General features: G+C 46.5%; 3 protein-coding genes across 4 annotated transcripts; 2 read left to right on the top strand and 1 right to left on the bottom strand.

Annotated features, from left to right (window-relative positions):
• The first annotated feature begins 38,786 nt into the window (after positions 1 to 38,786).
• On the top strand, positions 38,787 to 41,614 carry SRSF9 (serine and arginine rich splicing factor 9). The gene is made up of 4 exons (XM_069619767.1): positions 38,787 to 39,247; positions 39,669 to 39,838; positions 39,956 to 40,128; positions 40,568 to 41,614. The coding sequence occupies exons 1-4, from the start codon at positions 39,027 to 39,029 to the stop codon at positions 40,709 to 40,711; spliced, it is 708 nt and encodes a 235-aa protein (XP_069475868.1). The 5' UTR covers positions 38,787 to 39,026; the 3' UTR covers positions 40,712 to 41,614.
• Positions 41,615 to 64,541: 22,927 nt separating this feature from the next.
• GATC (glutamyl-tRNA amidotransferase subunit C) lies at positions 64,542 to 194,437 on the bottom strand. Its single transcript, XM_069619766.1, has 5 exons — positions 194,215 to 194,437; positions 107,897 to 107,947; positions 95,511 to 95,680; positions 86,491 to 86,594; positions 64,542 to 65,037 (listed from the first exon to the last, which is right to left on the bottom strand). Exons 1-5 carry the CDS (start codon positions 194,365 to 194,367, stop codon positions 64,973 to 64,975), a joined length of 543 nt encoding a protein of 180 aa, XP_069475867.1. The 5' UTR covers positions 194,368 to 194,437; the 3' UTR covers positions 64,542 to 64,972.
• A 105-nt stretch (positions 194,438 to 194,542) lies between these two features.
• On the top strand, positions 194,543 to 251,111 carry TRIAP1 (TP53 regulated inhibitor of apoptosis 1). Of its 2 annotated transcripts, XM_069619764.1 has the most exons (3): positions 194,543 to 194,711; positions 215,687 to 215,776; positions 249,908 to 251,111. In XM_069619764.1, exons 1-3 carry the CDS (start codon positions 194,565 to 194,567, stop codon positions 249,989 to 249,991), a joined length of 321 nt encoding a protein of 106 aa, XP_069475865.1. In that variant the 5' UTR covers positions 194,543 to 194,564; the 3' UTR covers positions 249,992 to 251,111. The 2 variants fall into 2 exon arrangements, with proteins under 2 accessions (XP_069475865.1, XP_069475866.1); XM_069619765.1 differs by lacking the exon at positions 215,687 to 215,776 and having other exon boundaries at positions 249,908 to 250,130.
• The last annotated feature ends 37,247 nt before the right edge of the window (positions 251,112 to 288,358 follow it).

Raw genomic sequence — 288,358 nt, 5'->3', positions numbered from 1 at the left:
GTTCTCCAAGCGGGCACTCCGCGCTCCTAGGGAGATAAAAAAAGAGACATTTAGAACAGAGAAAAGGCATTCAAGAATTATGACGCCATCAATCGCAATAAGACCTACCTGAAATACACTACAAGGTCAGCAATCAGTGAAGTAACTGGACCACCCGCGCCCACAAAAGAGAATGCGCCCCTGCCCAGAGAGCAGGACGGAGAGCCCACCGATTCCGACAACCAGGTGAGAAGAGAACCTGGAGGGGCTGGAAACACAAGGGAGGTGGAGGAAAACTTACCTTGGTCGCCCAGCCCCAATATAGTCTTCATTTCCAGGCGGGATCCCATCGACACCGAGACCAACCAGACCCTCGAACAGTATTTACGGTGCATGCTGCACCATGAATTGAGAGATTGGAAGGACTTACTGTGGATAGCCGAGTACGCATATAACAACTCTGTACATACCCGTGGATACCAGGTGAGCGTAACACAACATCCTGACTTACTCTTTTGAGAACACTTCTTTCTTTCTTTGTGAACATTATCCCACACTATTTTGTATTTAGAGGTAAGGACTGGCAATAGGTTGTTTAGTATGGGCCCTTTTTATTTGACTAGACTCCACTAGGACAGTATTATTGTTATTTGATGGTCGTAGCTTGCTCCAATCTTAGATTTAGGTTTAGATTAGGAGTTTATCTCACCCCTTTTTACAGTAATAAACACCCTTGCACTGTGATCACTTGTGTCTGTCTTGCTTTGATATCATGCCTTCCTTACAGGGCTGTGGTGGTAGCCGTGTGTATGCTTGATGTATTTTGTATGGTATGGACGTGGGCATCGGAGGTGCGGGGAAGTGTTACTCCCATCCTACTTCTACATTCCCTTGCAAAATCACCCCACTTTCTGCATTCCCAACACAGAGCTGGTGCTGCTCCCCCTCTCTGCCTCATCCTGCAAAATCCACCACTGCCCCACCTCCTCCTTGAAACCCTCCCAATCCAAGCTGCTGACCTCTTTGGTACCACTCAGGGTACTGGCTGATGCCCACCGCTCCACTGCCTTCCTCCTGGCCAGAGCGTGGCTATTCTTACATCTGTCGCACTGCTGCCTGCTCTAATGGCTCAGTTTGAGTAACTGTCATTAATGCCCCTTCAACTGCTATTTTCATCAATTTCTTCTGTACAGTTTCACTTCTTCAGCCTGCAACCTTTGTGCAATTTCCTTTTCTCTTTCTTTGATCCACTTACAGTGGTGTATGATTATAGTCTGTATTTCAGCCCATCCTTTTGCTTCTATGCCCACTACCTTCTAGAGGGCTTTTTATACTTCCTTGGACAATCCCCTTTAATAACGAAACAGAAAAGAGGAACTGATCGGTCCCACTATTTCCCCATCACCGCCCTCCACATCTCCTGCACTTTCAAAATGTACTGAGCGGGGTCTTCATCATCCCCCATCGTATATTGCATTATAATTAATTATAACTGTTCTTTTATAACGCCCTTCATACCAGTGAGTGGTTTCTAAGCTTGGGATTGGGATTCACACCTGTGTTGTGCTGCGTTGTCTTGCTTCCAAGACAAACGTGTTGCCCCTGGGCTATCCTTCTTCCCTGCAAGTCTGGTGTATCGGGAAATGCCCGCTGCAGTCCGTCTCACACCTGCGCTCTGATATTTTTAAAAGGTGCCCCATCATGCATATCATTATCTATTTTCACTCCCGGGTATCCAGCCTCCACCCAAACATCTCCTGCCTGATCTCCCACGATTGCTACTGTTGGAAAGGAGCTACCGCCTTTCTTCATTTCCAAGCGCTTTAGAATTAGACAAGACTTCTGTAAATTGTTTTTGGCCAAGACTTCTGTTACTATTTCTAGGCACCACAAAAGACCAGGGGGGAGGGGTGCATTAATAGAACACAGTTATTTAAATATAAGGTGTATTAGCTGAATGAATTTGTAAATGTTAAAGCTTATGCAGTTCTTGACGGACTCAAAAATACTCCCCCCCTCACTTCCCGGAAAGAACTCGGCTTGTGCCCAAAAATAGACTACAGGCACCACCGTGGCGCTCTGTTAGCACTGGCCAACATGTAACTTAGCACCTGTTTCCTGTACATCAGAAAACCCAGTTGGTCTGGGGTTAATGCACACAATGCAGTATTATGTTAAAACAAGGTTTTAAGGGGGATTTCTGGATCAGACAAAAGTATAAGAATAATGGGTGAATTGTGAAGATTATGGCGGGAATGTGTGTTTATACATAAATGTTCATGATATAGCAAAATGATGAAAAATTAATGTGAATGTATTTTTGCACAGACTAGCATTATGTTAAGTAGGCTGTCCTAAATGGAGCCAGAAGGAAGACTGCAGCATCCCTTTTAAGGAGGAAGGACATTTTTGGATGAGCTATACCAGGTTCCAGTAACCAAACTGAACTGTATATAAGAACGCTGTTTGGCATCAGTCTCCAGGAATTGGGAGCCAGCGACGACGACAGAATGCTGGCCTGAAATGGCAGAGCCGTCTGCCATGTCCCCAATCCTCATGATCTGTAAAGATTAAAGTCTTGTCATCACCTGCAAGACAGCCTCATGACTTTTGATTCCCTAGAGCGGTGCATTTACTCTGGTTTATGGTGATTATGGGTCCCCTGTATTTTAGGGGTGCGCCCCTGTAAAATGGGGCTTGCTTTCACTACAAGTAAACATTTTATGGCCCCCACTGCTAAAGGGATTCCAGCTGTTTGCTTTTCAAAAGCATATATCCATTTCCCAGCCTCCAGCGTGAGGAGTGGGAGCGCTTTAATCAAATTGTTTTCTTTATCTAGGCCTAAGGGTCATACTTTGCCCTACCAGGGTTTTTATGCAATAATGGCAACTGCGTGCCCATCGCCCGTTTTACATTCCTGCCGTCACTTCAATTTTTACTGGTGTAAGGGAGGCATGGTATCACAAGTATGGCATTGACACAAGAGGTCCAATTTCAAAACCTCTATTCAATCTCCGGGGTTTGGAACAACTCCCGCTTTGCACGATAGCTATGATGGTAGTAGTCTCTACCATCAAATAATAAAGAAAATACAGTCCTAGTCAGTCTTTGTCAAATCAAAATGGCCTATACTAACAAAACCCAATGCCTGCCCTACCTCTTACACAAAAAGTGCGTAAAGGGGAAAATGTATGCAAAGGAAAGTCAGTGTTACAATATAAAAGATCAAGATGGCTGAGTCAGCTCTCCTCCCCATGTTGAACAGCCCAGACTAAGGCGGCCTCGGGACAGGATGACACACTCTGGCTCAGGTTCTCAAAACAAAGGCAATTCAAAACGTGGATCGAGACCCGCCTGGCATACCACGTTAAAATCACTTATTCCAGCGTTCCAAAAGTTCTTTCACAGTTCAACAAAAAGTTCATAGTTCAACAAAAAGTTCACATAGGTCTCCCTCCGTTGTGCTCGGACCTCTCAATCACAGCACTTGCAGGGGCTCCCTTCCCCAAGCTTAACTCACATTCGTTAGGGGTTCCCTTCCCCTAAATTATCCCACTTTCGGTCTCCCGCAGTCTGGCTCAGACCTTTCACTGATGTCTAAGACTTTCAAATGTGCGAGGCTTTTACTATTTATTTTCAAATTTGTTTATTGGCATTTATAAGTAAACAGTGGTACAGTTTCCATAATGCAATAGATGCAAACATGCATCACGGTAGCTGAGCACACTCTGTCAAAAGAAGCAAACAAACAAATAAACAACATACCAACATTTCCACGCAGGTTAACTAGGTCTTAATAACATCCTTCCAGTGGTCAGGTCCCAGGTTTAAAAAGACATACCATTCTTACAGAGTTGGGCTATGCAGTTCAGTGTCCCACAGAGTTTGGGAATGTTAGCGCTGGTGGGAGGGCCATCACGATAGCGGAGCTCATAATTCGTACAACCCCACAACATGTCCCAAACCAACTGCTTCCATGACTCAAAGGCTCCCCAGAAGCCGCACCTATGCTCTGTGCCGATCTGGCCCACACTCTGGTCTCCGCCTTGGGCCAGGTCTCAAAGTTTCTTAGCCAGCGTGAATAATGTGGACCACCAGCCGACTTCTAGGCCATGGCAATGCAACGCTTAGTAAGGATACAAGCCAGATCCATTAACTTGATGATATGCTTGTGTTTACTATTTCTCGGGTGTGCACCCAGCAAACACTCCACCGAATTCCAGGAGTATGTAGTGACCCCGGCCCTCCTACATGCTTGTTCAACCCGGGACCAGAGACCCTGTAGTACAATGCCAGAACATGTGAACCAGATCAGCCCCATCATTTTGACACCAAGGGCATGTAGACTGTTTACCTTTATTGAATTTGGCCACCCTACTAGGCGTTATATAGGTATGGTACAGCACATTTAATTGGATCAGTTTGAAGCAGGAATTCCTGGACACATCCTTGGGAAACCTGAGAATACGCTCCCACTCCTTCACCCCAATCTCCACATCTAGGTCTAATTCCCAACATGCTTTTAATGCGATGCTTTGGGGGTTAGGTCTACCCATTAGGGTACTATATAATTGAGACACCGGATGCCATCCATCCTCCAGAGAAAACATCAAAACCAACAGCGCAGTTGCCTCTGGTTCCTCCGTCCACCCAGCCCATTTACATTTAGCCACCCCGAGCACTCTCACATAGCGCAGGAACTGCCCACGAGGAAGACCAGTTTGCTCAATGATATCATTAAGCTCTCTGAACTTGCCATTCTCGAACATATCGCCCCAGGTGGAGAACCCCCAGCCCTCCCAGCGTCGTGCCATTGGCAATACCTCCCTATTCCTGCAAACATTGGCCACTATCGGGAGATCAGGCGAATAAGGGCAGTCCAACTTCAATAATTTCAGTGTTCTAAGCCACACCTGCCTGCCCAAGCTAATTAACAATGTTGTATTGTCCAGGCAGTTCAGTAGTAGCCATACCACTTCTCTGAGGTGATCAGGTGCCACCAGCTGCTGTAACAGCAGCGTCTCAGATGTAATCTTGTCCGATAGCCATTTTGACACATAACTAAGTTGTGCCGCTAGGTAGTAGCATTCCAAATCCGGAAGCTGCACACCGCCTTCGCTATATGGTAGACACATTGTCGCCAGAGCAATCCTGTGACGGTAGGAGCCGCACAGGAACCCCAGCACCAGGGAGTCTAGCAAGCGGAAGAAAGAGGTGTTGATGTAGTAATGGATATTGGTAAGAAAATACAGGAATCTTGGCAGAACTATCATCTTTACAATCGCTACTCTCCCCATTATTGAAAGTGGGAGCCTGGACCAAAAAGACATAGACCTTCTCAGCCCTGCTATCACCCCTACTGTGTTGCGTGCATGCATACCTTCAAGTATCGGAAGGTTCCAACTTCCCATGGGAGCCCCATTTCTGGCATGGCTTCAAACTCGACCCTCGGAGCCTCGCCAAAATACACAATTTCTCACTACTAAAGGAAATCCCGGACACCTTAGCAAAATAGTCCAATACTTCCATGACTATTGGTAGGTTGTGTTGCGGCTCCCTAATATACAGCAGAACGTCGTCAGCGGATAGCGAGATCAAGTGTCTGGCACTCCCAACCCGAATTCCCGCCTCAAAAAACTCCTGGCGCAGGTAGACTGTGAGCGGCTCCAACTCCAGTACATACAACATGGGTGATAACGGGCATCCCTGTTGCGTCCCTCTCTGAATGTCCCATGCCGCTGACATCTGCCTCCCAGATTTGACACTGGCAGTTGGCGAGGTGTAGAGAATCCTCACCCATCCAATAAACTGTTCTCTGAACCCAAACCCCTGCAATGTTGCAAGTAACCATTCCCAATAGAGTGAATCAAAAGCGTTAATCGCACTGTTCGGGGCCTTCATTAGTCTGTGCAATAATGTGTTGCAGTCGACACAGATTCAGGGCGGTGCTTCAGCCTGGGATAAAACCTGTCTTGTCACTATGTATCAAGTCTGCAATCACCTTTCGGAGCTGCCCTGCCAATATCATTGTCAATATTTTCAAATAATAATTTAGCATTGCCAGTGGCCGAAACGATTCGCATTTGTCCATAGGTTTCCCAAGTTTAGGTATCATGACCACTATGGTTTCCTGCATGCTTCCCGGGAGTACCCCACTAGTAAAGGCTTCCTCAAAAACCTTGAGCAACACAGGAGCTAGCTAGAAACGGGGCGTTTCTGTAGCAAGCGGTGGGCACAGTCAACCGCGAAACCCTGCAACAAGTTCCCAGCTCCTATTTCCTGCAGTATTACGTTCTCAACATACTGGGTGGAGCCCGTGCCCTCCAAGCCCTCCGGGAGCCCAATCAGCCGTACATTGTTTCTTCGGGCCCTCCCTTGAGCATCCTCAGCCCGTAGTCCCAGAGCATTGTTCCTTCTCTCCAGGTCCCGAACTCTGGTTTCCAGGTCTTTTGTAGTGTCGCTCGTGTCCTTGAGCTCCCTCTCAGCCGTCGTGACCCTTTCAGCCAGTTGTCGCACATCTTTTCGCAATAGCTGAACATCCACCTTTACTTCATCAATTTTCGTCTCTAGTGAGGATCTCAACGCATCTATTGCAGCTAGTACCAAATCTTCCTGAGAACCTGTGCCAGAAACACATGCCTCCACCTGCATCGGTGATGCACTTTGTGAGGGTTCTCAGGTCTTACCGATGTTAGCAAACAAGTCCATGATTGTGGTTTTGCCTTTGCCCTTGGTCGGGGACATAATTCCAAACGAGGCAACCACTTACAGACTCAGGCTACAGTGATGATCCAGGCATGCAGACGGCAGCAGCAGGAGCCAGATGGGTAACCAAACAGGGGGGTACCCAGCGCAGGCTCCGACCCCCGTGAGGGCTGCGATATAACTCCCGCTGAACCAGCACTTTTAGTGCAGCTGCAGGAGGCAACCAACCGCTCAGAAGTGTCCAATCTTAATCAGACAGCTTGACAATTAAATGTGTGCTCTTCCTCAGTACTGCACCTCTGTTCCCCAGCCAGAGGAGCTGTTTTGTATATGTCAGTGGGGCAGTGGTCAGGCGATCACTAGCAGTCGTCCAACCCGCTACTCAGTCCCAGCAACAGTGGATCCTCTCCTCACAGCACCAGGGGTGCTAATAGCTATGTGCACCAGAGCACAGTGTCCCGGTCACCAGAGACAGGCAGCAGCATAGTACAGAGATGTTCTGCTGGTCCGATCACTCACTCCCTCAGTATCAGCAGGAGCCTTCGCCCCTTGATCAGTCTAAGCTCCCAGATGCATGCACATCAGGGCCCACAGAACAATGGAGCAGTCCTTGCCCAACACCAGGCTCACAGTGTACACATACCCCCCAGAAATCCAGTTGTGTAATCTATGGGAAGCAGCTCCCCTTTGTCATACTCTTACCGTGCTGCTCCTCCTCACAGAACAGTCTCCAGGCCCAGCGACTCCTGCGAACTGTGCAGCAGATGTCACGCCAAGATCAGGGTCGCATTTATAACTCCGACAGCCTCAGCATAGGGCAAGTTCAATGTCTGCCTGGCTTGGATTACTGTGAGGGCCCTAGGTAACCGCCGGCTGTCCCAGTTGGACAATTCAGGCAGTGTGGGTGCCTTCGTAGGAGGGAGAGCTCCAGTCCCTTAGCCGACATGTCTGCAGCGTGATGGACCTGCTCAGACCTCAGCCGTGCCTGTTCCGGCACGTCGGGTCATTTAGATGCTGCGGGCAGTCCCGTCCTCATTCACTCCCGGGCTGCCCCCAGGCACCAGGCGCCAACTGGCATACCTCTGCCCGCTCCTGGGCTCGATCCGCCCCACGTCAATGGGCGAGCAAGCAGACGGTCGTGCCCCTCAAATCTGTTAGCTGCCGTTCCAGTCAGGGATCTTCGGGCACCTGCTCGCCAGCCCCAGAGGCAAGGCAGCTCACAGGCACCAGCTCTGCAGATGTTCAATCAGGCACACAAACTTCAGGTGCCAGCTGGTCAGCAATTTAGGCGGCCCCCGGCAGCAGGTACACCAGAGTCTGTCTCAGCGCACAGAACGCACATGGTGTGCTGTGCAGCGCGGACACGTCTCCTCCCCTCTTCCACCTCCTCATTGCAACGTGGTTCCGCCTGCCATCTTTTCCCACGTAGGGTCGGAGTTTCGAGCGCTCGTTCTCCAGTGAAATCACTCCGATTCAGCACCAGACAATGCTTCCCACCAGGGCGCCAACTTCCCCTGCAAGTAGATGTCAGTGCGTGCAGTTAACTTTCTCTATTACCGACGTAACCTCAGGATCTATTAAGGATCACGACAGGAGCTCCATTAATTCAAATCCTCACACCATGGGCACAGGCCACGCCCCTCATGCAAGGTTTTTACTATAAACCTCTGCAGGACCACTTCAATTTTCTCTTCAGATCACCCTCTTCTGTTATTGCCCCAGTGTCTCTTGGTCTAGGTAGGGGGGGAGTTGGGACATTGGAGAATCCTGTAAAATAGGATCAGGCATTGTGAGAAACCAGAAGGTGTCACACCCAATGGTCCCAGGGGATCTGCCATCCAGGTGGCCAGGACACGGCCGGCCATCGCTTTTGGATCCAGTTCCTGAGGGTGGACCAGTGCATCACCTGGGTGAGGGGTTTTAGGGGAGTGGGACACCGGATGGTGAGATGCAGTATCCCCTTCCCTGTAACACCTTTACCTCCTCCTACCAGGTAGGATATTTAGGAACTCTACCCCCCCCCCCTTTACAGCACAAACACTTTCTCACAGACCGCCCGCAATATACCTAATGCGTCCCAATACATTGCTCAGGCGAGGTCAGACAATTACTGACCATCACACACACTTCACTTCCATTAAGCTTCCCCGAGGGATATCCACTGGAACTGTTTAAAAAGTCATTAAGATTTGTAAACAAAGGAAAAGCCGTAGTGAACCCAGAGAAGGGAGGGTGAAAGTAAAGAAGGGTCAGCGCCCGGAAGAGGGTGACCCAGGGGTGATAATTCCTCACCCAAAGTGAACCCATCAAACAAACTTTCATTTTGTTGAATGAACTTTTGTTTTGTTGTTGAATACATCAGGCCTTCGAAGACAAGAAACTTACAAGAGAAACGAGACGTAGCCATCAACGGTCCTGATAGCTGCAAGTGGAACTGTCGACTTGTGCTGGGGAAAGCTCGAGTGTGTGCTGTGCTGCAAGATCCCATCTTACCCTGTGTTCAAAATGCGTGGGGAAGGGAGATCCAAGCTATTGCATCCTGAAATATTATTTGTGGACACTTCGTTCTTTTCTTGCAAACCATCCCACACCCTTTTAGTATTAGTAGTAAGGTTTGGCAGTAGGTTTCTTAGTATAAGCCCTTTTTATTTGACACAACGCCACTAGGACTGCTTATTTTCATTTAATGGTCAACGCTTTCTCCCATCTTAGATTTAGGTTCAGATTAGGCATTTTTCCAACCTGCATACAGTTTAATAAACACCCTTGAACTGTGATCACTTGTGTCTGTCTTTACTGTTGCTACCATGAGTTCCTCACAACTCTTACTAGATTTTCGTTATAGAGATTTGTGGACTTCCAGGAATGTGTGATTGGATGAGGAGTCAGGGAGGAATTTGCATAAGTAATTCTCCAAAGGGTTCTAGATTTCTAAGACCTTCACAGTTTTGAATGTTTCTCTACATATTGATTTTTCCAAGCAGTGAGATAAGCAGATGGAGTTCCACCAGACTCCATGGGTTGGCGAGTCTTTATTTTTCCACGTAGTGGTGATACTTTGAATGGCTGCTACTATAAGAGTGTTTGGGAATCAGGGGAAAAAGTCCCAGACCCCAGATTGATTCAGGACAAGGCGGTTGTAGAAGGAAATGGTACTTTTCCCTTCCGGTGTTCCACTGTGAAACAATAGGGTTGTAGGTCTAGAAACCATTGCATGACCCGAGGGTTGGACTCTTTACGTTGGCTTATCCAAACTAAGGGTGAGTGGTTGGTTTTTACACGTAGCAATAACTTGCAAATGGTGTATAGTATGGGACAGGATGGCTCCTAACCCTGTAAGAGAGGCGTCCATCTGAAACACAAACTCTTTCGAGAAGGCGACTACCTTTATGGTTGGGTTTTGGCATAATGTCTGCTTTATGATGTTATATCGTATCTCGTCATCAACATTACAATGGAGTTTCTGGGGTTCAGCATTTTTAAGTTTATCTGTTAGCTGGGCTGTTTTATCCAAATAGTTAGGGATAAACCTACGGTAATATCTTATTCGACCAAGGAAAGCCCTAAGATCTCTTTTGGTCTTGGGAGTTGGAGTATCCAAGACGGCCTTTACCTTTTCATGTCGGTGTTGTACATTTCCATTCCCTACGAAAAAGCCAAGATATTTCACGGTTGATTGGGCCAATCTGCATTTAGCTGGATTAGCAGTTAGGCCAGAATTCCTGAGGACTTTCATGATGGTATAAAGATGGAAGAGATGGTCCTCCCAGGTTTTACTATAAATGACAGTATTGCAGTGTAAGCTCCGCCGAAATCAGAATAGGGCTGTAGAATGTTATCCATAAGGCGTCAGAAGGTATCTGGTGCACCGTGTAGGCCAAAAGGGAGGACTTTAAACTGGAATAATCCAAGGGGCGTTGAAAACATTTTTTTCCTTGTCTGGCACATATACAGGGACTTACCAGTACCCCTTTGATAAATCTAGGGTGGATAGAAAGGTGGCTGTTCCGAGTTTATCAATTAGATCATCAATGTGTGGCATGGGATAGGCATTGAGGTCTGATATGGCATTAACTTGACGGAAGTCTATGCAGAATCTCCAGGAACGGTCAGGTTTAGTGACCAACACGATAGGAGAGGACCATGGACTTGAGGAGGGCTCAATGATATTAGCCTTCAACATCTTGTTGACTTCCTGGATCACTTACTGTTTTCGTGCCTCGAGTAGACGGTAGGGTTTTAAATGGACTATTTTGCCTTTAGGTGTTCGTATATAATGGTATGTACTTTTTACTCTTCCTGGTTTTTCCGAGAATACATCAGGGAATGAAACCACTATATCATTTACATCTTCTCGTTGTTGGATAGATAATTTTGAAGGAATTAATTCAAAATTATCTATATCTTCAGGAACCAGGCAGGCTAGTATTTTGGCTTGGGTGGCTGATGGTTCTCCTTCCACTCTTTTAAGAGGTTGATGTGATATAAATTGACTTTCTGTTTTTGGTCTGGTTGGGCTATTTTATATGTGCACGTTCCCATTCGTTCTATTACCTCGTAAGGTCGGTGCCACTTGGAAACAAGTTTGTTCTCTCAGGTGGGTAAAAGGACTAGTACTTTCTGTCCAATAGAAAAAGATCTTACTTTTGTTTTGGTTTTTTAAAACAAGTTAACAAACCCAATTGTGCACTGGTTAAGAACATATCCCCGAAATCCCCGCCCATTCCCTCCCCACCCCGCTCAGCGTCATCAGTTTCTGCTGCGGTTAAATGTCAACAGTTTGTACCTTGCAGATGAGATTCCTTTATCGTGGAGGACCTCTGGAGTCTGTACTCAGGGTTGAGGATTGAGAAGAGGGAGTGTCTGCAGAGACAGCAAGTATGAAATGTAAGGGCCCCAGACAGTGTCTTTATGAAGTCCATTTCCACATCTTGGCAGTAAGTCACATCTTTTTGCCATCTTTGTAGAGTTGGCAGGGGGACCAAGGCCCCATGAGCATGCAATCCTCCTTCTTGCCAGGACCAACAAAAGACCTGTCAGTTTACGGACGGATGGTGGCAGGTGTCTGGTCAAGCCAAGGAGCGTCAGGATGGGGCTAGGATCCAATTGTTCTCTGATAATTGCAGAGGTTTTCTCAAGTACTTGACTCCAGAATTGAAAGATCCGTGGGCAAGACCAGACCAGGTATACAAAGTCCGCTTCTGGGCCCCTGCAACGTCGCACGTTGCCGAGATTGTTGACCGTTGTGGGTGGAGTTTCATTGGTGTGTGATACACCTGGTGTAAGAAATTGAAGTGAATTTGTTTGTAGGTAGTGTTGAGAGATACTTTCTGGGTTTGTTGCAGAATATAGGTCCAGTCGTCGTCTGTTATTGGGATTCTCGGGGCTTTCTCCCATCTTTTTCTAGGCTTAACGAGAGTGGGGGTCGTGTCAGCTAGGAGTTCTCTGCACATCTCCGAGACTATCCTGCCTTCGCCCTCTGATTGTATCACTCCATGGAGTAGTTGCCATGTATGTAGGTGGTTGACTTGGAAATGTGGTGAAGTCGGCTTGGAGTGCGTGGCGCAGCCGGAAGTAGATATACAGGTCTAGGGCGTTGTTACTCCTTGTTGTTGGCCTGCTGTGGGGTTATAAATGTGCCTTCTGGAAACAGGTCACCCAGTGATCTGATTTGCATTTTATCTGTCCATTGTAAATAAATCTGTTCGGTGGTTAGGGGTATTCCAGGTATAAATATTGCTGGGAGGAGAGGGGAAAATCTGGGTTGAATGTTATATTTTAGCGCAATTTTCTTCCAGATCGCATAGGTGACCTGTACGATGTTTGGTGTATTGTGTGGAATTTGTAGCTGGCCAATGATAATTGCCTTAAGGAGATAGGGAGTTGCCAGAGCCCTCTCGACCTGGACATGGGGTCTGATAGAGTGCATAGCGTACCAATGCCGAAAAAAAGGGGCTTGTGCAGCCCAGTAATAGCGTTTGATGTCCGGGAGTGCAAGGCCTCCCTTTGCCACTGGTTGGATGAGCGTAGTATATGCCACTCTTGCTTGCCCATAGTAGTTCAAGAACCATCTTCAGATGCGCTGTAGGAATTGCTGCGGTAATAGGATTGGGATGTGGGCAAACAAATACAGGATTTTGGGTATCATCACCATCTTGACGAGGGAGACACGTCCCCACAGCATTTTGTTCCGTAGTGTTTCCACAGTTTTTCCGTAGTTGTCTCGCATAATGTCCTGATGGGAACTGGACAGGAAGATTCCCAGGTTTCTTGCTTTTTGTGCGTTGCCAGTGAAACCCAAAGTCGTCGCCAAATTTTTTGGTATTTGCAGTTAGGGGAAAAATGACGGATTTCGAGTGGTTAATCTTCAATCCTGAAAAATTGCCTAATCAGATTACGACTCTCATTATTTGGTTCAAGTTCTCTGCCGGGTTAGTGATGAAGAGGGCCACGTCATCAGCGTAGAGGGATATTATTAGTTTGTGGGGTCCGAGAGATACACCTTTATCTAGGTGGTCCGTTCGTAGCTCTGAAACCAGGGGTTCCATCACTAGTGCGAATAGTACGGCTGACAATGGGCATCCTTGTCTTGTGCCCCACTTCGATTCTATGTCAGCTGACTTAGTGTTTCCCCGGATGATATTGGATGTTGGGAGCTTGCATAGGAGCACGATAAATTTTAGGAAGTAGCTGCCTAGGCCCATGTGTTTCAGTATGGCGAACAGGAAAAGCCATTCGATGGAGTCAAAAGCCTTTTCGGCATCGAGTAGAACCACTGCTGCCTGGCACTCAGGGTCGATCGCTTCCATGACCCCGAACATTCTTCTTATTCCGAATGTTGTGTTGTGGCCAGGTACAAAGCCTGCTTGGTCGGCTAGCACCAGGCCGTGCATCAAGGGGAGCAGCCTAAAGGTGAGAATTTTTGCCAAAATTTTGTTGTCCAGATTAATTAGTGAAATTGGTCTGTACGAGGCACAGGCTTCTTGGGGTTTTCCGGGTTTGTGTAGCAGGATGACGTTTGCTTTACGTAGGGATGGTGGCAGTATTCCCCTGGCAAGTGCCTCCTCGTACGTTTGCAGAAGAAGCAGGGCCAGCATGTGAGTAAAGTGTTTATAAAATTCACAAGTTAAGCTGTCAGGCGCTGGGGCTTTGGTGTTAGGGAGCTCTTTAATTGCTTCTAGAATTTCTTTTAGTGTGATGGGCTTGTTGAGTGGTTCTTGTAGTTCGGCGGGTACCCAGTACAGTTCAATATATTTGAGATAGGGCCGTCGGATCGGCGGAGTAGCTAGTGTCATAGAGCTTTTGGTAGTATATGCAAAAAGTCTCAGTGATCTCTTCTTCTGTGTGTGCCAGAGTGCCATGTTGATTTTGGATCCTTTCCACTAGGGTTGGTTTCCTTTCGGCAGCCACTAGTCTCGCCAAGAGGGCCCCAGGCCTCTGACCCTCGCCATATTGATGCACTTTATGGCCTTTGGCTAAGAAGTTCACTTCTCTTTCAGCCGTGGTTTTAAAATTTTCTAGCTCTTCTTTGAGAGCTGCTTGGGAGTGGTGATTGTTGGACGTTGTGTGTTCCTGTTCGAGTTCTTTCAGCTTGGTTTTGCTCATGCTTTGTTCCCTCCTGATCAGCTTCAGAATCCCATTCTCTTTTGCCAAGCACACTCCCCTCACATAACATTTCAGGGTCTCCCAGAGGATACCGGCCGACGCGACCGAGCCTTGGTTTATGTCAATGAAGGTGCTTATTTCTGATCGCAGTTCTTCTGCAAAGCCCTGGTCTTAAAGGGCGCTTAGTTTAAATCTCCAATGTGACCTGCCCTCTTGTTGTCCAACACTGTGCATTCCACGGTGACTGCCGAGTGGTCGGAGAGGGTCCTCGGTAGGATGAGTCTGTCCCCAGTGAAAATGACTTTGAGAGGACACCAACAGATAGTCAAGCCGTGAGCTCGTGTTGTAGACCCAGGAATGAAAGGAATATTTGCAGTTCTCCCAGTGCTTGTGTCTCCAGATGTCGATGAGATTGTATGCATTGCAGATCTCAGTGACTTGTATGCTTGCTTTAGAGAGGGGGCCTGTTACGCCATGAGATAGTGGTGTATTTAGATCCCCTCCCCAAATGATCGTGGCTGATCTTGCGCTCATGAGGTGTGCATCACCAAATCAAAATTGTGTGGGCCGTCGGTGTTTGGGCCATAGGAGTTCACTAGGACGATTTATTTTCCCTCCAGGATCCCCCGTACCATGAGGGCTCTGCAGTCTGGGTCTTTGTCAGCCGAAATGAACTTGAACTTTGTTTTTTATCGATCAGGATAGCGACACCTCTGGCAAATGAAGAATACGATGAAAAATATCTATGGCAACCCAATTCTCGGACCCAGCTACTTTCTGTGTTGGGAAGAAGATGTGTCTCTTGTATCAGGGCTACATCAGTCTTATGCCTCCGAAGGTATTGGAAGATTTTCCGTGTTTTGGTAGGTTAATTGCTTCCTCTAATGTTTCACATAGCTAGATTGAATGTGGCGTGTAGTTCTTATCTTTAAGTCGATGTTCCCCATTTTCATTTGTGAATGTAATTGTTGAGCCGTGACTTTTCTTTATCTGCAGGTTGTTGACGTTTAGATACATGATTGTAAAATGACATTTCTGAACTCTGGTATGGTTGGGCGGCGGGCGGTAGCTTTTTCCCCGGTGCATTCCCAAAACTGTGTTTTTCTTCCCTCCCTCTCGCGGGCAACCCCCAACTCGCCCAACATTGTTCCCACCCTATTAACTTGAGTCAAACTAAGTGCTGTGCCCGGGGGGCTAGGACTCAGCAAGGACAATAGCTTCCGTATAAAACTTTCTGGTGCTGTGTTCTGGAGTGTATTACTTATCGTGATGGATTCAAAGTGGGTGAGAGGGTTTTCAAGTCAAGGTGGGTTTCTTCTGGAGCGGTCTCTTCTTGGTGGACATGGTGCGTTTTCAGGAGGCCTGCAACTGATTCCGTCTAAGAAGGAGTTTGCTTCTTCCGGCGAGGTGAAGTATTGGGTCTTGCCTTCATGTTGGATTCGTAAATTTGCTGGAAACGTCATGGAATATGACATTTGGTTGTCTATCAAACGTCTTTTGACCCCTGAGAAGGATCTCCTTAAGGTTTGGATGGCTGGTGAGAAGTCGGGATAAAGTTGGATGTTATCGATGTCAAATTGAAGGCCTTCCTTTTCTCTTGCGAGTCTGAGGATTGTGTCCCGATCTTTATAATTTAGGATTCTGGCAATAATCGGGCGTGGGGTAGCACCTGGGATGGGTCGGGTGGAAGGGACTCTGTGTGCTCTCTCGATCACGAACAGTGGAGATAGGGCTGTGGCCCGAAGAGGTCTATACATATTCTCTCAACTAAGTCTTCCATCTTCCCTGGGATCTGCCTCTCCCTCACCCCGACCAGCCTGATGTTATTACTTCGTGGGCGACCCTCAAGGTCCTCATTTTTGGCGGTTACAGCTTATATTTAGCTCTATAATGAGGACACTCTGGTGGCGAGCAAGGTGGATCCATCCTCCAGGTCGGAGACCCATTGTTCCACGGTATCCAGCCTATCCCCATGCTTGTCGAGTCGGTGCTGCAAAAGCTCAACCTTTGACGACAGTGTGTCCAATTTGCTATCTAGGTTACCTATTCCGGCCTTCATGTCGAGTAGGATCTCTCGGATATCGATTGTTTGTGATGACTCGTCTTCCAGCTCCGCCTTCGTAGAGATGGCCTCCATTTGGTTACTTGATTTGGTGGTTTTACGCACGGCTCTGGGTTCGAAGTTTAGTTTCCTCTGTGATTTGTCTGTTTTTCCCATCGCGTTTCCCTTAGCCCCTACCCAGGGTGCGTTGGAAGTCTTCTGGGAAGACGGGGGCGACCTGTTGGGCCTGGGTCAGGTAGGTGCTTGGTCCGTTGGTCTAGTTAAAGCCGGAAGCGGGCGATGAGGTCTATTGGCGTCCTGTGTCAGAGCGGTAGCCTCAACTTCTGAGTGTTCTGCAGGCTGCCGGTAGGCATCCCCGAGGAGGAGGGGAGCTCCGATGCACGGAGTCTGTCTGGAGTCCAGGTCCCTGGGCAGTTAACGTAGGATGTTTCTGCTGTTAGTGGTCGTTTTGGGAGTCATTTTGTGCGGCTAGGTGACGTCTAAGGGCAGGAGATGGGTGCTGCCTGACTGCTGGGTTTGAGGTGTCACACTTTATTGGTATTAGAGTTGTTTCATTGTGTTTCCACGTGTTCTCTGCCTTGTTGTGGTGTTGGGTTAGTCAGGTGGGGTGTAGGCTCCCTCTCTCGCCGAAACTCAGGTGTAGGTCACCTATGGTATCAAAATGATGAGGAGGAGGTTTGTGTGGCTGATCAGGCCGCTGTGTGCTATTGAAACTGTTGGTGTAGGCTGGGGTGGTGATGTGAGGCCCCTAGTCGTCCCCACCCGGCTGTCCAGCGGGTATGCAGCCTGTTAGCTGGGGTGCGCAGAGGCCTCCTGGTGTCTTTTGGGGGCCTCAATAGTTTGGCTTTGGAGGGAGCAGTGTCCAGTCTCCTCCACTATCTCGGAGCCCCCTCCCTGTCTATGAGCTGCTTGACCGCGTTAGAGTGCGGTCCGCGGTGTGTGTTGGGGAGGCACGGGGATCCCGCCCTTCTGGGGGTGAGGATGTGGCTGTGGGTTGCGTCGTAGCTGGGTTGCCTTTGTGAGGCTGAGGACCGGCCTCCCTTGTCTGTGCTTTCAGTTCTGTTCAAGAGGGTGCTGGGGGGCTGTGTATTTTAATCCCTGGGGCCATTGCTTGGATGCAGATGGTGTTCTGGAGAGTTACCTTCGAGCTGGGACGTGGAGGTATGACACCCCGGTGGGGGTCAGGTCCGTCTTGCGTGGGTCTGGGGGGGGTGTGCAGGGAAAGTTTGCTGGGAGCTTGCGGGTTGCTCAACTGGCTCTGCGGGACTCGCTCCAGCTTCAATGCTCCGGAGGTTCATGCCGGTCGGGGTGGAGGAAGTGTGGCAGTTGGATGGCGGTCGGTGTGTATTCGCCTCAGCTGTCTGGCGGGTTGGGCCTATGAGCCTTTCTTCGTGGCTCAGGGGGTGGTCCCCTCAGCACGCTGCAGCATCATTTGGGCCGGGTCTTTCAGTGTTCGTTGCCTGTGGAGCGGGACCGCCTTTGGGTCCCTCGTTCCCCCTCCCACTGCGGGGCGTTTCCAGATCACTGGGGGGGGGGCGGTGTTGGACAGGCGTATTTCTTTGGGAAAACCTACCCTAGAGAAACACGGAAGAAGATGTTTTAGGATCTGCTGAGTGGTATTATTTCGCATTGGGAATGCCTCTGGATATCGGATTGCATAATCTACGATCAACAGGACATACTTGTTGCCCAATTTAGATGTTTCTAGAGGTCCTATTATGTCAATACCAATTCTAGAAAAGGTGACTTCTATGATCGGTAACGGGACCAGAGGGGAAGCCACTGGGATGTGGGAGCTAGTCTTTTGACATATCTCGCAGGTTTTTATGAAAGTTTTTATATCGGCATGGATACCTGGCCAGTAAAACTTTCCACTTATATGCGCCTGAGTTTTAATGTGTCCCAAATGCCCTCCTGTGAGATGGGAATGTGCGATCTCTAGCACAACCTTTCAGTGGATTTTTGGTATTACCAGTTGGGTTTTTATAAAACCTTCTGGGGAGGTTTCTCTTCGGTAAAGTAACCCAAGTTTTAAGAAGAAAAAGGTACTTCCCTTCTCTATGCCTACCTCTTCTGGAATTGCTTATAAGAAAGCCTCAGCGTGGGCTGGATCATTTTGCTGGGCAAATTCTAGGTCGGTATAGATGGGGGTTCTTCTTTCTTATCTTCAATGTTAAGAAATGTATCAGCTTCCCCAAAGCCTAAGTTACTTCTTTCTGTTTTATCTGCTTTGCTTTCTTTGAATTGAGGGAACAGAGCCCTTTCCAGAATTCCCTGCGCAATTTGGTCTCCCCGGCTGTAGTGATACACAAAATTGCAACTTTGCCAATCAGGGCTTTAGATGACAGCATTAGCCGCTGAAAGCCAATAGTGTATTCAAAGTATGTGCCAAAAATGCTGACAGTAGTCTGTTGTAGCACTTCCATTATGCAGTAGTGAGCTACAAGGAATATGCAGGCCTAGTATGAGTGATAGGTCACATTATGCATTGTTGATAGACAGGCAGGGCGAAGGCCCCTGCTCTGTAAGCTAATAGACAATATTGGAGTGTTTGGAACATTATGGCACCTATATACAGACCCTCCAGGATATTGCGGCATGAAATGGAAAATTTTGCGGCACAAAAAAGAAAAAATTGCGGCACACAACTGCATTTTTTGCGGCATTATTTAATGTCGAAAAATACATCATTTAACATCTTTTTTATCCAAAAACAGAGAACTTGAACAGTACAGAGTGTTGCACATTGAAACAGGAATGTTTGAGGTGATGTGGAGAACTTTTAACAAACCTTTGAGCTAACTTTATCCAGCAATAGCATCAAACTGTGAGCCTGAAATGCCCGTCATTGTTTTTTCAAGGAGTCTTCTGAGTTAATGCCTTCTGCCACTTGATTTATAAGCACTATAATGGCACTGATTGCATAGCTTTCTGAGCACTCCCGTCCATTCCTGAGCTACATCAGTTTCAGTACTTGGTCTCAATCCCATCTCCCCTAATCACATCAGTCCTGACTTGCAGCTCCTCTTTTATTCTGTGGGTTCCTAAATATAGCTCTACCAGTCGACCTCTGTCCTGACTTTCAGCACTCTACGCAACTCCTGCTTTGGTACCTTCATAATGCTGCCCAGCTATAACCCCTGCATTTTCAGTACTGGGATGTAGACACATACAGGCACACACGCACACAGCTCTGCTGATCTACCTAAATTCTAAAATGCGCCCCTTCTGCTATCCCCCAACTGAGATCCTCTCACACAGGTGCGTCCAGGCACACCTGTCCCTAGTTAAGGTAACCCTTATGGTCCATTTCTGGAATCCGATCACTGCTTCACTACCACTCTTTAGTCATGGCATGTGAACCCAATGTGTACGGGCAGTCCTCCGGGGTTAGGTCCACACATTTCAAAACAATGACATTGAAGTGGAGCTAAACACCCTCAAAGCCTAAATTGGCAGATAAGTACCAAAATCGAAAATTTTAAAAGACTGGGGAGTGAAGCGTTGGGTATAGATAGTGGGTGAGTGCAGTGAAGAAAGAGGAAATCCAAAGATGGCATGGGGGTGGTGGGATCCCTTTAAAAGTAAATGGAAGGTGTATCTTAATTAAAGATGACAACGTCGATACAATAATCTCAAAAAGACTCAGTCTCCCATCCAAATGAGCCATGAGAATCCTCCCTTCAGCGGAGGACAGGAGCATCCTCTGCAGGCCATCTGGCTTGCCTCCAAGGCTGAAGGCACTTCCCTCGCCAGCATTCGTCCCCCAGATCTATACTCCCAATTCGTTGCTGCGCACTGCTAGAATTGTTTTGCATAAATCAGGGCATTTATGTAATTCCTTTAGCTCTTAGTCTTCACTGTGGGTCACCTGCGTCTGAAAATCACCTCCTTCCCAGTTCCTATTCCAGCTTTCTACCAGATTCACTGCCTGCTCCTCTGGAAGCACTCTCGAAACCGCATAACACTCTGAGGTGCTCCCACAGTCGGTCCATCGCTACTACTAGTGTTCTGTGAGTTGCTCCCAAAGCCTTAATCCTCCACAGCAACACTGTTATTTGGGGAAGGGGTCCCTTAAGATGCTTCTTAAGCTCAAAGGATCCAGTAAGCGCTCTTGCCAGTAATCCTGCCAGGTTTCCTGGCACCTTAAATCCTTTAAGTCATTTAGTGCGGTGGACAGGCCACATCACTGGTGAGGGTCACAGCACAACTGTGGCAGCAATGCGCTTTACAGGAGCTTGCTGCCATGTGAAGAGGATATGGGATACTGCTGTTGCCGAAGCTTGGTCTCGGCAAGCTTGGTGTCAGTGCAGACCCTCCCTAGAATAACTCTGTTACACTTAATCAGGTCCAGTACCTCTGCCAAACACAAAACGTGGGTTCCTTCCCCAAGATAGTTTCTATTAGTGTCCTTCACTGAAGTCCTGCTAAAAACAAGCATTTGCAAATCCAACAGTATTGACTTGATTTTAACATAACTGTGTATAGGAATTGCCAGCTGCTGCTATGGTAATTAATTGCAAGGCCTTTGTCATTTGTGTCCCGTTCTGTCTGGCCACGCTCTTTAGGACAGTCACCACAGCCTAACATTTTGGGGTGTGGAGGGGGGAGAGGGCTACAGCTCGATCAGCTCCATGGAGGGGCTTGAATTCAAAGGTGTCAACCCTGGTTCACACCTTTGAACTGAAGCCCCTCGGTTTATTTGCTTTTTGCTCAGTGGAGTTGTTAACCTTTGAGCTGCTGCAATTGGCAACCCCTCTGTGGATGCTATAAATCATTACATGAGCGTGAAAAAGATACATAAAGCGAATGTGTCTTTTTTTGCGCTCATTTAATGATTTATAGCGGCCATAGCGGGAAAAGGCAAATTTTGCGTTTTTTTTGCAAATCGCAAAATCGCCATAAACTGGGTGGTCTGTATATAGCGCTTAGATAGCCAGTCTTAAGCGCTATGAACACTAAACTATGAGTGCATGCCTTTTAGAGCTTGCTCTAATAGGGTTAATACATCTCGGCTTCCCTTAGAATATTCTGCCTCTCTAACGGTAGCCCTGTAAACTAATCTCCCTTTCTCTGGGAAGGCACTGATAAGACATTCCTGAGCTTTCGCGCAGATGGGCTGCAGGGAGGGGCTCAGAAGAAGGAGCACAGTGGAAATTAACAGAGTTGGGTTTTTTCCATGAGCCAGCCTATATTTTGCACAGGGAAAGTTCTGGAACTGTGCGTCATGGACGAACAGCACGAGATTATAAAATATGCATGCTCACATGACTCAGGTGGGAGATCGTCCTGTGGACTTGGTTCGAGCAAGATCAAGTGCCCGGAATTGGAGCTCTGACGGCACCCAGCAGCGCTGTCCTCTGAGCGGGGCTTGTTACAGCTAGCTTATGAGGGCCAGGGTCTCCCATTGCTGATTGAAGGGGCGTAAGACTGTGTTTCTCTATGTTTCTCTATGTTTATCTAAGTTCTATGTTTCCCTATATTTTGCATTTCTCTAAGTTTTGTGCTTTGTAATCTTCTCTTACTTGAATCCCAAAATGTATATGAAATTCACTGTTTAGAATAAATACTAAAACTTATTGAAGGTGTCATTTGTCACTAGCATGAGTTCACTGCTCAGCACAATAGAACCTGTATTTTGGGCTGAATTGTGTATTTTTTGCTCTCAAAGCGTTGGCCCCGAGGAAGATTTTGCCCATATCAAGACATTTGGTGGCAGCTTGGGGATTTGTGAAGAGCAGTGCCTTGCTGTGAAATGACAAATTGTGTGAGAGAACACAGTTCAGAGTGAGGAGCAGGCTGTCGCATTTCCTTGGTGGTCTCACTGCAGCTCTGAGACTTCAAAAGACAGCAATGTTGTGTCGGCTTGCCGTGGCCGATAGCTTGTGTGGTTAAGACATCCTTCAGTAAATCAGTCGTGACTGACTTATTGCTTGGCAATGGAGCCAGGGAGTACAAGGCGATAAACAAGCGGGAAATGGCTATGTTTAAAGCGCTCCGATGAATGGTTAAGAAAGATGTATGTTCAATTAGGAAAGAATCTTATCATGCGGTTTCCCCAGTTTAAAGTTGTAATTTGAAATGCAAAGTGAGACAGAGTTCTCATCTCTATTCTGTCATGAGGGCAGGGAAAAATAGTTGCAAGGATTTGACATGCAAATTGTGAATAGTAATCTAACCATTGACTCAACCCCAGTGTGCTAGCAAGTGGGGGGCTGTAATGTACGGAGGCGAAGGTTCGCTTTTTTTTTTTTAATGTATGCTTTTGAATTGTTGACATTCCTGAAGATAACGTGGGGAATGAGCCGCGTTTAGGAGAAAGAGTAACATCTGTGCTGAGAGCCTAAAGGGTTTGTTTTTCGTTTGGCAACTGTAAATTCCATGTGCTGGTGGCGAATTCTGTTTAAAGGAAACACACTAAAATGGTTATATTGCATTTTAGTTGTGCCATGTTTATAATGGGTGAGAGACTCACTTAAAAAAGAAAGTGAGTGAATGTTATTTGGATTTTCGATTTTTGTGTATTGATTTGAAATTGCAGAATCAGTTTGCAATGGTTTGGGGGGAAAAACTATTTATATTTTTCTAAATTGCCTCTGAATTGCCCCTGGAGTATTTTTGACTGTTCCCACGCTATGCCATGGATTTATACTGTTTCCTTATAAGTGATGCATGTTTTGGAAATAGTGACCTGTTAACTGTGGTACATGGTGAAAAATGTTGTTGACACATTTAACAGCCCACAAGCAATATAGAGTGTGGGTTGCTCTTGCAGAGAAAGAAAAAAAAACGTGCAGGGAGCTGCACTACACATGGCATTTTTTAAATGCACTGAAATAAGTGGTTATATTCTGGCAATGGTACAACAGAATGAAAAATCTGTGTGTGATAAGATAGCACAAAGATTTATTGGGTTGCGGGTTCTTTTGAAAGATCGCACATTGCATTGGAGTGAGCTCGTGAAGCCAAACTACAAGGTTACGAGGAAAAAGAAGAGGGAAAAAAAAAACGTATGCTTTTAAATGGGACATTAATCAGTTCAAAACAGGCTAAAAGACGCTTTGGCATTTTGCAAAATTACATGGAGTAGAATCTGATGACAAGAAAAAGTGCCTCTTTTGAAAATAAGAGTCTTGCTGTGTGTGCAGAGCTTGTGCCTTGAAGATAACTTGCACTGTCTTGGGCGAGGTGCGCGAAGAGAAAAAAAACTGTTGGAGGAAGGCAGACAAAAGCAGAATACTGCGCTCCTGTTTAGTGAAATGGTGTTTATAGAAGCTGGCAGATATGAGAGCTTTTCTGAGTTGCTGGAACAGGGCAGGAAAGAGTTAATCTGGATGAACTGTCTGAAACGAGTGCCTTCCATTGAAGCCGCCACAGTTTAAGAGTTATAGGCAAAGAGATAAGTTTGCTGCGTGCTCATGGCGCTGCCAGGTGCACATGAAAGATAAACAATGACATTCCTGCATTCCATCCCCTGTGAGAGACACCGTCAGTGTGAGCAAAAAACTGAGGAGGGGGGGGCAAAGACAGAAATGCTGAAACAGAACCGAAGGCAATAATTGCTGTGAGTGAGAAAATAAAAAGAGCACAATCTACCGTATACATGCTGATGTACGCATGCTTTCTAACAGCATGCAATAACAGAGCTTGCAGAAGTAAAGAATTTGCCCAGTATCAACACTGGAAGGAAAACAAACACTGCACGGAGAATGGCAGATGGGCACATCACATCTGAACATTTAGGGAACCTGTGCATCTGTGAATGGGCTAAGAAAAGACAGCTGCCCATTTCAAGAGACATTGCCGTGCAAGCTGCATTCCCATGCACCATGTGATGTGATGTGAAGTGAAGCGACATTGCTGTGCAAGCTGCATTCCAGTGCTCCATGTGATGTGAACTGAAGTAAAGCGCTGTGCACTGGAGAAGAAACCTCTAGGCGCTTTGAAAAGTGAGAATACACAGTTGGAAAAATGCAAGCTACATTGCCAGGGCTGGAGTAACTGACAAAGACATTATGGCATTCCAGATGGAAGCAAAACTGACAAAAGCTCTTAGCCGTTTTGCAAGAGAAAACATGCAGAGCGGGGCTTTGGAGTATAACATGAACACTGCACATTAGCCATGATCCAGAAGCCTCATGGCTTAGTGCAAGAATGAATGATTTGTTGAAGCAACAAAAGAAACTGACTTAGACTATCGCGCTCAAAGGGGTGGGCCAAGAAATCAGCAAACACCCTTTGAGAAAATGATAAGTGAAAAAAACAGAGGCTTGGAAGACACTAGCTGTATGGAGAAAAAATAAACAAAGCTGCTTATGCAACTGCAGGCGATATGGGACTGAAAGACTTTACCTTTGAAATATGGAGTGATGCCAGCAGGGCAACCTAAATAAAGATCATGAGACACTGGAAGCAAGTTGGCGCCTGGCATTCGTGATCGCTCTGGTGACAAAGAAAAGCATTGTGCGACCTGGGTACTTATTATATGGCTTTTGTAAAAGCACAGATCAGTCTGAGGTACCATTGACAAACTATGATCGCATTGCACAAATGAGTTTGTGATTAGGCAGTTACACCCCGTATGGTTGAGTGTAAATAAGCCCCCAGAAACATTCAGAATGGTGACAAATAATTGCAGTAGCAATGATAAAGTGTGTAGTTACCTGATGAGACTTCTGAAGGTGGGGGTGGTGTTAAGGGAAGGGGTGGATAACGCTGACATTGTACTTTTGATGAAATCCTAACATTTCTGTTTGTATTTTGCCTAGGCAAAAAAGCAAGACAGTTGCGTGCCATTATTGAAGTAGATGTGTGCAATTTGCGGGTGACACTGATCAGTCAAGCAGACGCATTCTCAGAGAAAGCGAGTCACTGCATGATGAAATATATGAACATTGAAATGTCCTGCACCGCACTCAATGCTGCTAACATGCATGACGTGTGAGGACATTTGTTCTGCAACCTGCGAAAGGTGTCCAACAGAGTAATAACTTTTGCTGAACTGGCACGGTGCAGACTTGGCTAGTTATCAAATATTTGATGCTGCACATTCAAATGATTCAGTTGCTGGAAATAACTTAATTGACATGTCTTGCCTTTCTTGTTTAAAGGACTGTGGACAATGAGTTGTGGACTGTGACATCATGCACCACAAACAGCTGTGTGACACAGCACTTGAATGCTAACACATTGAAAAATGGTTTTTAAATGCACTTTTTGAGATGAATTTGAAAAAACGAAATGGTTTTGCTCTTCCAACTGAATTGCTTTAACCAGAGATGTTTTGCTTTTTGAAAAAAAAAACTTCTACGTTGCACGTAGGCAGGAAAATGATTTATGAATTGTTGGGGCAGCAGGATTATGCAAGCAGGAGTGTAATTTATTTTGAGATAAAATGAGTGCGCACATCAAAGTCACCTGTGCGTAGGTTAAGATCCTTAATTTGAAGTAATGCTGCCAAGTGTGTGAGCTCCAATTTGAAATGGTAACTTTTGAAACACTGGATACTTTTACAGCCTTAAGGCAGGTAAATGAAACCATGACTGACTTGATATTTGATTTTATGACACAGTGTGTGACACGGTTTTTGTTAAACCAACCAGTTTCATGTTTTTGTGGGGACAGCTGTCTCCAGCACACTAATGCAAAGAGTCACCTTTTGATTGTAGACATTTGGAATAATTCTTTGGAAAAGCGCTACAAATGAGTATCCACATGGAATTGCTAGCGTACTGGCCTGGCACATTGTCAGACATCTTTTGTCACTGACTCATATGACTGGTGTCTATGAAGTCCTAGGCCCAAATGTTTCAGTGAATGGATACAACGATTTGTTTAATTTGTTTAATGTGATGTTTTTCTGACCAAGAACTGCAGCGAGTGTTCTCGCCAAGATTTTATGGACTATAATTTGACTAAATGCATTTTACACAATGGTGTGATGAAACAGCCACTGCCGGATGGTAGTATGGTGTTTGTAGCAAAAACTAATATTGTATATGGTAGATATCCCACTTGAAGAAGGGTATTCTCCAAGTCACAATAGGTAGACACTGTGAACATGTTAGATTTTCCAGTAGTAAGGCAACATTTAAATTGTAGGCTGGTAATGCACACCTCTATTATTAGAGTGATACACTTAGACATAGATTTATCACGAGGCAATGTTTCCTTAGTACTACCAAGCTGCTACAAATGGAGTCCATTTCTATGGCCCATCACTAGAGTGCGCGTAGCTAGGGAGCTAGATTCATTAAATGCAGGAGCAGCGGGGAGTAACAGGAGCTTTATATGCTTGTGACATAGAAACTGTGCACAATAAGCTAGCCACTATGGGTTCTGATGCCAGCTCTGCTATAGAACTTCTGGCATAGTGGGGCCCATTGATACGCCAAACACTGCTACAAGTATTGGCAACCACTGGAGATGGCAGAATTTTAGGTCTGAAGACATTTTTTCTGCCATAGGGCAGGTCAACAAGACTGCTAAATACACACGATGCATTTTATGGCAAACATTGTTTAATCAGCAGGTGTTGGCTTTTTACTGGGTGGGGGCGACCATCCTCCACACACTGGCACACAAAGCTACAGTTGCCAGCATACATATGGATCAAATTGCTTGCTTTTGATTGCATGAATAACACATGCCATGCTTTGATGCAAATTAATAGAATTGTTTTTATTTAGATAACCTGGTGCCCATGGGTTCACCTTGTTCACGAAATTAGATGGTTTCTGGTTGGGTTCCACATATATGGGGGAAGTGTCTAATCACACAGCCCATAGTCACGTTTGAATGCCCTGGGATCAGGGGGAGGGTAGGCCCTTAGAGTGAAAGGATGCCAGGTTTTAGAATTGGTAACCATACATAAATGCAATAGTGCATTGTAGATTAGACTACACTTGATTGCCTTGACATTCTAACTGCATGCTGCTTTTTAACTGACAATCAGCTATACAATAATTATTTAGGTATTGTTGTGTAGGCCAGGTTTTGGCTAGAGTAAATGTCCATGTTCACTTTGTGCAGGTATTTTTGTGTAGGCCAGGTTTTGGCAAGGGTATATGTCACTGTTCACTTTGTGTACATTTTTTGTTTAGGTAGTGTTTTACCTTGCATGCCACGCTGACTAACCGCTAGAAGATAGTTTGCTTAAACCTCTTGCAAAGCCCCAAGGTCTTTATCACTGCACTAAATACTATATTGATGAGTATTAGTCAGCATTGTCGCACACACGTTGAATAGGGGTGGAATGTAGTGATACACAAAATTGCAACTTTGCCAATCAGGGCTTTAGATGACAGCATTAGCCGCTGAAAGCCAATAGTGTATTCAAAGTATGTGCCAAAAATGCTGACAGTAGTCTGTTGTAGCACTTCCATTATGCAGTAGTGAGCTACAAGGAATATGCAGGCCTAGTATGAGTGATAGGTCACATTATGCATTGTTGATAGACAGGCAGGGCGAAGGCCCCTGCTCTGTAAGCTAATAGACAATATTGGAGTGTTTGGAACATTATGGCACCTATATAGCGCTTAGATAGCCAGTCTTAAGCGCTATGAACACTAAACTATGAGTGCATGCCTTTTAGAGCTTGCTCTAATAGGGTTAATACATCTCGGCTTCCCTTAGAATATTCTGCCTCTCTAACGGTAGCCCTGTAAACTAATCTCCCTTTCTCTGGGAAGGCACTGATAAGACATTCCTGAGCTTTCGCGCAGATGGGCTCTAGGGAGGGGCTCAGAAGAAGGAGCACAGTGGAAATTAACAGAGTTGGGTTTTTTCCATGAGCCAGCCTATATTTTGCACAGGGAAAGTTCTGGAACTGTGCGTCATGGACGAACAGAACGAGATTATAAAATATGCATGCTCACATGACTCAGGTGGGAGATCGTCCTGTGGACTTGGTTCGAGCAAGATCAAGTGCCCGGAATTGGAGCTCTGACGGCACCCAGCAGCGCTGTCCTCTGAGCGGGGCTTGTTACAGCTAGCTTATGAGGGCCAGGGTCTCCCAGTGCTGATTGAAGGGGCGTAAGACTGTGTTACTCTATGTTTCTCTATGTTTATCTAAGTTCTATGTTTCTCTATATTTTGCATTTCTCTAAGTTTTGTGCTTTGTAATCTTCTCTAACTTGAATCCCAAAATGTATATGAAATTCACTGTTTAGAATAAATACTAAAACTTATTGAAGGTGTCATTTGTCACTAGCATGAGTTCACTGCTCAGCACAATAGAACCTGTATTTTGGGCTGAATTGGGTATTTTTTGCTCTCAAAGGGCTGGCCCCGAGGAAGATTTTGCCCATATCAAGACACCGGCGTACCTCAAAATGGGATTTCGCCATGATTCTGTAAGAGAACCTTCACATCTCCCCAGATGTCGGGGCCAATAATGCCCGCTAAGACATCTATCCAAAACTTCCATCCTAAGCCAGATTTTGCCACTAATCTTATATAGCACCCCAGAGGGGGTATCAAGAACAGGGGCCTCATCACGAGTTGGGCGGTAGTCCTTAAATGCGGTAGCAACGCTATTACTGCTGCATTTAAGGGTCCGCCTAATCTGGAGTCTAGCAGCATTTACCCCCAACTGCAAGCTGGGGAAAATGCACCAGAAAAATTTGATCCTGGCAGTAACACTATTAGCGCGGGCGGTATCCTGACGGTAATACTGCCGGGATACTGCCCAACTCGTGATGAGGCCCCAAGTCTGTAGGAATCATTACTCTTTTCCCAGGGGGTATAACAGCTTCCCTACTGCTGCAGATATCAAACTCTATTGATTCCTTGGTGGCGATGGAAGGGTTAGAGGCTCTCTGACAAAGTTTTTGAAATTGTAGCGTTCCCCAATGTGTTTCAATTGAGTCACATCCCACTCTGACAACATATGTGAGGAACTCACAGTGGCAACAGTAAAGACAGATACAAGTGATCACAATTCAAAGGTGTTTATTAAACTGATTCCAGGTTGGAAAAACACCTAATCTAAACCTAAATCTAAGATGGGAGCAAGCGTCGACCATCAAATGAAGGAAAGATGGGGAAAAGGTGTTGAAGGAAGGGGGATAGTGCGTCTCACCCGTCAGTGTCCACTCCCACTCCCAGAGGACCCCCCATCCAGGTGATCCTCACTTACTGGTCCACCCACAGGAACTGGATCGAATAGCGATGGCCGTGCTCTGGCCACCTGGATGACAGATCCTCACGGACTATCTAGGGAGACACCTTCAGATTTCTCACAGAGTCATTTTCAGAGACCCCCTGACAGTCCCATCTAGCACTTAATCTATGCTGTTACCAATCCTGGCTGGATTCCCCTAACCGCTCCCCCTGCACAACCCTTCCAATGCTGCTCCCCTTGGCGCATCTGCCACAGGGATCTTCGAGCTTCACTCATCAGATCCAATGCACTACAGATACCCTACTATATTACACACACACCTTCACCACCACAGAAAAATCCTCTCACAATCAGTAGTGAACCACTCAGTAGTTCACTGAAGATGGGATCCTTTCTCCTTCCTTTCCACTCTAACTTTTGTCCTTTCTTCACATCTTTCTCTTAGCCGCTTCTCAGTAGCAACATTACATTCCCTTGTACCCTCCATTTTTGCTAAGCAGAGGAGCGCAACCGCACAAATAAATAATTTTGTGAATGCTTTTGTAACAAAAAATGTTCTTCAGTTCATTCCATGCATTTTAATCGTATGTTGTGGCTCCTCCTGCGTAACTGTAGTCTTGTCCCTTACTTATGTTGTCTTGTCATTTAATTTATGACCTTCTGTTTCCCTCTGTGAGTGCTTTGGTAATAGAATAGAGGTTTAATGACTACTGAAATCTCTGTTGAAAAATACAGATTTTCAATACTGTTGTAATATAAAGTCATGATTCTATTAAAGACACAGAAGCAAAGGATTATGCTCAACTCAACTGTTTATTTCTCGAGCAGCTACTAAAAAAAACACATTACAACCATAACACAAACATTCAAAATAACTACAATTCACATGAATTAAGTGAATGTTGTAGTTTGCTGTTAATTGGTTCCTGATCCCATCTGACTTATTATGTCCAATCACAATCCTTAATCTGATATATGTTCCACTGACTTCCTACTTTCATCATCTTTCTTTAGTTGATCCATAACTAAAACTTACGTCCCAACCGGTTAACGCTTGAACATAAACAAAATATCTCCTAGCTTTCATGTTCCTGGCGCTTTGGGCTCTGCACCTGCCAAGACATAAACAGTACTATTGAAACCCGCCATTGACTGGGTGGGCAATTGCATTAAAATACATATCAGACATGTAATCAATGCTTCAAAATAATCTTCAACATAATCTGCCTTCCCCATTCAAGCCATGACAGTCTATCTTTGCGATCGTTAGGGTGGGATAATCCTTTGCATCTATGGGCCTCATTACGAGTATGGAGGTAGCCATGCCCTTAATAAGGGCATGGCTACCTCCATACCGGGTTCCAGTACCGGGTTCCTCCAATGAGGATTTACCGGGCTATTCCAACCATGGAGGAACCGGTAAGTCCTCATTGGAAAAACCCATACCCATTAGAGCCCCCATAGGGTTCAATGGGAATGGGGAGGGAGCTAATAATGGGCCCGTTAATATCGGGCCCGTTATTAGCTCCCTGGTCCCCTCGCGGGACCCGCTAAGGACGCCTGGTTTTACCAGGCGTCCTTACCGGGTCCTGCAAGGGAACCCTGTAATAGGGCATCCCGTAATGAAGGGTGCTGGTCCCGTACCGGCACCCTTCATTACGGGAGCGCCATGGCCGTAATGAGGCCCTATGTCTTTAACAGAATCATGACGTTCTATCACGATAGTATTGAAAATCTGTATTCTATGTCACGACCCGGAGGCTCGGATTATGCTTGTTAAAGCTTACTCACCACCAACGTTAACACCTGGTCGATTGGTCGAAAAATAAAAATTCTTAAAAGTCGACATGTTCGACCAGTCAGCTGCTTTCAAAATGTCTTCCAAGCGTGCCCCCATCTTGAATACTTTGGACGCCATGGCAGCCCTAACTGAATGTGTTACGTATTGTTCTACATCTATGCCAGCCTGATTCATACACCATTTTACCCATCTTGCCAGGGTAGTCATAGACACTGGTGTGAAAGGCTTCCTCACAGCTATTAACAACTGAGACTCCCCAGCGGGTCTGAATTGGGCTGATATATTTTGATATGCCTTCAGACATCTGACCGGACATAGTTTAGGTCGATCTGGAAATGCTGCGTAATCATCCGTCTTGATCCCTGTCTTAGGCCTTCTCGTTATATGGAAGGCTACGATTGTTGGTCAAAAGGACTTTCTGTTCACCTCTACAGCTCTGACATCTGAAGCCCTCTTGCATGAAATTAAGCATAGTAGGGTAGTCAGTTTTGCCAACAGAACCTTTCTTGCTAAGTATTCATTGTCAGGCCATTCCTCGAACAACCTCAGCACTTTGTTAACGTTCCATAGACATGAATATTTAGGAGCTGGTGGTTTCATGCTTTTTATTCCCTTGATCAACCTACACACAAGTGGGTGCTCTCCTAAAGGGTTACCCCAACCCTCTCATGTCCAACCAAAATAACTGAACGATATGTGTTGATTGTTCGGTATGCTCTACCTTGAGCTGCCTGGTTGGCTAAAAAACCCCACTACCTGAACTACATCTGTTCGAACGGGATGCACGTTCCTCTCCATGCACCAATTATGCCATTTAGACCATGCACCTTTATAGGCTTTTTTGTTTCTGGGAGCATAGATTCTCCTGGTTTAGTCTGGGGTCTCCTGAAATCGTCCACGCTAATAGGCTCAGAATCCCTATCTGAACTGTAGGGGAGGCATGTATCACAAGTATGACACTGAAACAATAGGTACAAATGTATTTTTTTCAAATTCTTTTTTTATTATTTTAAAGGTTCCTCAACAAATACGTTTCTGGGGTTGGAAAAACTCCTACTTTGCCCTATAACTAAGATGGGAGTAGTCCCGACCATCACATGATAAACAAAACAGTCCTAGTGGAGTCTGTCAAATCAAAATGGCCTTTGCTAACAAAAACCTAATGCCTACCCTATGGTGTCCTGTCAAAGGATCGAAAACAAAAGGATCTAATACAATAGTTGTGAGTCAAAAGGATGGAGAAAAAAAAGGTTGAATACCTTTTTTAAAATATATATATATTTTTTGGTTTCCGTTTAAAAAATAAAATTAAAAAAATTCAGCCTTTTTTTTCCCGGTCCTTTTGACTCGAAACTATTGCATTTCGATCCTTTTGATTTGATCCTTTCACCTATAACCCTGCTCTATCCCTTATACAAAATTGTGTGTAAAGGAGAAATGTATGCAAAGGAAAAATCAGTGTTCAAAATAATAAATGTAGCTGAATTAGCTCTCCTCCCCACATTAGGTCACACAGAGTAAGGCGGTCCTTGTAGGCAGGATGACACACTCTGGCTCAGTTTTCAACACAATAAACAGTTCCGCCTGGCCTTCCACATTAAAGTCTCTCTTTCCACTTCCATAATGCAATGTTTCAACAAAAAGTTCACGTAGGCCCCCCTCTGTCGGGCTCAGACCTCTTCAAAACACAGTTCACATGGGTCCACCTCTGACGGGCTCATACTTCTTCAAAACACAGTTCACGTGGTTCCCCCTGTCGGGCACAAACCTTTCACAACAAAGTTCACATGGGTCCCCCTCTGTTGGGCTCAGATCTCTTCAGAACAAAGTTCAACAAAACCTGCAAAGGGCCACTCTTCCCTAAGCTTGTTCCACTTCAGGTCTCCCTCAGTCGTGCTCAGGCCACTTTTGGATGTCGAAGACTTTCGAATGTGCGTGGCTCATTCACATTGTTACAATGTACCTCTCACTTAGACTTTCGAGTGGGCTACTTCCTTTCGCCAGACCACTCCGTTGCTCAGCATTTCTGCTTTCATAGCTGTCCTTACTTCAAATTTTCATTCACAGGTCTGCCTTTCTTCGTGTCTCGTCGAGATGTGTGCAGCCTTCACTTGCGATATGATGTTGCCACTTCAAACTTTCTTTAACACACTCCGGTCTCTCAGGTTGCTTGCCAACTCACCGGTTGTGTGTGTTTCTTTCTTGGTTTTACGATTTCCCATTCACGAGTCAAGGTTAGTACCACGGGCTTGGCCTTGCCTCCCCAACTTTGCTGTTCACCCGGGAGGGTCGCTGGCATCCTTGAAACACAATGCACCCTTCCGATGTGGGATCTGTCTTGCATGTGTGTTTTGCAGCCTGTCGGAGGCTCCAGTAGGGAATTCTTGGGGTTTTTGACCCACTGCTCTTGTCCCTTGGTTCATCGCTCTGCTCCAGTAGGTTTGCCTTCATCCCGGAAGTTCTGCTCGTACTCGGCGTTCCGCCTTGCTCAGAGTGTGTCTCTAGGTTCTGTCTTTTATCCGTGTGAGAAGAGCTAATTGGTATCAGGTGTACGCACTTAAAGTGAAGTGCCTGACTTTGCCTGACCTGATTAGCGTGACATGTCCAGTACGGTGAATGAGAGATGGTCTTGTTACTCTTAGTCACCCTATTCCTCTGCCCCGAGTTTGTGTAAAAACGGTGGGGGGAGTTGGGACCTCGGAGAATCATAAAAAATAGGAAGGGTTAGGTGAACATAAAATGGGGGAATACCGCGTCTCACCATCGGCTGCCTCACCCCCACTACCATAAGACCCCTCACCCAGGGGATCCTCCCGCACTGGTCCACCCCCAGAGTCTGGATCTAAAGGCGATGGCTGTGCCCTGGCCACTTGAGAGAGAGATCCCTCGGGACCAGCGGGTGAGACACCCTCCGGGTTCTCACAGAACCAAGGGGTGTAACTCTTTTGCTGGTCCCCACACAACATCTTCCATCTGTGGTAATAAGATTGGTATATCGTACGATATATCTAACAGGTCAGGGAACCAAGCCTGACCTCTCCATTCGGGAGTCACTATTATGACCTTTGATTTCTGTCTCATTATTGGAGCCAGTGTTCGCGGTATCATGACAAACAGAGGGACAGCGTATTCTTTATTATGAGCCTGGTGCCTACGGCGCCAGGACTGAACCCAGACAGCCCCTAGTTGGGGCGGCTGGGGTTTTTGTAAATGTCTGGATGCCTGCTCCCGGGGCTGATGGGCTTGATCCGGATGCCCGGGGGTAGGCATCATGACAATGGGTTAGTAAGGTGAAGAGGGAGTAGGATAGTGAGAGGAGCGGTGTTCTGTTGGCAGCTTCAGCTCGGTATACACCAGATACTGAGCTTTGGTGCAGGTATTGGATCTGTGTCAGTCCGCGTGTGCTGTTGCTCCGGTTTATGTGTTGTTGCAGTGTTGTGAAGTGCGTGTGGCTTGTGGTGCGAGAGATGGTTGTGTAAGTTTTTGAGTGAGATAAGTATGCTGAGTTTGAGGTTATATTGGCTAGTGGGTTACCTGACCTTTAGCATGCTAACAATCACAGTTTTCTCTAAGTGTGGCACTTGTTGGCCTTCACAGTCTTATCTAGAAGCGGCGCAGGCCAATGTTCAGAGTTCTATCTAGGTGTGGGCGTGCTAACATTCAAAATCCTATCCAAGAGCGGCGCAGGCTGGTGTTCACAGTTCTAAGTGTGGCACATGCTAACCTTCAAGTTTCATCTGGGCGCGGGCATGCTATCCTTCAATCAAAAACCTATCCAGATGCGACGCAGGCTAATGTCCACAATTCTATCTAAGTATGGGCATGCTAATATTATGGCACTCTATGTCATTGGGAGGTAAGATAGAGTGGCAATGGTTTTCTGGAGTAGAGTAATTGCTCCACTCCCCACCCATGCCACACTCACAGTTTTTGTTGGTGTCTGTCGACTGCTGGCTTCCTTGGCGTCCCCTGCGGGCACCTGCAGACACATCTTGGAGCCGACAATGTTGGAGCCGCCCTTGGCCTTGGGGCCCGTAGCCACGGAGGCTGCCGGGCAGAGGGCTGCCCTGGGAGGGTTCATGATATGTGGCCAAGACACCAATCATGGTGCAGGGGGAGGGTTGTGAGGCGGGATTGGGCTGGGGAAGAGAGGGGCAAGGAGGAAGGGGGCTGCAGCACTGAGTCCACAAACGTTTCCATTTGAAACACTTTTACAGTGTTTGGAAGCGTTGTGGGGCATCTGGGGCACACACCTCAGCCAGGTCTTTTTGTGGAGTCCAGACCCTTTCAATAATAAAACAAATGCATATATATTAATGGTTTGGAATATGTGCTTGTAAAGGAGTTCATTCTGATAACTTTTTTTGCGTAGTGGGTAACCATGGCTACATGTTGTATAGGATTTCTATTTTGGAATAGGCCTGCTTTCTTTTGGATTTCCTTAAGCGCTAATAAAATGTACATGTGCCCTAATGTATTCAAATATAATTCTAAATTATTGGGAAGAGTGTAGGTTATTTTTTTAAACATGAAGCCCGATGTGAACATATTAAATGGGATTCGTAAATAAATGTATAATAAGCATGCATCATTATTACTTCAAAGTAATAAGAAAACCCATTAATTTCTATGATAAAAAAAAACAGAGATGACAGCCGCATCTCATCTTCCAGGGGTTATGAACGTGACCTAGTACACATTTTGTATTTTTCAAAACAATGAACCTTGCTAAATGGTACGTTTTTCATGGTTTTCTTTTTCACAGAGCAGCGTAGAGTGTGCTGAGAAGATTAAATAATAAAGGCATGTACAGAGAGAGGTTCAAGTGACAGTCTATTTACAAAGTGCCTTCACAATTCAACAGTCTTTTAATTCACACAATTGTAAAGAAAAGCTTTGCACACTGAAAGCAAACAGCCTTAATGCTACTGGATAACGTATTTGAAAGAATTGCGTACTGTCATGTTCTGACTTTAGTACATTTTAAATCTAAAATGAGGCTCACGTGGATTCAAGTGCTGTGGGTGTGGATAAGGATGCAGAACTCAGAGCATATAAAAACATGCCATTGAAATTTCGAGACTGCATTAATTTAATCAGCAATAAAAGGCCATGCGTTTCCGAATGAAGAGGTTTTTACTAAACAACGCCCAATCTTCTTGAACAAAACCCACTTATAGACAACAAGTAATCAGCAACTCACAGTGCATTTGCCAATTTAGTACCGGGCACTCTGGCAGTGGTGGATTCAAAATGAGTACTTACTTACACGATCTCTTACGCAGAAATGGCGTAGTAATACAATGGCACCGCAGAGGCAGAGCAGGCTAGGTAGGTGAGGCGCGGTCTCTCTCCCAACCACCAGATTCCGAATACAGTCTAGGCAGGGCACAGGGCAGTGGCACTGTCCGACTGGCACCAATAAATCGGACTGGCAAAGGCCAATGGAACGAAGTTGCAAACCAACACCCGCAGGCATAGCTCTCAACTCACGCGCTTTTGGCGGGTGTCACCCGCCTTGTAAACAGCTGTATCACCCGCCAGGCCTCCTGCACGCCCATTCGTTTCAATGGGCCTCTCACCCGCCAAAAATAAAATCGGGTGTTTTCACCCGCCTTTGCAACACAAATGGTTGAGAGCTATGCCCGCAGGGCAGGACTCCAATCCGGGGTGCGAAATGGTTCAGGCTGCTAGCTGCGCTAATGTCTTCACATGGGTCTGGAATATTGTAGAAGTAGCAGCCTGGGCCCTGGCAAACTCCACCTCCTCCTATCCCAGGCTCGCAAACTGCAGCCAGCCCAGACACAGCCTTCAAGCCACTGCCGTCTGCATTTGCAAAGTCAGTGCACTACAATGACTGTACAGCACGTGCAATTTGCAAATTGTCACAGTCACCCTTTAACGTTGCCACGCAAAATAAAGAATGTGCTTTGCTTTTTTGGGTTTTTTTTCTTTTCATAGTACTGTCCTGACCTGGCTGAAGCCAGGGCTGGGCTGGTCTATAGGGAACTCTGGAGATTTCCTGGTAGGCCCACCTGCACCCTGGGCCTTTGTGTGGCATTTCCAAATGGTCCCATAAGAAAAGGTTTTGGCTTGCCGAAAATGTGTAATTTGGGGCCACTTTGAACATTATTTCCAGGGCCTCTTTTGGTTCCCAGTCCACCCCTGGCTGAAGCCAATAGCCGCAGCTTGCAAACTACAGCTCTCTGGGGCTGGGCGTCATAATAATGTGTCCCCGAGATTTAAATATACCAGGCAAGAACCACATAGCTCTCAACTCACACGGTTTTGGCGGGTGTCACCCGCCTTGTGAAGGGCTGACTCACCCGCCAAGCCTCCTGCAAGCCCATTCATTCCAATGGGCGTCTCACCCGCCAAAAACAAAATCGGGTGATTACACCCGCCTTTGTGACACACATGGTTGAGAGCTATGGAACCAAGTGTTTGTTTCATGGTGTGTGCGTTTATACCTGCATGGTGAAGTTAAGGTTTGGAAAGGTGGAGAGAGCTGTGTGATACACACACACAGACCGGGCTGGAGAGAGAGACATTTTGCATTTTCTCTCCAAGCCGGCCCCAGACAGGGCTCAGCCCGAACGCATTCTCTAAGTGGGGACATGGGCCCCGGAGCCCCCACGTATTCGCTACCACTTCTAAAGTGTGCCCTGCAAAACCATTTTGTAAAATCGGCCACTCTAATTGTGATTGAACATAATAGATTAGATGGGATCAGGAACCAATTAACAACAAACTACAAAATGTGCTTACTTCATGGAAATTGTAGTTTAAATATTTGCGTTATGGTTGTAATGTGTTCTTTTTTTGGCTGCTCGAGAAGAGTTGAACATAATCAGAGTCTTAATAAAAATATTTGAACTTCAAACAAACGAAACATCTATTTCCAAACATAAGCACGTATACCGATCTTCCACGGAACGCCCAGATCCTTTATCATCGTGTGTGTGCGTCGCCATTTTGAAAGCGTGAAACTACTACTCCCTTCCCAAGATGGCAGATTGCTGAGCCCTAAGTCTTAAGAATTTCATCTAGTTCTAATGGTAATATCATTTGCCATGTTTTTACATTGAAATAATATTTTATATTTAAAACGTATTTTCATTCACTGCTGCTTCTTGGTAAATAACAGAAGCATACATATTAACTCTCACTTCACCCAAGGAAATTCCAGGGGCTGCAAAATAGTACAAAGCCCAGCATTAAGGGACATAATTTAAAAACCACCAAATTAAATAGCACATTGCAAATAAACCACCACGCTCCCAGTTGTATTTTCCTTTCAAGGTGGAGCTAAACTTTGCGACATGGACTCGTATTTATAGAACACTACATTTAACGGGCGGCTGTAACGTCTGTTTTACACATATATCGGTTACGCCATTTGCTCTCTGTGCCGAGAGAAGGCATTCTTAAAATGGCGGACTTCTCGCGTCACTAGAGGGCGCGGGAATGGGCGCTCTAGGAAGCCAGTTTCGGCTCTATGGTGGGATATTTCCCCACAATGCCCCGCGCTTGAGCTGCGGCCTGTCTGTCTGCAACAAGCGAGGGAAGAGAGCGGGAGCGGCAGCGCGGGCCGGGTGGAAAGAACAAAGCAGGCCCAGCCCGGAATAAAAAGGCTGAGGAGAGTCCGGTCAGGCATTACACCCAGCCCCCGGAAAGCCATCAGCCCCGTGACATCCAGCAGCCAGGCGTCGGCGAGTCGTAGCGAACAGGCCGCAACCCCAGTAAAGAGAATGGCTGGCTTTGGTGGATGGGGCGACAGGGACTCGGCAGGGCCTGGCGGCTCTCGGGACCGGGAGAAGGATGGCCGCATTTACGTCGGTAACTTGCCAGCCGACGTGCGCGAAAAGGACGTGGAAGACCTGTTTTACAAATATGGGCGCATCCGTGACATCGAGCTTAAGAACCAGCGTGGCCTAGTGCCATTCGCCTTCGTGCGCTTCGAAGACCCCAGGTAAGAGGACGCCCCCTTGACTGATATAAAAAAAATCCATTCCCCCCAGCTGAAGCTCGGAAACAGTAGCTTCCCAGCGATGGCACGAACGCATGAAATACTGTGAATATCTGAGGATGGAATCCGGGACCGGATTTAGGCGGGAAATGCTGTATCCAGGATTTGGGGGAAGCCTTACAGGGAGGGCGGATGGCACGGTCGCCTTATCATCCGGGCGGGAAACTAGCTCAATGTGGAAAAAACACGCTGAAAACTCAAACTCAGCAGCTTTTGAATGGTTCCGGTTTACCAGCACTGTAGATCTGAGGAATAAAGCCACGGCTGCCAAGTTATAACCGTTTCCTATGTTATGTTGAAGCACCAAATGCTGATTTCCCCGACGGTCCTGTTATCAAATTGTGTGAATGTTTTCGCCCCACAGAGACGCAGAAGATGCGGTCTACGGAAGGAACGGCTACGACTATGGCCACTGCAGGCTGCGTGTGGAATTCCCCCGGGCCGCTCGAGGTCGCGGCGGCATCGGCGGGGGTGGACCCCGTGGAAGGAATGGCCCCCCTTCGAGACGATCCGAATACAGAGTGCTTGTTTCAGGTAAGATCTCCGGGTGCGACTATTTCGAGATAGTTGCAGGATCTCGCTCCTCTGTTCATTCACCCTTTTGCAATTCGCTAGTGTGGAGTTAATTTTCATCTGTGTTCGCTTCCCCAGGACTTCCCCCTTCTGGGAGTTGGCAGGATCTCAAGGATCATATGCGTGAAGCCGGCGATGTCTGCTATGCGGATGTGCAGAAAGATGGGATGGGAGTCGTCGAGTTTCTCCGCAAGGAAGATATGGAGTATGCACTGCGTAAACTGGACGACACGAAATTTCGATCCCACGAGGTGAGTTTTATTTGCGAACAACTTTGTTACCATATACACACGGCATCAACCTTCCTGCACGTTTGCTAGGTTTGTTCCTCATCCCCTTAACTTACAGGATGCGCGATTCTCAAACCGTGTAGCGCGGGGAGGTAGTGGTGTAACTGCATGTTTTGACTTTTACGTGTACATGGGGCGGGGGGGGGGTAGTTTCGATATGTATGGCTGTCCAGCCTGAATGAACACTTGGTAAACTACATGGTGAACTACCAGCCATGGAAGCTGGGCACGTTGCAACCTTCATATATTTCATAGTGGCGATGCATTGTTTGCCACATGTACTGTTTCCATGTAGCTAGCTGCGGTTTATTGATGGTTTTGCTGGTTTATTTCCCATCTACGTAACCATGCGTCTATTGTACACTTCCACTGAGGATTTTTCTCTTCCGTTTATTTTCAGGGTGAAACTGCCTATATTCGTGTGTGCCCGGAGAGAAGCACCAGCTATGGCTACTCGCGGTCACGATCTGGCTCGAGGAGTCGCGATTCTCCATACCAAAGCCGTGGCTCACCCCGTTACTCTTCTCCATTCAGGCCCTATTGATCCAGCTGCCCGGACTTTTCTTTTACATGTGACATGAGCGCCTGATTGGAATTTACATTCCAGACCTGGTGGAGTAAAAGTGTCTGAAATTTCCTTTCCCTTTTTAAATAAAAATACTTTTTTTTTTAATGCATTAGTTTTTGTTGGGGGGTGGGAGGGTTTACAAGGATTATCTACGAAGTCCTGCAATGTTTGGGAAAGGGAGGGTAATAGTGTTTTGTTTCTTTATTGGTTCAACTTGGTAAAGTATGGAAGGGTTTGTAGGTCTTAATTGGAAGTGACTGTTGGCGCAGCTAAATGTTTTGTTTGGAAATATATTTTTAACAATGTATTTTGCTGGCTGTTGTTTTTTTTCTGCTATGGAGTTTATAGGGTGGGAGCAATTGGGCATGCGGTGTCTATTCGCGCCGAACACGTACCTGCGTGTATGTGCATAACCTCCAGCATATGTATTCGGCACACCAGGCCAAGTTTTCTTGTTCGCGGTTTGACCATTTTGCTTTAGGATAGAACTTTAACTTTAAAAAAAAGATAACGCTCCTGCATCCCGAGAGAGCACTGGTCGATTTATTGTTGGTGCTCAGCAGGTGTTACATTTCATTGATTGACCTTTTGTTGAGGTTGTGGACCCCCATGTCCGAAACGATTTAATTTACCATCGTGTACAACCTCAGCCCCCTTAATGCCACGCAGGTGTTAATCTTACGCTCTCCACCAGAGACTTGAACTACGTTTTCCAGTATTGAGACAACAACCTAAGAGTTTTAAGTCCTAGCTATAGAGTGGCAATTGTGACAAGTTAAATGGTGCCGGGAGTCTTTGTTAATGGCTAAGTGAGGTGACATGAACAATGTACATTTCTTTTCTTGACCTTCAAAAACATTAAACTCCTTTCTTAGCACAGTATTGCCTCTATTTTCATCAAGTTTGAGTTTTTGGGGGCTGGATTACATGGTATTGGGATGGGTATTGTGGGTGGGTGTATAGATATATTTGGTCACCCGCTGACGGAGCCTGGTTACGAATATTGAATGGGGCCTTTCTGTTCTAGATATATTGGTTTCTATTTCTGCACACTTTCCAATCCTAAAACGCATGTTCTGTGTGAAATTGCATTCATTCTGTGGGCGGGCAGGAGGAGTCTCAGAATTGATGTCTGGCAATAAAAGAATTGTTTCTTATAGCACATCGGAATGTTTGCAGTTGTGGGAAGTGGCAGATGGTAAAATGTAATTGCTGTCCCGTTCAAACGGGACAGGTATTTTTTTGGGTTACCAGAGACTGGCTTGAAGTGGGTTCCCAAGAAAATCCCTGTAGGTCAGAGCGGTTAATCGTACCTTTCTTTTTTAGGTTGCCCAAATCGTCATGGCCATAAACACCACATTTCTAAAGTGGCTTTAGCTTTTAAGAGCACTACCGCTGCCCAGGTATTAAGTTTAACGTACACATAAAGGGCAGGCAGTCCTTGCGCAGTTGCCTTCCAACCCAATATCACATCTGCCTTGTAGTATTATTCATTTCGAAGCTCTTCGATAGGTTTCAGGAATTGCCTGTACATTATCCATGCATCCTGTTGTAGCCTAGTGCAGTATGTGTTACACTGAATGTTTTGGGGAACTAGCGTGCCGCGCCCATTGCCCGCTGCTTGTGGCAACATTGGATGTCTGCACTTTAAGGGAATGCGATACCGTTGGGGTTTTCTACTGGGCAACTAACACAAAATTTTAGGTAGGCCTACTGCATGTGTGGCAAACGCCTACTCTTGCCCCAGGCCCAATTTTCGGCTGTATAACCTTGGTCTTTTTTAGCCTGAACTAGTGGTTCCTGTCAATGGATACAGCCAGCGCCCAGTAGTGCCCCGTGCCATTTCTCAATCACCCACATCCTGCTTGTAATGTATTGCCATCTAAAATGACAATCCATGTCCAATCCGCTGGCCTCGTGAGCACGACACCCAAACGCCTTAACACTTTAGGTATGGAGGTTTTTAGCAGCCCTGCTCTCAAAAACCCATCCGCCCATGCTTTAATTGGTTGAGGACTGGGAATGGGGGGCGGAAGTTACGACGTAGGAGTCATTCCCTCAAAACGCCGGTAGGTGGACGACAGGTCGTCTGACACTTATGTGTTTGCAGTCTGAGGGCAGATCAGGACAGCTAACCCCCTCCAAGCCCACTGCTAGTCGCCAGTCCACAGCGTGCTGTCTCCCCCCCACCTTCAATGCCATTGTGGTTTAGCTCGGCGCCTTACTGCAATGGGCTTTAACCGTTTCCCACCCCCAATAGTCTGAAGGTGCAGGCTCACGACTTTTCTCTGCCTGGGCTCATCACCCGACTGCGCGCCCCCCCAGGACACGTGGTTTTCTCTCCAGCCTCTGGGGTTATCCAACATTCATGATACTACCATTTCTGTTCCCATGCTAACTTCACTGCTGCGTTCCAGTTCCAATGTATATGTTCAACAGACCCCCTATCATGGTCAATTGTGCTAAATTCCTACAGTACCTGCTTGTTCTGTGCTTTTATACATTTACTATCCCTACAGTTGATCTTTGGTTGTATCTGGAACCTGTAACTTAATATTCTACGCAGGTGGTGCCGCCTGCTGCTTTGTGTTTCTGACTACCCTTTTCTGTCGCCCTAGGTTTCATGGCGGGGTGCCTTTTTTTTGTATCGCCCGAGTACGTGTTGGGGGGGTCGGGTCTGTTGGTAGTGTTGTCTGCAGTCTCCTGAAGCCATGTGATTGCACTGCGGACGGGTTTGCACAGGGCTTCGAAGCTACCATGTGTTTCAACTCTTGATGCCCCCTCCCTGTATGGTGGGCATTTTCGTTTCCCCAGCAACACCCGCCTTACATAGGCCATGTTAATTAAGTTGCCATTGTGACGGCCGCTGCCAAGCTCTCCCTAACCTGTTGAGCAAGGGTTGACCCTTTTGTTGTGATTTCTTTGAAGAGAACTTCAGACCGCAAATTGGTTTTAAACGCGTGGAGTAGCATGGGATGTAGTTTCTCAGGTTGAACGGAAGATGTTTGAAACCATCAGCCACGCAACTGGGGGAAGTCTGCTATATCCTGTCTGGGCCGGGAGGAAAGGGCCCACTATTCCGCCATGGTGTGCCGTGCGGCTCCAAATCCTCGCCACACCAAGTTCCGTGTCGATTTAAGCCGCGGCAGACTCCTTGGCCAATATAGCGCCGCCTACTGGACTGGCTCCCCTCCTTGTTCACCGGGTGAAGGTAAGTACTCCATCTCATCCTGCAAAAAGCGTACTTTATTTGCCGTATTCAACTGTTATGTACCGCCGCTCCTGCAAGTCCCTTTCTCACTCCACTACGCCCACCTACCATGCAAGCGGCACCACCACCACGTCTGCCCCCCATGCCCGAGACATCAAAAGCTCCAACCAAATACCTCCCTGCCATGCCTGATGCACCCGTCCCTCACCAAGAGGATTGGTTTCCCGAGGCGTCTGCCCCTGCATTACCCCCGAGTGCTGTGCTCTATATACTCCTGCCCCAAGCGCTCATAAGGGCGGATCAAACTCCTACCCTACATCAATTGCCCACAAGTCTTTCACCTACCCTTTTGTATAACTCGCTCCATTCTTGCCAACAGCATCTTGTCGAAACACCACCAAGACAACTGCACCTAGCAATGCAACTCCACGCACCCCAAAGGCTCGGATGCCTCCCCAACAAGATTTTATGCACCATCTGTGAACCTAGCCTGCCGGTTACTTGCTGCCCATGGAACCTTCACTGACAGCACCACAGACCATGATTCTACCCTGTGCCTCTCCGAAGTCCTATGCCCTTCCTACCCTCAGCTCTGAGCGCTACTCGCTGTGCCACATCACTAACGCGTAACCTGCCCTTACTACACGGGGATCCTAGCCAGCTGGCACAAACCTTCCACCAATGCCCAAACTCACCAACCTCTTCCGAACAAGGCTTTCGGATGCCCAGGAAGCAGATGCCCTACGACATGGGGGTAAACACCCTGAGCGGACCCGCCCCCTGCTGGAATGGTTGCACTAAACTGGGCAAACTAGGCTACCGATCAAGTGCACGCATCCCACTTCTGCCAGGTCCCTTGTGCCCCAATACAGGTAAATCCAGAAGTTGACAACCCTCCTGCACAAACTACCCCCTCCAGCACCTCACTATACCCGTGACCATCAACGACCCCCCCCCCCCCTTGGGATGTCTCAAATGTGCACTCCTATTGTTACTGTAGATTTCTTCGAATGCCAATTCCCCCCGTGTGATTTCAGACTATGCCACTGAAAAAAGTAGGGCAAATGGTATGTGTGCAATTTATATGTGGGGTTAAGGAATTGAGGGGGCTGCAAGGTGTCCCCACAGTGCAATTTTCCGGTGCAATGTAGTAATCTCCAGTAGGAAAAATATTTGAAGAAATTGCTTACACCCCTCATAAATGCTTGCTCACTGGGAGCACATGCCATTAAAATCCATGACTCCACTTCCTAGCCACTACAGAATCCTGGCTACGCAGCACCTCTTGTGCCCTCTTTGTACTCTGTCATACTCAGAACAGAATGCAGTGGGAGGAGGCGTAACACCAACTGCCAAATCCTCCCTACCCATCCACTGCTCCCTACCACACCAGTTGCAGGTTATGAAACATTGCTACAGAAACTTGCTATCAATCAAGTAATCTACACACCCAGCTACCAAATGCACCTCACCTATGTTGACAATAGAAGCAAGCCAGTCAACCCCGATTCCTCAGCAAAAACGTATATGGGTACCTGCTAACTCTCCCACCAATGTAAGCTGGCTCAACTTGTATCCAACCCTAACAGTTACCCCTAGCACCGACGTGGACCATCGGAACATCCCTTCCCCAGTAAATGTCCAGTCATGGGAGCCTTCTCCCCATTGCACCACACCACCAGCTTATTTGTGGGACCTGGGTACGCCCAGCCACAACCAACAGACGATCTCACAGCTGCGTACCATCACCATAAGCTATTCAGCCCCTCTTTACCTGCGTCCTCCATGTTCCATACCTGCGCACGCCCTTACCACCCATAATCTAGATGCCCTAGCTAGTTCAGAAACCTAACTTCATGAAGTATCGTGTCCTGCACTCTCCATAGCCATTCCCTCCAGCTGCACTATCGTGGTGTCTCTCCATGGTGAGACTCCCTCCTTATTAGGTAGGTTAATGCCACCATCGGAGAATACAGGCCTGCTCTCCCTCAAATTGTCCCCACACGTACCTGCACAATCTCTATCCACCTAATTTACTGCCCTGCGGGCCCCATTCTGGACTTCAGGGAGAACCTCCTCCACGTTCTGGGAGACATCTAAGCCTCCTCGAATCATCCTCTTGTTGGCCCACAAATGACCTTTAAGAACTGGCACCAACACTTCCTTCCCGTGGTCTTGCCACTATGTTCTCCATCCCTCCCCCCAGGAAACCTAAGCATACTGCTGCACCACTACCACCGGCAGTCGCACATGGCTCACAGAAGCTTAAAGAAAATCTGCCCTGGCAGGACACACCCTGCCTGAGACCCCCTTTCTCTGTTGACCCTAACTCACTGTGGATGTGCCCCCCCACCCCTTGCGACAGAGAATTGTGTAACTAACGCCATGCAGAACTGTCAAAAAAATCCATCCGACATGGCGTATACTCTTAAATATAAGCACTATAAAGTAGCAATCATCAACCTCCACCTTCGATGCTAGTATCTTCAATGCCAAGTCAGACACCAGAGAAATCTTGACCATCTTTAGGGAACTTGGTGCCCCTCACCAAGAATGAAGTCTGATGCTCCAGCAGCCAATGGCGATACCATCAACGCCTTAAACAAAAATTCAGAACATCTACCCAACTGCCACATGGACCCATATGCGGCAACTACCTCCCCAGACTGCCTTAACATCATGCTCCCCACGTTTCACCTCTGAGACGGAAGTCCTGGCAATAAACCAGTAAACCCTGTAGTTGCCAAGGAGATGTATGTCCAACACCCATAATCCAAGACTGCGTGGAAATCCTAACACACCACTGAATTCAGAAACGCTTCCTTCTCGACAAGCACACAGTGCCCGTTAGCCTCCATGGAGCCTGGGTACTCCCTCCCTGGAGCCCTCCTGGTATAGAATAAGTCTGGCTGGATGTGATGGGGAAAGTCAATACTTCTAGATCAATCTGCTGCTTTTGACCTGTTCAATGACAGAACATTTTATGTCACTACCTCTGCCAACTTCTCCCTTGTGGCCACTGTCTGTTGCATCCTTTCCTGAAGGTAGTTATTTTTAATTTGTAGAGCACACTACAGCATGCAGGCATCGAGGCGCTACATCAGAACTTTAGAAGGCCTGATTTACAAGGAAGCCGCCCAGGAGTGCTTGTTACAGTTCAGAGAAAAGGGTTTATAGAGCATCACAGAATACATGCAGGCACAATTTGTCATGGAATCCAGCAGTCAGAGGTTCGTTTTGATGGCTTTGTGAAAGGCTGAATGGGATTCAGTTAGGAGGGTCTTCATAGAACGGAAATGCCTCCCCGTATTCCATGTGGGTTACCCCAAGGCTTGTGCATATCCCTGACCCCATACACCAACTTCACTAAGCCCCTCTTCGACATCCTGGATTCCCTTGGCATAGCCAACCCTCCCACTCACAGGCAACTATGTGGACAATTCTAATACCCTCACCTATTCCATGATCTAGTCGTGGATGGCAGCAAACCACTTGTCTAAATGGAGACGCAACCATAATCTTGCTTGTCGGACCACCACAGTTCCAATGAACACTACCTTCCAGATCAACCTTTTTGGTCACTATCTTTGCGTCTGTAAAACCTTAGGGCTGTACCTCAAACGCCACCCTATGTCCAGCCAAGTGCACGCTATTGCCTCCTGCAGCCTGTCCCACCATAAATGCTGTCAGACCGTTCCTTTCTAAATTGCCCGAGCAGTTGTTGGCTCGCGCTAAATTACTGCTATGTCCTCTTTGCAGGCATTTCTTCCAGAAATATTCAAAAACAAAAAATGCAAAATGCCCTTTGAGCAGCACTGAACATTACGAAAAAAAAGATGGATCAGCAGTTAGCGCTGCTAATTACACCAACCTCTCCCAGAAATTAGCCAAAGCCCACTCTACAAGACCTACCAGGACATCCTACGCTCACCGCCTACTCTAACCTAAAGTTAAACAAACTAAGCTGGAGGCTCTCTTCCCCAACATCAGTGGAACTCCATTCCCTCACCCCTCACACCTGCAGAGAGCAGAACGATCTTATTGGGTATTCCGAAAAGCACGAAAACATGTTGACTAGACAACCTCATTTTGGGCATTGCCCCTTTGCTCTCCATGCACCATTTCCATCTACTCAAATGTATAATCTGTGAACCTAATGTAAATAACCTGAATCTGTAACAGCGCCTCAATGCTTCTGGTTTGTGCGCTTTATAAATGAAAGTAATGAAATACATTTTATTGCAACTGCTTAAGGGCAGGTCCAGCGCTCATTGCAATGTGGACACACATGTCAGTGATTTCTGAAATCAACTATATGAAAATCTATGGTAATCTAACTCCTGTATGTACAAAATGGGTAAACATTTGAGAAAATACATAAGACTTACCTGACTGCAAGCAGAGCCAGGAATCCTAAATTATACAAAACTCTTTAGAATCATTTTCATGCTTCAACTTTCCAATTATTGTTTAATGAGGGGGTACTTCTAGATATTTGGTTTGCCAGTTGACATTTAGTTTGGTTTGCTCAAAGGGGGTAAAAAAATACTGTTCATTGAAAACATTCAACATTCAAGTAGCTATGGCTGTAGAATAAAACATTTTTCAGGGAAAAGGGGTTCCATTCTAGTGCTCTGGGCGCATCTTGCTCACTCAACAATTTTACTAAATTGCTCCCACATGGAGTGGTCAAAACGCCACAAAGGTGTGTTCAAATACATATTTGTTTGCATGTATGTATTGTTCCAAAAACCGATGACTTCGAGTGCAACAATGTGTAAGGGCAGTTTCTTTGAAACCTATAGGGATAGGATACAAAAAAAATCATAAAAGCAAATGAGTCGTCTTTAGTGGTTTGACATCATACCTGGCAGTCTTATTTTTTTTCTTGCAGTGTCCACATTCATTCATTTAATAAACCACGGATTGGGCTGTTATCAATCTCAGCCCCCCACTCCCGTACTTCCTCAGTATCTCTCCCACTTCCCCCTAGCCATGGGCTTGTGTTGTGGCTGTGTTGTCTTTTCGTGCAACTGCATTGTGATTCGGGCTTCCTTGCGGTTGGTTCCTCCTCCTGTTTTTCCTGTTGGCTGTGGAGTGGACTTCGGCATTGGGATTGCTGCAAGCAGCTTTGTGTGAAGTCAGTTGCCTTCCTCATGGGTTCTGCAGTGTTCCCCGGGCTCTCTTGCCCACCACACCCCCAATGGAGCCCTGCCTCCGCATTGTTGTGAGGGATATGTTCCGTCATCTGCTTTGATGTAGGCTGCTGGACCTAAGCGACTGCCTGTTGCTCTTTCCTTCTACATGGGCCCTGAGCCTTTTTAAGTTCGTTCCTGGAGCGAGAGTGGACACTTGATCCTGGGTTTCAGGTATGGGTGTTGACAGATTAGGGTCAGAATCCAATCCCATTAAAAGGGTCCTGCCTATTATTGCATGGTTTAACAGTAACATATCCTACAAACATTTGCGAGGCGGCATAACTGGGAGGTGTGGATGCATCTCTGCTTAGGGCAGTGGTTCAAACTTTTTCATTAAAGCCCATCTTGCAGAAAAAATATGCTCATCTTTCAATCTTCTGCCCTTTAACCAAACCCTTTGGTTTATTTTAATTTTTTTTTTTAATACGGCACAGGTGGATTCTTGCAATTATATAATCGGACTATAACACGTTAATTACGTTAACGGAATCCCCCCGTGCCTTTTTAACTAGCCATAATACAGTTCCTTTTCTTCCCTATCCACTGGTCTGTCGCAATTGACCTTCTTAACTGCGCATTTTAGTTCTCACTTTCTTATGCCTGGGTTGAATAGTTAGCGTGATGGCAGTCCATTGTAGCATGTCTCCCCCTGGGTGTTTTGCTTTTGCTCGCTGATCGCCTGTTTCCATGCTCTTGTTTCTCCTATTGTCCATTTTTCTAAATCTCCACATTGGGCCCCCTCTCTATTTCCGGTTCATAGCTCTGCTATGTTTGGCCAAAGCACATATTGGGGTCTTTGATCTTCCCGAGTGCTTTATCCTTTTTACTCCTCTGCAAAAGACCCCCTGGCATTGGATATCTAAATGTATGCCTCCCTGGGAAACATTATGTGCGACCTCTCCAGAATTTCTGTATAGTATTACATTACCAAAACGTGTACCATTCCGGCATTTCGGACCACCCTGTCTGCTTGCACCTTTTTTAAATCTGGCAATTGCTTCTAGAGTTGGATTAGCTCTCTGAATTACATATACTTGTATGAGTTTCTATCTTGCATTCCTGGCGACCCTCTTATGATAGTTAGCCACCTTCAACCACGCCACTTATTATCCTAAAGGGCTTCCCCAGTTCTAACTCCCATCCCACCCTGTTTCTCAGCTTTTTTCTGGAGTGATGCTCTATCAGCGCATCATCTTGATATGGTATGCCATCCTGAGATTAGTTTCTTTCTTCGCTGCCTATTGTATGCTCCCCAATGGATGGCCATCTACGCTTAATCATGTTTATTACAGACCTGTGCAGCAGGAACTGCCCTCAGTGGATACCTGTAGTAGTTTCCTGTAATTCTTGAAATTTCAATAATTTTCTCCTCTGGTCCCCCTATAGTAATCTCACACATCTACCAATGTGTACGCATGCTAGCTTTATTTCTACCACGCTCATACACAAGTGTTTCCGTCATTACTACTGCTAGGGGAGTTTTTTTTGCAGGTTCGTCATATTTGCATGCCCAGTTTCACTAGTTGTGGATATCCTTGTGGTTCTGGTGGGGCAACCCATACTGAGTCTTTCAGGTGTAGATGTTGTATTGCTGCTTGTAGAGTGCGGTCTACTGTAGGGTCGTCTGCTAGCCAGCCCCATCACATAATGCATCTAGCATGCTAGATAATACAGTTTGAAATTCGGAATCCTCAACCCCCTTTTCCATACAGTCTTCATAGACTGTGCCACCCTATGTCTTCTAGTTTTATAAAAAATGGCCTTGGTATGTTGTATGGTGCACTCCCAAAGCATTGTAGCCGTCGTGGTAGCGCCACCATTTTTAATAGTGCTGCCCTCCCGATTACTGACATAGGTAACTTCACCCGGAATTGCATTGATTTTACTAGCCCTTACATCGTTTATGGTATTGTATGTGCTTGTTTCGAGTCATGGTAGATGTCTTAGTCCTAGGTATCGAGTTTTTTTTCTTCCACGGAAGTGTTGGCGTCGGCAACTCTGCCTTGTTGCCCTCGGCTAGTTTGTCTAGCAGGAATAAACCGGATTTATTCCTGTTTATTGCAATTGCAGACAAAAGGTTCTCTTTGGGGTCCTTTGAATACAGTAACATGTCGCCTGTGCGTACATTGACACTATATGCCTCACCTCATCTAGTTCTATTCCTGCCTCTTTGTAGAATGCTGCTATTGGTTCCATTGCGATACTGTTGATAATCAGATGATGGGCAGCCTTGTCTGGTGCCTTGTTGTAACTGTCAGGAAAAAAGCCTCCTGTTCGAACTCTCGCCATAGGTTTAGTATAAATCAAATCTAGGTGTGGTAAGGTTGAGGTTGAACGCTTGTTCCCAATTTCTTTCTGCATGGAAGTCCTTGTACAGTTCTCTGTAGTCCTAAAACGCCTTGTTCGCCTCTACCTGAGTATTGCTTATGTTACCCTCTGCATTTTCGATCGAGTGTATTGGTGTTTTGCTGTTATCACTCTTGTATAACCAAGCCAGCAGCTTGCTAGGTTTATTCCCTTAAGCATTAATTTTTTCTAGATATTGCACCTAGCTGAATTTGCCCAGTCTGTCCCATTGGGGCCAGGCACTCGTGTCAATTTTAATTCTTCACTCAAATGATCTCGACCAGCACTACCTCTGCTAGTTCTTGTTCTGTTTTGTGTAATTCTGAGGTGGCGGCTGTTCGCACCCCCCTGCTTTGACGATCATCTCTCACCTGGTCACTACTTTGTTTCCCATATCGTACAAACTCTTAACACTACCTTCATTCATTTTGAAGAACTTGGTCATGTGCTCTCACATGTTCTTTAAACGCTGTATGTAGGACTAACTTACTTCTGAGACTCCAGGTTGGTATTTGTGGTCTTGGGGCTGTTACCACCACCCACTTTAGTACTATTATTAAGAATTATTAGTATTCTTATAGAATTCTTAACTTTAGCTTGCGTCACATCTAGACGGGATTATGAATATTAGCATGTACCACACTTAGATGGAATTCTTAACGTTAGCTTGTGTCGCATCTAGATAGGAATAGCAACGATGGAATAGTGAATGATAGCAAACATCAGACATAGACATAACGGCAAGGACAGCAATGCCAAGTAACCAATCCACTAACCATTTCATCCCTCGGCATACACTTCTCAAACTCTAACCAAACACAACCACAAGCCTAAAACGCAGCAATCCGCACTAACTTCACTACATTGCAACAACAAAACAAACCCCACATAGACTTGCACAACAGCACACAACGACCACCGACCGCAAAACACCCCAAGCCCAGCAGACGGACCCACCGGGCTGAGGCTGCCATCAGCACATCACTGCTCTCTTGCACTTTTCCAGCTTATTCCCACTAACTCACCCCCCCCCCCCCCCTCCCTCTTTCAGAGCCGCCAGAGCGCCAGGGGACCACTCCGGTGGTGATAGTGCGCGGTACAAATATCCATTAACATTAGCAGGGCATGATCTGGCCATACTCTTGTTTTATATTCTGCCTCCTGAAATTCCCTCAAATGTTCCTCCCCTGTGTACAAGTAGTCTAGTCTTGTGTGTATTTTATGTGGAGTGGTGAAAGTAGTCTCTCACTTTCTCCATATGTCAACCAGGTTGAAGTAGTGTGGGAGGGCATTCAGCACCATTGCAGGTGGAGCCCTTCTCTTAAATTGAAGTCCCCACCCTTTTATGGTCCCAACCATGCATAGGACTGTAAATGTTGTGGCATCATGATTCATTGATTTAGGAGTGCATAGAATGGTGGGAGTGCATGGAACGGCCTGGAGTGCTTGAAACTGCTGAAGTGCATGGAACTACTGGAGTGTGCTCGATCTCAAGATATAAACCACCATATCACATCTCCACGCTTAATCTCTCCTTTACACCACCACTCAACTAGAACACAGCGATACTATGACACCATTCGGTATAGCTGTTCTCATACCATCACCTGCCTCATACTTCCTATCATCCTATCTAAAACACAGCTGGTTACACTCTCCAGCCTAGGTGTTCTCCATGACCTAACGCAGCCAGAATCGGTCTGGATAACAACCTGCCAGAATGAACACTTACTCTTGATCTCCCAACCCCCACACCTACCGCTAAGAAGCAGCTATCACAGGAATGCAACACCGCTGCACACATATCCGGTGCTCACACACACCTTATGACTCTACTGACTTGAACTTCGGTTTCCGAGGGTATTCAACCTACCAGCGCCTTGAGATCATACCAATGGTACATAAGGCGCTATGTAAATGCAAAATAACATAACAGTGCATATGTGTTCACCATAAATTTCCCTGTTTTCAAGCATACTTTGTATCATTAGCATTCTACCTTTGTCATCAGTCTTTAGTGTGCAGGATCTTCAGAGGGATTGTCGGGGCCACCCAAATGAGGACCCCATGGCGTAAGAGTATGTGGATCCCACCACTAAACCTCACCTCACCACTTTTGGGCTTTTTTGTCTTGTCTGGTTTTATTAAGGTGCATCTCTTGTAATGGGACGATTCCTATTTTCTGCCTGTGCAAGCATGTAATTGCGCTGCCTCTTTCCATAGTTAAGACCGCAGGTGTTCCAGGTCATTACCTTACAGTTCCTGGCCATCGTATAAATGTTTGCATGGCCTTATCAGATTATTCCAGGATGCTACTTCTGTTCGGAAGATTGGCTTCATGTGTGTTAGGACTTCAGAATACTCAATCAGGCTTTCCCCCTTCCCTTAAACTCCCCCAACCCCTTTACTTAACCAGCCCTTACCCAACGAACTGTCCAGTCATGTGGTGCATGCTCAGACTTCTCCGCTTCCTCCCTACCTAGTCACCAGACAAGGCATTCGGTGCCCAATGGGTCGGTACTTGGTATCGTACCCAAACAATGTATGGGGTATAAGGAGCTCTCCTCTGTCCCTCCTACCAAGCTACATGTGTCTTGTCTGCCTGCTTCTTGTCACTTTCCCATACAGCAACCGTAATGTGTAATCTCGGGTTTGGTTTCACTGATGTTCCCTAGTCCTTTTATTTGCGGGCAGGTGAGATTTGCCTCGCCTCGATTTGCAGCCATTAGTTACTTTGCTTTACCTTGGCATGTATTTCAGCCCTGTTTCCCTCTCTCTCCTTCTTGGCTATAAATTTGGGTCTTCTTTTTTTGTACCTGAAAGGTATAGTCTGGATATATTGCCAGTTTAGCTGAGGCTTTTTGTGTAGTGCCCCCCGTCCTGGAAAATGCCATGATGATCTTCTTATCCTTAAAATGTTGGCTATGATGGGCCTAGGAAGCAAATGTGAATCCCTGTGAGGTTCCCTGGTCCCAGTTGTAGCAGCAGGTTTTCTATGCAATTAGTTAGGCCGGACCCGTCCATGCTCTCGGGTGGCCACTGGATTCTAATATTCCGGCGTGTGCAACCTTTCTTCCAGCAGTTTTACCCTCTGTTGTAGAATATTGACGTCTGTCATTTGCGCCTCATCTTTAGTATTTTCTCACACTTGACCTTGATGCTTCCCTGTGCTTCCCTGTGCACCAGCGCCCTCGCATCCTGCCGTTAATAGTCTCCAATCACTCCTGGTTTCACCTCCTGTGAGATCCTGCTTGCTCGATTCCCCCTGAGGAGTTTTTTTGCGTAGCGGGCTAACCTGCCTAGTCCCTAAGGGGTTGGCTTTTGGGGAGAAGGGATGCATTCTCTTGCTTTGTCACACTGGTTTACAAATAACCACATAAAGTCAATTTTTTGAAGACCAGCTGGGCATCTTTTACAATAAATAACATTCCTGGAATCACAAGTGGTGCTGCATTATAATGCAATGATATGGCGTTTATAAGTGTTATGGCGCCTAGGTGTTTAAAGACGCGACAAGGCGGGGGGGGGGGGACCGAGGGAGGACAGACAACGATCCTACTAGGCCAGATGTCATTCAGATCGCACAAGTGCATGGGAAGGGGTGGAAGGATAAGTGCGTGGGGGGAAGGGATAGGGGAAAGTGCAGTACATGGGGAAAGCAGAATAACTAAGATAAATAAGACAAATAAAACAGCCAGCAAGTGCAAGGAAGTGCAGACAATCTTTTCACACGTAGAACTGTGTAATGCCACAATTCCTTATTGTTAGTAGGTTTGGTATTGTTTATTTATATAGCGCCTACACACAGGCAAGTGTTTCAAAGCACCCAAGGAGGGTCGGAACATGGGGAGAAAAAGCGTCTGAGCCCATGCATTTCTGAGACACGTCTGCAGTGTAAGTGCATAAAAAATTGTTTGGTAGATGTCAAATAGGCCTGACGGTGATCTACAGTGCAATTTAGAGGTGAAGACAAGGGAGAACTGACAGGCTACGGAACGCGCAAGTGCACAGGTCACGGGGGGGGGGAGGGTGCGGGGGGCAGGTCAACTGAGAGCCACTCTCTTAGATTAGTTTCTCAAGTGCATTGAGTGTGGGTGGGGTTTAGGGCCCTGAGGCAAGTGTGAGAAAGGACTGGTGGGGGTGCCGGGAACCAGTGAGACTCTTGAGGTACACCTGGCATCCAGTCAGCATGCTGTAAGGAGGGAGGGGCAGAAACTGAACTGGGTTAGTGTAGAGCGAGAGGAGAAGAGGAAAGTCTTGAGTTTCCAGAATTAGGTAGATCTGGCTCAAGACTGATGGCGGCAGGGAGGTTTATCCCAGAGGGGGGTACCTGCTGAGTATAAGTATCTCCCTTCAAATATCTGCTTGCAGAACCGGCTCATTATCAGAAGGTTGGAGGTAGATGAGCGGAGGGCTCGTGAGGGACAGTAGATAGACAGCGTGGTAGGTAGGTCCCAGTCCACAGAAAGCCTTGTGAAATATGCAATGGGTCTTGAATTTGATCCTTGCAGTCACTGCTAGCCAGTGAAGGGATTTCAGAGCCGTAAATATGCGGTCACAGGGCTTGAGGCCAAGAATAGGCCTTGCAGGTCTGTTCTGGATGAGTTGGCAGAGGGCGCAGGGCAGAAAAAGGGAGGTTGAGGAAGAGGCTGTTGCAATGGTCCAGCCTGGAGAAAACCAGGGCTCTGGAGACAGTGAGCCTCTGGGGGGAAGTTACCTCTGAGGAGGTGAAGCTGTTAGAGATGTCTGAAATGTGAGAGGGGATGGTAGAGTGTGGAGTCAAACATGACCCCATGGTTTCTTGCTTCGCAGGTGGGTGTGGGCGCAGGGTCAAGGGAGGCCGGCCAGAACGAAAGTTAAAGCGGGAGCCCCAATGCGAACGATCTGTCTTAGTGGCTTTGAGGCAGAGGTCAGTTGCAGCACACCAAGACTGGATAGAGGTCAGGTGTCAGATATGAGCAGGGAGGAGGAGGCCGATGGTTTCCTGAAATATAGTTGTCGTCAGCATAGCACTGGAAGTTAGAGGTGAAAGTGGCAGTCACACATGCCAGGGCAGCCATATAGATGTTGAAGAACCAGGGGGATAGGTTAGATCCCTGGGGAACGCCACAGGCTGAGAAAGTGATGGTCGAGTAAAAAGGTTCTGAGTTCCACCTGGGATTGGCGGTCGGAGAGGAAGGAAGTTAACCATGCCAGATCATGAGATTGGGTTGATGCAATGCAGGCAAGGGTTGGGGTCTGCTCTTCTACTGTTGGATTTAGAATCCTTTCTTTGGATTAGTACACACTAGTATACTAAATACCTATACATTGTACGCAAATACAGGGGGTTTTGATGAGAGATCTGTATCACATTGCAAAATATCCCATTGTTTGTGAACACTCTTAATATTGTAGTTCTGTGAACCTGGGAAGATTAGTCATGAATTAAGGCATTCTCTTGTTTTGGTTGCTTAAAAGGTTTGGGCTTTATCTAGCTCTTCCTGTGTATTACCAGTTTTCACAAATTTCTCCCTGTTTCTCAAATTCCATTCAACATTGTTAACGATCTGTATAAATGTAAATAAATGACTGCTAGATTTTTTTTTTTACAGGTGGGTGAAAAGCGAGCCTGTGTAAAAAGTCAGCTTGTGGAAAATGTTAGCGTGAAGGCCCCAATGATTCAGGTTTAATATCCACATCAAAAAAAGCATACCCAAGGATCTCCATTACACCCAGGCAGTCCAGGTGAGTGAGACAGAGCAAGGACCCTTCTTGGGCCTTGTTTCTATAACTTTGAGCCCCCCTAGGCCTGCACGCAGTGCAGCTTTCCCCAGAACCCCATGTCTGCTCCCAATCCACATTCCGCCTCCCAAGCCCCCGCCCCTGATTGGCCAGCTGCACTCTCCATGCAGGCCCTGGTCTCCGACACCGTCCACGAACAGCCAATTTCGCCCAGGTGAGTGGGACAGTGCAAGGACCCTTTTTGGGCCTTGGCTAGATCACTGGCCATATGTCACCCTCCCAGGGCAGCCCTCTGCCCAAGAGCCCCAAGGCAAAGGGCGGCTCCTGTGTTGGCAGCTCCAGAAAGTGTCTGCCGGTGTCAGAATGGGATGCCAGAGAAGCCAGTGGTCAACCGACAGCAATTAAGTGTGGCATGGGTGGGGAGTAAAGCAATCACTCTACTCCAGAAAGCCCTGCCACTCTACATTTACCTACCAAAAACATAGAATGCCAGGCAAACATCACGTACAACACTCTTACTTAGAATTGCGACCATCAGCCCGTCTATTCGAGAAAATGTAATTTTTGCCTTGCGTCGCATCTAGACATATTTGTCCATGTTAGCAAGTTCCACACTTATAAGTACCACATTGGGTGGAATTGTGAACATTAGCATGAGTCGCATCTAGATGGGATTATGAATGTCAGTGTATGCCGCACTAAGATGGAATTGTGAATGATAGCATGTGCCACACTTAGAAAGAATTTTGAATATTAACATGTGCGACACTTGGATGGAATCGTGAACATTAGCCTGCGTCCCATCTAGGTAGGTCGTGAATGTTGACATGTGCCACACTTAGATGATTTGTGAATGTTGGCATGTGCCACTCCAGAATTGTGAATGGCATGTGCCACTCCAGAATTGTGAATGGCATGTGCCACTCCAGAATTGTGAATGATAGCAAGTACCACACTTAGATAAGATTGTGAACAATAGCCTGCGTCACAACTAGATAGGATTGTGAATGTCGGCCAGTGCCACATCTAGATATAATAGCGATTGTTAGCCAGTGCCATGTCTGGACTGCATTGGGAATATTATCAAGGCCAGATTTAGATAGAATTGTGAATACTAGCTTGCTTCACATATAGACAGGATTTTCAAAGATTGGCTAGTGCCACATTTGGATACAGTTGTGAATATTGGTGGGTGTCATATATATATGGATTGTGAATATTAGCCAGTACCGGATCTAGATAGAAATGCAGATATTCACGCGCCATATCTAGAAAGAACGTGGGAATTTAGCACATCACTCCTAGAGAGCGATGCCAATAACCAACCCACTAACAATTTCACCCCTCTGCATACACCTCTCAAACTCTAACCAAACACAACTCTATAGCACAAGAAATGTCACTACACCGCAACAACAAAACTAACCACACACAACTGCTACAGACCAAAAAGCACCCCAAGCCCAGCGAACTGTTAACTGGGCTGAGGCTGCCAACGGAACATCAGTGCTCTCTTGCACTTTTCCCGCTCGTTCCTACTAACTCACGCCACCCCCCCCCCCCCCTTCTCAGGGCTGCCAGGGGACCACTCCGGTGGTGATAGTGCACGGTTCAAACATCCTTTAACAATATTTGATGTGAACTGAATGTTTGCCAATAGCATTTAGATTGTCAAGAACACATTCCAGCATTTCTTGTGGGCCATGCCAGACTGCAAACACATCTGTTACGTCCCCAGTATTTTAAGTACTTGTTGATATAATTTTCAAATGGCTGCATACAATATTGTACATGGGAGCCATACTGCCTCTCATTGAAGTGCCTGTTCTTGGCAAATAATGTCCTATGAGTTTATATGTTGTATTATGATTGACTTGTTACGTTTACTTCTAGAAGGAACATTGGTCCAGGAGGAATTTCAAGTCACCTGAAACTATATGGCACTTCTCTGTATCTCGCCAGGTCGTTACATTCTGTAAAAGGGGCCACGATTGCTGTGGTCAAATGGGATTGCTTTACACCATATTTCCTTAAAGTGGACCAGACCAGAGCTATTGCAGCGACTGTCCTATTTGTTTGTCCCATAACTTGAGTAAAGCTGTAAAGAACTACTTTCTGAGCATCGGCGTCGAAAGTCCATTTCGTAGCGTTCACATTTATTCCATGCAACTGCCAAAATGTCTTAATTTTTAATACTGGTTAGTAGTAGTGGACATGCTCTTCGGGTGGGTGGAGGCCTACCCATTTTTAAGGGCCGACTATCACAGTTGGTAAAAAGCTGCTTTACAATTCCCAATTCTATACCTTCATTTGGTCTTCCTGCAGTTATCGATAGTGACAGAGGTATGCATGTCACTGGGCAGGTGTTGCTGCAAAGCTTTACACATTTCACAGTATTTTCACTGTGCATATCATTCCCAATCTGGTGGAACAGTAGAACTCGATAACAGACATCAAGAACCAATAACACAATGTATGTAAAGAGCTGGCCGAAGCTCTATCATGGATAGTCCTGCACATCCAAAATTATCCAAACAAGAAGCATGGGTTTTATTTATTTTAGTATTTGTATAGCGCGCTACAACCCAAGGGCATAGAGGCGCTGAGAAGAATATGTAATACAGTTACAAAGTTTACAGTAGGTTACATGTCAGGTGCAGTACAGTCTTCAGATGATAGCGATAGGGGGAGGCAAGTCAAACAAAAAGCTTAGTCTTCAAGGCTTTACAGAAGGTTGTGTGTGATTCGATCACCCTGAGTTGGGCAGGGAGGGTGTTCCAGTGAGTTGCAGCCAAGATAGGGAAACTGGAGCCACCGGCTCGTACTCTTTGTGTATGCGGAACAATGAGGCGATTTGCGTATGCAGACCTGGAAGGTCTAGAGGGTGTTTTTTTTTTTTTTTAAAGATCCTCTGAGCCAAGTAGGTAGGTGCCAGTCCATGGATGCATTTGTGTGCAATGGCCAGTGTTTTGAAAAGGATCCTTTCTTTGACGGGCAGCCAGTGAACCTGTCTTCTAACCACAGAGATGTGATCCCTACGAGCTGTACCAGTTGCGGCCCTCAGGGCATTATTCTGAGCCACTTGAAGTTTTGACAAGTTCTTTTGGGATGCACCGGCATAGAGTATGTTACAGTAGTCAAGCCTAGATCCGATAATGGCCCTCGCAATGGTGATGCAGTCTCGTGACAGGCACGGCCTAACTGCGTTGATTAGTTTGGAGTGGTAGGCAGCTGAGGATGCAATGGCATTGACCGGTCTGTCCATGGTCATGCCAGACACAAATGGCACCCTAAGTTATACAGAAATATCTTCTTACACACCCTAGCAACACTTTCCATAAGTTTGTGCACCAGTTTAAGCAAGGCAGTGCATCAGTATAGAAAATACTTCAATGAAAACTGAGCAAAATGGCGTTTCACAAGGTTTAAAAGTGGGGAGGAAAGGGTGGTTATAAGAAGTAGGTGCACCAACACAGTTCTAGTTGAGAAGCAATCTAGAGAAGGCAGTTCTAACAAATTTAGCCAGAGTCAGTGGTACAGGGCAAGGGCCCAGGAGAAAAATGTTCTTGTAGCTGCAGTCAAGTCTTAACGATTTTGAAACTGTGGATGCAGAAGGTGAAAGAATGTTAAGAGAGAGGGGCGGCTAACCCAACAGGTAGCTAAAGGATTTAAAACACCTTTAGCTCTACCGCGCAGAAAGGGCGGCCTGGCGGAACAATGTACCTTTAAAATGAAGACGTGGCTCCTGCGGTGGCAATTGTTCCTGGTAGTTCCTGCAGTTCGGGGGATCCAGCAGAGGAAGAGAGGCTCTCGTCGTGGAGGAAGGTTCGAGGTACTGCACTACCCAGGGATGAAACCAGCCGTGGTGCTGCCCGACTAATAAAAGGTGAACTGAATCCAAACTGATTTGTCAAAATGAATTTGCTATGTTTACGGATACAGACATTTATTCAACATTTGGAGTACATGAAGACAGGGCCCAAAAGCCCATTCTTAGATAGAAAGTAGAACATGCCTGCATGCAGAATGGCTCCAATTGCTCCTGCTGCAATATGTATTGTCTTCTCCCACTGTAGGCCTTCTCTGTTACACAAATTATGGCTCTTTGTTTAGGTGCACATATTTTCTATCCACCAGCATTGGTGCCATTATAAACAAAAAAAGTAACTTTAGGTCTCACCCTAAGTTCCTAGGGGAATCCAGACGTGGACCCCTGGCTCACTATTCTTAGAGAGGCACAGTTACACCCTACTGATGAGGTTCAACCAGACAAACACGTGTCTGGGGATGCTGTTGGTACTCTTGATCAGAGGAGAATTGCCTATCATTTCGTTGCTGGACTGCCCCGGGCAGGACAAAGACTGATATGTTTGGGATATTTCTTCTCTGTGAAAGATAGTGAGCTAAAAACTCTGTCTAAGGCTCTTGTAACCAGGACTCATGTCTGGCAGAGAGTCTCCCAGGACCCCCCTTGTTATTTGCCATTATAAACAAAGCCATTTTCCCTTTTGATAAAGGATTCTCTTTAGCTAAATCCGTTTATGCAACTTACACTGTACCCATTCCACAGGACTTCAGCCTATAGCTGGTTACCTATGGTTTGGGAAGCAGTTATATGCGATGTATTTGTTTATATATAGCGCTTCAATCCAAAGCGCTTTACATCAGACACTCTTACAAAGAGCCATCTTCTCTAAGAAATGGCTGGGTAACATGTATTCATGTCATGGGATGCATAATGCCTGGAATAGGCTTAAAGATAAACCATGATACGATCCTGTAGTTATTCCTGCTGCTGGATAGAGTGGGAAATGAAACCTCAATTTCCCCTTCATGGATTACTCATGAGCAGGTAGCTATATGCACTATGGTATAATTGTACCAAATGGCCTCAAAAAGGAGGCATTTTTGGGATTTGAAGTATCCCACATTATGAGGACAACCATACTGATACTGTTTCTCACATTAGAACATCTTTAGCTATATTACACAAGGAGCTGACCTACAATGGGTGGCCTCTTTGGTCCTGGCTGATAAGTTCAATTTGCTCATTAGAAGACTCCATAATTCATGGTTCTGTTAATATTTGTAATCCTTCTCGCAATTAATTGCATCAATCTACTAATCAAATGCATTTTTAAATGCCTGGAAAAGAAGACTGTTAATACCCTGAAAGTTCATGAAAGACTGACTCCTACTGATGAAAAGTTCCAAAGAGATGTTTGAGAAAGGCAGTGGTGTTTTTGGGTGGGTAATCTAAAGTACTTGGAGGCATGAGTCTAGTTTCCATTGGCCTTAAAGAGGGGGGTCGGGGGATGGGGGGGTGTTGCTGTGGAGGAAAAACTGTTATATATAAATGATTGCCTAAAAAAAATGTAGACGGAAATATGATTGTGGGTGAATCTCAATGAAAAATAAGAAAAGTATATGCGGGAGAAAAGTCTTAATTGAGTAAACAGGCTTACTGTAATTTAGTGAGCCTCCATTTTTGATTATATGCTTGCGGTTGGAATGAAGGAAAAAAGTTGGCATATTTAAGCAGTATTTTACTTACATGCTAGCTTCCTCAGGAGGATAGCTCAGGGGGCAACGTGCTCATCTTGGAAGCAAGACGACTCAAAGCAACACAGGTTCGATCCCAGGGGCCACACTTAGATACCTCTGAGTATTAAGCATGTTACAAATAACCCATTACAAATGACAATGCCTGCAGTTTCAGGAACTATATGTGTGGCCTTGCTTAGTCTGCCCCAAGTGGATTTATGCAATAACTGAAACAGCTTCAAAACGCATGATATGAAAATGTGAGTCTTAATTGAATTACGACTACCCTGCTGATATCTCAGCAGGAGTGATCTTGGAAAATCAGGCTTGCACGTTTCCTCCTAGACGTCCATTGTACTAATGGGAAGGAATGCAATCCTCCTTAATGAAGTCTTAAAATCTTCTCTTCATTGCATTAGTCTGCATCAGGAAACCTACACTGTTGGGTATGGGGAAGGGCCAACAGTGCCAAGATTGCTTGGGAATTGTGTGCGGTCTGTACATGTGTTTACCTTGTAGTGATGCGATAAAAGATTCACCAAACTAATCTCACCCAAGACTCAGTCCTGTATTGTATTTCCTTTACACAGTAAATCACAACTTGCGTCCAATTTTATCCTATGGGTCAATGGCGAGCACACTGCCTCCTGGGGTACAGGATAAAGCAAACTGGCAAGGGACCGCACAAACTTGCAGCATAAATATCGGCAGCCACCCCGTCCAAGGTGGACAACTCAAAAACCCTGGAGGACATTGTTGGAGTGCAGAAGGACGAATCTGATTCTAGGGTACAATGCAAATTATTGGGTATCTCGAAGAGCAATCTCAGTGGCAAAGTGCTGCAGCTGTGACCTAAAGGGCTTTAAGAGTGACAGAAGATGATGTAGACATCAGTTGCTGGTCACAAATCCTAGCCCTTCCATTTTGGATATTCAGTGCTCCTGCCATAACTTGAGACATGCAGGGTTCAGGCAGGGTCTTTTCGGGGAAAAGAGAGTCCTGGAGGTAAGCAATTTGGGTGGTAATTCAAGGGAGGGGAGAACCAGTATGGGCCCCTTTTGGTCACGTGAAGAGGTCTGAGTTGCACAGCGCCCAACTTTACTCCCTCCTCGGTTGTAGGTTCAGAAGAGATGCCACAACAAAGTTTCTGCTGAGTCTAAGAAACGTATAAAAAGTATGGTGCAAAAACCCCTATCTTTATAACACTCTTTGATGGTGGCTGTATATCCAGCTTCCTATCAGGTACGGTGTACCATTGAAATATTTGAAGGCACCCAATCAGGGAGGGTCAACACATTCAATCCTTTTTTTTGCCTCCTTCCCAGACAAACGCAAATTATGTGGATCCAGCTAGGATTCTGTGATAGCCAACCACACATCCTCCCAGATCTAGTCATAGCTATTGTGAGTTCCTGACCTGTAGTCTCAGGTAGACCATGAGCCTCATTCAGAGGTTGCCGCCGACCCGCAAACACTAACTCCGCCGCCTGACATTTCAAGTCCCGGTGGAGTGGGAAGTCGGGCAGCAGAATCGCTAACTCCCCCATTCTCTTGGAGTGCCATAGGAGTGGGGAGACGGAAGCAATGTTGAACCACTAGCCTTCCTGAAGGATCACAAGTCATCATGGGGATGGTGTGGGCTGGAACCCAGAAGACTGCTCAACCACAGCTGATCACTGATTCTGGACACAGAAAAGCAGTATTTTAAATCAACAAACAGAACAGAAATTAAACAGATGTCATAAGGAGACAATAGTACAAAGCTCTGCACGCCAGTTCCAGATCATGGGAGAAATACAGGGGTTTTAATCATTTTGGGAATTCTAAAATAAAAAACACAGAACAAGTCACATTAGACAGTGGGAGGGAATCAAAATAGCAGGGCCACATCCGAGAAATTTTAGATGAATGCTTAGCATGTATAAATTCACTGATGAATCTCAAACTCTTGTTCCTTTCTAGTACAGTGCATTCCTCTTCATGTCACTTATTTTCTTCTTGGCTGTAATTTGAAACATGAGTGAGTTTGTGGACTGGCATCGAGAAATTAAATCTCAGCCATTGCCACATTATATTCCGTCCATTGCTGTACTAAGGAATTGGTCTTGTTTAGTTTATTTCTCTGTACATTCACAATCAGATGTAAAAACAAAGTAGTGCTTTCTCCACTGCTGGCGATTTCATCTTCAATTCAACTGAGCCTGTTTTCTATCCTCATTGGAAGCTTGAGTCCTTCAGTGATATCTCATGCTCCACGTGTTTTGTCAGAGGGATGTTTCCTGTTTACAGAACATAAAAGACAATACAGAAATAGTTGAAAACGAAATTATAGATTTCCAAGCCCACTGGAAGCAGTTTCTTCCACTGCAAAAAAAAAAAAAAAAAAAAAAAAGCAGCTATATACTCATTTGAATAACACAACTGGTCGTGATTGCAGAAGTGTAAGTGGATCCATTCTAGACAAACTAAGGGTACTGTGAGAAACTCGAGGGTATTCTCTGAGGTAAGCCCTGAAATTCCTCTATTCAGGTGGCCAGGGGAGGACCATTGGATCCCAACCCGGGGGGTGGACAAGAGAGGGAGGATCACCTGGCTCGGGGGAGTCAGGGGTAAAATAAATTGGGAGACCCTCAGGCGAGATGTGGTATCCTATTAGGGCAACAGGGGGCAAGGAAGACCACACAGAGGCCTTTGTAGGATATTCAGGTCTATCTCTCTTAAATAAGCAAGAGAAGTCCAATCATAGAATGACACAGGTGTGGGGGGGGGGGGGGGGGGGGAAGTACGGGCACCAGAGGGAACAAAATGTGTTTGGCTAGATCAACACCCATCCCCCTACTCAGGTCAAGGGACTTCTTATACCTATCTGTCAAACCATTCCAAATTGCAAATCAAGAAGGATAATATGGGGAAAAGGGAAATGTCCCGGTTATATTTACCCAAAAAAAAAAAAAACACATACTGGCTGGGGTTCCCCTTCTCCCCAATTTTAAATCAAGCTGGGTGTTCCCCCCTCTTCCCAATTTAAACCACCTTCTTACCCTTCACCCTAGAAGAACCCTCATTGGTCTGGTCCCGTTGCCCCCTCCCCAATTCCAAGAAGTACTGGGACAAGGAAGAGGCGATGATCGGGAGCAATGAAGATTACCCATAGACATAACAGAGATTAAAACGGGTCTAGCATCTAACACCTTTGAATTGTCCCACTAATTAAAGTCGGGCACATTTCACCAATTGTGCATACCTGACTTCAATTGACTTTCACTTGCAATATAAAAAGGGTAGTTCTGCCAGAGTTGGAGAGCGAGCTGGGGATGCTGACTGGATCCGAGGAGCCAAGGCCCAGAAGACAGGCTGCAGGATGAGGAGCCTAGGTGGACCAGTGGAGTGCGGGATGCCAAGACACTGGCCCGGTGTGAGAGAGGGGCTGCAGCGTGGTGAGGGAGCCAGGAAGCCAGCCTTATTCAGGCCACTGCTTGTTCCCCTGGGACGTGCGTCTGTCCCAGTGGTGTCAGAGGGGCAGGTGGTGAGACCAAGGCCTCGACCCAAGAACCCCTGTACCTGCTTGACATCGCAGCGCTACGAATGGTGAGTTTCGTGAGCCAGAAAGAAACTCAGTAGCATGCAGGTGGCTGGAGCAGGAGCGTTGAGAAAGGTGAACAGCCCGGAGAGCGAAAGCAGGAAAAGGGAACAGCGAAGTAAGCTAAAGTAGAGCAAGTGAAAGCTGAAGAGTGGCAAGACAAGCAAAGCAGAGTTACAGAAAAGAGCGGTAGAGGCATGGAAATAAAGAGACAGAGCAAGTGCACTGGCGGCACAGAAAACGCAATGAGTGTGTGCAAGTGACCTGAAACTGAGACAGACAGTAAAGAAACAGAGAGGAGGAAGCTGGATAGCAAAGAAAGGGTGGAAGCGACCCAAAAGTGAGAAAGAGGGTGCAATCGATCTGAAGTAAACGCAGAAAGTGCAAGAGGCACGTAAGTGAGAAAATGAAGGTGCAAGAGAACACAGTAAAGAAGTGTACAAGAGGCACAGGAAGGTGAAAAGTAAGAAGTGTGCAAGATGAATGAAAAGTAGGTGCAGGTGTGCACGATAGAAAAAGGTGTGCAGGAAGCACCATAAAGAGGAAAAGGGACAGAGTGGAAGAGGCACAGAAGAAGAGGTGCCAGAGAAAAAGGAGAGGGGTTAGTGGTTGCGCCTGGGAGGAGCAAAGAACCCAGCACTCTCAAAAGTCTCTGATACTAACCCCATGGAAAAACGGTACAATGAAAGGTACAGTCTGACAAGAGGAACTTTTCGGTTTGTTTGTTGAACTGCGTAGAGAGGCACCTAGGCCTGGGGAAGGGAACCCTAAAATGTCCAGTCAAGATTTTTTTGAACTTTGTGAAGAGAGGCTTAGACTTGGGGAAGGGCACCTCAAGAGGCCTAACAGGAACTGTGTCTTTGTGTTTGAAGCTGGAAGGATCAAAGCTTGGGGGGAGGAAACCCCAAGAGACCCAGACACATTGTGAACTCTATTGACTTTCTGCAAGAGCCCTACCAGGAAGGTTACATGGGCAACCCTGCTAAATTGAACTCCTTTGCATTGGCAGAACTACACCTATGGGTAAGGCTACTTGAAACCAGCTGTGGTTTACATTTCCTTTTGATTCAACATTTTTCCTTTAAGAAGATCCCCTATCACACTGGATCTAAGAGCGAGGGCACGCATAGGTTTCGACACAGATGAACTTTGGGTTTGGATCTATGGACATCGACGACCCTTAGAAGCGCCCGTTGAGGGAAAAATCCTCTTAAATTACAAAGTTTGATAATCAAGGTTTTCAAACTGTTGCTTTCGAGTCTGTGTCTCTTGATACCATGCCTGTCTCACAGTACCCTGACAATCTCTGGTAAGGATCTAGAGAAATTCTACTTCCTTCCAAATTGGCCCCACATCATAAAAAAAATCAACTGTATAGCAGGACATTTAGAGCTCATCATACAGGTAGACTACTAATATCTCTTTGAAATAACCCTAACATAATATATTTTTATTCCCTTCTCTTCAAATACATTTTCTGCAGTCCTGGTCTACTATCTGATCTGGCTGGATTGACCTACATCCAGCTATCAGACTACCCTTCTTCCTTTAACCATCCCAAGCCATGTTTGTTTTATTTGTACCTCTGTTATCCATTTGCTTCACCTCTCCCTTTCCTCTAGAGACGATGGTATGAATAGCCCAGAGAGGGGCACAATGCCATACCTTCCTGACAAGACTGGGTGCTTTGAATTTCCAGCAACAATTTGTAGGCCAGACTTATAACAGAAGAACAAGTTACTCTCTTACCTGATAACGGTCTTTCGATGGGATGGTCCGACGACGTATTCCATATCTATGACAGTAATCACCACAGCTGTGCTGCTTCAGAAAAACTTTCTGCGTCCTGCGTCGATAATGTCTGGCCTCGAGGGCCTCCGTCGAGCCGACGTCACTGGATGTTATAAGTAGGACGCACAACGCCCGTAGCCTCAGTTGTAGTTTTTTCCCAGAACGTGTGGCACCAATCTTCTGCCAGTATGACCACAGAAAGCCTTGCAGAAACGCAAGCTGCAATCGCATAAGAAATTCTGTAGCGGGGCAGGCAGGGAGCGAGCGAGCGATATGGAATACGTCGTCAGACCCTCCCATCGAAAGAACGTTACTAGGTAAGAGAGTAACTTGTTCTTCGAGGGGATTGGGTCCTCCGATGTATTCCATATCTATGACAGACTCCCAAAGCAGTACCAACGTATGGAAGAGGGAAAAAGAATTTTAGAATATAGAAATTTAGAAAGCCCAATCAAATTGTAGAGTAAAGGACCGCCTTGCCAAAGACCAGATCCTGCCCATGGATAGAATCTAGGGAGTAGTGTTGTACAAAAGTATGGACCAAAGCCCAAGTGGCTGCTTCACAGATGTTACGAATATGAACACCCCTCTGCAGGGCAGTAGAGGTAGCCATACCCCTAGTAGAATAGGACGTAAGCCTACCGGAGGGTCCTTACCCGCCAAGCGGTAACATTCGGAAATTGCCAATATAATCCATCTGGGACAAGCTGTTACTAAGCAGACTTTGTCTAAACGCCTTCCAGCGTAACCAATAAAGAGCTGATCGTCCACTTTGACCCGGGACATGCGAGAAATGTAGAAACTTAAAGCTCTCCTAGGATCCAACCTATGGAGCGTCTCCTCTTCCTTACCAGGATGTGGAGGAGGATAAAATGCCAGAAGAACAACCTTGTGGCTTAAATGAAATTCCGACACCACCTTTGGAAGAAAGAAAGGACGAACTTTAAGGACAACCCTGTCCTTATGAAACGCAGTGAAGGGTGGCTTGCCTGCAACTCAGTCACTCTGCGAGCGGAAGTGACCGCAACTAAAAACACAGTTTTAAGGGTTAACAGCCTCAAAGGACAAGAATGTAAAGGCTCAAACGGAGCACCCATAAGGAATTTCAGAACAAGGTTCAAATCCCAACCAGGCACCTGGAAAGGTGACGGCGGAAACACATTAGTAAGTCCTTTGAGAAACTGAGAAATTAACGGAATTTTAAATTAACACTCCTCAGACGAGCGCTTAAATATAGACAGCGCCGCCAGGTAACCTTTAACAGTACCCTCTTGCAGGGTCCTGTGGGCCAACAAAAGCAAAAAGGACAGTACCACAGGAATGTCACATGAAAAAGGAGCCACATTCTTAACCCTGCACCAGTCGCAGAACTTTCTCCAACGGCAACAGTACAGGGACTTTGTTGCTGGCCGTCTGGCTGAAAGCAACACCTCCATCACGTCTTCAGGGAGGTCCCAATCCTTATAACTCAACCTTTCAGAAGCCAAGCGTGAAGGTTGAGGGATCTGACCTCTGGACGGAGAACCTGACACCCCCTCCCGTGAGAGCAGGTCCTCTCGTTGGGGAAGACGACGTGGAGGGCAGATAGACAAGTCGAGAAGGTCCGGGTACCACGTCCTCCGAGCCCAAGCCGGAGCAATGAGGATCATTCGGGAACCGAACCTCCGTAACCTCTGCAGAACTTGCGGGATGACGGGGACTGGAGGAAACGCATACAGCAGTGGGAAGGACCACTCCACCACAAACACATCTCCTAGGGCTCCTTTTGGAGGAAATTCCCGCGAGCAAAACCTTTTGCACTTCAGGTTGACACTGGAGGTGAAGCAATCCACCTGAGGGGTCCCCCAAAGGGCGAAGATCTCCAGGAAAATCTCCTGAGCCAACTTCCACTTGTGAGAGATTGCACTCTGCCTGCTCAGAGGGTTCACCGTCTCATTTTCGTCTCCGGCCAGATGAACTGCTGAGATCGAAACTTCCTGCTGGATGGCCCAGAACCCGAGCTGCATCAGCTCCCTGCACAGAGGAAGTGACCCTGCGCGCCCCACCCCCCTTTTTGTTGAGGTAGTGCATGGCCACTGTTTTGTCTGTCAGAATCAGGATATTCTCTCCTCACACAGTCGGCAGAAAGGCATTCAGGGCAAGCCTGACGGCCCGCAGCTCCAACAGATAGATATGGAGTCTGGACTCTGACGGAGACCAACGACCGCTGACTGTCAACTCGTTGGCATGAGCTCCACATCCTGCGAGGGATGCGTCCGTCAGGATCGTCACCTCCAGCCAGGGTAGCCAAAACAGAGCCCCCTTCATCAGATTGCCTTCGACAGCCCACCACAGAAGGTCCTGGTCGACCGAGGGCGTGGTCCGACATCCTGCCGGCGGACTGCGACCACTGCATCGTGAGGGCCCACTGTAAAGATCTCATCCGCAGTCGGGCCTCTGGCACCAGAAGAATGCAGGATGCCATGAGGCCGAGCAATCCCAAGAACTCGAACGCTGGGCGACTCTGGGCAAGCTGAAACTTGTGCACCATCTGCTGAATGTGATGAGCCCTCACCTGGGGAGGGAAACACTGCCCCAGGGATGTGTCGAACACTGCTCCGATGTACTGAGCTACTGGGTTGGCGTCAAATGGGACTTCTTTAAGTTGAGGGAGAAGCCCAGCCTGTGAAGGGAGTGGCAGGTGACGGACAGATGATCCAGGACTTGCTCGGGAGAGCACGTCCTGATCAACCAATCATCCAGGTAGGGGTAGACATGAATCCCACTTTCCTGAGATACGCTGCCACCACCACCATGAGCTTGGTGAAGACCCTCGGGGCGGAGGTCAATCCGAACGGCAGGACCCGAAACTGAAAGTGCGAGTCACCAATCACAAACCTCAGGTACTTCTTGTGCTTTGGATGGATCGGCACATGAAAATAAGCGTCCTTGAGGTCGAGCGACACCAACCAGTCCTGAAGTTGAAGGGCCTGGAGGACTTGAGAAAGAGTAACCATCTTGAACTTGTCCTTCCTGAGGAGCTTGTTCAAACCGTGCAAGTCCATGATGGGTCTCAATCCCCCCGTGTTTCTTCAAAATCAAAAAATAAGGGGAATACCATCCCTTGTTCCTCTCCGCTACAGGCACCATTTCTATGGCACCCTTATCCAGCAGGGATTGAATTTCCTGCGCCAGGACCGGATCCAGACTCTTCAAAGAGAGATTCCCTGGTGGATTATCGTGAGGCCTCTGCCGGAAAGGAAGACAGTAGCCGTGGGCTATGATCTCCAGAACCCACACATCTGAAGTAATGGCACGCCACTCTACAAGATGCAGCGCCAGCCTTCCCCCAACCGGTGAACCATGGGACATGGCCCCATGACGGAGCTGAAGCGGCTGCGGCAGTGCCTGAGGGCAAAGAGGCAACTGCCCGAGTGGCCTTGGCACCTCGAGCACCCTGTTTTCCACCTCTGGCACTTCTACGGTGGCCCCTTTGACTTGCAGCTCCTCTCGATTTACTAAAGGATGAGTAATATCGAAAGGAACCTCCCCTCCATTGCTGTCCCCTAGGACGAAAAGGCACAGGTTGGTGAACTGCAGCGCTCAACGACTTCGCTGCAGCTTTGGAGGTCTGCAACCTCTCAAGGCTCTCGTCAGCCATGCTGCCAAAAGGATGTTCACCATCAAAAGGCATGTTGAGGAGCCGGGCCTGTACATAAGGAGCAAACCCCCGACTTCCGCAACCACGCAAACCTGCGTATTACGGTGCTCGCCGCCATGGACCAGCTGACACAATCTGCCATGTCCAGACCCGACCGAACTGACTCACACATGGCATCCTTGCCATCCTGTACAATAGCAAGAAAACCATCCCGTTCCTCCCCTTCGGGAATATGTTCAGCCGCCAATGAAATACAGTTCCACAGAGTGTGTGAAACGTGACCAGGCACACACGGAGTTGGCTGCCTGTAAAGCCATACCCCCTGAAGAAAACAGTGAGCCATCAAAATGCTTGTCGTCCCTATCAGGAGGGATGGTAGGGTACGATGCCTGCTTTGCTGGGGCCGTGGCATCCTGCACCACCAAACTCTCCGGAGTGGGGTGCGTGGTCAAGTAGCAGGGGTCACTACTGGCTGGACGGTATTTTCGCGGCGAAGACTTGCTCACTGCCGGGAGACTCTCCGGAGCAGTCCAAGCCGCAGCCACCCTTCTTTGCAAAGCCATATGGAATGGCAGTACTGGGTCAAGTGGAGGACCTTGGTCAAGGATGTCCGTCAGGTCATCCTGCAGAAAATCCACAGGTGGCGCCGACCACCCCAAGTAGTCTGTGACCCTCGACATAAGGCGCCGTTATGAGGACTCGGCATGGCTGCCAGGCTCAAGCCGACAGAACTCCACCTCCGGAGAGGTGTCCAGACCACCGGCGTCATGCAGTGACTGACGCAGGTCTTCAATCTGGCTTTGACCAGACAAAATCTGGTCATGCACCTCCTCAGGCACCAAACCTTCCTAAGATCCCTCATCCCCCTCAGAAATAAAATCCACACAAATAAAATCCAGAAGTCGGAAAGAGGGCACAGAAAAAGGAACAAAGACATGCTTAGCCTTGGCCAGAGCCTTTCTGGGGGGGTTCCACCGTGCCACAGGGTACCTCTGACAAAGCAGCCTTGAAAGGCGTCGACGGAATCGGCGTCGAGCGAGGCCCCGACAACTTTGACGGCGTCGACACAGGCCTCAAGGGCAGAGCCACGAGCGTGTCCTTCGACGGCCTGGGCGCCGATGGTGTCGACAATGTCCTCGGAGGCGGAGCCTCGAGAGAGTCCCTCGACGACCTCGGCGTCGCAGGCGTCGATGTCTTCCTCCATGGACGGACCGGAGCCCTGCGATTGAAAAATCGCCATCATTTCCTTTCGGAAGGAATCCATTCCTCAGGAGTGGAATGCTTGTTGGGACAAGCAACCCACCGATGGGCGGAGTCCTCGGATGAGGACGGGGAGGCGACCTGTGACGGCGCTTCCATGAGTGCCTCGAAGAGGCAGAGGAATGGCGAGACCGACTCCCGGACCGAGACCCCCCCAGGCTCACGACAACAACGACGATGCGGAGAGTCGCCCCTCGATTCGTTTGTTGAAAGTCCAGTGGATTGCGACTTCCAGGGCTTGGCCACCTTACCCACCGACAGCTTCTTCTTAGGCTCCCGCAAGGCCTTCGATGTAAGCGACTGACAGTCGACAGTCATCCGTATCATGGTCCTCCCCGAGGCACCAGAGGCAAGCATTGTGCGTGTCAGTCAACGACATCTTGGACCCGCACACCTGACACTTCTTAAAACCCGACCGCAGGGTGGAAGAAGCCAAAGACATCATTTTCAATACACAAACGAACAGGTTCAAAGAACCGAAAGAACAGGATTCAGTAGAATCGAGGTGTGCCAAGATCTCCGAAGTGAACATGGTTGCGGAAAAAACGAAACTGAGGCTACGGGTGTCGTGTGTCCTACTTATAACATCCGGTGACGTCGGCTTTTCCGAAGCAGCACAGCTGTGGCGATTACTGTCATAGATATGGAATACGTCGGAGGACTCCCAATCCCCTCGAAAACGGTAAACTAGTAGTCTAAGCAAGCAAAGCATAGTGGACTCACACTGGATAAACATGACCGTAATGACATGCGGTAAGCGGTCACCTATGTTTCTAAGCAGTCCTATAATCCCCATAAAGGGGGGTGAACACCAATAGCTAGGTCAAAAAATATCCAATTTCAACATCAACTTTCCAGTTGTGATGTCCGGGTTAGTCAACTACATTTAATGAAGAGAACTGCAATTACTTACTTGTAACAATAGTTCTGCGGCTTGTTATCCTTTACATATTCACATGCTGTACATCATCTAGTGTTGGTAGCATCTAGACATTCCACTTGGTATTCTTGTAGTTTTAAAAATGAGCATTTAAAATGGAGTATGTATTGCAAGGGTGCAAAAGGAGAACATTGTCACGACCTCATCCCCACCGAGGGTTCACGGGGCCCTAAAGACCTTATTCGGTTCCCCTCAGATTCCTTGGAGCCAGTCCTGGCGCTGTTGGCATCGGAGACACATGCTGGGACGGGGTTTCAATGGCCAATGGATAAGCATGGCCGCCCCCATGAGGAATACTAGGGAACTGCATTCAGCAGCCTAGCATCCAGGGCGGGGCCCGCCCCGAAGGCACCTGGGATACCACCTGGCTATTTAAACCTCGCCCGATTAGAGGCACACGTTTTGCGTTATTCTGCTCTTGCAGCGGGACGTTCACCAGGTCTTGCTCTGCATCCTGACCTTCTGGGTCGAGAAGAGGCTAGAACCATCGCCATCCTTACCTGCTCAGCAGCATCCTTCTGCAATCGAAGTCCTCCAATGCTCGTCGACTCTCTCCTGTTTCATCACTAGAAGGTAACGGGAAAATAACGGAACATCTTGGGAACTACTTACCAGTTCGTAAGGAAGACCATCACCTCCAAGACCTCTTTCGTCCCTTGGATTCCTGAGAACCATTGATCTTCAGTTCTTCTCGACCTGCAAGACAAACAATAGCACAGGTTAGCCATTTGCAAGGACGCTCTCTGCGCCGCTTGGCGTACCATCTTACCTTCTTGAACTTGGCCCCGGCTTCCAGTATCTGCAAGAAGAAGGGAAAAGGTAACAGTGCAAACTCTGATAGAGACATTGCTTTCACCTTTAAAGACTTACCTGAGAAGAAGGAGTTGCAGCCGGTCTGAACTCCGGCCCTCGCCAGTGAAGAAACTCGGCGGAACGGTGCCTTTAACGACGCGCCCCTGCCCGGTGCGGCAGGACGGAGAGCGCATCCGGGAACTGCATGGGGAACCTGGGAGGTGGGTCGCAAGAAAGGGACAGCAGTTAAACTTCACCTCCTGTCTTCTAGAGCCGATCCTCGACAGCCCGAACTCCAGGAAAGGTGAGAGGTCCCGAAAAGCATCCCGGCTCATCGTGAGGCGTCCCTGTGGAAACAAGCCCATAACTTATTATCCACCTGGGCGCCTAGCATGGTAACTTCGGAAACAGATCAGTTAGCCCAGTTGTTGGGGCAGTTGCGCTCGGAGGTCCATTCTGCACAGCAGGAAACTAATGCGTTGCGAAGGGAGTTAATTGTGACCAAGGAGAGGACGGATGACCTCGGGAGGCAACTCCTCCAGTCGCAAGCAGGACAAGCTCCGGTGCCCGGAATCAATCAGTCCACCTCAGCCACCGCAAGCAATCCCGTTCAGATCAACCTCCCTGGGGCAGTGCCTCTGGCTCCTCCAGAACAGTTTTCGGTAGACCCCTGCCAATACGCTACCTACTTTCTGTGCAGGCCTGGGGCGTTTCCCACGGACAAATCACATGTGGCCTTCGTGCTATCTTACCTTACTGTGAGTGCGGCAGACTGGTCAGTACAGTTCATTAGCCGAAACGACCCTCTGTTACAAGACTTTGATGGGTTTCAGCGGGAGCTGGAGAAACTCTTCGCCCAACGCTACCATGGGCAGGCTCTAGACAACAAACTTTTGTCCCTTCGTCAAGGGAGCCAGGATCTGCTGACTTACATCGCAACCTTCAATAGACTGGTGGTCGAGGCAGACTGGCCTGAGGACAAACGGACCACATTGTTTCACCGGGGTCTTCGTGGGGAGCTAAAGGACGTTTTGGGCCAAGTGGTGGATCCACCCCGGGATTGTGCCGAGTTCATTAGTTTGGTGGTCCAGTTGGACCGCCGACTGCAAGATAGGAAGAACGATCGTGGGAAACCGGATTTGCGCCCCTTATTCGTATGACCCAAAGATCAAACTCAGCACGGCCTCGACGCGACTAGCGAACCCATGCAGATAGGAGGAGTCAGGCCCCCTCTAACCAAGGGTGAACGAGATAAAAGGAGGGAATTGCAAATGTGCCTGTATTGTGGAAAAGCAGGTCATTTCCTAAGGGAATGCCCGGTTAAACTACCCAGAAGAACCGTCAGAGCCACGGATAAAGAAACCCCTAATGAGGAATTGGGAAACGACCAAGCCCGGGAATTGTAGGGGTCCAATTGTCGAGCGAAGAGATCCAGTTTCAGACCTCCAATTTTGCGCTACCTGTGATCCTAATTCCCCATCAACAGCCGTCCGACATGCATTCGCTGGAAGCCTACATCTACAGCAGAGCGGTGGGGAATTACATCGATCAAGACCGCTAGTCCTTTGTCCCAAGCCAACCGCAGAGACAGTAACCGTCGATGGTACTTAAATTGCCTCAGGCCCTGTGTCGGAGTGCACCACCAAACTTACCCTCCTGTGCGAAGAGGGGCACCGCAAAATCATAGCCTTTGATCTGATCAAAGCCCCCAATTTCAGCTGATCCTGGGAATGCCATGGCTGGTTGCTCATAATCCACGAATCAACTGGCGAGCTTGCAAATTGGTTTTTGCCCACAGCTGCACGCACAGCTGTTACTCGAATGGGCGAAAAGTGAAACACGCAAGTTCTCCGGTTCGGGAGGGAATGACCCATGATCTCGGAGGGGTCGTGACCCTGCCAGTTCATTACCAAGATTTCCAAGATGTTTTCCAGAAGGAGCAAGCGAACATGTTGCTCCCCCCCCCCCCAGACCCTACGACTGCCAAATCGACCTGCTACCAGGAGCCCAGATTCCATGTGGGCGCATTTACGCACTCACTGAGCCTGAAAATCAGCACCTGAAAATGTACCTGAAGCCGTACCTGGCCAACGGTTTCATCCGCCCGTCCAAGTCATCGGCCGTGGCGCCGCCATTCTTCGTTCCCAAAAAAGAAGACGATTTGAGAACGTGCATGGACTATCGTGCATTAAACCAAGTAACCATCAAAAATCACTACCCATTGCCTTTGATCCCGGAGTTACTGGACCAGGTTAAAGAAGCCCGGATCTATAGGAAACTGGATCTGAGAGGGGCCTATCATCTGGTGCGCATCAAAGCAGGCGATGAGTGGAAGACGGCATTCCGTACTAAGTACGGCTTGTTCGAGTACCAAGTAATGCCATTCGGCCTATGCAACACCCCCGCTGTGTTCTAGTATTTTATGAACGTTGTCCTTCGAGAACTCATCGACGTCTGCGCTCTTGTATACATCGACAATATCCTGGTGTATTCAACATCTGAGCAAGAGCACATTGGGCACGTACGGGCAGTCCTGACCAAACTTCGAGAACACCATCTTTACGCCAAGCTGGAAAAGTGCTCGTTCCACGTCACGGCAGTGGAGTTCCTGGGCTTTATCCTGTCCCCCAAAGGCATACGAATGGACGCTCATAAGGTGGATGCAGTCCTCAATTGACAGCCCCCACTTCAATCAAAGGAGTCCAGAGCATGTTGGGATTTGCGATTTTCTACTGTCGATTCATCCCTGGATTCTCCCAAATCGTACACCCAATTACTTCTTTGCTCAGAAAATGCAACAAGAAGTTTAACTGGACTGAAGAAGCTGAAAGAGCATTTCAAGAACTCAAGACAAGGTTCACCACCGCCCCATTTTGCAACAACCATGTCCAGACCTTCCTTACATTGTGGAAACTGATGCGTCCTATCTGGCAATGGGGGTGGTTTTGTCCCAAAAAGACCCACTAACAGGCCAACTGCATCCGGTGGCCTTTTGGTCACAAAAATTCACACCAGCAGAGCTCAACTACGCCATCACAGATAAAGAGTTATTGGCCATTAAAGCTGCCTTCAAGGCCTGGCAACACTACCTGCAGGACAGGTCATCTCCGACCACCAGGACTCCCTCATTGAAGGCCATCCAGGAATCGCCAAAACCTTGGCCAAGATAAAAAGGAACTACTGGTGGCCAACTTGGCGTAAGGATGTAATCGAATGTGTCATCTTGTGGTATCTGTGCCCAAAATAAATCTGTCAAGCAAAGACCCGCCGGGCGCCTGCAGCCGCTGGACATTCCGCCAGCTCCATGGCACACCCTGTCACTAGATTTCATCACCGATCTTCCTCCATGTCAAGGCTACAATACCATCCCGGTGATCGTGGATCTATTTTCTAAACTGGCTAATTTCTTCCAATTCAAAGGCCTACCGACTGCATCCGGCCTCGCCAAAGTCTTCCTGGAACACAAAGTGCGCCTGCATGGGTTCCCTTCAGTTCTAACATTGGGCCGTGGGACGCAATTTGTGTCCACCTTTTGGTAGAAATGCTCCTCATTGGCACATATAGACATCTGTCTGTCCACTAGTCACCACCCTAAGACCGACGGCCAAACAGAGAACGAATCAGACTCTCGAGCAGTACCTGCGCTGCATGCTTCATCAAGGTGAAGGAGATTGGAAGGAACTTTTATGGATCGCGGAGTATGCTTATATTAATTCGCTGCATAGCAGTATGGGACAAACGCCATTTTTTACGGTGTATGGAAGACACCCACGCACTTCTGAATTAGACATCCCAACAACCCTGGAAATGCCAGCTGTCGAGAACCTGCACACAACCATCACTCGGGCCTTCTTAAAAGCTCAAGAACACCTGCAACAAGCTAAGGCACGCCAGAAAAGATGCGCGGACCAGCTTCGCTCCAAAGCCCCCGTATATCAGGTGGGAGATATGGCGTGGCTTGCCTCCAAGCATATACCAATAAAAAGAACGCAAACATTTCGCCCACGGTTCTTGGGACCATACCCAGTGGAAACCATAATTAACCCAGCAGCTGTGAAACTGACACTACCAGCCCACATGCGAATACACCCAGTATTCCATGTATCTCTCCTGAAACCAGTCAAGCCGGGTACCCGTGTAACTACCCCACCTGAGCCGATCACCATTCAGGGAGAACCGGAATACGAGGTAAAGGACATTTTGGACTAAATATGTGAGGTCTAGACTCCATTACCTAGTAGATTGGAAAGGATCAGGATCCCAGGATAGAACGTGGGTACCCAGTGAGTACATCCATGCCCCGCGCTTACTCCAGTGTTTCCATCGCGCGTTTCCCTCCAAACCAGAACCAGGTAGGAGAGGGGCCTTAGGGGGGCGGAGAGGGTGCTGTCACTACCTCATCCCCACCGAGGGTTCACGGGGCCCTAAAGACCTTATTCGGTTCCCCTCAGATTACTTGGAGCCAGTCCTGGTGCTGTTGGCATCAGAGACACATGCTGGGACGGGGTTTAAATGGGCAATGGATAAGCATGGCCGCCCCCATGAGGAATACTGGGGAACTGCATTCAGCGGTCTTGCATCCAGGGCGGGGCCCGCCCCGAAGGCACCTGGGATACCACGTGGCTATTTAAACCACGCCCGATTAGAGGCACGCGCTTCGCGTTATTCTGCTCTTGCAGCATGACGTTCACCAGGTCTTGCTCTGCATCCTGACCTTCTGGGGGCGAGAAGAGGCTAGAACCATCGCCATCCTTACCTGCTCAGCAGTATCCTTCTGCAATCGAAGTCCTTCAATGCTCGTCGACTCTCTCCTGTTTCATCACTAGAAGGTAACGAGAAAATAACGGAACATCTTGGGAACTACTTACCAGTTCGACAGGAAGACCATCACCTCCAAGACCTCTTTCGTCCCTTGGATTCCTGAGAACCATTCATCTTCAGTTCTTCTTGACCTGCAAGACAAACAATAGCACAGGTTAGCCATTTGCAAGGACGCTCTCTGCGCCGCTTGGCGTACCATCTTACCTTCTTGAACTTGGCCCCGGCTTCCATCGCAGCTTCCAGCATCTGCAAGAAGAAGGGAAAAGGTTACTTAGTGCAAACCCTGATAAAGACATTGCTTTCACCTTTAAAGACTTACCTGAGAAGGAGTTGCAGCCGGTCTGAACTCCAGCCCTCGCCAGCGCAGAAACTCGGCGGAACGGTGCCTTTAACGACACGCCCCGGTGCGGCAGGACGGAGAGCGCATCCTTATAGAAATCAAGGTGAGAGACGTCCTCTGGGGAACTGCATGGGGAACCCGGGAGGTGGGTCGCAAGGAAGGGACAGCAATTAAAATTCACCTCCTGTCTTCTAGAGCCAATCCGCAACAGCCCGAACTCCAGGAAAGGTGAGAGGTCCCGAAGAGCATCCCAGCTCATCGTGGGGTGCCCCTGTGGAAACAAGGGGAGCGTTACAAAGACTGACAAACAGGCGGCATACTTGTTGGCATGAACTTTTAGTAGTAATGATAAATGTCTGTGTAAATCATTAGTCCTGTGTCAAAAAGCCTACTTCTTCCCCTTACACTTGCAACTAAATTAAATAGGAAATCGATGTTCTTGGTCCAAATTCCAAAACAGTTCCAATTGTTAGGTGCAATATTTACCTGAGGGAATGACTCCCTTCGAAGGTCTCAATCTCTTAAGTCCAAAACAAAGTTCCATGTTCCAATGTCAACAACAGTAAAGTTCTCAGTTCAACTCAAAGGGAGTTTAAATGCAAACATCAACATTCCTTATTTTCCATAGTTGCTCCTTCACTGTGGGGATTCTGGAGGAATCCTCCCTGCTCCATGTATCTTGTAGGTCAACTACCAGAAGCAATTACTTTAGTGTTTTCCTCCACACACCGCTTGGGGAACGACGCCCTTCCTCTGGATTTCGTTTCACTTGGTTTCACACTCTACCCTGGCCTCTCAGGCTTCTTACTGCAGTTCACAACAGTTGGGGGAGGGGAGAAGGGGACGGACGGACGGACGGACGTTCAAGAGTGTTTATTGAACTTCAATGGGTTGGTTGAATGCCCATCTAAATCTAAGGATGGGAACAAGCTACGACCATCAAATAATAATAATGCAGTCCTAGGCAAGTCTCTGTCAAAATAAAAGGGCCTATACAAATAAACCTATTGCCAATTCTTACTTCTAAATACAAAATGGTGTGGGACAGTAGAGTATGCTAAAAGAAAAGTGTTCAAGAAATAAGGTCAGGATAGTTGAGCAGTTGGCTTCCCTTCCCTACGTTTTCAGCATGGGACAAGATGGCATGTTCGAGCTTCTCACAAACTCTGGCTTCTTTGCCACGAGGATACAGTTCAAAGCATAGGTATCGGGGCCTTCTGCCAAAGCGTCTTTCCCAATAAAAGTGTCTTAATGCAGAGGGCCCTTCTTAACAGACAAGCATCAAAGTTCCTTTCTTATCATGATTTTCACATTCACAAGTTCACACCTCCAGTGTTCATCATGGATCTCCCTCCTTCAGGTTCGGCCCCCTTTTTACCACAATGTTCACAATTGGTCTACCTCGATCTGGCTCAGACCATGTAATTTTACTTTCCACGTTTTCCTCTTGAAATAAAAAATAAAACCGAAGACTTTCGAATGTGCGATGGGTTTTGCTTAAACCGGCACAGGACCACTTTGATTCACTTCACACAATGTTCTTACCAATCTTCTACTTTCGATTCTGCCACTTCTTGGCTGGATACCTTATAGAGACCTTCGATTGAGCACCCACGTGGTGCCGGACCACTGTCACTGCTATTGTATCTTTCTCTGTAAATGTTCCAACATCCATCAGCAATTAAGCTTTCCTTGTGTCTTTCATCACACGCCTTTCAATCTTCGCTCTGGCGCTCTTTATACAATGTTGCTGCTTGCAACCTTGACTTTAACAGACCGGTCTTGCATCGGTCTCCCCAACTCACCGGCTCCGTTGCTCTCTATTGCGCTGCTTTGATCTTGACACCAAGGACGGTACCACGGTGGCTGCTATTCGTCCCTGATTCGGTCAGCCATGCAGGAGGGCCCTGGGTATCTCCGACATACAATACACGATTCTTCAGTCTGGTTTCCTGGCCTTCCGCTTTCTAATCTGAAGGGTTTTGCAAAGTAACGGTTTCTCGCCGTTCAAGTGCATCTCCCTCCTTGCGTACCCTTCTTGGTTTGCCGTGTTTCTTCCCTCGTTCAGCTGCAGTCAGGAAAGTACTGTTCCTTCGTGTGCTTGGCCTCGCTCGGAGTGTGCTCTCGTGCTCCGCCTTTTATCCTTGTGGGGAAGTTTAATGTAAGTCAGGTGTGAGTGATTACCAGTAATCGCCTTACCATAGTAGTGGAACATGTGAGGTACAATGCTCGGGTGAAAGTCTGTTTTCTCCCAGAGCGGGCAGTCTGTGTGAAAGTGTTTAAGGGAAGAGGGGGGGGGGGGGGTAGAGTTTCTAAATGTCCCATCGGGTAGGATGAGGTAAAGATGTTACAGGGAGGGGGATGACGTGTCTCGCCATCAGGTGTCCCACTCCCCATATACCCCTCACCCAGGTGATACTCCCGCACTGGTCCACCCCCAGGGTCTGGATCCAATGGAGATGGCCGTGCCCTGGCCACATGAGAGAGACACCCCCCCAGGGACTAGCAGGTGAGACACCGTCTGGTTTCTCACACATCGTCTCAGCATTCCATGGTTTCCAGCATTCAAGGATGCCATTGACCAATCAACAGTTATTATTGGACAAAATAGCTATCCCACACAACTCCCATCCAACTACGGCAAGATCTTCCAAGCAGGATAGAATCAGCTTTCACCTATAATGGACTACCTACTACTGCTACCACCACAACCACATAAGAACATAGCATCACAATGTGAGCAATCCACGGCCAAGGAGCAGAGTTCCTAAAGGAGAAAATAAACGTCTACCATCCAAAAAGACCACTCAGATCTAGCAGCAACATCGACTTAGAACCAAAACCATGAAACAAAAGAATATTCAGAAGATACTCATTCTCTCACCTTTCACCAAAAACCTAGAATGAACTACCAAAAAATAACATACACAACATAAGAGATCACTTTCTATTTTGAGAGAGGGAACCGATTCTTCCTAAGCTAGCATCCATAAATGGAGGGAGGGGAGGAACAATTTACGGCATATCACTATACCAAAATGAAACGTAGGCAAGTTAGGATCACACTAAGGAATGAAAATAGACGGATCAGTAGGGAAGGGTAAGAATGACATGTCAACACACCTTTAGTCGACAAAGGAAACATAAGCAGCTAAGGATCACCAACAGAGAAATGGGTAGGAAGGGAGCCGATTCCTGTAACACATTGTCAAGGATGGCACTCTGTCAAGAGTGGCACAGGGCCCCCAGGTAGGGTTTGGGTGGCTGTGCTGATGTAAGGTGACAGATAAGTACACACACAGCAGGAAACTCATCAATAAAGAAAGTAGGTAACTGTAGTTGTGAACAGAAAGGAGCAAGAAATACAAAGATACAAACAAACTGGATTCCCTCTTAGGGTGTATGCAGATATGGAAAAAGAGTGTTCCACGGACCTTTGGAAACTCCAGCCTTCTGCATGGATTACTATTACAGAGGCCCACTCTGTCTGCTCATGGCTGGGAACAACAGCTGTGGGTGTCTGTTAAACAAAAAACGCGACAAGGGAAGGGGCAGAGGTTGCCTGCCGGAAACCAACAGTCAAGCTCTGTACAAAGGATCAACATAAGACACAAGAGAGACAAGAACAGAAATAACCAGGGACAAGGAAGTCTAAGAGAAATCTAGCTGAAGGGAATGAAGGAAGAAATAGTACAATAGAAATGGGTAAACTAAAGGGGAGGACAGAGGAGACAAGGAAGAGAAGGACCGGGATCAAGAACAAGGGGTTGCAAACAAGGAAGAGAGCAAGGGAGCAGCAGCCAGGAAAGAGGGGGGCTGCAAACAAGGAAGCAGGGCTGCAGTACCAAATGGTACAAGGTACAGAAAAACTGTAGTGGATTGCAAAGGACTGTAGTAGGCTGCTAGGCAGAGAGTCCAGAGGAGCAGGACTGAGAGCTGTAGTAGGCGGCAGACGGAGAGCCGAGAGGAGTAGGGCAGCAAGGAGCAAACCCAAAGGAACAAACCCAAAGGAACAGGGCGTAAAGACAGAGACCCGAGGGTCAGGGTTGAAAGCAGAAGAGAGTACCAGGCTGTAAGGCAGGGAGCCCAGCAGAGCAGCAAGGAGCGAGCTCCGAGGAGCAGAGCAGCGAGGCAGGAAGCCCAAAAGGCTAGGGCTGTAGGCAGCAGGGTGTAGCAGGCTGCAAGGCAGGAAGCCCAGAGGAGCAGGGCTGTGAGGCAGGGAGCCCAAAAGGCTAGGGCTGTAGGCAGCAGGGTGTAGCAGGCTGCAAGGCAGGAAGCCCAGAGGAGCAGGGCTGTGAGGCAGGGTGCCCAAAAGGCTAGGGCTGTAGGTAGCAGGCTGCAAGGCAGGAAGCCCAGAAAGAGCACTGGAACAAAAGCAGGAAAATTCAGCAGCAGGAACAGCATACAAATTCGAGACAAAAGGCAAAAAGGGGATGGGAGGACTCTTGATGCAAGAGACTGAGCTCCTGCAGGCAGCTGCTTAAATACCACCCTGCCCTGTACTGCGGCAGGCTAATTGGCAGCACCTGGAGCAGCACACCTGAATACAATCTGCCTCCTCCCTCTCTGGTCCTGAGATGGTGGAAGCAGCACTGATCCCTAGGGAGTCTGGGGATTGTGGTTCCAATGCTGACGAATGGGAATGGCCAGGAATTGATAGCTGTAGCAAGGTGCATTGTGGTACACATAGTTAGTTGAGTTATATAAGAAGGCACCAAAGTCACGCAAATGGGAATTAAGTACCAAAGTGTGAATAGGGGTTGTTCCAAGAGTATAACAAATAGTCCATGATGGTTGCCAATGTGCGCGCCCATGGCGCAGGCATGACACACATACAGCACCAATACTAGGGCGGGGGACAATGCGTTCCTCAAGCTGGTACACAAACCTCCGAAATAGCTCAGATGGAAACTTGCCACCACATTACACCTATCAACTAGATGGACAAACTACAATACCAATTCCATAGGACAATCTGAAACATGTAACAAAGGAATGCAAAAACCAAGAGGCAAAAAAAAATAAACCACAAACCCCAAAACTCAACTCCCCCCACTACATCTCTCACACAAAAACCCACACAAACTCTTCTCTGCACCGCAAACCGCACGCACTTCAGCACAATGCAACAACAAACACATAATTCACACCAACAGCACATGAGGACCCACATCGATCCGATAATCGCAGCCAAGTTTAGCACATGGTGAAAAAAGAACTGAAGCTGCCAACAGGACACCACCGTTCTCACTTTCCTACTAAACCCCCAACCCTCTTTTTTTTTTTGCAGATCCGCCAGAGTGCCTGTTGAACGTCTCCGTTGGTGACGGTGTGCGGTACAAATACCTTTAACATATACAACGGCCAAAATCCTCAAAGGGTGTGACTCACTAGCCACAAATGCTTCCATTCACACACAAAGGCTAGGGCCTGCAATGCTCCTGCAAAACCAGCAGCACTACGAAATCAACTAGTGGCAGGTGTACACTATAAACATGTCAATTACCACAAAAAAACATTATTTGGGTGCAGAATTGGTTGTTTGTCAAATGTTGTCTCAGGCTCTTCTTGCCCTGGCATCGTGGAGTTAGTATGCCCTAATATATTTAACAAATGCCTATTTTGATAAAATAGTCTAAAAGCTCTCGTTTCAGCTTTCATTGAAGCAAAAGCTTCGCCCATGTCCTTTTGTGAGTTTTATTTCAATGCTGAAACGTGCAGTGTTGAAGAACTGTGCTGTGTAACCCATCTTAAAGTCCAGTATCCATGTTGTATTTCAACGTGTGCTTTGATATCCACATTAGTATGCGCTTCAGGGCCAAGGATGCCTACTTTTTCTTCACGGCTGTGGATGTTGAAAGTGGACATTTTAGCTCTGTCCCATTAAGCACCGAATTCTTCTTTTACTGAAAATAATCTACGAATAGCCTAGTTTTCTGAGACTGTTAAAGATAGTGACCCATCAGGAGACCTCTTTAGAAACATTTACACGAATTATTCACTTGAAATATTCAGTCTCGTTTTAGGAGCCTGAAGATTGCAGTTCCTCTACATTTTCTTTGCTGGATGCCATCAAGCTTTCTTTTTCAGAGCGCTCTGCCTTTGTTGCCTCTTCCACAGCATCGCTTGCTGAGCCCAGATTACATTGCATGTTGTGCACAGCTAGTCCCTTGGCAAAACACTAGGCTCCACGTTTGAAAGCCAAGGAAACATTGTTTGCCCTTGAACGGATTTCGCCATACATTGTAAAAAAAAAATGCGGTGAAAGTTTAACATTATTTAAAACCTTCAATTAGCTACTTCTTCATGTTCCATTTCTGAGAAAAGGTTTTTATGTACACTACATACCCAGCAATCGTCCGTGAAAATGTTTGTGCTTTGCACGCATATGCATTCATTTATTCATTGGTCCGATTGTGGAAAACACATCTGCTAGATGGCCCTGCCATCATGCTTCACATGTGACTCCATAGCAGGTTCCATGTAGACATCCAAGAGTGAATTCACACCTCAGACATTCACATTAACAAGATGGTTTGCACGTAATTTGTGTCCACCGACACCATACCTGGAGGTGCAACAAAATACTCTTCCACGGTGAGTCTCGCGTTCCTTAGAAGTTCCTCTGCACAGTTGCCTTCCATCACGTTATCTGCCTGAAGATACAGGCACCTGAGGGAAGACAGAGTTAGCACTGGTTACAGTTTGTTATTTGCGTTGCTTGGGTAAATTACTCACCATAGGTATTATAGTACTTCCTAGACCTCCACACCTGTGGGGATGTCAATACAACGATAAGGGCCCTAGTACCTTTTTCTGAAGCAGCCTATATTGCCTGCAAAGTATTCACAACCAGACCGCCCTCCCCGCTCTACCTGTCAAAGAAACTTACCACCTCAAGGGGTGGCCAACGAACCACCAGAAGCTGCAATATTGCCATGTTGGAAACTAAGATTTGCAAGAGGTAAAAATAAAAAAAAGCACACAGGTTTATTTTACTGCCATGCACGCTTTTTCCAACACTTTCAAAACGTTTTATCATAAACGCATTGCTCACGTAGCTGTTAATGTTCTGCAAGGGCTTTGAACTTGCATAATAGGAGCCTCCTGTCTTGCAATAGAATACCTAATCCCCCACACTAGCGTGAGATGGGGTCTGGTCCTGTCCAGCCTACACTTCAGGAATTACCAGTCAACCATACTCTTCTAAGAACATCTCCACACAAACCCATTCTTCCTCCTCCAGAGGTCTCCCTTTGTCTGCTCCCTCTATACATCACAGCTACACTCAGACCCTTACTCGTAACCCCTGGGTGCCCCCCTGCGTACAGCACACTATTGCTTCCCAGCTACATTTGCACTTTATAAACCACATATATCCATATATGAAAGAAAATATGAGCAAAGCTAAGGGAAGCCCCAAAGGCACATATGGCAAACTCTCAACTGTTAATGAATTACCTAGAGCTGAAACAAAAGAAGAACCCACTTTACAAAGCATGTAACAATATTTTCTATGTGATTAGCAAAAACTTCACTATGGAACAATTGATCATGAAAACCAAGTTTTCTTTGATCTATTCATAATAGAACAATTCAGAAAGTTAATCTCACTGAATGAACCCCTATAAAGTGGATAATTACAAGTGGAAGAAAATTAGTGGGAGAGGCTCCCTACGAGGACCGAGGGGGAGAGTTGTGGTAGATTTTGTGTCAAACTCATTTATAACTTTGCTAATTTACAGTAATACCAAATAAGAAAATGAAAACAGGGGGTTACCAAGCAGTTCTCATTAAACCAGAACACAACTTAAATTTAAGACACACTGCCAAACCAGAGGCTTATGACAAACTCTTGGGTGACCAAGGACTGGAGAAAACCAATCTGCTTTCTGGTTTTGTTACTTTCTTATGTTTGGGAAGCTTACAGTTCCACCTATAGTTCATGCCACTGTAAATAATCTAGAATAAAGAAGGCGACAAACTCTGTGGTCGCGACGTCCTTCTTGCTCCCAGCGGTATTAACATGTCAATCTCAATGATGGTAAGGCAGGTGTTGGCATCCAGTAGGCACGAACACACCATGCTCTCAAAGGAGGAGCAACAATTAACAGCAATCATATCATAGATGTGGAGGCTGGATGAAGGATGGTGGCCTCACTGCCAGACCTTTTGGGTCTATCGTTGAGCTGGATTTTGAAGTCATTTGGGAACAAGGTGTCCACGGAGGTGGAAAGGTTCCTGGAGATGCAGGTTTCAGTAAGGACACGGAAGGTGCCCGTGTTCCTGAACATGTACAATCTTCTGAGGGCCCTTCTTACACGTTTAAGTACAGACCTGCTTTTGAGGACTGCCAGAGAAGTCATTATGGACTTTCCTCATGTGTGGAGGGATACGAAGCAGGGCGAGGTGGTGCGGTCAGTGCACAGGGCACCTAGATGGAACAGATCAAGCTGCCCCTCACCCAGTTGAGAGGGGAAGAGTGATGAGGAATGAGGTGCCAGACAGTCAGCAGGAGCAGTAGGATAGGCGAGGTGACAAGCGGAAAGAGGACAGAAACCAGTAAGTCAAACACAAGAGTGTTAGGGTGGCCAGAATAGTCTTGTTTAGGTAAGGCAAGTGGTATTGTATAGCACCTTTCTGCCAAAATGTATGCCTCACTGTGTGGCTCTGTAATGAAACGGGGTGGTGGGAGGAAGTGTTAGTGACTTAGTAGGATAGGCAAGTTGCAGAAAAGCTGTGGTGTTGATGAGCCCATTATATGTGTGCTGCGTTACGAGAAGGGTTCTGATGTGTTGGGTGGGAAAGAGTGGGGGGTGGGTCTGTATGGCCATCCGGCCAGGAGGACCTAGTGTCTCTTTACGCTCGTCTTTAAAAAAAAAAAACTTTTTAAAAACATTTTTTTTAATTATTTTTTTTTTAGGGAAGCCGCATAGCTCCTACCCTACGGTCTTTCAAAATATTACTGATATTTGAACAACACAGCGGACACCGCATTGACTGGGGCAATTCTATCCCTGCAGGTGGCCTAGGACTCTTCTTTATCTAGGTATTAGGAAAGGTCATGTGTCCGAATCCTCTGAGTTCTCTCCCACTCTAGCTGATGGGCCGAGTAGCACTGTTTAAGATGTTGAGCCTTCCCAAATGTTTTTATTTCCTCTAGAAAATCCCAGTCAAGATTCCTGAAGCAGAGTTCATTAAGATTGCAAGGCGCTTGCAATTTAGATTGGTCTGGGAGGGTGGCATTGGCCTCCTGAATATCCGTTAATATTATTGGGCCTCCCAAATGTCAATTGCTAAGGAGTATCGCCTGGTGACCGATCCCTCCCGCACATGGGTCTCGAGAGTTCTTGGTTCATGAAGGGTGATCCCCTCAGACGTTATACAGTGTTGGTCCTAGCAACTATTGACTTTGCAACAGATTGTCCGCTCACATCGAGCAGTCACCGATGTTCTGGGCTGGTAGGGAATAGAATCTTTGAAAGCCCCCTTATAGGCAGTAGGGATCTCCCCGAGCTTCAGAAACTAACCTTTGCCGGCAGGTGGGCAAGTAAACTTATTTGTGTGCTGGAGGACATGCTTTTTGAGGGTCATTTGCTGCCGTTCGAGCGGCTACAATGGTATTCATTGTCAACCTATGACCCATTCCTGGGTGTACGATTCAAGCATGCTACGCCTGGACAGTTCCGGGGTAGATACAACCTCCCTTTACAGTCTCTGCTGGAGGCGAATATCATTAAAGAGCTGATCCCTAAGGCTGCAACCTTAATGTTGTATCAAGCTATTCTTATCTTACGTCCCATTCCCTTTTGTCACTCAAGCAGAAATGGGATAATGATATTGGCCCACTAGAGTCGGAAAACTGGCAGGAGGCTTTGATGTCGTCAAGTGAGAGCAATCCCTGCTCGGCTCAGATTAGTTCAACTGAAACGCCTTCATCGGGTTTGATATGCCCGCAACATCCTCTTCAAATGTGCCATGCTGCGTCTCCAGAGTGCTTGTGTTGTCAGGCAAGTTCTGCCATCTTGTATGGCAGTCCCGATGATCCAGGCTTTCTGGTGTGCTATTTTCAATCGCTTATCAATGGTGCTGGACCAGGAGCTGACATTGGACCCAAAACTCTGTTGGGTATTTGGGGCTCGCTATTAGAAACTTCTCTTGCCTCCTATACTGTCTAAATGGGAACAAGACATGGACAACAGTATGATGATGGAGGAACGGATATGTAGCTCCCGAGGCTGCCCCCAGAAATTCAGGAAACTATGGGACAAATGGGATTCCAACGGTTTGGAGGTGTTTGTAGCCATGCTAGCCGATATTTCGTTTAGCCGTTTATGACTGCATAGGATGAGAGCTTGTTTTAGTTTTACATTTCTCGGATGGTGGTCTTGGTTTCTCGAAAATATATTTCGCCTGCAGTCCTTTTTTAGTGTTGTGTTCATATTGTATCATTCATTCACAAAACAACGAATATAGGGGGAGGGGGACAGTGAGAGGGACCATTAAGCTCAATGGACATTTAATTCTTTTCTGAAGCATTTTATCCTAGGTTTGATGCTTTTTTGATGAAAAGATCATGGTGCATCAATAGGTGGCTTGTTTAATATTTTGGGAATTTGTCCTTGAACTATGGACATTCCCAGGCATCCATTCTTCTCCAGCCCTCTCAACTCCCTACCTTCTACAGTCAGTGACTATGGGAGGCCTTTTACCATTCATTTGATACCACATTGAGAAAGGTATTGGGGTACTGATTGAGGCAAATGCTTCTATGAGGTTGGCCATCATGATTTGGTGAGGCAGGTGCTAGATTACCTAGCATGAGTTGTGAGGTTGGCTATAACGACTTGGTGAAGCAGGTAGTTGGTTTTTAAGGTGGCTATGATTTCTTGGAGAAGGTTGATCAGTCTTAGTCTTGATTGGAGGTAGAGGCAATGACAATGATTTCAGCTTTTTCATTAATGACCTTAGTGTGTTGTATATAGTGACAATAATATAGCAATGGTTCTTTATTACACATTTTCATAATTAAAAGATGTATTTTTTACATGAAAGTGTAATAAGCATTCATTGAGTGTTTATTATTGAGTGAGAAGTACTTTAACCTAAAGAACGAGGCATCTATCTAAATGCATTGTGTATTGATGTGTTATATACGGTACATGTCTTAATACACATATGGAGGATTACTGGATGGTGTGAGCAGTGGCCGGTCAATACAAATATATGTGACATTGGTAGACCTCTCCTGTGCTGATGAAGGAGTAGCAGCCACACACTGCAGGGGGTCGATTGCCTCCTCATTACTGATGCGATGACGACCACAGCATGACTGCTCCTCCCGGAGTGCCCACCGTTCTTTCAAGTCCCATTTAGGCAGACAATGTATTCCGTTCAGGGGTTCCTCATTGAACTGGGAGCCCTTCTCCCCGAGAGGGGTGTCCCTCCCAGTGATGTCCCACTTGCCCAGACCCCTAGGGAAGGTCTTGCGGAGCGGGCTCACCTCTCTAGCCTCGTGGGGAGGAGGGACAAATTTTCCAGATTCGTCACAGTCCCTCCACACTTTGATGGATTTAATGCCCGGGGTGGCCAGTTCAGTTCAAAATGGCCCATGACCAGATGCCAACCCAGATATTTTGGTCCTGCAGTAAAGATTTGAGAGCAGTGACCACAGTAATGTTTGTCAAGCTTGTTGATTTCAGGCAGAGACAAATCATGGGGGGGGAAGGCCCATCCATGGCAGCGCTTCTCTCTGAGTGTCCAAAAAGGCACTGATTTATGTCATTCCTGTCCCACAAAGACATTCCCATTTGTGTGACATGCCCACCTGTGTGCCCGGCCTTGCCACGCCAAACCATGCACCTTCATGGTGTGGCCAGTGTCTGCATGAAAAGTACATGGATTGGGACGAGATGTAGAATACAAATCTAATCTTGTTTCTCAGGCTGGCAAGCAGCAATGGGGGTCGGTCTCGGTCTCTCTCGGTCTCTCTCTCTCTCTCTCTCAGTCTCTCTCTCCTTCTCCCAGAGTGGACTTTTTATTTGTCCACAGAAGAAGAGAAGACTTTATCAGGCACTGGTATGTGCTCGCACTGGAGGTGAGAAGTTTGCTCATATTCGTGTCTGAGCTGTAGGCGGGATGCTGGCTTTACAGGACGCTTACAAGGGAGTCAGGCCCTGCAAAGGGAAGCTCCATTTGGATAAGAGCTGGGCGGTTGTGTTGACACGTGTAAACCAAAATAAATGCATGCAGGTAACTTTTACTTTGGGCAATCAGTGTTTCAGCTGCCTGCTGAGTATCCAAGAAGTTTTTGGGAAATCAGGTTGCTGACAAATGACTCCTTGGCTTGAGATAACTGGCGGCTATTAACCTTATCTTTAGCTCCCTTATAATGTATGCCCCCCCCCCCCCCCCGGGGTGGCTCCGACTGCTTTCTGCTCTAAGAAAAGGAGGCGGGGGGGGCAGGGGGGCATACATTATAATGGAGATAAAGATAGTGTTAATAGCCACTCTAATCAAGGTGCCGCCCTGTCATGAATGCATGACCCCAGCAAGGGTCCCAGGCAAACTGTTTACGTATGTAATGAAATGCGGCCAAGTGGGCCATATCTCATTCCAAAAGTAAAGAGTCTTGGCGGGCCGCATTTCACGGGATGGAGGGCCGCATGTTGGGCACCCATGAGGTAGGCCATTATCAGCCATTTGGCTATACCCTTAAATTGGGCCACAATTAAGCTATTCAGTTGTGAAACAAACTCTGGCATAATATTAGAGGGGGGGCGATAAATCAGTAGAAAGTTCATCGTGGAGGAGGCATCCGTTCTGACTTTAAAACAGAATCTCACAACCACTTGGGTCTTGAATATCAACCTCCCAAAAATCTAAGGCTTTCTTAAATATAATTGCTACTCCCCTCTCCCCCTTGATTTTCCCTATTGACACATAGAATGGCATAATCTTTGGGGGTAGCAAGTGCCAGCAGCCTCATGCATCCACGTCTCAGTCATGGCACAATATCTAGGTCCCGATCAGCTATCTAGTCAGCTATTTCAACCGCCTGTTTGACCATTGATGTAGTGTTTAGTAACAGCACTCAAAGTTTCCTAAAATCACCCATCTGTGTAACATTAGCAGGATTGTCATAGTCTAGAAGCCGATTTTCAATGTTCATAGTCATGGGTGCATCAGTGATCATCATAAAGGTTTAGTGTGGTGAAGTGCGTGCGGATGGCTGGGCAAGAAATGGTTGTGTGGGTTTTCGGGTGAATTAGGTATGCAGAGATTTGAAAATGGGTTAGTGGGTTGTATGTTCTGGTTCTAACAGATCTTATTCTAATTAAGTAGCATTCCCGTGGGTACGTTTAGTAGCTGGTTACATTTCTTGGCCATTTAATCGATGGGTTAGATGACAGCGCATTCCTGGTTGTGTTGTATGGATCTTAGGCTGGTGGGGCCGGTTACGTCTAGTCTCCCCCCCCCTTCTGGCGTTGTGCTGTGGGTTGGCTGCCCCCTGTTCCCTCGCTGTCTATATTAGCAGTGGTCTGCTGGGCTTGAGCGGGATTTAGGCCAGGGTAGGTCTTCGGTCATTAATGTCGTCTTGTTATGGCTAACTCTGTAGTATGATACATGTAGAATATCTTCCTTAGATTCTGTTTCTAGTTGATAGATTATTGGGGTCCGGGATCGGGGTCTTCACCCATTGTTGATGCCAGGTATGTGTGTACCCCTGTGGGCGTTCTTCTAATTATGTGAACAGCCACAATTTGAGAAGTTTCCTGAATAGTAGGTGGTTTCTTGTGTTGTGTATATTCTACGGTAAGTCGTACCACATTTTTGGCACGAGGCGAGAGAAAGAGGATCCTCCAAATTTTCTCTTGTTGTAGGGTTTTGGTTCCAGGCGAATGTCGTTGCTTGTTCTGAGCGTTCTTGTTGGGTGATGTAGGTGTTATTCGTCTCTCAGGAATTCTGCACCTTGATTCTGGATTGATCTCTGCGTGTGATGCACATTGATTTGAATTTGATTTGTTTTATTGGTAGTCAATGTAGTGTTTTTAGCACAGGAGTGGTGTGTTCTCTTCAGGAAAGTTCAAGGAGCAGTCTGGCTGCAGCATTTTGTATGCATTGAAGTTTTTTTAGAAGTCGTTCAGGCATACTCGGGTATAGGCTTTTGGCGTAATCTACTCTGGACATGATGAGATCGATGATGGTTAGTGTTTTGTTGGCAAATGATAGGAACGGTAGGATCCTTTTTGCCGCTCGCAGTAGAAAGAAGCGTTTACTTGTGGCTCTAGGGTAAGTTTGTTGTTCAGGGGGATGTAGTGGTCGTCTCCTCAGTTTTTTGTGATGACCATTATTTCTGTTTTGCCTGGGTTGAGTTTGAGGTAGTTAAGAGTTCATCCACTTGAATACATCTAGAAGGCAGTTCTCAAGTATTGTGTTTTTTTCTTGAGGGTCTTGTATTTTGAATACTATTTGTGTATCGTCAGTGAAGTTGTAGCATGTGAGGCCGTGTCTTTTGATTATTTTGATCAGCAGAGAAAGGTGGATGTTGAACAAGACCGGGGAGAAGGATGATCCTTGTGGTACGCCGCATGTTTATTCTCTTGTGTTGGATTTGAAAGGTTTCATCCATATGGCTTCTGTTCTGTTTGTTAGAAAGAATTTGATCCACAGTAGGGCAGGGTCTGTTATTCCCAATCCTTTTAGTCTTGCGATGGGGATGTTGTGGTTAACTGTGTCGAATGCCGCCGAGAGGTCTAGATGTATCAAGGGCGTACTGTTGTCGGAGTCTGCATTTGCTTTTAGGTCATCCCATATTGAGAGGAGGGCTGATTCCGTTCCTCTCATTGGTCTGAAACCAACTTGTGCCTGGTCTAGTAGGCAGTGCTCTTCTATGAATTCTTGGGTTGTTTTGTATATGTACGTTTCCTTTATGTTGAACTGAAACTAGGTCGAACTAACTTACTAGGTACAATAAAGATATAACAAAGAGGGAGTGATAGAGAGATCAAATATTGCTTTCTCTCCTCCTCTCCCCTGCTGAACTCCTGGCTGTAATTGAAACTTCACTGGTTGCATGGCCACCCTCGGATCTTGAGCCCAGGTCCCTTGCCCCGCCAGTTGCACACCGCACTGCCTCCCTGGCAACCCCCGCACTTGTGGACTGTTTCTGTATCCCTACAGCCCACTACCTGCACTTGACAACTGATGTCTGCACTCACCCTTGCACTTGCCACCAGCTGGCTGCACCTTCGACTTATGGCTTCCATTTATTCCACTGTTGATCTCATGTACTGCACTGACCCTCCCCCCAGCACTTTTCCCCTTTCCCCTACTCCTGCACGATCTCAATGTCACCTGGCCTACTAAAATCGTTGTCCTGGACTTCCCTCTGTTCCCCCTGCCTTACCTCGCCACATCTTGAAACACTTGTGTATATAGGCACGTTATAAATGCTATATCATAGGATGTTACTAAAAACGTGCTGCAATTGATATGTAATTCATCCTATAACCCAATCATCAGTCAAGGCTCACACATATGGAACAAGGCGAATGCTCTACAAATATGTGAAGTGATGTTATTCACCTGTTTTCAAGCACAGAGTCCATTGGTTCAACTCCCTCAGTGTTGACTTCATGAAGCAGATCGGCAAACTGGATGGCCTTTGCCAGACGTTCAACACCCTCCCGATTTCGAAAATCAACCAATGCTAGACGCTCCAAGTGTTCGATGAGCTGGACAGTTACCTGCGAGATCTGGAGGCAAAAGCAAAAATTACTGGGAGCTCCAGCATATTACTACACTCACGCAGGAGGTTGTGAATTACATTCACAGGTGGGTTTCTGCCTGCCTCCACCATCTTGAAACCTGTGCATGCCTCAGTGGCCATCAGAACCCCCCTCTAACATCTCAGCACAGACTGCTTTACTAAGCTTATTTGTGCATTTTATTTTACGTAAAGATTATTATTATAATAATTGTTTAATAACATGCTTAATACCGAAGAAGTTTCTAAGCACAACCCGGGATTCGAACCCATGTATCTTTGCATCATCTTGCTTTCAAGATGAGCGCATTGCCACTGAGCTATACTACCTGTGGATGGTGGAAGCTGGTTTGATTTTGCATTGCTCGGTCTGCCTGCAATGGCTGATTAGCGGGTGAATAGGTCAAACAGGGGAGGAAATAGATAAAAGAATGAGGTAGGTGATAAGAGGATGGTGTATAGTGCACAGTCTTAAGTGTGGGATGAAAGTGTCAAAATGTAGCTGTTGGGTGAATTTTTATCTCCATATGCATGTATGCCCTTTGAATGGCATGAATTGCATACATGCAAAGAAGTGACATCAAGAAATCTGGCATTCTCTTTTGCACAGCCATGGCAAATGGACAGTCCGGGGGGCACTATTTTTGTTTAAAACACCTTTTGTTTTGCATAGGAGACAAAATAAGAACAAACACACACAATATAAACACATCATACCATAACATGATCGAAAGACACTACGGTACAAAAACAATAGACCAGGAGGATTACGATCAAAAGAAAAGCCATCCAGAAACAAAGCAAATAATTTCACTTTGAAAAGGCTGAGTTCCTCCTCCCTAGCCTCTCCCCTTCCCCATATCTTGTCCCATTTCCCAGGGAAGCCCCTTGCATTATACACTCTTTTCTCTCTTATGCAGGGCCATACAACAATCCATTTCAGCGACCCATTTTGCCAGCCGCTGGCGTTCCACTGCCCCCCACATTGCCGCAACAGTTCGTTTCATCAGTACGGCAGCCGTAGACCCAAACATCTTCTCATACCTGGTGAGGGCAGTTTCTCCCCACAATCCCTCCCCCCTCCCAAGAGCAGTAGCCACGGGTCCCCAGGAATCACCAATCCTGAATCAGAGTGGATCTTATCCAGACATTTCCAGACAAAAGCTGCAAATCTGTTGGCATTCTCAAAGAATATGAAAAAAGGTAGCCTCCACCCCCCTGCATCGAAGGCACTCAGCATGTTCCGCCCGACCCAATTTAAATAAAGCAGTGCGAGAGTAGGAAACCCTGTGTAGTATCTTAAGTTGTATTAGCCTTATGCGAGTAGAGGTCCCCATTTCCCTAGTGGACAGCAAAGCCTCCACCCATTCCTCGACTTCCAGCAGGCCCAGATCCCTTTCCCACTGTGTCTTGAGACTGACCAATTCCTTTGTGGCAAAGGCAGTGAGGACCTGGTAAAGGGTGGAAATAACGTGTTTATGCGCTCTGGGAGGAGATTCGCCTCTAGCAGGGAGTAGGTCGGCACATCCTGGAGGGACTGAAACTGGGGTGACAGAGCATGTGACAAGAGCAAATAATGGTATATTTCGGTCTCTGGCAGGCCAAACCTGCTGCACAACTCATGAAATGCACCCCCCTCTCTCACCACATCTGCTATACGCCACACCTTACACCTCATACAGACACCCAGTCTATCAATCTTGCCTAATTCCGAGATGTGGGCATTCTCCCATAGGGGCTGAGCAATGGTAGCCCTGCCTCCCCACACCTGCATGGTGTGCTGCATCATGGGCCGGAGCGGCCGATTCCTTTGACCCCTATAAAGAATAGGAGGAGGGAGGAGGGAGGAGGGAGGAGAGGAGGAGGGAGGCCCGTCATCCATCCACGTTAAACCCCAACATGTGGCAGTGACGCATCCCCGTGCAACCAATCATTTACAACCGCCAATTGGCCGGGCCAGTTGCGCAAGTTAGCTAGCCCGATAACCCCCTCCCACACAGAGCGCTGCAATGTGGCCAGGGCAATACAGGGTTTAGATCGTGTATTATGGGTATCTATGTAACGGTGCGCTAAGGTCCTCCCATAAATTATAAGCTGTGAATATTAATAAGGAATGGGAACTATGTATATTGCGTGAGTGTGGGCTGCGATACAGGTAGAAAAGGTGGGTTATCCCAACCCACCTGGTTCAAGTAATACATTTGGTTACTCTCCTCCTCCGTGCTCAACACCCCCTTAAAATAGTTGGACTGTATAGTAGTATGGCGGAATTAGTTCTTTACGAACAGGGCATTGTTTTATTTGTGTGGAAGGTTGCCCAGAGCAATTGCCAGTGGTTTAGATTAATTCGAAACCTTCCACCCATCACTTTTGTGGTCAGTTTGTTTCTCCTTGTGAGAGAGGGTATGCCCAGACGTGGGTCCCTTGCTCGCTGCGCCACAGGGAACTAGGCTGCACCTCACTGAGGAGGTCCAACAAGGCCGAAACATGTCTGGGGTTGCTTGGTTTTCTCGGCAGAGGGGACCTGGCCTAGCAGTTCGGGCTGGGCTGCTACCTTTGGTGGCGGCAGCTGCTGACTGATTTGCACACGGCTGGCCCCCTTTTGCAATGGCGCAGACGGGCTAAAAAACGGTGGTGTGGAAGGTTGCCCAGAGCAATTGCCAGTGGTTTAGATTCATTCGAAACCTTCCACCCATCACTTTTGTGGTCAGTCGGGTTATCCCAACCCACCTGGTTCAAGTAATACATTTGGTTACTCTCCTCCTCCGTGCTCAACACCCCCTTAAAATAGTTGGACTGTATAGTAGTATGGCAGAATTAGTTCTTTACGAACAGGGTATTGTTTCATTTGTAGTTGCAGTCATTATACATTAACACAAATGCAGTTAAGTAAAGGGACTTTGTTCAAACTCTGAAATAGCGAACACAAAAATTAAAGTGAATGACTGCACGCAACGTTGAGCGTGTTATATCCACACAAAGTACAATTATCAGAGCTCACCAAAAAAAAAAAAAATATTAAGAACCCCAAACAAAGAAACTCCAAAATGGGTGGAGATGGGATGACAAATAAATAGGTGGGGACAATTTGAGATAGGCCATTAGCCATTAGTAGAGTACAGGCCATAAGGCAATTGTATGGTTCACGACCAATTGATGATTACAGTTTTAACAATGTTGGAATACGTGAAGTCGAGTTAATAGCCCAATAGGCGGCATGGAATAAAACACAGGGGCACAATGACTAGATGGGCTAACTGCTCAAAAGTATTTCGAATTTTAAGGAGGAAATCAGGACACACCAGACAACAGTGAAGGAAGGGAATAATCCCAACAAATAAGAATTGTGGAGAGAGGAATTACTGGTGAAAAAGGTTTAAGGTGAGATGGCTTGTAGCTAGAGCAAGGAGAAGGGATATGGGAAAGGCACAAGTCGCATAATAATGAGTGATGGGAATCACTAATGGAGTATGCAATAATATAGAATTGTCTAATGCAATGGAGTCTTGGTACTGAGTTGCACAAATGTAAGAACTCAAGCAACACATGTATAGGCTATTGATTGATGAAGGACCCATCTATATACCTGCTAACAGGAAATATAACAGTGGATGAATACTAATGTGTACATATGTATTTATTTTCTGTTCCCCACAATCCTCCCCTTATTTTCTGTTTTCTATTAATATAATTTTCATTTTTACTGTATCTTAGATACATACATTGGGTTACCTTGTTGTAATGGTGGAATAGATAATGTAAACTCATCACAATTTATGGGGATTTTTCTATAACTTAAAGCCCTTTCTTGAAAAAGACCAAATGGTTGAAAGGCTTGTCGAAATAAGGGCAAGATTAAAAGACTACTGATAAGATATATTAGAACACCCTAGAGGGCGTTTGACGTTTGTGATTGGTCAATCTGCAGGCTATATGAACTGGTATAGCACGCAGATTGATTACAGCCCAAAGTTTTAATTGCAGGTGCTGACCTGCGGTCTTGCAGCTGCAGCCGCCACCCATTGAAGGCTGTGAAGTGGCCGCATTGTCCGTTAACAGGGAAAGCGTTTGAAGTTGGCGAGAAGGAGAAGATGAATGTTTTAGTAATGTGGAATATTTCGCTGTGATAAAGGAACGTGCAACCTTGCCCTGACGTCCTCGGTGCACCGTTCTAGGGGAGTGAATAATGGAGAAGAAAAACTTGAAATATGCTTAATAAGAACACTGCCCCCCTGAGGGTGCTCTAATAGCTTTATAGACCTGCAGCGAGGGCCATACCGGTTGTCATAGTCCCTCATACCCGGTTAAAGGCCCTCGCTTCGCTCGGCCCTTTAACTCGGTCTTCAGGGCCCATAACGCCCGGTACGACCATCGATGCATGTCTAATACGAACTGCAGTTGAATTATTCAAGATTTTGTCAGTAAGACATAACCAACAAGGGCAGTCCCACACAAAGGATGTCATACAATAGAATGTTCTAAATAAATGAGGTGTGGGGACACCTCAGCACATCCTGTGAGACGACAGCCCAATCAACACAATAAAATTGGTAAGCACAGAGGTGACGTCACAAAACCCCACCTGGAACTTACTTCTCCAACCAGTTACGTTTAGCAGGAGTGGTATTTATAGCCTTCATGACCGCTAGGCTGTCCTCCCATATGTCGTGCAACAGTGGGAACCAGACAATGTCTTCTTGGAGGACTCTGGTCGTTCAAAAAAGTCAGCCTTCCTTTTTCCTTCTCCTCCGACCCCAGATTGAAAATCTTGGCAGCTTTAAATATCACAGAGTGGAATGAACTAATCTTGTTAGGTGGAGAGGCCCTGGTGGGTTCGTTGACATCTCGGGGATCCCCCGTCTGCGGGAAGGTAGTCGTCAAACTCATCTGTTTTAGTACCGGTGGTATGGTGTCTGTGCCTCTGCCCATCTGAACAGTTTCCTCCACTACCGTGGGCAACGCCACCACCATTGGCCGAGGGGTAACTAGGGCCTCATTAGGCGGTGTCGGCTGAGCCAGATGTGGCTTTGGAGGGCTCATTGCAGGAACGGGGGCGGGAGCAGTGGGCAGTCACTGCTGTATTTCAGCCACCAGTGTATGTAAGGTGTTAGATTTCCAATGACATGTCCCTCAGGAGCAGCAGCAGGTGTAGTGGGTGCAGGAGGGTTAAACGGCCAGTAGGCCGGTGACGCCTGATGAGGCATGGGCACGATGGGGTCGAGTTCTGCTTGGCCCCCTTCCTGATCCGAGTAAAACCCCTCAAGAAGGTCTTCCTCAGAACTAGTGTAGATATCTGGAGACCTTCTGGGTAATCCCTGAGGAGGCAGCACGAAGAGTGGTGCAGCCTTGGTGGACCTGGGCAGAAGGTTCGGAGCCAGAGGCATGTCTCTATAAATCAGAGCGCTTAGGGAACTGCAGCGACTGGAGTCTGCAGAGCAGGAAGAGATCGAGTTGTGGATGGTACAGTTGTCGGAACCGGTGGCGGAGGTCTAGGTGGCAGAGAAACAATGGGTGTGGTAATTGTAGCCGTGGTAGGTGCCGGGGCGACGGTCTTGGTGGATGAAGTAGTCGAGGGATTTGCATCACGGCGGTGGAATCTGAGAAGGATCCTTCAATGACTTGCTCTTCAACGACCATCTATGCTTGACTTTGCAGCTGAAGTAAGCCCATCAGCCGGTAAGCTAACCGTCGACGGAGCTGGTGACTGGGGTTGTAGGTCAACTGGTCGAATCTAAATGGTTGACAGGACAAATGGTCCACACCAAAAGGACGACAGGTCAAATGGTCGAATTTTTTTTTTTTTTAAATTTCACTTTTTTTTTTTTTTTGGGGGTCCCCCTAACCCCTTTTTTTTTGCTAAAAACCCCCTTTTTCCCTAAACGAAAACCTAAAAAAATATATATATAACTAAAAAAAAAATTAGATCATTTGTCCTGTCGACCATTTGTCTGTCGACTATTTGACTAGACACCGGTGACTGGCCGATCTCTGAACTCTGTCCCTCAGCTGCAGCGACAGTTGATGAGGAAGACGGAGCGTGTGATTTTGCCTTCTTTTGCATCTTCGCTAAGGAAGCATCCTTAAAGGGCCTCAACCTCTTTTTACCAGAGAGTATGCTCCTTGAACCTGCCAGCCCTGGAAGAGGCGTGACTACGCCCGGAGGCCATGTCCGAGGCCTTTCCTTCTTCAATCCACGTCACCAACCTCCGATGGCGATCCTTCCGTGTTGTCGAGGAGAAGGATTGGCAAATCGGCATCAGTCCGCATCATGGTTGGGGTGAAGACAGTAAATGCACTAGAGGTGCGGATCCACAAAGATATTCTTCAGGCCACAGCTTTCACAGGACCTGAAGAGACTTTTCTTCTGCCATCCGCCATGGTCAAGGTGAAGGCCCAAGCTGGGCCTGTGGCACCACAGACCGGGGATCTGGCGATGGACCGAGGATCTCCTCTGGCATCGGGTCCCTGCCATCAGTAGTCACAACGTGACGGAAGACGATTAAGCAATGACGACTTAGCAAAAATAGGCAAAATATAGTTTAAAAAACAAACAGATTTTGAGGAGTGAAACACGACGACTCCCAACACGAGAAACGTGTAGTAAAAATCAGAAGATTTGCACTAGGGGTGGAATTTAGGAGAAAGTGTGTCATTGGCCTTGACACACAAATGCCTTCACCGGCTGGCACCACCCTACCAAGCCCACAGAATTATCCCCCACACCACCTCCAGACCATAAAGAACGGCCTACACCAACAGAATAACGGTGGCCACCACACACAAAGTGCGTGCGGGTGGCTCGAGCTTTCCCAACATGGCTGCCACCTACTGGAATGCTCTCCCTCCAGAACTGCATCAGATTGACTCTCACACAGCTTTCAGAAAAGCTATCAAGACCAGGCTCTTTGTATGACACTGTCACAGCATTAAACAACTGCTCACACTGTATGATTCCTTGTAATGTTTAATGTAACTGATCACTATGTAATCGACTTTGCTCTCAGTACTTTTGTGGGGCCGCACTCTTGTAACCCTGAATCATGCCTTCATCCATGTCCTGCACAGCGCCTCAATGCCCGAGGGCTGTAGTGTGCTTTATAAATATAAATAAATTGGCTGGGGCAGTATGACCCAAAGTGACAATGACAAGCTTTAGAGGAGACAAGCAGTTTTTAGCTTAAAGCTAAACTGCTTTAAATTTACTGAGGAATCCCAGCCGGGAACCACAGGGAATATTCATGAGCATGTGAATCCACGCAAGACCCCATGCTGGAGAACTAGAGGGAGAGAAAGAGTGGTAGAGAAGTAGCAGAGTGACCTGCTACAAGGAAGTACGCTCTAAACTACAGAGAGAGGGATGAGGAAGCGGACACCAGTGAAAGCTGAGGAGGATAGTCCAGGGACCAAGCCTCAATGCCGAAGTGAGAGGGCTGGACAATGCCAAGAGACTGCAAAAGCTATCTAGTGCCAAGGAGTAACGCTGCATATCAGAATTTGGGGTAAGAGGTCAGAAGCAAGTCAAAGTGCCTCATTACAAGGTTGCCGGTCCAGCATTATATACCGGAGTATTATGAGCCACGATACAAGTGTTAGCGGCATCATAAGGGAGCCGCTGATACCGGCCTCACCCTTGCCAGTATGAGCGGCGACAACGCAGCAGCCGTGCCAGTGACACTGGCATGCCACAGTTAAGTGCACATTAAGAGGTGCACGGACATGCAATTACTGGCATGGACATGCCGGTAATAAGGGATTCATGATGCAGTTAATAGGAATCGGGTGTATAGAAACCTGCCACAGGTGCACACAATGAGCACAGGTGGAGGCAATGGAGTCTGGCACAGCACAAAAGGAGCACTCCCACACACCACACCCCTCCCAAATCCACAATGCTACCACTAGCACTTGCAGTACTGAAGCAGAGGACATGCCTCTCGTTGTAGAGGCAGAGAATGCAGCGGAGGCGCAGGAGGGTGAGAATGGGCTAGCATATACCCATTGTGCAGCCACCAATCCCTTGCCTACGGGCCAACACATTCAACCTAACCCCTGCTCAGATCCACACCCTGTACCGGCTGGACAGGAAAACCATCACCACAATAGTGGACCTCATTCATGATGACCCGGTGAGCCTGATGAATACCGTACAGCCACCCCACGCCCCCCTTGCTGAAGGTATTGTCTGTGCTACACTTCTTAGCCACAGGCACATATCAGCACACAGTGGGGCAGCTGCATGGAATCTCACAACCCGGTGTGTCCCGTGTGCCGACGCAGGTGAGATGCACTCCTGAAATACGCAAGTCACCACATCAAGTCAGCAGGGACTGCGGAGGAGGTGAATGCAACCAAAATAGCATTCTATGCACTGGCAGGCATGCCAAATGTAATTGGTGTCCTCGACAGATCACGTGTGGAACTGGTAGTCCGGCATGCGGTGGAGGTAGTGCACTGCAACAGGAAGCTGTACCATTCCCTCAATGTACAGATGGGGTGCGATGCACGCAAAATCATCACTCATTGCTGTGCAAGATTCCCTGGTTCCACACATGATGCCATGGTGCTGCGCAACTCCACGCTTCTCCGCTACAGGACACGACACGCTGCAGAACGTACCTGGCTGCTGGGTGAGTCCAACCACAGGGCCATGCGGGGTGTTGAGTGGGTTGGGGGAATCCCAAGCATAGTGAACGGGTCTGCTGGCTGGGACATGTGGGGTGCGCATGGGGGCGGATTCCCAAGCATAGTGAAAGTGTCTGCGACATGTGGGGTGTTCATGGGGGGGGGGGGATCCCAAGCATAGTGAAAATGTCGGCTGGCTGGGACATGCGGGGTGTTGGAACATAGCATAGGATTGCACGTATGAGTAGCACAAGTGCACACAGCATGCATTAATCCATAATCACACCTGCAAATAGGCGTAAACATTACCAGGCACTGGGTCGGGCAATATAAGGTAAAGTCGGATGAGGAATCGACCTAGCAACCTCCACATACCCAACTAGCTCAAGAACCACACACAATAGAATGGCAGCAGACAACAAACAGTACCATGGGTGACTCCAACTGTGACCTTAGTAAATTAAACAGAATGTGCATCACAGCCAATGCATGTAGATGTGCAAGGCCCACACAGCTGTGTGCACATGCAATGAACAGACACATTGTACACACCAGCACATGTATCAGGGACATCAGAAAACCTGACCCACATGTACCACAATGCACCACCCTGTAGTGACAATGCATGAATTACATGATCTCAGCAGAGAAATCACAAGTCATGCTACCCTGCCTGAGAGAAATCAATCTGCCACACTGAATAATATCAGTCACTGCACTCAGTCCACAGATACACCGCACATCCATATGCCTGTCATGTCACCTTAAGGGACACCTCCAAGTATGAAGAAGATTAGAACCTGCTATCATTGACTACCACCAAGATATGTTTGAGAGGAGCAGGACTCAAAAAGTACCTTTGTTCCATCATGCCAAACACCACCCAGCCCTATCACAGGAATGTAACCTTTCACCCGTGGCTCATACCAGCAATGTAAATCTAAGCTATTCATAGGGGGGAGGGTGTCGAAGAACATGTAAATGGAGACGTGCATAAGTAGAATGCATACTGGGGATACCACTGGGTGACATGAAGCCAATTCGGCCAATGCGTGATTATGCACTGCACATGCAGTCCATTTCCATTGATAACACATGTTATGTTACTTGGCATTTATATAGCGCCTTATGTATCACTGGTATGACCTCAAAGTGCTGGTAGGTTGAACGCCCTCGGAAACCGCAGTTCAGGTCAGTAGAGAGAGTGTTGTATGGTGCGTGGGCGCACCGGATGGGTGTGCAGCTGGTGTGGTTATTGCATGATAGCTGCTTCTTAGCGGTAGGTGTGGTGCTGAGGAAATCAGTTGGATGTGTTCAGTTTGTAGGGTGGACACCCAGACTGAGTTCTGGCTGCGTTAGGCCTGAGGAGACGCCTAAGCTAGCCGGTATGTGCTCAGCTAGCTGTGTTTTATTAGGATGATATGGTGTTCATGGGGTCATGTTAGTATGAGAACAGCTAGGACAAATGTGTCATAGCATAGCTGTGTTCTAGTTGAATAATGGTGTATAGGAGAGAGTAGGCGTAGTAGTGTGATATGGTGGTTATAAGCAAAGCGCCTGCGACCAAGCACTAGAGCAGGACAGGGGCCATACATAGCGGCATACGTATATAAAGCGAGAGGATGGATAGGGTAAACATGTGGTACAGATAACATGGGGATACAGGTACATAGCATAAATAGAAGATACAGCGATATATAGAGATATATCCATCCATTCCATCGACTGTTCTTTCCATCTGTTCCATCCGCTCCATCCTTTCCATCCGTTCCATCCGCTCTAACCGCTCTAACCGCTCCATCCATACCACCCCTGCCATCCACTATCTTTTCCATACACTCCATCCGTTCTATATTCATTTTATCTATTCCATCCGTTCAATCCTTTCCCTTTTTGCTCCGTCCACTCCATCCATCCACTACATAATTTCCATCGTTTCACTTTGTTCTATCCCTTCATCCGTTCCGCCCATTTCACCCGTTCCACCCACTCTGTCCACTCGATCCATCCACTCCATCCTTTCCATACGTTCTATCCTCTCATCCGTTCCATCAACTTCATCCGTTCCATTCACTTCGGTTCATGAAATGCTGCATGTTGGATACCTGATTCTTAAAGCACAGAGCTAACAGAAAAAATACTTTCTGAAATGCTACATGGCGGGAAAGTGAGTCTTCAAGCCCTTGGTGAATGGTGAAATGATTAACCAATTGAAACACTACATTCTGGGAAACTAAGTCTTAGCCTAGAGTGAAGTTAAAAAATGTGTTTTTCTTGAAAGACAAAGCAGAGAAACCTAGAATTAAAGTTCAGAACAAACTGAAAAACATGTATTTCTTTGAACTTTGAACTCGGCATGCTAGGAAAGAGTCCCAGTTCCAAAAGTAAATATTTTGACAAACTACATGCTACGTGTGGGATCCCCCATACCCCTTAAGTATGTGACACCAGCAGGCATGGCTTTGGAGGCCGATACGGATTTGAGCCCACTCCTCCGCTCTTCCCCACCCCGCAAGCCTATTGATCTTACAGGGAGATCCTTCACTGGTGACTGATTTGGTGGTTGCAATACGGATCAGAACTGGAACCCACAGGGGCATCACCGAGAAGTGAGGTGCAGCGCCTGGACCCTTAGGTGAGCGTGAACGACTCGTCAGAAGTGGCGACCCCCTCGCCTTGTTGTGGCCGGCGTCCAAGATGGCTGCAACAGGCTGCATGGACTAATCCTAGAGTGGTGGCGAAATGCACCCACCAACGCTGCCGGATCAGGCATTTTGGTGCAGCTGGAGGGGGCCTCGCGGAGGAGATGGAGGCGAGGAGTGGAGCTCGACTGCTGCATGGACAGGGTGCTGCAGCACCTGGTGCAGGGTCTCGCTGCTCTGGATCCACGCCACTTTGGAGACGGTGGGGATCTGCCTTTGGTGAGCTGTGCCTGGGCCAATATGTGGTAAATGGTGTCCCCATGGACACGTGAAGCTCCAACTTAGATCACAGCCCCTTTGCCTGGTGGATGCTCCTGATTTGACCCCTGGGTTGCTCTACTTATGAGGGCGGCCTGTGTTGAGACTTCAATTACTGCAAAACTCTTCACTCCGCCCTTGAACGATCGGACCACATCGCTGCCACTAGACGTGAAGCCCACTGGTTCCCCATCAAAACTTGTGTCGAATTTAAAACACTCTCCATCACTCACCACTGTGTGCATGAGGATGCCCCAACAGTACCTCAATAACTGCATTACCCAAACTGCCTCTGCACGCACACTCAGTTCCAGTACCTCACTGGTCACCCCACGCTTTAAGAGAAAAAGAGCCGGTGGAGTCATGGCTCCCACGCTCTGGAATGCACTACCTGCTCACATTCGCAATGAACAATCGTTCCCCACTTTAAAGAAATTAGCCAAGACATAGCAGTTTGACAAATACGAGCAACAGTGTATTCTCCTGATGTGTCCATTATGCACCGTGTTTCCTGATTTACCCAATATATATACTGTGATCTCTTACCGCTATGCTGTACTAACGCTGCAATACCGTTGGGTCTGGGCGTTGTCAAAAATGTTAAAATAAAAAAAATAAAGTACCTTGCGAGGCTGTGTCTTCTCTGCCAATTTCCAGGTTGGATTCTGGGGAACCTAGATGCGACACACAAAAAAAAAGTGGTTAAACTTGCAAAGGGATAGGTTACAAAGGCAACAAAAAAGGGTACTCGCCACTCCCTACTTAACCTGTGACTAGCCGTTCTGCTCCCTGCACCAGTTTCTTCCCCTGATTGCTTGTAGATCCCTTGCTGCCAAATTGTTCACCCTGCCACTCCCCCGTTGCTAGCTCCCCACTCCTTTGAAGAGGCAGGCGTAGCCAGGATTGTCCAACAAGTGGGGTCTGGAGCTAACGTACTGGGGCCCTATGGCGAATCAACTTCCGGGGCACCAGTGGTCCAGGGAGGAATATCGGTTTCTAGACCATCAATCAGCCCCACACCTCTAGTACAGCAGAAGGGTTCCGAACAGATTGGAAACGCAAGTCATTTCTAGACCTCCTCGTCCACTTTTGTTGACATGGACGGAAGAGCAGGCTTACCTCTGAAAGGTCGTGGATCGTTGGTTAGTTGCAACACAGCGAAAATCTAATGATAAAAAGGGACCTTCCAGTCAAGGTTGTATAAAAAGATCTACTTTAATATTATTACAACAGACAGTAATAGTACACTACAAAATACAACCTCTAAAGGAATACAGAGGAGACTGTGTCAAAGGAGGAAAGGGGATGCACTCCGGATACTGACAGGAGGGTAGTCAGTATAGTAATTAATCACAATAGTCCAAGGATACTTGGTTTCAAAACAAAGGGAACAATGGGCCTAAAAGGTCACTAGGGGCCTTCTGAGAAGGACCAGGGGAACAAAACCACAATGCATCTTGTGCTGTAGAAGTGCTTGGTGCCAGTTTCAGGGTGATTTGCAGCTTCGGCGACAGAGCAAGGCGGGAGACAGCTTCGGGTATCAGGCGGCAGGCAGTTCAGCGAGCGGAGCTGGATGGACAGCTGCAGGCTGGCCTACACAGCGCCTCTGGGTCAAGAATCATTGTCTCAGTGCTGGTCAGCGGTTCTGAAGCACTGGTCGAGGCATCTCGGACAGCTTCAGCGGCTGCGGTTTAACAACAGTCAGCAGTGCAGTCAGTTACAGCTCGAGGGGCTTGACTGGGGTGAAAGTGTCCTTTAAGGCAGACATCGGTAGATGCTCGTCGATGCACTCCTAGCTTCTTCACTGTGCTTGTATCATCCTATAATGCGGATGCCCAAAGATGAGCAGAGTGTTGCAGGCAGCTGCCTTGTCCTTGGTTTGGTTCAGAGACTCTGTGGCACTTCCCACCCAGGAAGCATGCTGCAGAGCCTAACAGGGCACGCTGTGTGCTTGATGTGTACCAGTTCCAGAGCTGCAGGAAGGTCCTCTGGATTCAGCATCGCCCTCTGTTCCTTGGGAGATGTTTAGGGGAGGGATCTTGCTGCCCTCTTGGAGGTCCTGGCCTTCCTACTGGTGGAAAATATAAGGCAGACTACCTTGTTTACACCAGGGTCTTTGAATTTATTGGGAGCCCCGGGTCTGGACTGAAGATGTACTCATGAGGTTCTGTATTTCATTCATGTGATCTTTTTGTGCAATTTCTTCTTGAATTATGGATGTATTTGGATGTGGTTGATTGAGTAGGTTTGTGCAATATTTGGTACAATTGACACATTAGGTGTGGTTTGATTATTGATTTTTGTTAGTAGTGGGTGGTTCATTTTATTGACTGTTTAAAATGATTGTACGATTAATTTTCAAATTTTTGTAATATATGAATCTTGAATAAAACGTTTCTTTAATAATAGTGACCTAGAATACTGATTTTTTGCACCCCCGTTTCCAGGTTTTGGGGAACCCGGCTTTCTTTTTTTTAATCTATTTATACTACCTTTAGCCAGGGTCCAATGCGGAGTTCTTCTTGTTACTCCTTGCAAAGTCTTCAGATGATGGGCTTGATCCTCTTTTAAAGCCAAATGGACCACAGGGATTGGTGTAGGTTAAGCCTACCTTAATGAACCAATATTGGGTTCCCACCAACAATCTTCTGTATGCATAAGGTAACCAGAGTGCTTTGCAACAGAAAAGGTAAAGGGGTGAACACATGTAATACTAAGTCCCACACATCTTCCGGTCTGTTGTGGATCAGAGGATCTCTCTGGTTAGAGAAGCACTCTGTGGTCCCTGATTAAAGAGGCAAGTCTGCCCTGAAGCTGCGGCAAGACCAGACTTCCAGGTGCCGTCAATCCACATACTCATACTTTCTGCATGTGGTCCCCCCTGTGGGGATGACTACTGTAATACAAACAGTCACAGATATGACATTTCACTGTCAAAGCGATATTGAGGGCGGGAGCGGGTTTCAGGTTGACACAGTGCATCTGAAAGTTGTTGGGGTTTCCCCATCTCCTTTGTTAACCTTGGCAGCCAGGCCCCATGTGGGCCTGTTTGAAGTGCAATCTATTATTATGTTAATCGCTGCCACCATTTACCGAGCTAAACAAAAGGACAGGGTGGATCCATGGAGACTTTGTTAGTTCATTAGACTGGCCCTCCCCCTTCTCAGATGACATGTGTACTCGTGGCTGTCATATCCAAATAAATATGAGGGGGACTGCCTCTGTAGGCTGTGTCCACCCAGAGTACACAGGTCTATGTGTATGTTGTGGTGTGAGCATAGGAAAATGTGTATGGATTAGCCCCACACATTTTCCGTAGGTTTATCTAACCATCATTCAATTACATTTAAAAAATGTCAAAAAAGCCCAGCCGAGTGCACACCCACCGCGCGAATGATCAAATTCCTCACAGATCCACTCCAAGGGGAGCCTGCAGAGGGAAGAGGCCTTGTTCTGCCCCGTCCAAATGTGCAGGAGCGATCAAGCTTAATGAGGGAACACTAACCAATGAAGAGGGGTACCTCTCCCCTGAAATGTTTTAAATAATGGGTTAAAATGGTGCATTTTACAGTACACTTAGTATGATGAATTAGGTTAAAAAGCCACACAGTTTACAATCTGTTTTGTAAGGCAAGACACGAGAAAAGTCCATTAGATGAAGTCACCAGGGAATTTTTCAATGCATATTCATAATGCCTTTGCCCAATATATGCCAGTATTCTACAAGTGTAAAATAACATGTCCATACTGATTTTTATTACACCTGTAGAGCATTTACTGCTGAAATTAAGTCATGAACTCTCAGAAAATTCTTTGAAAAAAAATGGCAGCTCTGCCATTGTTGCAAGCTTTCAAAGTGTGTTGGTAAGCCTCGATTGAAGCAAGCTCAAAGAGTTTCCATGAGGTGTTTTGGGTGGGGGGGGGGCAGTAACTGGGTGGGAATGGCCATATGGATTAGCACGTGCAGTCAATGGGTCGGAAAACACCTACAAGGTTTCTGTCCCTCGTATGCCATTTCTCCTTATTTGTACTCTAATGCAATAGTTGCGGCTTAGAGGTGAAGCTAAAGCACCACCTAATAGCTCAGAACTAAAATTGCCATGCCACAGTAAGGAAACATGCTCTTCATTGGTTTTTCCCTTAATGTGAGTACAACATTCCATGCCACAGTAGTACCCAGCCCCCTCATTGTAGTACCCTCACCCGACCCCAATTTTACATAACACTGAATTGGGCTTTGCTCTGCTCAAAAAAGCCAGTGAAACAGGTTATGCCCCATCAAAAAATGGCCATGCTCGAAGGCCCCTCCCCGGGCAATAGGCGCGCACCCAGACACACACTGCTTTCTCATTCGCACTATCATGTAGCAAGTTCTTGGCACTCCCAACTACTTCCATGATCTTAACCTCTTCTTGGAATCCCTACCCACGGAGTCTGCAATTGCTTCCCTGTGCCACTTTCACTTCCTGTACATGTCCAATGCCCATCAATTGGTCCTCGATTCTACCCTCTCTGACAAGTCTCCAAATCACCCCCTATATCCTGATCTAGTCATCTTCCTCATCTCATCTACCTCCCACTCCACCCCATCCCCTCATGGCTTCCCAAAGCAAACTGTCGAGCACACCATCTTGTACTGCAACTCAGCACTTTCTTGTCCTTTTGTGCACAACTTCCTTGATCACCTCTTCACTCCATCACAAATGCAAACTATGGATCTCCACTCTCCTCTGACGGATAAGGACAACGTACATATGCGTTGCTGAACATGCTTTTCTCTTTTCCTTCCCTCTTACAAGGAATATCTTCTCACCTTCTCTTCTGCTAAACCTTAATCGCACCAACTTAATCTAGTCTCATTCCTGCAAGCACCCCCGCACCCTCTCCAGGCCATGCTGGCCGCCTCAACCACACTCCCCCCCCCTTTCTCTCTGAAGACTACTTTTTTTACCTCCAAAACTCTTCAAATTAACCTCCTTGGACACCATCTGCTCCAGCACCACTTCCTTTCCATCTACAATCATTTCCCCTCACCACGCCCAACCAAACCGGCCCCCATTTTCCAGATGGCTAACCCATCATGTGCCCCTCTTCTCTGACCGGTTTGCATTGCAACTGGTTAAAGAACTGGAACTGATTACTTCATTTTTCTTTTCTCCTCTTTTCAACTTTTCAAACTCATCCCTATGGCCATTCCCACCCAGTTCCTCACCCTACACGCCCAAAACACAATCCTCCTCATGGGAACTCTTTGAGCTCGCTTTATTAAAGCCATAGCATCAAACTTTACACTGGCAGTGCCTGACAATGATTTTCAAAGCAGTAGTCTGAGAGTTAATGCCTTCATTGGAGCTGTAAACCACCCTGCCATCCTTCGGAGAATAGCTCAACAGCAACGTGCTCGCCTTGGAAGCAAGACGACACCGAGCAACACAGGTTCGATCCCCAGTCCGTGCTTAGAAACCTCTGGGTATTAAGCATGTTATAAATAACCTATCATATGCCTGCTAATTGTGTAATAAAAATGTCTTAACCAGGTCTGCCCTTAGCCACTAGATGTATAAGCACTATGCATGTCCTTCACCGAAGTCCTGTTAAAAACAAGCATTTACAAAGCCAATAGTTTCGGCGTGTGTCTAAGCATCAGGTATTTTCCAGGCATATTCGATGCCCAGTTACTAGAGCCATGTTGCACCTTCTACCATCAATGGGCAGTTAATACGCCTATGGCTGTGCCTGGCAAGTGCCTTTCCCATGACTACACAAAAGCCCAAACTGTTGGCATTGCCAATGCTCGTTTAATGTAGTGCTTATCCTTGCTAGTGGAGACGCTGTAGGGGTGAAACACTGAATTATGGTTGTGCAGAGTCGCTATAACCAATTATTAGGGAGCTAGGTGGGGCTTAACGCGTGGTTTTCTGTAATGGAGAAGCGAGAATTCCATGGCAGGACCCAGAGTAAGTATTATGCTTCACTTTCCTTTCAGCAGCAAAGTACAATCCAGTCAAACTACGTTTTTTAGAAAACACATGGGTCTCTTTTGTACTTTTTTTTCTCCATTTAAAACATTGAAACTCGTTTTTTTTTTTAAACAGTCCAATGCCATCGCTTGGCTCTCTGGCCTCATGCCCTGCTCACAGCTCCTCTTTCTTTGCTCCTCTTACAGCAAATGGGTATCCCTAGACCTTGCTCAGAACATTTCACGTACGCTATGTGATTATGTAAGGGGATAGCAGAGAAATAGATTGCTGCTCCCTTTATTTTTTTCCTTAAATGTTCCTCGCTGAAATTGGGAACGAACTCCCACCCCGCCCCCCCATCCACTCTGTCCATTAAGTATTGGTGGATGAACAGCGCATGTTCCGGGTCGTTGCTGTCCAACTTTGTGGTACGAATCCGGAGCAGCGCTGGTTCTTCGCTGTACTGAGATGTATTGCACAGTAGGCCACCGACTTGGCTCTTGTTCTGCACGACTCCAGCCAGAGATTGTGGCGCGGGGTCCGCTGCCACAGTATCCGGTGTGCTCTCCAGGCAGTGGCGGGGGGGCGGGGGGGAGGGGCAGGGGAGGGTCTAGCTGCCGGCCCCCTCCTCCCCACAGGCTCATTTGAAAGCCTGACCAGGACTTTTGTCAGTGGGGCACGTCTCCCTCCCGTTCAGCACCTCAATGAGGGTGCCTGAAGGGAAAGGTGGCCTGCTGGGAGGACAATGTGTGCTGAGCAATTCCTGCTCAGCACGCTCATTGTCCTGGCAGCAGGACACCTTACCCTTTCCAAACAGGCCAGGACAATACCCCAAGGAGCTCCAGGCAGCAGAAGGGCTCTCAGGTTTCTCTGTGTCAGAGCATTTCAATGTGAGCCATTTGGCACTGATGTGAGGGGGTGGGGACTATAAGCAGGGACCTTTGTCCCTTTAGAAATGGGAATGGGAGAGAGTGATCAGCTGTGAGAAGGGTGCATAATGTTGCAGGCTTCATGAAATCATGACTATGGCTTTACCCAAGTGGGATTTGTTAGGCTAACATTAATCTGCATGATGCTATTGCGAAGTTGCATACATGATGGGGAGAATACAACTAACGCCATCCTCTTACTGCTCAATATATTTCTATGGTGATGTATATTGTGTTAAGTTAATTATGAAATAGTAGTTTCTTATGTAATGTGCCCAAGGCATTGCTATAAAGTATTATTTAAGCACATGAAATGCAAATGGAAACCTTAATAAACATCTATCAACTAAACCTGTGAAGATGAGCTCAGTTGCTTAAAAATTGCCCACATCCCGGTTTCACCATTTAACCGAAGTGTGTGATCCTGGGCAGATTATTTCATCACACTGTCTTATCTGCAGCTCTGTGATTCAGTTCAGATTTATGTTAATATATCATGCTGTTTATTTTTTATTTTTTTAAAAGGCCGACTATATAGAGTTGCTCCATAGGTATTTTGTGCCACAAAGTTATTTGCCACTTGGCTTACTTACGGCAACTTATTCTAAAGTCACTTCCATGGTGCCTCCAAGAATCAAAGCGACGATGTTCCTTTTCTGTGAAGTAATTTCTTTTGCTGAAATCCATATGCAAATTAGGAGGTTTGTGGGTATTTTGCCTCCGAGGGCCTGGATAGACGAGTTTCCTGCATCTGTAATGTGTTAAAACGCCATCTACCACTAATGCTAGCAAAAAAAGTAGATTGGGGCAGGGGTGGGCGTTTGTGGGCGCAAATGAAACCATATGGAACTGCGTGCACTGCATTTGGGGGGAAAGTAGCAGGACTTTCTGTGGCTCGTCCCCCACACTCTTGCAATGCTGCATACTCCCCTGCCGCCAGGCCCCCCTTGATGAAAGCCCACGGTCGTGGCTTAGGGAGGACGACGCATTCGCAAAGCAACGAAATTAAGTGGCATATACGTGGCCCTCCCGCTTCCTCGCCTTAACCGTGCAAGGCCAAGGGGAGAGAAAATACAATGGTGTGCCCGGGCAATCGTGCATTACAGCAGGGGGCAACAGGCACGTGGTCTTATGTGGAAGGGGAGATTTATTAGGAAGAGGGATTTGGGGAGCGCGGGGCAGAAGGCTTGGTCTACCATCTAGAGGGCCATAACTACAAGAGTCTGACCCCTCTAGCACGTTGGCACACCATTTCAAAAGGTTCCTGGTCGAGGCAGCACAACTCCGTCCAGGTATATTATGTTATTTGCAATTATTTAGCGCTCTATACATCATTGGTGTGACCTCAAAGCGCTGGTAGGTTGAACGCCCCCGGAGTCCCCAGTCCAGGTCAGTAGATAGAGTTAGTGTCATAGGGTGCGTGGGTGCACCAGTTATGTGTGCAGCTGACATTATATGTAAAAAGAGCGGAGACTGATTATGTTGCGCCCGTGTCACTTAATGTTTGTAGTAAAAGAAAAGAAAATTTCTTCAAGTATTGAGAGTTTTAACAAAAATAAGAGTCTTTTCCAACTTTTATCTTACCTGATAGAAGAAGCTTTAATTTTCAGAGAAAACTTCAAAAACCTATGTTTTAAGGTCTTTAACTGAAAAGTAACATCCTCATATTAAGGTTTTTAACAAAAAAAAATAACATCCTTGACACGTGTTGCTCTGTCTGATATTGGCAGATAGTTCTTTAGGAGAAAAAGAAAGCCTTACATTTGATTTTGCAAAACAGCTAAAATAAAAAGCAAACGAATTTAGCTCAGTCAAGCTCTTCATCTAATAGCATTTATATCAGTCATATGGTTTAGCTTGAAAACGCATATCTGTTTCTTATTGGTTTAAGGACTTGCCTTTTTTTGGAAGAAAAGAAATCTATACTTGCATATTTATAACCAATAGTCGAAATCTCTGCTTCATGAACCAGTCAGCGATTGCTCATTTGAAAAGTTGACTAGAAGTTTTATACGCGTGGCGTTTTCCCAGTGAAAGTATTATGAACCTCAATAGGTATCATTTGAATTTTGAAGAAAGAGCTCTTTAGAGTAGTGGTTCCTGATCGCGGTGTAATAACCTGCGGTCTGATGTAATTGCCTGATGGTAGCTTCATCCTAGCATTAGGAGTGGTGGTGAAGATATCGGTTGAATGTGTGAAGTCTGGTGGGGAGACATTCAGACTGCGCTCTGGCTGCGTCGGGCCTGTAGGAACGGTTATGTGTGCAGCTCGGTCGGATTGTCGGGGGCTATAGCTGCGTTTTATTAGAATGAGGTGTTCAAGCGGCAGTGTTTGTATGTGAGCAGCTAGGCCGAATTTATCGAGGGGTATACCTGTAGTCTAATTGGGTGATGGTGTAGAGTAGAGAGTAAGCGTAGTGATACGATATAAGCATATTGCGCTTCGAAAGCATTTGGTGACAAGTGAGGGAGCGCGGGAGGACGCAGAGACGCTCCCACAGGCCACGCGATAGCTACTGCACTCGGTCTAGGGACACCCAGAATGTGCAGGTGGTGAGGTACGGACAGGAGGCATGCCAGGGAGCGGTACATGGGTCCGGAAGGGCTGGGTTCACAGCGGACGGACCGGGGTAGGGGCAAGAGACATTATGGGATCAGAGGGGCTGGGGGTATAGGGCAACATCCGGAGGGGTTGGGCATGCAGCTGGGGGTAAAGAGCGACATCAAGGGGACCAGGGGGGCTGGGCACGCAGTCACTATGTGGGGCACGAGAGGAGCGACGGTGTACTGCGATATCATAGGGGAACCAGGTGGGAAGCCGAGGGCGCATATCGTCACCGCTGGGAGGCAAAAGGCTGTGCCCAGCGGCCTTTTTTGGACCGGCGGACTGGTGCAGTGACAAGATGGTCTGGGCAGTGAAGCACGAGGACCTAAGGGGCAGTGGGTACACAGACATAATGGTAAATGAGGGTCTGGGTAAACAGCGACATCACAGGGGCCATGGGCTGTGGTATGCATTGACAGCACAGGGCTGGAGTAGTAGGGGCACAATAGGGACATCTCAAGGACTAGCAGGCTGGGTATACAGTGATAGGGCCATAGGTACAGGGTGGGGGGCTAGAGGGGCAGACGTAAGCAGCGACAACACAGGAGCAGGAGGGGTATGGAGACTAGACAGCTAGGCTTACAGCAACAGGGTGGGGACCCAGAGGGGTGCATAGCAACTTCATGGGGAACAAGGCAGGGTACAAGCGACACACGGGCACAGCGGGACACACAGCAACATCATGGGGAGGGGAGGGCAAGACAGAGGGATACATAGTGACGACATGAGAACAGAGGGCTACACAGCGACAGACTGGGCACAAAGGGGGACATAGCGACAGAGGGCTGGGCTTACAGCGACCGGACGCGGGGGCAGAGGGATATATAGCAACATCACGGGAACGGGCGGGCAGGGGTACAAAGCGACACACGGGGCACAAAGACAGAGGGCAGGGCTTACAGTGATAGGACTGGGGTTAGAGGGATACATAGCAACTTTACGGGGGACACAAAGGCACAGTGGGCAAACCGTGACATCACGGGGAATGGAGGGGAGGGCAATACAGAGAGATAAATTGCGACATCATGGAAACAGGAGGGCAGTGGGCACACAGCGACACACGGGGCACACTGCGACATCACAGGACTAGACGTGTTGTTGAACAGGGACAGCACAGGGGACCAGAGGGGAACATCAATGAAAGCACATGGGGCCAGAGGGTCGGGAAATATATTTACAGCATGGGGGCCAGAGGGGCACAGAGGGGTTGGGCATCCACCGATAGCACGGATCTCAGGGGGTTAACAATGAATGCACGGGAAGTGGGCAGGGGAACACCATGAGAACATGGGGGACAAAGGTGCGGGGGGCATATCGGGGCATCATGGGGACTAGAGGGCTGGGCAATCAGCGATAACCCGGGAACAGGGTGGTACATGGCGATATCGCCAGAGCCAGTGGGTAGGCTACGCAGTGACTACATGGGAGCTATAGGGGTGGGGGCACATCGAAACACGGGGAACCAAGGGATATGGGGGCACGCAGTGTTACACAGAGGACCGGAGAGGGGGTGCGGCTTATAGCGAAGGCACAGGGGCCAGAGGATACACAGCAATATCGCGGGGACGCCTGGGTGGGGTCACACAGTGACAGCACGGGCCAAACGGTCAGAATTTGGAAATTCAGTCGCTTCTTAAGATTGAGGTTGGTGTTATGGAAAGAGCCACGTTTTTAGTACTTTGTAGAATGTCGTATAGTCTTGGGCAAATCATGGGCTATAGATGGATGACATGGTTGTGGGTCCCATTGTGTATTTAACCCTTGGGTTTTGCAAATTCAGTCGCTTCTTAAGGTTGAGGTTGGTATTATGGAAAGAGCCACGTTTTCAGTACTTTGCAGAATGTCATATAGTCTTGGGTGTGTTGAATATGTGGGGGAAGGGAGTTCCACAGAGTCGGGGCCAAGGTTGAGAAAACGGATCCTCCTATGCTGACAGAGTTAGTGGTTGGGATCACTAAAAGGAGGCAGTGCTTGATTTTAGGGTGCGGGGTGGGAGGTAGGGTTTTAACTTTTCTTGCAGGTATAATGGGCCGGTCTTGTGCACTGCACGGTGAGTGATGCACAGGGTCTTGAATGTGGCCCTTTGTCTGACTGGGAGCCAGCGGAGGGTTCAGAGAGCTGGAGAGGCGTGGTCTCTTGGACCTAGGGCGAGGAGTAGTTTGGCAGCACTGTTTTGCGCTCTTTGGAGTTTATTAAAGGTGGTATGCCGGGACTCCTAGGTATAGGGAGTTGGCATAGTCCAGGCTCGACATTACGATAGACATAACAGTGGCAAGTCTGTTCGGGAAGGAGAGTTAAGGGAAGATGCGTTTGAGAAGTTTGAGATGAAAGCAACAACATTTAGACTCATTGTTGATCTGTTGGGAAAGGGTTAGGCCAGAGTCCATAGTGCAGACTAGGTTTGTTATTGTGTCGGGGGGAGGGGCCAAGGGAGTAGATGATAGCGTTGCCACACACCATGATTTCGGTTTTAGAGGGGTTTAAGAGGAGGTGGTTTATTGTCATCCATTGGTCAATATCTAGGAGACAGGCTTCGTAGTCTGGCTGGGGTTTGGTGTCTGAATGAATTGTGGATTTTAAGGATGATTTGGGCATCGTCAACGTAGTTGTAGCACGTGATGTTGTGCAAGCGGATGATTCCGGGAAGGAGGGACTTATAGAGGTTGAATAGGAGAGCAGATAGACATGCGCCTTGCGGTACTTCAGTATTAACAGAGCGAGCTGCTGAGACAAAAGGGGAGAGGAGGGTTATTTGTTTCCTGCTGCTGAGGAAGGAGGTGATCCACTTGAGAGCTGTGCCACGGATTTCCAGGGAGTGGAGACTGTCAAGGAGGATTGAGTGGTTAATCGTGTCAAAGGCTACAGAGAGGTCGAGGAGAATTAGTGCTGCACATCCTTCAGAGTCTGCAGTGACCTTAAGATCATCCCAGATCGAAGTCAGAGTGGTTTCGGTTCCATGTCGTGGTCTGAAGCCTGATTGTGGGCGGTCGAGGAGGTTGTTGGATTCAACAAAGGCGTTTAGCTGGGAGTACGTTGTTCGGTCGAGTGTTGCAAGGAATCTGGTGTTCGAGATGAGTCTGTAGTTATTGGAGTCGAGAGGGTCGAGGGATGGCTTTTTAAGAAGCAGCTGGACATGTGCAATTTTGAAGGCATCGGGGAAGATGCCAGAGCTGAGGGAGTCATTTAGTATGGTTCTTGCATGTTCTCCTGCGCAGGTGGATGAGAATATTTCTTTTAGGACTAAGGCGGGGCAGGGGTCAAGGGGGGAGCCAGACGGCTTGCTAGCAGATAGTAGGTCAAGAAACTCGTCTCTGGAGATGGGTTTGAAGGAGTCAAAGGTGGGTAAATTTGGGGTTGGTGCAGAGGGGTGGTTGTTGCAGTGGTCGGTTGTTGGGGGAGGGACAGTTTGTTATTAAGGGAGTTCATCCTGTCAAGCGCAGTGGTGTGGAAGTGTAGGCAGAGCGATTGTGATGGGGTAGATGTGCAAGTGGGTTTGACAAATTCAGATATGATTTTAGGAGTTCTTTGCTGCGGTTTCTACAGTTGAGAATTTGTTTGTTGTAATAGGTTTTTTTTGCCTTCCGGATTTCAGATATGTAGTGATGGTGCAAGGCGAAAGTGGATCTGCCGAGATCGGTTTTTAATGCTCGCCACTTGCGTTCCAGGGACTTATTTTGTTATTTGGCATTCTCAGTTTGGGCGTGAACCATTTGGGGCATTCATTAGTGATTCATTGAGCCAAGAGTCGAAGGAGATGATGGTTAAGGCTCTGTCTGGGGGGGCATTGTAAGGGTTCCAAGAAGTGGGGCTTCGGCAAGGTCAGGAAGGATCTTTACTTTGTTCCAGCATTTGAGGTCATGTGGGGAGGTCACAAGGGGTGTAGGGGAAGGGGCAGGGGAGAGGATGAGAAAGGGATGATAACGTGGTCAGACCAGATGAGTGGTATGGGGGGGGGGAATAGATGAATCAGGTCATGGGAGCTGGAGATTGCATCTAGGGTGTGTCCCTTAGAGTGGGTTGGACCAGTCATGTGAAGGGAGAGGTTGAGTGCATCGAGACTGTCGACCAGAGGATGGGTCATGGGGTTGGTGGAAATGTCCAACCAGATATTGAAGTCTCCTAGGAGACTCAGAGGGGTGATTTACTTGAATGGCGGCGACAGAATCAGAGGTTGTTTGAGAAATGTCTGTCATAATCAGGAGGTCTATAGAGGAGTAGGAAGCTGTGGGAGAAGGTCGGAGGTAGTGAGTTTAACTAGAAGGATTCACATGATGGAATGCATGTCTGAGATTCGACGAGTGAGACAGAGAAATGAGATTTGAAGAGGACTGCCACGCAGCCTCCTCTGGAAGGTCTGTTGAGCGGGAGTAGCCGGGGAGGACTGCTTCACGTGCAATATGGGCAAAGTCATTGGAGAACCAGGTTTCAGTGATAAAGACTATGTCTGGTTTGTCAGAGGAGAGGGGGTCGAAGATGCTGTGTCGGTTTTTTGCTACAGAGCGGCCATTAAAAAGGATGCTGTTGACTTCGGAGTGGGTTGTGGTCATGGAGGAGGTCAACAGAATGTGAGCATGGGGGATTGGAGGGGAGAGGGGTAGGAGTGGTGTGGGACATTCCGGGTCATCGAGACAGACGAGGAGGGGTAGTGAGGTGGTAGGGTGCCAGCGGATTAAGAGTGACAGGGATGGGGTTACATCGGTGGATGCTGGGAAGAGTAGGCAGGCGGAGGAGGATATGTGAGGGGTGTGGTGTTACGCTCACCTGGTCTCCACGGGGGCGTTGCACGAAGCTGAGCGGTGAAGGTCTGCGCGCGTCTCTTCCTGTCCCACTGCTTCACTCACTCTTGGGCGCTATCCTTAGGTATTTTAACGATGGGCTCTCCGTCCTGCGTCTGAATGCAGGGGCGCTTTAATGTTCTTAGGCTCTTTCACTAGATCTAGTTCCTTCACTGATCCTACGGCCTGTAAGTGGAATCCAGACCATCTGTGACTCCGTAAGTCTTGGTACCAATTGGTTCTTGGTAACTGTTTGTTTCTTCTTGTTGCCAAAGTTTCTCTATTGTCCTCATTTCATTTTTTGCATGAGCGGTCTTGGAGATGCCAGGTTAAACAATGGACTCCTAAATGCGGCGCTGCACAGTATTTATGCAGGTGGGTGTTAACGCAGCGTCAAGATGTACTTTAAAACGGGTATTTTTCTATTGCGCGGCTAACCTGGTGTCTCCTTTTCCCTTCCTCTGCAGGTGCGGTGATGATCCAGAGCAGCGACTGCGTGGACCCCTTCGATGGAATCCTGAGATGACGGATTCCTCCAGGTAAGTTTTCGTTCTCACTTCTTGTCTCCTTTCTGCAGGTGCGGTGGTCCTCAGGAACGGGGGGGGGGGAAGAGCCGTTCGGATGGAATTGGAAAGACTACTTCTCTCCGGTAAACTAATGTTCTTCCTTCTTGTTTTTTTTTTTTTTTTTGACAGGAGGCTGTTGGTCCGTGGTTTCCGATGAAGATAACAGGGTGTGGCTGAAGTCCAGGTAAGCTGGAGCAGAGCTGGAATGGTGGGCGTTACGCTGTAGGAGTGCAGAATATCGTGAAGCGTGTTCTGCTCTTTGGGTGTGCTTTATATAGCCCAGGTAAAGTAGTCCCAGGTAAAGTAGTTCCAGGCCCAGCCACACCCTAGATACTAGACTGCATAGCTCAGTTCTTCAGGACTGGGCTATGTGTGCTCCCATGTTCATTGGAACCTCATTTCATGTGGTCAAATAGTATGAGCCTGGTGCCAAAGGCGCCAGGACTGGCTCCATGAGAGCCTCTGATAACGTTTTGTGGTCTTTAAAGCCCCAATGGAAGCCTGCAACTTGGAAAAGCTGGTTTGGCCCTGAAGACTGGGGACATGTATCATGACAGCACTCCCCCCTAAGGCCCCTCTCAGGGTGGGTTCTCTATCTGGTCCAGGCTTGTTTGGATGATTTTGATGGAACCTTTTCACCAGGCGTGGTGCATGAATATGGTTGCTAGGTTCCCATGTTCTTTCCTGTGGTCCATAGCTTGACAATTTTGGTGGAATCCAGAATATCCTTAACCTCAAATTCCGGTTCCCCGTTGACCAAGATTGGCTTTGGTGGTTTTTTAAACGCAAGTTCCTGGTTGCACTGGTTTCAAAAGTGAGACATGAAACACTGGATGGACTCGTATATGTGGTGATAACTCCAATTTCACTGTCACAGGATTGATGATGGCCTTAATGGTATATGGACCTAAATATCTGGGATTAAAAGTATGAGTTCCTCTTACTGGTATATGTTTGGAAGCCAACCAGACTTCATCCCCAATTTGATATTTCGGAGCTTCACTCCGATGTTGGTCTGCAAATCTTTTTTGTTTTTCCTTTACCTTGTTTCAGATGCTTCGCCGCCTTTTCAAAGGCTTGTGTGATGGTAGCGTGTAGATTCCTTACGGCAGGCATTTCCAAGAGTAGAGGAGGGTCTAGGTTGGAGGTTTGTGGATGTATTCCATAAATTATATAGAACGGACTTTGCCCAGTGCTAGAGTGTAAGGAATTGTTATAGGCATACTCGGCTATCCATAGAACATCTTTCTAATTTCCTTCTGTTTGGTGTAGCATGCATCTTAAGTATTGTTCCAGAGTTTGTTGGTCGTCTCGGCCTGACCATCGGTTTGAGGGTGATGGCTAGTGGAGAGTCTTACATCAATTTGGGCTAACTCGCAACATTTCTTCCAAAAATGTGAGATAAATTGACTGTCACTATCTTATATCAGGATGGAAGGGAATCCATGTATTCGAACAATCTGTTCTAGGAATGCTTTCACCAGGGTGCAAGCCGTGAGTAGGTCTTTTAGTGGGATGAAGTGGGCCATTTCGGAAAACAGGTCCACTACCACTAAAATGGTGTTGAACCCATTACAAGGAGGAAGGTTGGTGATAAAATCAAGAGAAAGCGTATGCCAGGGTGTAGGTGGAATGTTTAAAGGTTGCAAAAGACCTGATGGTCTTTTCTTTTGAGCTTTGTTCTGTGAACAAATACCAGAGGATAGCACAAATTGCGTGATGTCTTTATGCCAAGTTGTCCACCAATAGTTCCTTTTAATTTTAGCTAAGGTTTTTGCAATGCCAGGATGACCTTCCACTAGAGATTCATGGTCATTTGAGATGACTTGTTCCTGTAGTTCTTTACAGGGTAAATAAAAAGGCACCCTCGAAAGTAGGGCAGTTGATTCGCTACTGTATGGTGTTAGCTTTGGGTAGACCAATCTTACAAAGTCTTTGCATCGGTTAGATGTGGAATTTCCTTTTGGATGTCATCCAAGGTCAGAGATTTAGTAATTCCCAAGATTCTTCCCCCTGGTATTAGGGCTACTGGATCCGGTGTGGAGTATGCGTTTTCATCTATGCCGATACTAGAAAGAGTGTCAGCTTTTCCGTTCCGACACCCAGGTCGATATGTAATCACAAAATCATATTCAGCAAAGAATAGGGCCCATCGGAGCTGGCGAGATGACTGGGCTTTTGCGGTCTTTAGATACTGCAGATTGCGATGATCAGTGATCACTGTGACGGTGTGTCTTGCTCCTAGGCGGTAATGCCGCCAAGCTTTAAGAGCTGCTTTAATGGCCAAGAGTTCTTTGTGTCACAGCCTAATTTAGTTCAGGTGCTGAGAATATTCGTGACCAAATGGCTACTGGATGAAGTGGACCCGTCTCAGGATCTTTTTGGGGAGAGAACTGCTCCCCATTGCGAGACTGGAAGCATTGGTTTCAACCACATACGGGAGATCTGGGCAAGGGCGTTTCAGGATCGGGGCGGAGGTAAACCTTCCTTTCAATTCCTGGAAGGCCTTTTCCGATTCTTTCGCAGTAAGGATATGATTGGATGCACAATTTGAGAAAAACCCGGAATGAACCGGCGATAAACGTTTGCAAAGCCGAGCATACTCCGGACTCCTTTGATTGATGTTGGAGAGGGCCAATTGAGGATGGCATCCACCTTACGCGAGTCCATACGAACACCTCGGGGTGTTAGAACAAATCCAAGAAACTCTACTTCGGTGACATGGAAGGAGCATTTTCTAGTTTAGCGTATAACTTATGCTGCCAGAGTTTTTCAAGGACAGCGTGAACATGTTTCACATGTCTTGCTTGGAAGCAGAGTACACCAAAATGTCGTCAATGTACACTAAGACGCAAACATCAATCAGTTCTCGTAAGACGTCATTCATGAAGTACTGAAATGCTGCCACAGCATTACAAAGCCCAAAGGGCATTACCTGGTATTCAAATAGCCCATATGTGTGTGTGGAAGGCGATTTTCCATTGATCTCCTTTTTTAACTCTTACAAGATGATACGCCCCTCTAAGGTCCAGCTTGGTATGAATCTGAGCGTCTTTCACCTGATCCAACAGTTCAGGGATAAGAGGTAGGGGGTAATGATTTTTTACAGTCACTTGGTTCAATGCACGGTAGTCTATACAAGTCCTTAAATCTCCCTCCTTAGGTACGAAGAATAAGGGCGAGGCCGCTGGGGATTTGGATGGACGGATAAAAGCGTTTGCCAGATATCGGTCCAGATACGTTTTTTTAATGGAGATTTTCAGGTTCAGTGAGTGCATAAATGCAACTGCAAGGAATCTGTGTGCCAGATACAAGGTTGATTTGGCAGTCATATGGTCTATGGGGCGGCACAGTATTGGCTTGATCCTTCTGAAAGACATCCTGAAAATCTTGGTATTCCTGGGGTAGTGTGTTTGTTAGACCCATGATGACCGTTGCTACTTCTGAGGTAGGTTTTTTCTTTTCAGTCGAGGATTCTTCTATTTTAACATGTATGAGCACATTCATCAGAGAAGGTCAACCTCTTAGCACGCCAGTCAATGTGAGGATTACGTGTTTCCAACCACGGCATTCCTAGAATTATTTGAAATTGTGGAACCTTGATTAGATCGAGCACAATGGCTTCCCGATGCCCGTCTTGGCACAAAAGTGTCATCTCTGCCGTGAAGTGCATTACAAGGCCTGGGGATCTCAGTTCCGTCGACAGTGGTGACCATTTCTGTTGTTGCCTTCTTGCAAAGAGGAATATCCATCCTTGATGCTAATTCTTGATCCATATCGTTACCAATTGCTCTGCTGTCAATGTATGCTCTGACCGCATGCATGCGAGAAGGTTGTTGGAGACTGATTAGAATTATTGGCAAAGCTAGGTGCGAGGCCTGAGAATCCTTCTTTATGCTCGACAAACGGACCTCTACGCTTGTCGGGCGTGGAAGTTTCCCGTCTCCGGTTCTGCTTCAACCTTGTCAGCGACCCCAACTGCCTTCTTGGGTGGTTTCACTGGACATTCTCGGAGGAAGTGGCCGGCATTCCCTCAATATAAACACAATTGTCGTCTCCTTTTGTCTCCTTCGGTCTTTGATAATGGTTCTCGAACTCCTCCAATCTGCATAGGTTCGGACATGTCTGTTGGTTTTGAAACATTTTCCCTAGGGCGCACCTAAACCCGATTTTCCATTTTAACTCGATCAGCTTTTCGATCCTGCAGTCTGTGGTCTAATTGCACCACCAGGTTAATTTATTCCGCAGTCTCTTGGAGGATTTACCACTTGAGCCAAAACATCTTTTAGCTCACCTCTCAATCCACAATGGAATATTGTGTTTCTTTTGTTTTCGGGCCAACTGGTTTCAACTAACAATCTGTTGAAGGTTGCGATATATGTTAACAGATCTTGGTTCCCTTGACGCAAATATAGAAGTTCATCGTCTAATACTTGACCTTGGGTGTGCCGAGCAAACAGTGTCTCCATTTCTTGTTGAAACCTCTGGAAGTCCCGCAGAAGAGGGTCATCCTGATTAACAAGTGATACCGAAAGCGCAAAAGCAACCCTTGATTGATCATTTGGAAAAGCTCCAGGTCTACATAGGAAATGATGACGACACTGGTTCATGAAAACCGCATATCTTTTTGGGTCTCCAGTGAAGCGTTCAGGTGGAGCCAAAGGAACGGCCCCCGGAAGAACCACCTGTACGGGGTTGCTTGACAGAGCTGGAACTGATGATCCGATTCCAGGTAATGGTGTTTGACCAGCCTGCGACTAAAGTAATTGTCTGGTTATTTCATCCGTGCAATCTTTAGTCACAATCAGCTCACTTTTTAGAGCATTTGTTTCCTGCTGAGCAGAGTGCACCTCGGCCCTGAGTTGTCCCAAAAGCTGGGCTAATTGGTCAGTCTCAGATGTTTCCATGACACCCAGGTGAAGAATTTTATGGTGGCTTTGCGTTCCGTTACGCTCACCTGGTCTCCACGGGGGCTCTTCCTGTCCCACTGCTTCACTCACGCTTGGGCGCAATCCTTCGGTATTTTAACAATGGACTCTCCGTCCTGCTTCTGAATGCAGGGTGCTTTAATGTTCTTAGGCCCTTTCACTGGATCTAGTTCCTTCACTGATCCTACAGCCTGTAAGTGGAATCCAGACCAGCTGTGACTCTAAGTCTTGGTACCAATTTGTTCTTGGTAACTGTTTTTGCTTAATGGGTTTCTTCTTGTTGCCAAAGTTTCTCTATTGTCCTCATTTCTTTTTTTGCAGGAGCGGTCTTGGTTGATGCCAGGTTAAGCAATGGACTCCTAAATGCGGCGCTGCGCAGTATTTATGCAGGTGGGTGTGAGCGCGGCGTCGAGATATATTTTAAAACTGGTATTTTTCTATTGCGCGGCTAACCTGGTGTCTTTTTCCTTGCTGTGCAGGTGCAGTGATGCTCCGGAGCAGCGACCACATGGACCGCTTCAATGGAATCCTGAGAGGACTTAAACCTCCAGGTAAGTTTTCGTTCTCCCTTCTGGTCTCCTTTCTGCAGGTGCGGTGGTCCTCAGGAGCGGCGGGAGAGAGCCATTCGGATGGAATTGGAAAGACTACTTCTCTCAGGTAAGAACTTAACTAATGTTCTCGTTTTTCTTTTTTCAACAGGGGCTGATGGTCTGTGGTTCCCGATGAAGATAACAGGGTGTGGCTGAAGTCCAGGTAAGCAGGAGCAGCGCTGGCACGGTGAGCGTTACGCTGCAGGAGTGCAGAATAATGCGAAGCGTGTTCTGCTCTTTGGGTGTGGTTTATATAGCCCAGGTAAAGTAGTTCCAGGCCCAGCCACACCCTAAAAACTAGACTGCATAACTCAGTTCTTCATGACTGGGCTATGTTAGCGTCCATGTTCACTGGAACCTCATTCCATGTGGTCAAATAGTATGAGCGTGGTGCCAAAGGCGCCAGGACTGGCTCCAGTAGAGACTGATAACGTTTTGTGGTCTTTAAAGCCCCAATGGAAGCCTGCGGTGGGTTTGGGGAGAGGGATGCAGGGTTATTTGGGGGCGAAAGGGAGGGAGGGGTGTTCGTTGGAGGGTGCAAGGAAGGAGTGGAAGAAGATGAGAGTTTGAGCTGTTTGGAGCGCCAGCAGGCTCCTCTGGCTTGGGAGTTTGAAAGGGGGGGCGAGGTGTCATGGCGTGGGGTATTCGGGAGTTCTCAATAGTGGTCAGAGGGAGGATGGGGACGATGAGTTTGGGTGAGAAGGGAGGGGAATAGGCTTCTGCGGAGGGGGGTGGTTGGTACGCCAGAGTACACCTCTGATTTTAGAGTTGGAAGTGGGGTGATGGGCGAGTGGCTCAGGGAGGGTCGGGGGGGAGGCTTAAAATGCGTGCGTACATTTGGCCAAGATTAGGACTTAGGTGGGCTGGCTAGGCTCTAGTAAGCAACCCAAGAGGTCAGGCATGTGGAGGGGTGCCGAGGGAAGTCGCGACAGAGCGCTAGTGCAGGAGACTCAATATGTACCCAGACCGGAATTTGTCATAAGTTGTTGCTGTATTCTAATGGCAGAGGTGTTGAGGTAAGTCTGGCGTTTCAGTGCGAAGCGGTTATGTGACCAGCTAGACTGAATATGTCATAGTCGTAGCTGCATTCTAAAGTGCATGGATTGATAGCCATGCCTTCGGCAGATGTCCACCGAAGTGATACATATCTAAAGCTCAGATGGAGCTTACTTTGATGTCGCTGTGTCATCCGATAGCTACCTTCATAGACTTTTCTAGGCATTATGGACAGGCTACCCTCAAGTCTACTAAGTGCAATAGACTGGCTGTCCTAGAACATGTTCTAGGCGAGACAGACAGGCTTTCATAGAAACTGGGATAATGGGAATTCCCTAAGCGCAATAGACAGGTTACCTTTATAGTCTTACTACAGATCTTCCAAATTATATAAATGCTAACCAAAAGGAGTCTACTAAGTGCAATATCAAGGATAACTGCATATAACCACTGTGCATTACAATGGCTAACCTAAGCAGTTATACGTGTAATGAAGGTTTACCAGCCTACATCTTCCAGAGTAATGGGCGGGCTAAACATTATAAGGCGTAAGTGTTCTAAGTGCCACACATCTTAATCTGCATGTGCCTTCTCCTAGTTACAAGGTGAGGCAACCCGCATATCTACGTATAGCCCCATGGCTATCCTTGCATGTATTTTAAGTGTAAAAGCGTGCTGGTGTCAAGAAACTATCAGGTCCAGTACCAAGGCTCTGGAGCAGTGGCAAGCTATCCTGACCGATCTTTAAGCACAGAAGGGGCACTCCTAATACATCTTCTAAGTGCAATTAGCAGTCTGTCCTGTAAGGACTTCAGGCGCATTGGGCCGGTTCTCCCTATGATCTTAAGAGTGCTGGTGATAGCATAAATCCTCTGTGTAAATGGACAGGCGAGCAAGAGGGTACTACACCATTACTACCCCGCCCCCTAAAATCCATCGAGTGCATCACATTCCCTAACCCTAAAATACATTCAGGTGCACCACATTTCCAACCCCAAACAATCAATCTTCCCTGGCAATCTCCTTAGATATTTCACATGAGAAGGGTTACCAGTATGGGACTTCTAGGTGTGCAGTCGAGGCTGGTGTAAGGATGGGACACCAGTGCATATTTCATGTCCTGATCGGCTTTCCTGAAACCTTTTATTGGTAACACACAAGCTACCAGACAGTTAGATGTTTTATACCGGTTGCCTGAGCGCACCAGTCAGAGCGAAGGAGGCCCGGGGCTGGTGTGCGATTGTGTGCAAATAATGGTCTGGGGGTTGAGTTAGCAGGGCGGGCCGCCGCGACAATGGCCAGCATCCGCCTGTGGGTTGGTGTAGAAGAGGTTGTCAGTGATTGATGTGTGTAAGGCCGGCCGCAGTGACAACAGCCACCATCCGCTGCAAACGTTGACAGTGTTTCCATGAGAGCGAGGCTGGTGCTTGTGAACGAGGCTATGGTGATGGAAATGAGGGGGGCGGGGGGAGGATTTCAAGTTGTAGTAGGGAATAGCCACGTTTTGACGGCTTTTCTGAATGAGAGCTGGTTATCAAGGCAACAGATGTGGAGAGGAAGAGAGTTCCACAAGTCATTGGGCTTGAATGGAGAAAGAGGATCCTCCCATTCTGGTGGAGTTGTAATGGGGGATAACAAGGGGAAAAGCAGAGCCAGATCTGATGTTCCTGATAGGTTCATAGCGTATGAGGTTTTATCCTGAAGGAATTTGGGTCCGGTGTTGTGGATGGCACGGTGAGTGATGCACATGGAGGAGAGTCTCAATCTTATTTCACATTCTATTGCTGGGGCCCTGCTCTCCTGACTCTTCGTCTGGGGCTCCTAGCTCGTCCTTCCACCTCCATCACTTAATTGGGATCAATCAATGTTACAATGGATTTCTAAACTCTGCTCTGGTGAAGAGATGTTCAGGAGGCCACCCTAGTTTAGTGAAACAAGGAACACTTCTGCAAGTTAGCCAGGCCAATTCAAGGTAGTTTGGAGAGCAGTCAAGGCCAACTCTCGGGAGTATTGGGGTGATCTGAGGTCTTGGATGAGCACACACAGCAGGACAACAAGAATTACCCTTTGACAGTAGTATATCAAAAATATACAATGTGTTAGACCCAAAACAAACAGGTGAATAATGAAGAACACAGTACTAGTACTACTTAAACAGTAGGTAAAATATATGTACAATCACATTTCAATGCAGTAAAGTGTGGATTCCCACCAAAACCTGAGAGGAGGGAAAGCAAACAAATCACAATGGCTATCTCCAGAAATGGATATCCCCTACTTAAGAAGTCAAGCCCTACGAAGATTGGAGCCTTGTGCTCAATGTTATGTTTGTGCATAAAAACGCTTGTTGATGCGTAAAGCTCACAAAGGACAAACTTCAATGGGAAGGAAAAGTTAGACAAGGACACTGGAGTGTGAGGAATTCAGTTCCAAGAGTCAGAGGCGGGTCTGCTACAGAGACCAAAGCTGTCCCCAACGTTCGAATGACTATGGGAAGTAAGAGCCACCCAAGTCAAGACAAGGACCACAAGGGATCCTTTGTGCATACAAACAGTATGGATGAACTGGGGGCCTCTGTTACGCTCACCTGGCTCCCACAGGGGTGTCGAGCGGAACTGGACAGCCACGGTCTCCACCAACCTGATGTGTAGTGCAGAGATGACTGACTGGACTGGCCCACCTAGCTTTGTCTGCTTGACCCGTAGAAGTAGTCTCCTAAAGACGGGGAAAGGGAATTAGCCACCCGTGGATTTTAGTATTAACACCTCACTGCGTCCCCACTTATCACTTCAGACATTCCCTTTCACAAAGCTCACCTTATAGTTTTGTATGATGAGCTCTCCATCCTGCGAAGAATGCAGGGGCGCGTTGAGGGCCAGTTACTTCACTGGCTTGAGGATATTGGAAGAGTTCTGGACAAATCTTGGCTCCAAACCTCTGGGCGAAAGGCCGTAAAGATATAGTTCTAATGAGCTCAAAATGTCCGATTAATCACTCTTGTCCAATTCCTTGTTTCTTTTGCAACTTAGACCCAAAAGATGATCGTCTTGTGGCAGCTGAAAGCGTTCAGGTAAGAGTCTGTGTTTTGTAACACTGCCTGGTAAATGATGCCACGGTTTAACTCGCTGCCTTCTCTTTTCTTGCAGGTGCAGCTTAAGAAGATTTGGCGTGCTGGTGGATAATACTTCCTGCGGTAAAATCAGGTAAGCATATGGTGGCAAGAGATTGTCCTTGTTTGTTCCCTTGGCTCACCTTGTTGTTTTCTTGTCCCCCTTAGGCGCTGGAATGCGGCAACCAGGTGATGGAGACAGCACCGGATCGTAGAGATGCTGCGAGGAACGGTGAGTAAGGCGCGGCGCTGCTGCTGGCGATGTGACGCGTTTAAAATTAGGTCGGTTTCTGGTTCAAAGATGCGCTGAATCTGAAATCAAGTAAGAAATCCAGTAAAGTTTTTGTTCTAACCCTTCTTCTTTCTAGGCGCTCTGGACTCAAGACGGGCGTGGCAGGATGCTGGATGCGGACTGCAGACACGGTGAGCGTTATGCTGCTGGATGCAGAATAACGCGAAGCATGTACTGCTCTTCGGGCGTGGTTTAAATAGCCTTCAAAGTAGTCCCAGGTTAGTATTCCTCCACAGCCACACCCGAGTAACAAAATAGTCCCTAAGATAAAATAGTCCCTTCAAGCCTCACATGGGCTTGGATGCTTGGATCCCTTGCAGCATGGTCTGCATCAGGTAAGTTTTAACATATGAGCCTGGCGCCTATGGCGCCAGGACTGATGTCCCATATGAGCCTAGGACTGTACCCAGATAGCTCCTAAAAGGGGTTGCTGGGTTTGCTCCAGGTAACATGATGCCTGCTTCCGGGGTTGATGGACTTGGTCTGGATGCCCGGGGGTAAGCATCATGACAGCCACTGGTTAGTTTTAGGATTATTCACTGCCCTTAGCTCGCACCAGGTTCAAACTTGGCAGGTTTGAAGAAGATCACCTGGACTACAAAATCCTGTGCTTGATTGTGCTTCAAAGTGGACAGGTGCTGCGGGTGCGGATGCAGGGCCGATTTACATCTGGAGCTGGATCACTTGTCATGAATGCAGGACAAAGAAAGCACTGATGCAGCTGGTCTCGGGACACTTGAAGAAAGTGGGTCGGCAGCAGTGACCGCCACTGTTGCTCAGTGATGCAGGAGCACTCAAGTCTCGCAAACTGATGCACGCTTCTCTCTTGCGGCCCAAAGCTGTAGGGATGACGAGATTTCGCAAGAAGAGGCTTTGCAGTATGAAACGGGGTTCCCACAAAGTTCGAGCCAAAACTCGATGCAGCAACGCTCCAATACGGGTGCCAAGGAACAAGCTGGCCAGTCAAATGGAGGGCCCAGGGACACTTCAGAGAAGGCTCGTAGGAAGGGCACCAGAGGCGTCGAGAGTGATTGGTCCCACCACTCAAACGGGTTGAATCAAGTCTTTGGAGATCAAGCGCAAAACATGGCTCTAATGGGACAACAGCAGGCTCAGGGTGCCAAACCTCTGCGCGGTTCCGGACAGCCCTTGGATCTGCTTCACTTCTCAGGATACTTGGCTCAGTGTATAGGTCGATTTGGACAGAAGGGGCGACAAATCGAGGTAAAATAGCAGTAAGTGAAATGTTACCCGAAATTTACCAAGGTATTAAATTGCCAGGACAGAGCTTAGGTTATATCCAGATGCCAGCCCAGGAGTGCTGAGGGCAGGCCATACTTTCATGTTGTAAAGCTGAAACAGAGTTCTACCCTGTTCCTGGAAAAACAGAAGGCTATCATGAAAGATTAAACCAATTTCCTAATGGATCCTGGGGCAGCTGCAGACTTTGCAAAGAAATTTGGAAAGAAACTCGAGGCCGAGGATGGAGGCGGGCGACTGAAAGTTGAGGAGTTCACGGGACACTGGGCTAGCAAGAAGACAAGCAGCAAGTAAGAGTGAACCAAAGCGACAGGGTTTGGTGGGCAAGGAAAGCTGTGAAAAATGGGGGCAAGGGAAGAGCTCCATCGGAGAAACCGATTAAGGGAAAAGGCAGGAGGCAGAGACATTAGATGGGTGGGCGTCAGCAGGGCGAAAAGACACCAAGCAGGAATTCCGTGGAGGGGCAAATAGCCATCTAACATGTGGAGAAACATTTCCCCAATCTATGCTCTAGGGCAGGATCGCCCAGCCATTTCTTAAGGAGGGAGTGGAGGATACAATTATAAAAAGGATTTCATAGTTGTCACACAATGTAACTGCCTAGTAGAGTAGATGACAGTGGCGGCTGGTACATTTTTTTTAACTGGTACATTTTAACTGGAGGGGCGTCAATATTTGTCTCCGATAAGACCGACCCTAGCGAGGGAGCTGTCTTGATATTGGGAAAATCTTCCTTGGGACCAGCCCTTAGAGCAAAAATTACCCAATTCAGCCCAAAATACAGGTTCTATTGTGCCGAGCAGTGAACTCATGCTAGTGACAAATGACACCTTCAAAAAGTTTTAGTATTTATTCTAAAAAGTGAATTTCAGCAACATTTTGGGATTCAAGTTAGAGAAGATTACAAAGCACAAAACTTAGAGAAATGCAAAATGTAGAGAAACATAGAACATAGAGAAACAGAGAAACACAGTCTTACGCCCCTTCAATCAGCACTGGGAGACCCTGGCCCTCATAAGCTAGCTGTAACAAGCCCCACTCAGAGGACAGAGCTGCAGGGTGCCGACAGAGCAACAGGTTCCGGACACTTGATCTTGCTCGAACCAAGTCCACAGATCGATTTCCCACCTGAGTCATGTGGGCATGCATTTTTATAATCTTGTGCTGTCAGTCCATGACGCACAGTTCTAGAAGCTTCCCTGTGCAAAATATAGGCTTGCTCATGGAAAAACCCAACTCTGAATTTCCACTGTGCTCCTTTCCTGTGCCCCTCCCTACTTGGAGCCCATCTGCGCGAGAGCTCAGGAATGTCTTATCAGTGCCTTCCCAGAGAAAGGAAGATTAGTTTACAAAACCATGCAGGGCTACAGTTAGAAAGTCGAGATGAATTAAGCCTATGTGAGCAAGCTCTAAAAGGCATGCACTCATAGCTTAGTGTTCATAGCGCTTAAGATTGGCTATCTAAGCGCTATATAGGTGCCATAATGTTCCAAACACTCCAATAATGTCTATTAGCTACAGAGCTGGGGCCTTCGCCCTGCCTGTCTATCTACAATGCATAATGTGACCTACCACCCCTACTAGGCCTGCATATTCCTTGTAGCTCACTACTGCGTAATGGAAGTGCTACAACAGACTACTGTCAACATTCTTGGCACATACTTTGAATAAACTATTGGCTTTCAGCAGCTAATGCTGTCATCAAAAGCCCCGATTGGCAAATTTGCAATTTTGTGTATCACTACAGGAGCCCACACCACTGAAGGAAGGGAGGGGTGGGGCTTTGTTCCCTCAAGACATGTAAATAATGGGTGAAAATGGTGCATTTTAGAGCACACTTTTTAGAAAAATCAGGTAAAAGGCCAAACAGTTTGCAATTGGGTTTTGAAGGGTAACTCATGAAAGAAATCCAACAGTCACCAACAGTGCACAGGAGCATTTTTTCATGATGCCTTTTCCCACAATATGTGCCAGTTTAAAACATTTTCACACTGGCTGTGCCCATACATTTCCATGTTGGCTGTAACATTATACCCGATTATTCCCATATAAGAACATACTCATGTTTGCTTTGTGCATAATGATACTACAAGAAAACATGTCCATGTTTGTTCTGCCAATATATGGCAGTATGCCCACATAAGAACATACTCCAGTTGGCTTTACCATTAAAAATGCATGCCAAAGTATGAAAACATGTCCAAACTGGCTGTACTAAATTAACAGTCGAGCTACATAGTAACACTTACCATGCTTGCTTTACCAATGATGCCCAATACAAAATGCCATACCACGATACAAAATGACTGAACTGGCTGCATTGCAATAGCAGTCTAGCTACATAATAACACGTATTCTTGTTTTACCAAAGGGGCCTAAGACAAAATGTCATGCCACAGTAAGAATACCACTGATCCTGCTTGCTTTATCAAAAGATGCCCAATATAAAATGTCATACCACAATAAGAACTGGCTAGACTGGCTGCATTAAAATGCAAATCTAGCTACATACAAACACTTATCATGCTTGCTTTATCAACCGTGTGCAGTAAAGAAATGCCATACATACTCCATGGTGTGCCAGTGCCTTGCAGTCAGACATGATGACAATAATGATGAATATGATTATGTGTGATTGCGAGGCACTGGGGGGGGGGGTCGCTGGGGGGCACTGGGGCAAGGCATTTGTTTTTTACTGGCCATCTATCATAGATGCCCAGTAAAGAAATGGCACGCCTGTCCCCTGGGTCCTGAGCTCCTCACACATGCACACAATCAATGTGGTTGTGTGTATGGCAGGTACTGCGATAGTCTTTATTTTACTGGACATCTCTTAGATGTCCAGTAAAAAAAATACCATGTCTGTCCACTGGGCCTCACAGTGGCAAACACACAATTAAAGTGGTTATGCATGTATGCAAGGCGCTCGGGTGGGGGGGGGGGCAGGAGGGCAGTATACCATCCCTGTCCCCTGGGCCCCACAGCACCTCAGATGGAGAGCTGATTTTGGCCGGTGGGGATGGGGGTTGTGCAACAAAGGCATTTTTAAAATGCCTTTGTTGTACAAACCTCCTACCCCCACTCGCCAAAATCATCTCCGACCAGCACAAACACACTTACACAACATACACACAACAAGCACTCCGTTTGATTCACATGAACATCCATCATGCACTCACTCAAAACACATATTTAAATAAAGAAACACACAAATGCACACATTTAGACAACATACGCACTGCAAGCGCTCCTTCATCCGAGCAGGTCAGGGCCAAACTCTAGGAAGAGTGCCCCAGACCATCTCTGGAAGGGAATGTAATGTCTACTCCAGAGATCGATACACGGATCCCTTTATTTCATCTCTAAGGCTCATAAGGACCTGAAGAAAGGCTAGACTGCTCCTGGAAGTTCTGGCAGGCTAAAGGTTAGACCATTCAGGCTCTTAAGCAAAAATAATGTCTCTCCCAGAAACAGCTGTGGCTGGCAGGGAGTTCATCTTGCGGGCTCGGCGTAGACGTTGGTTTGCCTTTTGGGCAACTTTAATTGTGTCATATCAGCAGAACATTGTGGAAGTGTGCAAGTTGAAGTCGACACCAAGCTTGATGGGCTGGCATCTTCAGAAGGGGGACCTGCAGCCAACTAAATGTTTGTGGGACCCTTAGCAAAAGAATTGAGCACTTACTCAGCCATGGGTAAGGCGCAGACCTCCTTCTGCAGAATTCTTTCCACACGTCTTTGGAACGACCAGCAGGGGCTGCTCTCATTACAACTTCTTCAAGTCCCTTGGAGGTTGTGGTTCTTCTTCCTAATGGGACGCCTGCAAGCAGGACACTTCATCCAGCAGCTGCCTCGTCCCCTAGATGTGAAGAACAGCAGGCTACTGGCCATTACCGCAGGGGAGACTTTTTGGGGAGCTGAACACAGCAGAAGCAGCCCGGACATCTCAGCGTTTACACTATTGGAGCCTGAGATCAGATGACTGGGTGCTGCAGACAGTTTCAGTATTCCACCTAGAACTGATTGGGTCATCATCCCAAACTGTTCCACCCAGACACACACACTTTTAAAGGAAGGAAAACGTATTGCTGGTCATGGAGGTGCAAGTGCTAGCCTCGAAAGGCACAGTAGTGCAGACATTCGGCCAGCACTAAGGATTTTTGAGCACTGTATTCCTCACAGGAAAGAGAACGTACATGGAGTACAGTCATTTGAAAATGGAGGGCTTTCACGTGCTCAGGGACATCCTTCTATGAGAGACGGTCTCAATCTCAAGGATGATTGTTGGACAGTGTCAATCTGCGCCACACACAGGAAATTCCTCCAGTTCTCTAGGTACAGCAAGGTTTTGGAGATGATTCTCATGTCCCAGGACAACACTCTGCTAGGAAAGTAGGCAGCGACAGCAGTCTTTCAAATGAAAAACCTGGGCTTCATCCTAAACTCAGAGGTCACAAGACTGTCACCATCCCTAGACCTAGAATCTCTGGGTTTTCTAGTGCGTCTTGCAGAATCCAAGCCATAAAGAAGGAGAGTTGTTGCATATTAATAAAGATGTAACAAAAAGATACTAGCCAGGTTAGTGAGCCTCATTACCTCCTACACTGAAGCCATCTTCCCTAGACCACTCCATTAAATGGCCGTACAGAAACTGAAGATCTGTCATCTGTGCTCAGCTCTTTCTTACTGTTAGATTTTTGCCCTAGACAGGGAAGCCAAGACAGAGCTGCATTGGTAGCTTGAGCACATGAATGCTTGGAACGGCTGAGCCATCTTTGACACTGACATGACGGATCTGTGATGGTGGAATAGCGATAGCGGTTTTGAATTTCAATATAAAAATGATGCAGGTTAATCTGTCTGTGGAAGTGGAATTTGCTAAGCAGATCCCATTTTCATAAATGCTCCATGCCAAAAGTGTATAGTACAAACACTGTTGAGCCTACATACGGACAACCCTCAGCAGATTCCTTGTATTTTGGCCACATGGCAGTTTTATAGTGACGTTTGCATTCCTAAAAAAAACAGCTGATGGAACCCAAAGTTTCCAGCAGCTGGTGGCTGCCTTTAACCATGGACAAGCCTGGACTAAATTCTAGATTTGTGTGATCCCAGGCCTGGTGGTAGATGAACATGTAAATATAAGCCAGGTCTAGTTTTGACATTGTGGCCTCTGGAAATCTACAATTATACTGTCCAAAACCTTTTGGTCGTCATTTTATTTTCAGCTAGGTTGCTAGCTACTTCACTCACAGTATCTTATGTGCATCATCTGGGACTGCTTTCACCCAAACACACATTTGGGCCTGGCCCAGGAAACCCCCTTTGATCTATCTGGTAATGTTCGTCACCTTCATCAGAGGACAGGAAATCTTAGGTCGTAAGCTGGAAACCACGGCTTCAAAAGCGAGCCCTGCCAGGACAATGGCGAGCTTCCACCGCGGTGGTAATTACTCAATACTCTTTGTTGCAGAGCAGACAGAGAAGGCGGAGTTAGAGTAGCCAGCAGATGAGTAACAGTCCACAGAAGGGTAGCACCATGTTGGAATCTCCCAGGACTTCCACATATCCTGTGTCCCTACTTCCTGCAGACTAAGCATTCTGCAAGGGACATCAGGCAAAACCCTCTGAACACAGCAGCCAAGATTGGAACCCTAATAGAAGGCTAGAATGGGATCAAACCACTATATCAGATTACCTACTTAAGGCAGAGAGACCAACCTCTCGGTTGCCTGTGGCCTCCTCTCCTCCTACCTTCTCTTCCTTTCCCTGGTTCACCCCAGACAAGGTTTCTAGACAAGTTTGATCTATGAAAGTCTCATCAAAACAGGTTGTTCCACGTTTTTCCAAAACCATCAAGGACCACATCGACACTCTTGCTCCGACGTAAGCTGATTTCGGCAATCACTCTTTTGACACTAGAACTCCCCCCCCCCCCACCTCAACCCTGAAGCACTCCATTGTGCACCTCCTCCTCCTCAAGAAGCCCTCAGCCGATCCCTCCTCTCCGGCTAACTATCTCCCAATCTCTATCACTCCTTGTGAAGGACCGGAGGGGGGCATCTGTACTTCTGCTCTCTATATGGCAGAGGAGAGGCACAGAGGACCCCAGCCAAGATTCTCAATTGTTGGTAGCAATGGACGAGCAATCAAGGCCTAGCTTCTGAGGTGGTGATGCGGGCTGGTTCTTAAGTACAGTATAGTCCAAGCACCCACAAAGGAATGTCCACACAGTGTTCGTTAAAACACAGTCTTTATATAAATACGGTTCAAGGTTATATATCACGATAATTCACTTTGTGCTCCGACAATTCTAAAATGTTAAATATATACAGTTCTAGGTCACAATTACTCTGATTCCATTAAAATGCAACAACTGTACTCAGTTCAAATAGCATACAAATCAGCAAAGCAAAAACGATATCAACCATAGACTTAGGAGGAAGACAAGTTGGTTAGACAATTGGCAGAATACTAGCCCCGATACCTAGACACTGTTCTCTATGAGGAGCCCCCCACCTGGGCAACCTGTAAATGAAGATACACTACAAGCCGAGTCCATATATTGTCTATTAGAGTCTTTCGTCTATAGTTTCAGGAGGATAGCTCAGTGGAAACGTGCTCGCCTTAGAAGCAAGACGACATGGAGCCAAACAGGTTCGATCCCTGGGTCTGCGCTTAGAAACCTCTGAGTATTAAGCACGTTATAAATGACCCATCATAACATAGTTCTGCAACCCAAAGGTACCTTGTGTTGTAGAGTTCTTCGTCGGGGAATCGACGGGCCCTTCTTGAGTGCACTCCCTTTCAGGCAGGAGCCACGGGTCGAACTTCCAAGATGAAGAAAAGGTGAAAGTTGTCGTTGAGGCAGCAGCTTCGGTCCTTGCGGTGCTCGTTGACGAACGGTCGAAAACGTCCTGCAACAGGGGAGGCGTGCAGGGCACCTCGACGACGAAGGTTCGCTGCTGCAAAGCGTCAGTGAAGAACTTTGGCCCAGCAAGGGCGTCGAGTTGTCAGCGTCGGCGAACGGGACGTGACCACTGCTGGCTTCAGTAGCTTTGTCAGCGTCTCTGCGTCTTCGGGTGGCAGGAAACCCACCAGCGGATTCTCCTTGGTTGTCGGCGGCCTTGACTTTCTCCGGCAGGACGAAAGCGGTTGACGAGGATGAACAAGGGAGTCCCAATTGAAACCATCATTGCACTGCTAGGCACCGCTTTGGCACAGCACCTAAGTCCCAGCTTGCAGGTGCAGAGGATCACCAACATGAACACGATCATGGGAACCACCATCTTCACAATCGCTCCTGTCCAGGACGGTGCCCTTGAAAAAAAACACAGTTGAACCAATCACTTGCCTGCAATACTGCCTCTGTTTGCATGTGCATGCTAACAGTGTGCAGGGCCCCCATGATGTTGCTGAGGGACCCATTCTCTCCGTCCTGGTGCATAGGTGCAGCAAGTCACCAATATGTTTGTAAACCCCCTCCTTCCATGGCCGTGAGGAGATCTAGTACATAATGATTCTGTAAGGCCATCATGCGAATGGCACAGATCTCCATTTTGATTGCGTTGAGCCCTTGTTCGGTGTCATTGGCCAGCTGTATTACTTCCCAGCGCACAATTTGCAGCCACTTGTGTTTGTGGCAGTCTGCACTCCTGGTAGCAATAGGGAAGCGGAAAAAAAGGTTTCTTCTTTGATGCACAGTCTGTATTGATCTGGTATGTCTTTTAGTAGTTGTGCAGAGTCTTGTGATAGGTAGTTCAATCTCTTGCTTCTCTGAAACTTTTGTTTCTTCCCTTTCTCTGGCAGTAAGTGAAAAATGGGTTTCTGCAGTTGCCCTACGGTGGTACTGTTGGCCACTGGTGTAGCTGTTTGGGCCGACAGGCCTCCTGGTCTCACTAGTAAGTGTTCTTCAGGGACCACTAAGAGCGAAAAGTGCAGTGATGCCAACAAACAGGTCCCTCTCCATGATGATGGGAGGTGCAAAAAAGCTTGTTTGCCACACACGCAGTAATTGCCCATTACAGCTACAGTCCCCTTTTTGAGATCTGGGATATATAATGTTTTGTTGCACCTACTGTTAGTCCCCACGAAAACCCTGGCTTCTTTGCAGAAACATAGTTCATATTCTTCCTGCTTTTGCACCATCACAGGTTTTTCCATTGCTTCCATCCACGTGAGTTTTGCTACTTGCTCATTCCAGTACTCCTGCATACATTGTTCACTTTGTTTATCACCTCCTCTCCGAACCCTACTAGTCCTCCTGCCATGCAACTCATGGTAGTCTCTTGCCTTTATTGGCCACAAATCGTACTCCTTCCAACTTCAGGTACGGCTTCTGTGGACATTGGACACTTTTCGGATTTTGGGCACATAACAGTTCATCGGGGGTGGGAAGGAGAGAGCGGGAGGGAGGAGGGGGGGACCTCCAGGTTATCCCCATCTGTAGAGGGGGGGGGACAGCTGCGACAACTGGACTTTATTGTCTGAGGAGTAGAGCGAGCTGTAGAATTCACGAAAGAGATCTTGTTCCTTGCCCCCCCCCCCCCTATTCTGGGCATCCCTCAAGGTTGAGATAAAGGAGGAACCACTCTGTTGCCTAAGAAGCAGGGCCAATAGCCTCCCTGTGACGTTCCCCTGTTCCAAGTAGCACTGCCAGAGCCAATGCAGGGCATATTCTGCCCTCTGAGTTCTAAGCAATTTTTACTGTGGGGCCCTCGCTAAGGGGCTTCCTTGTGGGAGCCTTACTGTATTAAATTTCTTTTTCCCTCACCACCTGCAGGAGTCGCCGTTCTTGACATGATATGGCATTTATAACGCACCTGTAAACAAGTGTTTCTAGGCCCAACAAGACAAGGGGGGGTCTGTGGGGGACAGAGGGAAGGACAAAACAAAAAAAAAAACGATCTTACTAGGCCTTGTGTCATTCAGATCACGCATGTGCCGCGAAGTGGATGGGGGCAGTGCCAAGGGGTGTTGGAGAAGTGCAGGTGATGAAAAGTGCAGCCAACGGGTGGCTCTTAAGCGCAGAGAGAGGGGGCTGTAGGGTTACAGATACAGACCACAAGTGCTGGGGGAGCCAGGAGGCATGCAGGGACCTGGGCCCAAGTTCATAGGATGGCCAGGTGAAAAGTGTGGGGCCAGAGAGGTCATCAGCATGGGAGAGGAAGAGAGAAAGCGGAAGAGGTAGGTCGTTAGTTGCTTCCGGAACCAGGGGTGGTCCTGCTCAAGTTTGAGAGAGGCAGGGAGGCTGTTCCAGAGGGAGGCCACAGCCGAAGAAAGAGTAGTGTCTGGTGAGGGTGTACTTGGCACATGCATGGGAGCTCTTTGCTCGTTGGCATGCCAATATGGCTTGTTGATGTGGTGGATCGGGGGTCACTTTGCTACTTGGATTTGCACAGCACACATGGGTGTTTCTCGTGGCCAAGTGGCTTCACATGTACATTTCCCTTACTGTGCATGTGTATTTCAACAGTATCCCACCTTCCTTTGCACAGGCATATAGTCAGTGCCTTTGTACAGCTTGCCATGTAGTTGCCCATTCCCCTGACCAGTGGGCCCACCTACACTGCGTGACACATACTTTTGCTCAGTGCATTCTCATGGAAGAGGGAACTCAAAGACTCACCAGCATATCGTTGGCTGCTTTTTCCCACTTTGGCACTGCTGCCGTCACTTTCAAGTGGAGGCTGCTGCGGGCCTTTTCCTCCCATGGGATCAGGATGAGTGGTTGGACGGTGCTGCCCCCTGTGGCGTAAGTCTCAGATTGGAAATGAGGCTGCGAACCCTGGCCTCGAGGTCATTCCATATTTTGCAGCAGACCTTGCTGTTCTGTGGACAATGCAAACTGCCACCACTGTGTCCAGGATGCTATTCCAGATGGATGCCTTTGTTTGGCCATAGGTCCTCCGCTGTCTTGAGCCATACACCTCATCTGCCTGAGCCACCACCTCATCCACCAGGACTGCAGTTCCCCTTCACTAAACATGCGCTTTTGCAGCCTTATCTCTGCCATTTTTCCCTTTCCCTGTGCCATGTTTCACACAACGGTTTCTTTGGATGCACCAGGAAATGAGAGATTCAGGATGGATTGGGTTTTTCAAAATGGCCACTGGTAAGCGTCCCATTTGCAAACAGATGCTATTTCCAGCCGGCGGCAATTATGCCGGCGGAAGTAGTGCCGAGTTGGGCAGCAGTAATGGCAATACAACCAATTCGGGCCAGAATTATCAGTCAAAATTGATTTACGGGGGTAATTCCGCCAGACCGAATTACCATTACCGCCAATGGTGTGTGAGCATGCCCATCACCTTAATTATGACGGACAACACAGCGGTAAGAGTAATTCCGTCGGCAGAATTGCTGCCATAATCACTGCCCAACTCGTAATGAGGCCGTACATCTTCATGAGGGAGGAGATCTGAAACCGAAACTAAATTACAATAGTTTCAAAATAAAAGAATGCCCAATCAAGGTTCTATAAAAACAGGGATCGAAATTGCTGGGAGCTATTTAGCTCCTGCTTAAAGCCTAGTAGAGCGTGGTTAGCTTGAAACCAACAGCTACCACAAACTACTTTTAGCTTCCCAGGCCAGCTACTTTTGGTATTTGAGAATGTTAATAAAGGCAAATTAGGACACATCTAATACACACAGGCATAATGGATCACACATAATGGTAAAAAGGTTAGTGTGTGAAAGTTAGATTTGCAGTGAGCTGGGTCCTTGCTCCTGATTTTCCAGTGGTAGCTCCTGCCTACTGGCTGATGCCGGACACCCAAGGGCTGGTTTTAGCTCCTGTTCGCGGAATCCCAATCTTGAGCCCTGTACAAAATATAGGGCCTCATTACAAGTTTGGTGGTGTTTCGGTGGTAAATACGCTGAAATACCACCAAACGGATTTACTGTTACTGCCACTTGGTCCGGCAGAATTACAGCCGGATTACAAGTGGTAGTAGGCAATGTTAATTCCCATTTGTTGGAGTCCATAATCACCTGTGTTAATTCCAGCAATTTTGGGGTGTTAAAGTGGCAGATTTTCCACCTCATCGCCAAAGTTGTAGTACAGCGGCGCAGTAATGGAGTTACCACAGCATTACCACAGTTTTTCCTGACACTGCCGTAGTTGTAATGAGATCCACAGACGTTGAAAACACTACAAAAACCCACCCATGTAAAATAAACAGAATGCAGACTGTTGCACTTTAGGTAGATGAGCAGGGAGGGGTGGTTTGGGAAATATATTGGCAGCAATGTCACTATTCAAGGATATGTCTGAAGAAAAATGTGGAGAAAGGGGTTTAAAATTGACAATGGTCCCAAAAGTTGACCAGGGAGATGGCCTTCTCACAGTACCTTTAAGCCTAGTCTTTGGTGTTTAACAGCGTGGAACCTGCGGTGGAATCAAGGATCCGCGGTGACAGTTCCCAGCGATGCAGTGCTGTTCAGCAGCAGCATAGGCAGGCGAGTTAAAACGCTGGGAATGACAATCTGTGTCAGGTTGGCGGCCCTGGATTACTCAATGATCTCGGGGATAGAGCAGCAGTGGCTTGCTTTCAGCAGCGACTGCTTTTTTGCACCATTTAAATGGAGAAAGATAGCTATGACCAAGATTTGATGGTAGCATGATCGGCTGAGAGACAGATGCAGAGACTAAGAACTATAAAAAGGACAGAAAGATTTGGAAATGTCTGCGTAAAAGTGGTAGGAAAAATGAAAAAAAAATGAATTAATAGCAGACGGGTATAGTATAAAGAGTAAAAAGAAGAGAGCAAAGGACAGAAACCTGAGGAACTCCAAAGTGAAGTGGCTATAGGATAGGGAAGAAGAGTGAGCGGCCCAAGGGACAGAATAAGTGCAATCAGAGAGAAACCAATTGTGAACAGATCCAGTAATACATAGAGAAGAAAGCCTGTAGGAAAGAATTGTGCAATCCTCTGTGTTAATAGCTGCAGATAGATCGAGTAGAATAAGAAACAACACATGTTTATTATTAGCTGCAGATAAGAGAGAAGCAGTGACAGAAAGAAAGGCCATTTCTGTTGAATGAAAGGGGCGAAAGCCAGACTGAAAAGGAGGAAGAAGCAAATTGTGTTCAGAAAGGAGGAGACTTGTGCATAGACTGCTCTCTTCAGAATCGTGGAGATAACAGGAAGGAGAGACAGGGTAGACATTTCATAGCACCGAAGGATTAAGTGAAGGTTTAAGATGGTAGAATAGTTGCATGTTAAAAGCAGCAGATGTTTTATTGAATTTATTTTATTGGTCATTTGTAAAGCGCCTACACACACGAACAGTGTTTCAACGAGCTTCAAGGCAGGCTAAGGAACAAGGGGTAAATGCAGTAACACATTCTTACTGGGCCTTCAGTCATTAGGAATGGTTTACGCGTTAAATGGTACGGACACAGAGTAACAGGAGACGGTTTACAAAAACAGACCAAAAACTGTTGAACTAGGCCTGACTGCATTTCAGAGAGTGCGAGTGCTGTAACATAAATGGGGGAGGGGGAAAGGGACGGACAAGTGTAACGGAAAGTCGAAAGAGGCACATATGCAGTACGAAATGGAGGGTGCAGAGATGAAAAAGCACCTAGATTCAAATATCCCAGAAAGTACAACATATGCAGTACGAACAGGAGGGTGCAGGGATGAAAAAGCACCTAGATTCAAATATCCCAGAAAATACAACATATGCAGTACGGAAAGTACAACATATGCAGTACGATATGGAGGGTGCAGAGATGAAAAAGCACCTAGATTCAAATATCCCAGAAAGTACAACATATGCAGTACGAAATGGAGGGTGCAGGGATGAAAAAGCACCTAGATTCAAATATCCCAGAAAGTACAACATATGCAGTACGAACAGGAGGGTGCAGGGATGAAAAAGCACCTAGATTCAAATATCCCAGAAAGTACAACATATGCAGTACGAAATGGAGGGTGCAGGGATGAAAAAGCACCTAGATTCAAATATCCCAGAAAGTACAACATATGCAGTACGAAACGGAGGGTGCAGAGGTGAAAAAGCACCTAGGGTCCAATTGCTGTAAGAGGGCAAGGAGACCAAGGTAGCAACCAACCATCAAAGCATCATTGCAGAAGAAACAGACATGGGTTGCAGTAAAGGAAAAGTACAAGGTTCCAGCCAGCCAGGCGCAGGGCATCATGGATTGTAAGTGGGGAGAGAGGCCACTTAACCTGGTCAAGGGTGTTGGTGGGGTCCCAATAAGGTGACCGTGAATGCTTTGATAACAGTGGCCGGGTGGAGTGGAATGTCACCCAGGAGCATGCTGCGAGCTTAGAGCTGACGGTGTGCTATGCCACAGGGAGAGGCAGCAACACATGCGCTGGGCGGCCTGTCTTCTTGCCCACGCAGCCGTTTCAGTGATGCTGTATTAGATATTCTGTCTCTCCTGGCCACTGCTTTAAGAGCGTCCTAGTGTGTTCCGTAAGAAGTGTCCGCCGGAGCCTTAGTACTCAGATAGCGCCCGTCAGTATCCTTCGGCCCCTGAAGGCACACTGGGTGCCTCATGAATTCCGGGGGTTTCCTCCACTGCGACCTCTCTCCGTCCAGTCTCTAAGCCCCACCACCACAGCGCTGTGATCGGTCATTGTCATCCTTTCGATCTCGGCCGAGAGAGTCAGCCGGATCAGCTCAGCGGACAGGAAGATGTAGTCAATTCTTGCCGCAGATAGGTGAACATGGGAAGTGTGTGTGTATGCTCTTAGTGCTATGTATCTCTTGCACGTCCATTAGGTTCAGTCCTGAAGGTGCTCCTTCAGTTTGCACGAGGCCACGTCGGTCGACGGATACATTGCTTGCGTAGATCTATCGAGCCCCCCCATCCATGGCCATGTTCATATCACCCAACACTAACAACTCACCCTGGCCAAACTCCTCCAGGGTGAGATGACCACCATCCCATCAGTCCCGCTCTTACTCTTGATGTTCGCGAACCCCAGATATTTATATACCAGTACTGTAACCCCGGGTCTCTTATTTTCCGCTGAGGCATGGAACTGGTGCGGATAGAGCCTGTTGCCGGCTCTAAATTGGTCCCTAGCCAAAAGGTGCGTTTCCTGAAGTGCCACTATATGCATCTGAAGGCACAGCTACCTGTTGTGCTCGTCGGGGTATTAAGGCCCGGAAAGTTCAAGATGCCAATGTTAATCATCATGACTCCTGTCTCCAGTTCGCATCACACTCCATTATCAGCCCATCCCCCTCTTTGCCTGCTCCCTATGTATCCTGCTCAATTTCTCCCTTCCCAACAATCCCCCCAAGCATGATGAACGCTTCCCAAGCCGGCCGTATACCTGCCCCAAGAGCACTCCCCAAATGAGCCCCCTTACTCCCTTTGTCCCTCTCTATGCTTCCACTCATGCTAAATCTCAAGAGTACAAGGTATAGTTCCCTCCCCACTCCCCTCTACCGACCCTTTTAACACTAGTAGACAACAGTTTAACTGATCGTCACATCAGAGGCACCCTGGAAAGGGCCTTAACTTAATAGCAAGGGCCCCTGGTACCAAAACATATTTTAACATTTGAACAGGTACCATAGATAAGTGCAGGGTCCCCCAGGCAGAAAGACTCTCCAGTTAACCCCCTGCAGGTTCGCCAAGTCATCCTGTGGTCTCTCTGGGTAGAGTGGTAGAGTATCAGGGTGGCTGGCCCTGGCCAGGTTTCCTCTTTCCCCGCTGGAGCGTGTTTCATTCGCCCGGGATGGGACTCATGGGCCCGGGCGCCCCTCCCGCCGGCCGGCGCTCCTCGGTTAGTTGAAGGTTCAACAGCTTTGCTCCCTCCTCCACTGAGAACACTGCACGGACTGTCTTCTAATTTAAATTGCAGACCGAAAAGGGTATGCACCCACCTGTACCGTGTTTCTCGTTGGGCGAGTTCCTCCATTATAGGTTTCAGCCTTCTCGGCCTCTGAAGTGTGTTCCGGAAGACGTCCTGGACTATCTGGTTAGAAGATCCTCTGAATTGAATTTTATTAATCCTTCTTCGCTCCCCCAAGATAGTTTGGTTAGCCTTGCTTTACCACTACGTTCCTGATGGGTGGGGCTGGGGGAGGAGGGATCCGGTAATCTCTCTTTGGGCCGATCCTGTGGGCTCCATCAATCTTGGTTGCAGCCTGGGCACTTTCAGGCTGGAGCTGCTGAAGGACAACCCTCGATATTGTCACCCTCAATTCCTTATGTGAGGCAGACATGGTATCACAAGGACACAGACACAAAGATACAAGTTTCAACACCTTTATTAAGTTTGACTGGGGTTGGAGACTTCCTAGCTGGCCCTAATCCTATAAATGGAGTAGTGTCGACCAACAAAATAAATAAAATTGTCCAAGTCAGTCAAACAAAGGAAAACTGTCAGAAACCTATACTTGCCCACACGTTTCACAATAACCAAGTGTGGGAAAATGTATGAAAATAAAAAGGAGTATCAAAAGAATGTCGGAATGGCAATGAATGTGGCTCACCGCACCCTTCCCCAAGTTCAGTTCAATGGGGTTCTTACAAAGATCCTTCAAGGTGTGTAGTTTGCACAGTTCAAAGATTTTCCATGAATCCGTTAGGCTTCATGCGCCTATTTCAACGTCAGTTCAATATGCATCACAGTTCTCTCCAATGGATTCGGGCTTCCCTCACCCGGTTTCATTTCTAACAAACAGATATTCACCAAGTTACTTTCACAGGCTGCCCTTGCCCGTCTTCAAACACTTAAAACATTGCTGAACCACGTTCCAGCTAAACAGCTCCGCTTCATAGAGCTAGGGAAGAACTCCCTTCCCCAACTTTTGTACTTCTCTTTCACAATGTTCACCTGTCAGAGACCTTTACAACCGCATAGTATTATCACCCTCATGCGTTACCACTCAGGTTGGTTTCTTAATATCTGTGCCTCTTGCACTTGGTTTTGTAGAACGGGTCCTCGGCCATTCTGTTCCTTATTTCACAAAAGCATATAGTTCATTAGGACGGGCCCACGGCCACTGTTCCTTGTTTCACATAAATATCCATTCACTTTCACATTAGCCTATTGGGATCTCTGCACGCCCTTTCCCTCGTGCCCTTCTCTTCAATGGATTCAACACATTTTGCTTTCATTATTCACTGTTCTGTTATCTTTCAAGAAGCGTTTAACAACATGCCTTCTCACACGACACCGCTCCATTACTTTGTTTCTCATCGGCTCCCTCGCCAGCTAAATACATTCATGCTTTCAATTCAATGTTTTTATCCTTCAATGCGTAGCCTTGCATGCAACACTGTAGCCTTCCACAATCACGCGTATCACAAACTGGGCTCTTCCATTCTTTGAACTCACTGGCTGCAATTGCTTTTGTGCGCCCTTCTGCTTTCAGCTCGTCGAGGTCAGGGTCTTGCCCACATGCCACTCAGGCACTCTCAGGCGGCCTCATGGCCCAGGGCAGGAAACAACCAGTTTGCTGGAGCATGGAGGAAAGGGACTCGCTGACCCCTTGGCTCCCTTCTCTGAACTCTCCTGACTTCTTGGAGATACGGCTCCCTTGACATGCTTTCTCCTGCCTCAACTGACAGCCTGTCAGCGTCTCTGCATCCCGTTCTCCCTGGCCTGGTTCTCGGCAGCTCTCTCTCAGCTGCTCTTCCGTCTTGCCATCCAGCTGGCCTTCCTTCTTGGCCCCTGTCTCACTCTGTGTCTTTCTGTGCGCCACCTTTTATAGTTGGAAAACGTTCCAGGAGTTTCAGGCGTGTGGGATTGTGACTGAGTGCCTGACCCTGCCAGACCCTATAAGTGGGACAAGGACAGCACATTTTACTACTGGTAATCTTCCTAGTCTCAGCCTTCCTCATCTCAGTAATTGGGGTGATAAGGAAAGGAGGGGAGTTATAGTATCCCATAAAGGTAGAGGGAATATGGGCCAAATAAGTGTCAGTAGTAAATGGGGGATACCATGTCTCACCTTCCAGTGTCTCCTCCCCACTCCCCAAGCACCCCCAGCTAGGTGATCCTCTCTCGCTTATACACCCTTAGTGTCTGGATCCAATAGCGATGGGCATTCCCTGGCCACCTGAAAAAGGGATCCCGGGGGACTGAGTCGTGAAACACCTTCAGGTTTTTCACACTTCCTTAAGTTATTTGATGCACAGGTTCCTCACTCTGTTCTCCAAGTCTTTGCACTTCAAGCACCATGCCTCAATATCCTCTGAGCGCAGATAGGGAGCCTTGCACCGCTTTTAGCTCAACATGATCCACTCCCGCCACAGCACCCAAATCTCGTTCCTTAGTGGAGTCGGCCATCTCTTTACGTAGATCTGCTATCTTGGGCTGCACACAGTCCCTTACATCTCTTCTGAGAGCATCCAGCACGTGGGTTAGGAGGTCCGACGTGAGCTGCTGAGCACTCAGGCACGACAGGTCCAACCCGCTAGCTTCTCCCTGCAGGTCTCCCCGCTAGTTTGGTTTCTTTGCCAAGTATTGATGAATATCTTGCAGCTTATTCTTCTTGGCGGACCTGCGCCATCTCCCCCACTTCCTATGCCGGCTCCAGCGATAGGTGACCAACCACCTCTGCAGCTGGGGGAAGGAGGGCGCAGCTTGCAATTGAGAGAGTGGGCTTCTAGGAGGGGGGGGGGGTCACTCACTGCCAGGCGATTTTGACTTGTGTGGGGCCCTAGCTCCTTCTGACCTCCTAAGGTTGCCCCTGGGTCAGTTGCAACTAGATCTCCTCAGGTCCACGCTTATCCCCAGCAGCGCTGTTAAGCAAAGGGGAGGGGAAATCAGACCACTGTTCGCCCTGCGGGACCTGTTCATAGTCTTGACTTCCCACAAGCTTTTACAGGGACCCCTCTTTCTCCACTCACCACCCCCAGTGGTAGGTCCTCACACCTTCACTCAGTGCGGGGGATGCCGCCTCTGACCTGAATGGGTTTCCTTTAATGATGGTCTAGCCAGCGGAGCGTTGTGGCGGGCCACCTCCAGCAGGAGAATAGAAAGGGGCCCGGTCGAGCCACCACTCCCTCTTTCTTGGCAAATCCTTGCCTTTAGGGGGGGGGCGGTGGCCCCAGGAAGCCCACATGTCACTCCAGAGTGTCGCTGCCATGTGTGGGCTTTCTTTGGAGAGTGCGGGCCGGCAGCATGCAGTTACCAGCTGTCTCCAGCAGGGTGACTGCAGAGACTCCAGCCCAGCCATAAACCTCCCCACTTAAAAATTCTTACATGGCCTCAGAGGGCCTCCAGCTGAGACTTCTAAGCACTATAATTCAAACAAAGTAGAGTATCCCAGAGACAAGTTTAAAAATTGCAAGGTAAGATTTATTTTGCGCATATCATAAACTCTAGCAGACTTCAGGTTCATCCACAACCACTACTTCATGGCGAGTGGAGGTGAAGTGTCTGAATAAGACACAGCATCTTATTTTATACAAAAATGAAGACTGCATCAGCATAGGTCATTTGTTATTCATTTGCAAGAGATAACACAAATATGTTCAGACTACATACACAATACCCTAAGCCCCAGAAGGAAGAACAAATTGCATAATCAACAGAGGTTATGTCAAAAGTCTTCACTTTGCTTATGGCTTTAGTTACAAGCTCTTTCCGCCAGTTCACGGACGGTGACTTACGTTTGAGGCCCTAAACACAGAATCCACTTGCCCTCAATTCCAAGAATGGTCACCCTATGTGTACAACCTTTAAAAGATACCCTTCATGCATTTAACAAAGTGAAAGGGCTGAACACTGACTCATTGTGGAACTAACCTCTGCTTAGTGCGGCCAGTCTTTACATAACATTTAGCTAAGAGAATAGAGCCACATTGGAATAGCCTTTCTTACTTCGTGGAATCAGAGGACCTGTCCTTATTTATTTAACCTAGGTTTTTCAGTGAAGGCTAGGCAGGCGGCCGATACATGCCCTCTACACGAACACTGCCTTTTCTTGTAATGATCGACAGAGGAAGCCATGAACACATTTCTATTTTGTTTCCCCTCAAATGACTGACAAATGTGACCCCATTTGGAATACGACTAAAGGAACGGGATTTTAATCGCGAAAATTAGCTTAGGGCTAAGAAAGATGCATATTATATTTTAACACAGCCTCCCCAAGACAGCTGCCGGTGTTGCCACATATGCAAAGGACAAGGGAGTCCAGGAAAGCTCTCCCTGGCTCACCCACTCATCAGAAGGCGACCTAGCACTAGGACGCTACAGGAGTGGGCCTATACCGCATACCTCTCGCTCCTCTTCCTGTCTACTGCCCAGTTACGGCCCTTCGCGAGCCAAGCCCCGCAGCACCATCCACAGCATCGGATCACTGCTGCCCCTCTGGATTCACAGGCAGCCGGGGCTCTCCCCGCACTAGCTCTGCGCCCTCCTTCAGTGCCTGCGCAGGAGCTCCACCATCCATGGCTCAGCGCCACCTGGCACTGGCCACAGCACGCCCCTCCACACAGATGTTGTTAGCCTCCCCCCCGCTCCATGAGATCAACGGAGCCCTGGGACAACCAGCAATGCCATCTATAAGGTGAGAAATTCTCCAAATACAGGTCTGTGGACGGAGCTGGATGAGGGCGCGTGTCCTACATCGCCGCCATCTTGGCCACACCCCCTAAAAGCCATTTTTAATGGTTCTGTCCCCCTTGCCTGTCTTAAAGGGTCCTAGTGAGAAATTAAGATCCCACTCCTAACCTTTTGAAGGCCTTCCTTCTTGAACTTGTCTTCGCTGCTGAAAATATGGCTTCGCAACCCAGTCTTTAGACCCAAGATGTCCCCTTTCTTTACATAGTCGATTTTCTCGCTCATGGGTGGGTTATAGAGTCTTTGATTAGTGCGTTTGTATTTTTAGCTTAAAGACTATGGTTGTAGAACCTTGGTTGGGTGTTCTTTTATTCAAGTACCCCAGTCCCATTGCCGTTTGGATGCTTCTGTGCTGGTCACATCCCTCCTGAAGAGTATAGCCTGTCCTCGGCCCATGTCAACACAAGAGGCAAAAGAGGCATAACCTGCCAGGTTGTACCCTTTTCACCTTTATAATTGGGATCACTGCTGGTGTGGTAGTTGTAGTGTGAGGTTGAGTAAGCATTTACTCCACTATTTATCCCTCCTGCAGAGCAGTAGTGATTTAGTTACCAGCTCCACCACGGACCGCCACACAGACCCAGATGAGAGCAGGTCTTGGTGGGCAGCCAGATGCAGACCTTTCTAGTGGTAAGAAATCGTCCCTAGAAGAGCAGAAATTGCACATCAGCTGCTTGGAACTTCCAGCTGGCTCATTCGGGATCAGAGCCCCAAGCACAGACCGAGTGGAAGCTTTCTTCATGCTCAACATTGACAAGACATCAGCGGGGGGAAAGAGGCCCAGGCTCTTCACAGAATTGGCAAGAGACTTCTGGCACTGTTGCCTGCAGTGAAAACGGTCCATGGTGGCAAAGTACTTGCTTGGACTCTGCAATGGCATAGCCGCCTGAAACTCCAGACATCTGAGGGTCCGAAGTATATTTTCAAGAGGAGCAGCTCTGAGAAGCAGAACTTCTGCACTGCTTCAGCTGGAGACAAAACAGGTTTGCAGCCACAAATGTTGTCCTTCACCAGTCTTAGGCCCCATGAGTGTGTATGCCTTCCCTTCATGTATGCCAATTGTGAGCGTTTTAGTGAAAGTTAGGAGGGCGATTGTATCATTGGTGCTGATCACACTGGTGTACCACCCCCGCCCCCCCTAGTTTACAATTCTTCTGGAGCTTGCTTTGGATTTTCAGATCCTCCTGTAGAGGAGGTCCCAGACATGGCCTGCACCCCTTCCTCTTATTTCGAGATACCAGGAGCGTACTCACCAAGGTATGTGACATATGAAGAGCAAATGAACCTACAAAGAGCTGCACTGGGACTCCGCCCAGTATACATCAGAAGATCCATACCGGTTGAAGCACCCATAACCAGACAACCCTGGGCAGCACGGTACCCTATTAGACAGCCATACCAGCCGCTGATACGAAATAAGGAGTACCTACACACGGTCCACCAAGAGACCCCAAAAGCCTTAATGGAAGGCCAGTGGAAATGACAGGAGGGCCTGAACAGACCCGTGAATGAATAAAAGTAGCTATCGAAGATAACGCGTCAGTGTGAGGAACTGCGAAAATGAACGGAATAGACAAAGAGAGGAGACAATGTCACAACATGAGGAAACAGTGCTACGAGACAAGATGGAAGCAACCGTCCTGTTAAACGTGTGTGAATAGTCTTGAAACGCAAAATGCTAAGAAATCGATACTGCTTGCAATGCTTAGTAGAAGATAGAGCGGCAAGCGCCAACCATATATCTACCTCAATAAGGCACAATTATACAAGTGCGACTCCATTTTGTAAAGGCAGAAATGTACCCATGCGGCCAGAGGCCTGACAGGCCAAGTTTCGAAACCCAGTCAAAGGCAAGAGACGGAGCGGAATCGAAACTCAAAGAGCGGCTCATGCCTAGGAAAGCGAGGTCAACCAGAGAAGGGGCGGAGAGCGTCAGCTCACAAGACTCCACTTCAGAGCATACCAGCCTGCCTCACGAAGGTCAAGATAAGGGGGGCCCATGCAGGTAGCTAGGCTGACAAAATTAAATGCACTAAAAGCTGGAAACTGAAGCAGATTCATGGTGAATTAACACGTGACCAGCCAGGCGTGAAGAAGTACCATCGCCTGTTGTCATCCAGGACCCGAGGATGCCATAACCTTTCCAGATAAGAGACTACAGTTTCGAGGCCATCCTTAGCCAACTAACTGACACGTCGTCCTAAAACACTGATTGATGGAAGGGAGGCGGGGTGAAACTTGGACCAGGCACAGGGGTGTCCATTCTGCATGCTGCTAATAAAAGTGGAAATTTATGTCTAGGGGTTTAACCTGCCCAATCACAATGGACCAAGTTATCTGGAGTCCTATAGATATTGTAACCAATAGGACGTTGTAGTGATGTCTATCACGCGTAATAGAGGGATGGGCGTAGACGCCCACCCGATAAGAGTTATCCAATCCGCATGACCTATTATCATATACGGATATAACACCTATACTTAAATTGCCTTTCCTAACCAATTATATTGCATGATGATTTTTATAGAAATTAGACGTCGGTGATGACACATTTTTCCTATAAGAATTGCTGTTCGAGGAAGTCGGAACGAGACAGGTGATCACAATGTTGCTGATTTTCATTTGTTTCTCTGTTTGATGTAATTGTCATTAAACGGACTTCCCTTTGCCAACTTACTGAGTCCTCATTATTGAGTCGTGTTGGAGTAAGTGAATCCTGCACCCCCTGTCCTCACATGGTGCAGCTATCTTGTCTTACAAGTTCTGGAGGGTGAGCACTGACCTATGGGCCCGTCAGTAACTTCTTCCCCTCCTGAACAGTTGGTAGCGTGAGGATGGTTTCAGCCATCGATTATTAATCATCAATTGATATAGTTATAAGACACCTTTAGACCGACGGCACAAAGTAACTCTAGGCCTTCGGTAAGATCACAAATCCTTTCGCCATTCCGGCTGAGTAGACAGAAGCTCCCCGTGGACAATGGTAGAGTAAAACTTCAAAAATCTGCAGTGGGTCTGAAGGAACCCGCCTTTCCAAGCATAACCCTTCTCATTCCCATGGGCAGCGGATCGGACGAAAACATTAAAAGCGGGAAGAGGCGGTGATCCCGAAGTTCCAGGGAGGAAAAGATGCGATCGGTGAGTGAAGCAATAAAACTCATTACTTTGGCAAATGTCGTGTAGGCATTAGAGCCAGTAAGGGAAAGGTAACGGTGGGCGGCAGAGAAAAATAAAGTAGTTAGAAGTAGAGAAGACTTTAAATATATATAGGGGGTAATGACTCGAGCATAACAAATAAAGAGGATTACCAGGGAGACACCTGTGACAAAACGTAAGGATTACCAGGGGGCAACTGAAACAAAAACGTAAGGATTCGCCTTGTTCCTGCGCTTTAAAGAGTGGTCAGAAGGAACGTGAACCCATAGCTCACATCGGGGGGACAATTTAGGCTACGGTGACGATTAAAGACGGCATCAAAGGGGTTTGTTCACATCCCATGACGGGGTATTGATTAGAAGGCAGGTATACATATGACCAGCTGGTGTCGGTCTAGTCTGTTAAATGTCTCTTATGTGTGTCCTGTTTATGTCAAATGTGAAATAATTGTATCATTGATTGCATACAAGCCAGGAGTGGGTCAAGGGTACCGCCAATAACATTGTTTATGCCGTGGCCCCAGAACGGGTCATTCTCTAAGGCTGTTCTACAGCACATGACTACCTTCCTACACGCCACATATTCGGGCAAGAACTTAGAGAAACGTCTTGCTGTTCTAGAGTTGTGGAAAATGTTTGAAGAAACGAAGGTTGAAGAACCACCCACAGACTGGATACTAAATGTATGTACAGAGGGGGGTGAGACGCCTACCGCGCCACCAGCCCCGCCTGAGCCAGTCATCGAAGGAAGCAAGTCAGAGGGTCTTTACCCACTAAGAGAACTTAAAGCATCCACGGGGTATAGAAAACCCGCATATGAGTCGCCTACGTACAGTAGTGACGATAATAAGGGAAAAGAACAGCAAAACAATATCACCTCCGCAGTCTCAAGGGACAAAGAGATGCGAAGATGAAGGGAAAGATTGGGCACGGAGTTGTGCACCTCCAGATAAGGAGAAAGAGGGAAATAAACAAAGGAAATGAAGGTGGAGGTGATGAGATAGCAATCGCGAAAGACGAATGGAGGGGAGGTCAAATATTACTGAAGTTAGATGGAAAAGGAAGTGATTATTTGAGGCCAAGGGAGAAGTCTGATGAGACACAAAGGAGAGAGAAAGAGAAAGGGATGGAAGAAAGATGATAGGACTAGAAAGAAAGATAGGCTAAGGCGAGAACAACTATATCGTGAAGAGCAAGGAATGCCGCTCAGTCGCACGTAGTACGCAGCCTATAAAAAGTACAGGCAGAACATGTTAAGGTTGGAGGAAGAAAGGAGAGTGCACAAAAGGAAAGTAAAAAAGCGGGAAGTTGAGGAAAGTAGAAGGGCAAAAGAATGTAGAAATGAATGGATGAGGAAGTAGATAATGCTAGGGAAGAAGCAAAGAAGCGAAAGGAAATAGACGAGGAAATAGAACAGAAGCACAGACAGAAGGCACGGGATCTCGAATATTTGGAGCGGGAAGTGATTAAACCCAATCCTACAGTAGAATGGGAAGACTAGAAGAATTCTTTCCTGCAAGCGATGCGGTACCAGGTACAAGCGGGACAAATGATGACTTCGACACCAGAAGCATCGGGGAAACGATCGATAAAATATAGGATGAGATGGGGCTAGAGCAGATATCTGATGGGGGAAGGGAAGATGAGCGCTTAGAGAGCACTCAGCTATATGACACTGAGGATGTCACCCGAAGTAGTGGGAGCAGGGGACTGTCCCTAGACAGGCTGGAGATTGGGCAAAACGAAGATGCTAGGAGTTGTGTAAACTGGGAGTATTCAGAATCTGACTCTGGTGGGGAAACGGAGGATGTGGCACATGAAGAAGGGAGTCGGTGTGAAAAACGGCTCCCAGGGGCACGATGGTCAGACGCTAGCGGGTCCACAAGTAGGGCATCGAAGTCTGCCGCGCAGTCTAGCCGTCATGAAGGAACACCCCCACGGTCAGAGGGGGGCGTCAGCACCTGCCTATGCAGACAGATTAAGGGCATTGCCAGGTAGACGGCAAGGCGGGAATGCCACCCCGGCGACAGACCGGAGAGCTATGGGGAAAGAGAAGGAGGACTGTGCATTCCAATTCCCGTTGCTAGAAAAGGGGGGAAGCCAGACCACAGTATATTCCATGGCCACATATGGACCGAGAGAACCTTAAAAATAAGCTTCCAATGCTGACATCAGGAGCCGGAAAGTGGATACACGAGTTAGAGAAAATGACGGGGGCGGGGGGGGGGGTGTCACCTTAGCTATAGGGGACATTAAGGGCCTCCTAATTGCCATACTTGGTGAAAGAGCAGATGTATGGAAATGGGCAGGCTATCCTAGGGTAACCCTAACTAACACCTCCCATGACGGAGCGCCATTTAATAACTGTAGGGCAGCAGTGTGGAAAGCGCTGCAAACGCTATATCCAGACACTTCAGATATGGGGGCTATAATGACTCGAAAAATGAAAGAGTCAGAGGACCCGTTGATTTATATCCAGAATTTTCAGGACGCGTGGGTGCTCGAAACGCACGAGTCTTGGACGAAATCTATCCCTGTATTCTACCACATATTATGCCAAGGGTTGCCTGAACCGGTGCAGAAGCAGCTCAAAAAATTGGTAGGAGTAGAAGCAAAACCATGGGCCGAAATACAGTTGGCAATTGCACACTACTGTAGATTGTTGCAAGAAAAGAATCGGAAAAAGGAGGCAACTCGCAAGGGCGAGGAGGTGAAGTTGGTGCAAAAGAAGCGCTCGAAGTATGCTCTCGAGGGAGCCATGCTCACCAGCCCAGCCGAACCAAGCGCACAACAAGCGACCAACCAATCGCAGAATAATCAGGGTAACGCAGGAGTTTACCCAAGAGGAAGGGGTTTTGGAGGAAGAGGATGGCAGAGTAATCAAGGAGGGTTTCGAGGTAACCAGGGAGGCTTTCAGAATAATCAAAATGGCTTTCAGAACGCGCAGATGGGTGTCAAACTATGCCAGATGGACAGATGGCCCGACCACGCCAGCGTCTTGGCTGTGTGGAATGACAGGACACGTGGCGCGCATGTGCAGAAGCCAAGGCATGTGGCAAAACAGCCAAGGGATGGGGGTAGGCATAGTGAATCAGCCTGCCGTCCTGTAACCGGGCGGTGCACAAAATTACACAGTGCAGCAGCAGGAGTCAGGCGTACAGCAAGGTGCACAGCAAGTAGTTCAACCACCGAACATGGGGATCTTGCCACAGGGACAACCCCAGCAGGCACCACCGCGAATGTCACAGGGCACTAGCTCCGGAGGGGGAGTCGACCCTGGGACTGGGGGAAATCAGCAAGTATACAGTGGGCCAAATTATATATAAAATAGGACAGCTCACAGGGGACTCTGATGTGCTCTAGCCTATCAGTGACACCAGACCCCAACAGGGAACCAAGGGGGAATGTCACCATAGGGGGGAAAGAATATTCCTTCTTAGCTGACACGGGTGCAACGCGCTCGTGCATTCGAGAAGGCAAGTTTTCTTTGTCCGGCGAGGCTATAGATACTTAGAGTTCACTGGAGCTCATAGGAGAGTTCGCTTTACAGACGCACTCCCAGTCTCAGTGGGAGAGCACAAAATGAATGTACCTCTGTTATACTCGCGTCAGACCCCAGTAAATATTCTGGGTCGGGACCTGATGACTAAATTAAACATGACCATCTCGTTCACCGAGAATGGTATAGTGTGCTCCACTCCAGGAATGTATTATTCAAACGTGTGCAAAATGATCAGAGCATACTCAGGACGTATAGCCATGAGAGCTATACCGTTAGAACCAGAAGTCTTTGCATATGGCGTGCGGGTCCTTATGGCGGGATTGCCAGGCCTCGCAGACAAAACTATGAGAACACCCGATGAGTTTCTATTCAGACCAAGAATACCCATGCACGAAGCGGAGGGACAAGTATTTCCCTTAACGATACAATTGGCTGCAGTGCGAGGAAAAGTGGCATTGGTCGAAGGATATGACGATGAAGGCAGACAATGGTGTGCGATTATCGCCATTGAAGAAGGTATGACGATCTGTTCCAAGAGCACCCTGACCGAGAGGAGACGAAGAAAATCTCATATTTTGGGTCAAAATGATCAAACGGGAGGTGCCGCAGAGAATGATGTTGGCACTGATACGTCCAGAGTACTTTGATGATGACATGGCCCAAGTGCCTGCCGCAGTATGGACTACAGGGCCCTATGACGTAGGTCTCCTGGAGGGGGCAGGTGAAGTGAAAATTAAATTGAAACCAGGAGCAATTTTGCCATGAGCACGACAATACCCCATGTCCAGAGAGGCAGATGAAGGGATCGCGAAGACAATTTCTGCCATGATGGAGCAACATGGTGATTTATCCTGTCAAGAAATCAAAAGGAGGGTCTTGGCGTTTAATCCAAGACTTACGAGCACTAAACGATATAGTTGAAGCCGAATTCCCTCTAGTCCCTAATCCATCCACAATACTGTGTAACATACCCACTGAGTCAAAATATTTCACGGTGATCAATTTGAAAAATGCGTTTTTTCTTAATTCCGTTGCACCGTGAATCACAAGACCGGACGTCATTCACTTTCAGACAAATGCGCCTGAAAAGCACGAGGTTGCCACAGGGGTACTGCGAGTCCCTGTCTATTTTTAACAGAGTCCTGCAAATGGACCTAAACAATATTGCGGTGGACAGTGTTGTTTTGCAGTATGTAGATGACATTCTGATCTGCAGCACCACTGAAGAGCAATGCAGGCGCGACTCTGTCCAGCTACTAACTATACTGGCTGAGAAGGGATACAAGGTTGATAAGGAAAAGCTACAGTACTGTCAGCAAGAAGTGTTGTACATAGGGCAACTGATCTCACATGAAGGGAGAAAGGTAACCCCAGAAAGGGCTGAAGCTATCGTGAACACGGCCAAGCCGCGCAAGATAAAACGAATGCAAAGCTCCTTAGGCCTGTGCAATTATGTCAGAGCATGGGTCTTTGACTACAGCTTACAGCTCATATACCAAGCCCTTACTGCAGGCCCTAAAGAAGGCCCAGGCGATATCGAATGGACTGAGGCAATGGAAAAAGGGTTTACAGAACTCAAGGGGGCAATTTGTAAGGCCCCAGTTCTCGGAAAATCCTAATTACGCAGAGGAATTCTACCTGTTCTCGCACACCGACGGCAATTTTATGACGGCAGTGCTCGCACTGCAAACCTCGCTGGGGTACAAGCCCCTAGCATATTACAGTAGGAGTCTGGACCCGGTCATGAAGGGCCACTTCCCATGCAAACAAAACCTATCTGCTGCCGCATACGCTATCGAAAAGGCGTCATCCATTGTGATGGGGTGCTCCATGACATTGTATGTTGAGCACTCACTGTTCGCCATACTAGAGAAGCCAAAGGGCACACTGACATCTCAAAGAGCATCCGCCTATGAGGTGATTATCTCTAATCCATTGATCAAGATAGTGCAATGTAAAACTGTAAACCCTGCTATGTTCATAGCTGAGTCAGTCACAGAGGGAGAACCTACACATGACTGTGCGAACTAGGAGTAATTCTATGACGAGATCCCCAGGGTAAAGGAAAAAGCCCTGGCGAGTGGAGAGATCGTCTTCATCGACGGGTTTGAGAATCGACCAAGACGATGGACAAAGGTATACAGGCGTGGCAGTGGTGAAATACCTGGCTAACGGGGAGTTTCGTTAGTGCACGAATACCATCCCATTATTCGGCACAAGCTGCTGAACTATTGGCATTGATATTTGCCATTGAGAATCATGCAGACCAGGAAGTAACGGTGTATAGTGACTCCGCCTATGTGACGTCCACGGTGCACGCAGGACTAGCACGCTGGAAAAGGAGGGGCTACCTCCGAACAGACGGCACGCCAGTGCAACATGCAGCCTTATTGGACAGGCTGATAAAAGCACTACAGCTCCCAGTGGGCATAGCAGTCGTGAAATGCGCCGCTCATACCAAGGGGATGGATTTCGTGTCACATGGAAATCATGAAGCAGACACGGAAGCCACGCGCATGGCATCCAAAACAGAAACAATCATGGACGTGGAGGTGGCACGTACCAATGAGAGGATGATGGTAGCGCAAGCCACACCAGAAGCCTATAGTAATATGGGGCAGACTCAGCTAATGGAGCTCCAGCGGGAGGCACCTCAGGAGGAGAAAAATCTGTGGAAGCGTTGAGGGTGTTCTTTAAACCCATCTGACGGGTTGTGGAGGCAAGACAGCACTGGTAAACCAGTAATGCCTGTCGCCCTTCTAAAAAGGTAGTTTAGAACAACTACACTACCCCATCCACATGACAAAAGAAAATCTTGCTGCAACGCTCACAGAAGACTGGTTCACACCGAATTTAGCAGAGCATGCTGCATTTTTCATGGTGAACTGCATTATCTGCCAGCAGTTCACCGCTGGGCACACATTTAAAGTAGTGAGAGGAATCATTCCCAGAACAAATGGACCATTCCAGCACTTGCATATCGACTACGTCGACATGATTCAAGTATGCAACGGGTACAGGTATTTAATTGTGGTGGTGTGTCCATTCTCTAGATGGATAGAAGCAGGTCCCTGTACACACCCCGACGCTACCTGTGCTGCCAAGTTCCTAGTGAGGGAGGTGTTCCCTAGATGGAGGGTGTGCGAAGTAATGAGATCAGATAACAGGGCTCACTTTGTAAATTCAGTTTTCGAACAGATTAGCTTGTTGCTTGGTATAAAGCACAAGTTCTCGTTGGCGTATCATACCGAGGGGAACGGGATATGTGAACGGATCAACGGCTTGCTTAAGGAGAGGATAGCCAAGTTGAAGCTCACATTAAAGAAGGGATGGCTGCACTGTCTACCATTGGCATTGTATGCACTTCGGAACCAACCAGGATCCGACCATCTCACGCCCCACGAGATAGTTACAGGCAGAAGGATGAGGACCACTCTTACCCCCCCCCCCCCCCCCCGCCGCTCCCCCAGACAGAGCTAGTTGTGATGCCCAGCCGACTAGAGAGGTCCTGGGAACAGAGATGCAAAAGTACCTAGACTGTATGACATCCAGCACCTCTGTCATTACAGGCCAGCTGCAGCGACGGTGAAAAGGGGGTGGCGCAGCACGAAACACATCAGGAAGTGCTGAAGCAGGCGCAGCTGAAATCCTTTATGCGCCCCTCGTCTTCCCTGGTGATGCAGTATTGGTGAGAAACCACGCAAGAAAAGGTGGGACGAGCTAAGATTCAATGGCCCCTTTATCGTAGAGGACTGCACCCCGTCCGCCGTCAAGCTCCAGGGCAGAAGAGCATGGATCTTTCTAAATGACATTAAATCCTATATAGGAGAGAGCCCTCCTGCTGCATCCAACTATAAAGAAACCACAGACAACGGGGAAGAACCTCAGCACATGCAGACAAGATCCATGGCGAGAAAGAAGGACGCATGAGCAGAAAACCAAGACAAAGAACCCGGCTGCAAAGTGTGGCATAGAACTGGACAGGTTCCCCCAAGCAAGGGGACAGAAGGACATAACGAACACTCTGTACATCCCAGTTGCAGGGTAAAGAGAAGCACATCCTAAGCCACAACAACATTGATAAAATGAGCTTTTGAAAGCACGACATGCTCAATTAGTACAAAGAATCAAGACTCTGATAGACTGCAAATAAGACATTGGGCCTCATTACAGGTCGGGCGGTCCGGAATTAACAGTGGCGGTAAACCCGCCGCCACTGTTAATTCCGGACCGCCTGATCCCGAGTCCTGCAGGCGGGAGGTGATCTTCCCGCCAGGTCTGAACGGGCGGATTGAACACCTCCCGCCTGCAGGCGGACGTGGAAACACCAGCACCATCACGAGATGGTGCCAGTGTTTCCACTTCCCCATTCCCATGGAGTCCTACGGGACTCAATGGGAATGGGGATTAACACCATTCCGCCTCCATGACTCCCGGGACACCAGGGCTGTAATGCCCTGGTAATTCCGGGAGTCACGGAGGCGGAATAGTAATATGAGTCCGGCGGTAACCAGGCGGTTAACCTGCCGGACTCGTAATGAGGCCCATTGCCCGAGAGTGTAACACAGTATCCTGAAGCAATCAGTATTGAGACTTTGTTCACAGAACTTATGATCAATTCTGGCAGAAGTCTCAAGTGGGATGTGCTAACCCTATTTCCAACTCGTGGTGCTATCATACCCATCACTCAGAGGAAGAGGAGCCAGTGTTGCAGACTTTATTCAAGATACGGCCAACAAGAAAATAATTTGGCAACTACTGACTGTCATCACGGAAGCCCTCATTGTACTGCCCGAGTACGGTGAGAAGGACACAAATGCGTCCACCGCCAATAGACATTGATGAACGCACGTTGAATTTGTTCTTCCAAATAGTAGAGAATTGCCCAGGGCTCATCTGGAAAACAACTGACACACGAAACCTAGCTCAACTGAGTCAGCTGTGGACTAAATTAAATCATTTGGTGGTAACCCACGCGACGGGAAGGTGGAAAGACTGTGCGAATCAAAAGAAAAGCTTGTTATCAGGACACAGCCAAACAGGACAAATGTCCCTATCACCCGAGGACACCCGGCTGGCGCAGAATGTTCTGTTTAGGTTAGTCACAGACAATCCAGAAATGGTGGGAAGGTCTGCAGATGTTTACGTCATCACCTTCCTTAGAGATCCGGCCAACGCCCCACACATGGGCACACCTCCATGGTATAATGCTCCAAGTGGAGCTGTCCAACTTCCAGCGAGAATTCCTAAGGAGATTCCAATAAACTCTCCGCCGAGGACAGATCGAGAAGAGCAGAAACAAGGATTACGACATCATTGATCCTAGTTATTTTTATTTTTCTTATATTTTTCCTATTATCCTTTTCGTCATCCTTCCGCCGTGGAGCAGATCGGGGAGAGAGACACTGTTCTTCAACTTGTCGCTGAAAGCCCAAGTGAAAGGAGCAGACACAAGAACTTCACCATCTTATTTTCATTTTTCTGCATTTTTCTCATTTTGTTCATATGTTTACTTTTATTTTGACTTTTGTTTTTATTTTTACAACATTTTATTTTGTGTGATTTTTTGAAGTTCCATCTTCTCCTTCTTTCACATTGAGCAAATTCAAGCATGTCCTCAGGACCGAGGCAAATTCGAGGCGTGCATTGGGACCTCACCTATTATCGATATGTATAATTAATGTGATATACCAAAGGTGCTAGCCTAACCCTTTTCCATAGTCTAGCACAGGAACTGTACTGAATACCCAGAGACTACCGTCGTCACTCACGTGAGGGGGGACATTTGGAGAAGCACTCGTCCCTCTAATAGTAACAAACTCTCGAAATACAAGACCAGAGCAAAAGAAGGAATAAATAACCGACTATGAACTCACTCGAAATGGGGGCCCAGAACAGTAACTTGGTTTTACCCCCAACAAAAAGGCACGCCCACTGGAGACAGGATCAGCACGGAATGAATAATAATGTAGCATTGACCACGGCACGCAGAATGCACACAAACAAGGGCAAGTGTCAATGGCTACAAGACCTCGAACGAAGGCAGCAGAGAAGGAGAGACTGCCTGCCGAACAAGCAGTTCCAAAGTACATTGGAAGTTCTCAAGTGGAGCCAAGTGAACCAACAGAGAGAGAGGGAGAGGGCATAGCAAAATCCCTCAAGAGAACAGAAGTAGCCACAAAGGAATTCACAGACAAAACACAAATGCTGATAAACTATTTGTTCCCATTCATAGTCAGAGCAAAGAAACTGAACGAGGAGCTGGAACATAGAACTGCAGAGACTATAACGACAAACACGCCAGCTCGAGCACTGCAAACAAACACCAGATCTATAACTCAGCCTCACGCTGAGGAGATGGTGAGCCAATGGCAGCCAGAGAACCAGCGATGCAGTCGAGGCAGCCTGCTCCACTGAGACACCCAGAGAGGAAAAGCAGCACAGACTCATTTAGAGACAGTCATAGAAAACTACAGAAGAACGCTGAGAATCAAGAGAAGCCCACACGAAGATAACAATGAACTTAATGATTACCTGGACAGTACAGCCCATCTCGGAAACATATGGTACAAGCACATGAAGGAAGTAGGACGAAGGCAGTCGGAAGGAGAAAGCTTAGTCTGTGCCCTCCTACCATACAGCATGGGAAAACCAAGATCTTCGTGGCTGTAGAAATTGATATCCCTACAGCACACTATATGTCACATGTAGCAATGTGCAACACCAGAGGACAATTTATGGGAAGAGACGCCTCGTTGATATGGGCCAACGATTTATGGGAAGAGACGCCTCCTTGATATGGGCCAACGAAAAGGATTACCCGGATGAAGATGGCTACGTCCAGGACATTAAAACAAGAAACCGAGCGCACACCAGAAATCATGTGATCAGGTACCAGAACCCTTGCATCAAAGGATCAGGGATAAGATGGGAAGTTACCCCGACACTGAACGTTGGAGGGAAGACTGCAGAAGAGGCTCCAATCCAGATCTGGGGGTCAGTGGTCTCCACAGATGGATGGGAGGACAGAGTAGTAATCTGCCGAGGATGGATGGTCCTTGGAGCCTGCAAGGAAGCAATAGAGAATTCGCAGAGGTTATGCAAACCTCTGTGCCAAAGCTAGTAAAGTTACTAACATGGGTCGAAGATAGAGGGGGACCCCTGTAGATAGTGCCACTGGAGAGCCCAAAACTATGCTTCAGAAACAATGGCACAAGGAAGATGGGAGAATCAAAACTGTGGAAGAATCTTTAAAGCCCCAGGAATGACACAAGGAACCGCAGTTATTATGGACCATTACTGGGCGTGTGGATCCAAGGCATACATAAGATTGCCGGAGAACTGGGGAGGCATATGCACACTAGTGAACGTCCACGTTCCCGTTCCCGTGCTGGTGATCCCTAAGAATGATCTGAAGTTGGACAGTTTCCCGAAAGCAGATGCTCATCTAAGAAGAAGATCTGTAGAACTGGTATCCAGGATGAAGAGGGAACACTATTTTTCTCCCAAATCAGAAGAGGCATTCCATGCAATCCCGTACGAACACAGGCTGTTCAGCCTCACCTCAACAGTATTCACAACACTACTCCTGCCCCACATCCAAGTTGTAGTGAATACTAAATGGTTGCAGATAACCAGATGGGAGTTTTTGCAGACCATCAATAAACACTATAAAAGGATTCAACGTGATCAAAGAAGAGCTGAGAGCAATCAAACTTATGACCCTCCAAAACAGATATGTGCTTGACATGATCACTGCAATGGATGGAGGTGTTTGTGCAAAAATCGGAGAATCATGTTGCACATTTGTACCATCACACGATGAAGAAAATGGAACCCTTACAGAGGCCATAAGCATGTTGACAAGCCTGAAAAACCAGATGATCGATGAAAGTGATGAAGTGGACGATGACAGCTGGTTTGGAGACCTATTCTCGTGGGTCCCACAATGGATGGCAGATATATTCAAGTTATTGGGAGCTCTACTAGCAATGGTATTGCTAGGATTCTGCGGTATCAAGATAATCATTACACAGTGCCAGAAAACTGTGAAGAAAGCCATAGGGATGAAAATAATGGTTGATGTCGAGTCAGGATGGAAGCCCAGAGACCTGACTGATGAAGAAATAAGAGACTTTGTGAAAGCCAGCAAACTTGCGCCAGAGGGAATAAAGTTCACATACCCTAAGAAACGAAGAAGGTATGAAGGAAAATGGATCTACGGCAGCCCAAATGGACATGGAACAAAGATGAACATGTGAAAACAGCAGGGAGTTTGAAGGGAGTGATAAAAATATGGACTCCAAAGGCTCACACATTTACACCATCATGTACCAACGCAGAGGACGATGAGCATGACACCGAAGAATCAAAATAAATGAATGCAAAGGAGGGTGAAGAAGTGGTCGATGAACCGACCAGAGGAGGGGGAGGGGAGGAGTGTAGGGGAGGTCCCAGACATGGCCTGCACCCCTTCCTCTTATTTCGAGGTACCAGGAGCGTACTCGCCAAGGTATGTGACGTATGAAGAGCAAATAAACCTACAAATTGCTTCACTGGGACTCCGCCCAGTATACATCAGAAGATCCATACCGGTTGAAGCACCCATAACCAGACAACCCTGGGCAGCACGGTACCCTATTAGACAGCCATACCAGCTGCTGATACGAAATAAGGAGTACCTACACAGTCCACAAAGAGACCCCAAAAGCCTTAATGGAAGGCCAGTGGAAATGACACAAGGGACTGAACAGACCCGTGAATGAATAAAAGTAGCTATCGAAGATAACATGCCAGGGTGAGTAACTACGAAAATGAATGGAATAGACACAAGGAGACAATGTTACAACATGAGGAAACAGTGCTACGAGACAAGATGGAAGCAACCGTCCTGTTAAACATGTATGAATAGGCTTGAATTGGCAAGATGCTAAGAAATCGATACTGCTTGCAATGCTTAGTATGAAATAGAGCGGCAAGCACCAACCATATATCTACCTCAATAAGGCACATTAGACAAGTGCGACTCCATTTTGTAAAGGCAGAAATGTACCCAGGCAGTCAGAGGCCCGACAGGCCAAGTTTCGACACCCAGCCAAAGGCAAGAAACGGAGCGGAATCGAGCGGCTCATGCCTAGGAAAGAGAGGTCAACCAGAGAAGGGGCGGAGAGCGTCAGCTCACAAGACTCCACTTCAGAGCATACCAGCCTGCCTCACGAAGGTCAAGATAAGGGGGGCCCATGCAGGTAGCTAGGCTGACAAAATTAAATGCACTAAAAGCTGGAAACTGAAGCAGATTAATGGTGAATTAACACGTGACCAGCCAGGCGTGAAGAAGTACCATCGCCTGATGTCATCCAGGACCCGAGGATGCCATAACTTTTCCCGATAAGAGACTACAGTTTCGAGGCCATCCTTAGCCAACTAATTGACACGTCGTCCTAAAACACTGATTGATGGAAGGGAGGCGGGGTGAAACTTGGACCAGGCACAGGGGTGTCCATTCTGCATGCTGCTAATAAAAGTGGAAATTTATGTCTAGGGGTTTAACCTGCCCAATCACAATGGACCAAGTTATCTGGAGTCCTATAGATATTGTAACCAATAGGACGACGTAGTTGTAGTGATGTCTATCACACGTAATATAGAGGGATGGGCGTAGACGGCCACCCGATAAGTTATCCAATCCACATGCCCTATTATCATATACAGATATAACACATATACTTAAGTTACCTTTCCTAACCAATTATATTGCATGATGATTTTTATAGAAATTAGACGTCAGTGATGACGAATTTTGCATATAAGAATTGCTGTTCGACTGAAGTTCGAGGAAGTCGGAACGAGACAGGTGATCGCAATGCTGCTGATTTCCATTTGTTTCTCTGTTTGATGTAATTGTCATTAAACAGACTTCCCTTTGCCAACTTACTGAGTCCTCATTATTGAGTCATGTTGCAGTAAGTGAATCCTGCACCCCCTGTCCTCACATGGTGCAGCTATCTTGTCTTACAAGTTCTGGAGGGTGAGCGCTGACCTATGGGGCCGTCAGTTAACTTCTTCCCCTCCTGAACACTCCTTCCCCAGAATCCAGGCATTCTGAAAGATCATCAGAAGGTCGCCACCTGTTAATGCACTCTGGTAGTTTATAGATTGGCTGTCTAAGCTGGTCATGAGTAGGACGGTAAACTGGTCAGCGAACACCACTTGTTCGGTTGCCTTCTGAAAGGAGTTACATTTCTCAGGGCCCTTTTGGGAATCCAATGTGGTGCTACAAATCAGTAGGGAAGACAATGCAATTCTAGGATTGAAGCAGCTGGTGTGTATTATTTCTTGGAAATGCTTTTTGGATGTGCAAGCACTTTGTGGCGAGTTTCCTCTGGAGGGTTGCCATTTCCCGCCACACCAAGGTGGGACATAGGTCGGCGACTTGTGCAGATTCTAAGCCTGCATGAAGAGATTTGTGCAATGTCTGGGTCTTGGTACTGGTCGGACCATTCTTTATATTACCTGGTTTCATGTTTCCATTTATACTTGAGAACTGTTTGGACCAGGTTATGAAGGTCAACAGATGAATTTGCAAGGGATAAGCCAAGCATTGGTCGCAGAGAAATGAGGAGTTGCAAACAGGACATCAGGTAATAGAGAGCCCAGCTGTGGAATTGGGCTATGGTTGTTTATCGAGCTTCAATGTTTCAAATTAAAAGACCATATGTTTATGGGAAATGTACTGTATTATTGGAAATGTGCTTTGCTGCTTAGAGTTAACTTAAAGAAAGGGAAGCATAGTACTAGCAGCTGCATCTTTAATAGACTTAGAACTCCCTTAATACTAACAAGTATGTTTGTCATTTGCATAGCGTTTTTTCCCCCATTGGTATGGCCTCAAAGCGCTGTAGGTACATACCCTTGGGGGAACCAAAGTCGGAGGTATGGGTGATTCGTCAGAGGAGTTTAGAATGCAAATGTGTATTTTAGCCAATACAACGGTAGGTAGAGTTGGCCAAGTCCCTGCTAGCGGCATGTCGAGCTGGCTTGTGGATGGGTGCAGTGAGGTTCTCGGGAGAGTATACGAGTGCAGGAGACTGATTATCTGTCCAGCTACACCGAATTTGTCATGGGACATAGCAGCATTCTAATGGCAGAGGTGTTGTGGGATGTGTCTTCAAATAGTGTATGAGAGATGCGTGCAGGTAGGTGGCCGTGCCTGCGGCTATCTTCCATCGACATGGAGTGCGATACGTGCCTGTGTGGCCTGGCTGGTTTCTTCGACATGGCGTGGATTCTGTCCTGTGGTCTGCTGGAGATTCTCTCCGTCGCTCAGTACATTCTATGAGGGGGTTCATTGCTGCCTTGGCCTATCTAACAGAACAGATTAGAAAAGGCATTTATAGTGCACATATCCAAAGATCCAAGCAAAAAATGCATCTGGGCGCAGTTGGCATTTAAGGAAATATATAATCAGCAGCAGTGACAAACATTACTGAAAGAGGTACGTTGATGGGAGTTTATTCCAAAGCTGCAGAGCCATACATGAGAATCATTTGTAAATAACTAACATTGTAGCCTTAGACAGTAGTATATAAACATATACAATTTATTAGGCCTTTAACAAAACACAAGTTAATAATGAAAACCAGTGATAATAATCGCTAACACACACTAAAAATGTATCTACAGTCACTTTCAGACAATGCAATAATGTGTGAATTCCCGCCAAACCCTGTGAGGAGGAAAAACACAATCTTTTAATACATTGGCCAACTCCAGAAATGGATATCCCAAACGTAAGCAGTTCCTCCCTACGAAGATTGGAGCCTTATGTTCAATGTTATGTCTGTGCGTAAAAGCACTTGGTGATGCGTAAAGGACACAAGGGACAAACTTCAATGGGGAGGAACAGACACTGGAGTGTGAGGAATTCGGTTCCATTAGTCAGGGGCAGGTCTGCTGCGTAGCACAAAGGTGTCCCCAACTTTCGGACGACCATAGGAAGGAAGAGCCACCCAAGTCGAAGTCAGGACCACAGGGGATCCTTTGTGCGTAAAAGGGATTGGATGAACTAGGGGCCACTAGTAAGTGGGTTTACTACTCTCCGTCCATAGCTCATTCCAGGGTCAAACTTGGCAGGCTTGACGAAGGTTGCCTGAATTATGAAATCCCCTCCTTGTTTAGGCTCTTAAGTTCATATAGACGCTGCGGGTGCAGATCCGATTAACATTTGGGACTGGATTTCACATCTCGAATACAGGACAATGAAGAAACTGATGCAGTCTCTGAGCACTTGGAGAAAGGTGGGAAAGTCGCCAGTAGCGACTGCCACACAGTGACGCAGGAGCACCCAAGTCTCGCAGACTGGCACACCCTTCTTTTTCACGGCCCAAAGCAGAAGGGACAATGAGATTTGTCAAGAAGGTGACTTACAAAGGGACCTGGGATCTCCCAAAGCTCGAGCTGAAACTAGATGTTACAACACTCCAGCACGGGTGCCATGGGATGAGCTAGTCAGTCCACTGGCGGTCCCAGGGACACTTCCAGGAAGGCTTGTTTGCAGGCCAGCAAGGAGGCTTCGAGAGCAGTTGGTCCCACCACTCAAAAAGGGTTGAACAGCTTTGCAGGTCTTTTGAGATCGAGCGCAAATCAGGGCTCTACCAGGGAAACAGTGGGCTCAGGGTGCCAAACCTGTGCGTGGTTCAGGACAGTCCTTGTATCTGGTTAGCCTCTCTGGATATGCGACTGTGTAGAGGTCGATTTGGACCTCAGGTTGATCTGCGGGTCTGCACTCAGAGCCCCTCCTCACACCCCATCTGGCCAGTGAGGAGATCTGCCCCACTCATGCACGCTGGCAGTGGCCCAATCAGCAACCACTGCTGGTCTCAGGCTCTCATGTACACCAGACTGCTGGCACCAGGATTATTGATTGGTCTTGACTAGACAGTCACAGCCCACTTCCTGGGTACCTTCACACATGACATGCATTAGCCTGAGAAAAGCGCTGCCTTTGGCTGGTGAATGCATGCCCAAATAAGGACTCCCCAGGCCACAAAGAGCAAGGGGAAGGTCAAAGCACAAAATGGCCAAAGGAGGAGACAAAAGACCTTGTGGCAAGGCCATGACTGACACTAGCCACAGTCATGAGCCAAACGTGGTAAGTGCGGTATGGCTCGGATAAAGTATGTGAAAATACACAAAAAGCTTCCACTGCCACCAGTCTACTCCTAGGCACATTGTCCAGTCACCAAAAAATCCTTATGGCATGCCTAGGGCCTAAAAACGCAAGCACCCCAGTGCACAGTACAGTAATGTACATTGGCAACTGTATTTCAGTGTGCAAAGTGGCAACAAAGTCATAAGGCTAAGGGAAACCATGTTTTCCAGTACGGATTGTCAGAAGGACAAGTCAGTTTCCCCAGAAGGATGAGCGAAAGCCAAGTGGAGTGCAGCTGAAAATGGTGCTCCACTGGCAGAAAGTCGGGACAAGAGGTTAAAACAAAAAGCAAAACGTTGGGGTGGTCCAAAAAAAGAGAGGTAAAACAGCTGTAAATGAAATTTTACCTAACAATGCTGTGTCCCGAATGCCGAGCGAGTTGAGTCTGTCCTTGAGGATGCAGTGGTCAATAGTGTCAAAGGTCGGCGAGAGGTCGATGAGGATAAGTGCGGCACAGCCATGCAGTTCTTTTGAGGTCATCCCAGATGGAGGCTAGCGATGATTCAGTTCCTTGAAGGGGTCCGAGGCGGGATTGGGCGGGGTCGAGGAGAAGGTTGGATTTGATGAAGAGGCAAAGCTGGGAGTAAGCCATTCGGTCAATATGGGAACCTAAATTCTCAAAATTAACCCACCTTCCCAGCCCCCTCCGGTGAAGACATACAGCAACCAGAAGCTGCATTTTACTACACAATTGTTAAGGAAATTAACTAAACTGTGCTATAACTGTGCTATATGTACTATGTATTTAAAAACTTTTAACCTGTGCACGAATGCATTTCCCTGGATGTGTTCCCTATGGACAACACTATTGCTTCTCAGCTAGGTTTACACTCTATAAATCCCATGGACACACTATCCATGCGATAACTTAGACAGATTATAATAATATATGTAAATAGAGGGAGTACAGGGGCACACATCAAAACATCACATTGTTTGACCAGAAAATATTGTAGTAGAGATATGAAAAGTAACAGAATATGATGCCAATAATAGCAAAATGGTACGAGAACCTACCCATTTGATAGCAACAACTGCCTAATTGTGTAAGTGGGCATACAATGACAACATCTGGCAAATTGTGGCAATGCTGGTCATATGATGCTGTCCTACGGGGCAAATTACCAAAATATCAAGAAAACCGAGTTGCTGGCATCTGCTGGCAAACGCTGCCAATTTGTGAGTATCATACATGAGCAGGTGTCACCAAGCAAAAAAGAAATAATTCTCACTATACATGTGATCAAATGTACCTTTAGTTCAAAGGTGAAAGGCTCAAGAATCTCTCACATCAGTGACAGAGTCTTTCATAAGCATGAGGGGCGTAGGAGACACATACAATCTGGGGGGGGGACATCTTGGGGACTTTGCTTTATTTATTGTGTTTTAGTGAAAGAACTCGACTTTTCACAAAATTAGAATTAAAATAGCAGTACGTATTAAATTACAAATAGTCACTGTATAAAACAAGATAAAAAAAAGAAAAGAAAACAGAAGAAAATGAAAGGATGCAGCAGCAAAGAACATGTCTTTGTATGTTGCATTTCTGGATTTTTCATCCGGCTATGAGCTCATGGTAAAAGAGAGGAAATAACAATTACTTCCAGTGGGCCACAGCTAGGACGCCAGCTCGTTAAGAGGCGGATCACCTGTAAGTAGACTCCGGCCAAATAAAGGTGTTGAAGCCTTTTCTACCAACTGCAAGTTGCTACTTTTTTGTGTGGGGCAAGGAGACGTGTGTGTCTCTCTTAGAATGGAAAGATGTGGGTTTCAAAGAAAGGAAATCTTGATTGCACCTCTGAGTAAACCCTGTTATGGGAGTAGAGGGACCAGGTGTGTGATGTTGCTGCTTTGACTGTCCTGGGGACAGAGGGGGGTACAGCAAACAAGGAGGATGAGCGATCGCAAGCCTACCCCCTTATAAGCACTCCCCAGGTCTGCGGCCGGATGTGTCGGACCCAGGGGATGCCTAGTAGGTGGGGTATATGTGGACCCAGGGGATGGCCAGAGGGGCAGCCCGCTATGTGGGCTGCCCCTCTAGCTCCCCTGCGAGGGCCGGGCCAGCCTCTCATGACGAGTCTGGTCCCTCTTATTCCATCTCATGCTGGCTTCAGAGCCTAGCATTCCTTTGCCTTTGTTATTCTGAATGCAGAGATGGACTCTGTTCCTTTCTCGTTTAACATTTGCTGCAAAGCCTGATCTATTTGATTCTCTAATATGTTACTAGGACGGCAGAGCATGGGTCCTCTCCCTTGTCTCACTGCTTGCTTGCTTAATACCCAACCTGTGGAACTCTCACCCACCCCACATCAGGCTAACCGAAGAGCTAACAGCTTTCCGCAAACTACTGAAAACCTGGCTCTTTCCCTAAAACCAACCGGTTCCGTTCTAGCATCATCAAAATAACACCAACCCAGCGAATCACCTAAAGCAAAAGCAAAAAAAAAACAAAACAAAACAAAACAAAAAACAACTATCAAATATTCACAAAATAAATTAAAACGAGTAATGTAGATCTATACAGTAAAGTAATTAATACAATATGATCAATGGATAAAAGAAAAATAGAGCGTAGACGAGCTTGGAAAGCCGATGAGTATGGTGAACGGATGAGTGAGAAGGGCGAATGAATAAAGATGATTCTAGACAAGTATAAATGAATGTGGAGGATGAAAGCGGTTGACAGGTGCGTCTGGAAGACGGTTGAGTCTGGAGACCTGATGAATAATACGAGCAAAATCAATGGGGATGACGGATGAGTCTGTAAACCAATTGACTGTAGAAAGCGGTCCGAGTATAGAGAACGGCTATGTGTAGAGAGTGGAGGAAGGTGGAGAATGGAAGAGCATGCAGACCGAAGGAGCTTGTTGAGCGAAGAGAGCATACAGTGCAGAAGAACGTGGAGAGCAGATGCGCGTAATGAGTAGAGAAAAGTATCAGCGACTGAATGGGGGAGCGACAGGGTGTGGAGAGCGGAAGAATGTGGAAAGCGGAGGAATGTGGAGGGTGAGAGGCCGGAAGTGGGAGATCGGCAGAGTACCAACGTGTGGAATGCGCATGGAAGATGAACGCTGCTGACAGATGATTGTGGAGAGCGGATGACTGTGGAGGGCGGACGACTGTGGAGGGCGGACGACTGTGGAGGGCGGACGACTGTGGAGGGCGAATGACTGTGGAGGGCGAATGACTGTGGAGGGCGAATGACTGTGGAGGGCGAATGACTGTGGAGGGCGAATGACTGTGGAAGTCGGACGACTGTCGAAGGCAGAGGACTGTCGAAGGCAGAGGACTGTGGAGAGCGGACGACTGGGTAGGGCGGACGACTGGGTAGGGCGGACGACTGGGCAGGGCGGATGTGTGCCCAATAGCGTCTGTGAAAAGTAGAATTTAGAAGTGTGCCCAATAGCCTTTGTGAAAAGTTGAATTTGGAAATGTGCCTAATAGCCTCTGTGAAAAGTTGAATTTAGAAGTGTCCTCAATAGCCTCTGTGAAAAGTTGAATTTAGAAGTGTGCCCAATAGCCTCTGTGAAAGTTGAATTTAGAAGTGTCCTCAATAGCCTCTGTGAAAAGTCGATTTTAGAAGTGTGCCCAATAGCCTCTCTGTTAAAGTTAAATTTAGAAATGTGCCCAATAGCCTCTATGAAAAGTTGAACCTAGAAGTGTTCCCAATAGCCTCTCTGTGAAAAGTAGAATTTAGAAGTGTCCCCAATAGCCTCTCTGTGAAAGTAGAATTTAGAAATGTGCCCAATAGCCTCTGTGAAAAGTTGAACCTAGAAGTGTCCCCAATAGCCTTTTGTGAAAACTGACTATCGAAGTATGCCCAATAGCCTCTCTGTGAAAGTTGAATTTAGAAGTGTTCCCAATAGCCTCTTTAGAACATTTTAGAAAACACTTGAATTGACCATATAACCCACCATATGCTTACTCTCTCCTTTGCACCACCACTCAACTAGAACACAGAGATACTATGACACCATTCGGTATAACTGTTCTCATACCAACGTCCGTCTCATACTCCACATCACTCTATGTAAACACTGCTGGTTACACACCCCCAGCCAGGCGTTCTCCTCAGGCCTAACGCAGCCACATCCGGTCTGGATTAATCCTGCCAGAACAAACACATACTCCTGACCCCTCAACCACCACACCTACCGTTAAGAAGCAGCTATTACACGAATACCGCACAAGCTGCACACATACATGGTTCCCACACGCACCTTTGACTCTCTCTCTACTCCCTCTACTGATCTGAACTTCGGTTCCCAAGGGCGTTCAACCTACCAGCGCCTTCAGACCATACCAATGGTATATAAGGCGCTATATAAATGCAAAATAACAATACCTCCTTGCTTGAACAGTCAACATGCTCCCTAACACAGCAAAGGCAGCTGCAGTCTGTCTTAGCTTCCATTTGTTCTGTGTCTTGAATTGGCCTCTTATTTCCACGTTTCTGTCTGCAGGGGAAAGGCATTTGCCAGTCACTGCCATGATGGTTCCACCTGGCCATAAGAGGGCAACAGCTAGCCAATATTGGAAGAACATGGGCATATTATGCCAGAGACTGGCAACTGCCTTCCTAATGCCTACACAAGAGACACAACTCTTGCCTTTGTTTCTAACAGTAATTCAGTGGATGAAGAAACACGAGAGCACACATAATGCTAATAAAGGAAGGGGATGATGTCACACTTGGTTAAGCCATTTTGATCACGCCAGGAGCTAATTTCCAGCTGCAATTAAACGATTACCTTTTAGACTTCTGGCTTTAAATAATGTTAGTATCACCTGGAAAGCACAGAGATTGCTCAACAGGGTTCCTGGAGCACGAGGGGTACCCTACTCGTGGGAATGGATGATTGGAGGGCATTCTTGCCCTGTTTTGGAGCCTGACCCCTACACCCATGATGGGGTGAGGGGCCTATTACTTTTGGTTGTACGTACCCTGAGGTTGGGCAGACATTGCCTCCTGCTTTAGCCCACTAACAGCTCTGCTTTGCAACTTTATCACTCATACCGGTCAGGTGGCATATAAAACCCTGGGCACATACTTGGATTCCTCTTTGAGCTCCGACACCCTGGTTAACTACCTGGTGAAGATCACTAATTACAATCTGAAACTGCTCAGGCAAGTCAAACCCTTCATTTTAGATGAAAACTGTGAAACCGTGGCCAGAGCGACCATCTGCTCCCGGCTCGATTATTGCAATGCACTCCTGGTGGTCGCAACTAAAGGCAACATTACCAAACTCCAGAAAGTCCAGAACAACGCAATTCGTATGATTGAAAACGTGAGATATGGCGAAACACAAGACATAGGAAAACCCTCCATTGGCTCCCGGTAGACTCTAAGGTACACTTCAGTGGTACTGAAGTGCGTTTATGGCAGAAGCCCCCTCCTACCTGAAAGAGGAATGAATAAACGTCCACCCTCAGAGAATGCTTAGATCTAGCAACAGCCGCCTATTGGTATGCCGCAAGCTCAACCGTGCCCGAGGAAATGGAAGATCTTTTCCCTTCCTTGTAGCCTCAGCCTGGAACGCTCCTTGGCAAGCATTACGACAAGAAGCCTAGCGGTCTTTCCGCAAACAACTGAAAACCACCCTATTTGAATAAACTCCCCACTTTGTCTAAACCTTGACTGTTCTGTACCTTTGTGGTTGCCTGTTTTTGTTCCGTGCCCTGGTGCCCGTCGGGTTTCGAGCACGTAAGGAATAAATACATGAATATGGGCAGAGCAGGCTTTTGTCCTCTGCAACTGTCCTTTTATCACTGCTGCTGGTTATTGCATGTAGGAGATATATATATCTCACTACATGACACCAAAGATATATTTCCTCCCCAAAATACATAAATGTATTTCCAAGCCACCGGGTAGACCCATTGTTACACTCACAGGGTCACTGCTAGAAAATATGTCAAAATATATTGACGAATCTTTGTTTCCCTTTGTCTCAACATTACCCTTGTATGTAAGGGATACTGTCATGATTCCTGCCCCTCATGTCCCCAGCCCTCCAAGATGTCAGGCTGGAGCCAGGCTACAATCACCTACATGACCCTCAAGGGCCTCTCCATCCCTCCAAAGACCCACTTGGAGTCAGACTTGGCGCTTGTGGCAGCAGACTCACTCACTCCCATAGGATAACATTGGGGATTGGACTTGTAGTGCATTGATGGGAACAAGATATTTGTCCCCACATATTTCGGTTCCCAGAACTGCATGTGCGGTCTAGTTTTTTTTGGGCATTGTTCAGCCCAGAGGCACCTGGGATACCCAGAGACTATTTAAGCCACACCCAGGCTGAGAAACATGCTTTGCGTTTTCTGCACCTGCAGCGTGACACTCACCGTGTTCGGATCGGTGTCCATTAGGCCTGCATCTTTCTTCTGCGCTCAGCTCCTGCAAGAACACCGTTAGGAACAGCCTTACCTTGCGACGCTACTGCCCATCAGTCATCGCTCCTTCTGTTCTGCAGGCTTCTTCGGCAGTGTCATTCCCTTCCCGGCACGCCGCTTCCTAAGGAAAAGGGAAAAGAACAGAAAAAGGTATTAGTAAGCATTCTGCAAATCTTCGCTTATTTTTAAATACGGTACGAGCTTCAAACGCCTACCTGAATCCCAGCCGCTCTGGGGGAACTCTGTCTCTGAAACTTCTCATCCATCTGCAAGAGGGAAAAAGACACTCCAGGTTAGCGTGGAAACATCTAGAGGCACCGCATACCGCGCTTACCCACCACATTTGTTCTTCATAACCGGCATCCACGCTGAAAACTTCGCGTCACCTAAAAGACAGAAAAAGAACGCAGTTCAATGCAAATACGAAAGGGGTGCATCGCGCTCTCACTCACCTTCAGCGCTACTCATCTCAGCAGCACGCCGCCATCCCTGGACGCTGGTCATCATATAAGGAAGGAAAGGAACGAAGTTAGAGAACTGTTCAAAAGACTCATACTTACCTGTTGGACTCTTGCCAGTGAAGTAACAGGCAGCAACGAGCCTGCATCAATCAACGCGCCCCTGCGCTGAAGGCAGGACGGAGAGCACACTATCCAAGAAAACAAAGTGAGCTGTGGATCAAAGGGAAGGGTTGGACCCTGGGGAAGAAGGGGTTCAAGTACACAGAGACAATAGGGAGTTCAACTCTACCAATCCTGTGTTTCAGGCCCAGTCTCCAGTCGAATAGCCTCCAGGGAAGGGTTCGAGGTTGTAAGAGGTCAGAAAAGGCTGAGTGACGTCCCCGTGTATACCAGGTGAGCGTTACAGATACAAAGGACTTTTTGTCCAAGATTAATGAACTGCCTTGTGAGTCAGATTTTCTTTTGGCAACAATGGACGTGGTTTCCCTGCATACGTCTATTACACATGAACAAGGAATGAAGGCCTGCACTTACTACTTGAATACCAGGTCATTAAATTATAGTAGACATTCTGAAATGATTGTGGCAATGATTCATTTGCATTTGACGAATAATATATTTTTATTCAATCAAAATTACTACAGACAGAAACAGGGTACTGCGATGGCTACCACCTTCGCCCCGTCTTATGCAAACCTTACAATGGGTTACTGGGAGAAATAGGAGGCTTGGAAAGATGGAAATGAAAGGTTCACAAACAAAGTGGTCATGTGGCAAAGCTACATTGATGATTTATTCATCATTTGGAAGGGCACTTCCGAGGAATGGATGGACTATGTGGAACAGTTAAATATCAATGAATTTAACCTCAAATTCACCGAGACCCATAGCTCCGAAGTAGTCTTCCTGGACGCCACAGTCCTTATAGAAGATGGGAAGATTAAAACCAAACTGTTTCTGAAACCAACGGGAGTAAATGCTCGGTTACATGCTAATAGTGCGCACTGCCAAAATCTAATTTGGAGCATTCCATACAGCGAGTTTATTCGCCTACGGCGGAATTGTTCCAAACTCAGTTCCTATGACGAAGAAAGTAAACTTATAGCATGGGGGTTCAAAAAACAATGTTACCCTAAACAGGTTATCCAGAGAACATATCGAAAAACACATCAATGTGAGAGGTCAACGTTATTATTGGTTTGCTCTAATAGGACACTGAGCACAGAGAAAGAGGCTGCAACTCGCCTGATACTTACGTATGGACAATCGGCGAAAACCATCAAAAGCATTATACGGAAACATTGGAACTCATTGGTTGTGGACACAGATCTGAGACAAACATTGCATAACTACCCGAATTTCTCATTTCGTAAGTGCAGTTCCATTAAAGACAAGTTAGTCAATAGCTTCATGCCACCGGAAATGACTTCACCTCAACCTACTTGGCTAAATCCCAGAAAGAAGGGTTTCTAAAAATGCAGGAAATGCAAGATATGCGAGTTTGCGGTGGAGTGCACCATATATCAACATCCAATACTTTAAAAAGCTATCACCATCATGGACAGAATCACTTGTGATTCAGAGTACATTGTTTATGCACTGAAATGCACTTGCAACAAATGGTACATAGGGAGTACCAAGTGCAAACAAAAGATACGCATACAACATATCAGAGCTATCAAGAATCATGATTATGCATACCCTATAGCGAAACATTTCTGGGAGAAACATGAAGGGAAGTTATGTGATTTCTCATTTATGGGTTTACAACAAGTTAACATTGGACCAAGGGGAGGAGACAGAAAAGTTGTTGAGACAACGGGAGACCAGATGCATTATAGATTTTGAGAGCAAGTTCCCGTTAGGACACAATATAGACGAGGAACTTTATACATTCCTGGGTGAATGAGACATGGAATTAATTCAATGCCTGTACTAATTATGTGGAAAGCTAAGGATATCAATTGTTTTTTAACCTTGTGTATGCCTTGCTCTCGCTGAATTTTTAATATTAATATTGCTTACACTCTGTAAACATTTTAACTATTCCCATTGATGGACAATGGGAGATTATTTCTGAGTAACCATCAAGCACCCTGTTTAAACCTACACACTGATCTGGGATCCTTGATAGTCTGCCCCCCCCCCCGAATATTGATAAGGTATGGATCCCTACAATATGATTGACATTATGGCGTTTACAAACAATGGAGTTGAGAGCCTGTTGTAGAAATAATGCACCGTGCACCTTATTGTCACAACATAGTAAGTTCAGATGTTTGTCTACTCTAATGTGTGGTAGTCTGTCATTTTGCAATTGACGAAGTGAGGATATAATGTATAAGGATCATTACAGGCATCCAGATACCAATGCACTATGCACTTTATGGTAGCGATCAGCATTTTACACTTTATGAGGCGAGAAGTATCAGCTAGGATCGATGCGGGCACTCAGCAATCTAGCCCTATGCACTTTATTGGGGCTTTACATAGCCGAAAGATAGAACTAACTAACTGGTACAATGTGCGTATGTCTAAAATGAATCCAGTACTGTAATGCTATTGAGGCATGATACCGTATATCCCTTTATGTATTAACACGAAAGGGAGCATAGTGCATATACGCCTATGTCAATCTGAGAGCCTTAGAGGTTGTAAAATTATATATAGCATGAACTATGGTCAACAAGGAAACCACTGTGCAATGGATGGCAGCATGCAGACGGAAAGCATGAGCATTGCAAAAGTGGTCCCAGTCCCATTTCTATTGCCATTACCATTCTGAGCAAAACAACCGTGGGAAAAGGTTCAAAAGGGGAATTGGTTGCGAGAGGAAATCATGTGACCAAGCTACGAGTAGTAGCGAAACGCTTCATTGTCGTTAGACTTTCCTTTTTGGCTGGGCGAGGGCTGGAAGTGTCCACACGAAAAAAAATGTAAACTATTTTGTAATAAAGAAGACATTTTAAATCCAGTTTGGCTGTGGCAAGATTTGTGAAACACGTCTGTGCGTGACTCTACAGTGGTCGGGAGTGCAGCTCAGGACTGCGCCGGAAAGTCGATGCGGAGTATTGTGGAGATATATATATATATATATACACATATATATATATATACACATACATACATACATACATACACACACACACACGTTTGGGAAGTAGAAGGTGAAAACCTAGCTGGGTACATAGGGGATGTGCCCAGGGGGTTACAAAAAAAAGGTGCAAGGGTAGATCAGCCAGGATCAAAAGTCAGACAACAGATATGCTGGGATCCCACCGAAGTAAAGGGGGGGGGGGGGGAAATGATGCAAAAAAAAAAAAAATTGGAATAAAAATGATCTTTCCTTACATTCTCGTTCAGAAAAGGGTTTAAGGGACGATTATTTACTCTGCTAGAAAATTACCCAAAACACAAGGAGTGCTCAAAAGAGCAATGTTTTCTAGGATAAAGTTAGAAGCTGGGAAAGAAGCAACAGATTGAGGCGCAAGGCTTCAGAGAGGCAGAGGAAATACCAGACACCCCACAAAAACTCTAACCGAGAAGGGTTATGAAAGAACAACCAGAAACTCTTCCCCTGACCCAAAAGAAGCTCTAAACTTATTTGAACACTTCTCATTTTGATGCCGATATCCCAACAGGTTGTATACAAATAGATGCGAGGGCAAGTATAGGTTTTGGACACAGACATTTGCTTTAGTCTTCCTGACACTGCCCATCCTTGGTTTTATTTAGGTAGGGAAATCCCACCTTAGCACAGGGCAAGTTAGGCCTTTTTCCAACCCCCCTTTTTGATTTAATAAAATTTTATAACCCAAACCATATTTCAGTTGTCTGTGTCTACTTCACGATGCCTTCACACTACCCATCTTTCAGCCACACCGGTGCTGCCTACCGTTCCTCTGGCAGGGACGCCGGTGGCAGTTCACCTGCCTCCCACTTGGGCTCACATCAAGTTGAGAATCTACCTGGATGACATCAGCATTACGGCACAGGACTAGCAACCACTTTGTGCTCAAGTGAAAGAGACGACTGACCTCTTGGCGGGATTAGGATTCCTGATGCCCTGGGGAAATCGGAGACGAACCCCTGCACAGGTTAGAATTTCTGTGGTTCATGATAGACACAGTCCAGGGAACATGGAGACTCCCCTCGATCAAAATCAATGCCATCAAGAAAGAGATCTTAGCAAGCAACAACATGTGCCTGAGATCTGTTGAGAATAGTCGGGCACCTAGCTTCCTCCATTCAGGCAATCTTACCTGGGCCGCTCCATTACTGAGTGCTGCAGTGTCTCAAAATCCAACATCTCAGGAGAGGCATGACCTACAATCAAAGAATACCTATGTCTCACGAGGCACAGATGGAATTGTCCTGGTGGTTCCAATACATGAAAGCCTGGAATGGCATGGCCAGTTTAGGATCTTCTCCAGATCTGATAATGGAGACAGACGCCAGCAGATGAGGTTGGGGAGTCCGCTGCGGAGCGCTATCGTTCGGAGGGAGATGGTTGAAGGAAACCAGACTCTATAAATTGCTTAAGGCTACTGGCCGTTCCATTCGTGATCAATAGTTTGACGCAAGACAGAGTGAAATGCTGCGTCGTCTTGATGGAACTGAGGGGACATTGCCTGACAGATCATTTTGCGACCAGATTGAACAGCCAACAGTTGTGCTTCTACAGTTGGAGAACGGACCCGAAGAGTCAGCAACAGACTTGTTTCTGAAAGCCAGGGGTCCGCAGACAGAGTACGCATTTCCCCCCCTTTACCACGGTCTTAAGGACATTGGCACAGGCATGTCTACAGTTACTCCAGCCTGGAGGGGACAAGCTTGATTGGCAGATGTTCAAGAAACATCGGTTGCCTGCGCACCCATCCCCCCACCGACAGAATATCTTGGAGGATCCAGTGGGTCTCCCACATCCGCTGGACCTTAAGGAAGTGCCAAGGCTAGTGCCTTGGGCGATTTCAGCTGTGTTTGCCAAAGCCAGGATTATCAGGTAATGCTGGACAAGTCATCGAGGAGTCCTGGGCCCCCAAGACGGCCAAGTTCTACAGAACAGTTTGGGCCAGATGGCATAGCTGGTGTCTAACTAGGAACGTTCATCCCGCTAATGCGAACTGACCCATATGGTTAACTTTCTGGCCACCTTAGCTGCTCGGGGTAAGGCGTACAGGACAGTGAACACCTTCAGGTCAGCAAAAGCAGCTGGTCGTGAGCAGGTTGGAGGCTGCCCCGTGTGGGAACACTGTTGTAAATGTCCAGATTCAACGCTGCCTAGAGGGGCGCATGTACCAGTTGTGGAAGTATGGTGGTGAATCCGAGAGTGACGTGGTGGGTGACATCGGGGGTGGGGATGTCATTGAATGCAGCGTGCGTGCATGAAGTGACACAAAAGCAGGCGCAGTGCAAGTCACAGGGTGTAACTCAATGAGGAGTTGGTGCTGTGGCCAAAGTATGGGGTAGCTGTATAGAGCGGGCACCAGGTGGGGGTGCAGATGTTGTAGTGGTATATGGTAATGGGGATTTTGAGCACTATATGAACAATAGAGAAACCATTTTGTCTGTAGGCCAATGTTAGGAAATCAGTTCTCACAGCCAGCTCATAAGAAAAGAGCTGGAGGTCTTCTTGTGACAAGCAGTATGTGTATTTCTTGAACATTCAGCAGAAACAGTGTGCTGAAATGTTGCACGGTTGAAGTTTCCCCAGGAGAACACAGCCACAGCAAAGTCACTGTAAGAGACACTTTTGTGCCAATTATATGATATGGCATTTATAGCGCGCCTATATACATGTGTTTCAAGGCTCGATGAGGCAAGGGAGGGGAAACAGAGGGAGGACAGAGACAGCAATCCTACTAGGCCTGGTGACATTGAGATCGTGCAAGTTCAGGGGTAAAAGGGAGGGGACAGTGCAGTACGTAGGATAACAGTAAGATAAATAAGGACAATAAATGAAAGTGCGGCCAGCTGGTGGCAAGTGCAAGGGTAAGTGCAGACATCAGGTGTCAAGTGCTAGAAGGAGGGGGCTGAGGGGATACAGAAACAGTCCCCGAGTGTTGGGGTTGCCAGGGGTCAGTGCAGGTGTACAACTGGCGGGGAGGAGACCTGGGCACGAGATCAGAGTAGCCAGGTAACCAGTGCAGTTTCAGCCAGGAGATCAGCAGGGGAGAGGAGGAGAGAAAGCAGAAGCAAAGAGGAAGGTCTTGAGGTGCTTCCGGAACCAGAGATGGTTCTCCTCAAGTTTCAGAGAGGCTGTTTCAGAGGGAGGCCCCAGCAGAAGAAAGAGATCTACCACCAACTCGCTGTTTGGAGAAGCAACTGACCCTGAGGCAGTGGATGAGCGAAGAGCTCGAGAAGGAAGATATTTAGGAAGAGTTGAAGGTATTGAGGCCCCAGGCAGAGGGTTTTGAACTTAATCCTCGCCGCCACTGGGAGCCAGTGCAGAGATTTCAGTCCTGGAGGGATACGATCCCTGGGCTTGAGGCCAAGGACAAGTCTTGCAGTCCTGTTTTGGATGAGTTGCAGAGGGCGGAGAGTAGAGGCAGGCAGATTTAGAAAGAGGCTGTTGCAGTAGTCCAGCCTAGAGAGAACCAGACCTCTGGAGACAGTGAGCTTCTGGGGGAGCAGAGGGGAGTGTGAATACCTCTGAGGAGGTGCAGCTGGTAGTGTGACTTCTTAGAGACGTCAGAGATGTGAGGAGAGAAGGAAAGTGTGGAGTCAAAGATGATCCAGAGGTTTTTAGCCTCACAGGTGGGAGCAGGAAGAGGGCCAAGAGAGGCCGGCCAGAGTGTAACAGGATAGGAGGGAGCAGGTGTGCCGATGAGGAGAATCTCTGTCTTACTGGCATTAAGGCAGAGATCATTGGTGGCGCACCACTCCTGGATGGCGGACAGACAGTCAGAGATGAGAGAAGGAGAAGAGGTGGCGGAAGGGAGCTCGGCACCTGGGTGCACAAAGAGGATTGGCAGAGAAATTGAAATAAGCTATTGTGTGGTATATTCGTTTTTTCACACTATAATTGGTAGCAGGGTTTGAGAAGGGAGCTGGCGGGTCAGAACATAGGGGCTATGGGACGAGGAGCCAATCAGCGCGGTTTCGGTGTCCCTAGGGTGCAACATTGTACAGTGTCCTCGCTGACGTCCGCAGGGCACACCATTGGTCTGACTTTGTGTGAATGTCTCGCCCCTTGCCATCTCAAGCCATTTTGTACATTGAACATTGCCAACCAATGGCAAAAAAGTGTTTTCATCAGCACAATCATGTAATTGATTGAGAGGCGATGTGGGAAGGATTGTGACATCACGAAGGGTATTAATGTAAGTGTGGCCAAAAAGTTTATAGCCCAATTAGGATCACTGAACATATATTTGGACATTGGGGACTGATGTAGTCCCACCAATCGGCTTTGAAATGTAACTAAAATGCTAAAATGTTGTACCACTAAATATGTATAAAATGTTCAGCTGCAGTGGGCAGCGTTGATGGCTCACTTCAGTTCAGTTCCATGGTGCTGTCTGAACCATGTTTCCCAGTTGTTTGGGTCCAATAAATGTGTGTTACTTCTTGCTTGGTCTACACTCTGTTTATTGGTTTACTTTTATTTTCTGGAGCTACTTTTGGTGGAGGTCCCTGGTACAACTCTTTGGCAGACTGCTCAAAGGAGGCATATGCCTTCAGCCTCTGGCTCTCCCCCGGTACACACCTTTATGGGACATGAACATCGTTTTACAGCTTTTCCAGAAGTGGCCAGACAACACTGATCTGTCCAGGAAGGCTCTGGCAGCTAAAGTGGTGCCCCTCTTATGCTTATTATCTTACAAAAGAGTGTCAGATGTCAGTGTACTGGAAAGTGAGGGCAGGACAGGAGTGACGTAATAAGGACAAAGACAAGGATTAGAACTAACCTATCCAGCCTTACCGGCGCAATCCAAGCTTTGCCCTGTCAGGAGCTGCAAAACGTATCAGACTAAGATGAGAGCCGGATTTTCTTTGACTTTGCAAGCCTTTCCAAGTGGTGGCAATAGTGACTGGCCAAATGGGTAAAATTGTGCATGCAGCTGGCTGGAATAGACACTGTATGCTTTGGTGTGCATTTAGCCCAAGCGGCGATGGCTTCCCCTGACAAAGACATCAGCCACGAGGCGTTGTTTAGTAAGCAGGCAGCTATGTTGCAATTGCCCACACAGCAGAGTAACGAAGCCTACGTTCTGTGCTTGCTGTCTTCCCTGCCGGTGTGGATGCAAAGCCAGCAACATCCTGAGAGGAGTGAGGAAAGTGGTTTACCGTTACAGGGTTGAGTTATCCTATTCAGTGGTCATTCTGAGACTTCAGATACATCGTCGAGTACTGCAGTGGAACAGCAAAAGAAAAAGGAAAGATTATGATGGACTTGGGGGGGGTTATTGGGCTACGGTCCTCATGATTGGTTAATGGGTCCCGTGATGCTCCAGTTCAGAGCATTCAAGTTTCAAACTACAACTACCTTTTTGTGGAAATTGTAGTCCTTTGCTAAGTTTTGATTGTTGAAAATGTACTTTGTGTTGCTCGAATTGTAAAGAGTAAAACATAATACTTTGCCTCCTTGTCTTTAACAGAATCATGACTTTCCTGTACGTTAGTAAGGAAAATCTGTATTCTATGTCAAGACTCTGATTATGCTCAATTCTTCTCTTTACTTCCCGAGCAGCCAACAAAATAAACGTAATGAACAACAAGCTAACAATGAAATACATATCCCAAGAAAGTGAGTGAATCTGTAGTTTGTTTTTCATAGGTTTGTATCTCCACATGTTTCTTTTAGTCCAATCATGTTCCACACAAACACTCCCAACTTCCGTGATTCCTTCTCTTTCTTTGATGCTCGGGCAGCTGAGCCGGGGGGGGGGGGGAGGGGGGTAGGGGGAGAAAGAGAGAGAGAAAGAGAGAAATTACTTAGCGTGACGCGAGCAGCAAGGTTAACAGCTTATCCGCATTAGGGAACGCGACAGGGCGTACAAGCTCCTGTGTTACAAAGCCTTGATAGGAGGCACTGCCATACAGAGGTTTGCGACGGGTCCACAGATGTTGCAGCACCATTGCTAACTTCCGTGGGCAGAGTTAGGTGTTTTCATTACACGTGCACGATCAGTTAATCAGAAATTTAAATATATATAGCAAACAGACTCCAGAAACTACTACATGCGGCGTAAGAAGTCACACGTTCCACAGAGCTCGGTGGAACCAATTTATCCAGACGCCATCTAGTGGCCAGAAAGCAGCACCCCAGATCTGATTACAATAGGTGCAGGGGGAAAGTTGGCGGGCACAGTCCCATGAAAAAACTAATTTGAGGTCTTTTAACTGCCACACGGAGGAGGTGAGGCTCATTGCATATTATATAATATATGTATACACATATAATTTGATGGGCCCAGTCCCAAGCTAATACTGAGGAAGTTGTGAGTGGACCCACCTAGCTACGAAGAAAAGTGTACATTTGACAGGGGCATCCCAAGACAACTGCACAGAGATAAGACACACGGCACAACCGTGATTATGCATGGGTACTCTGAGGAAGATTCAGAATGTCCCCACATAAGTGGCATGAGAATGAGTCGGGTGGTACAGAGAGTAATGAGTGCCGGCAGGCCCCCCAGGAGAGAGGAAAGGGGCATAATGGAGGACTTGGTAACTATCTCAGGGTATGACAGAACTGAGAAAAGCATGCAGGGATAAAGGTGTAAGAAAAAAAGAAAACCTGCAGGGCTCGTAGCGCCCAGACACCCCTTGGGTTCGCCACAGAAGAGCAAAAGTGGCAAGAGGAAGGCAAGGTCGAGAGCCATATTATAGCTCAGATGGCACATCTGATGAAGACTGCATGAGCAGCAAAAAGTCAGATGAGCACAAATCATCAGACCTCCTCCTCGAGTGAAGGGCGACAGCCCAGGAGCAAGAGAGGCAGATCCGAGAATGAGGAACCTCTGGGAGATGAATTCGACCTGGATGCTCTAGTGCACCCGAGTCATCAGAATGGGACCCCACCAGAGAATATTGCACAATATTTAAGGAAGAGACTCAGAGCTCCACTAAGTAAACCGGACAGAAACAAAATGAGGTCGGAAGCCCCAGACCCAGCGTGCCGTATGGAGTGGCAGAGACACCCGAGATTGATGAAAGGATGCTAACATTCCTGGGGAGATATGGCAGAGATGTAAAGAAGGGCATAGCCTGTTCTTGGAGATCCTGCCAAGATAAATTCTTAGATATGGTTGGACCGATCACAAGGATATGGCAGCTAGCAGAGGAGGCCAAACAAAAGAAAGAAAGAAGCAATTGACCCAAAGATAATTGCCGGCTGGGCTCAGAGGACGATATGTCTTCTGGGTAATGCAAATAGCACGATAGCCAGAGAGAGAAGAACTATCTTGATGAAGAGGGACTCGAAACTAGAGGAGCTGGCACCATCACAACAGGCGGCGGCGGACAAAGGCAAATTATTCAGAGAGTATTTCATAAAAGACATGGCAAGATTGCCAATACTTATGCGTCTATGGACAAGGCGCAGGCTTCCCTCAAAAAGATTTTCAGAAGAAAGTTTTTTGACAAGGCTGGCAGAGGCAAGGGCCAGTCGGTACCCTTATCACAGGTCCTACAGTGACAGACATCACTGGAGAGAGCAGAAGGACCGAAGGGCCAACCCATTCTTCCCTTCCAGAGGAAGAGGCTGGAGAGGTAGCGGCAGACAGCAGCATCAAAATACCACAAGTGAGAAGGGAAAGTGCGCTAGCGAAAGAGTTTGAAGCAGGGATACCTCCAGTGGGAGGGAGAGAGAGGCTGCACGCGCAAAGTTGGGCAGAAATATCCTCAGATGCATGGGTTCTGCAAACGGTTCAGGGTTTTCATTTAGAATTCTGGAAAGAACCAATACAGGACTTCCCACCCAAACAGACAAGGTTCAGCAGGGAAGACGAAACACTGCTAGACAGAGAAGTAGAACAGCTAAAAATAAAAAAGGCGATCAGCCCGGCTAGAGAGGAATGGAAAGTATTTGTAAGCAATTTGTTTCTAGTGAAAGGCAAACACAAAGTCAGACCAGTGATAAGCCTCAGATCACTGAATTCATTTTTGATATACAGACACTTCAAAATGGAAGGAATTCATCTACTGAGGGACATCCTACAGAGAGGATAGTCAGAGGAGGATATTACAGTTCCTCTGGAAGGGAAAGAAATGGGAATTCACGAGCTTGCCATTCGGGCTAGCGTCACACCTTGGTGCTTCATCAAACTGATAAAACCGGTAGTGGGGCACCTCAGAGAACAGGGAATCAGATTGATTATATACCTGGACGATATATGCATAATGTGCCAGGACAAGGAAACTTTAGTGGAACAGCTCTCGATAACAATAATGACAGAATTATTATAGCGATTAGGAGTCCTAATCAATTAGGAGAAGTTGGAATTAGATCCAGCCCAGTCAATGGAATTTTTGGGGTTCATCCTGGAGACAGTGCAGGGCACCCTCAGTTTACCTCTGGGAAGGAGAACTCCATCAAGAGAGAGATAAAGAACATGATGACAAGGGAAATGATTTCCCTGAAGGGATGTAGTCAGGCTGGTAGGCCGACAGTCATCCTCGAATCAGGCAATTTTTCGAGGCACGCTGCATTACTGAGCGTTGCATCGGTTGAAAATAGGTCATATCAGGAAAGTCTATCCTACAAACAGAAAGTTCCCATTTCTCAGGAAGCGAGAAATGAGCTAGAATGGTGGTACCACCACATGGAGGCACTGAATGGCAGGGAGATATTTGGAACCTCCCTGCACCTGGAAATAGAATCAGACGCCAGCCGCTGGGGTTTCAGGTGTGGCGAACAGTCGACCTGAGGGAGATGGTCGACTGAGGAAATGGGCCTCCATATCAACTGTCTCAAACTGTTAGCAGGATCCTTTGCAGTCCGTTGCTGGACTCGGGAAGGAACGAGATGCACCAAGGATTTCTGGCACCTATGTCTCCAGAGAGGAGTCTGCGTAACACCTGCCGGGGGAACAGAACCAGGTTGCAGACTAGAACTCGGGACACTTGAGCGACTCCAGCGATTGGCAGCTGGAGGAGTCAATATTCCAGGAGATCATGCATCAGAGAGGTCCGAGTTAGACAGACCAGTTCACTTCGAGGCTGAACAAGAAGATCTCCAGATATTTCAGCTAGAGACCGGACCAAGAAGCATTAGCAACTGCTGTTTTTCTCCAGGTTTGAGGATCCGCTACGGAATATGCATTCCCGCCATTTGCCATGATAACACGAACTGTGGCGCAGATCAGGAGACAGGGAGAGACTTTAGTGACACCCGACTGGAGTGGTCAAGCATGGTTCCCAGAACTTCTGGAAATGTCTTACGACGTTCCAGTTGTACTGCCACACAGACAGGACATAGTGCTGGGCCCAGCTGGAGAACTTCACCCACTGGTTCAAGCAGGGAACCTGAGCCCGATAGCATGGGCTATTTCAGGAGACGCTGGGCCAAGCCAGGTCTTTTGGGAACAGCTCAAGAATTTATCAGAGAATCATGGGCCCCGGGGGACCGGGAAGGCTTGCAGTGTGGCATGGCTCAAATGGAGTAATTGGTGCACAGAGAGGGAAGTGCATCCCGTAGGAACAGATGCGAGTCACATGGTGAATTGTTTAGCAGCTCAGGCAGCATAAGCCAAGGCATATAGAACAATTAACACTTTACAGATCAGCAATATCTGCTGGTCACGAATATATAGAAAGAAAACCAGGAACACCCCTTGATGGGAGCTAAATGCATGAGACCACCAACTCCGAAATATTCATGCCTCTGGGACGCGAGTGTGGTGTGGAGGATGTTTGTGTCCTGACCGGACAATGAAAATCTATCCAGGAACGTACTCTGGGTGAAACCGACTACATTATTGTGTTTAATATCTTGTAAGAGAGTGTCGGAGGTCAGAGCTTTAGGAGGTAGACAGGAAACTTTTCTCCCACAGGAGTTCTATGTTACATAGAAAGGAGGACAAAGACAGGGGTTAAGACAGTAGAGTATATGGCTTTCCCTGAAAGGCCCAAAGTATGCCCATTTAGGTGTCTTAAGGCACATGAGGCCATGGCAGAACAAGTCAGACCCACAGGAGAGTCTCAGCTGTTAATAGCGGTGAGGAAGCCATTTAAGGCAGTAGCGTTGGCCACATTAGCAAGATGGCTGAAATGGTGCATGACACAAGCAGGCATTGACATGGGTCAGTTCGGGGCACATTTGACTAGAGGTGCCATGGCGTCTACGGCCTTTATATTAGGGGCACGCCTAAAGGATATTTTGAAGGCGGCAGACTGGTCAAACAAAACGACTTTTAAGAAGGTTTAAACGAGCATAATCGAGCCTCCGAGTCTTGACATAGAATACAGATTTTCAACACATTTGTTACATAAAGTCATGATTTGATTAAAGACCCGGAGGTGAAAGATTATTCCACCCATTCAATCGCTATTAGTGTATGAATGATAAGACGTTTAATCGATATATTGTTGTTGATAATGGAACATGTATTGTTATTATATGCGATTGCCCACCCGTTCAGGAGTCGTTTCATTGAGTTATACATGTTTTTACAGGGACAGAGAATAAACCAGCGGCCAGTGTTCAGGGTACTAGAATCATAGAAGACGTCTACCGGTTGGGGATCAAGTTATTCAGAGGTCGATCAGCTGCAGAAAAGTTGGGAGTGTTTATGTGCAACTGTTGAACGTGATTGGACTAAAAGAAACACATGGAGAAACAAACTTATGAAAAACAAACTACAGCTTTACTCATTTTCTTGGGATATGTAGTTCATTGTTTGTTGGTCATTGTGTTTATTTTGTTGGCTGCTCCTGAAGAGAATAATCTTTCACCTCCGAATCTTTAAAAGAATCATGACTTTCTATAACAAATGCGTTGAAAATCTGTATTCTCTTCTGCAATAGAAGCTCCCATTCTCTACCAAACATTGAACACGATATGAGCGAGCATGGCTCTGAGTGCTGCTTACGAACTTGTCATTATTTTGGGAGGACTTTGGTATCTCCCTTCGCCCAAAGCCCTTGCCCCATCACTGATTCTCTGAACAAAAAGTGCAAAAGATACATAACGGCACAAACTGAAGCTACTTCCCTAAAAAAAAAAAAAAACTGTATACCAGTTTCTCAATGCCATTTTCCTTTTGAAAACCTTAAGCTGCGCCACACACAGGCATTTTTATAGCCGACACGTGTCGATTGGTTTTTCAAGGCGAGAACACACCTGCGTGACGTATTTTTTTGGTTCGAATGTTTTTATTGATTTTAAAATATTATGCAAAATAAGCACCGACAGCACATGGCAGAGCGAAATCCTTTATTAGATCTGGCGTTTTATTAACGCCCATAGGATTACTGTAATATACCAACATCATTAAGTCTGCAGGGGAAACGGACAAGTCTACAGCTCCATGCAATGTATATCGTATTGCTCGGTGTAATTTCCACTGTCAGCAGTTTGCTTAGCTATGCGTTATTTCACTCGTTCTATTTCAGCCTGAGCGCTGGTGGCTTTCTAGTCTGTCTTTCATTTCTATTTGGCTGTACTCCCATGCCCATGATCTTCTGTACCTTGCTCGCCCGCCCGGTGCAGCAGCGCAGCAACTGGAGCGACACACTCGGACCTCTCCTGGGTGGCAGAGAGGGGCGCTGCACGTCTACGAGGCCCCGAGTCCGACTGAGACACCCCCGGATCCCGGCGGGACTGAAGACACGCGACCACATCGCCTTCCAGCTTCCAGGCGGATCACATAACGCACGCCATTGAGCGCGGGCGTCTTGCGTTGCCTCGCTGTTTTCCGATTGGCTGCGCGTCACAGACTCTTGTAGCCTGAAACCCGGAAGTGTGCAGCTGCCTTGCAGTGGGTGACCGGAAGACAGGGTGGTGATAATCTTGCTGTGACCCTGCAATCACGGTGGCGATGAACAGTGTGGGCGAAGGGTGTACGGATATGAAGCGGGAGTACGACCAGTGCTTCAACCGCTGGTTCTCTGAGAGGTTCCTGCGGGGCGAGGGAGGAGCCGACCCTTGCGGGGAGCTCTTCAGATGCTACCGTGAGTGTGTGCAGGTGAGGACATAGAACACGCCAGTCACTTGGTTTGGTGGCGCCATGTGCCAAACATTTGGCAAGACCCCTTCCCGCCCTTTCCCGTCAGAAGTTAAAACTATTTGTGTTTATTGCTGGAGTAACCTGAATTTGGTTTGTGATGTGAAAGCAGCGGGTGCTGGTATGCATGTATTTCACTTGCCTATTTTCACATGGTTTCTAATTAATCCAGGTGCTCAGAGGTGGGTGTCTAAAGATCTCTTGAATTGCTATCATGGAAGGTCAATGAGTGTATTGGTTTTTATCAAATGAATTCCATCATTGAAACACATATGCGTTCAACTGGGTACAGTAGAAACAATTTCCTAAATGCCATGTGAGCTGTTAGGAGCTGACATGGGATCACTTGTGATATTCCACTCCTACCTTCACCAGTTGCTGCTGTCTCAAATGTTTTACTTGAAGGCAGTGTGTGCATTTGAATCTCTATTATTTGAAAATAATTTACTGGATCCATGTACTCTCATATGGGTTTTTGTACATCTCCTGAACTGGTTTGAAGACCGTTTTAACAGTGATTGTCAGACAACATGAAATCTCAACTCCTTCCATAGCTAGTCACTAGCCCCCTTTCTCTCCCCCTCTAAGATTCCATTTACAGTGCCTATCCCAAAGCCAAAAGTAGTGATTTTGCAAATGCTTGTTTATTTTTTTATATAGTACTTGTTGCTGTTTCGTACGCACTTAATTTTGACACTTAAATGGACTGAGGAACAGAGAGCCATGTGGATTTGCCCAGGATCACACAATTTTGGTAATGTGGAGACGGCAGCTTTTCTGTTATACACTTGCGCCTCCAACAGTTTGAAACACATATCCAATACAATACAAATTTGAATTGTCTTATCACACCTCCCACCCACATATTTTTCTTTGGGTAGAAATGGTTGGCCTCCCTTTGACTAACTTAACCTGGACACAGGATAGATACAGCATATCATTCTGTGTTGTCTTTCAGAGACCCATCCCTAGGGAATCTCTACCCGCCCACCAAATGTTGCACCATATAATGTTGATTTTCTAAGCAAGCTGTGTAGGGAAATCATCATTTCAATAAAGACTACAGAGGCGTAGACTTTGCAGTTAGCCTGTTTATTGTCCTGCCAGCATCAAGGAATATACATGAATGAACCTTAGAAAAAAAAACCAAGTAAAGCACACTGTAACATGACCAACACAGCCTAGGTGCCGCTCGCTGCTCCTCATGAACAGTCTATAAATAATATGAGCAGCCTCAATGTGCAGCACTCCTCAGCCCAAAACTGTCAGAGATGCAAACATTTTTGGGGTTTTGTAATTACTGTAGTGCATGGATTCTAGACTATGCAGTGTACACTAGGCCCCTGATACAGGGCCTTAAAGAAGCTAGATTCCATGGTAGGAGGACATGCTCACCAAAACACCCTAAAAGCAGTGATCTCCACTGTCCCAGTGCTGGCTACCCCTGATCATACACAAGAGTTTGATCTCTTTTCCCATTCAAATAGCTAATGACCACCGCATTGACACCAAAAAGCATGATGGGTCATAAGCCACTGGCCTGCTGCAGCAGACTTCGATTCTGTGACTCAGGGCCAGTTCCCTTGCGAACAAGCATTTGCTGTATCTGCATTTGCAATTGAGAAGCGCTCCACATATGCCATGGGGTGCTCTGCAACACTACGTGGTGCACGCAGTGTTCGCCATTTTGGAGCCTTCCAAATCAACTTGGACCATGCAGCGGGCGTCTGCATATGAAATCATTTTGTTCAGTCTGAACCGTCATATAGTGAAATGTAAAACTGTTAATCCTTCCACCTTTTTGACAGAACAGTGTACCGAGGAAGACCTTGCAGCACATGATTGTGTAACATTTGAAGGGGAGGCGGATGTGCAAAAGAGATTACCCATGCACTATTCGACCCAAGCAACAGAACCTATAGCGCTCATTTAGGTACTTTTAGCTGGTATATTTGGGATTTCTGTGTTGGGCTCGGAATATATTTAGGGTGTAGTTTTATGTAGGCTAGGTATAAACGCAAAAATTGACTGATGGTATGAAACATTTGTTTTCAGCAGAACTCGCAAAAATATATATTTTCATACGCTGTAAATATTCAGTAGTGGTAAACAGACCAAAAAATTATATAGTTGTCCGTGCTGGTTCATACTACATTCATTCTACTCCATCAGACGTAGTCATTCATACATATATTCACAAAACTCATTCACTATATACATCATATATCGGCTTTGTAACATACATGATATGTATAGGCATGTTATAAATGCCATATCATAAGTGTTTCAAGGCACAACGAGGCAAGGGAGGGGAGACCAGAGGGAAGACAAACAACAATCTTACTAGGCCAGGTGATATTAAGATTGTGCAAGTGCAGGGGAGGTGGGAAGGGAGAAGTGCAGGGGGAAAGGCAGAGGGGGCAGTGCAGAAACATAGGATAACAGTAAAATAAATAAAGCCAATAAATAAAATAAAGTCAATATATAAAAGTGCGGCCAGCTGGTGGCAAGTTCATGGGTAAGTGCAGGGGGCTGTAGGGATACAGAAACAGTCCCCAAGTGCAAGGGTTGCCAGGGGGCAGAGCAGGTGCGCAACTGGTGGGGAGAGGACCTGGGCCCGAGATCATAGGGTAACCAGTGCAGTTTCTGTTTCAGCCATGAGATCCGCAGGGGAGAGGAGGAGAGAAAGCAGAAGCGAAGAGAAATGACTTGAGGTGCTTCTGGAACCAGAGATGGTTCTCAAGTTTCAGAGAGGTAGGGAGGCTGTCCCAGAGGGAGGCCCCAGCAGAAGAAAGAGATCTACCACCAATTTGTTGCTTGGAGAAGCAACTGACCCTGAGGGAGTTGGATGTGAATGAGCGAAAGAGCTGAGAAGGAAGATATTTAGGAATAGAAAGTTGAGGTTGTTGAGGCCCCAGAAGGCCTTGTGAACAATGCAGAGGGTTTTGAACTTAATCCTCATCACCACTGGGAGCCAGTGCAGAGATTGCAGTCCTGGAGAGATATGATCCCTGGGCTTGAGGCCAAGGACACGTCCTGTTTTGGATGAGTTGCAGGATGGAGAGTAGAGGCAGGCAGATTTTGAAAGAGGCTGTTGCAATTGTCCAGCCTAGAGAGAACCCAAGCTCTTGCTCTCTCCTGGCTGTTTTAAAAATGTGTCACTAATTTCCTACACCCCATTTGTATACGTGTGTCTTTCTATTGTGCTTCACTTGACACAAAAGGACCAAATGGAGATGGGGGGGATCTCATACTTGAGTCTACCATTATATGTTCACACATTAAGATCTCGGATTAGCCAATTCTAAAAAAAAGTGTTCCAAAAATATATTATTTTTCTTTTTTAGATTCAATTCGCCCTCTTGTGAGGTACTTGAGATTCCTTTAAAAGCTGCTTCAAAGATGAAAAAAAAATATTTTTATTAAATTTCTCTGTCCACAGGGTGTTAAAAAGAAATACATGTAACCGTATTCCTATTGGATACCTATGTTCATTTTATCTCAGAAGGTAGTATCCTGTTATTTGTATGTTTTCAAATTGTTTTCTTCAAGAGTTCAAATCTCCCATGTTTTACTTCTGTTCTGCTCTTTATTACAATTTGTAGAATCCGGTTCAGAAATCTTGATGATTCCCATCTGTTTTTAGGGGAGTTAAGGATCAGGAAGTCCGGCGATTCTTAATTATCTATTTGTCTAGGACTCATCCTGCTATGGAAGCGGTTAATGCTCGTACACCAGTACGAGTCCAAAGCCAACAAACGTGTGGCGTTCGGCTACAGAGTAAGCTGAGAACCGAGGACTAAGCACCCGATGGTATAAAGTGGTGCATATCAATCGCGCTTACCTTCTCTGTGAATCTATGAAGGCCCAGACGGGGAGTCGGCTCGCGATGTGATGCCGGTCCGTGTACACTCGTTTGTAGTTGTATGCGAGAACGCGTCTGTCCGTTTAAGATAACTTGTTCGTAAAGCGTCCGCGTCGCAGGAAGAAAGTGTGTGGGGCGGAGACACAAAAAAAGGACAAAATGTAATCTGGGCCATCTTCCGTGAGTATGTGCACACATCCAGTGGGAAGATCCCATCATTATTGTGCACGCCAATTCATTTCAAATTATTGTATCTGCATAATTTCCCTCTGTAATGGACATGTCGCTGTCATTGTCAATGGGGAATCGATCTCCAGAGGAGCGGCTGCTGTATTTAGAAGCAGTTTCAAGACCTGCTGGGTTTGGAAGCACTTTAAAGACCTGCCCTCAGGGGATGAGTTATATTAAATAGGACCTAGTCAAAGCACATTCCACAAGGTTCATATCTATAGCTATCCTCACATATAGGAAGCCAAAACTCAGATCGTAACGTAAAACACTAGGGCAGTGCTAAGTACAAACAAGTCACATTTGCTGCAGATGGTTTAGGCCTAAACATATTCAGTGAAAGCACGTGACAAATAAAACATCATGAGACATGCATTTCAAACAGGTGTAAATATCACATCAGTATAACAACTTGAGCCCAGGATGCTTTTCTGCTCCCAAATCGGATGTTTTTTTCATAATGTAGCCAGGGTCTGCCAGCTGGTCGCTTCATTCAAACCTATTTTGTCTGTTTTTAAACGAAAAATCCATAATTGTTCTCTTTTGAAAAGTAGATCATGGATATTTCCCCCTTTTTCAATGACTGTCCATTTAAAATCCATCACTCCGTGCTGATGTTCGACAAAGTGCGTGACCATCGGGGCAGTCAGTTTCTTGGTGTGGATACACGACCGATGTTCCGCCAGTCTGGTTTTAATAGACCGGGTGGTCATGCCCACGTATCGTTTGTCACAAGGGCAGGTGATTAGATAAATAACGTTCTTGCTGTTACAGTTGGTGAAATATCTCTGAAGCCATGGGTAGTGCCAGCCAATGTTGATAGATGTAGTTCTGATGGTTCCTGCACAGGCACTGCAAGACCCACATATGGTGCATGTCCCATGGGTTTTACCTGATTCCATAAAGTGTTGACAATGGGTTCCCTTGGCTCTTTATAAGTGTGGATCAAAGAGTCTCGAAGGTTCTTCCCTCGCTTGATTGCAAATCTTGGTTTCTCCAGATTTGACTCACCCACATTCAAGAGTGGCCACAGCTTGATCACTTCTTTTTTGATTTTATTAGTAAGTGGTGAAAAGCTAAAGATCGCAGTGATTTTCTCTTCCCATTCATTTTCTCTCTGGTGTTGTTCCAAAGTTACGTCTCGTAGAATGTTCTTTGCTCTTTTTCTAGCTCTCTTTATCGTGTGTTTTGGATAACCACGATCCTGTAGTTTAGCACAAAGTTGGCCTGATTGTTGTTCGTATGCCTGCAGGGTTGAGCAGTTCCTGCGGTACCTCAGGAATTGTCCGAAAGGTAAGTTATTTCTTAGGCTAGAGCATGGGTGCACAACATACGGCCCGCGGGCCAGTTGCGGCCCGCCATGCCCTTTTGACCGGCCCGCGAGGCACAAAGACTTTCTTAATGGAGGGCGGCCCGCGGCCACCCTCCATTAGGAAAGTCTTTGTTGTCTTCCGGGCCGGTGAAAACACTGGCCCTCATTGGCTCAGCACACACACGCATCACGTCGCTCCTACGAGCCACGTAATGCGTGTGTGCTGCACCAATGGAGTGCCAGCACTACGGCTGGCGTGGTCCATAAGGCTTGATGCCGGAAGGCATTTCAGCCTTGGACCACGCCAGCCGTAGTACGATTCCAGCGTTCCAGCTTACCTGCCGCTTACCTGCCTTCCAGCACGTCTCCGGTAAGTGGTCTGTTTGTGTTTTTGTGTCGGGTTTGTTTTGCTGTATGTTGCGGGGGGGTGTCGGATGTGTATGAATGTTTGTATTTGAATGTACTTTGTGTGTATGTTGAGATGCAGGGGTGGGGGGTGTGTCGGAGGTGTATGAATGTTTGTATTTGAATGTATTTTGTATGTATGTTGAGGTGCGGGGGCAGGGGGTGTGTCGGATGTGTATGAATGTTTGTATTTGAATGTATTTTGTGTGTATGTTGAGATGCAGGGGTGGGGGTGTGTCGGAGGTGTATGAATGTTTGTATTTGAATGTATTTTGTGTGTATGTTGAGATGCGGGGTGTGTCGGATGTGTATGAATGTTTGTATTTGAATGTATTTTGTGTGTATGTTGAGATGCAAGGGTGGGGTGTGTCGGAGGTGTATGAATGTTTGTATTTGAATGTATTTTGTGTGTATGTTGAGATGCGGGGGTGGGGTGGTGTCAGATGTGTATGAATGTTTGTATTTGAATGTATTTTGTATGTATGTTGAGATGCGGGGGTGGGGGTGTGTCGGAGGTGTATGAATGTTTGTATTTGAATGTATTTTGTGTGTATGTTGAGATGCGGGGGTGGGGGGGTGTCGGATGTGTATGAATGTGTGTATTTGAATGTATTTTGTGTGTACGTTGAGATGCGGGGGTGGGGGGTGTGTCGGATGTGTATGAATGTTTGTATTTGAATGTATGTTGAGATGCGGGGGTGTCGGATGTGTATGAATGTTTTGATTTGAATGTTCTTTGTGTGCTGAGTTGGGGGGGTGGGGGTTCGGGTCTGTATGGGTGCATGTTTGTGTGTGTGTGTGCTGAGTTGGGGGGTGGGGGTTCGGGTCTGTATGGGTGCATGTTTGTGTGTGCTGAGTTGGGGGGTGGGGGTTCAGGTCTGTATGGGTGCATGTTTGTGTGTGTGCTGAGTTGGGGGGTGGGGGTTCGGGTCTGTATGGGTGCATGCTTGAGTGCTGAGTTGGGGGTGGGGGGTTTGGAGTTGGGGGTTCGGATCTTTATGGGTGCATGTTTGTGTGTGTGCTGATTTTGGGGGTGGGGGTTCGGGTCTGTATGGGTGCATGTTTGTGTGTGTGCTGAGTTGGGGGGTGGGGGTTCGGGTCTGTATGGGTGCATGTTTGTGTGCTGAGTTGGGGGTGGGGGGTTTGGGTCTGTATGGGTGCATGTTTGTGTGTGTGTGCTGAGTTGGGGGGTGGGGGTTCAGGTCTGTATGGGTGCATGTTTGTGTGTGTGCTGAGTTGGGGGGGTGGGGGGTTTGAGTGTGTATGGGTGCATGCTTGAGTGTGTGTGTGCTGAGTTGGGGGTGGGGGGTTCGGGTCTTTATGGGTGCATGTTTGTGTGTGTGCTGATTTGGGGCGTGGGGGGTTCGGGTCTGTATGGGTGCATGTTTGTGTGTGTGCTGAGTTGGGGGGGTGGGGGGTTCGGGTCTGTATGGGTGCATGTTTGTGTGTGCTGAGTTGGGGGGTGGGGGTTCGGGTCTGTATGGGTGCATGCTTGAGTGTGTGCTGAGTTGGGGGTGGTGGTTTGGAGTTGGTGGGGTGGGGGGTTCAGATCTTTATGGGTGCATGTTTGTGTTGTGCTGATTTGGGGGGTGGGGGGTTCGGGTCTGTATGGATGCATGTTTGTGTGTGTGCTGAGTTGGGAGGTGGGGGTTCGGGTCTGTATGGGTGCATGCTTGAGTGTGCGCTGAGTTGGGGGTGGGGGGTTTGGAGTTGGGGGCGTGGGGGGTTCGGATCTTTATGGGTGCATGTTTGTGTGTGTGCTGATTTGGGGGGTTCGGGTCTGTATGGGTGCATGTTTGTGTGTGTGCTGAGTTGGGGGGTGGGGGTTCGGGTCTGTATGGGTGCATGTTTGTGTGCTGAGTTGGGGGTGGGGGGTTTGGGTCTGTATGGGTGCATGTTTGTGTGTGTGCTGAGTTGGGGGGCGGGGGGTTTGGGTCTGTATGGGTGCATGTTTGTGTGTGTGCTGAGTTGGGGGGTGGGGGGGTTTGGGTCTGTATGGGTGCATGTTTGTGTGTGTGCTGAGTTGGGGGGTGGGGGGTTTGGGTCTGTATGGGTGCATGTTTGTGTGTGTGCTGAGTTGGGGGGTGGGGGGTTTGGGTCTGTTTGGGTGCATGTTTGTGTGTGTGCTGAGTTGGGGGGTGGGGGTTTCGGGTCGGTATGGGTGCATGCTTGAGAGTGTGTGTGCTGAGTTGGGGGTGGGGGGTTTGGAGTTGGGTGGGGGTTCAGGTCTTTATGGGTGCATGTTTGTGTGTGTGCTGAGTTGGGGGGTGGGGGTTCGGGTCTGTATTGGTGCATGTTTGTGTGTGTGCTGAGTTGGGGGGTTTGGTTGGGGGGTGAGGAGGCCATGGGGCATAGTGTTTGGTTGGGGGTGAGGGACAAATGGGGCATAGTGTTTGGTTGGGGGTGAGGGACATATGGGGCATAATGTTTGGTTGGGGGTGAGGAGGCCATGGGGCATAGTGTTTGGTTGGGGTGAGGGGGCCATGGGGCATAGTGTTTGGTTGGGGGTGAGGGGGCCATGGGGCATAGTGTTTGGTTGGGGGTGAGGGACATATGGGGCATAGTGTTTGGTTGGGGGTAAGGGGGCACTGGGGCATAGTGTTTGGTTGGGGGTGAGGGTGCCATGGGGCATAGTGTATCTAGGGTCAATAAAATATATATAAGTTAATTAAACAGGCGAGATACAATAACTAGAAATAAATTATAACAATGGAAAATGTGTAGTACAAAATGTAAGTTTGAAATGCAAATAAAAATCGTTACCCCTCAAAAACATTCTTTTTCCGTGTGTTTAGTACAAATTGGGGGTTTAAAAAGCCTCCTGCCACGCCCCGCCTAACGCTAAGGTATGAGATCCCCCCTCTCCATTTGGTCCTTTTGTGCCAAGTGATTCGTCTGACAGTGTGTTGCTGTGGACCACAGCTATAAAATCGTTATAGCAAAAACTTTTGAGTTAGTGCAACAGCAATTTTTCTTCACGGGAGCTTTTCAACTTCTGGACAGCAGAATATCCCTGACTTTGAAACAAGTATAATAGAATCATCGACAATGGCAAAAAACCTGTATTTGGCGTATGCAGAAGACTTAGTAGAGAATCTCCTAAGTAATCCCTCTATACTGGGCACAGATGGGATCCCAGAGATTGGGACCAATGGCAATGACTGGAACGAACTCGAAGTCCTGAGAAAACAGCTGATTCGAACTGAGCTTCATGAGGCAATTATGACAGAGTATTTACGGGCTCACGCAGCTCCAATGGGCTTGATCGCAAGGATTGAGCCGAGAATTTTCCTGGAATAAACCCTGTTCAGGAAGGATTGGTTGTATATCTCAAAAATGTGCACACGAGATTGGTTAGTGTTGATTATCAGCACAGCCAAGATAGTATCCGAGAAATTAATGAAGGAGATTGAAGAGAAACAGGATGCTTTAAAACTAACCCATGTCCTAGAATCCTACAAAAAAAAAGTATTGAGACGTTAGAAGCCTCCATGAAGGAATTAAAAGAACTTAACCTAAATAAAAAAGTGTTGAAACTTTTGCGTCCTATACTCAGGAAAGAATACACCCTTATATTACGGACGCTCACTATGAAGATCAGAGCCAAACTCCCTCGATGCCAGGCCAACTCTTCAATCAATTCAATAGGAAAAGGATACAAAACAACCGTCCTAAACCACAAAACTGGACCTTTTCGAGTGGTAGTTCTAATGGAAGCAACAGCAGCATTGCAAGTACCAGCAGTGCTGCCAACAACCAATCTAACCACAATGCCACCTCAGCACCCCAATATTTTCACCGGGGGCAAGGGAAAACCAGAAACGGAGGAAGGGGACAGTGGCAAACACGCTGGCAGAATCAATCACCACAGGTAACTCGGAGCAAGGGACAAGGACGGATACCAACGGCCCCTTGAGAAGTGCCCTTAGAGAAAGACAGTGACCGGGCGTGATGAGGACATTAATCATATACATGACAGACAAGAAGTGCCACAGAGACCTAGCATCAACATATCCCAGATATACACTGATCTACCGGCCAACGAATTAAGACCTTCGTAACAGCCTAGGGAGAAATCCTTAGTGATGAACTTCTCCAGTCATAGACTGACTAAAGATCAACATGACCTCCTGGAAAAAGGGTTATCTTTCGTCCCAACCACCATACACGATCCGTTCCAAACTCGAATTGAAGTAGCACAATTAGTCCGCAAAATCAGATTAAAGCAATACTTTGAGAATATCACCTATACAGAATCAGAAAAGAGTCCCACCAACATTAGGGGGAAATCCACCTTTTATCCACCCCCACATGGAATTACTCCGGAATCTAAAACCTTTGAAAAAGCATTGCTTAAGAAGATTGAGGGACTGGAGAAAGAAAAACTAGAAACATTTAACAACATCTCCAAAAAAGAAAGGCTGGCACTACGAGCATTGGCTGACAATGAACAAATAATGATCAAACCGGCAGACAAAGGTGGAGCTACAGTACTCTTAAATATACAGGACTACCAACAAATGGTACGAACCCTATTAGAGGAACGAACCAGCTACAGGCAAATGGGACAGGACCCGACGGAAAATATTAAACAACTGATAGTACCGATCCTGGAGGAAGCCCTAGCAGAAGGCCATATCAGCACAAAGGAATACGATTACCCGAACCCCAAAACACCTAGGAGACCAGCTTTTTACGCCCTACCTAAAGTTCATAAGGGAACCACTCCAATCCCCGGTAGACCTATAGTGTCGGGCATAGGTTCCATTCTGGAACCACTGTCAGAGGTTGTAGACTTTTTTCTGAGACCTAAAGTAAGTAAAATGAGATCGCATCTGAAGGATATCACCGCTGTACTTGGGTTACTTAAATATCTCCCCTTTGACAGAGACGGCCAATTACTTGTCACTCTGGACATTGAGCAATTATACACCAAGATTCCGCAAATGGCAACCTTGCAAGTTATCGAATAGATTCTGAGAGACACGATTCCACCACTTGAAACACCCATTTATCTCATCATGCAATTAGCCGAAATCGCCCTAACTAAGAACTATTTCATGTATGAAACTTCATTCTTTGAACAAATCTCTGGCACAGCGATGGGCGCTACCTTTGCGCCTACCCTGGCGAACTTGTATGTAGCAGATTTCGAAGAGAAGACCATCTATCCAATTACAAACCCTTGGGGCACAAATATAAGATTATGGAAGAGATACATTGATGATGTTCTGATGATTTTCCAAGGCAACGAACAAGAACTCATCACGTTTATGAGTTGGCTTAATGAACAAAACCCTTTTCTCACTTTCACGGAAACACACAGCAAGACGTCTGTTCATTTTTTAGACCTGAATCTGGAAATTACAAATAACCAAATAAACACCACGGTATACAATAAAGCTACAGGAATTCTCTGTTGAAATATACAAGCTATCATCCCTCTAGCCTAAGAAATAACTTACCTTTCGGACAATTCCTGAGGTACCGCAGGAACTGCTCAACCGTGCAGGCATACGAACAACAATCAGGCCAACTTTGTGCTAAACTACAGGATAGTGGTTATTCAAAACACACGATAAAGAGAGCTAGAAAAAGAGCAAAGAACATTCTACGAGACGTAACTTTGGAACAACACCAGAGAGAAAATGAATGGGAAGAGAAAATCACTGCGATCTTTAGCTTTTCACCACTTACTAATAAAATCAAAAAAGAAGTGATCAAGCTGTGGCCACTCTTGAATGTGGGTGAGTCAAATCTGGAGAAACCAAGATTTGCAATCAAGCGAGGGAAGAACCTTCGAGACTCTTTGATCCACACTTATAAAGAACCAAGGGAACCCATTGTCAACACTTTATGGAATCAGGTAAAACCCATGGGACATGCACCATGTGGGTCTTGCAGTGCCTGTGCAGGAACCACCAGAACTACATCTATCAACATTGGCTGGCACTACCCATGGCTTCAGAGAAATTTCACCAACTGTAACAGCAAGAACGTTATTTATCTAATCACCTGCCCTTGTGACAAACGATACGTGGGCATGACCACCCGGTCTATTAAAACCAGACTGGCGGAACATCGGTCGTGTATCCACACCAAGAAACTGACTGCCCCGATGGTCACACACTTTGTCGAACATCAGCACGGAGTGATGGATTTTAAATGGACAGTCATTGAAAAAGTTATTGTCCCTAAACGAGGGGGAAATATCCATGATCTACTTTTCAAAAGAGAACAATTATGGATTTTTTTTGTTTAAAGACAGACAAAATAGGTTTGAATGAAGCGACCAGCTGGCAGACGCTGGCTACATTATGAAAAAAACATCTGATTTGGGAGCAGAAAAGCATCCTGGGCTCAAGTTGTTATACTGATGTGATATTTACACCTGTTTGAAATGCATGTCTCATGATGTTTTATTTGTCACATGCTTTCACTGAATATGTTTAGGCCTAAACCATCTGCAGCAAATGTGACTTGTTTGTACTTAGCAGTGCCCTAGTGTTTTACGTTACGTTATGATCTGAGTTTTGGCTTCCTATATCTGAGGATAGCTATAGAGATGAACCTTGTGGAATGTGCTTTGACTAGGTCCTATTTAATATAACTCATCCCCTGAGGGCAGGTCTTTAAAGTGCTTCCAAACCCAGCAGGTCTTGAAACTGCTTCTAAATACAGCAGCCGCTCCTCTGGAGATCGATTCCCTATTGACAATGACAGCGACATGTCCATTACAGAGGGAAATTATGCAGATACAATAATTTGAAATGAATTGGAGTGCACAATAATGATGGGATCTTCCCACTGGATGTGTGCACATACTCGCAGAAGATGGCCCAGATTACATTTTGTCCCTTTTTTGTGTCTCCGCCCCACACACTTTCTTCCTGTGACGCGGACGCTTTACGAACAAGTTATCTTAAACGGACAGACGCCTTCTCGCGTACAACTACAAACGAATGTACATGGACCGGCATCACATCGCAAGCCGACTCCCCGTCTGGGACTTCGTAGAATCACAGAGAAGGTAAGCGCGTTTGATATGCACCACTTTATACCATCGGGTGCTTAGTCCTCGGTTCTCAGCTTACTCTGTAGCCGAACGCCACACATGTTTGTTGGCTTTGGACTCGTACTGGTGTACAAGCATTAACCGCTTCCCCCTTTTTTCACCTCGTAGGACGGAGAAAGGTATGCACAAAAGATACATTACACTTTAGGGGCATTTGAGAGGGTCAATGTAGGAGTGTTTACAGCTTCCTCATAGTATTAGACAACTATGCCGCACGATGGCTCTAGCACCTGTTTGGGGCACTCTCTGTTTTAATATTGCCGGGGGTCATTGTATTATGACCCTTTTAGTTGAGCACTTTTCTACATAATAGGAATTACGTGTATTCAATACACATGTTTTTGATGATCGCCCCCTCTAGTCTAAGTCGAAGTATTATTCTTTTATTCCAGACCCAAAAGCATGACTTATTTTCTCATGCCTCCCTGGGAAGTCCAGCACGTAATCTTCTCATCCACATGGATACAAGTGGGGATTTCTACAACTAGCTAAGTCCTAGAGACATTCTGCTACTGGAAAACACACCACTGTGATGTAGATGCAAGACTATAATAGTGTTGTCTTGTCTCTCCCCCCGCCCCCGTTTTTTTCTGCCCCTCCCATCTACAGGTGGGATTTCCCGGTACCATCCAACCAGTTACCGATACATAGACACACCAAACCAGAAGTGTCCGCCCAGCCCTGATGAATGTGGCGCTCTTGCCACTGAAACCGGTAGGCTTTTTTGTGGCTTCCATAGCAGGATGAGTCCTAGACAAATAGATAATTAAGAATCGCCGGACTTCCTGATCCTTGACTCCCCTAAAAACAGATGGGAATCATCAAGATTTCTGAACCGGATTCTACAAGTTGTAATAAAGATCAGAACCGAAGTAAAACATGGGAGATTTGAACTCTTGAAGAAAACAATTTGAAAACATACAAATAACAGGATACTACCTTCTGAGATAAATGAACATAGGTATCCAATAGGAATACGGTTACATGTATTTCTTTTTATTGTGCAACAGATGTTGTCGACACATGTTTCAGTCGGAATAGGTGGGCCTTGATACCATCACCCTTCATTTTCTCCAACCTTCTTCAGGACGGAGTGAATACCTTGATGTGCAATACTTCTGCACATATGGAGTTGAAAACAAGATCTAAACATAAAAAAAATAGAAATAAGCCTGTTACGACCGGTGTTCTAACCACCCTCTTTCATTCTACATTAAGGCACATCAATTTGTGCATGTAACCCCTAACTTGTTGCAAGACTGGAACATACCTCCAGGATATTCTGGAGGAAAGTTCAGGACTGTGAGTTCTCCAATGCTCGCGCTACTAGATCACTTCTGGCAGAGCCTGTCAAAAAGACAGAAAGATAAGAGAACCGGCAACCCTGACCTTGTCTATCCTAATGGAGTAGCAATTCCAGTCCCAAATTTTACATGTTTAAAAGTGCAAGATACTTACTCTACTTCAGATAGGACCACTTGGGTAAGGCGTAGAGTCGTAGACCCTGTCGCTTTCTTTTTTGCTAATTCAGGACGCCTGTAGTCAAAAACTATGGATCGGGCACAAGCTCTCCTTTTGCCATTAGTAACAGATGGTGTACCTAAAAACATTGCTTACCAATGACAATCCCCGTTGGATGGTTGTTTTCCAGACCGCTGAAACAGGGATGGTCACTATGAGCAGCCTTTAGCTGCATCCCCCTTGTTTGGGGTATCATAGAGGTAGGTATTATATCCTCCCGACATGCGACAGCAAAAAATAGAAAGATATCATCAGTGTGTGAATCGCAAGAGTTTCCCAACAAGGGGGTGTGGACCTCTCCGAGATTTGGTTAGGTAATAGCATAAATACCACATTGTCCCATAAAGAGTTTGGTTTCTCTACGGATATACCCACTCTCCTCGTGTGCATATAAGATTATTCCACTCGACGGAAATATTTAATCCTTGCTTCACTGTATCAAGATAGTAGATCCACTTCCGTTCCATTTTGTGGAGTAGTGCGGCCAAATTTGCTCCGCGAGATTGCAGTTTAAGGGTTTGCAAAACAAACCACGTATATTTTTGTCTGTATGTCCCAATTTGGAACAATGGTCAACCAAAGGTTTGTCAGCTACCCTATTCCTGATGCAGGACCTGTGTTCCGATATATGTTGTTTCACTTGTCGGGTGGTTTTCCCCACATAAATCGGATCACACGGGCATTGAATAATGTAGGTAGCATTTTTCGTCTGGCAATTAATGTTCTTCCTCAATTCCCATATGTGTCGATGGTCAAACCGATTTCTTGTTTCAGTGAATTGAAAGGCAACGCATTTACCGCATGTGCAATGTCCCCCGATGGGGTAAGGTCCCTCTGGTTTAAGACAGTCTGTTCCCTGCTAGTATCCCTGTATGTGTGTACAAGTTTTTGTCGCAAGTTACTTTTTCTTTTAAATGCGAACATTGGTTTCTGCGCTAATGTCGCTTGTTGTTTCACAAGATGCCAGTTCCTACTGATTAAAAAAAATAAATAATTTAAACTCTTTATTTTGATTTTCAAAAAATTAACAAAGCATTACAAAAATAATACATTGTAAATCATATTAGGTGTTATACCTTAAACAATCAAACATAATCAATAGCAATATAACAAGAGAAATAACTACCCAGCATTCAACTCCAATTTATGATGTTATAACAGACCTACACATAAAATCCATTTAAACACAAGACATAAGACAAGAGAAAACGACTAGTCCTCCCCACAACTAAAAAAAACTCCCGCGCCCTACAACCATCTAACACATCGTTCCAAAAACCCATTTCCCTTGCGCAGCCCAAGGTACCTTTTCTCTTTCTGACAACCCAACATTTTTCACTTTTGATCAATCTCCATTTACTAATTCGAACTGGGGTCCAGTAAAGGCGCCCCAATACTCTTTGGTGTATGTAACGCAGATTCAGGTCAGCCTTTGCCATAACAGACACTTTCCAAAGATTCTCCCACTCCTTGGTCGAAATAACTCTGCCCAAGTCATCAGATCAGGTCAGCCTTAACTTTTCCCATGAGTTTATCAGATGACTCTCTAATGGCAAGAGTTTTAAAAAGCTTGATACTTTTTGTGGCATTGCTGCAAGTAAATTACGTATCTCGGGTTTCTGTAACATCGGTTTATCCAACATTTGTTGCCTTTCAAATATCAATGTCTCCATACGTTTATATCTTTTAAGCTCCCTTCTATATAATCCAAATTTCTCTATCAAATAATCAAAAGGTACTATTCCCTCATCACCCCAAATGTCCCCAATTAACAATATAACTCTATTAATCCAACTCTTCCAATTTAACATTTATTATTAATCTGTAACCCTGGGTTGTGCCAAATTGAAGCATTTTTGTACATGTATAGTCCCTGTCCATTTCCCAATATCAATGATGTCACTGCATCATTGGTGGCAATGATTGATTGTAAGCTAGATGCTTGTTTAGATAGTTTCCCAAAAGAGTACAGACTCTACACAATATGGTCCCAACTTTTGCCTTTCAATTTGTGCCCCTAGTGGCATAGAGTGTCTTTACACAACAAATTAACCATTTTCTTTATCAAAAATCCTCTGAAGTATTTCTCCAATATAGGATATCCAAATCCTCGCTCTTGGACACTTCGAACCATAATAAATCGAGGTATTTTAGGCGCTTTCCCCACACCCCATAGAAACTCATGAAACACTTTGTTTATAGGTTCAAATATATATAATTTTTTGTAAACCGTAAAGGGAGCGACTGAAAAATATATAAAACTTTTGGTAACAGCATCATTTTGATAGCATTGTTCTTTGCCCAGACACTCAGTTTAATTCGTCCCCATTTTTTTTATATCCGAAGAATTCCTATAATAGTTCCAATTGATTACGCACCGGGATGTCTCTAACAGGGAATATCACAGTTTTCTCCCAGTTAATCTTATAGCCTGATAGCATTCCCACTTCTTCAATCATGTAGATATATATATTTTTTTATGGTGTTACTTATCTGACTGAATGTGGTTACACAGCTCTTATTAGCTGGATTTTCGCGGGGGGTGTCGCACATACATCTCGATGCGTGTTAGATGCCCTCTTGTAGTTGTCCTTGATCATTTTCTTTGGGTAACCCCTGTCAATGAGCCTTATGATATGATATGGCATTTGTAGTGCGCCTATACACAAGTGTATCAAGGCGAGGAAGGGGGAACAGAGGGAGGACAGACAGTGATCTTACTAGACCAAATGACATTGAGATTGCGCAAGTGGAGGGGAAAGGGAAAAGGGTCCGGGGAAAGGGGAGGGGCAGTGCTGTACATGAAATCAAAACAATAACAAGCAGTTCGGCCAGCTGGTGGCAGGTGCAAGGGTAAGTGCAGACAGCAGGTGTCCAAAAGTGCAGTTAGGGGGACTGTAGGGTTACAGATAAAGACTTGTGCAGGTGGGCAACTGGGCGGGTAGGGGCCTGGGCCCGAAATCGGAGGATAGCCAGGTGACCAGTGCAGTATCAGACAGGAAATCAGGGGAGAGGAAGAGCGAAGGCAGAAGCAAAGAGGAAGGACTTGAGGTTCTTCCGGAACCAGAGATGGTTCTCCTCGAGTTTCAGAGGGGCAGGGAGGCCGTTCCAGAGGGAGGCCCCAGCCAAAGAAAGAGATCTACCACTGACTCGTTGCTTGGCGAAGCAACTGAACCTGCAAGAGTTAGAGTTGGAGTAGCGAAGAGCTTGAGTAGGAAAATATTTACGAAGAGAAAGTTGGAGGTATTGAGGACCCAGGCCCCAGAAGGCCTTGTGGAACGCAGAGGGTTTTGAACTTAATCCTTGCAGCCACTGGGAACCAATGTAGAAATTTCCGTGCTGGAAAGATACGATTCCTGAGCTTGAGGCCAAGGACAAGTTTTGCAGTCCTGTTCTGGATGAGTTGCAGAGGGCGGAGAGTAGAAGCAGGCCGATTTAGAAAGAGGCTGTTGCAGTAGTCCAGCCTAGAGAGAACCAGAGCTCTAGAGACAGTGGGCTTCTGGGGGAAGGCGACAAAAGGAAATACCTCTGAGGAGATGCAGTTGGTAGTTTAACTTCTTACCTTTAATTGTTCTGCATGTTGTTCGAAATTCGAAGCAGTTCCTCCGGATGCATAAAGATTGACCATACAGTAAGTTTAACCTGCTGATAAAGGCAGAGGCATTGTGATAATGGATGCACAGAATTATGACGGTGTTTGCGGTTATTGAGTGATGAACAGGCATACAGGAAACTAGATGTGGACCCGACTAAAAGACTACAGGTGGAGATTGTGAGTCTCATCAACCATGCTAATGATGAGGGATAGAGAAGCATAGAGGAACAGCAGTTTCTTTGTAAAGCATATCCGAAGATACATTACCAAAAGTACATAAGAACAAGACTCAACCGCCTGGGAGGCCTATTGTATCGGCATCGATTCCCTCTTGGAACCGATGTCGGTCTATATTGAATTTTTTTCTGAAGCCATTTGTGGTGAAAATGCCCTCATATGTCAAAGATTCGATTGAGTTAATCCGTGTATTAAGTTAATACAGGACATAATCATTGAACCACAGGACTTCTTGGTCACGATGGACGTAGAGGCCCTGTATACGTCCATCCCCCAGATGGAGTTTGGGGGTGTTGGCAAAGAACTTGGACCTACGGGCTGTTTCACAGGCCTCATTCTGAGTGTGCAATGCTAGCCGTGATCTTTTTTCTTTTCAAACACCAGATGTACAAACAACAAAAGGGTGTAAACATGGGGGCTATGTTTGCCCATGATAAGCAAATTTATACATGGCTAACTTTGAGGATTGGTTCATCTCAGGCAAAAACAAAGAACATGTGAACCCCAATGAACTTGGGAACCACATTACCGTATGGAAGAGGTACAAAGATAATGATTTTTTTAATCTGGAGGGGGACGGTAACATTAATGGAGTTCACAAATGGTTGAATGGATGTGATGCCAATATGAAATTTACCTTTGATTGGAGCATGGATACATTAGACTTCCTTGATCTGAAAATTCTTAAATCAACAAATGGATTACATGCCACCTTGTATAGAAAGCCTACAGTCTGTTACATTTTACTAGTTTCCATCCCGCAAGTCTTAAATTAAACTTACCGTATGGTCAATTTTTACGCATCCGGAGGAACTGCTCCGAAAGACAAGATTTCGAACAACATGCAGACCAATTAAAGGTAAGGCTCATTGACGGGTTACCCAAAGAAAATGATCCAGAAAACTACAAGAGGGAATCTGACATGCACCAAGATGCATGTTTGAACCCCGTGAAAAAACAGCTAATAAGAGAATTATCTGTGGAACCACATTCAGTCTGATAAGTAACACCATCAAAAAATAATCAGTAAAAACTGGCATCTTGCGAAACAACAAGGGACATTAGCCAAAGTTCGCATTTAAAAGAAATAGTAACTTGTGACAAAACCTTGTACACACATAGGGATACTAGCAGGGAACAGACTGTCCTGAACCAATGGGGCCTCACCACCCCTCCCCATTACGGTCATTACAAATGCAGTAAATGCGTTGCATGTCAATTCACTGAAACAAGACATTGGTTTGACCACGAACACATTAAATGGGAATTGAGGCAGCACACTAATTGCCAGACAAAAAATGCTATTTACATAATTCAATGCCCGTGTGATTTGATTTGTGTGCAAAACCATCCGACAAGTGAAACAACGTATATCGGAACACAGGTCCTGCATCAGGAATAGGGTAGCTGACATACCTTTGGTTGACCATTATTCCAAATTGGAACATACAGACAAAGATATTGTATTGCAAACCCTTAAACCGCAATCTAGCAGGGGAAATTTGACCGCACTACTCGACAAAAGGAAACGGAAGTGGATCTATTATCTTGATACAGTGAAGCAAGGGTTAAATATTTCTGTTGAGTGCAATAATGTTCTATGCACACGAGGAGAGTAGGTATATCCGTAGAGACGCCAAACTCTTTATGGGACAATGTGGCATTTATGCTATTACCTAACCAATCTCCAAGAGGTCCACACACTCTTGTTGGGGAAACTCTTGCGATTCACACACTGATTGAGTCAACAGATATCTTTCTATTTTTTTTTTTTTGCTGTCGCATATGGTTGTCGGGATGATATATCTACCTCCATGATACCCCAAACAAAGGGGATGCAGCTAGATGCTGCCCATAGTGACCATCCCCGTTTCGGGACATACACACCTTGGGATATGGATTTTAGTTGGGACATTTCCCAGCAGTCCCTGCACCTCCCGTTTCCCTGTACGGGAACAAGTGGACATCAGACTAAAATTGAGTCTCCCCGTTAGACCAGTGAGGAACAGACCTCAGCGGTACCTCTAGGGGGAGCTGTATTATCTTGTTTCCAGCTAAACTGCTCTATTTTGCTGAGTCATGTAATATTTCTATATTTCACTGTACGACTGGGCTTCCTACCCTACCAATGTGATTGCCTAAAAGTGAGGATACAGTCCTATGTTTACATGTGGGTGCAGGGGGGGGGAAGCTATAGTGGTAGCATTCTGGCGGAATCATTTGGCCACCAGCACTATTAGAACTCCTGTCCTGTTTCTATGCCCACTAGAGGGGGATTGTTTATCATTTGAATACGGTGTGGGACAAGACGTCCAGAGCCAGTAGTGTCCGACTGTCGGAGAACACAGTCGGACAGGTAAGGTTTCATCAGAGCTGGACTTTGCAATAATTGCCAGAAATATTGGAATACATGAGCTGCAATAATTGCCAGAAATATTGGAATACATGAGCTGGTTAGTGAAACGCCACTGCGTTTCAAAAACGCTCTGGTATATGCTCGGCTCGCGCCTCCCAGGGAATATGGGTTTCATAGGACACATTACTTTGTTACGGTATAAATGGGGAAGATAAGCTCTTATGAGACCATGACTGCATAGCGCTATGTAAAGTGTTATGTGCTATCCCGCACTTTATACACAGTGAGGGCCAGCTTGTTTGGACAGCAATAATGATATCCCGCACTTTCGTTTGGCTCCAGATCAGAGACTGTAAGAGAGGGAAGCAAAAGAAGTTTACATACGGTACCCACCGGGCCTGGAAAACAACCATCCAACAGGGATTGTCATTGGTAAGCAATGTCTGATGTGTAGTTTTGGGAATTTTGACTTCAGGCGTCCTGAATTAGCAAAAAAGAAAGTGACTGGGTCTATGCCTTACCCGAGTACGCCTATCTGAATGATGAGTAGAGTAAGTATCTTGCACTCTTACACATGTAAAATGTTGGACTATAATTGGTACCCCATTAGGGTAGAGAATGTCAGGGTTGCCGGTTCTCTTACCTTTCTATCTTTTTGACAGGCTCTGCCAGAAGTGATCTAGCAGTGTGAGCATTGGAGAATTTTCCCACAGTCCTGAACTTTCCTCCAGTATCTCCTGGAGGTATGTTCCTGTCTTGTAACAAGTTAGGGGTCAGTCACACGCACAAATTGATGTGCCTTAATGTAGAATGAACAAGGGTGGTTAGAATGAACAAGGGTGGTTAGAACTCTGGTGGTAACAGGGTTATGTTTTATCTTTTATTTTTCGATCATGTTTCCAACTCCATAAGCGTAGAAGTTTTGCAAAGCAAGGTATTCTACTGTACAGCTGCAGCTTCGTTCCTCATTCCCTCTGGGTGCCGCCTAGAGCTCTGTAGCTTCTGCCGGGCCGGCAACATCACCTGCAAGGGAAGAAGGCAAAAGAACAAATCTCAAAAGTGGAACGGACAGCAATACAACAAAAACAAAGAAAGGCAAACAGGAACACTTACCTGCAGTATCGTGGCTTAGTTGCAGCAGGACTGGACTACCAAGTGCAAGGGACCAGTGAAGGAACTGGGTCCAGATCATACAAGCGCCCCTGCCAGAAGCAGCAGGACGGAGTGCTCGCCAAAACTAATCGACAGGTGAGCTTTCCACGGACAGCGCATTCCACGGGTACCACGTTTTGGGAGAAGGGGTCTGGAAGGGGATCAGGCGCACAGGCTGGCATACTCACGCCCCCTATTCTGCACGCAGGAGCAGTCCCGAGCAGCATCACCTGTTACCACCAGTCACCACATAAGCACAGAGCGCGAAGTCGGACCCGAGCGACCTCACCCCCGGAAGGGCTGCGACCAACGCCTCCGCAGAGACCAGGTGAGCGTAACAGAACGCGAAGCCTTTTCGAATCTCTGCCTGGTTGTTATGGAAACTTCTGAAACGGACCAGTTGGCCCGATTACTGGGAGAGTTACGGGCTGAAGTTCATGCCTCAAGACAGGAAACCAAATGCCCTAAAGAAGGATCTAATTGTGAACCGGGAGCTGACAGATGAACTAGCAAGGCAAATGCTCCAGGCACAGGCAGGCCAGGCCCCACTGCCGGGGTATGCCCCTCCTGCCGCACCTCCACAGCCCACACCAGTACAGGTGGTTCTCCAGGGGAGGGTCCCCTGGCCCCACCAGAATGCTTCACGGGCGATCCAAATAAGTACGCCATCTTTATGAATCAATGTCGCCTACATTTCTTGTGCAGACCTGGGGCATTCCCCAACGATCAAGCTAGAGTGGCATTTGTACTCTCATATTTGGGAGGTAGTGCAGCGGACTGGTCAATACCCTTGGGAAACCAGGATGATCCTTTGCTTCGAGACTTTGGAGGTTTCCAACGTGAAATGGAGAACCTATTTGCACGGCATACTCGAGGGCGGGCTCTGGACAATGACCTGTTATCACTACGGCAGGGTAATCAAGACTTACTAACATATATATATCACTTCCTTCAATCGTCTGATAGCACAAACTACTGGCCAGAGGAGAAAAGAACTACGCTCTTTTACCGAGGCTTGCAAGGGGAACTTAAGTACGTATTAGCCCCAGTAGTAAATCCCCCAGAAAGATGTGCTGAATACATCGACCTGACAGTGCAGCTCGATCACAGATGGCAGGAACGGAAGATGGATCGGGCCAGGGACGAGGGGCGGTCGATCTACATGCGACTCTGTGAGAATCAAACCAAATCACACTATCAGTCCGAGCCAATGCAAATCTGAGGCTTGCGGGGCCCACTCGCCACGGGAGAAAAGGAGACAGCAGCATCTTTGTTTGTACAGTGGTAGGTCACTATCTGCGAGAATGCCCAGTGAAACCACCCAGGATGGGTGAAGAAGAAGAACAGGACTTGTCGAGCAGTGAAAAGGAACCTATACAGACCTCACATCTAGTCATCCCTGTGCTCCTGGTAAACCACGAGCAACTTTCATAAATACATGCCTTGGAGGCATACATTGATAGTGGGGCTCTGGGAAATTACATGGGCCAAGATCTGGCTACCCTGTTAGGCCTTCTTATCCGACGGAAGCAGGTTTTTCGGAAAACGTCACAGCATTTGATGGATCTCAGCTATCATCCGGCCCAGTGACGCATTACCCCGAGAAGGTCAAGCTTCTGTGTCGGGACGGTCACCAAGAGGACATCACCTTCAATCTCCTCGGCGCTCCACAGTTCCATATGATATTGGGAATGCCCTAACTGGAGACCCACAATCCCAGGATTGACTGGTGTAAACGAGTTCTGACCTTTCGCCGAGGCTGTGCCGACACCTGTTATAACAAGGGATTCTCATTAAATGGTTTTACCAGCCAGGTTCGTCGAAGTAAGAAACCATACTGGGCCTCACCAGTTCACTACTACCTGAATACCTGGATTACCAAGGTGCCTTTCAAAAAGAGCAAGCAAACACCCTACCTCCGCACAGACCGTTTGACTGGCAGATTGATCTTGTACCTGGAGCTCAAGTTCCCTACAGCCAGATTTATGCCATAACAGAACAGTACAACCAGCATCTAAAAACCTACCTCGATCAGTATCTGGCAAATGGCTTAATCAAGTCCCCTGCATCCTCGCCCCTCTTTTTTGTGCCTAAAAAGGAGGGAGAGCTGAGAACTTGCATTGACTATAGAGCACTTAACCAGATCACGGTAAAAAAAAATCTGTACCCATTACCGCTTATCCCTGAGCTCTTGGATCAAGTCAAAAACGCTCGGATATATACAAAACTAGACTTGTGAGGGGCCTACCATCTAGTAAGAGTCCAAAAAGGAGACGAGTGGAACACGGCCTTTAGCACGAAATATGGCCTTTATGAGTATCCGGTTATGCCCTTTGGACTATGTAATGCCCCGGCTGCGTTCCAATTTTTCATGAATGACGTGCTCCACGAACTGTTGGACTGATGACATTCTTATCTATTCGACCACCAAGGAGGACCACGTCAGCCATGTCCGGGCAGTTTTGGAGAAACTGCGGCAACACCAGCTATATGCCAAATTGGAGAAATGCTTCTTTCATGTGACAGAGGTAGAATTCCTCTGCTTTATTCTCACACCACGGGGCATAGGCATGGACACACGCAAGGTAGACGCTATCCTTAACTGGCCCTCACAACATCCATAAAGGGAGTACAGAGTGTACGTGGGTTCGGCAACTTTTTGCCGGTTCATTCCCGGATTCTCCCAGATCGTCCTCCCAATCACCTCTTTACTATGGAACAATAAACAATTTAATTGGTCTGCAGAGGCAGAGAAAGCCTTCTAGGAGCTAAAACCGGCATTTACCACAACACCAATTCTACGGCATCCTCGACCAGAACTACCATACGTGGTCGAAACTGATGCTTCCAACATAGCAATGGGAGCAGTCCTGTCACAACGAGACCCCGAAACAGGTCAGTTGCATCCTGTGGCATTCTGGTCTCGCAAGTTTTCAGCCCCTGAATTGATTTATGCAATCACTGATAAAGAACTGCTAGCAATTAAGGCAGCATTCAAAGCCTGGAGACATTATCTTCTTGGAGCTAGACATACAGTCACCGTTGTCACAGATCATCGCAATCTACAATATCTGAAGACCGTTAAAGCGCAATCATCACGCCAACTCCTCTGGGCTCTCTTCTTTGCGGAATACGACTTCGCCATCACCTATAGACCCGGAGTAAGCAATGGAAAAACGGAGCCCCTGTCACCCATGAGTGAGGGAGAAGAGGCATTCACTACACCAGAACCCGTGGCCATCATCCCTGAAGGACGAATCCAAGGCATGATTGCCGCAACCACCACTCTAGACAACTTAAAATCTGACCTGCAACACTTGATGAGTCCACCAGCGCAACAGGAATGGCTAGGGAAGGGAGACTGGTATACGATCGTGGACAACCTACCATACTACCAAGGACGATTGTACATCCCGGATAAGAAATTACAGAATCAAATCATCGCAAACTATCACGATTCATTAATATAAGGTCATCCAGGAATAGCCAAAACCCAAGCTAAAATGAAGAAAAATTACTGGTGGCCAACTTGGCGAAAGGACATTGTCCAGTTCATCGCAACCTGTGGCACCTGTGCACAACACAAGTCCCAAAAACAAAGTCCCGCAGGGCTGCTATGCCCTTTAAAAGTACCCCCAGCACTTTGGCATACAATATCAATGGATTTTTATTACAGACCTTCCCTCCTGTAACAGATACAATACCATCTAAGTCGTCGTAGATCTGTTTTCCAAATGGACCATTTTATTCCCCTGAAAGGTCTCCCAACTGCTGCTACTCTGGCTACCGTGTTTTTGGAACAGATTGTCCGGCTACACGGGTTCCCATCAATATTGATATCAGACCGAGGAACTCAGTTTGTCTCTGCCTTCTGGAAAAGATGGTGTAAAATTGCCATAATCGACCTCCGGTTATCTACAAGCCATCACCCCCAAACCGACGGCCAGACCGAACAGACTAACCAGACCCTCGACCAATACATAAGGTGTATGCTGCAACAAACCAAGTATACCTGGAAGGACATACTTTGGTTAGCAGAATACACATATAACCACTCCATTCACACCAGTACGGGACAAAGCCCATTCTACATTGTGTACGGTCGACATTCACGGACATGCATTTTCGACCCACTCGAAACGGTAGAAATGCCCGCTGTAACGACCTTCCACAAAACCATTACCCAGGTTTTTAAGGAAGCAGCAGAGCCAAAGAGAAACGGAAGCAGTTTGCAGATCGACACCGAAGGGAAGCTCCCAACTACCAAGTCGGAGACAAGGTTTGGTTACCATCCAAAAACATCCCCCTGAAAGGACCACGGGCGTTCCGGCCCAGATATCTGGGACCCTACACTATCCAGGCTGTGATCAACCCTGTGGCCATGAAATTAGAATTACCGGCACACATGCAGATCCACCCGGTGCTTCATGTCTCCCTCCTAAAACCATTGAGACCAGGTACGCAGATCGATACTCCACCGGATACCGAGTAGTTGAAGGAGAACCAGAATATGAAGTTAAAAGGATCCTAGGCTCTAAAATGGTCTGGTCCCAGTTATACTACTTTATAGATCGGACCTGGGAACCCAGTGAGCATATGCACGCTCCACGATTAATCGGGCAGTTCCACTGCAATAACCCCACTAAACCAGGGCCAGGGGGAAACCACCCATTAGAGGGGTCTTGAGGGGGATTGCGGTCATGGCCACAGGCCCCAGAACACAACAACCACACCATCTAGTGATGGGGGAAATGGGTCACTTGACTCAATTATGTCCCTTTGCGACCCATAAACACGGGGCCCCTGGCTGGACTCAGTCCTGGCGCCTTTGGCACCAGGCTCATATAAGAGATGTGAGCAGGAACACTTTATTTCAGAGTTTGCATGCTGTGAGGAGATTCGCTGGAATCGTTGGAAGATTTTCAGTGGAGACAGTGGAGCATGCACCTGCCTCCCCCCGGCCCCCCTCCTCTCTTTCTCTGCAATTCTGCCCTTTTGTCCTATTTGCAAACACACCCTGGCACCAAAACCCAAACACATGATTAAGGTAACGAGAAGAAAAGGCGCGGGGGGGGGGGGGGTTTGTGTCGAGTGATTAAGGGAATTGACCATACTTCCGACATTGACATTAATCCTGGCAGGATCCTCATCCCAGTAGCTGTTGCCGTTATCATTCCTGCTCCGGGGGCGGGGGGGGGGGATACTAGGGAGTTGCTCAAGGAGAAATCATTGTGGACGGAGGAAGCACCACAAATGCCACCCTATGGTACCAATGGACAGCATTATCTATGCTGCACACTTAGTATTTATGGATACATATGAGCCAGGGTGCATTGCATGCCACCATTGACAACCCAGGACATACAATGGCCTGGCCAGGAGAGCAGCAATGGCACATTTAAATTAAATCAGGAACCTTCTGGGACAATGGTGCTATGCCATACCAAATAAACAACCGATTTAAACCTGTTAATACAAATCGGGGACTATCCATTCACTTGGATCACCCAGAAAATGGCAATTAAATTCCATTGGGCTAGCGGGTGATTATCAAATTACCTTAGGAAATATTAGTTCATTATCACCGGGACTGCTACTATATTATTTAGGCATGATTGTGTTGGCAATGTTGTTAGCGGGTGTGATGTTTGTTTGTTTTATTACTTGTATTGCGCACCAGACCCATAGGTATCGGGGCGCATTGCATAAGATAACTCACAGCTTAGTTACACATAGCGTGATAATATTTACATAATACAATTAAATGTACAACAAAAATATATACAGGTAACATTTACATAATGCAGTTGAATATGCTTCAAAATATAAGTCGGGTTTTATATATAAGGCGTTATTGAGGAAGTCATTTGTCAGTGTCCAAGGACAAGGAGAGTGCGAGCACAAATATGAACAAATGATAGTGGTAGTCAAGGTGGGCCAGAAGTTGGTAGGACTAATCGGAAGAGCATGGCTTTGGCCTTACTTGCCAGCGTCTTTAAGCCATCTTGTGAGATTGTGACGGAATTTTAGGTAGGGTTCATCCTCGCGTAGAGGCAGGGGTAGTGAGTTCCAGAGTTGGGCAGCCTTGACCGTAAAGCTGCGGCCCCTACTCTGGAGAGTTTAAATCTAGGGACTAATAGGCAGTTAGTACTAGTGAGTCTGGTCGGGACTTTCATGTTGAATCTCTCTGTGAGGTAGCAAGGAGCAGCATTGTGCAAGCATTTGTAAGTGAGTGAAGCAGCAGTTTTAAGTTGGATTTTATCATGTGTTGTCAACCAATTATTTATTCTAGTTTCGGAGATATGCTCTCTACTGGCTATTCCGAGAGTGACTCTAAGGGCATTATTCTGGAGGGATTGGATTTTTTTTGATGATCTCCTTATTTCCTCCAATGTAAAGAGAAATGCAATAATCCAATTTCGACAAAACGAGTGGTCTGTGCAAGGTCAAGCAGCTTTGGTTAGACAGGAAGGGTTTACTTGCTCTGATCAATTTGCAAGTGTATGCAGTGGCGGATGCCTTCGCATTGACCTGCTTCTTGAAAGAAAGAGTAGAATCCAGATAGAAGCCCAATGTTTTCACCTCGCTAGCAACGGTGATAAGGTTATTATCAATGTTAAAAGTAGAGTATTTGGGTCCCAATTTATTAAGGGTTGAGGGGGTTCCCAGAATGATGATCTCGGGCTTGTCGTCATTCAGGCATAGTCCATGGGTAGCCATCCATGCCTGGATGATGAGATAGACCTTGTTCACCAAGGCCAAATCCTTTTCGTAATCCCCAGTAAGTGATATGAGAATCTGGGTATCATCGGCATAATTAGTGTAGGTGATACCAAGATTATCTAGATCATCGAAGAGGGGCTTTGTGAAGATGCTGTATAGGGTGGGTGAGACGCATGATCCCTGGGGCACCCCGCAAGAAATGGGAACCTGGTCTGCCCCCGTGGTGGAAAAGACCCTCATGGTCCTGTTGAGAAAGGACTATCCAAGTTATGGCTTCTTCAGAGAAGTGAGCCACCGAGTCCAAGTGGTTGCAGGACCTCATGGTCCATAAGGTCAAATGCAGCCGAGAGGTCCAAGAGGAGGAGCAAGACTAAATTCCCCTTGTCCCTGAGCTCATCTATCTGGGCCTTAAGATCTATTAAAGCAGTTTCAGTGCCATGCTGGGGCTGAAGGCCAGATTGGCGAGCTCCTAACAGGAGGATGGATTCCAGATTTTTCTGTATTTGGAGGTAGGCCATTGTATCTATAATTTTTTTGAAGAAATGGTACTGTTTTGATTGGTCTGTAGTTTGTGGGTATGGCCGGATCCAGCGTCTGTTTTTTTTTTTTAAGTAGAGGAAGCACCCAAGATTCTTTGAGATTACTTGGTATAGTGCCCAAAGAAAATGAAGACTTAAAGGAGAGTTCCGGGACTTTTTTTTTATTGTCCCTACGGTTCGGCCATGTGTTTTTAAGCATAACTCGGTAGATCGTGGAAAACTTTCCTATGGACCTTACCCGACTTTTCGTCCATTAACGCACTCGAAATCAGCCGCCATTTTATGATAATCCTATCACTTGCCGCATCGCCCTGGCTCGCCTGCTTTTGCGGCACTAAATCAAATCCCCCGCCCCTGAAACAGACTTGATCAAAACATTCATATTCCCCGCCTCTATCCGTGACGTGACTGAGCTGCGTAGGCAAACGCGCCCAGGCGTCTTCTACGCGACTCCACACAGAACCAGGAAATCAACACAGATGAGCTCAAACAACACAGCGCGCCACAATTGGGAATATGAAACTGTACTTTTAAATTAAACCGCAAGATTGTAAATTTGGTAAAGTACATTTATTTGACATCAAATGTTTTGAGAATATTCAGCGATTAGCATTTTTATTTGCACATGTTCCAAAAAGTTCGTTTCGAGGCACACGATGTTCCTTTGCTGTACACAGGGTCTTAGATCATCTCACAATACAGCGCCACAATTCGGAATATGAAACAGTGGTTTAAAAGCAAACGGCAAGATTGTACATTTGGCAAAGTACATTTATTTGACATCAAATGTTTTGAGAATATTCAGCGATTTGCATTTTTATTTGTTCACGTTCCGAAAAGTTCGTTTCGAGGCACACGATGTTCCTTTGCTGTACACAGGGTCTTAGATAAATGAATTTTTATTTGCTCTCGATCCAAAATATTTCGTCTTGAGGCAAGCGATGTTCGTGTGCAGTAGACATGGTGTTGGTTTACGATAAAATAAGCTCTTCGGTCGCACTGATAATCGCATGGCTATTCCAACAACGAGGCACTAGGGCACCACAACGGTCTGTATGTTGCATCTAGCCGTTAGTACCGCGTAAGGGCATACTTGTACTTGGCGATCGTCCCACAAAATGGTCAGGGTGCTAACGTTGTTCACGCGGAGAAGCAACTGGCGATTATAGAAGCCATCCGCCGGTGTCTGGTACTCGTGACACAGACAATAATGGACGATGTATCTATTTGAAAAACATAAAAAAAGGAAATTAGTCTCACCATCAGATCTTTATTAAAATTATTCATTTTATATATTAGGTCTGGAAATTATTTCATAGCTAGGACAGTGCAACTGGGTTTTAAACGTCAAGGGGGGCTGTAGGATACTGAGACAGTCCCCCAGTGCAGGGGTTGACAGGGAGTGCAGGTGGAGAGTGGAAGGGCCCAGGACCGAGATCGCAGACAGTGGACCAGTTGTAGCAGGGGAGAGGGAGAGAGAAAGCAGAAGCAAAGGTTTTGAGGTGCTTCCGTAAAAGTATGATATGATATGATATGGTATTTGTAACGCGCCTATACACAAGTGTTTCAAGGCGCGACGAGGCAGGGAGGGAGGGGAACAAGGGGAAGACAGACAAACGATCCTACTAGGCCAGGTGTCATTCAGATCGCGCAAGTGCAGAGGTAAGGGGAAAAGGAGAAAGTGCAAGGAGAGGAGGTGGGGGGGAAGTGCAGTACAAGGTAAGTAGCGTAATAAAATAATAAATAATAAATAAAAAGGGCCCGCTTGAGGCCAAGGACAAGTCTTGCAGTTCTGTTCTGGATAAGTTGCAGAGGGCGGAGAGTGGAGGCAGGCAGATTAAGATAGAGGCTGTTACAGTAGTCCAGCCTAGAGAGAACCAGGGCTCGGGAGACAGTGAGCTTCTGGGGGAAGGAGAGGAAGGGAAGAATACCTCTGAGGAGGTGCAGCTGGTAGTGTGACTTCTTAGAGACGTCAGATATATGAGGAGAGAAGGAGAGTGTGGAGTCGAAGATGACCCCGAGGTTTTTAGCCTTGCAGGTAGGGGCGAGAAGGGGGCCAAGTAGACGATTCTCCCCAAGATAGTGCGCGGTACAAAACAACATGCCACATAGAACGAACAAGTACAACTTAACCCGTCTTTAAAGCAACTGTATAGTAATTAAATTGCGGTATAAACTCATCTAAAGAGTTACTTACATTATATTTGCATTTTCCATTGCGTCTGTGCGTAGGGCAGCCCCGAAATACCACTCCTTCTATGCCGACGTTATTTCTTCTAATGAACGAACATGAAATGGCTTTCGTTTCTGAAATTATATTCATTATCGTTTCTTACGTGGTCCAGGCCTGTCAAGGTCAAAATACAATAGAACCTTATTCTGAGTCGTGGGCCATTCTGGCACCCGAGAAAAAATCAAAGCAGCTGACCTTCACTTCGAACGAGCACACATTCCAAGTTAGCTACATTCAGTGTAAGGCATTCTCACAGGACTTGAAATTTACACTCCATCTTTGCATTTTGTCTGCGTGCTTTGCAGCCACACAGAACCATAAATACGGAGAGATTCTATATTTATTGAAAAATGATTTATATTACTGTTTGGTTTAATTTAATGCGCAAATGAACAAGGTTGGCTAGATGCACATATTCAATGGGCCTGCGACATGAGGAGACTTGAGAGAACAGACAATCAAATTACAATCATTTAAACCGGGATGTGTATTTCTCAATGAGTTCTTCTTTAGGTGGACATGGAACAGATGCAATGTTGGGTGGCAATGCAGTTGTCCCCTGCACAGGTTCGTTCACAACTCCATTTATGTGCCTATCTAGGACGTCAACAATAAGTTTCTCAATAAACTCATATTGCATATCCTCAAACACTGGTTTGATCACCCATTGTTTACTTCTTTTAGTGAAGGCCTTATTGTAGCGAAGCGTCCCTAAAGTTCCGGTCGTCCTACTTTGTTGACGGCCAACATTATGGTTATGTGCCAAGACCGCTAAAAGAGTCCGATTTATCATGCCCTCCATGCCAAAATGCAATCGTTTTGGCCTGTACTTTAGGCACATATTGTGGAACACCTCCAAATCTCCTGTGTGGCAGAATTCCGTGAGTCCCCTCAAAGCTTTTGTTATAGTTTTATCAAATACAATCTTTTCAATGGCTTTGTGAGTGGGTGATGAAGGAATCAACCACTTCTTCTTCCGTGTCTCCTCTGTGGACAAATGGCCATGTTCACAATTGTGGAAATGTTGGTTCGTGTTCCATCGGTGAACGTTCGTACAGTGTGGCATTACTGACCGCCATTTTTCCAGTAGAATTTCCAACGACCCTCCACATGTTTTTGAGCTCCACCAAAGATGGTTGCTGATTGACTTGGACCACTGTGAAATACCTTGCAATTCTTTTTTTTTACCTGCAGCCGACAATTTTTTATTGATTGATTTTGCAAGATGCCAAACGTCAAATTGGTGATTTATATTTTTGTACTGTTCTCTCATTGTCTTGGCAATTGAAACGTGTCTGTCCGTGGCTATCAGGTCGATCACCATTCCCCGCGATTGTAGTTCTTGCAATGATGCTACAAAGCCAACTTTCTCCATGGCCACTGAGGATGTACTTTGTGACACCTGCACGACCACCGAACTCACAATTTTCTTACTTTCCATGTCCTGAAAGTGGTAGGTGCAGTACTTGGCTGAAAATCCTGGGCTGTCGCACTGTCCATCACCGGCTAGCCTGAACCGTTTGCCCGCGAATGTACTATCAATAGACATTTTTTCCATTCTCCAAGCTTCGCTAATGGCTGGAAATAGATAATCGGTTTGGTATTTGTAGAACTGAGTTTTCGCAATGAAACGGATTCCCACAAACTGAAAGAAAGACTCTAATTTTTTAAAACTTGAACCACTAAAAAGTGCAGCCGCTGCACAAAGTAGATTGCCTGCTGGCAGTTGTCCCAGCATAGGTTGTGCAGACCATGTGAAAGGATGATATTTTGTACAGGTGGCATGTATTTTAAGGTTAGTGCCTCGAATTGCACGAGTCACATTAATCAATGGTTCCCCACATACTTCCCCACCTACCAAATGCCCACATTTAATCCGAATAATAATATCAATCAAACAACTATCGAATACAATGAATTTGGCCTCTTTCCTTATACTGTCACTCTGCATCCCAGCTGGTTCGGCCTGTAACGTTGAGGACATGTCACTCACATGAAAGGTAGAATCTCTGATATCGTCTTCCGCTATGTTCAGTGATATTGATGGTGTTTCATTGTCGTCTACTTCATTCTCTTCCATTGCAACATCTGTTCCTTCTCCGGCGATGGGTGAATAAAACAATTTCTTCAACTTTCTCGCCGTCTTAGTTTTTGCGGGTGTGGATTCTGTGAATTGATCTCCGACTGCATCCGAACTACCAGGAGGACATTCACTATCAATGGCTGGTGGTGGTATAGCTCCGTTGTCAATCACTTCATATTCTTCCCATTGGCACGATGCTTCTCCAGTCTCAAGTCCCTGCCAAAAGGTTTGACAAGCAACATCTCTCGTTCGCTTCACTGTCTGTGTAGATCTAGTTCGTACACCCACTCGCAACTAGAGGACAGATTGGAAAAGGGTTGTTCAGTTTTAACACAACTTACAGTATTGAACTATTAACAGTGAAAAACAACATAATATAGTGACCAGGACACTAACCTTCTTTTGCTTTCTTTTCTTTGAAACTTTCTTGCCTCGAACTTCAACATCAGGACGCTGTTGCTCCGACTCGTGTGTGCATGTCTCCACTTCCTCTTGCGCTGCAACGACTATGTTTTCCTGATAAGCACATCCATCACGCACTGACGCTCCATGGACTCCCTGAAACATAGAACTTTCATTAGTATGTATAATAATATCGAAAACACAAAATGTACTTGGGGACCAATACCCACGTACTTCTCAATAGCAAAACACGAATGAACGCTTTGTGTAGAACATTCAAACGACAATTATTCACGCATTGTTTATCTAGTTAGATGGAACTGTCAAGATCCATACCTCGGGCTCCTCATAGACTTCCATTGATGATATTATTGAAGATGATGCTTCAGTGACTCCCTGAAACACAGTAATTGCATTAGTATGGTTTTCTATTTTGATAAAAAGAACAGAAAGTTTGTGCAGGCGTGAACGGCTCATCTAAATAGACCTGCACAAATGATCAGTTGTCTAAAATAAATAATGGATATCTAAATATGATTCGATTTGCTCCATCGTTGGAAGTGTCACCACCCAGAAATCTGCATCAACTACTAGGGGTGATGTTCTTGTAGAAGAAGCTCCGTCATCTCCCTGAAACATAGTACTTGCGTTAATAAAGAAGGAAGTATAGTGGATGTAATCACGTGATATGATTTCGCTTCATCGAACTGTCAGTATCCATACCTCGAAATGCATAAGAACATCAAGGGACGATGTAACTGCGGTGCACACTTCTGCAAGCTGTTGCGCCGACCCGTAACTGCACGCTCCCCCTTCTTCTTGGACTAATGCTCCATCGACTCCCTGAAACATAGGACTTTCATTAGTAATGAACACAATATTGAAAAAAGAAGACACATAGGAGGGCGACGACAGAAGGACATATCAATGGCTAAAAACGAAAGAAACATTGTGTGTAACAATCACGCTACAAGAATGCAAGATCTGATGATCTCCATCGATGGAACTGTCCTGAAACGTACCTCGAGCATCTGAGTGACATCAACGGTAGTCGTCAATACGTTGGACTCCTCAGCATCTCCCTGAAAGACAGTACTTGAATTATTCTGGATAACAATAATTATAACTGAAAACAAAGACTAGAGGACGAGTACAAGGGTGTACCATTAGGTAAAATAATTACACGATAAATTAAAACTATTGATTTACATGCCTAAAACAAGTCAGTGGCAGAATAGCCAAGTAAGATTACCCGATAGGCGCTTGAAGTGGCTGATGACTGCAATAACGACACGGATGGAGAATCTTCCGCCTTCATATTGAGTGGATACATAAATGGGGAAATTATTGTTAGCTAATGCTACACACTACCGCAAGGCCGAGAGATAAATACGTAAACTTGACTCACCAGTGGAGGGATGTGGACGAATAGAGTGGGAATAGCGGTTGAGAGCAATTTTCGCCTCGCTCGCGGTGTGTTCTTCTTTATTAGCAATGATGTGGAGTACATGTCAGAGGTAAAGTGCCTGCTGCAGATGCGGTATCGATCACCCCTCTTGTCCGCAAAGACTTCTAGGACTCTACTTTCAAGCTCAGAGGGTGGATATCCGCAATATCGGACCCATTCTCTTATCTGATCTATTGTCTTAGGGAAAACATGCATTATAGTACTTTCAGATTTATTATGGGTCTTCGAAGGACAACCGCCAATGGAACAGGCAGGCATTGTGGAAAGTTCTGAAAAGTAAAGATCAACAATTCTCTATGAATACCAATGTGTTAAAAAATTAAATACATAAAAGGTTCAATGCAAGGTATGTTTTGGTTCTTGGAACTATACACGTTATTCACATGCGGATAAGTATTTGAATAACTTTAAAAAAATACAAAAATAATTTGACTAAACTCAGAACATGTGACTAGTTCCTTGCATGTACTGTCTTGAACGAAAAGAAATTGGACGCAAAATGAGTATGGTACATGGCCTTACCTTGACGAGCAAACAGTTAGATGCAGGGATCAGAGTAGTTTCTTGTCGTAGAACAGGGAGCAGTTCACAGGTTGCAAACTGATGAGTTTGCTCAAAGTGGTCACGGAAGTTCACAGAGACGAAGAGCAGACAACCAGCACCTTCACGGGTTGACTAGCAAAGCGCAAAGAAGTTCTCATTAGAAATATGAAGTGGGTTATAAAGAATTCGAAACAGGGGTGTGTTTGTGAATGAATGACGTGTATATGTCGTGGCATTATGCGGTTTGCAGGGGGGCGTCCCGCGTGAGGGGGGATGCTTGGCAGGAGACACGGGGTCTGGAGGTAGACATGGGAACAACAACCCATGCTCTATAGACCACTTTGAAGTGTACATGGTCTTTGGCACCTCTTGGCCTTTATCGCTCCCTGACAGCTCCACTTGCCAGCACAAGTACCCCGGTGCGAACTGCCTTTGATAGGGCGGGGGGTGGATTGGGGCGGTGGTCGTGCAGACAAGACACAGGAAGACTCGTGAATGGAGACACACTTATGTGGATTGCAGGGGGCCGTCCAGCGTGAGGGGAGATGCTTGGCAGGAGACACGGGGTCTGGCGGTAGACATGGGAACAACAACCCATGCTCTATAGACCACTTTGAAGTGTACATGGTCTTTGGCACCTCTTGGCCTTTATCGCTCCCTGACAGCTCCACTTGCCAGCACAAGTACCCCGGTGCGAACTGCCTTTGATAGGGCGGGGGGTGGATTGGGGCGGTGGTCGTGCAGACAAGACACAGGAAGACTCGTGAATGGAGACACACTTATGTGGATTGCAGGGGGCCGTCCAGCGTGAGGGGAGATGCTTGGCAGGAGACACGGGGTCTGGCGGTAGACATGGGAACAACAACCCATGCTCTATAGACCACTTTGAAGTGTACATGGTCTTTGGCACCTCTTGGCCTTTATCGCTCCCTGACAGCTCCACTTGCCAGCGCAAGTACCCCGGTGCGAACTGCCTTTGATAGGGCGGGTGGTGGATTGGGGCGGTGGTCGTGCAGACAAGACTCGTTTGCCGTAGGGCCTCACCAAGGAGAGGCCATCTAACTGCATGTAAGAGGCAGGCTGCAGGATCTAGTACATGGAAGGCAGGGGGGTGAGTTTATAAATACCTCAGCCTCCCAGGAGAATATATGGGTGCAGTTCACCCTGGAGACCCTGAACAAAGTGGTGTGGTAAGTATTTTTGGGGGAGGAGGCAAGGCCGGGAGGCTTGATGCCAACCCGCAAAATAACATATGTATGTCTGCTGCATATGGGTTCAACGGTTATGTGGATTGAAGGTGGGCGGCCAGCATGAGGGAGGATGCTGGCCGGAGACATGTGGTGTGACAAGACAAGGCACAGGAAGACTATTCAATGGAGACACACTAGATTCATTTAAAAAATCAAAACAACCATTGTTAAAATATATGTTGGGTTTTATTTTAGATCTTAATTTCAATTGAACATAAATAATAAACATTACACATTGTAAAGTTGCGGTTGCAGCACATCCCGGGAAAAGCCGCGGTATTGTCCACTGTCGCTGGGGAAATGTTGTCTAATGGCAAGTACCGCACAGGCAGGTATTACTCTCCGAACGCGGTGTCCGAGCCTCCCGTGAAGCCACCAAGTGAAGCAACGATAGGCCACCAGCCTGTACCACCTGTGAAAATGAAAGATGCAAACTGTATTAAAATGACAACTTTCTTATCACTGTCGATTCAGGTACAAAAATGTCATTCTGCTTTGAAAAAAATTCTATCTAGAAAATGCACAACATGGAACCAATTTACATGCATTCGAATGATATGTAGATGTAGTTTTATATGTGGGAGACGACCATGAAATAGTAGTGGCATCACTGACATCACAACCAGAGTATACTTACTCGTTACTCGGATTACGTGGACGAACAGTGCCGCAAAGTTCGTGCATAAGCACCATCATCATCCTCAACACTGTCCGTGAGAGGCAGGCTTCCCTGAACTCTGGCAGCTCGGTGATGCATTGCGGACTTGGCTCGCCTTCCGAAATGTAGGCCAAGCACCCGGAATTTTCACGGCAGCAGCAGTTCTCCTCCTCAGTTGCCATTAGCTCGCACCGATTGCACGTGCACCAGGTGGAGACGCCGTCCATGCGACATGGTCCAGGCTCTTCATCCGTTGACTGGTCCTCCCAACTGCCGTCCGAATCCCCATCGTTTTCGCGTGCTTGCCTTTCCAGTAGTTCTTCCTCGGTGTACTCGGGCTCGTACATATACGGCATTATTGTAGCCATTGTGTGGTAAAGAAAGTAAAATAATTTATAGCGGTGGTACTGGTATCTGTTCACACGGGCTACAATCAACGAAGGTAGCTGACCAGAGCACAGAAACGAGTCACAGAATACTCAAAGTAACACAGCGAGAGTAATGGAATCGAAAATCTGCTGCTGTGTGTTGTGAAACGGTGTGTTTATACTTATTGAGGAAAGAGGCGTCCTGCCGTTTCCATGGCGACACTTCATTAGCTGAGGCGCAGCGATTGTTGACACGAAACGTGCTTTGGCGTTGGGAAATGGGCGGTACGCGTCTGCTGATGTCAGCCTCGGGGGCGGGGGATTTGATTTAGTGCCGCAAAAGCAGGTGAGCCAGGGCGATGCGGCAAGTGATAGGATTATCATAAAATGGCGGCTGATTTCGAGTGCGTTAATGGACGAAAAGTCGGGTAAGGTCCATAGGAAAGTTTTCCACGATCTACCGAGTTATGCTTAAAAACACATGGCCGAACCGTAGGGACAATAAAAAAAAAGTCCCGGAACTCTCCTTTAATAAGTTTGGAAATGAAGGGGGCTAGCTCTCTAGCTGCATCCTTTATTAGTTGGGCTGGGCATTGGTCGCCCTTACAATTAGATGGCTTGAGTATGATCTTTTCCGTCTCAAAGATGGATACTTTGGAGAACATGAAGTGGGATGGGCCTAGGGTATTTCTAGGTGGTGTGGTATTTTCAGAGGCGCTGGAGGGCGTCGTTTTGGTTAATGATACTTTTTTTGGGCAATTTTGTCTTGTAGGTTTATGACTTTATTAGTTGTGGCTTGCTGTATATTGGAGCACCAGTGTTTATCTTTCACACAATTGTCTGGCACTGGGATGGGGGCCTTCTAGTTCTTTTAGGATGACGAAAAGTTCCTTCATGCTTGAGTTGGCTTATGCTATTCTATTATAGGTTTCGCGTTTGGCCAAGAGTATTTCACATTTTATAGAGTGCAGTAATAGTACTAAGGTTAGATTTATTTTCCTCTGAAGGTGATAGTCTCCAGAATACCTCGCATTGTCTCTTTTTGGTGCGTAGTGTTTTCAGGTGAGGTGTGTACCAAGAGTTGAGATGCGCTTTGGGCTTACTTTTTCTCATTTTGTAAGGCGCGATTAAGTCAAGGGAGGTGGATATAATTTTATTGTATTTATTCATTCACTAATGTCTCAGGTCCCAGGTTTTCTGGCAGAGAGTTGAGCATAGGGAGAATCAGAGGGATTAAATTGTCTGGGGTAATATTCTTTTTATTCCTAGTTTGTACGGATGGGGCCAGCTGGCTAGGTATAGTTATTGTTATTTTGCACTTATATAGCGCCTTATATACCATTGGTATGGTCTGAAGGCGCTGGTAGGTTGAACGCCCTTGGGAACCGAAGTTCAGATCAGTAGAGAGAGTAGGGAGAGTCAAAAGGTGCGTGTGTGCACCGGATATGTGTGCAGCTCGTGCGGTACACGTGTAATAGCTGATTCTTATCGGTAGGTGTGGTGGTTGAGAGATCAGGAGAATGTGTTAGTTCTGGCAGGATTTATCCGGAACGGATGTGTCTGCGTTAGGCCTGGGGAAAACGCCTGGCTGGGGGTGTGAGACCAGCAGTGTTTACATAGAATGATGTGGAGTAAGCGGCGGATGTTCGTATGAGAACAATTATACCGAATGGTGTCATAGTATCTCTGTGTTCTAGTTGAGTGGTGATGTAAAGGAGAGCGTAAGCGTGGGGTGTGGTATGAATGGTTATATGTTCTTTCAGTGTGCAAACTTCTAAATGCAACTTTCCCAGATAGGCTACTGGGCGAACTTCTAAGTTCTATTTTCCACAGAGAGGCTACTGGGCGAACTTTTAAGTACAATTTTCCATTCAGAGGCTATCGGGAACATTTCTAAATTCAATTTATCAGCGAGGCTACTGGGCACACTTCTAACTGTAACTCTCGCAGAGGTTATTGGGTACACTTCTAAATGCAATTTTCGCAGAGCGTCTACTGGGCACATTTCAAATTCAATTTTCCAGAGAGACTATTGGGCAAACTTCTAAATGCAATTTCCAGAGTGTCGATTGGATACACTTCTATAATCAACTTTCACAGATGCTATTGGTAGCACTTCTAAATGCAGCTTTCACAGCGTGGCTAATGGGCACACTTCAAATGCAGCTTTCACAGAGGATATTGGGCCCATATCTAAATTCAATTTTCCACAGAGAGGCTACTGGGCGCACTATTAAAATCTATTTTCCAGCGAGGCTATTGGGAATACTTCTAAATTCAATTTTCCAGCGAGGCTATTGGGAACACTTCTAAATTCAATTTACCATGCTATTGGGCACACTTCTAAATGTAACTCTTACAGAGGCTAATGGGTACACTTCTAAATTTCACAGAGGGGTTATTGGGCACACTTCTAAATGCAACTTTCAAAGAGTGGTTATTGGGAACACTTCTAAATGCAACTTTCAAAGAGTGGTTATTGGGAACACTTCTGAATTTCTCAGAGGGGTTATTGGGCACACTTCTAAATGCAACTTTCAAAGAGTGGTTATTGGGAACACTTCTAAATGCAACTTTCCAGAGTGTACATTGGGTACATTTCAAATGCAACTTTCCGGAATGTCTATTGGGCACACTTCTAAATGCAATTTTCACAGAGGGGTTATTGGGCACACTTCTAAATGCAACTTTCCAGAGTGTACATTGGGTACATTTCAAATGCAACTTTCCGGAATGTCTATTGGGCACACTTCTAAATGCAATTTTCACAGAGGGGTTATTGGGCACACTTCTAAATGCAACTTTCCAGAGTGTACATTGGGTACATTTCAAATGCAACTTTCCGGAATGTCTATTGGGCACACTTCTAAATGCAATTTTCACAGAGTGGCTATTGGGCACACTTCTAAATGTAACTCTCATAGAGGCTAATGGGTACACCTCTAAATTTCACAGAGGAGTTATAGGGCACACTTCTAAATGCAACTTTCACAGAGTGGTTATTGGGAACACAACTAAATTCACAGCAAGGTTATTGGGTACACTTCTAAATGCAACTTTCCAGAGTGTCTATTGGGTACATTTCTAAATGCAATTTTCACAGAGTGGCTATTGGGCACACTTCTAAATGCAACTTTCACAGAGGATCTTGGGCACACTTCTAAATTCAATTTACCAGGGAGGCTATTGGGCACATTTCTAAAATTCACGGAGAGGCTATTGGGCACACTTCTAAATGCAACTTTCACAGAGGATCTTGGGCGTACTTCTAAGTTCCATTTGCCAGAGAGGCTATTGGGCACATTTCTAAGCTTGATGGAGAGGCTGTAGGGCACACTTTCTAAAAGCAACTTTCACATGCTAACATTCACAGTTCCATCTAGATGCGACGCAGGCCAATATTCGCAAATTCCATCTAAGAGTGGACATGCTTAACGTTCACAATTCCATCTAAGAGTGGACATGCTTAACGTTCACAATTCCATCTAAGAGTGGACATGCTAACTTTCACAATTCCATCTAAGAGTGGACATGCTAACATTATGGCAGTCTGTTATTTGGAGGTAAGATAGAGTGGTATGGGCTTTCTGGAGTGGAGTGATTGCTCTACTCCCCCACCCATACCACACTCACGGTTTTGGTGGTGTCTGTTAGTTGCTGGCTTCATTGGCTTCCCCTGCTGACACCTGCAGACACGTCTTGGAGCCACCTCTGTTGGAGCCGCCCTTGGCCCTGGGGCCCTTAGCCGCTGGGGGCTGCCCTGGGAGGACCAGTGATTAAGGACGAGGGGCCTCGCTCTGGATGGAAAGAGTGGCCGGTTTGTTGGTTGCTAAGGAAAATGCCACATGGTGGTGGTCTGTCCATAGCGGTGGGGTAGATTGACGAGATAGAGATGTTACAATTGTAATCTGCCACCCAGTCAAAAGTTCTCCCTTTGATATGGGTTGGGTGGAGCACTCTGGGTAAATCCGAGTTCGGTTAGAGTATTGGCCACGTTGGAGGCATGCAAGTCTTTAGGATCATTAAATCCCAGGTTAATATTTCCTAAAAGGATGACTTGTGAGGAATTTTTTAAGGTTACTGGACAGGATGGTAGAGATGTCCAAATGCACGTGATCCAACCGCGGCTGAATTTGCCGCGGCCGGAAAATTTGCAGGAGAAAGGTGTGAACTACCAAAAGTTTGCACCTTTCTCATGCGAAAAACACATACATACCCACACCCTTAACACACCCCCACCCACACCCCCAACATAAACAAACCCCACTTACCTTGTCTTCACTCTGGTTCCCTGCGGTGCCAGTTCCCTTTCACTTCCGTGATCGGGAACCAGCGCTGCAGGGTCCTTTTCATTTTTTTTTTTTTTGTCTTTTACGGGGGCTTCAGGGGTTTCCCCTACAAACCCCGCATTCTTTTTTTTATTTGACTTACCATAAAGGTTGCATGGGCAAAAAATGCTACCACTTAAGGTGCAAACTTTTGGTGTTCGAACCTTTGGTGGTAGCATTTTTCTGACTTTTTGCCCATGCAAACCTTTATAGTCGGTAAAAATGTACAAAACCGAGATGTCCTCCTCGAAGGTACCCCTAGCGCCTGAAGGTCTGTATAGCAAAAGGATTGTAAGTGTCTTAGAGTTGTTGATAGAAAGCTTGGCTGTGAGACTTTTCCAAGATTTGAATTCGAGGGTAGGAGGTAGTCTGATTGAGCGATTGGATTTGAGGATGAGTGCTAAGCCTCCTCCACGTGCATCAGTTCTAAGGATGGTGTATCCATCTGGAATGGCTAGCATTAAGGCAGGACCTGCAGCGGCATGTAGCCAGGTTTCCGTCATGGCCAGGAGGTCATTGTTTTCAGTCTGGATAAGGTCAGATATTTCAGTGACATGTGCAACCAGGGATCTGGCGTTTATTAAAGCACATTTGAGATTAGGGCCATTGGTTGTTGGTATATATGAAATTTCTGTAGATTGGGTTATGGGAGAGGTACGGGTGCGAAACCTATGTACCGACAATGGGCTGCGTACGCTTTTTACCCTAATGTTAAAAGCGGCAGTAGAAAGGTTCACTTTCTTGCGATTTGAGGTCCGACAGTTCTAGCTAAAGGTTCAAAAATGTTAGCTAATCTTAAACGCAATCTTTCGTTTCTGGTGGTGGTGTTACATGATTGGGTGTCCTGGTTGGAAAGATATTGCGATTTCACATGGTCGTTTAGGTTGATCCATGGTTTAGTCTGAGTCGGGCTAGATTGGGTTAGGCGCCGAGGGGAAGTCAACAACTAAATGGGTTATATAATTGCAGGCAAAGGCTAATCTTATTATGAGGGAGAGCAGTAGTCGCCCAGGCACTCTCATCTTGAAGTGGAGTATAGAAGCAAGTTAGTCAAATTCTAGGGTGGCAGTCCCTCAGGTGCCAGATACAAGGAGCAATTGATCAGAGTTCGAGTTTCACGGGCACAGTAGGGTACATTTCAGTTGCATAGTTAATTTGCAGGGGCAGCGGGTCAAATATCAAATATGGGAAACAGTGGATCTAGCTATTTCAAAATGCAAAGGCAGCAGTGAATGGGCTAGTTTAGTATAAAAGGGGCAACAGCAAGTCAAATAACAAATGCGGGAAACAGCAAATCTGGCTAGATAACAATGCATAGGCAGGTGCAATAGGCGGGCTGCGTAGGATTAGGTCCCCAGTGTAAGAAACATCGGATTTAGCTATTGCAGGCAACAGTAAGTGTTTAAAATCTATATGCAAGACAACTGATTTGGACTAACGCGAGCAGCAAAATAAGTTATTGCAATATACAGGACAACAGTGGAGGGCGGAGGGCCGAATCCATTACATAGACTCGTGAAATACATTGTTTACTTTATAAGACTCTTGAGATCAATTTGCAAAGTGGTCATGGTGGCAAGTATCATACTGCCATGGTCAGGCTCTGACTCTGCGTTACAACGATGGATACTAGGTGGGTGGCCAATAGTAATGTCAAGAAAGATAATGGATGGCCAACTTCGTATGCATTTCTATATGACCCTCATGTAAGCACAATCATGGTGGTTGTCGGTTGTGGCTATGCGTGTACACTTTTACAATCGGGGTTCAAGTGTCTAATCTCCCGTAGCGTTGTTGTGATATGCGATGGACCGGGAGGTTGGAAGGCGAATAAGTTAGTCTTACCGGCTAATGTTGAATTCAGGTAGGACAGACTGCACACCAACGCCACAAGGGCGCTAACAGGGGTGCCAACAGGGCCTTCACTAAGGCGGTCCGGGGTCCGCCTGCCGGCGGAAGTGTTCAAATTAAATATTCATGCGTTGCTTGGCAATGGCAACGGGACGCGAACCTTGCTTTGGTAAGGCAAGCAAATGTATTACACAAAGGGCTGTGGGTGTAGAGGGATCCGATTCAGTGGATTGATGTCGGCAGGGTAGGCTGACCGGCCGGCATGTAATGATGGTGGTTTACCTCACCTCATGTGAGATAGAGCACTGTTGTGTGCTCGCTTGATGTTCACTGCTCCTACAGCTTGTGGCAGGAAGACTGGCGTCGCAGGGGTGGAAGGACTCCTGCCCTCTCAGGGGATCTGCTGCAATGATGATGTAATTGCGCAACGTGCGTATGATGTCACACGCCACATTAAAATATAAATATAATAACAATATGGCGACCGCGTGTCTCACCCGCACCGGTCACCGGGGTGAATCCTTGCAGGACATCCTGCATAACAAGGTAAGGGCATCGTCAAACTTTTATATTGTGGGTCACCAGACATCATGGCAAATCTTATGCCAGGACCGCACAATTTACTGATTCACGTGGGATATTTTAAAATGTAATATATTGGCCTATTATATTAAACTCCAGGAACTCTACATTAATTTCATGATGTTCTCCAGCTTTTTATAATCTTTTTTTTAAACATACTTTATTGAAATTGTACAATAGAAGACAGAACAAACAGTATAACAATAAATAAAACAGGAACCATGTGAGAAAATTACAACTTAAAGTTTTGTGCAATATTTGCAGGGAGCACAGTGCTCAGATTTTTGAAGGAGGACATTTAAGAAATAAGAAAGAATAACCCGCTGCAGCCTCAAAATTAATTCAGGGAATGGGCTAAAGAGGCAAGCCCTGGAAATAATTACTTAACAGTCGTAATTTACACTTCCAGACGTGTCTAAATGAGGTCTTTATCAGCAATTCCAATTTGTCATTTGGAGGTTGAATGGAGAAATATTACACAAAAATTAAAACAACCAGGCATTTTCAGACACAAATTACCCACAGGAATATGGGTAAGTTCTACTGTTCCTTCTTGTATACAATGAAGGATAATGAACAGTATATTGGGTATTAACTTCTACATTTGAATCGGGCCTGCAGGCGAGAGCGAACAGCAAATATTGGTGCATCTTATTTTCTATCTCACCACTCACTCAATTGGGAGTCTTTCTTGGCATTACTGTAATCAGAATTTACATTCACAATGGGATTCCTAACACACTATCTGATCCCGTACTACTAATTACAGGACCCAATCTATATAGGTTATCTTTGACACCATGCATGGGTGTATTATCAATTGAGTTATGGGACCACCCATTTTTCAACCAATAGTCAAGGATTTGGGGTGCTTCACTGATTCCACAACAGACTCAATAATTGTAAAGTATTTACTACAATAATGGAATAGGTGGACAATAATACTATGTGCAATAGGCAAACCAGTCATGTGCTAATCTTTATTCATTTTTGGTTTCTGATATCGAGGTTTCCCATGTTTTGTTGGTTTCCTTTTCCCCCTCCCTCCCCAAACCATGATCCTGGTATGTATGTATGTATGTATGTATGTATGTATGTATGTATGTATGATTGCTTATATATGCAAATGATAACATGTACTGATAGAATCACAACATTAATGTGTGAACAACAGCCCCGAAAAATACATTGTGTCGAAACACATGTTTGCTGTGATCAGAACAACATTGGGATACGCTAAATTTGGATAAATAATGTTTGTATTGACTTTATTGTTGATATGGGACAAGCGCGACTCACTAGTACAACTACCCAACTTTATAAAATAACCCATTGGGGATTGGAATAATATTTTGACTCCCTAAAAATAATTTTACTCCCAACTTTAAAAAATAGGAAGTAAAATACTCCCACTTCAAAATCTTCCCTGGAACACTGGCTCCTTGATCTGCCCATCATATAAAAGATCTGGATGGTAGCCTGTCATTTAAGTCTTGTTTTTTTTTTTTAAGTCTTCATTTTGGTTGCGCGCTTTTGCTCGGCCAGAATTTTATCTGTTTTGTATAAGTGTATGTTGTGGCGTGGTGTGGGGTAGTATGAGAGGCATAGTGGGAGTCCCTCTGCCCCATAATAAAGAAAATTTTAAAATGGTTTGGGCAAAATTGCCCAACCAATATTGAGGCATAAAGGCATAGAACCGATCTGGAAATGTAGGAGCTATATACTGCTAGACTTGTGTAGTCTGTGCACTTTAAGGACACTGCATGTCTTATAGCTAGAAATCACAGGTTTTGATTGTTAGTTGATCAGCATCAGAGTGTTTTGGGATGGTTAAATCCACCTCGTTTTCACAGAAGCTTCTTGTGACATCAAGAGTTTCCGTGACTTTTCCGTGAAAAAGCCTCACCATGGACGCACATACCGATTATGTGCGGTATCCTCTTACGCTGCTGGTTGTGTTTATCGTAGTTCCATACAGCCTGCTGTACTACGTGGGTGTTGCTTCAGGGAAACATTTGTACATTTAGTATGAGTCCCAATTGTCAGACCTTGTTCTCACGAGGCCTATCACGAGCTAGCTCCTTTCATCACGGTGCTTATCAATGAGTCTTTCAGCACAGGCACTGTAACAGACAATCTGAAGGATGCCTGGGTTATCCCACTACTCAAAAAAGCCCTCACTAGACCCCAACACCCCCACCAACTTCAGACCGATCACAACAGTACCTTTCCTATTAAAAATGTTGGATCGTGCAGCCTACCTTCAGATCCAGGATTACTTGGAACCTAATAACCTCCTAGGTCGCGAGACAGTCCGGTTTCCGCCCCAAGCATGGTACGGAAACGGCCTTGCTTGACTTAAAAACCCAAATTGAGGACTTGAAAGACAACGGTAAAATTGCCCTTCTCTTACTGTTGGATTTGTTGGCCGCTTTTGACTTGGTGAATCATCAAATCCTATGCCGCCATTTCAAAGGTGCAGCCCATTTTTCTGACAAAGCCACCACTTGGATCAAATCCTTCCTGGCCTACAGATCCATCAGGGTCTTCTCCACGACCGCCTCAGCTGACCCTGCCCCAGTCCTCTGCGGAGTCCCCCAAGGTTCTTGTGTTTCACCTACACTCTACAATGTGTTCACAAAACCACTCTTTGACGTACTCGACTATCTGGGTGTCACCTACACAAGCTATGCTGATGACACCCAGATACTCATCCCCATCTCGGGCAACCACGCAAAGGACACTGAAGCCTTAAATAACGTCTACATGGTCATTCAGGCCTGGATGGCCCAACATGACCTCTGTCTTAATGATGACGAGACAGAGCTCCTCATATTGGGTTCCCCCAACCGATTTGAGCAAATTGGGCACCACCTTCAACTCCTTTGTAATCGATGGTAATACAATCAAGGTGACTAATGATACCAAAACATTAGGTATCTACTTGAACTCCTCCTTATCTCTCTCGAGACAAACTAATGCGGTTACTGCAGCTTCCACATCTACTTGCAAACTCATCACTGCTTGCCGGCCATTCATCACCTCATCTAACTGCATCACACTTGCCAGTACGTTAATATGTCTAAACTGGACTATTGCAACGCCCTCTACCTAGGGACTAGCCAACGAAACATTAGCAAGCTTCAAGTAATTCAAAATAACGCTATCAGAGCGGCCTTCAACATCCCCAGGAACCAACGCATCTCAGACACCCGACGCAATCTGCACTGGCTCTCTGTTGCTCAATGAGTGTCCCTTTAAAGCCCTAGCCCTCACACACACACATGCTTGACAGACAATGCTCCCTGTTACTTGACCACTCGATTCTCACAGCAAACTTCAATCCGGCCTCAAAGAGCAGCCCAAACCCACTGCCTATCCATACCTAGATATAAACTGCAAAAATTGGGCGGGATTAGTTTCCCAGTGCTTGCCTCCATATGGAACTCTCTACCTCTGACTCGTTAAGACTAGAACCTTCATTCTTGGTATTCAAGAACATAGCTACATTCTGGCTTCTGACACAAGACCCAATCAATCCTCTCATGTAATGCCATTCGAGGAACCTCTCATGACCGCTAACTACCTTCTCATCAGAGCTATTCTGTTAAATTCACTATATATAACTCGCCTGTATATTATGTCTGTAAATGTGTACTTTGCTGCTAATGTAACATATGTAATGTATATTGGTGCTATGCCTGTAACCCCCAAGATACGTCCCCAGATGCCTTTGGGCCAGGTGCGCTATATAAATAAATATATACAATATTGATTGGGATTTGGATGTTTTCGTGGAGGGTCATGGCTACTGCTTGCCTGAGAGAGTGATGGCAACAATTGCCAAAACCAGATCTGACGTTCTCTGACTTGGTTTTCACACCTGGAGGAAACCTGGGAATACATCTGCAAAAGTTGAATGTCTGGGCTGATAGGGTGAAAACTAAAAGTTTGAAATTTCTAATGATAGTAAGACTCTTGGCAAGTAAGGCATGATGTGCTCTGTGTATGCATAGAATTGAGCTGGCAAGTGACTTTTTTTTGACTGGCCAGTAGCCTGCAACATGAATTTATGTCCCCTGATGGGCAAGTACTTTCTGGAGCTGGGCTGAAAAAGCATTTATCCAATAACCTCTCAAAGTGGTACAGAAATGGAATGGTCAGCTGATTGTATAAGTTAGCAATATTTAGAACATACAGTACTTTAAGTTTTGTCCTCTCTGCCTCATGTTTTATGTAGCATGATGATGACCTTATGTTGCCCATGTTCAATTTAGGATTGGGCTTGTTTGAGGGGGGGTGAGTGTCTTTAAAAAATGTACCACCCCCTTTGAGTCGTTGCTACCTGTTTATAAACACCCACATACAGAAATAAAGTGTGGGGTAACACAATGTTCAACAAACAAGATTTTATTGTGTTTTGGTGTGTCCATACGGCACAATATAAAAAAACCTATTAAAAAGTGTCCAATTTTATATAAATCAAACTATATTAACATTTATACATTTGAAAAAGTGAACCAATGACTGTACTAAAGTACACTTTAGCCCAAAGTGAAAACATTAAACCTAGTATAGGAAATTTTTATTTTTATTTTTAAATTCTGCAAAAACATTTTAACATAAATAACATTTCAGAATTTCTAAATTACAATAAACAAATTCACATTGACACGTTATAGGAGATAAATAATAATCCAAATTATAATCTGATAAACATTACCAAAAATAGCTCATGTCAAAAACAAAGCACACACTGAAACAAAAATCTAGATAAGGCAAAACTTTTTTGTTTTATTTGATTCAACTAAAGGCTGTGTCTTTACCAGCTCTGTACACTAGTTTTGCCGGACTGTCGTTCCTTTGGGGCGATTCTTCCTCAGGTCAATGATACATTCATAATCTACCACAATTACTTAAAAGAAAACACATATCGGAAAAGGTTGGCAATATTGTGATCTTAATTGCCTGGCCAACGGCACCTGTTTCTTCATAAGATCTCCGAAGACAAAAGAAGGAATTCCATTTCTCCCAGATAAACAATCGCCTGAAATTAAATGCATGACACCAAAAAATGAATTGATGGTGCCATATCTTCACAATTGCAAAAATGCATTTTAGGCAGTTAGCCAGCAACAGTTTTTTGTTTCTCACCAGCGTTGTTTAGTGATGGCTATTTCTATGTATTATATCCCAATGTTTCTTCTAAATATAGGATGCTCCGTAAAATTATTATTGTAATTGAATTACATCACTGGTCTAAAAACACATTCTCAAATATCCAGGTGTGGGTGAATTTAATGTTGCAAGCTACTAGCCATCAATCCATAATTTATTTTTAAAAAATGGTCCTGACATAATCAATTTAAATACGAAAAATGTAAAGAATTGAAAAATATTCAATTCATAAATGTCACAATATTTCATTCATTTTGCTATTATGTTGATGAAAGTGAGTTCATTATGCAAAGAGTATTTCAGTCGCATATTAGCAACATAACACCTAGACTAGACAAAAAGGGCATTCACTCTCCCACATACAAAATAGACTGGACATTCGAAGCTGTTAATAAAAACATCTTGTGATTGTATTCAAGGCCTCTGAAAACCAAGTGGGGGAAAAAAGGTCTAAAAAGTGCTTGTTCAATTGTAGGAAACGGTTATTAGAATGGATGTAGGGATATTTACATTAGCTGGTTTTATAAATATACAAGAACAAAAAAACTTGTGAAAAGGCTCGTTTCAGAATCGTCGCAAACATACATGTTGGCTGATGTGGCCAAGCCATCTTCAAGGTGAGGCAGATTAGTAGTGGTATGTTCCTCCGTGTAAAAAAAAAAAAAAAAAAACAAAACTACTAGGATGACTCTAAAATCTCGACCCCTTTGCAGCCGTTTCCCACATTCAAGCTGCTGTCAATCACTGCAGACAGTACTTTTATTACTCCTGCATGCTCTCAATGGTCTGGTCAAGGGGATTCCTGCAGAACTTCTTTTCATACATTGAAAAGACGGTCAAATAGCACTATGCTCAATGAGACTTTTCTTGAATGACGAGCCCGACAACAAGGCACTGAAGCATAAAAGAATTCTCTGCATGCCACGGTTTCCCAACGCTCACACGCAAGCTACTAACCAACCATGAAGTGCCTCGACCACCTCAATTTTACGCATGCACAAAACACACCATTTCATGCTTAACATGGGTCCATTATCACTAACCAGCGGTTAGTTGTGAGTGCACATTTTGAGTCGTGAATAACTGTAAAAAGAAATTTCCAAAAAATGAAATCACATTGTTGGCCTGCGACATATGTGAATCAAGTTTTGTTACTATAACGAATATCATTCCCATGGATTCACGCTCAATGACACCAAATGACAAAATCCGTATTTTCCTTTAACGTAAAGGTTACTCAATTACCTTTTTCTTAATTTGTACCGCTGCATTGCTTGTCCAGGACTCTGCTCCTATTATAGTGCAACTCAAACGATTAGAAACATACTTATGTAAAATGTGCTAATGCATCTCGCGACTGCGCGGATGTGACTATAAGACTACAAGGAAAGACATCCACCTTAAAGTGGAGCATATGCAACCTTTTGGTAATGCTTACGATGTCAGTATGCTCCCAAAGAGGAACGCCTATCATGGCTGCACTGGTCAAACTGCAAATCTAAACGGCCATCTTTGAATATAGCGCAGGCAACCCAACGATAATACTTATGGCGTTAAACCTATAGTTGGCAAATCCTGATTTACTAAACCGGATAAATCCTTCAATTGGGATTGAATTTGAAAAAGTAATACATTATTTTTCGATTTTCACACAGTTAAACAGGTCGGCAGCTAATTTCCAAAATTAAACATACTATAAATGGCGCCACTCATCTTGATCATTAAGGCCCTCTGTATAATTGGGGACTATACATTTACTGCGACTCTAGAATGTCGCCCTGGACTAACACTGCACCTTTGCACCGTACAAAATGCTGACCCCCCATAACTGCGACTAATGGAAGTGGGGGTGTCCCCTGCTCCTCTTATTTGTGGTAATGGGGGGGTGTGGCAGGCCTGTCCCCCGCTCCAGTTTAAACAGACAGCGGGGGTCAAAGATTTGGAGAAAGAGGAAAAGGAACCCTGTGGTGCAAGCGCTGACCCACGTAAGTGGGAGGGAACTGACGCTGCAGGATCGAGGAAAGTCAGCGGCACACTTTCGTGTGTGCCGTGGTTAAGGTAAGTGGCTAGGGGGGGGACGGGGTAAGGGGATGCATGCCACAGCGAGCTAACTGATCACTGCACGGTAATGGTAGTCGACAGTTTTGAACGCGGAATTACGGGCGGTGCAGTGATCACATACATTCTATAATTCTTTAGATAATATAGCCAACATTATCTTCTTGCATTGTATTGATACCTATATTTTCAATTTTCTTAATATCTGACCATCATAAATCATCTGGTCCATGTTCTATATAATTTTGCACCATGTGGGCTGTAGTGTTCTAGTGGAAATCTTAGATCGATATTCAATTATTCTTTTATTGATGGTTCTTGAGGCTTTGCTCACATTTGTTTTTTACATGGCCATTCTATAATGTAGGTGAAATTCTTGCTTCTGCAAGTAATGCGTGCTTGCAGCTTCCATTCTTTACCTGAAAGTATCAGCTATTTAAAAAGAAATTAAAAAAAAATGTAAATCTCCCTGCTGCAGCTACCCACAACAGTTATGGCCTTTTTAGTAGGCTGTAGATTCCATGACATTAACATTGTTGTGAGGAATTCAACCATCTGCGTGGTGGGCGTGGCCTTGCCGGGCTTTTTAAAAAAAAAAGTATAAATAAATGGACGATGGTAGACCGACCAAGAAAATGTGTGGGGCTAATCCAAACCTATTTTTTATGCTCGCACTACTCTGGCATAGACACAGCCTACAGGCACAGTCAACCGCTGTCGTATTTAGTGTTGTATTTAGTTGGAATGAGACAACAGAGGAGGGCCTAATATCATCCCAAGGAGGGGGGAGGACAAGCTTCTGCCTGCCATGGTCTGTTTAATTAACTAACAAAGGCTCCATGGAACCACCTTGCTCTTTAGTTAGGCCCTGCAGCTGGTGGCAGTGATTAACATGACATGGCATACTTCAGACAGGCCCCCATGGGGCCTGGCTGCAGAGGATAACACAGGAGACGGAAAACCCAACAACTTTTCATATGTAGCTGTGTCAACCTGAAGCCAGCTCCCACCCTCTGTATCAATGACGGTGAATTGACATGTCTGGGCCTATTCATAGGTACGAGAATGTGGTTATGACCTCACACAGACAGAAGGCTGCTGGTAGGGACCGCAGGATTACTTCACTTAAGTTGGCTTGGGCACAGCCTACACCAATCACTGTGGCCCACTTGGCTTTAAAAGGGGACTGGAGCCACTCTTTAAGGAGATCTGAAGACTTTGCTAGAAGAACTCGTCCTTGGACCCTGGCTGCAGGTACAGCCTGCTTTACAGATTCCGTCCGGAATATCCAAAAGGGGAGCAAGGTTGCTACCCTTAGCTTCTCCCAGGGAGCAGATGGAGAAAAGAACTCGGAAAACCCTCCAGCCGCTTCAGAACTGGTACCCAGCCAGCGTGCCCCGCTAGGCTCTGCAGCAAGCTCCCTGGATAGGGAGTGCCAGAAGGTCTATGACCTGAAACCAAGGACAAGGCAGCGGCCTAGAACACGCTCCCTAGCTGTGGCCCGTCTGCCTTAAAGGACAATGCAGGCCCATTGAAGAAGCGGGGAGAAGTGCAGTGACGAGCATCTACTGCTGTCCGTCTTAAATGATATTCTCGAGCCAGTCGGATTCGATTTCATTAACTAACTGAAAGAAACCATAGATGTTTCAACCAGTGCTTCAGAACCGCTGATTAGCATTGAGATGATTCCTGACCCACGAGTCCCTGTGAAGGCCAGCTTGCAGCCGTTCGCCAAGCTTTGCTCTCCGAACCATCTTGCCGCCTGATACTTGCTGCAGACTCCCGTTTTGAACTCTGTCGCAGAAGCCTGAAAAGTGCCTTGAAGCTACAGCAAAAGGTACATTGTGGTTCGGACCCCCCCACCCCTCCTGTCCTTCGCAGAATGACCCTAGAGACATTTTAAGACCCTTTCTCCCTTTTGCTGAAGCCAAGAAGCCTTTTGAAAAACTATTGTGGATATTTACCGTACCAACTACCCTCCTGTCAGTATCCAGAGTGCATCCCTTTTCATTCTTAGAAACTGTCCGTTCTCTGTATTCCTTTTCAGGGTGGGTTGTATTTATTTTATTTATTTTTTATTTATCTGGCATTTGTAGAGCGCTCCGAACCAAAGCAGCATCTGTGTGCTTACTGGTGTTATTAGATTATCTGTTGTGATGATAATAATAAAGTAGATATTTTTATACATCCTTTAATGGACACTCCTTTTATCACTGGGTAATAATAGTATTTGTGCAGTGTTTCAAATAACCAATGACCCACAACCTTTAGAGGCGATCAGCCTGCCGTTTCTGTCCACGTCACCAAAATTGGACAAGCAGGTTCATAATTGTTTGTTTAATCCAATCTGTTCAAATCCATTCTGGTGTATTAGAGGTGTGGGGCTGATTGATGGTTTAGAAACCAATATTCACCCCTGGACCACTGGTACCTTGGAATTTGATTTGTCACAATTGTACTTGAGGGTTTACTCAAATTCCTAACGGCACATACTAAAGATTTTCATACACTGTTTCCTTATTTAAATGCAAACGGTGATGGTTTTAAATCTGGTTCATTACATTGGCACATTTTACAATCTTTTTAATGAGTCTTTTTTTAATGTCATAAGCGCTCAATGATGATCTCTTCCTGTGCTTTAAACTCATATAACAAAGTTCAGTTCCTTCTTGCTCTTAAAAATTGGCAGCATTAGAAGGTTCTCCTTTGAAGGTTTGGGAATAACACTGTTTAATTCCAAAATGGTATTTCGGTTTGCAGGTTTTCTGTTAACTGGCCATCATTTACTTTAATTGTAAGATCAAGGAATGCTATTTGCCTCTCATTCATTGAGATTGCAAAGTGTTAATTCATTTTGTAAAGTCTTCTATATTTCAACTTTAGTGTTCCAAATAGTCAAAATGTCATTGCTACACCTCTAAAGTAACTTTATCGCAGAAAGGAAAGAATTATTCAAAGTGAACATGAACAGCTCTTCAAACTTGGCCATAGAGCAAAAGCTGCTCCCATAGCAGTACCCTTAATTTGCATATGAAACACATTTTGAAGCTGTGTGTTTTTCTGCTAGTTGATGGGAATATGTTTTTCGTTGAACCGAAGGCTGCATTAAACGTCTTTCTTTTTTTCTCCCCTTTTTTCCCGCTCCAGAAAGCGATTAAGGAGAAGGACATTCCAATTGAGGGGCTAGATTTCATGGGGCCTAATAAAGAAAAGCCTGAAAGCTCTTCCTGACGACACTGATACAACATGCAAAACATTTTCTCAAGGTCGGATGGTAGCAATGGCTAAAGCCTCTCCATCTTCCTATGGTACAGGCTGCAACAAGACTAGTGGCTCTTGTGGACAAATGAGCTGTGGCGTTTGCTGACGTATTGCACATGAATGAACACAAGTGGGCTGCTAGAACTAAGTGACTCCTGTCTGCCAAAAGTACACAGTTCTTCAAGCCGCTATATTTTAACTTTTCTTTACATAGGAATTTTGCGCTGGACCTTGGGAGTTTGTCATTTCCTTGTGTGCTGGCATGCAAGAGGTGGAAATGCCAGCGATTGCTCTACTTCAAGGGACCTAATCTCATGGCTCTTCAGCAGAATAAGCCAGTGCCCCATAAGGTCATCCGTTTCTATGTTTAGGAGAAACTGCAGGGACATTGAGGAACAGAAGGAAGCTCCCGTTTGTCCATGGATTTTGGTTGCTGGGATTCAGTTCTTGAAAGCTGGTTGGAGTAAGTCGAAGTGATCTCTGCATACGCCTGCCCCTTTGTTTTAATGCTAGGACTGCGAGTTGCACAATAAATACAATAAATGGCTCCTTTGAATTGGTATCCGAATGCCACCTCCTTTGATGATCCCTGAAAACGCCTTCTTAGGAGTGGACCTTTCCTGTTATTAAAGCATGGTGTTGAATCATGGCATGGTATACATTATATAGAAGCTATTGTTAATGGAAATGCTATGTTCCCAAGATAAAATGAGGGTGGAATTCTGGGAGGGTTCACTGTATCATTATGAACAAACAATGACCCCAACTTCACTGTGTATCTTAATATGAACAACATGTTCAAATATATGGTCCTCAAATTGAGCTATGTAATAAAAGAATGTTGTATGGCTACAGTTTTGTGTTACTTTCCTTGGAAAGCAACCAAGGGTTGGTCTTTGCTCATATCAATGGAAAACACTTATGATTTGTTGTTGTACCTCTTAACATACCTAGGGATGTGTGGGTATTGAATCCTTGGAGAAGTTCCATGTATTCTTTCAAAATTATTGGAATGCAGTGCTTGAAATAGTGTGAATTGTTTAGAAAAATGTTTTAAAAAGGAAAATAAATTCAATACTTCTAAATGTAACATGGACTTTAAGGCTTTGCCTCGCATATGTTTATAGGGCTCCTTATCAAAAGCAATAAATGCCTTAAAGATACTGTACAGAGTTAAATTTTAAAGTTGAGGAAACCACCAGGTTCTAAAAGAAGGTGATTTATTTGTTCTTACTCCAGTTTATTATTATTGATCATTGAACATTTATCATCTAGTTGTGGCATTAACTTGAAAGCTTGCAGACCCACAGAAGGTTCAACTGTTGCATAGAGGTTTGAGCTGCAAACAGACCATGTTAAAAAAAAAATGTTTACATCTAAATGCAATATCTTGCAGCAAGTCCAACTGGGAAATGCTGTATAATCACATTGGTTCTGTTTGTTTTTGACCATATTGAGCTTTATTTTGAAGTGCCATTTTTATGATGTCGCAAGGTGAGCCATCTCGCCAGACTTTCTGGCTTTCAAAACTCATCAGCTCTAATTCCAATATCAAGAGTTCAAATACCTTAAGAGTTCATTCGGTAGTTTGGCTTCTGCATTAGCAGCACAATTTCCTACAAAACTGATGGTTTCTCCAAATCAAGCTCCATCATCCATGCATGGGTGAATTTTTGAAATCCAATCATGTGTGGTTGTATTTTATTGAGACTTGCATAGCGCTTTCATTAAAGCAATGAACACATTTTTAATAAACGGTACAAAAAGTGAATTAATAATTGCTGTTTATGGAAATGAGAGGAAAAATGCTGTTTATGGAAATGAGAGGAAAAATGCTGTTTATGGAAATGAGAGGATAAATTAAGAGTTGGAGAGAAGGGAAAGATATATATTTTGTGCCCCAGGACAGGGCAAAACCAGCGGGCTGCACTCCCAAGAGCAGCTGAGTAAAGGATATCCAATATCAGCAAAATGAAAGGCTTGACAGCAGGATCAGGCAGCACAAAATCTTCTTTATTGATCCAAAGTGCATAAGAAAGGGAAAACCTGAAGTAACGGAACAACACGTTTCACGGTGCTCTGACCGCTTGTTCACGTAGGTAGGGGAAACACTGACAAGGGACTCCTTAAAACGATATACAAACTCTATGGTAGCAGTACATAGAACGTCTCTCTGCACAAGTCAATACAATATATTAGACACTGGGCGGCCATGTTGTAGCATATCAAAGGCAACGCATTCTATTCTGTACAATGAAATAAGGTACACACCTTGATCATTTGAACATTAAGTAACTTCTTAGAATGAAAATGCTGCCGCTAGTGCCACGAAAATCATGAAAGTGGGAACTGCTGAAGAGACGACATATAACGCAAGAGGAAATAGCTATGGGAGGAAACTTGACAGTAAAATCACAGCTAAATGTAAAAGACAGAGTATGTCAATTAAAGTGCTCCCACTGTGGGTGCATTGTACGGGGGCAAGACAGACCACAACATGCCTCTAAACAGAATAAACTATTAAATATAAATAAAAAAAGAGGCGTAGTCAGTAAATGCCCGTCATACAGAAGTATGCGAAATCCGTGCTAGAAGTCTGCACGCACACCTTTATATAGCCATCTCTTCAAAACAGTCCCACAATCTGGGTTTCATACGCGACATTAACTGTATGACGTGTATGCATGCCCCATGGTAATCAATCGTGCATATACAAGGGTAGAGATGGGACAGATCAAGCAAATGTTGCAGTATGTGAGCAATATAAAGTGCATAGTGCATTAGCAGCCAAAAAAGTGCAAAGTGCATAGCAGCATAGAAAAGAAAGGGAAAGGGAAGGGGAAGGGGAAATGGTAAAAGGGATGAAAGTTGAGATCTCTACAGCAATAATAATGTGCACAGTGCTCTACGTCCATGGATGCACTGATGTATACCTTTTATGTACTGGTAATATAAAACATAAAACCATACACATAGTTAACAGAGATAAATCAAAAAATCATGGATGTTTAAAATGACATAGTATCTCAAATGTTTAAAAAATAACCCTGCTCTCTATGAAAAAATACATGGCACAAAAACCGTGCATACATGGACAGCTGGAGAGTAGTCAACAAGTACATCCTCAATAAAGTGCAAAGTGCTTTAACCATAAAATACCCAATATTAGTCCCAGTTAAAATCTATAGTCATAATAGACCTGATGAAAAATGTATCATACCAAAGTAACCCTTGCAGTGTAAATGTCTACATCACAAGTGAAATAAAATAACCTCCTGTAATGCAAAAGGAGAGGTAAAAGGCGAGACAAAATGAAGGGCAGAGTAAAAACGGATAAAGAATCCAACAGACATACTGTGTAAAAATATCCATCACAGTGATCAATGTTAAAAGCTCCCCCTACTACTAAACATGTTAAAAACAAAATTGTGCAAGTTAGGCTACACAATATCATGAAAAAACAACCTGAAAGATACGTCAAGACATAAGGGAATATACATGGTGGCAAGAATGAGGAGAAAATACTGTTAGACATTGGTAGATATTAAAAGGGTCATACCAGAACATACAAGGTACCTGAAATATAGTAATTCATCAAAGATAAAAAACAACAATATATTATTAAGTTCCTAAAAACGTATATAATTCTTCATCAAGAATATGACCCCCGGGTTTCTTGGTCTCGAGGTCCAAAATGGACTTGCTCTCCAATTGCCTCAACAGTTGCTCCCGATTTCCGCCTCTTGGTGACTTAGGCACAGTTCAAATACCAAAGAAGGAGAAACCCTCCAATTTGCTATCATGATGGGACTGGAAGTGCAGAGCCATGGGGTAGTTAGAATCAATGTTTCTCATGGCACGAATGTGTTGCAGTATTCTCAACTTCAATTTGCCTTTGGTACTACCCAAATACCACATGTTGCATGGACAGTTCAGAACATAAACCACATGATCCGTGTCACAAATGATTCTGGAAACGATCTTAATATTGCTACCCAAAATAGGGTGTGTGTAGCAAGTCTCGTTAACAGCATATGTACATGCTTTACATTTGGAGCATTTCTGGAAGCCACAAGGTTTGGTGTTTAACCAGCCATTGGTCAATGCATTGTTAATAGGCCTCATAAAGCTGGGAACTAGTGTATCCTTAAACGAGGTAGACCGCCGAAAAGTGATATTAATGCGAACACCCAAAAAAGTATTTGAATGTTCATCAGATTTAAGGATATGCCAATGTCGCTGCATGACTTGCCGAATGTTATGGGCTTTAGCGCCATGCGTCAAAATTAACCGTTTCTCACCAGTATTAGTGGTGATATGTTCCGAAGTGTCTGCTAACAGTAGCTGAGAGCGATCCATGTTTCTGGCTTTCAAAAAAGCTCTCTCCAAAACTTGCTTAGGGTAACCCCGTTGTTTAAATTTGTTAGCCATGAGGGCGCATTCGCAATCGAAGGTTTCAATCTTAGAGCAATTTCTTCGTATGCGAATGAACTCCCCATATGGGATACTCCATTTTAGGGCGGTGGGGTGGTTGCTCTTAGCATGGAGTGGGATGTTAGAGCTAGTGGGCTTTCTGTATAGACTGGTAGTCAATTCTCCTTGAGCCACAGTAACACGAATATCCAAGTATGTGATAGCAGTCTTGCTGTGGCTCTCAGTGAATTGTAGATTCAGGTCATTGATGTTAAGAGTAGTAAAAAAATCCAACCAATCTGCACTAGTACCTTCCCAAATGATGAACAAGTTATCAATGTATCTTAGCCAAAGGGATATTCTGGATGTATGATGACTGTTTCGAGGATGCCATACCACAAATTTCTCCCACCAACCCATCAGCAAATTCGCATAAGAGAGGGCAAATGTGGAACCCATAGCAGTCCCCTGTAGCTGCATGTAGAACTGCTTGTCAAAAAGAAAACAATTGTTTGTTAGACAAAACGAAATCCTCTCAAGAATCATCTGAGGATGTTGGAGATAATTCAAGGATTGTGTATGCAAGAAATGTTCACAAGCTTTAAGGCCATCAATGTGTCTTATTGACGTGTAGAGAGAAACCACATCAAGTGTTGTTAGTAAAAAAGTGGATTCCCATGGTATCCCATCTATGCGGCTAAGAAAGTCTTTGGTGTCCCTTAAATAGGAAGGCAAGGTGGTAACAAATGACACCAAGGTTTCATCTACAAATCTTGAGGTGTTTTCTAGCAAGGCCCTGCATAGTGTGACAAATGGTTTGCCCGGAGGTCTAATAAGACTCTTATGTACTTTAGGCAGAAAATAGATAGTCGGTGTCACAGGGAAGTTGGGATGTAGATACGAACAAATGTCCTCATCCAACAAGTCTTTCTCCTTCCAAGTCTGCAAAAGATTGCCCAATTTATCGCTCATGATTTTTGATGGATCTTCAGTCAATTTAACATAACAGTCCTTGTTCAGCAATTGTTTATGAGCCTCTTTAATGTAGTCCCCACGGTTCATAAAGACGATGTTCATGCCTTTATCTGAGGGTTTGATAATGAAATCAGTCATCATGCTCAAGCGTTCAATGGTGCCTTGTTGTGATACAGTAAGGTTAGATATATAAGGCACTCGTTGTTTCCTGATTTTCTTTAAATCGCGGACACCCAAGTCCTGGAAGTCCTCAACATGTCCCCCTGGGTTAAAAACTGGGTTGAAGCGTGACTTGGCTTTAGGTAGAGTCTTCCCAGGCCAACCAGAGTCGACATACATAGAGGCAGATTCTTGGTCCCAAACATCAGTGACTAGATCACATTCAGTGTCTAAATGTTCCAAGTCCCTTAAGGTGAGCGTATCTTGTATAGAGACATCAGTGCCACCCTGGAGATTCGATTTAGGTTTTGGAGGATACATGGCGAAGAATGTTTTCAATCTAACTTTGCGCATGTATTTATCAAAGTCAATCCTGGTTTCAGCATAATTGTATCTTGACGAGGGGCCCATTTGTAGTACGTTGGTTTCTTCAGCGGTGAGGGGATGGGTGGACAAATTGATAATAGACATGTCCGATGTATTCATATTGTTGTGGATTATTTCTTTACTCCAGAGCATGTTAATCGCTCTGGCTTGTCTGCGTTTGATGTGGATGCTGCGCCTTCCCCTCCTTGTTTTTTTTCGGCCTCTTTGGCCCGAGTATTTTCCTCTTCCTCGGCCTCTGGCTTTCTTTCCGCTGTTTAGCCTGCCCTCCATACCCAACAGTCTCATCTCCTCTAAAAAATTAAGCTTTCTAGAGGGCTGTTCATCCTCACTCTCAGTAGTATCAACATCAGAGGAGGATATATCAGTATGAACATCATCAGTAGTGCTAGCCGTTGGTTTGGGAAGGTTTTTACGTAAATTGTCAAAACGTTTTGCAAAAGTCACTACTCTTCCCTGTTCATAATCTTGTTTATCCCTGATGAATTTCCTTTGTTTACGTAATTTAATTTCCTCCTCATATGTTTTATAAACATTTTCAATGCTGATGCGAAGGCTCTTCCCTTCTTCACTTTGGTCAAATTTGTCCAGTTCCTCCTCCATATCCTGAATCTTAGCCAATATCTTAATACGATCCATGCGGGCATATTTGATCAGAATATTAAGAAATGTTACTGAGCAAGTATTACTGGATTCGCCCCATTCCTGCAGCATAGCTGGATCGTGTTCTTCGAAGGAGGGTGTGGTAAGTATTCGCAGACCTCTCGGAATATGTCCGTCTATGTAATTTTGTAAGGAGTGTTCCTCCCACCACTTGCTGATCTCACAACGCCTTAATTTTTCTAATTCTCTAAGCAATCTAATTTCAGTATTAGATTGTGGGTCCAGGGTAGGCACCTAAGGTGTAGGTTTATTAACGGGTTGTTTTTCACAAAAAAGTGAAGCCGCTTGAGTTTTTCTCCGGTTCTCGCTTTCTTGTTGTGATGCCATAATGTAAGTGCACTGTGCTGTCTAGATGCACATCAAGCCGTTACAGCATTAAACAGTGTTAGCCCTCAAGCACGAACATTATATATATATATATATAATATATATTTTTTTGTTTATTTTAAACCAGCGCACAGGTGACAGCAATACAGGTAAATGAAGACACATCATGAGCAAGCAAGAAAAAGTCCCACCTGCCAAGTCCCCATCCCACTCCCTCCCTCAGTCCCCAGATCCGCCCTCCCCCTGGCCCGGCCCAGGGAACATCACCACCGGACATTCTTCTTCCAAATCGAGGACCCTCTGGCCTGGAGAGGTTTGTTGGTTAGAGCCGGGAAGTTTTGGTCATAGTCTAGGAATGGTGCCCATGTTCGGGAAGCGATGTAGGAGGCGTGCCCTGGCTGCGGACACCTTTTCTGCAATCAATATGTCCCACGTTTTTATCCATCAAAGAGGCCTAAATGGCACCTCATTGGTCTTCCAAGTGCGGGCAACTGTGATTTTCCCGGCCAAGAGAAATTGGGTCAATAGCTTGGCTCGTTTTCCGGATCTCTGGTATACCCCTGGGACCGGGGCTCCTAAAAGAATGTTTTCTGGTTGTAGTGGAATTGCCACCTGGGTGATGTCTTTTACAGTGGTGATGCATTGTGTCCAGAAAGCTTTCACAATTGGGCATGACCACATGTGGAAGTATGATCCCGGCAGTCCACATAGGTGCCAGCAGCAGGGGTCTAAGGCCCGGTTGATGCGGTGAAGCCTGAGAGGGTGGTAGTACCAGCGTAGGAGCACCTTATGGGTGCATTCCCTATTGGTGATGAAAAAGGATAAAGAGTGTGTCCGTGCACAAATATCCACCCAAGTCTGTTCCATATATGGGGCCCTTGTGGAAAGAATGTCTCCCTGCAAAAGTTTATAGAGAGTGGACATTTTCCCGTGTGACGGGAGATCCTTTAGGGTGAGCTCAAGGGGGTTGGGGGCACGTGTTGCCGCCTGGCGAGTCAGGGCTTGAGCGCACCAGTGCCGCAGTTGAATGTTGGGGAACCTGTCTGCTTCGTAAAGTTCAATAGATGGAACCCTGGGGAGAATGCCGGATTATGAAATATTGGGGAGGAGGGTCCCAGGCCTCTCGGAATGCCCCTACGCCTCAAGGCCCAGTCCCATGCGCTGAGAGTATGTTTAGTGGAGGACAGCATCTTCCTCCAGTACCGTCGCAGTGGGGGCGAGACGTGCGGGAGGAAGCACAAGGGAAGTGACAGGTGGGATTGTTCTGCTTCCACCCACCTCGGGTGCTCAGAGGACACAGGCCATTTCGGTATGTGAGCCAGCTGAGCTGCCACCTGGTATTTATGCAGGTCAGGGACCGCCAACCCGCCTGTTTTGGCGCTGCCCATCATTGTTCTCTGGGGAATCCTTTCCTTTCTGCCCTTCCAGATGAACCAGATTTTCCTCTGCAAGCGGCGGAGAGGGGGCAAAGGGATCGTGGTGGGTAAGGAGAAGCCGGCGTACGGAACATCGGAAGGAGGTTCATTTACAGGCGGTAATGCACCCGATAAAAGAGATTTCCTGTGATGGCCATCGTTCCAGGTCCCTCAAGCTCTTCAAAGAGTGGGGGGAAATTCGCCCTATATACCTCTCCCGGGCAAGCAGGGATTTGGACTCACAGGTAGGGGATGGCTTTTTCGCTCCATTGGACCGGGCAAAGGATCTCAAGGGACTCTCGTTCCCCTGGCTCTAAGCCTATCCCCAGGACAACAGATTTACCAGAATTGATGGTGAAGCCTGCTATATCCCCAAATCTATTGATCTCAGTGAGAGCGGGTCTCAACAAGGAGCTAATATTTGTGATGGATAGCAGGATGTAATCTGCGTAAAGAGCTATTTTGTGCTGGGAGGTGCGATCTGGAGACCCTTGATCTCTGGGTCTAGCCGGATTCTTTGGGCAAAGGGCTCCATAACCAAGGCAAACAGGAGCAGGGATATGAGGCATCCTTGGCTGGTTCCACAAGTTAAGGGGATTGGGTGTGATGGGGAGCCATTGACCCTGAGAAGGGTCTTAGGTGATTGGTAGTTGGCCAAAACCAGTTTCTGAAAGGTCAGCCCAAAGCGGAATGCTTCCAGGGTGAAATGCATGAAGGCCCAGTCAACTATCAAACACTTTGGTTGCGTCCAAGGCCAAGAGTGCTAGCTTCCGCGAGTCTTGCGTCGCGATATCGATTAGGTTTAGGGCTCTGCAGATGTTATCCCCTGTTGACCTATTTTTTAATGAAGCCCATCTGGTCCTGGTTAATTATGTCGGGCAAGACGCCTGCCAGGCCGTTCGCCAGGATTTTGGAGTAAATGTTAGTGTCTGTGTTTAGGAAGGAGATGGGTCTGTAAGAGCTATTGTCCCTAGGGTCTTTGCCTGGTTTGAGCAGGAGTATGGTGATGGATTTCTGCATAGAGGGAGTAACCGATCCTAACTCGCCAAACTAGTTAAAGAGGGTGACCAGAGGGGGAACCAGTTGGGGACGGAACATAATATAGAATCTAGTTGAATTTCCGACAGGGCCTTGGGCTCTATGTTTGAGGGATTTAATAGCAGCATCAACCTCCTCACCTAAGATCGGGGCATCAAGGCTCTCCCTGACAAGAGTCTTTGAGATGGGGAAGTGGCACTTTTCGCAGGTACTCGAACTGTTCCTCCTGGTCTCGCGGTGATGCGGTCATTACCTCGGACAGGTGGGCCGCAGCCAGCTGAAGTCTTTCCTGTTCTGCATATTGGATCTTGTCTTGTTGGTTGCGAAGCCCTACGATCGTGTTTTTCCTTCTCCACCAGTAATTTATTTGCCTTGTTCCTGGCGTAGTAACTTTGCTTGGATTTGGCTAATAGATGTGCTGTGTTCTCCACGTAGTGGGCTCCCAGTTTTTTCTGGGCAGCTTGTATAGCTCGTTGGGTTTTTGGGGTCCAGCCTTTGCGCTTATGGTTTGCTTCAGCCCTTTGGAACTCTTACTCGAGGATTAGTCGGACCTGATGCTTGCGTCTATGGTATGCTGCCTCATGCGCAATTAAATCCCCCCACACTACCGCCTTCATGGCGTCCCATGTGTTGGCTGGGGACGTCTCTTCATTTGGGCTTCCCTTGAAAATGTTTTAGATCGCCTCTCAGTGGCATTTCGTTGAGAATGTGGATCGTACAGATTCCATCGGCGTTGCAGGATCAGGTCTGGGTCATGAGCCCAGAGGGCCAGAGTTATTGGAGCGTGGTAAGATAGTATTCTGGATCCGATGGTTACCTTCTCGACATAGGCCAAGATCTGTGGGGAAGCCAGCAGGAGGTTGATCCGGGAGAATGTCCTATTCACATGGGAGTAAAAAGAGAAGTCCTTCTCGGCGGGATGAAGCACTCTCCATGTGTCCACTACATGCAGAGTCAGAAAGAAACAAAGGAGGCTCATGGCGAGTCTGAAATCTATGGGGGTTGGAGGGTGTGATCTGTCATTTGTAGGGTCAGGGACCCCATAAAGTCTCCTCCAATGATAATTTGGCCTTCTGCAAATGGAATTGGGGCATACACTGAGATAAGTGAGTACAATTGCCCGAGCATAAGGCATTTAATCGCAGTGTAGCGGCCCTCAGGGCATTGTGGGGTCTCCAAAATTTGTGAATTCAGCCCTTTTGCGAAGAGGATTGCTGTGCCCCCTTTTTTGGTGCAGCTGGAGGCCAGGAATTGGAGCGGGAAGTGCCTGTTGCGTAGTTGTGCGAAATCCGCTGGCTGAAGCTCTCCTGTAGAAAGGCCACTGTGTTTTCCCTATCATGTAGTCTGCACGGCAGATTTGCGCTTGGTGGGGGAGTAAAAGCCATTAATGTTAAGCGAGACAAAGTTCAGTAGCAGATGAGGAGGGGGAGAGACCGAGGTCTCTGTGGGTCCCGGGCGAGGATACTGGGGTGAGTGTGGGTCAGTCATCTCCTGGGGGTTTCATTAGTATAATGTCACCTTGTGGTTGTGGTTTTAACATCGACTTCCAACCGGCAGTTGAATTTATAACAGTTTGGGAAGCCGGTTCTTTTGGTCCGGCATGTCCTGTGGCCAACTGGGCCAAACCAGTCCGTCTAGCCAACAGGGCTAAGGCAGTTAACAAAATCTGAATTCTACTCCAAGGAGGTTTTGGTGGCATACACCTTGGAGTTGGGCATGGGCCGTGTGAAGCCTGCAGCGTTGTTTTTGTAGCTCAGTGTTCCCGGCCGTCTATTCTTTGGGAGGGCAGCCATTGGTCCTTTTACATTTCGGTTCCTCTGCACCCTTGTCCAGGATGATCACCTCTGTTTGGGGTGAGCGGTGCTCACCTCGCCACCATTGCAATCCGTGGAGGGGTTATTTGTTCCCCCAGGAGAATCAGCGCGCAGGATAGTTGCAGCATCGTTGCGATGGCTGATCCTGCCAAGAGTACCCTTATATGAGAATTGGAGGGCTGTTAGCAACAGCCATCGGTATCGGACTTGGTGGTCTTGGAGGAAGAGCCTAAGAGGCCTAAGAGCCCTTCTCTTCTGCATCGTCAAGAGGGAGAGATCCTGGTAGATTTGGAGAGGCGAGCCTTTGAATGTCAGCTCATCTCGGAATTACCCTATTGCTGATAGCCATTTTTGGTGGTGTAGAAGTGTAACCTTGTTATCACATCTGGGGGTGGGGGGGAGTCCGACTCCACTCCTCGCTGAGGGCGCAATCTGTGGGTGCCGTCGAACATAAGCTGTCACTTGTCTAGATGTGGCAGCAGCGATTTGGAAAAAGTCACCTACGTGTTCATCCAAATCTTTATCCAGAACCAAGGAAGGAACCCCTCGTACACACAGGTTGTTGCGTCGGGCCTGTTTTCGAGATCCTACTTTTTGAATTCAAGAATTTTGCTTCTATTAAGAAGAGCTTGGATCGAGTGTTGTACTTCCACCAGAGTTGCAGAGTGTTCTTGGGTCAGGTCTTCCATTTCCCCCAGCCTCTGCTTTGCGTCTGCAACCCTCTGGTCTGTCTGCTCTAGCTTAGTGGAGAGCTCCGACATGCATGATCTAAATTACGCCTTGATGTCTAACATGAAGTCCTGGATGTCGTCTTTGGTTGCCAGCACTCCTCTATCTTCCGTGGTTTTTTGAGGCGTGAGATTTGGGGGCTCAGATTTTTTCCCCTGTCTGCTGAGAGCAGCATGGTGTTGATATCAGAGTTATTGCCGGGTTTCAGGTGCTTGGCCATTTTATCAGGTCTCCGTTGAGAGATCCTTGTTTGATTTCCGGAGTGAAAAAGCAGAGAAGGAAGGGATCCAGGGATGTCTGCTGCTCTCGGAAGTAGAGAAAGGGCCACTGGGTCTTGTACATCATTTTATGTAAGATGGTACCGCCAGCCGCGTGGGATTAATATCTGGGTGGAGAGCACGTAAGTGAGTTAAGGTCTTGGGTGGGAGGCAAGACCACCAGGTGAAATGCCATTGAGCTGGGTTCCAAGTGGATAGGGGGCTATTCCGTTCATGAGAGTTGGGGCCCCCAGGGCCTCACTGAGGCGGCAAGGGCCTGAAAGATGATAAAAGCGTTAAGGCATGAACTCTGCACCATCTGTCGGATTCTGTGGTGCCGGGCTCCCAGTTGCGAGCTCAAAATGAAGGTGCTAATCTGTTTCCGGGCACGCCAGCCAGCTGCTACTTCTGAATGGGGGGCCCAGGTCACACCAGACGAGTATAGCTGGGTCCAGGAAATGTGCAGTGCAGTGGGCCGGGGGCGCCCCAGGTGATGGTTGCAGGTCCAAAAGTGGACAGGACCAAGGCTGATGGTATTCAGCTGGGGGCACGGGGGGGTTGGATGGGGCAGCGGTGCGGGCTCCCCAGGCACGGCTGCACTTTCGGTGTGGCCCCGCCATCACCTATCACCCAGGCGAGTGAACATATGCTGGTGGCCCCGGTAGAACTGGGGTGGGGCTCTGCGGTGCCTCAGTAATGGCTGCCCCTCTCGTGAGGCCTGGACTAATCCTGGAGGGTAAGTAAATGCAGGGCCCGGCTCTGGGGGCAAAAACTAGTTCTTCAAGGGGACCACTGAAAGATATAGGCCCTCCTTAGCGGGGCACGGCAGACCAGGCAGACGCGTTAGATGGCGGGCCGGGCTGCGGTTGGCTCCCCGCGGAGGGGTGGCGTGGGTACCTTCTTCTTGCAGGCTGCAGCCGCATGGGACATCCAGCAAGCCGAGGGGAGGAAGTGCGGGACTCGCAAGGCATGCTGGGTTGATGGATTCCATGTCTGCCCAGTGTTGGGGGCTGGACGCCCCTGCGATGTTCCCTGGCAGCACTTAATTGTTGGAAGTATCTTCTCCCCTGGGGACCGCTGTCCAGGCACGTCTGCGCCTACGCTTGGCGGCGGGTCTCCCTCTTGTTGCGGATGGGTTGCCCCGCGGTGTTAAAGTGCCATCCACCACAGGTTGCTGGTGGGGCAGAGGACAATCGGAGGGCTAGCGCACTTCATCCAACAGATCGCTACAGTTGGCATCGGTCATAAGCTGCATATGAGACGCTGTGATGAAGACTCTTCGGTCCGACCGCCATTTTGGATCGACTCAGCGGCAGACGCCACAATTTTCAGCAGCTCCGTTCTTAGGATCTGAGGAGTGTTAGAGGCTCGGTTTGCCACCCCGTGCAGTCCTGGAGTTCAGCATGCAGCGGCTACCTTTCTTTCTTTTTCTTTCCTGAGACGGCGGGAACATCTTATATTCAGTGCGAACTGCGGGCTTCATACGGAGACCATCAGAGGAGCTGCCACACCGCTGGCGCTCCAGGCCACGCCTCCCCGGAAAGATAATTTTTAAGACTTGTATAAAATATGTGAAGAGAGGTAGAAGAGGGAATTGGTAGAAGAAGTGAGTCCCAGTGTTTTGGAATGGAAATGGGACTCGGAACATGGAGAGACGGAAAAAAAGATGTGTAGCATGAGGGATGGCGGGCGTCAAGGTAAGGGGAGATCAAAGTAGAGAGGTCAACGGGCGCAAGACCATGGATGCATTTATATACAATGCACAGATAATGGAGAAGAAGAGAGTCCAAGGGAAGAAGAGAGTTTGCGAGGAGTGCTAGAAGAGTGAGGTGGAAGAGAGCAGAAAGGTCAGACAGCAGAGTTACACACAGGACAACATAGAGTAAGATGAGGTTTGAGAGTAAGATGAGGTTTGAGAAGAACGACTAAGAGGGCAGGAAAGTATTCAACACAAGAAAATATATGGGAAAAGCTAAGAAGTTTTACCTGCATGGAAAAAAGAGAACGGGCTTTCTGAATATTGAAAGCAAAGTGCGCTGGCTACCAGTTCAGGAGCTAATTACATTCAAAACAATGGCAATAACGCACACACATGCCTCACCAACATAGCTCCTAAATATCTTACCAACCTGCTCACTCCAAACAACTAAGCCCACACGTTCCGCTTCAGCATTCCCCCTCTCTGTTCCGAAGTTCAAAAGAACCAAGGCTGGGGGACGCAGCTTCCCAGTTGTGGCAGCCAAAGGCTGGAACGTCTTACCTCTAGACATTAGAGCCGACCCTTCCCACACCTCATTCCGCAGAAAACTTAAGGCCTGGTTCTTAACCTCCAATGTGTAGCCCTCTTCACCTCAGTGCCCACAATATCATCCCTATACAATATGCTTCTGTAAATGCATCTACTCTACTTCATTTGTTAGTTACTTATGTGAATAAGTTTGCACATGTAAATATTACTGATTATTTACCTATGAGAACAATGTATCTGTAAATGTTATGTCTGTAAATATGTTCTGATACATGCCAAACCTGTGTTAACTATTGTTGCCTGTGGTAACTCCTGTAATGTGTATTACCTGCTCTCCAGCGCCCAGATACCCACGGGTTTGCCGCGCTTTACAAATGTTAAATAAATAAATTATGAGGGCCAGTACGAGCTAAAGTAGAAATATGAGAAGGAAAGGAAAGAATCAAAGACACCTAAATTCTGGACAGAAGTAGAAACACAAAGGGACAAAAGAGGGAACAAGAATGGTGTGGGTACGCCTTTAGTTTTAGTTAGGTTAAGATGTAAAGATTGAGGGGCTGGTTCATAGAAGGTTTTATAATGGTGCAATCCCATTGGAAACGCTCTGTGAATCAGGCCCTTAGGGTGTAACCAGGATTAAATAACAGTAAGACTAAGAGGGTGGAGCATATTGCCGAAAGAAGAAAAAGAAAAGGCGATCTGAGATTCATCAGAGAAATGACAAGGAAGGTTATGCAAAGTGATGAGAAAGGAACAGTCTAGGTATGAATGGAGTTTAATGTTTGGATTTGGATGCCGAATGCAAGTGGTTGGTTTGCGGATGTTTGTTGCGTGTAAGGTGGAGAGAAAATTAGGGTTAGTCAAAAGGTTGGGGGTGTTCATACGTTTTATGTGTGGCTTTCAAAGTATTGGTTGTGCTGTCGATAGCATTATGATGAGAGGTGTTTGGCTTTAATGGTTGATGCACAAAGATGTCCTGTGGTGAGGTTTAGATTTTCTGGGAGATGGGAAAGGCATTTGCTTAGGTTTTTGCAGTACCTTGATCCAGTAGTTTTATTTTCCGGAATACCATGTGATGTGTTCTAGGCAGAAGGCTGGAGGGCAACTATACTGTTCCCTTGGGTTTTGCCTGCGTGTGAAATTGAAACTATTGAGGCGTGTCAGTTTCTCTGCTTGATGGGTGTAGGTTAAACTTTCATCCTGTTAAGCATTGAAGAGCCCGATATTCTTAGACTTTTACTGAATTTCAGGTGGTCTTTTAGGGCACAGATTTCTCTTGGTAGCACATTCCAGCACATTGTGTATATGGCATTTATAATGTGCCTATACACAATGGTTTCAAGGCGCGACGAGGCAAGGGAGGGGGACCAAAGGGAAGACTGAGACAACGATCTTACTTGGCCACCATAGTGGAAAAGGCTCAGCCTCTGTGTCTTCTCTGCAAAATATTGTTTCTAAACTTTTGTTTCTCAATCTTAGGTTTCTGGTTAGGTTGTAGAATGAGATTTTGCTTTGAGGAATTCTGCTTCTTGACCTTCTGTGGCCATAGACAGCCATAAGGTGGGCCCTTTTTTAGATTGCTAGCAAGTGGAGGTGAGAGCCAGTGTGGAGCCGTGCTGCTATGTTTTGGGCCAGTTGAAGTTTTTTTGTAAGGTAGTCCGGCATACTTGGGTAAATGCTGTTTGCAAAGTCTATTTTTGAAAGAATCTGGGAAATTATAACCAGCTCTCTGTGTGCGAAGAAGATGTAGAGCATAATCAATTGGATGGAGCGGAGATGGTAGAAGCGCTTTTTGACTATTGCGTTGGGATTCCAGTATGAGTCGGTTGTCAATCAATGTGCCTGGGTTCCTGAACACTTGAGATGGTTTGGGACTGTTTCCCATTTCCAAAGGCCACTGTAGAAGTTTTTCAGGTGCAGCATGAGGTGAGATTATCATGATTTCTTTTGTGCTTGGGTTGAGTTTTAGGTAGTTGGCTGTCATCCGTTCTTTTAGGAAGCTGGTCTTTCCTCGTTATGGGTCTGTTTGTAGATGTTTGGGGGCCAGAGGTTAATCAGAGACACGGCTTTGTAGCAAAGGTTATCTAATTTTCTGGTTCGGCTATTGGTTTAAAGCTGTTCATCATCAGTGGGGTTGTAGGGCGAGGGCCATTGAAAGGGGCTTGCATGTGGCATTCTGTTAATTCCTTATTGCTACGTTGATGGCTTGCTGTGAGGTTAGTACTTTGCTTTTGAAATAGTTGGTGATAATATCATATTTTTGGATAGGGGAATGTACTTTGCTGCAGGAAGCGGGTTTCTCATCGCATTAATGGTCTTTTTCCGAATGGGGTGCATTATTGATTTGCTCTGAATACTAAAGGTTCTTTACTTTAAACAGACTATCCAACCTATAGTGATCTTTTTTGTTTTTTTAATTATTTTTTTGCAATTTGCAAAAACCTGCAAAATCAGTTGTTTGTCACCATAAACACGACCATGCAATATTTCACTCTTTGCTGCCGTTTGCCATGCATCTCGAGTGTTACAGCTCCCTGCTGCTGTGTGAGCAGCCTCCAACGTGTCCCATTTGACATCCTGTTGTTCCCGCTGTGATTAACGCATTCTTGCATTGCAGGGATCGAAATTAAGACTGGATAAGCCAGAGCTAATAGTAGCTCCTCGGTATCCAGCATCAACCAGTGACCAAGAGCTACCATTGCGGAATAAGGAGCTAGCTAGTACATAGCATTCTGCAAATCTAACTTCCACATAAGATGGAAACATATCATTTTGTCCGTTATTTATGACTCCATATGCTTTAAATATTATATACATGTGTCCTAATGTTTATTTATACAAATTCCAAAATACACAGTTAAACTCATATAGGGTTGTTTGACCCCAGTTGGTCTGGGGAGCGTAAAATAGTTCCTGGTGTCAAATCAACCAGGCTCTTCTAGGCTAAAAGCAGGACCTACACGGCTCCCCTCAATTTCGAACCCTACATTGATTTTAATGCCCTGCCCGTTTATCAGCCAACGCATTGCATTTTACAGTTTAAACCCCATAATTTTACATCTCCAGTGACTGTTAAAAGAACTAATGGACAAAATGACAAATTAAGTAAGGATTGTGCTCAATTTGTCGGCTTGCTTATTTAACTGTCACTAAAAAATGTGCTGTAAAATGCAGAGTTCAGCTAGAGAAAAGTGAAAGGGGACCAAGTCCATGACAATAAAAGGTTTGAGCAGAAAGAGTGAACAAGGGGTTATAAAGAATGAGAAATGGTGTTGAGAGAGAGTAAAGATCACGGGGGCGGGGGGAGCACACAAAAACATCACAGGAAAAGTAGAGTGGAAAGTACAAGTGAGCTAATGGAAAGGCAAAGGAGAGATGGAGAAAAAGATAAAGACCAAAATAAAGCACAGGATAAAAGTGATAAAAATGGTAAGTGAAAGGAGCGTGTCGGAGGGTATTGGGTAATATTATCCCCATATATATGGTCACTGTAAATAATATCGCTGGGAAAAGGTTGTGGCGATATTATATGGGTGACCATATATATGGGGACAGGGGGGAAAAAAAAAGTTTGGGGGTTGTGGGTGTGTCCCCCGGATGTTCAATGCAATAATGTCGCCACAAAAAACGCCAATTTTTCGGCAATATTTTTGCATGGCGAGATTTTTGTGGCGACATTACATGGAACCGGTCGGAGGGGTGAGGAGAAAAAGAAGAAAATAATAGACAATGGGAGTAAAAGGGAACATTAAAATCACTAAGTGGACAGGGAACTAGTGAGAGGGTGAACTGGAGAGAAAAGGGAGAAATAAATGAATAAGATTGATGCAGATAATCGAAAGAGAAACATGAGGGGGTCAAAGAAATTCATAAGCAAGCAGAGAAAGCGGGTGAAGAGAGTGAGAAGGGACAACATATAGAGGGAGAGAAGGAGACCATGCAGAACATAATAGAGGGAAGAGAGCAAGTGATAAGGAAAATGAGAGAAGAGGAAGATGAAAGGGGAAAGAGTGGCAAAATAGCATGACGGAAACGCAGGAGGGCTGGGCACATAGAGAAAGGGGCATAATATGAAATAATGAGCAGGAGCACAAAATGTAAACGCTTACCAGCGCTATATCCCATTTGCCTTCTCCTAGACTGTTTCAGGAGAGAGTACCAGGAAGTCCATTCTTTCAAATCCTTGATCTGCCAATAGCTGTCCGAAACCCCGAGTGAGCCCCCTGTTCCTCGTGATGCCCCGCAGTCAGACATTCCACTTGCTCCTGTGATGGCACTCGCCCATGTTTCACTTTCATCACATTCAACACACACACTACTGCCACACTGGCCCTACTCACACACGCACACGTCAACACCCTTACACCCTTTGCGCACACACTCTGACAAACATATACTCTACCCTCGCTCAGGCCTCTGGAAGTGCATCAAGCCCAATACCTTGCACGCAGCATCCCATAGAAATCACATGCACCCGCTAACGCATCATTGCGTGCCGCACCTCGGTTTACCATACAGACTCCTCTGGATGGGGTGTGGTTTAGCAAAGTCTGTAGGGTCATTTGGTGGAGGTCTCAATTTAGCTAATTTTTGGCATTAGTGTTAATGGAGAAGTGATTTTAGAAGAGTAAAATGAACACTGCTTTGCCTGCCTTATTACCTTTGGTGGGCTTTAATATTTCCATATTGAGCCAATTATTTGCAAGTAGACATGTAGATTACTGCTGTGCGGCTGAAAACTTTCTCTCTCCTTCTATGGGGCCTGGTACACTTCTATGTAGCGCTCCAGAGGGTCTGCACAATGTTGTTGTATGTTATAATTCTGCCAGGCATGTCTCTGTGCTTTCCTAATATTAACACCCACTGTGCTACAAAACAAGGTACCCAAACTCTCCTTTAGACACCTTAAAAATGTATCCCATGCTTTAACTAACTACTTTAAGCTGTTTCCAAATCCAAATCGTGATACGTTTACAGAATTGGGGTTAAGGATTCAGTACATGTTCAATTAAGACACCCTGTGAAGAAAATCAAAAAATCTACACCATTACAAGAACTAACCATCAACGTTTAATAATCTAAAGTAGTCCGACTGTAAACAAAAAAACTAGATCAAAACCAACACTTCTGTCAAGCTTGGGACACTTTCTATTACACGATGGCAGTAAATATGTGTTTTTGATGTTCTTTTTCCACCCCTGCTCCGTCGGCGCTTTGAAACAGTATTTTCTTATTGTATAAGAGCCTAACAAGCAAACTATAACATTTAAAAAAAATAGCAATGCAAAAAGTGCTAATAATCGGTTCCATGTCATTTCATCGCCTGCCTTTTCATCCCCAGGCTTTTAAACGTGCACATTCCATCAAATGTGCTCATCATTTTTTTTTTGGGTGGGGGATCCCCCCCACCACCCTACAAACGTACATTTTGCCATTGCCCACCAGCCCAAACCCTTATCTGCCATTTCCCGCCCCCGCATAAAAAAATTCGATGAGCACATTCAATGTAATGTGCACGTTTAGAAGCCTGGGGATGTAAAAGCAGTCGATGACAGGACGTCGTACCTAATAATCGCACCCTAGCTTTCCCAGACCCTACTTGCAAATACAAATATGTGCCGCAACAAATACACTTTGGTGCTGCAAATTCTTTTTATGCACACAAAGTTCAATTTCATGCTGCAATGTCCTGGGAGGGGATATGCTTAAGGATTTCTACCTCCATAGTGGTGGTTCTATTAAATAACTATTGGATAGCCCAATAACCCATGTAGTATGTGGGCATATACATGAACAAAACAAAAGTCTACCATATGGATCGATTTTAAAAATAAATAAAAAAACACAACAAACAAAGAACCACTCAACCACACCATTTTCAGTAATTCAAAACATATATATAATTACAAAAATTAGAATGAATGCAAATAGTGTCTGTACCAACAACCTTCTAGACACACTATATTTTTTTAACACGTATGGCACACCACCATTAAAAATGTTGGCAAACACTAGAACATTCTTTTATATTCTTGCTGTTGCCCACTAGTTATGATTATGACACCAGAAGTTGCTGACTACTGGAGCTCAACAAATTGATTTTGACTATGTTCTCTTTACATATTGGGTACATTTTCTGCAACTGCAGAAAACAAAATATCATATGCTATTTCACAAATTTGGTGGATCTGTCTTTGGTATGCAATCTTGTGTTGTGGGTTGTAGTTTTTCTACCATGTTTTATTTATTTTTTTTATTTTTTTTTTAACTTTGGTTTTATTGGTAAATTTTCAGAAAAAGAAACCATGGCAACACCGGGAGCAATATGAATATCACATTTAACATCATCAAACCTCCGTGGTCTCCTTCCCCTCCCTCCTCCACTCCCTCAGATCAGTGTCCCATCGAAAAACCAATCGCAGGAGTCGTCATCAGTACTCGTAGTTCGGTGCCTTGGAGCTGTGCTATGCGTTTCTGTAAATGCTGGCCTAGACGGATCCGCTGTCTCCCGGGCCGTGGGTTACACCATTGTCCTTGAGTGGTACTCTCTGAGCTCCATCGCCCTCACGTCCCATGTTGTCCACATAATGTCAGTGAGCATCCCACCCCCATGCCTGATAAACCCCATACCAATTTGCCTGGAAGGTGCTAAATTCATTGTTTACCATGGCCGTCAGTTTGTCCATGAGGAACATGTTCTTAAGTTTCTTTAGCCAGTCTTCCTTAGAGGGGGTCTCCGGGCTTTTTCACCTTTGCGCTAGGGCCACTCTTCCTGCTCGCAACATGGTCTCCCACATTCTTGGGAACCTATATATTTCCGCCTCCTCCGGTGGGAGGCCCAACAACATCGTCAATGGATTGAGTGGGAGTAGTTCCTCGGTGACCTCCGCCATCCATCCCGTACCTTCTCCCAGAACCCCTGTACCTTAGGGCAGAACCACCACATGTGACCCCTTGTCCCCACTTGGCCACATCCTCTTGGGCATCTGGGGGACACCCCCGAGAACATCTTGGATAACTTCAATGGGTCTCTATGCCATCCCTGTAAGATCTTAAAGTTGTGCTCCATGTCCGACGTAAACAGGTTCCCATGGAAAGCTATTTTAAATACCCTGGACCATGCGTCCTCCGGGAGAGCCTCTCCTGCCAAGTCATTCCAGAACCCACAAAACCCTCTCCTCCCTTCCAAGTTAACAGTTTTCAATATTTGGTACATTTTGGATACTAACCCCTTCCTTGTTGTGGCTGTGTCTAGTAACTTTTCAAAGGGGGTCAACTGTCTCTGCAGATTCAGGCCCCAAGTCTGGTCACAGAGGATGCCCTTCAGGTGCAAATATTCAAAGACTGAAAGAGACCCCCGCACGAGCGCATCTCGCAGATCCTCGTATTCAAGGAACTCGCCCTCCTTGAACAGTTGCCCCGCCCATTCCAGCCCCCCATCCGACCAGGACTGGGCATTCCTGAATCCCCTGCTACCAAGTTTGAGCGGGTGGCCCCAGAGCGAAGACATCGGGGAGGACCATGAAGTGAGGTGTGCAGTTGTGGGTGCTTCTTTCCAGATTGACCAAAGTATTCCCAGGGTTGGGTGGGTCTGCAGTCTATTTGGGATGTGCTTACGCGGCAACCACAAAAGGTCGCGTACCTTCAGAGGGTGGGCATCCATGTCCTCCAGATAAGACCAATAGGTGCCCATCCCCTCCCTCATATGTCCCAACAGGACCCTTAGCTGGGCGGCCCGGGGGTAGAGAAGGAAGTCCGGCAGCCCGAAGCCACCCTCCTCCCTAGGTAACGTTAGAATGGCCTTCCCTATCCTCGGGTTCCGTCCTTGCCAAACAAACTCTCGGACTGCCCTCTGTAGGTCTCGAAACATCTGGTCAGGGACCCCTGTTGGGAGTGCCGTGAAAAGATACAGCAGTCTTGGGAGGATGTTCATCTTCACCGTTGTCATGTGCCCATACCAGGATAGGATCATACCTCCCCACCTCCTCAGATCTGATTTAATCTCCGCCATAATGGGCCCATAATTCGCCGACGCCAGTTTTGAGAGTTCTCACGTGAGGAGCACACCCAAGTACCTAATGGAGTCCCTCCTCACCACAATCCCCGCACACCTATCCCGGTGGTCCAGCCCCGGGTCCACAACCCTCATAGGGAGTAACACTGATTTTGATGCGTTTATTTTTAGCCCCGAGAATTGCCCAAAGGTCGTCATCAAGGACAGGAGGGGGGGGGAAGCGAGGAGCTGGGCTCCACCAGGTATGCTAGAATATCGTCAGCAAACAGGGAGAGCTTGAACTCCACCTCTCCTCTTTTAATCCCTTTAATGTTGGGGTGAGCTCGGACCGCTATGGCCAGGGGCTCCATCGTCAGGACATATATTAAAGGGGAGAGTGGGCATCCCTGCCGCGTCCCCCGCGTGAGAGGGAAGGAGTCAGAAAGTTCTCCATTCACCTGTACTCGTGCCGTTGGGGCCCCGTATAGGTCGGAAACCAAGTTCCTGATGTGAGCCCCGAAGCCCATTCGACGGAGGAGGAGTTGCATGTACCTCCACTATCCCCTGTCAAAAGCTTTCTCGGAGTCCAGGGAAAGCAGACTTGCTTCGAGGTCTGATTCTTCGGCATGGTGTATTAGGTCTATTGCCTTGCCTGCCCCCTATGAACCCCACTTGATCCCCGTGAACCAGCTTGGGCATTATCCCTTCCATCCGTTTGTCTATCACCTTGGCCAGGATCTTAACATCTATTTTGAGGAGGGAAATCGGGCGATATGAGGAGCATTCAGTGGGGTCTTTGCCCTCTTTGGGCAGAACCACGATTATGGCCCTCATCATGGTATCCGGCAGAGAGCCCCCCCTCTAACACCCTGTTAAACACCCTCACCAGGTGCGGGGCTAGGATAGCCCGAAACCTCTTGTAGAAGTACACGGAGAAGCCGTCTTCCCCCGGGGACGTTCCCACCTTCATCCCACTGATCACGTGCTCCACCACCTCCTCCGTCACCCGGCCCTCTAGACCCTCCGCCATTTCACCTGTCAAGGACGGGATCTGGATGGAGTCCAGGAAACCCTCAATCTGAGTGTCATCCCCGTCATATTCTGACGAGTATAACTTTTCGTAATAACGGCGAAAGGCTGCTCCAATGTTTGGGGTGTCGTGATCTTATGATCCCGATCATTCTTCACTAACTTCACCGTTCTGTTCCTTTGAATCTCTGAGTTTCCAGGCCAGGAGTTTGTCAGCTCTGTCCCCTTTCTCATAATATTTCTGTTTCACTAGTTGGTGGCTCCGCTCAGTCTTATGTAACAGGAGGTCTTTCAACTGGAATTTGTAGTTTTCTAGGGAGGCAATCTGATCCCTTTCCAGGGGAGCCTCCGGGAGGTCACCCGGCTGGAGTTGGGCTATCTTTTCCCTCAGGGACCTTTGCTGGGCCTCCCTCTCCCTCTTTTTCTGGGCTCCCATTCTAATGAGGACACACCGTAAGGTCGCCTTGAAGGCGTCCCACAGCACGTGTGTGCCCACCTCGCCATTGTCGTTCAACTCAAAGTACTCTGAGATGGCATCCTGCACATCCTGTGCTAGAACTTTGTCCTTCAGCAGGGAGTCATTACATTTCCATCGCCCTCTACTGCCACTCCGCCATCCCCCTATTATGGTGGGACGGACCAAGTCGTGGTCGGACCAAGGGACCGGGTCAACCCTGTGGCCAGAGACATGTGGAAGAAGGGGTTTGTCTACCAGGATGTAGTCTATACGGGAGTATGATGCCCTGTCCTGGGAGTCGGAATGGTGTCCACCAGGCCCAGCTCTGTGTTGACCCTCCGGAATGTACGGGCCATGGTTTCATCTGCAGCCCTAGTGGGCTGGGGCCCAAAGGGTTTTCTATCCACGGTTGGGTCTAGGACCATATTGAAATCCCCCCCCCCCCCCACCACCAACATCCCCTGAACAAACAATTTCAATCTGTCCTTCACTCCCTCCCAGAATTGCGCCTGACCTTCATTGGGGCCATACACAACTGCCAGAGTCAGAGGGGAGCCCCGCAAAGAGCCCTTTGCCAGCAGATATCGGCCCTCTGGGTCCTTCACCGTGGCTTCCACTTCAAAGCCAACATCCCTTGCTAGCAGTATGGCTACCCCCCTTTTCTTGGTTCTGTGGGATGCGCTGAGGACCTCCCCGATCCTGCCTCCTCGCAATTTCGGCTCCTTCCCCCGAGCCCAGTGTGTTTCCTGAAGAAAGAGCAGATCAAGCTTTGCCCTCCTGAATTCCCTGCAGACCAAGGATCTCTTTCTTGGGGTGTTCAGCCCCAGCACATTAAGGGAACACACGCCCAGAGCAGGCAGATCCTCAGCCATTGTCTAGGATCATCTTACTGGATAGCTGACTCATGGCACTTTTCCTTTCCAGCACCTTTTGTGTTATAACCTGATCTCCCTTGCCCCCTACCCCGCCCCCTAGATGGGCCCTAAACCTGCCCCCTGGTCCCCCCTCCGAACTGAACAACCCCAACTATTCCTTCAACCCCCACCCCCCACCCCGGCGTCCAGCCAAATAGTTCCACCATTGCTGGTAATTGGCCGGAACACCAGCCTACCGCCTCCGGCTGGGCTAATGTCAGAAATCACTCCTCCTTGAGCCCCCCCCCCTTACCACCCGGTTCAGTTCTCTTTCCGTTTCTCCCTCCGACTCCGGTACCCCAAAGATTCTGAGGTTGTTCCTCCGTTCCCTATTTTCGAAGTCGTCCATTTGCCTGGCCCTCTCCTCGCCTCTCTTTTTTCTAGAGCAGCTATTCTCAGGGACATGTCCATCTCTTGGGTCGTTGCTGAGGACTGGTTGGTCTCCAGCTGCAACAGTCTGTCCTCGACCTTGTCCACCCTACGGTCCATGTTCTCCATTTTCTGGGCAATGTCCGCCCGCATGTCTCTGATCTCCTGCAGGACCGAGGCAAAGCCCTTTTCCATTGTAAGGGTGGGTGGGTGCGAGGTCTCGGGCTGGGACATTCTAGTCGTCCGTTTCAGGCCGCTAATCTCCCTTCTGGCGTCCTGGTAGCGGTACTCCTGGAGGGTTTGGCGCCAGCTCATTCGATCTCCCTTTCTCTCCCTCTGGCCGGTGGTCCTCGGGGGCCAAGAGCGATGACCCTGCTGGGAGACTGCCCTCTCTCCTTCAGGCAAAACCGCTCCGTGGGGAGCTATCTTTGAGCGGGCATGCGTCCCTCCGGCGGGGGCCTCACACTCTCTACACGCCCTTTTCCCGCTGCTTGTGGTCGTCTCCCTGTGGTGGGGAGGTGGCGACGATGTGTATCAAATTGTGATCGGATGAGGGTCCAGGCTAGGCCCCCAGGGAAAGGGGGCGCAGTGCCCACAGCGTGCTGGTTAGGTACTATTGGCCATGTTTTCTTCAGAGTTCGTCTCCAGACGGGCACTCGCCCTGGGAAGGAGCCCAGGGGCCACCAACTGAATAAGTCTCTCATCTTCCTAACCAGCCGTGTCCAGCTGTTGTCCGCTGTACACCGCTCTGATGGCCCTCGCGAGGGTCCGTTGGATGGGGCCTCGACGCCCCTGTTGCTCGACTCCGTGTTCGGGAGCTCGGGTTAAGCGGGCTACCTCTCCTTTGGCGGATCCGGGTCGGTGGCTCGTGTCGCCACCGCCTGGGGCTTCCGCTCCGTGCTGGTACCGTCCTCCTGTGCCGCGGGGCCCCGACGGTGGAGTCCCCGCCAGAGCGCCGGTGTGCTCTGTGACCAGGGTAGCGTGGAGAGGTCAGGCGCCCTTGCAGGCCTCAATGGCTACTGCGTACCATGACTCCCCGCGCAGCTCTGGAGGTGGGCGGGGCCTCTCGTGGATTCTCTCGTTGGGCCGCGAGGCCTTGTTCTTGGGCATCCAAGGGTCTTTCGGCGTCGCTCTTTCACCGTCCCCCGGGGTTCACCGCCACTGAGAACCGCAGATGTTTCATGGGGGGGTTGTGGGGGGGGCTCAATCCCTCAACACGGACCAGTTTTGGCGGGTGCAGCGTCTTCAGGCAGCCATCACCTGTGCGCCCCCTGGTGGCCTCCCTACCATGTTTTTTATAAAGTATTTGATTTTTTATTTCAGTGCTAGTAGGTGTTGTAAGTGTAGCGGAGGTCCCAAATAAAGCCTGCACTCTAATCGTCCATTTTGAAGTTCCAGGAACGTTCACACCAAAATATGTAACGTATGATGAGCAAATAAACCAGCAGAGAGCTGCAGTGGGGCTCTGCCCAGTGCCTATCAGAAGAACAATGACTATTGAAGTACTGATACCCCGAAAACCATGGACAGTAAGGTATCCATTAAGGAAACCCTACCAGCAAATGAAACGAAATGAAGATTGCCTAAGTACTGTCCCGGAAGAAACCAAAAAGGTCTTAATGGAAGACCAATGGTGACGTCACAAGGACCCGGACAGACTCACAGGTAGAAGTAATGACGACCTGAGAATGACAAAAAGAGACAAATCACATTGAAGAAAGATTTTGCGAACCTAAAAGGGAGGAACGATGTTGAAATGCAAAGAAGTTCAAGCTGTAAACAATATGAAGATATTCAACCAGTTTGCACCTGTAAAAATGCTGGAACCGCAAGAAAGCTAAGGAAACAGTGCGGCTTGCTATGCTAAGTAGAAGAGTGGTGCGGCAAGCGCCATCATACATAAATGTACCTCAAACAAAGTAGTTTGTTATAAGTATATTTCCATTTGCAAACGAAGCAGAATCAACCAAGGTTGCTAAAGGCCAAATGAGCAGAGATTCACATCTAGCAAAACGAGAAGAGACGGCTGAATCGAAACTCGGCAGAAGCAAGTCGTGCAGGAAAGCCAAGGTCATACCAATAGAAGAGGTGAGCACTAGCTACATTTAATTGAAACTAAGAGCAGAATATCCTGCCTCTGAAAGGTCGAGATAAGAAGATGTAGGCAGGTGGCGGGTGAAACGAAAATCAAATACACATATTGAGGAAAAATAAGCAAATTCATGGTGTCTGAATCACGTGACCAACAGAGCAAGGAGAAGCGGGGGTTCACACCTACGCTTGGCAACAGACCAGGCAGAGATATCAGAACTTTTTCCAGACAGAAGATGCAGTTTCGAGGCCAACCACAGTGAACTAATTGACACATAGCTACTAAAGTGATGATTGATTGTAACCATAATTGGAGGAAGGCCAGGTAACTAAGGGACAACTGCTAAGTGAAGTGGAAAAGTATGCATGGGGTTGGTGCCAACCCAATCACAATGGACCAAATAATCTAGGGTCCTATAGTTAGTAGAACCAAAGAGACGTAGTACTTTTAGTGACGTCTACCGTAGTCATTTTTGAAGCAAGGGCTTAAACGCCCACCTGACAGTGTTTACCCAATCCCCTCACTCCGTTACCATATACAGATATAGTACCTAAGTTACCTTTTCCTAACCAATAGAATTGCATGTTAACGTTTGAGTGTTACACGTCAATTATGAGTTTTGAGTATGAATGTTACAACTTGTATGAAGTTTGTTGGAGTTGAAGCGAGAAGGACGATCGCCTCACTGCTTATATCCATGACTCCCTGTTTTTTGTACTTGTCATTAAACGGACTCCCTTTGCCAAACCATTGAGTTGTCCTTATTGATTGGTGTTTGGGTAATAAATCTGCACCCCCATCCATCTCAAGGGTGCAGGTATCTCATCTTAAAGCACTCCAGAGCAAACCTCGGATCTATGGGCCGGCCGGGGGTCTCATTGGTTCTACAGTATATAGAGTATATAGGGATTCTACGTCGGAAGCAGCTGTGAATTGTAGACCTATGGACAGACGAGGCAACAGTGTGGCTGACGTACCTAGGTTCCTTCCTCTAGGTCTTTTGGAGGAAACTGTGCACAGAGTGGATCGCGCTGATCGAGCTGGAATAGACTGAAAAGACAGCGTTTGCAGTGGGGCTGGGTTCCGTGGCCTTGCGGACTGGTTTCTGACCTGTTTTGACCTGCGGGTATGCGACAGCCCACTGTGGTTTGGCAAGTGGAGTGGTAAGCGGAGAGCAGATGCAGAGTGAGCACCGTAGAGTTATGCACTGCCATACACTGCAACATATTAAATCTGCTCAAAAAGATAATTACCCGTTTACTAGCCGGCAACGAGACCTCTTTCTTTCACTGTTATTTCCTACAGCTCTGTCACACTGCCTTTTTATATTAATATCAATACCAATACCCACTGTGCCAATGCAGTGAGTGCACTCTGCAGCCCGCTTACAGGCACAGTGTGTGGCAAGAGGCAGTGGGAGCAGTACAGCCGGTCAGTAATGCTGTCAAAGGGTGAGGTGAGGAAAGGTCTGTCCCTCCTATTAAAACCTTCCTGTACTGGGCAGCATAGTGTTGTATGTTTATGGCCTTTTGTGGGTTCAAAAGCTTTTAATATTGTCCAATAAGCTTCAGGCCCACTGCAACTATGAAGCCCATAAGAAGATGCGATCTCCAAAGCGACGTTCCGAAGGCAAGGAAGCGCTCAATGAATCCCACTAAATAGAGCATTAGACAAAGTGCCCTTCCTCGTTCTTAAAGAGCAAAAAAGGAGGGTCCTCTTACAGTGGGCCAAAGAAAGTTTACTGGATATGTTGAAGGGGCCTTTGCGATTTCGTATCCTTTTGTCCATATGCTAACTTCTCATGTACCACCCTAAGCTCCCAAGGAACCTTCTTCTAACGATCCGGGGCTAACATTAATAGCACCTCAGATCAAAGCTCTGAAGAAAGCTTTCCATCGATCGATGGCCATGGATCCCTTCTCATTCTCAGCCGCCAATAGCTCCATTGTCGACGAAGGCTTATCCTGTGCTGCTTCGGCCTTCTTGGGCAGTTCGGCCTTCTTCTCCTCCGTCCGTTGCTTCTAAGGCTTCTCCCACAGTTTAGACAAGTTGGGCGCCTTTTCTCTTTGAGGGGGAGCTAGATTGCAGGCTGGCAATGGAGGCAGAAGGTGATGTTGATTGTGCCCTGTCTGCCGTGGGACTCGCTCCTGTGGCGACCCCGGTCAACCAGGACTTGCGGTTCTTGGCCTGATCTTGAGCCCCCGGATGAGGCACCCTCACAGGATTTAGAAGACCACTCCTCGGAACGACCGGCCTTGGCTGAGACATGCCCCTGCTTGGAGTCTGGGCCAAGGCCTTGGCATTCAGCCACGCCACCAGTCTGCTGTGCCTGTCCTTTATCGTCTTCTTGCAGAATCCACGGCATATCTCACAATCTCCTTCCTTGTGGTCCGGATGTAGGCAGTAGAGGCATTGCAGGTGCTTGTCCTCCACAAACACATTTCTAAGCCCATACTTGGTGCAGGGCTTGAAGAGGGACCTTCCTTCTACTCTGTCATGTTCGGAGGGCGCGAAGTAGGCCTGATGTGCTTCTGGAAACTAGGATGATCTTCGCCCTTGAGGGGTGCTGGACTTCACCGACAATGGATCCCTGCTGTCGGCAGATGGAGGAGCACAGGGGCTCTTTTGGAACAAAAATAGAACCTTTTTCCACGAAAAGACCTAGATGTAGCTCGCAGAGCAAACTCGAGGACTCCCAACACTGAAGTGTGCAGTAAAAATCTGAAGATAGCTGCCAGAGGAGGGGCTTAGGGGGAGGACTGTCATTGAATGGGGGCAATGATTGGTTTATGGGAGAAATACAGTTTGTAGGTGAAAGTGAAACTGTTTTTCTTTTGCTGAGGATTCCCAGCCAGGGAATATTCATGAGCATGTAAATCCATGCCAGACCCCATGCTGGAATGCAATAGTTACAGGTAAGTAACTTGTTCCATCCCTTCTCATTCTATGCAAAAACCTCAAACGAATTTCCATGGGTCCTTATGTGGTGAATCTTATCAATACCAACATCTCAGCAAGCCCCAATTTGTAGGCATTGATGATTGATCCTGAGATATCCTACACCGATGACCACTTCGCCGAAGTTGTCATCCTCATGAAGACATCCTTCCCTCCAGGATGAGGAATCAATCTGAGCATCAATCAACTTAATTCTATTAATTTGGAGGCCTCGTTTCTGCTTTGTTCAAACATGACAGCTGATCAGCAATCGCTTAAGCTTATTGTTGCCAGGCTGGTTAATGTTATTCTGGATAACAGTTCAAACTGTATTCCAAAAGATTCTGGGGATTCAAAGGTTCCTGGGGTCACATCTGCCGGGCCCGGGGCAGCAAGTTTAAACCTCAAAAAATAACTCTTCTCGACTACCCAAAAGAGCTGAGCTGATTTGGAAGTGCGATAATCAAACGAAACAACATATTACTCAGGATTCTGAAGAAGATGCGATTGAGGCTATACGTGCTGAGCAGTCAATGACTGCCAGTCTACCTTGGAAGGTGCTTAAAAAGCCGGAAACAAAGAAAAAACGCCAAAGTACGGCAGTCTCATAAGAATGAGCAGCTGGCAGATGCGACCAGCTCGGGCACAATCCCACCCCTTCCCCTCAAAATTATGCTGCCTTCCTTGACCTCGCAGCAAGTATCCATAACAAAGGAGCAGGGAGACGGAACTGTCAAACAAGTGACACTCCAGGGCCCTCGATCTAAGCAGGTCATTCACCCAGAAGTAAGCCTCTGAAAAAATCAGTTTTTTCTTGAGTCTTCTCAGAGACCGTGAGTGTGGCTTGGTGTGCAATGGCCCATTGTTGTCTAAAAAGAACCCCCCACCCCTGTCAAAATACTGGCTCTTAATTATCATCTACCATTGTGTACAAAGCCAGGACTAGTAGTCCGTGAAATCCATCGTGATTTGCACGTCAACTCTTTGTTAACCAGGATGGTGAGAGTAGATGAACTTTCACTGAGAACCGATAGCCCATTCTTAAATCGTTCATCTATCCTGAGCATCTGGTGGGATATCTCTCTGCTATCTTTAATCCGCAGTAGCGATATAGTCTGCATTGAACTGCCCAAGTGGAACAGTGCCCACAACTGGGCTTTAATCGAACTTGCTTCACCTGCAACTGTTTCTCTACTCTCTATATTGCAGTCTACAGAGGCTCATCTGTTTTTGTCCCGGGATACCTTTGTGAGCACCCAGTTGCTGTTTTGCATGGGCCAACAGTCTGGCTGTCTCGAACCTCAACCAGCGCTGTCATTGAACAGGCTAGGAGTATCAAATGAAAGCAACCTGCAAGCACCTGTTGTGTGTTTTTTTTTTTTTTTTTTTTTAAACCAACGAGGACCTCTGTGCACCAGGAACCTTAAAGCAACTAAATCTTTGAATACCTCCCTGCTATCCTAGGAGACTGTAACAATGTATTGCTGCTCTAGGGGACAACACACTACCAATTCAAGGTACTACCCTTTGGAATTGCATCAGCCTCTCGGATCTTTATGATGGCATCCGGCATCTTCATTGTGCCACACGCATCTAATGCAAGAATGGCTAGTGAAACTATGGTCTCAGCCGTAAGAGAAGTGGGACGATCTAGTGGTAGTTTCGCAGACTGTGGTGTCTGCACTTCAATGGTGGACAAAAGCCAACCTAGACGAGGGACAACTTTCTGTTATCAACACAAGCCACAATCCCAACAGATGCAGAAGTCTCAGGTTGGAGAGCTCATTCCCTCCATAAGACCACGCACGGCATGTGGACACAAAACACTAGCAAAGAAGCACATCAATGTCCTAGAGTTGTTGGCAGTGGACAAATCACTACAAGCATTCAAGCATCACCTAGTGGGGATACATGTGCTCCTCCTCCCAAACCGCACAACCACCATGTTTTATATCAGCCAAATGGGCAGGATGCATTCTCTAGATATGTCCACAACTAACACAAAAGATCTGGAAGTCACATCTCCAGTGACCTTTTCCTAGTGTCCCACAATATTCCAGGGGAGCCTGCCTGGCAGACACACTAAGCGGAAATACAGATCAACCCTTGCAACACGAGTGGGAACTACTTTCAGACCTTGTGAGTGAAATTCTTTCAAGATGGGGTCATCCAAGTATAGATCTGTTTGCCACAGAAGAAAACACTAAAATACCACACCTATGCCTCCAAGTTCCCCCATATGGGATCCAGGGGAACACACTCTCTGTACATCAGGGATATTTGCATATGCTTTTCCTCCTACCACACTCTTGAACATAATAAACCACAAGATGCATCCAGAAAGCTTAACAATGATCCTAGTGGCTCCAATGTGGGCACATCAAACATGGTGCTCCCACCTTTTCAGGATGACTGTTTGCCTACCAATAAAGCTAACCAGCCCTTGCAACATGTTTCAGAACCAGGGGATAACCCATCATCCACAGACAATCAACTTAGCTGCTTGGTTCTTGAAGGCCTAGAGTTTGGAAATCTTAATTTACGTACCAGATGCATGGAGATATTTAAAAAAAAAGCACTCAAACCAAATATTAGACATTACTACTTTAACAAATGGAGTTGTAGTATAGTGTCAAAAGTATAATGCAAATCTATTGACCGTACACTTTGTTAAAAGGTGAACAATCTCCTTCGCTTGTTGGATTCTGATCTGGTCGGCCATTCCTTAAAAGTTCATTTAGCTGCACTTTCAGCATACACCACATCACAGTGCAAGGTTTCTTGGTGGAAGACTTCAGCAGTGAAAGCCTTTGTGGTAAGGGTGAAAAGACTTTATGCCCCTATTACAAATCCACCCCCAGGATGGGATTTAAACAATGGCTTAGCAAACCCCTTTGGTCCCCCTTTGAGCCTATGCATAAAGCAAGCCCCGGGGATATTGCTTACAATGCTGCCTTTCTTATAGCCATCGCCTCTATATGAAGAGCAAGTGAGCATCAAGTATTGTCCATTTCAGAACCCTTTGTCACAATCTCTAAGAACAAGGTGGTCCTAAGAGCACACCCACGGTTTGCACCAAAGTTCATTTTCAGATGTCAACCAATCTATTGAAGTGCCAGTGCTTTTTTGGAAAGGGAGCCCTCCACACACTAGATGTTAGGCGTGCTGTCAAGTTCTACCTCAATAAGACAACACCAATCAAGAAAACCAACCAGTTCTTTGTTTCCTTAGTGGCCGGGGGGAAAATGGAACCTGTCTCAAGCAGCCATTTCTAAATGGATTGTAAAATGCATGCAGCAATGTTACAATTTATCCAACCAAGAACTACCATTTACACCTAGAGCACCCTCTACACATGTTACAGGTGCCACATAAGCCTTCATTCCACATTACTATGTGGACATATGTGAACATATGCTAGGAGTGACTCCCAAGTAGGACAAACAGTGTTAAGACATCTGTTTGCCTCTGTCCCGTCGAGCAACCCACCTCCTTCTCCTGGTACTACTCAATAGTCTATGCAAAGCATGTGGTTCTAAGTAGATAATCGTCTTTCTGATGCTTGGATCTGCTTCGTTTCACATGAGCCCACCCTTCCTCCCCTCGTTGGGAGTAGAAGGTAAATAGACAGCCTACACCTCTTCACACCTTTTTTCTTTTACTACACACTTCATGCAACCTTAGGTCAGAAATAGAACAATCTGAGGACCTTGACGTCTGTGGGACCGTGGATGCGGTACGCGTCCTGTGTCACAATGGGGATGGTATTGGAGGCTTGTCCTGTCGATGTCCCTTTGCCGTTTGGAGGGCAGGTCATGTGGTGTTATGCACAGACCACTGGATGTCGTCCCATGTGGGGCATATGAGTTCAAGCAGATGCACACATTAGAAAGACAATTACAGGTATGTGATGCATATAATGTTTGTCATGTATCTATATCCTTGATTGGATAGTGCTTTATTTAGGTCTGTGCTATGCTGTTTTGGGTTCCTCCTGTTTCACATGGCTCTTAAGAATATAGTCTGCCCACATTACCATAAGTAGCAAAGTAGGTTTCTCGAGACTGGGCTTGTTTAACCTGTGATTGGGATCATTTTTGTTTTGTAGAAGTGAGCGCTGAGTAGGCGCTTTAGCTACACCAGCACTATTGCCCCCACCACCCCCAAATTAGGGGGAGTTGTTATTGGCACACTGGGGCTCCTTCTGAGGTGCTATTTCTTCTTCTTTGTTATGGGACACTGATCCCTCACTGAAACCCTGCCTAAATGCTGCTCCCAGGTAGGCAGATGCTTCCTGTTCCCAACCCTGGAGGTGGTGTACTGAGGGAGGGTCACCTGGGAGGAGACATCCCACGGTATCTCCTCACCACCCTAGTCCTTGAGAAAAAGTATTCCTCTGGAAGGAAGAATCTTCCCAAGCTACTTAAAAAGGTAATGGTTTATTGTCATTTTAATGTCCCTAACACGTGTTAAACCTAGAGTTGTGGACCTTAATGTTGTAAGAGCTTATTAAACTTTACCAAAAGATCTTTTTTGGATATCCCAAACTAAACCCTTTCCTCAATGCCAAGGGTGCAAGGTAAAGGAATGTCTTCAATAAAATACCTTCCTCTATAACGGCTAATTCTCATAGCCCATCTCTTAAAAACTTTATGGAAATTACAGCTACCCTTGCAAGTAATTAAAATGTTGAAAAACCTTTGTTGAAGGGAACTAAAAGTCCCAGAATTCAAGAAGGACTGAGACGAGGAAGAGTGCTGAAGAGTCATGCAGCTGTAATAGTCAGGCAGTTAAGCCTTACAGTCATTGGAATAGTCAGGTAATTGGGCCTAACACACCACACCTGAAGGAACCTGGGAGGCACAAATGGCCCCCTGATTTGCAGGCAAAAGGAAGGCGATGGAACATTGGCTGGAGTGCAGGCTGCAGCAGCGGAAGCAGAAGGAAGGGACGAGGCTGGCAAAGCAGAAGTGGGAGAATAAGAGGGACATCAGAAAGGGGAGATTTCACCTGTGTGTTCTGAGAGTCCTGTCCTCCCAAACTCGGAAGTGCAGAGGCTGTGCGGCGGAAGACATGTAGGTGAAGCTGTTTTCCACATGTGAGCTGGATTACCATGGTTGCCAAGCTGCTGGCATGTCGGACACTGAGGCAAGAAGCAATTGTCGAGCCGAGAGTCTCGGGAGTAAAGGAAACTCCTAAACTGAGTGTCCTGACCAGAGACACCTGTTCAGGAGAAGGGTGTGGGTCCCCAGTGAGCCAGAAGCAGAAGACGTTCTAGTAGAAGTCGGGAAAGCATGCGACACTCAAAGCAAGTGTTTCAGAAGCCGGCGAGTGAGGCACAGCATTCTAAAACATTGTGCGAGCCTTGCCGGTAACAGTAAACAGTTTCTTTGCCACTCGTGTAGGACTTCTGAGTGAGTAGAAGTTGATCGCTGTATTGAAAAGCATGCAAACAATGGAAATGTAACACACGCGTATAAAGTAAAGAGCTCCTTGCTCGCGTAACAAGCCAACGCTTGTAAAACCCTTTGTTCTACCATTTAACGAATATTACTGTTCAAAGAGTGGTCACGTGTTCCTAGTAAAAAAAAAAAAAGGAAGGCAGTTAAGCCTTACAGTCATTGGAATAGTCAGGTAATTCGGCCTAACAGACCACACCTGAAGGAACCTGGGAGGCACAAAAGGCCCCCTGATTTGCAGGCAAAAGGAGGCGATGGAACATTGGCTGGAGTGCAGGCTGCAGCAGTGGAAGCAGAAGGAAGGGACGAGGCTGGCAAAGCAGAAGTGGGAGAATAAGAGGGACATCAGAAAGGAATTTCTGAACCGTTTAACTTTAACTATACCGCAGTTACAATCTTTACAGTGGGAAAACTACATTAGGAAGGTCTCCTTATTTGCAATTTCCCCAAGGTGCCTGGAACTCTATCCTTTTCTTCTAATACAGTTGCATAGCCACCGTTTAAGACTTAAAATAACATCAAAGAGTGGTGGCATGTGCCTAATTTTTGTTTCTACCAGACTGAACCTTCTCCTATGTATAAAAGGGACATTCCTTGCTGTAAACGATTGGAGAAGGGAACACACATTGCCAACACGCATTGCCTAAAGCTAAGAGGTACCCCATACAATTTGCAAAGCTGACCTTTTCTCCGAGTTTAAAAGCAATCCAGCAATAATGTGAAGTTGCTAATAATTGGCCTCAAACAACAAGTATACAATTACCTGAGGCTAAGGAAGTGCCACCCAGGCTTCTGGGTAATTGTTGGGCTGAAAGAAGTGAGTCTTGAAGGCAAACCCAGGTTATCATTAAGACGGATAAGACAAGAGAGGCTAAGATGCTGCCCCTTTGAAGAAAGCTAATTGACGGAAGAGTGCCTAGCCTACATGAAGATGTTGAAGTGCTGTACAATCTACCTTGTTGAAGTCTGTCTTAAAGTCATTGAAGCTGTGGCAGTAGTCCAAAGTATTGAAACTCAAGAGGGATATTTGGTAGTCATTAGATGCTACATTGCAGTTGTCGAGGCCAATGTAAAATACTGTGGTATCAAGGTGACTGTTCTCGTGGTAAAACAAGTAGAAATATAGTTGTAGATGCAGCAGTAGTAAGAAATCATCCTGACAAATATATCATTTTGAATTTTGAAACTATAATTCCAAGAATCCCAACGGTTAACCAAGAATTGTGTATTATTGACCATGTGGATATTACATTTTATTTTTTAACTGTGGCAAATCTTGTGGGATTGATAAAGCATCGTGGCCAGGATTACCAGTGGGGCTATTTTGCTTGAAGTGGAAAGTGGATAACTTCACCCCAAAAGATTTGTCACCAGTTGAACTTTGTTGATAAAGTTATAAAGTTAAAGTTAAAGAACTTATTTAAGAAATGTTCTTTCCAAGGTTGAACATTTTGGTGAAGTGACTTTAAATCCTGGGCAAGGGAAATCTCCCAGAATATTTGAAGATTATCTAGGAAACATACATATTGTTCATTATGTTGATTGCCATACCTTTTCTTTGTGTTTGTTGTTTAGTGTGAGGATCAGTTATCATGTGTTAGTATATTCCCTTTCCTTTCGCGTTTAGACTAGGCAGGGAATTCCTCAACAGATTTGTCACCAGTTGAACTTTGTTGATAAAGTTATAAAGTTAAAGTTAAAGAACTTATTTAAGAAATGTTCTTTCCAAGGTTGAACATTTTGGTGAAGTGACTTTAAATCCTGGGCAAGGGAAATCTCCCAGAATATTTGAAGATTATCTAGGAAACATACATATTGTTCATTATGTTGATTGCCATACCTTTTCTTTGTGTTTGTTGTTTAGTGTGAGGATCAGTTATCATGTGTTAGTATATTCCCTTTCCTTTCGCGTTTAGACTAGGCAGGGAATTCCTCAACAGAGTAGAGACAGAGAGGCATTTTGATATGTTTTCTTTAATAATAAAATGTCATATTTTGAAAGATCTTCACTTGTCTGTCTCTCATTACTGACCCCTCACAGTGCCCACGACAAGAACACGGTGAGCGAGTATGTGGCAGGCAGGGATGGAGTGGGTGGGGGCAGGGTGTTTGGGCAAAGCAGGGCCAACAGAGAAAAATATACGCATAGATTGAGTGGGGCATGGCTGCAGCTGGCCATGGAGGAACAGTGGCAGTTTTAATGGCGATTTATGCCCACATTCCAGGACATCTGATTGGTCAGCACCTTTGGAGAAATGCCACACTAACGCAGTGCTGTTGATCACGTTGACTTTGTCAATTGTGTGGCCAAATATCTGTGAATAACTGAAGGGTTGCACATATTTCTCAGCTGATATCAATTCAAATCCAAATGCTTTGCTGGAGCTTCAGATTTTGATAGGTTGTGAAGAAGGGACTCACACGGTTGAGTTTCCATAGAATAAGTGCTTTATTCTCTTATGTATAATCCCCAAGACCTCCAGCACATCCATCTCCAACACCCTGGCAGCCAACTGATCTCTTCTGAAAGAAAACACTCTAAAGCTGCTCCATATGGCACAGTGGCGAAAGCATTCTAACTTACCATCCCCATTCCATATGACGTAGTGGGGATGACATTCTAACTTGCCATCCCATAGCCTATTATTATCACTACACAACACAT

This window comes from Ambystoma mexicanum, chromosome 10 (genome assembly GCF_040938575.1).
Source record: "Ambystoma mexicanum isolate Mex_15411 chromosome 10, UKY_AmexF1_1, whole genome shotgun sequence".
Lineage (NCBI taxonomy): Eukaryota > Metazoa > Chordata > Amphibia > Caudata > Ambystomatidae > Ambystoma > Ambystoma mexicanum.
The sequence above is the reverse complement of the archived record's forward strand: the minus strand, read 5'-3'. Positions and strand labels throughout refer to the sequence as shown.

Coding starts and splice junctions, on each gene's coding strand:
- SRSF9 (XM_069619767.1), top strand. CDS start 39,027: ATGGCTGGCTTTGGTGGATGGGGCGACAGGGACTCGGCAGGGCCTGGC. Junction 39,839..39,955: donor ATACAGAGTGCTTGTTTCAG/GTAAGATCTCCG, acceptor TCGCTTCCCCAG/GACTTCCCCCTTCTGGGAGT. Junction 40,129..40,567: donor CGAAATTTCGATCCCACGAG/GTGAGTTTTATT, acceptor GTTTATTTTCAG/GGTGAAACTGCCTATATTCG.
- GATC (XM_069619766.1), bottom strand. CDS start 194,367: ATGTGGTCGCGTGTCTTCAGTCCCGCCGGGATCCGGGGGTGTCTCAGT. Junction 86,595..95,510: donor GACTCTGTGCTTGAAAACAG/GTGAATAACATC, acceptor GTCTTCCCTCAG/GTGCCTGTATCTTCAGGCAG. Junction 65,038..86,490: donor GTATTTTGTTGCACCTCCAG/GTATGGTGTCGG, acceptor TTCTGTAAACAG/GAAACATCCCTCTGACAAAA.
- TRIAP1 (XM_069619764.1), top strand. CDS start 194,565: ATGAACAGTGTGGGCGAAGGGTGTACGGATATGAAGCGGGAGTACGAC. Junction 194,712..215,686: donor GCTACCGTGAGTGTGTGCAG/GTGAGGACATAG, acceptor GTTTGGCTCCAG/ATCAGAGACTGTAAGAGAGG. Junction 215,777..249,907: donor TCCAACAGGGATTGTCATTG/GTAAGCAATGTC, acceptor TTCCCGCTCCAG/AAAGCGATTAAGGAGAAGGA.